General features: G+C 51.0%; 5 protein-coding genes and 2 long non-coding RNA genes across 27 annotated transcripts in view; 4 read left to right on the top strand and 3 right to left on the bottom strand.

Moving 5' to 3' along the window:
• LOC134729468 (eukaryotic initiation factor 4A-III-like) overlaps window positions 1-10,682 on the top strand; it is an 11,882-nt gene extending 1,200 nt beyond the window's left edge. The window contains exons 2-12 of the mRNA XM_063598807.1: window positions 1,604-1,676; window positions 4,006-4,072; window positions 4,559-4,621; window positions 5,802-5,934; window positions 6,192-6,272; window positions 6,783-6,924; window positions 7,677-7,815; window positions 8,447-8,562; window positions 9,611-9,718; window positions 9,815-9,942; window positions 10,440-10,682. Of these exons, the coding sequence (XP_063454877.1) occupies window positions 1,604-1,676; window positions 4,006-4,072; window positions 4,559-4,621; window positions 5,802-5,934; window positions 6,192-6,272; window positions 6,783-6,924; window positions 7,677-7,815; window positions 8,447-8,562; window positions 9,611-9,718; window positions 9,815-9,942; window positions 10,440-10,456 (1,067 nt within the window). The 3' untranslated portion in view covers window positions 10,457-10,682. The remainder of the gene's footprint in view (window positions 1-1,603; window positions 1,677-4,005; window positions 4,073-4,558; window positions 4,622-5,801; window positions 5,935-6,191; window positions 6,273-6,782; window positions 6,925-7,676; window positions 7,816-8,446; window positions 8,563-9,610; window positions 9,719-9,814; window positions 9,943-10,439) is intronic.
• Window positions 10,683-10,766: 84 nt separating this feature from the next.
• LOC134729469 (uncharacterized) lies at window positions 10,767-34,343 on the bottom strand. The gene is made up of 3 exons (XR_010110587.1): window positions 33,337-34,343; window positions 27,283-28,073; window positions 10,767-25,157 (listed from the first exon to the last, which is right to left on the bottom strand). It is a non-coding gene; the product is annotated as an uncharacterized LOC134729469 (long non-coding RNA).
• A 25,922-nt stretch (window positions 34,344-60,265) lies between these two features.
• LOC117978379 (eukaryotic initiation factor 4A-III) lies at window positions 60,266-72,024 on the top strand. The gene is made up of 12 exons (XM_055101881.2): window positions 60,266-60,443; window positions 62,989-63,061; window positions 65,454-65,520; window positions 65,924-65,986; window positions 67,141-67,273; window positions 67,531-67,611; window positions 68,122-68,263; window positions 69,016-69,154; window positions 69,786-69,901; window positions 70,953-71,060; window positions 71,157-71,284; window positions 71,782-72,024. The coding sequence occupies exons 1-12, from the start codon at window positions 60,275-60,277 to the stop codon at window positions 71,796-71,798; spliced, it is 1,236 nt and encodes a 411-aa protein (XP_054957856.1). The 5' UTR covers window positions 60,266-60,274; the 3' UTR covers window positions 71,799-72,024.
• A 15,189-nt stretch (window positions 72,025-87,213) lies between these two features.
• Window positions 87,214-105,794, bottom strand: GAA (alpha glucosidase). Of its 6 annotated transcripts, none has more exons than XM_034943045.3 (21): window positions 105,403-105,794; window positions 105,138-105,217; window positions 101,918-102,495; window positions 101,156-101,301; window positions 99,350-99,515; window positions 99,176-99,272; window positions 98,664-98,783; window positions 98,466-98,584; window positions 98,245-98,376; window positions 97,028-97,138; window positions 96,243-96,356; window positions 96,058-96,142; window positions 94,984-95,101; window positions 94,373-94,506; window positions 94,057-94,208; window positions 93,718-93,866; window positions 89,966-90,107; window positions 89,331-89,480; window positions 88,737-88,901; window positions 88,289-88,441; window positions 87,214-87,822 (listed from the first exon to the last, which is right to left on the bottom strand). In XM_034943045.3, exons 3-21 carry the CDS (start codon window positions 102,461-102,463, stop codon window positions 87,763-87,765), a joined length of 2,859 nt encoding a protein of 952 aa, XP_034798936.1. In that variant the 5' UTR covers window positions 102,464-102,495; window positions 105,138-105,217; window positions 105,403-105,794; the 3' UTR covers window positions 87,214-87,762. The 6 variants fall into 6 exon arrangements, with proteins under 6 accessions (XP_034798936.1, XP_063454875.1, XP_034798937.1 ...); XM_063598805.1 differs by having other exon boundaries at window positions 105,103-105,217; window positions 105,403-105,505; XM_034943046.3 differs by lacking the exon at window positions 105,138-105,217 and having other exon boundaries at window positions 105,403-105,526.
• A 689-nt stretch (window positions 105,795-106,483) lies between these two features.
• On the bottom strand, window positions 106,484-173,343 carry CCDC40 (coiled-coil domain 40 molecular ruler complex subunit). Of its 6 annotated transcripts, none has more exons than XM_063598798.1 (20): window positions 172,617-173,341; window positions 171,135-171,198; window positions 169,051-169,509; window positions 161,996-162,236; window positions 160,750-160,928; window positions 159,529-159,612; window positions 159,235-159,454; window positions 150,829-150,986; window positions 150,500-150,622; window positions 143,888-144,009; window positions 127,518-127,761; window positions 127,249-127,431; window positions 122,617-122,862; window positions 121,392-121,605; window positions 119,837-120,006; window positions 119,511-119,602; window positions 117,738-117,858; window positions 111,594-111,782; window positions 109,660-109,818; window positions 106,484-107,566 (listed from the first exon to the last, which is right to left on the bottom strand). In XM_063598798.1, exons 1-20 carry the CDS (start codon window positions 172,643-172,645, stop codon window positions 107,318-107,320), a joined length of 3,546 nt encoding a protein of 1,181 aa, XP_063454868.1. In that variant the 5' UTR covers window positions 172,646-173,341; the 3' UTR covers window positions 106,484-107,317. The 6 variants fall into 6 exon arrangements, with proteins under 6 accessions (XP_063454868.1, XP_003818303.1, XP_063454869.1 ...); XM_003818255.4 differs by having other exon boundaries at window positions 162,113-162,236; XM_063598799.1 differs by lacking the exon at window positions 171,135-171,198 and having other exon boundaries at window positions 172,551-172,650.
• An 88-nt stretch (window positions 173,344-173,431) lies between these two features.
• Window positions 173,432-274,369, top strand: TBC1D16 (TBC1 domain family member 16). 11 transcript variants are annotated; one of them, XM_063599443.1, is made up of 13 exons: window positions 173,432-173,518; window positions 195,725-195,967; window positions 198,587-199,184; window positions 256,761-256,922; window positions 257,982-258,129; window positions 259,003-259,167; window positions 259,713-259,861; window positions 260,572-260,706; window positions 261,755-261,941; window positions 264,818-264,997; window positions 267,684-267,830; window positions 268,788-269,036; window positions 269,201-274,369. In XM_063599443.1, the coding sequence occupies exons 2-12, from the start codon at window positions 195,787-195,789 to the stop codon at window positions 269,034-269,036; spliced, it is 2,301 nt and encodes a 766-aa protein (XP_063455513.1). In that variant the 5' UTR covers window positions 173,432-173,518; window positions 195,725-195,786; the 3' UTR covers window positions 269,201-274,369. The 11 variants fall into 11 exon arrangements, with proteins under 11 accessions (XP_063455513.1, XP_063455512.1, XP_063455515.1 ...); XM_063599442.1 differs by having other exon boundaries at window positions 259,000-259,167; XM_063599445.1 differs by having other exon boundaries at window positions 259,755-259,861; window positions 268,788-274,369.
• LOC129394507 (uncharacterized) lies at window positions 199,205-230,668 on the top strand. Its single transcript, XR_010110731.1, has 3 exons — window positions 199,205-206,712; window positions 207,037-207,385; window positions 207,794-230,668. It is a non-coding gene; the product is annotated as an uncharacterized LOC129394507 (long non-coding RNA).
• Window positions 274,370-281,965: the final 7,596 nt, after the last annotated feature.

The following is a 281,965-nucleotide window of genomic DNA, read 5'->3' as shown; positions in this document are numbered from 1 at the left end:
TGGCTGATGGATTGAACGTGAGCGACAGAAGAAGGAGAGTTGGAGTGTTTTGAGTAAGCGGTGGTTGATGCTGCAAACATTTGGCTAGGTAGGCAGCACTCCAGAGAGTCAGAATCAGGAGCTGTCTCTTGGTATGTTTGAAAGATGTGAGGAAGTTGAGGGAGAGCCTGGAGAAGAGGTTGGGTTGGGCACATAGATGGGAATGACCAGCATCTGGGATAAATGGCCTGTGTTTAATGCTTGGGACAGGGACATTTTTTATCGTGTAGTTCTCTTCCTTTTCTTTCTTCCTTTTCCTTCTGACAGTCCTGCTCTGTCACCAAGGCTGGAGTGTAGTGGCATGATCTCAGCTTATTGCAAGTTCCACTTCTGGGGCTCAAGCGATTCCTTTGCCTCAGCCTCCCGAGTAGCTGGGATTATAGGTGTGGGCCACCACGTCCTACTAATTTTTGTATTTTTAGTAGGGAGGGGATTTTGCCATGTTGCCCAGGCTGGTCTTGAACTCCTGACCTCAGTGATCCACCAGCCTCAGCCTCCCAAAGTGATGGCATTACAGGTGTGGGCCACCCCACCTGGCCGTATCCTGTAGTTCTTGATGCCACAACTGTTTGGACAAAGTGAAGCGAAGTTGCTGAGGATGGGTGGTGAAAAAGCATCTCAGGCAGCCTCGCAGTGAGGCTGACAGCCCCACCTGGTTTCCTGGCACTCAGGCGGTCCCTGCCCTAAGACACTGTTGTTCGTTTCCCATCTATGTGCTTGCTCTTCATGAAGAGTTCAAATCATCTGCTATATTTGCGTTTGTGTTAAGATGGGAAATTGTGCTACATTTTCTTTTGTTTCTTATTTTTCGCTATGCCCCAGAACTGAGCAGAGCTACATTTAAGAGACTACCAAAAAATAATTGAAATAGAGTTTTTGTACATAAAATTTTATTTACTTGAAAAACACGTGGTTCTTCTTGAAAATAGCCTCACCCTTTGGTGTAGTAGTTGCTTTGCAAGAGAGATGGTGTTGTAGTTAGTGAGCTGCATCCAGACAGAACAACACAGGACACCCTGCAGCGTGACCCACGCAGGTTAAACGGAGTTGTAGACCTGTCAGCAACACACAGACTTAATGCTAGCTAGTAGGAGAGAACAATGGCTAGAGTGCCTTTCCTGTTTTTTTGTTTGTTTTTTTTAAATTTAAAAAGTAGTATAGGTTGTTTGTAATCCAGTCAAACGTAAGGGAGTAATTAGAGTAAAAAGTAAGTTTCTTTCCACCCCTCTACTGCAGTAACTGCCAGGAACATTTTGGCACTTATACTTCCAGATGCTGCACGCCCAGATTTTTTTTTAAAGAAAACTGGTGTCTATATTCTACAATTTGGTGGTTTTTTTAAAAATAGAGATTGATCTTTACAAATAATATCCCACGTTAGTGTAGAAATCCACTCAGCGCAATTCATTGAGCCCCTGGGTTTTGAGAGCTTGCTATGTTGAACACTGGGTTAGGCTGGAGGACAGGTTCAAAAAACAAACCATGTCTGCCCCTGAGGAGCTTACAGTACAGGGTTTCTATGCCGTCATTGTGGTGAGAGCTAATTTTTTGTTTTTATTTGCAGGTTTTGAAAAACCATCAGCAATCCAGCAACGAGCAATCAAGCAGATCATCAAAGGGAGAGATGTCATCGCACAGTAAGTTGTCCTGGGGTGCGGCGCAGGGCTGGATGTGAATTTGGGCAGCGCAGTGCAGTTAGATGCTCCGGGATGACTGTTTCCCTCAGCTTGTACACGCTCAGTTCCAACACTTTCCCTGACTTTAGCCACAGGGTTTAATAATTTTTTTAATTTGTGTTCTCTACTGTAGAAAGCTTTCATTTTCTTTTTGAGATGGAGTCTCGCTCTGTTGCCCAGGCTGGAGTGCAGTGGTGCCATCTCGGCTCACTGCAACCTTTGCCTCTCAGTTTCAAGCTATTCTCCTGCCTCACCCTCCCAAGTAGCTGGGATTACAGGCATGCACCACCATGCCCGACTAATTTTCATATTTTTAGTAGAGACGGGGTTTCACCATGTTGGTCAGGCTGGTCTCAAACTCCTGACCTCAGGTGATCCACCCTCCTTGGCCTCCTAAAGCGCTGGGATTTCAGGCATGAGTTACCGCACCCGGCCAAGGCTTTCGTTTTCTTAGCCAGCTTTGCTTAGTGGTTTGCTGGCATGTGGAATTGTATATAACACAATTTCGGAAAAACAGACTGTGCTTTTCCTCTGCTCTCACACCACCACGACAATCATCAGCACAGAAGAAGACTTCTGTGAGCAGAGGTGTGGGGGTTTTCCAGCTGGGTGTCCTCCAGTTCAACTCTCACACCACCTGCCTGGAGATAGGCCATATCCTGCAGGTTGAGGGCTCAGTCCCCATGACTACCCTCTTTTCAGACACCAGTTCTAAGTTCGGATCTCTAGAACTTCTGACCAAGCAGCTTCAAGTTGGGTTCCCAGGATCTCCTCTTTAGGTTGGATTAATTTGCTGGAACAGCAGCTCAAAGAACTCAGGGAAACACATTTAGTGGTTTATGATAAAGGGTACTGCAGAGGATACAGATATGGGGGGAGGGGTGCAGCCTCCAAGGGGCGGGTGGTCACCTCCCGGAACCTCCTTGTGTTCCACTGTCTGTGTTCAGCCATCTAGAAGCTCTTGGAACCCAGTCCTCTTGGGTTTTTATGGAAAATTCCATGAGGTCAGCATTCTTTCCCCCATAAGGGAATAAATAGGGCAGGAGCTTTTCTGGGATAATACCATAATGCTTTTTTTAAAAAAAATTTGAAATTTAAATTGTTTACATTTTTCGAGACAGGGTCTTACTCTGTCTCCCAGACTGGAGTGCAGTCATGTGATTACAGCTCATAGCAGCCTCAAGCGATCCTCCCATCTCACCCTCCCAAGTAGCTGGGACTACAGGCACACATCACCATGCCCAATTACTTGTTATATTTTCTGTAGAGACAGGGTTTTGTTGTGTTGCCCAGGCTGCTCTCAAACTCCTGGCAATCTGTCTGCCTTGGCTTCCCAAAGCCTTGGGATTACAGGCGTGAGCCACTGTGCCCGGCCTCAACATTTTTTTTGTTAAGATATGGGGCCTCACTTCGTCACCCAGGCGGGAATGCAGTGGTGCAGTCATAGCTCACTGCAACCTCTAACTTCAAGGATTAAGGAATCGTCCCGCCTCAACCTCCCAAGTAGCTGGGACTGCCAGAATGTGCCGCCGTTCCTGGTTAGTTTTTTGTTTTGTTTAGAAATGGGGTCTCTTGCTGTATTGCCCAGGCTGGTCTCGAATTCCTGGCTTCATCCAATCCTGCCTCTGCGTCCCAGAGTGTTGGGAATACAGGCCTGAGCCACCACGCCGTGACATGAGGGTCTTTATGACTCACAATCTGAAAGGCAGGGAAGATTAGAGCCCTGCTGTGGAGCAGGTGAAAGGAGAGCAGAAGGTCAGAGAGATTGTTTCCTGAGGCCTAACAAACCCATCAATTTAATAAGACTGTAATAAGGGCTATGGGAGCTGTGAGCCAGGAACTCTGGATGAAAACTTGTATATAGCCGTATCTCCTGGCACCACAAACCCTCTTTTAATAGCTTTATCCCTCGTTTGCCTAATTTCAAAAAAGACTCATTTACACAAAAATTTCTTTGGAGGAGAGAGTTAGTCCAAAATCCTAGAAGGAAAAGAGTTGTATTTCAATAAAGGGGAGTCCTCCTTTTTCTGACACCTATGAAACGCCTCTTGAAGTTAGAGAGTCTGTGACTCCATTGCCCCCGTGCAGAAGCCATGTCTACTCTCTTCATGGACACTTAACAAGCTGTGACACTGGGCCCGAGTCCTGCCTCCTCGCAGTTAAGATGGTATTAGGTACGGGGGCTTGCTCTAAGAAGGTACCTAAGTGCCTCTGGAGCCCAGGCCTTGGAGTGCAGCTGTGGCGTGGCCTGTCCTCCCTCTAATCCCACTGCTTTTGTTTCCTTGAATAGGTCTCAGTCCGGCACAGGAAAAACAGCCACCTTCAGTATCTCAGTCCTCCAGTGTTTGGATATTCAGGTAATTTGCCATTCTTAAAACAAACTGTTATGTAATTCTAGGAAATACTTGCTTTTTCTTCTGTAACTACAGTGTTCAAAAAGTACAATTTAAAATTTTCCAGTATGTATTGACTCAGCAAATTTTTACACAGAGTCTTAGTTGTACACTAATATTTGCACTAATATTGTGTCATGATTTGCTATTTAACTAGAGGAAGCTCTTGTCTGCAGACGAGGATCCTGACACATTAAGTTATTGTTGGATTTGCAATTTAAATGACATTAATATTTGCTAACCTGTAAGAGATGAGAAGTATGATTAATATGAGATACTATTTCTCATATTGATCTGAGTGTGAATGACTACAATCCACTTTGATAATACTGCGGATTCTCTAATTTCTGATAAATTCTTTCACCAGGTTCGTGAAACTCAAGCTTTGACCTTGGAATCCACTTTGATAATACTGCGGATTCTCTAATTTCTGATAAATTATTTCACCAGCTTCGTGAAACTCAAGCTTTGATCTTGGCTCCCACAAGAGAGTTGGCTGTGCAGATCCAGAAGGTGAGATGGCTAAAGAGAGCGGTGTCCGATTAACAAGTACTGCTTTTGTGATTTAGTTGTGAAACACCGACTTATTTATTTAATCCAATCCTGTTTTCTGATACCTCAAAATTTTCTTCCTGATTAACATTTTGCCATGAATCATTATATAAATTGCTGGTTTGTATTAAGTCATTTTTGGTGTGGCTTGTGTGCTCTCGGTAGTTTTTTACAGCCTTAGAAATGTAGATTTTTTGCGAAAAGTCAATTTTAATAAAAATAAATTAGGCCGAGGTGGGTGGATCACCTGAGGTCAGGAGTTTGAGACCAGCCTGGTCAACATAGTGAAACCCTGTCTCTACTAAAAATACAAAGAAATTAGCTGGGCGTGGTGGCAGGCGCCTGTAATCCCAGCTACTTGGGTGGCTGAGCAGGAGAATCACTTGAACCCGGGAGGCAGAGGTTGCAGTGAGCTGAGATTGTGCCATTGTCCTCTAGTCTGGGCAAGAAGAGTGAAACTCTGTCTCAAAAAAAAATAAATTGTACCCATTTTATACTTAACGTAGTATAAAGACGTATGTTTAAAAAGATGTATATTAAGATGTTAATGTTGGTTTCTTCAGTGGATGGGATTATGAATTTTACATATTCTTTTCTGTTAATGATATAGCTTTTGTAATAAGAAACCAGCAGGCCGGGTGTGGTGGCTCACGCCTGTAATCCCAGCACTTTGAGAGGCCGAGGCAGGCCAATTAGGAGGTCAGGAGATAACGACTCCCTGAATACACATATAGGATGCACACAGCACAGTGTGCTAACACGGTGAAACCCCATCTCTACTAAAAATACAAAAACAAAATTAGCCTGGTGTGGTGGCGGGCGCCTGTAGTCCCAGCTACTCAGGAAGCTGAGGCGGGAGAATGGCGTGAACCCGGGAGGCGGAGCTTGCAGTGAGCTAAGATTGCGCTGCTGCCCCCCAGCATGGGCCACAGAGTGAGAGTCCGTCTCAAAAAAAAAAAAAAAAAAAAGCAAAATTAACTTGTTTTTGTCAGAGAAAAGAGCAGGAGAATTTTGTGGTTTGGAGATAAGAATGGCATAAATAATAATCGGTGATCATCTCGGAGGAGAAACAGTCTTTCTTTTTGGAAAATGTGGATGTTTCTCTCTCCCACCCTGGACGTGAACCTGTGCTTTGTTTCAGGGGCTGCTTGCTCTCGGTGACTACATGAATGTCCAGTGCCATGCCTGCATTGGAGGCACCAATGTTGGCGAGGACATCAGGAAGCTGGATTATGGACAGCATGTTGTCGCGGGCACTCCAGGGCGCGTTTTTGGTAAGCACTTTTGTCGCTAAAAATGGTGCTGCCGGTAGTATTTGTAAGAAGTGCTTAAATGGTACAGGACAGCTTTCGATTTGGTAGGCCGCACGGTAGACTTTTGCACCTGGGTCACTTGCAGGAGGTGGAGGGAAGGTCTCTGGAACCCTGAGACCAGTGGAATGATGAGCTCTTTCTTGGGAGCCTCAGGTGTGATTATTTCAAAATCTCATAGATGTGATTTGTCATAAGTATTTCAAAATCTCATGTTATAGATATGATTCGTCGCAGAAGGCTAAGGACACGTGCTATCAAAATGTTGGTTTTGGATGAAGCTGATGAAATGTTGAATAAAGGTATGAGTAACAAAAGAATTACTTTTCTACTGACATAATTCTTAGTTCTTAAATTTTCACAGTGTAAAATTGAAACAGCCAGTGACTGTTCTGAATGTGAATAGCGTTTTCATCGTGGAAAAACAATTGTGCCTTGGCGGCAATTATGAACAAAAAATTCCTACCTTGATTTTATTTGTTTATTCATCGTGGGTGACTCAGGCCAGCCTCTATGGCTTTTTATTTGGTATCTAGGACTCTCGGGGTGGGTTTCTTGATCCCTAGATCACTTCAGATTGAAGAAGCACCAAAGGGAAACCAGATTCCCTCAACCAGATAACACTCCGGGGGGCGGGGAGTAGGGACGGAGAGAACGCGTGGATGTGGCCTGGTGCTGTAAAAATGAGATTTCCTGTCAAACGTACCTTATCACCACTCTGCCTCTAACCCAGTGGGAACACTGGGCGCGCACCTTCCATTTCTGGGTGTGCCGCCCTAAACATCCCTCACCTGTCTTGCTCCCTGTCCCAGGTTTCAAAGAGCAGATTTACGATGTATACAGGTACCTGCCTCCAGCCACACAGGTGGTTCTCATCAGTGCCACGCTGCCACACGAGATTCTGGAGATGACCAACAAGTTCATGACCGACCCAATCCGCATCTTGGTGAAACGGTAGGAGCCCCTCTTGTCAAGTTTACTAAAACACTGGGCCGCATTTATAAAGGATTTTATGTCGTAATTTCAAAAACTTTTTATAGCCAGAGTCTGGCTGTGTTGCTGAAGCTGGTGTCAAAACCCGGACCTCAGGCTATCCTCTTGCCTGAGTGTAAAGGAATTGAAAGCATGCAAATTCTTTTAAAATTCCTGTTTTAAAAAACCAAATAGGCTGGGCAACATATAGAGACCCTATCTCTACCAATAATAAAAAATTAGCCAGGTAGGGCGGCACATGCCTCTAGTCCCAGCTACTCAGGAGGCTGTGGTGGGAGGATCGCTTGAGGTCAGGAGGCTGAGGCTGCAGTGAGCTTTGATTGTGCCACTGCACTTCAGCCAGGGCAACAGAGCAAGACCCTGTCTCAAACAAAACAAAACAAAACAAAACAACCCATCTTTTACAATCCTCATTGTGGTTTGAACCAATAATTCTAAATTTAAAAATTAGGTGACTGTATTTCTTTATCAGTGTTTCATTTAGAATCGTATTCCATGTGCTGCACATTGTGAAATGTTAAGTAGGATACAGAATGGAGGCCTGTGTGACGGAAGTGGTGATAGGATGGAGGACAGGGCTGGGGCTGCTGGGTCTGCACCAGATATCACGGTGTGACCTTCTCCACCAGGGTCTCCCTGGATCCTGGCTTGGCCCACCCTCAAGTCCTAGAAGGAAGGATGAGTATGTAACAGGATTTGTCTTTGTCCTTCAGTGATGAATTGACTCTGGAAGGCATCAAGCAATTTTTCGTGGCAGTGGAGAGGGAAGAGTGGAAATTTGACACTCTGTGTGACCTCTACGACACACTGACCATCACTCAGGCGGTCATCTTCTGCAACACCAAAAGAAAGGTGAGAGGCACTGCACAGCCTCCCTGTGCTGAAGGGAAACTGCAGATTGAGTCTCTGAATGACGTCAATCAAGATTTTTCAGTAAAGGGCCAGTTTGTCCGTATTTTAAGCTTTCAGGGTATGTGTTCTCTTGTAAAAGCAGCTGTAGACAATATGCAAACGGTCACGTGGCTGTGACCATTAAAACTTCATTTACAGAACAGCGATATCAGCCACCCCTAAAGATTCAGATTTTGTTGGTTGAAGGTGGACCCCAGGCCTGAGTAGTTTTAGATCCCCAGGTGATGGTAATGTGGAGGCAGACCTGAGAACTGTCGGCCACTTTCCTGAGAAAGGAGAGGAGTTGGGCTACATTCTAACAAGATTGGATTTCAAATGAGAATGAGCACACCTGGCCCCCTCCCCCCATAGAGTCATTATATGGAGAAAATGAAGTAAGAGGGTTTTGTGAGTGCACCCCAACATTTTCTGGGAAAAAGTTTGTACATCCAGTTAGGATGATTCTGAGTTTTAAGAGCAGTTACCTTATGAATATTGATACTGGTTCTGCAAATGATGCGGTAAAGTCCCGAATGCACGTCTCTGCTTTGGTATACTAGCTTGCAGTAGCATCTGTTGATTGGATTTGTAGGTGGACTGGCTGACGGAGAAAATGAGGGAAGCCAACTTCACCGTATCCTCAATGCATGGAGACATGCCCCAGAAAGAGCGGGAGTCCATCATGAAGGAGTTCCGGTCGGGCGCCAGGTGGGTCCGCTATGCTGTGGCTCTGCAGGTCAGGGTTTGCTAGACTGTGCTAAGCACTTCATATGCACTGCCTAAGTGCAGGCCCCACACCCGGGGGGATGACAAGCTTCTGCTCTGAAAGCTGAGGCCCTGGGTGAGCAGAAAACCTTCCAGTTAATGAGGGGTCCGCTGTGCTCCTGTAATACTTAGGTTGAGGTGATAACTAGCCTTAACTAGCCAGGTTGGTCACCTTGGTTACAAGTGTGTGTCTTCTTTTCCAGTAAGTAGGGGGGTTTTCTGTTCATCGTTTCGATTAGTTTAATTCCACAGTGGTCAGAAAGCGTGGATTGGGTGGTTTCATTCATTTGAACTTGATTCAGACTTCCTTCTTTGCCCACCTTGTGGTCAGCTTAACAAATGTGCTGTGTGTGTCTTTTGTTTGTTTGTTTGTTTTTGAGACAGTCTCACTTCGTTACCCAGGCCGGAGTGCAGTGGTACAATCTTGGCTCACTGCAACCTCTGCCTCCTGATTTCAAGTGACTCCTGTGTCTCAGCCTCCCGAGTAGCTGGAATGGCTAATTTTTTTTTTTTTTTCATTTTTAGTAGAGATGGGGTTTCACCATGTTGGCCAGGCTGGTCTCGAACTCCTGACCTCAGGTGATCCATCTGCCTCAGCCTCTGGCAGTGCTGGGATTACAGGCATAAGCCGCCGCCATGGCCGGCTGAAGTTACCGTTTTTAATTTTTTGCTAGGCAAAAGTGAAGTATTTTTCCCAATTATTGGTTTAGGACCGATTAAACAAGTTAAAGATAGTCTAGTAAAAGATGTCTATTTTTTTAATCTGATGGAGCACATGACCGAAGTAACTAAATCCACCAACAGCCCCTCTGCACAGGGGTTTCTGGTGCTGTCCCTGAGGCTTCACGTTTGCAGACAGACTGTTGAGAGAGGAGAATCTCGTATATTTTGGACCTGCAGCCAGGATTCCTTAAAATTAGCAATGGAAGCAAGTCCAGTCTTATACTTGTATGAGTAATTTAATCACCTCAAACACTCTTTCTTTTTGCAGCCGAGTGCTTATTTCTACAGATGTCTGGGCCAGGGGGTTGGATGTCCCTCAGGTGTCCCTCATCATTAACTACGATCTCCCCAATAACAGAGAATTGTCCATACACAGGTAGGGTGCAAGCTCTCATTGGCTTCACTTCTGTGACACATTTACTAAATCTTGATTGTTATATATACTAACTGTAATATTGTTTTATTCCTGAAGAATTGGGAGATCAGGTCGATACGGCCGGAAGGGTGTGGCCATTAACTTTGTAAAGAATGACGACATCCGCATCCTCAGAGATATCGAGCAGTACTATTCCACTCAGATTGATGAGATGCCGATGAACGGTAGGAAATCATCCAGCTCTACTGTAATTGTAGAGGGAACTTCCCTATTCTTAGTTTGGGGCACTTGAGTTTGTTTTTTTGTTGTTGCGGTTTGTTTTGTTTTGTTTTTGAGATGAAGTTTCGCTCTGTCACCCAGGCTGGAGTGCAGTGGCGCGATTTCGGCTCACTGCAACCTCTGCCTCCTGGGTTCAAGCAATTCTCCTGCCTCAGCCTCCTGAGTAGCTGGAATTACAGACGCGTGCACCATAGCCAGCTAAGTTTTGTATTTTTAGTAGAGACGGGGTTTCACCATGTTGGCCAGGCTGGTCTCGAGCTCCTGGCCTCAAATGATCCGCCCACCTCAGCCTCCCAACGTGCTGGGATTACAGGCGTGAGCCACTATGTCTGGCCTGTTTTTTGTTTTGAGAAGTCTGTTGTGAGGTTTTAGTTAAATTTACGTTAACAAATTTTCATTTTGTTTGTGTTGTTCCTTAATCTGTTTCTTTCTTCACTTTCAGTTGCTGATCTTATCTGAAGCAGCAGATCAGTTGGATGAGGGAGACTGTTCACCTGCTGTGTACTCCTGTTTGGAAGTATTTGGATCCAGATTCTACTTGATGGGGTTTATATGGACTTTCTTCTCATAAATGGCCTCCCGTCTCCCTTCCTTTGAAGAGGATATGGGGATTCTGCTCCCTTTTCTTATTTACATGTAAATAATACATTGTTCTAAGTCTTTTTCATTAAAAATTTAAAACTTTTCCCATAAACTCTATACTTCTAAGGTGCCAGCAGCTTCTCTAGTAACTTACTGTGTAGTCTTGGGTCATTTCACTCACTTTTCCTTGTTTTTTTTTTTTTTTTGAGACAGAGTCTCCCTCTGTTGCCCAGGCTGGAGCGCAGTGGCGCGATCTCCTCTCACCGCAAGCTCCACTTCCTGGGTTCATGCCATTCTCCTACCTCAGCCTCCCACGTAGCTGGGAGTACAGGTGGCCGCCACCATGCCAGCCTAATTTTTTTGTATTTTCAGTAGAGACGGGGTATCACCGTGTTAGCCAAGATGGTCTCGATCTCCTGACCTCGTGATCCACCCACCTCGGCCTCCCAAAGTGCTGGGATTACAGGCGTGAGCCACTGCACCTGGCCCATTTCACTCACTTCTCTAATCTTTTTTTTTGGAAAGAGTTTCATCGTTGATGAGTTTTGCTCTGCTGCCCAGGCTGAAGAGCAGTGGCACCATCACAACTCATTGCAGCCACAACCTCTTGGGCTCAAGCGATCCTCTCACCTCAGCCTCCTGAGTAGCTGGGACTACAGGTGCATGCCAGCACATCTGGCTAATATTTAAATTTTTTGTAGAGACAGGGTCTCACTTTGTGGCCTAGGCTGGTCTGTCACTCATGGGTTTAAGTGATTCTCCCATCTTGGCCTTACAAAGTGCTGGGATAACAGGTGTGAGCCACCATGCCTGGCCTCATTTTTCTAATTTTTTTGTTTGCTTTTTGAGAGCCTAGGATCTCCCTGTCACCCAGGCAGGGGTATAGTGGCAGGATCATGACTTACCACAATGTTGACAAACTAAAACAGATAATTATCTGTTTAGATATTTAAATTATTAAAGTATTTAAGTTATGTGTTGAAATAGTTAAAGTAATTACCTGTAGCTTTATAGGCACACAGCACCACAGCTGCCCAATTTTTAATTTTTTCAAGACAGGGTCTCCCTCTGTTGACCAGGCTGGTCTTAAACTCCTGACTTCAAGCAGTCCTCCCACCTCAGCCTCTCAAAGTGCTGGGATTACACACAAAGTGCTGTGATTACACACCGGGCTCTAATATTTGAAATGGAAATGTTAAAACTGGCCCCTCCCTTCCTGAAATTAGTTGGGATGATAATCTTTATTTCAGGGTTAGGGTGAGCTTGGAAATATTTTTAAATTTCATCAGGTGATTCTACTTGAAGGCATCTGAAATTCTATAGTTTATGAATGGAACTTCCTTTCACTGAAACTGTGACTGGACCCTTGCTAGCCAGCTGGTGGCTGGTAGACCAGCTGCATCATCAGGAGTTGGTTAGAAATGCAAGTGCTCCGGCCCTGTCCTGGCTTGCTGAGTGAGAACCTGCAGGTAACAAGACTCCCAGGTGGCACTGCTGGCCGAGCGGGAGGAGCACGAGACTACAGGCCCAGGCAGCTTAATGAGTTCCTGGCAAGGAGGAACCAGATACAGGTGTGTTCAGGGCATTTGCTCAGCAGCAGTGGGGAGTGACGCCCACCACAGCTCTGGCTAGTGCCAGCCTCAATGTCCGTATCTGCAGGCGCCTGAGCTCACTGAGGCTCACCTGGTCTCATCAGGAGCTGCTGCCAGGCTTGTGTTAGAGGTGAGGAGTGGCTCAGGCTTCCACACAGTCACTCCGGAGGACGGAAGGCCTCCATTACCAGTAAGAATGATTCTAGATGAATAAGCACGTGGTGTTACAGTGGAGGAGGCAGCATTGGTGCCTTGGGGAGGAGATGGCAGGAGAAGGGGTGGGGCTTAAGCTACCCCACACACTGTCTAGGAAAGGTCATCCTAAAAGGAAAAATACAGAACAAGTGTTCATAAAAATGTCAAACTGTACTGACGAATCAGAAATGGTATGTGATTCTCCAAGATTTAAAAACCACCAGTCCTAAAGGTTGACAAGGAAAGTCTCCAGACTTTCTGGAGAGCAGCCTGGCCCTTGGGCAGTCAGTGATGAAAATGCTATTTCCCTTTGGTGGTGTGTGGTTCTGCTGTAGACAGCTGTCTGAAATGTGGACTTCTCCAGGAAGTTGAGCGTTGCTCCTGCCTATACAAGGGAAGGATGCTAAGTGCTCACGGATGGGGGCATGGTGCGGGACAGGGTGGAACATTTGCAGTGATGCTGGGAAGAGAAGGATACACGAGGTAGAGAACTCATGGAGGTTCTTGGGAGGGTGGTTTGGGGCCAGGATCCTCCCAGAGTCCAGATGGAGTCAAGTTCAGGCAGGGGGTCTGCTGAGCCTTGCTAGGTAGGTATCACTGGGCCTCTGGTCAGGTGGAAAAACTGGCTCTAGATCCTGAGGGGCTTCCCAAGGTCCCCAGCAACCAAATCCAGATGAAAAACCCCTGGGTTATGTACTTCATTACAAAAGTATAATCTCACTGAAAAAAAACATAGAAATGCATAATTTGAAAAAGTCATCCTTAATCCTCCTACCCAGATATAACTCACAATTTGATGACTGTCCATCCAGTATTTTAATTTATCTTGTACATCTACCTGTACATAAAGACCTTTTTAAGCCAAAATTGTAACCCACTTTGCCATTATTAACTCAGGTTTTTGCTTAGTAATGTATCATACATATTTCACTATGTTAAAAAAAAAAATAAGCTACTTTTCCAGCCTCTATACCATGCCTCCTTTGGAAGCAGTTGAAGATTCATTAGAATAATCTTTTGTTTGTTTATTTTTTTGAGATGGAGTTTCACTCTTGTTGCCCAGGCTGGAGTACAATGGTGTGATCTCGGCTCACTGCAACCTCCACCTCCTGGGTTCAAGCGATTCTCCTGCCTCAGCCTCCTGAGTAGCTGGGATTACAGGTGCCCACCACCACACCTGGCTAATTTTTCATATTTCTAATAGAGTTGGGGTTTCACCATGTTGGCCAGGCTGGTCTCAAATTCCTGACCTCATGTGATCCTACTGCCTTGGTCTCCCAAAGTGCTGGGATTAGGCATGAGCCACTGTGCCCACCCAGAATAATCTTTAGAAGTGACTTTCTTGATCAAGGTACATGTTTCAAATTAACATTGCAGAAAGATTTTCCACCAATTTATACTCCTAATGGTATATTTTCTGATTTTTTTTTTTTTTTTTTTTTGGGTGGTTGAAATTTATTCAACAAATACATATAGGATGCCTTGTCTTAAAGCCAGGCAATTTTCCTAAAAGAATAACCACATAAAAAGGGTGCTAACCAAGAGCTAGAGTGTCCTGACCCTTTGAGGTATGTCTAAAGTATAGAAATAGAATGGTAATGTTGATGCTGTTGGCATGTTTCTTTGTAGTAAGATTGTTTAAAATAATACATAGACATAAAATGTATGACGAAAATAGCACAGCACCGAAGAAAGGAGTAATGGAAGTCTACTGTCAAGATTCTTACACTATTACTTGAAGGCAGATTGTGATGAATTAAAGATGCGAAACATATATAAAAGTGTTAAGCAATTTTTAGGTATGAACCTTTAAAGCAATACAAAAATGTGAAACAGAAATAAACAGCCAACGTAGGAGACAAAATAAGAGTTCTAAGGAATACTTAATCTAAGAATCCTGAAAAGGAAGGAAAAGGGAACAGAGAACTTATGAGATGGACAAATACAAAACGGTAGTAGGTTGAAAATAACCATGTCAATAATTACATTTATTGCAGATTGTCTGTCTCACCTCAAACTAAAAGAAAAGCAAGCTAAACCCAAAGGAAGCAGAAGAAAGGAAATAATAAAGATGAGAGTAGAAATAAATGAATAGAAAAATAATAGAGAAAATCAATAAAACCAACGGTTCATTCTTTGAAAAGATCAACAAAATTGACACATCTTTAGCAAGTCTAAGGAAAAATATGTTCAAATAACTAAAATCAAGAATGAAAGAGGTGATGGCACAGCTGACTGTACAGAATACAAAGTATCAGTGCCATGGATTGTTTGCCAACAGATGAACCTTGATAAAATGGAGAAATTCCTAGGACAAACAGATTAAATCAGTAATCAAACTTTCAACAAAGGAAAGCCAAGGCTTGGGAATCCTGCTAAACTTTTACAGAATTATCACCATCACAATTTTTTTTTTTTTTTTTTTTGACGCAGAGTCTCACACTGTTGCCTGGGCTGGTGTGCAGTGGCACAATCTCGGCTTGCTGCAACCTCTGCCTCCTGGGTTCAAGTGATTCCCTTGCCTCAGCCTCCCAGTAGCTAGGATTACAGGTGCCTGCCACCACATCCGGTTAATTTTTTGTATTTTTGGTAGAGACGGCGTTTTACTGGGTTGGCCGGGCTGATCTCAAACTCCTGATCTTGTGATCTGCCCCCGTCAGATTCCCAAAGTGCTGGATCACGAAATCTTTCAAAAAATACAAGGCAGAACATTTCCCAACTCACCCTGAGGCCAGCATTACCTGACACCAAAACAAAGCTACCACAAGAAAAAACTAGATCAATATCATATGAATGTAGATGTAAAAATCCTCAAAAAACTGGCAAAACAAATCCAGCAACATATAAAAAGGATTGTACACTGACAAAGTGGGATTTATCGCAGGAATGGAAAGTTGGTTTAATATCCAAAAATCTGTCAATGTAATACACCCTATCAATAGAATAAAGGACAAAGTCCACATGATGATTTACAGATGCAGAAAAAGCACTGGACAAAATCCAGCACCTTTTCAAGATAGAAAATAAGAATGGAAGGGGGCTGCTTCAACCTGATAAACAGCATCGATGAAAAACCACAGCATTACCCGCTAAGGTTGGGAACAAAACAAGAATGCTCTTGCCACGTCTATTCCAACATTGTACTGGAAGTTACGAGCCAGGACAATTAAGCAAGAAAAGAAAGAAGGCATCCAGATCGGAAAGGAAGCATCAAAACTCTCTAGTCACAGATGACATGATTTATACCTAGAAAATCTTAAGGAATTGACACATTTAAAAAATCACCAATCAGAACTTATAAATGAGGTCAGCAAGGTTGCAGAATATATGTTCAACATAGGAAAGCCAGTGTTTCTGTACACTAGCAGTCTGAACAACCTGAAAATGAAATTAAGAAAATAATTCCATTTACAATTGCATCAAAAAGAGTGAAATATGTAGGAATAAATTTAACAAAAGAAGGGCTATACTTGTTCACCGAAAACTACAAATAGCTTGTTGAAAGGCATTGCAAACCTAAATATATAAATGTCCCAGGTTCATGGATTGGAAGATAACTTTCCCAAACTGACTGATAGAGTTAGTTAGGCTTTGTGTCTCCACCCAGATCTCATCTTGAATTGTAATCCCCCTAATCCCCACATGTCAAGGGACAGACAAGGTGGAGGTAATTGAATCATGGGAGCAGTTCCCCCCATGCTATTCTTGTGATAGTGAGTTCTCACAAGATCTGATGGTTTTATAAGGGGCTCTTCCCACTTCACTTGGCACTTCTTGCCACCTTGGGAAAAAGGTTCCTGCTTCATCTTCGCCTTCCACCATGATTGTAAGTTTCCTGAGGTCTCCCCAGCCACACTGAACTGTGAGTCAATTAAACTTCTTTCCTTTTGAAAGCACCCGGGCTCAGGCAGTTCTTTATAGCAATATGAAAATGGACTAATATACTGCTCTGCAGTGTTTAGGAGAATGTGGAGAAACTGGAAGCCCCATACATTGCTAGTGGGATTGTAAACAGGCACAGCCTTTATGGAAAACAGCCTGGCAGTTCCTCAAAATGTTGAACATAGGAGTTGACCTAGCAATTCTCCTCCTAGGTCTATACTCAAGAGAATTAAAACAAAAAATCTGCACACATAAAGCTAATGTGTTCATAGCATTGTTCATAAGAGCCAAAAAGTGGACACAAGCCAGATGTTCATCAGCTGTAAGCAAAACTGGTGAATCCACACAATATTACTTGGCAATACAAAGGCATGAAGTGCTGACACACTACAACCTGGATGAACCTCGGCAATATGCTAGGTGGAAGAAGGCAGACACAAAAGGCCACACGTGGTGTGATTCCATTTACATGAAACGTCCTGAACAGGTAGATCCATAGAGAGATTAGCAGGAAACCATTCACAGTGGTTTCAGGAGCTTGAGGGGGGAGGAGGGGGATGGGTGAAACGAGGAGTGGCTGAAAATGAGTATAGGGTTTCTTTTGAAGGTGATAATAATGTTCTGGAATTAGATAATCGTAATGGTTGTACAAGTGTACTAAAACCTGAATTGCATACTTTAAAATGGTAAATGTTATGGTGTGTGAATTACATCTCAGCACAAATATCATGAGGAATCTCATGCATCCCCCTCTAAAATTACACTTACAAACCAAAAGCACGAGCAAGGGAAAACAAGCAAATTGCCTACTGCAAAATTAAAAGACAGATATTGTTAGGCTGGACTATAAAGCCATACACAACTATATACTGTTGCTTATGAGAAATATAAAGACAAAAGTGAAAAGATGGAGAAAAATACACCATGGTAATGCACACATCAAAATAAACCTGAAGCAGCTCTATTAATATTAGACAAAGGAGATCTCAGAGCAAAGAATATTGCAAGGGACAAAGAGAGTCATTTGATAATGATAAAGGGGTAATTCATTAAAAGGATATAACAATACTAAATGCCTATGCACCTAATAACAGAGCTTCAAAATACAGGAAATATAGGAAGGAAAAATGGATAAAACTGCAAGGGGAAATAGACAAATCCACAGTGGCAATTGGGGCTTTCAGTAACCCTCTCAGGAACAAGGCACAGGTGTCCTCTCCCTTCTGTTCAATATATTACACTGTGGATTCTGGCCAGTGCAACAAGGCAAGAGAAAGAAAAGGCCTCCAGGGTGGAAAAGAAGAAGGCTTTCTTCACAGATTATATGTTTCCCTATGTAGAAAATCCTAAGGAGTCTACCACAAAGCTACTGGAACTAATAATTGAGTTTTGGGAAGGTAGCATTCTACAAAGTCAATATAGAAGAGTCAGTTGTATTCCTATATGCCAAGAATGAACACTTGGAATGGGAAATTTGGAAAACACCACCATATACAGTACCATCAAATACATGAAATACTTGGGGGTATATTTGACAAAAGATGAGCAAGCTCTGTAATTGAAAGCTACAAAACGTTGCTGTGAGAATTAAAGATGTAAATAAATGAGAGATACACTGAGCAGATTGGAAGAGTCGATATTGTTAAGACATCAGTTCTCCCCAGGTTGATGTACAGACTCAACACAATTCCAACCAAAATATCAGGGAGCCTTTTTTGGGAGAGTGGGGATAGGGATAAACATTGACAAGCTAGTTCTAGAAGTTATATGAAAATACAAAGGATCTAGCATAGCCAAAACAACTTTGGAAAAGTGCACCAAGCTACTCCTGATACCAAGAAATATTATAAAGCTACAGTAGCAAAGGCAGTGTTGTATAGTCATAAATATAGACCTGTTGTAGATCCAGGGAAAACAGTAGAAAGTTCAGAAAGACTACACATTTATGGTCAATGGATTTCCAACAAAGGCACTTAAGCAGTTTTATGGGGAAAGCATAATGATTTTTGGTTGTGTGTGTGTGTGTGTGTGTGTTTTGAGATAGTCCAGCTCTGTCACCCACACTGGAGTGCAGTGGCCACAATTATAGCTTACAGCAGCCTCGACCTCCTGAGATCCAGGAATCCTCCCACCTGAGCCTCCTTAGTAACTGGAACCACAGGCATGTGCTGCTGCATGCATCCAATTTTTTATTTTTTTATTTTTAGTTTTAAAATTTATTTATTTTGAGACAGAGTCTCGCTCTGTCGCCCAGGCTGGAGTGCAGTGGCGTGATCTCCGCTCACTGCAAGCTCCACCTCCCGGGTTCACACCATCCTCCTGCCCCAGCCTCCCGAGTAGCTGGGACTACAGGCAGCCGCCACCACGTCCGGCTAATTTGTATTTTTAGTAGAGACGGGGTTTCACCGTGTTAGCCAGGATGGTCTCGATCTCCTGACCTCGTGATCCACCTGCCTCGGCCTCCCAAAGTGCTGGGATTACAGGCGTGAGTCACTGTGCCCGGCCTAATTTTTTGCTTTTTGTAGAGATGGGGTCTTGCTGTGTTGCCCAGGCTGGTCTCTGACTCCTGCTCAAGAACTCCTCCTGTCCCGGTCTCCCAGTGTTGGGATTACAGGCAGGAGCCACCACACTGGCCCAATAAAGAAGCTTTGTGTGGTAGGTAGAATAATTGTCCTCAAAGATTGCCAGGTCCAAATCTCTGGACCTTGTGAATATGTCACATTACATGACAATAGGGACTTCGCAGAAGTAAGTGCAGGATCTTGGATGGGGGATCCTGGATTATCTAGGTGGACACAATCTAATCTCATGAGACCTTAAAAGTCAAGACTATTCTTTGGCTATGGTTGGTCAGAGAATGATGTGATGGAAGGAAGGACAGGCATGAGAGGGACTCCAGTCCCTCATTTCTGGGGTTGAAAAAGGCATGAGCCAAGATATGGGGGAAGCCTCTGTAGGCTGAGAAGGACCTCTGACTGACAGAAGGGAAACAGAGACCTCAGTGCTACAACTGCATGAAACAATTCTGCCAGTAGCCCATGTGGGCAAGGAGACGGATTCTCCCCTGGAGCTTCTGGAAAGGAAGGCAGCCCTGCTGACACCCTGATTTCAGTCAGGAGAGCCCTTGTATCAAATTTCTGACCTATGGAACTGTGATGAAATACATCTGTGTTATTTTAATTCCCTCAAACTGTGGTCATGTGTTACGGCAGCACTAGAAAATTGACGTATGTTATAACTCTATAATAAGGAACGACCCAGTTTAACCATGGGCAAAAGAGGCGAACAGACACTTTACCAAAGAAGATTGATGGATGACAGATAAGTGGGGGAAAAGATGTTCAACATCAATAGTCATTAGGGGAGTGTAAGAGCCACAGTGAGATACACAGTCACTAGAATGGCTAAAAGGAAACAGACCACGCCAATGCTGGCCCGGATACGCAGCCCCTGCCAACTCCCCTGCACAGTCGGGAGGAATGCAGAATGGTGCAGCGATTTGGAAACAGTTTGGCAGCCTCTTAAACAATGAATAGTTTACCCCCCATATGATCTGACCACATCATCCTTGCTATTTGCCCAAGAGAAACAAAATAATGTCAAAGACTTGTCCATGACTGCTCATAGCAGCTTTATTCATAATAGCCAAAAATTGCAGAGAGGGGCTGAGGGTGATGGCCCACGTTTGTAATCCCAGCACTTTCAGAGGCCAAGGCAGGAGGATGACTTGAGGCCAGGAGTTCCAGACCAGCCTGGGAAACACAGTGAGACACCATCTCTACAAAATATTTAAAAAATTAGCCCCATGTGTTGGTGCATGCCTGTAGTCCCAGCTGCTCAGGAGGGTGAGGTGGGAGGATCACTTCAACCCATGAGGTTGAGGCTATGGTGAGCTATGATGGTGCCACTGCACTCCTGCTTGGGTGACAGAGCAAGACCCTGTTTTTGTTTTGTTTTGTTTTTTGAGATGGAGTCTCGCTCTGTTGCCCACGCTGGAGTGCAATGGCACGATCTCGGCTCACAGCAAACTCCGCCTCCTGGATTCAAGCAATTCTCCTGCCTCAGCCTCCCAAGTAGCTGGGATTACAGGCGCCCACCACCACGCCTGGCTAATTTTTGTATTTTTAGTAGAGATGGGGTTTCCCCATGTTGGCCAGGCTAGCCGTGAACTCCTGACCTCAGGTGATCTGCCTGCCTCAGCCTCCCAAAGTGCTGGGATTACAGGCATGAGCCACCACGCGCAGCCAAGACCCTGTCTTTAAACAAACAAACAAAAAAATCAAAAACAATTCTGATATCCATAAAGGACAGATAAAGAAATGGTGGCATTTGCATACAACGGAAAACCATTTAGCCACTAAAAAGGATGAGTTATTGATGGATAAATCTCAAAGAAATTATGTTGAGTAGTGTGTGACCAAAAAATTCCCCTTTATACAAAATTCTATAAAATACAAAGAAATATATTTTGACAAAAAACATACCAGTGGTTTCCATTCAGTGGGTGGCTGGAGACTGGAGTGAGGGGATTCCAAAGAGGAGAAGGAAACTTTGAGGGTGATGGAGATGGTCACCATCTTAACTGTAGAGCTGGTTCACAGACATTCACATGTCAAAACGGATCAATTTGCACGTTTTAAATATGTGCGGTGCATTGTCCATTGATTATATTCTCTCACGTGGGCATCACGGACAGGAGTTCTGTCTATTTCAGTCACCGTTTCACCCAACTCCTGGAACAGAGCCTGACGCAGGGCGGGTGCCCAGCACACGTGGGGAAGAACAATGAGTGTCCGGCTGCACGCAGGGTTCTGACTGTGCTTCCAGCCCGGATGCTCTGCTCTTCCCACACACCCTCTTCCTTGTGAGGCAGCTGGAATCACTCTGTTGCCTGCATTCCCGGTTCCCGACGTCACACCTGGGTTGTTTGGGAGGCCAAGGGAACAGCTGTAGGTGCCACTGCAGAAGTCCGTCTTCTCTGCTAATGCTGAGCTTTTTTCTCTCTTGTCCCTGGCATGCAAATAACCAGCCTGTTCACATTCCACCCTCTCACCTGGGCCTTCCCTCTGGCCCTCACCCACCATAATCCTGGTCATGTGGCCTTCTGCAGGCAAGTATGTGGGGGTGGGGTGGTATAGGGGCACCATCCCTTGTCCTAGCTCCTCTCGGAGCCTCCACCAGATCAGGAAGAGCAGGCAGAAGGCCCACAGGGCCCCACAGTGGCCGCCAGAGGGCTTCTCTGCAGGCCATGTAACGGATTATTGATGTCATCGATTTGCAAAAAGGAAAGCTGGGCCTTTGTGGAGACACACCTGGAGGCTGCTGCCAGGCAGCACTGATTCTTCCTTGGAGTGGGCTGGGAAGGCAATCGTCTTCCGAACGCTAAGGACCTGTGGGCTCCACGCCGGGCCTTTGACTAATGTCTTACACTTGGAGATTCTCTGCTGCTTTCTATCATCAGCCCTGGCTTTCTGATCCATTCCCCACCAGGCAAGGAAAGAAAGGAAGCGTTTATATTAATCTATACCAGTGTAAACGGGAAAGAACGCACCACCCCTTGCAGGACCAGCCACAGAATTTGCCAAGGGCCCGTCACAAAATGAACAAGGCTGTGGGGCCCCTTGTTCAAAAGTTATTCACAATTTCAAGATGGTGACCGTGGAGCATTAAACCCAGCTGCAGCCTGCTGAGCTCGGGGCCTGTGGGCCTGCATGGGTCACACCTGTGAAGCTGGCCCAGCCACACGCAGTGACTCATTGCCCAGAACATCAGCCAAGAGCGTTTTGTCACCAACAGCAGGCCTTGTTTTAGAGGATGAGCTGGGACAGATATGAGGAGGCTGAGCCACGAGACTCCCCGGATGCCTTCTCCCAGGGCGGAGGGTGCCAGCTTGAACGCTCCCCGGCACTAAGACGTCTCCACTACAAGGCTGCCTGGGGTCCACATCCACATTGCTTTATTTTTATTTGAGATGGACTTTCGCTCTTGTTGCCTAGGCTGGAGTGCAGTGGCGTGATCTTGGCTCACCACAACCTCCGCCTCCCGGGTTCAAATGATTCTCCTGTCTCAGCCTCCTGAGTAGCTGGGATTACAGGCATGCACCACCACACCTGGCTCATTTTGTATTTTTAGTAGAGACAGGGTTTCTCCATGTTGGTCAGGCTGGTCTCCAACTCCCAACCTCAGGTGATCCGCCCACCTAGGCCTCCCAAAGTACTGGGATTACAGGCGTGAGCCACCACACCTGGCCTATTGCTTTAAAATTCACCTAAGTTCAATAGGGTCCCACTGAGGCAGGGCCTGTATCAGGCACTGGTGAGAAACAGATGAAGCTGCCTTGAGGTGCCCACAGGCCAGCGTCCCATATAATGGGCTGTACCGTGTGGACCACCCTGATGAGACCCCTGGCCTCTCAGAGGATGGAAACAACTCCTCTCCCCCCCTCCAACCCTGTCCCTTCCCACACAGGGAGCACTGTCCCACCCCATGCCGACCTCCTCACTCAGGACTCCTGATAGCCCTGTCCTATGGTCTGAAGGTTTGCCCCTCCCCCAAATTCCTATGTTGAAACCTAATCCCCAATGACATGGTTTTAAGAGGTGGGGCTGGCCGGACATAGTGCCTCATGCTTGTAATCCCAGCACTTTGAGAGGCTGAGGCAGGCAGATAACCTGAGGTCAGGAGTTCAAGACCAGCCTGGCCAACATGGTGAAATCCCATCTCAATTAAAAATACAAAGAAACTAAAATACAAATACAACTAAAAATCCAATTAGCCAGGCATGGTGGCGGATGCCTGTAATCCTAGCTACTCGGGAGGCTGAGGCAGGAGAATCACTTGAACCTGGGAGGCAGAGGTTGCAATAAGCCAAGATTGCACCATTGCACTACAGCCTGGGTGACAAGAGTGAAACTCGGTCTCAAAAAAAAAAAAAAAAAAAGTGGTGGGGCTGTTGGGAGGTGATGACTCCTGAGGGCCCTCCATCCTCATCAGTGGCATTTAGCACTCAAGGGAGCTTGTCTTCGCCTTCTACCACGATGATGGAGAGTGCGCCATTTATGATACAGACAGCAGCCCTCACCAGACACAGAACCTGCCTCGATCTTGGACTTCCCAGCCTCCAGCCCTGTGAGAAATCCATTTCTGTTGTTTATAAGTTACCAAGTCTTGGGCATTTTGTTACAGCAGCCAAGGAAGGGTCAGATCCTACAAGGAGCTAAGGCTACATTGGCCCTGCCAGGCTGGGCGGTGGCACAGAAGGTGAGGACGCTGATGGTCGGTCCAGGCTGGCCGAGGCTACCACGCTCCATCAACCCTCCCTGACCATCTTGGGTGTCAACTGCAGACCTGGTGAGCCTGGCAGAGCGTTAGGGCAGGTCACCCTCGGCACCGAGACCAGGCACGCTGCTGGCCTCAAGACAAACGTTCCTGCTTCTTAACCCCACATGGGACTAGGATGAGGGGAGGAAGTAACATATGTTATTGTCACTACTACATCCAACTTACAGAGGAACTTTAGGGCGCGAGATGACTTAGTGATGTCAATCTGGATGGTAAAAGTCGCACACGGGGGTCAGGCCCTGGCCTGTGATGTGGCAGAAGAGCAGTGTCCGCTTCTATAAAAGCTGACCCAGAAGACAATAGTGCTGGTCACCCAGGTAGACACACTGCCCCCCAGGGATGTCATGCTGCTCCACGGGGAAGTCACTGTACTTTCTGCTCCTGGTTTTCAGGAAGGTGGCAAAAGTAATCCATCGCTCTGCAGAGGACTTTGGGGTTGGCCACTTCTTTTGTTTTTTTCTTGAGATGGAGTCTCACTCTGTCGCCCAGGCTGGACTGCAGTGGCATGATCTCAGCTCACTGCAGCCTCCGCCTCCCAGATTCAAGCAATTCTCCTTCCTCAGCCTCCTGAGTAGCTAAGATTACAGGCGCGTGCCACCACGCCCAGCTAATTTTTGTATTTTTAGTAGAGATGGGGTTTTGCCACGTTGGTCAGGCTGGTCTTGGACTCCTGGCCTCGTGATCCGCCTGCCTTGGCCTATCAAAGTGCTGGAATTGCAGGCATGAGCCACCGCGCCTGGCCTTTTTTTTTTTTTTTTTTGAGATGGAGTCTCACTCTGTTGCCCAGGCTGGAGTGCAGGGCCCAGAGCCCATCTCTCTCAGCCAGAATGACCAGCGTGCATCAATCTCTCCTGTGTTTGGGGTTCGTACGCCAACATGCATGAACATTATCATGTTGACAGCTACCACGTACTGCCTGTTTTCTATGGCCCCAGCTTTGCAGTGACTGTTTTATAAACAGTAACTCATTTGCTTCTCCTATCAACCGTATACAGTAAAGCCATTACCATCCCCATTTTTTAATGAATAAACACTAGTCGGAACATCAGAACGGACTCCAGAGACAGCTGTAGTGGTGTGAATGGTGGTTCCCCTTCAAAGACACATCCACCTGGAACCCATCCAGATGACCTTTATTGGGAAAAGGGCCTTTGCAGATATAAGTTAATGATTTCAAGATCAGATCATCCTGGTCATCCAGGTGGGCCCTAAATGCAACAGCAAGTGTTTTTATAAGAGACAGAACGAGAAGAGACCCCCCGAAGACAGAGGCAGACAGTGGAGCCATGTGGGCCGCGGGAAGCTGGAAGAGGTGGGGAAGAGGGAGCTGCGCTCACCGGCCCGCATGGCGCTGTTGGTGAGCCGGGGGCTGTGCAGCACCTCCTCCTCGTCCAGCTGGCACAGCACCTTGGCCTGGCGCAGGTAGGGGGTGAGGCGGCTGGGGCAGATGCAGCGTACGATCCTGTGGCGGTGGCTCTCCATCATCTCCCACAGTGTCTCCTCGTCCAGTGCCGTGAGTGCGGAGTCCCTGCGGCACAGTTCCCCCATGGCTGGGCGCTGGGAGGACCCTAGGAGGGGTGGCCATGGGGGTGGAGTTGTCAGGGAAGCAGGACCCCAGGATAGCCAGGGTAACACCGTTTTAAAATCAACTCCATCGTAAAATTAGCAAGGCGCACTCTTTGCCAGTCAGAACCCACAGTCCTGAGATGTTTACGGCAGAGGAAGCATTCCAGTGGCCATTTGCCATTCTGGTTTCTCCCTCTGTGTAAGATTGAGTGCCACGGCCCCACTTGCTCTACCACAATCCTAAGCAATAAAGTCACTAAATCACACTTTGTTGTGTCAGTTACAGCTTTTTCTAAAAAATCAAAGTAAATAAATACTTTTTTTTTTTTTTTAGAAATTCATCTAAAATAATGGTAGTAGGCTAGGCGTATTGGCTCACGCCTATAATCCCAGCACTTTGAGAGGCGAAGGGGGAAGGGTTGCTCAAGCCTAGGAGTTCGAGACCAGCCTGGCAAATATGGTGAAACCCTGTCTCTACTAAAAATACAAAAATTAGTCAGGCATGGTGGTATGCACCTGCAATCCCAGCTACTTAGGAGACTGAGGCAGGAGGATCACTTGAGCCTGGGATACAGAGGTTGTGGTGAGCTGAGATTGTGCCACTGCACTCCAGCCTGGGTGACAGAGGGAGACCCTGTCCCGGTAAACAAACACACAAACAAACAAACAACAGTAAGGGTACTGCACTTTGGAAATGCTGCTTTATATGTTCTTTATGAAAGGTAATTTTCACTAGAAGCAAGACTGTTGGCTTCTCTAGAGCCGAGATCGTGCCACTGCACTCCAGCCTGGGCAACAGAGCAAGACTCTGTCTAAAAAACCAAAAAAAAGTTCCCATTGTTTTCAACTACGCAGCAGGTGGTCCCTTGTTTGTAGCAGCCCAGGACAGTGACACAGAGGACTGCGCAGAGGACTCCACTTGAGGGAAATGTGCTGGGGAGTGACACTGGGCACAAGTGCCTCGCAGAAGACACTTCAGGGTAGTAACGGCCAGCACAGCTCAGCTACGGGGGGTGAGGGCTTCCAAAGATGGCGAGGCAGACAGAGAGTGGACAGGTCCCTGAAAGGGCTGAGCTGCAGCTGATCTGGGGCCACCACCAGGGCTGATGTCCCAAGCCCAGGTCTGTCTGGACAGAATACATGAAGCAGGTCACCGTTACAGCCCGGAACACCTGCTCTTCAGGGGACATGCTGTCTAGTGCAGACTCTAAGAGCTGTTGGAGGTCATCAGCCATCACCTGCCCAGCCTCCCATCCCAGCGAAAGATGAGCTGTGTCCCCCACTGTGCCCCTGCCTGAGCCCCTCTCTGGCATCAACATAAGGCCATTAGCCCATTAATCCATCTAAATAATTTTAAAATGTTTTAAAACTGTGCACTGTTTTCAGCATATTAAAAAATCCTGCAAATAACAAATACCCTGCAAATAACAAATATCCACATACGTACCGTGCGGATTCAACCATCTTGACATTCTGCACTTCAGGTTTCTTTTTAAGGAAACGCGAGGCAGATGGCGCCTTTTTGTTCTCTTCAGTCCCTCTTCCCTCCCTCTCTGGCCAGACATTCTAAAATCATTTAAAAATGATTTTTTTTTTTGAGGTAGGGTCTCACTCTGTTGCCCAGGCTGGAACGCAGTAGCGTGATCGTGGCTCACTGCAGCCTTGAACTCCCAGACCCAAGCAATCCTCCCACCTCAGCCTCTCAAGTAGCCGAGACCGCAGGCATGCGCCACCATGCCTGGCTTATTTTTTAATTTTTGTAGAGATGGAATCTCCATATGTTGCTCAGGCTGGTCTCGAACTTCTGGGCTCAGGTGATCTGTCTACCTCAGCCTCTGAAAGTGCTGGGATTACACTCCAGCCTAAAAATGATATTTTAAAAATCATTTCCTACAAGTGGAAGTGTGTATAAACAGTACATAGCATCTTTGCGTGATACTTCATGCAGACAGCAGCTTTACATCAACAGTGCCTTCAGTGTTAGCTGGAACTTCACAGAAACTATCGTTCTGTGCAAGGCTGTACGGCTTCTGAGGTTTCTCATACTGATACATGCAGCTTGATACATGCACGGTCCTTTAAACTGTGCACTGGATTCAATGATATGAATAACCACAGTGGACTTACGCTCCTGTGGGAGGATATCAGGTTGTGCCTAATTTTTCTCCACTGCTCACAGAGCTGCAGCCACCGCCTTTGTTAATCTCCTGGGCACAGGTGGGAGCGATTCCTCACAGACCCATGAATTCCTGTGACTTGATTCTTTTCATTTGGAATGAGAGGCTGGACCACTGGAGACAGATGCCTCTTGCAGGGATCTGTATGCTAAAAATACTTGAAAATCGGAGCAAATCAACACCTGTCATCTGAAAAATGGAAAATGGGCTGGGCGCAGTGGCTCATGCCTGTAATCCCAGCACTTTGGGAGGCCAAGGCGGGCAGATCACCTGAGGTCGGGAGTTTGAGACTAGCCTGACCAACATGGAGGAACCCTGTCTCTAAAAATACAAAAATTAGCCAGGCATGGTGACAGGTGCCTGTAGTCCCAGCTACTTGAGAAGCTGAGGTAGGAGAATCGCTTGAACCTGGGAGGCGGAGGTTGCAGTAAGCTGAGATTGCATCATTGCACTCCAGCCTGGGTGACAGAGTGAGACTCCATCTCAAAAACTAAAAGATAAAAATAAAACATGGAAAATGATCGTTGGAGAGTCGTGTGTGCAGGAGCAGCGCCACGAGCCGTCCCAGGAGCCGGGTCTCCGGAAGTACTCACCAAGGTTCTCAGGTTTGCTTTTTCAGGAGCTCCGTGCAGCAGGGTGGGGTCCACAGTCCCCGCAGTGTCTCCAAAGCCCAGTGTGGTGCCAGCTGCCTCCTTTCTCTGCGGGCTGCTGGGTGGGACGGAGCTGGGCAGAAGGAAGAGCCTGAAGCCAAAGCAGCACCAGGTGAATGGACCGTGATTTCAAAGCCATGTGACCTGTTCCAAAACTCAAAGTTCGGTCACAACCACCGCAAGCGGCGGGGAAAAGACGTCAGACTCGGATCCGGGAAATAACTCGACGGACCTTTGACCCCTGTGGTTTTCCCAGTAACTATTGAAGCTTCCTTAGCACTTGGAAGCAGACTTCTAGAATGGACCTGGGCTTTGAACCCTAGACTACCAAGGAGAGTTGACAGGCGCAGTAGTTATCCAAAGCACCCACAGGCCTGTCTGCGGCTCCCCACAGGGCCAGGCCACTCGTACCCTTCTGCTGAGTCTCCTTGCCCCGAAGGAAGAACAGCTGGAGAGGACAGTGACGGGCACAGAGGCCGGGGTGGGCAGGTGAGGAGGAGAGGAGAACCAGCCGAGGGCAGCTCTGCCTCATTCCTTCTGATCTCAGTCCTGTTTCTCACTGGAACAGGTGATTGAGGCTTGCGAGTCAGGGTGTCACTGATGGTGGCCCCCCGCTGAAGAATGCTGAAGCCTTGACCCCCAGTACCTGTAAATAGGACCTCATTTGGGAATAAGTCTCTGCCAGCGTAATCAAGTTGAGGTCATTAGGGTGGGCCCTAGTCCAGGGATGGGTGCCCTTATAAAAGAGGAGAAGGGCTGGGTGCAGTGGCTCAGGCCTGTAATCCCACACTTTGAAAGGCCAAGGCGGGCAGATTGCTTGAGCTCAGGAGTTTGAGACCAGCCTGGGCAACACAGTGAGACCTTGTCTCTGCTAAAATCTGCTAAAAAAAATTTTTTTTTTTCAGACAGAGTCTTGCTCTTGTCTCCCAGGCTGCAGCGCAATGGCACAATCTTGGCTCACTGCAACCTTTGTCTCCCGGGTTCAAGCAATTCTCCTGCCTCAGCCTTCTGAGTATCTGGGATCACAGGTGCATGCCACCATGCCCAGCTAATTCTTTATTTTTAGTAGAGACAAGGTTTCACCATGTTGGCCAGGCTGGTCTCGATCTCCTGACCTCAAGTGATCCGCCTGCCTCGGCCTCCCAAAGTGCTGGGATAACACGCATGAACCACTGCACCTGGCCTAAAAAAAAATTTTTTTAATTAGCCAGGTGTTGTGGTGCACACCTGTAGTCGCAGCTACTCAGGAGGCTGAGGTGGGAGGATCGCTTGAGCCTGGGAGGTATAGGTTGCAGAGCTGAGATAGTGCCACTCCTCTCCAGCCTGGACGACAGAGCAAGACCCTGTCTTAAAAAAACAAGAAAGAAGAAGAAGAAGAAGAGGAGAAGGGCCCTAGACCTAGACACCCCATGATCACCCCATGTTGGCAGAGGCCGAGACTGGAGTGACACGCCAAGGGTCGGTGGCAACACTAGAAACTCAAGAGAAGGCATGAAGCAGACCCTCCCTGGAGTCTTCATGGGGGTGCGGCCCTGTTCACCCCTGGAGTGTGGACCTCTGGCCTCCAGAACCACGAGCAAATACATTTCTGTTGTTTTAAGCCACCCAGTTTGTGGTCATTTATGACGGCAGCCAGAGGGAGCGTGCACAGGGGCAAAGGCGATGTGGAAATTGTCCGTCCATCTCCAGGGATGCGCTGCCAATGGGCACACTCCCACCGAAGGCTCCTGAGCTCCTGGGCCTCCACCCAGTAGAAGCCTGCGTCGCTAGCGTCTGACTCCAAGTCAGAATGATCCTCTGCCCCACTTCAGGACCAGCTATATCGTCTGTGGAGCTCAGGGCAAAATGAGAGGATGGTGCGTTTGTTTTAAAAACGTATTCAGAATTTCAAGGCAGCAATAGCAGAGCAATAAAGTCAGCCCAGGGCCCCCACTCCAGCCCTGCCCTGCATCACTGAGGGGTCTTCAGGCCCCCTGTCTATCAGGGTGGTAGCTAAAGGTAGGGGATGTTTCCTTTACAGATGATGGAATGTCCTAAAGTTAACTGTGGCGGCGATTGCACACATCTGTGAATACACTAGAAGCATCTTAAACGGGTGAATTGTGTGCCGTATGGTTTATAGCTCTTCCTCTTTTTTTTTTTTTTTTTTTTTTGAGACAAGGTCTTGCTCTGTTGCTCAGGCTGGAGTGCAATGGTGCAATCTCAGCTCACGGCAGCATCCGTCTTCTGGGCTTAAGTGATCCTCTACCTTAGCCTCCGGAGTATCTGGGAATACAGATATGTGCCACCACGTCAGGCTCATTTTTGTTGTTGTTGTTGTTTTTTGTAGAGATGGGGGTCTCACTATGTTGCCTGGGCTGGTCTCAAACTCCTAGGCTCAAGTGATCCTCCCACCTCAGCCTCCGAAAGTGCTAGGATTATAGGTGTGAGCCACTGTGTCTGGCCGGGAGTTATATCTCAACAAAGTTGTTTAAAAAAAAAAAAAGATCCAGGCTTGGTGCAGTGGCTCATGCCTGAAATTTGGAAGGCAGAGGTAGGAGGATCGCTTGAGCCCAGGAGTTCAAGACTAGCCTAAGCAACATAGCACGATCCTGTCTCTAAAAAAAAAAAAAAAAAAAAAACGATCCGAGAGCAGCTGGCAATCCCACCCTGCCTCCTGCTTCACTCTCTCATCCCTGCCAGGAAGCAGGAGGAGGGTGGGCTGAGGAGGTCCCTGCAGTGCCCGGTTCTGCCCCTGCCACCCCAGGGCCAGGGCTGGGGGTCCACAGTGTGTGGGACACCGGCACCCTCTTTCCTTTCTCTTTGTTTTCAGCCTAGGCTGGGCCCCCATCCCAGCCAGGCCCTGCCTTTCAGTGCCCCCACCACAAGCGGGCTTCCTCTCTTGCCAGCTCCTGTTCTCTGCCAGGAGGTGTCGGGCAGGAGCATGTGCTCTGGGTGTTTCCCTGCCAGCCTCCTCCCTTCCATCCCCTTGGCTTCCTCATTCCAGAATCCCTGTTCACCTCAGCTGACCCTGTGACCCCCTAGGAATGTCTCTGGCTCCTGTAGAGGCATCTGGGGTTCCCCTCACGCCTTCTTAGAGGACAACCAGTGGGTGCAGTCGCTCTGTCACATCAAGCCCGAAGTCTCCAGGTCAAACCCAACAAAGGATCAGGGCAGCCTCCTGTACCTCCCTCCCCAGCTCCTGGTGAAATGAACCAAATGTTGCTTTTTAAAAAGTTAAAAAAATAAATAACTGAATAAAGCAGCAACCACAAAATGAGGAAAGGAAAACAACTTTTCTGCCACAAACTGAAAAATAGCAGGCCGGGCATGGTGGCTCACACCTGCAATCCCAGAACTTTGGGAGGCTGAGGCAGGCAGATCGCTTGAGCCCGGGAGTTTGAGACCAGCCTGGGTGACATGGCGAAACCCTGTCTCTACAAAAAATACAAAAATTAGCCGGGCATGGTAGCGTGAGCCTGTGGTTCCCAAGCTACTTGGGAGGCTGAGGTGGGAGGATCACTTAAGCCCGGGAGGCAGAGGTTGCAGTGAAATGAGATTGCATCACTGCACTCCAGCCTGGATGACAGACTGAGACCCTGTCTTAAAAAAAAAAAGAAAGAAAGAAAAAGAAAAATGGAAGACAAGCCCTGAAACCAAAGGAGTGCTGCCAAGGGGAACTGGGGGCGCAGGTGCCAGCGCAACCCTTAGGGACAGAGTGCGGGAAGAGAGGGCTTCAGCATCCCTCTACAGTTTGGGCAGCTGAAGAAAAGTCTAGGGAAGACAGAGAAAACGCCCCAGAGCTGCCTCCAGCTTCCCTGGGAGTCCTCAGCAGGAGTGGGGAGGGGTCTATACTGAGCCAGGAGAGAACCCAGGCCCAGCTGTCCTTCTCAGAGCAGGGCAACCACTGGATTTCTTTAATCACACATCCAGGACTAAACTACGGTGGGAATAGAGTCTTCCAGCCACATAAGAAGATTCTTTACCCTAGGAAATAATGCAAGCAGTAGAAATCGGGGTAGGGGGTAGGGGAAGGAAGGCATCACTTTATCTTCCATGACCCTGTGCTATCTAAAATAAAGGAAGTCCAGGCGACGTGGCTCATGCCTGTAATCCCAGCACTTTGGGAGGCAGAGACGGGCAGGTCGCCTGAGGTCGGGAGTTCGAGACCAGTCTGGCCAACATGGCAAAACCCTGTCTCTACTAAAAATGCAAATATTAGCTGGGTGTGGTGGTACATGCCTGTAATCCCAACTACTTGGGAGGCTGAGGCAGGAGAATCGATTGAACCCGGGAGGCAGAGGCTGCAGTGAGCTGAGATCACGCCACTGCACTCCAGCCAGGGAGACAGACCGAGACTCCATCACAAATAAATAAATAAAGTAAAACAAAATGCTGATTTTATTTTATTTTATTTTCCATTTTGTAGAGAATGGGGTCTTGCTATGTTGGCCAGGCTCTCAAACTCCTGGGCTCAAGCACTCCTCCCGCCTTTTCCTCCCAAAGTGCAATGATTACAGGTCTGAGCCACCAAACCCAGCACTGTTGATTTTACATAATGTCACTAATTTATCAAGGTTTTTGTAATCTCTTATCTGAATCTTGGGGATTTTTTAGGAACTAATAGTTCTTGTCATTGTGAAACTGTTCTACTACATTTGGCATTCCATTATTATTTTTAACAATTAAAAAATATTTTTTGGCTGGGCGCGATGGCTCACGCCTGTATTCCCAGCACTTTGGGAGGCCGAGGTGGGCAGATCACAAGGTCAGGAGTTCGAGACCAGTCTGGCCAACATAGTGAAACCCCATCTGTACTAAAATACAAAAAATTAGCCAGGTGTGGTGGTGTGTGCCTGTAATCCCAGCTACTTGGGAAGCTGAGGCAGGAGAATCACTTGAACCTGGGAGGCAGAGGTTGCAGTGAGCCGAGATTGTGCCATTGCACTCCAGCCAGGGTGACAGTGCGAGACTCCGTCTAAAAAAAAAAAAAATGCCGAATCTGGATGCACTGCCTATGAGTTAGCCCAGTTCCTCAAGGAGCAGTACATAAAAAATAAAAAAAATAAAAAAAAAACTTTTGCCAGCAACATCTGAGCTGAACTAAAATTTAAGTAAAATTAAAAGTTTACATTTCAATCACGTAGAATACGATCCCATTTTTATAAAATGGTGTTAGTTTATCTCTGGGAGTCCCTCAATCTATGTGCCCATCCATCCATTCATCCAATCTGCCGATCAGTCTGTCCTGTCATTCCGTGTGTGTGTGTGTGTGTGTGTGTGTGTGTGTGTGTGTGTGTGTGTGCATGAGAGAGAAAGAGAGGGGGAGAGAAATGGAGAGGCAGAGAGCAGAGGGATTCTGGAACACTCCTCACCAATGCTAATGCTTGCTGTTCATGGTGGTAGATTGTAAAGAAATCTGTTTAGGCCTGGTGCGGTGGCTCACGCCTGCAATCCAGCACTTTCAGAGGCTGAGGCAGGCAGATCACTTGAGGTCAGAGTTCGAGACCAGCCTGCCAACATGGTGAAACCCCATTTCTACTAGAAATAGAAAAATTAGCCGGCTGTGGTGGTGCTCGCCTCTAGTCCCAGGTACTCGGGAGGCTGAGGCAAGAGAATCGCTTGAACCTGGGAAGTGGAGGTTGCAGAGAGCTGAGATGGTGCCACTGCTTTCCAGCCTAGGAGCCAGAGTGAAACTCTACCTCAAAAAAAAAAAAAAAAAAAAAAAAAAAGAAATCTGTTTAGAATAAGCAAGTATGGGTTCAATAAAAACCATAAAGTCATTATTTTAGAAAACAATAAAATTAATCCAATTGATAAAACAGAGAAGGTGATGGGCCTCATCCTAGAAGTGTTCGCCATGGAACACTGGGGTCCTAGGTTGTCTGGCACAGTCCTTTTATGACTCTTGTCCTGGAGTAATGATCAACGGTGCCACCTTTCTCTCTCAATACAGACTGGGTTTAGGAGGCATCATGGGAAGGGGAGGTGAAGGCACGCCGAATCGAGCTCCTCCAGCTACGCGGGGACACCAGCAGAAACGTCTCCTCTCCTGCTCCCCTCAGCCCCCATGAACGCGGCACATGGAGAGGGTGGGAGCCCAGGGGATGACAGATACTGGCTGAAGTGGGGAAAGTTCTAGAAGAAGGAAAGCAGGAGGAAGTCTTGGCTGGTCTAGGATGCATCAGTCAGGAAGACAACTGTTTCTTCCCCTCAGGGCAGGATTTCTCAGCTTTCTACTTAGTGAAGGAGAGTGCAGCATCTTTCTAAAATCCCGGTATTTGCCCCCAAATCTCTTACGAAACATCTACTTCAATAGGCATTCGGCCTGAGCCTAGAGGTTCCAAGGCAGATGGAAAATACAGGTGTCCCTAAACAGTCACCTACAAGGCCTTTCTTTGGGGCCAATGGCCTTGTGATTAAGTTGGTGCCAAAGAGCCAATGACTGAAAAACTAGGGCTTACCACAGTATAATGTTTGTTTCTAGCAAATGACACTCTGGCACACTCTCCAGTATTTTACTACATCGAGTTGCCAAGGGGCCACATCTCCAGCTAGCAGCTGAAACCGTGGGAGTTCTGGACAGCCAGGTCTCTGCGGATACCCTGAGGACCAGGACTGGTGGTCAGCCCAGGACTACAGGTTTCTCGGGTGCCTTCCCGGGGCTGGGTCCAGGTGGCAACGACCGAGTCTGGGAGGGTCCTCTAGTTGGATTGTCCCTCTGCCCCTGACTTGCCCGAGCCTCACAGGACTCCTGAGGAGGGTCTGAGGGTGCTGACTGTGCCCTCCCATCAGACTGAACTCAGAAAGCCAGGGCAGCTCAAGCCAAAGCTGCCTCACCAGCAGCTGAAGACAGGGGCTCTGCAGAACTCTCCAGACCCCAGCCAACTGCCCCAGCCAGCTGCCCCTCAGGCTTCTGGAGCCCCCAGAGCCACACTGAACTTCAAGCATCAGCGGGTGGACCTAAATAGAAGTCACTAGTCCCTTCTGCTGTTGCCATGGAGCAACTTACAGTAGACTCCAATGGCAGTTAACAATTGCAGGAGTTTCTCTGTAACTTGTCCCAGTGTAAATAAGAGTTAGTCCTAACAGTAAAACAAAACAAAACAAAACAAAACAAAATAAAACATCTTAGGGCTGGGCACAGTGGCTCAGGCCTGTAATCCCAGCACTTTGGAGGCCGAGGCAGGAGGATTGCATGAGCTCAAGAGTTCAAGGCTACAGTGAGCTATGATTGTGCCACTGCCCTCCAGCCTGGGTGACAGAGCAAGACCCTGGCTCAAAAAAAGGAAAAGAAAGAAAAAGAAAGAGAGAGAGAGAGAGAGAGAAAGAAGGAAAAGAAGAAAAGAAAGAAAGAGAGAGGAAGGAAGGGAAGGAGAGAGAGAAGGAAGGAAGGAAGGAAGGAAGGAAGGAAGGAAGGGAGGGAGGGAGGGAGGGGAGGGGAAGGGGAAGGTGAATGGGAAGGCGCCAGGAGCCGTGGCTCACGCCCGTAATCCCAGCACCTTGGGAGACCAAGATGGGCGGATTACCTGAAGTCAGGAGTTTGAGACCAGCCTAGCCAACGTGACAAAACCCTGTCTGTACTAAAAATAAAAAAATTAACCAGGTGTGGTGGCGTGCACCTATAGTCCCAGCTACTTGGGAGACTGAGGCAGGAGAATCACCTGAACCCAGGAGGCAGAAGTTGCAGTGAGCCGAGATTGTGCCACTGCAACTCTAGCCTGGGCTACAGAGGGAGACTTCTGAAAAAGGAGAGAAGAGGGGAGGGGAGGAGAGGGGAGAGGAGGGGAGTGGAGAGGAGGAGAGGGGAGGAGAGGGGAGAGGAGGGGAGAGGAGGGGAGAGGAGGGGAGAGGAGGGGAGAGGAGGGGAGGGGAGGGGAGGGGAGGTGAGGGCCCAGAGATCCCTAATTCCAAACTCTGAATCTAACTGTACAGCAATTCTAGAAGAGCCTAAGATCATAAAATCCTGAGCCTCTAAGATGTGGGTTCTCCTTATTTGACCCCTCCCAGGTCAACATCCTTCTCCTAACCCAAGTGTCAGTCTCTTCCCTTGCCAGTGAAGTAGGGAAGAAGGCATGTACACATACACACACGCACACGCACACACACACACGTACATAAACCATGGGGGGGCAGAGGGTGACAAGCCCAGGAGGAGGGGGCACAGCTCACCCCGGCCCCCCAGTGCCATGACAGGCTGGCTGTGCCCCTGCTACCAACAGCAGGCAGCTGGTCTTGCTCACTTTGTTCTGAACTTAGACACCTTCCTTCTGCTGTCTTTCATCCCGCGGCAATAGCGAAGAGATGAGAGTATAAAACAGAGATCCCTTTCATCTAGCATGACCCGTGCTGTTTGAAGGCAGAACTCAGCATTCAGAGAATGTTCCAGTGATTGACCCAGCAACACAGACAAGCCGTTTTCTGCTCTCTAGTCCACATACAAGGCAGCTCCTCCACTCCTGATGAGGAAGATGCCGGCCCCTCCCACTCCCCTGGGACCACTCTCGGGCCCCATCAGACCTGTGTCGGCTGAGCCCCTCCGTAGGCTGAGCCCTCCGTAGGCTGACCTGCTCTTCGCCGGATGGACTGCGCGCACTTACCTTCCCCCTCCCAGGGAAGCGAGGACTGAATGTGGCCCAATCTCTGGCTGAACTGAACGGCAGTGGACAAGCAGGTTTGACAGGCACATCCCACAGGAGCAGTGCCTTATATGGGGCTTCTATGAGCCATCGAAGCACCAGTACAGTCCCACAGCTGGACATTGCCGTAAGAGCCACAGGGATGGCTGAGAACAGTCCGTGCATCTGGTCGACCCATAGAAGATGGTGATTGAGGGTGATTGAGGGGAAGGCTTCAGGGTTGGGGGCTGGGAATCCTCTCTTCTTTGTGAACGGTCACCCAGTTCATCATCATTTCTACCCTTGGGAAAATCCTACGAAGATCAGGATAAATTCTAGGGCCCTTCTTGGTTCTCATGATCCATTATTGGAAGTATCTGAATAATTCCAATAGATCCATCTCAAGTTAACATTTCATAACTATTGTTTAGATTTAGATGAAAGTCTTGGTCCTCCACGTTGAGATATGTCTAGAATCCGATCCATTCTCACCACCTGCATTGTGGTGCCCTGATCATGGCCCACCGGGACCTCTGCAATGGCTCCTAACTTCTTCCCACGCCCCCATCACCAGCGCTCAACACAGCAGGCAGAGAAGTCCTGCTAGAGCATGAGTCAGCTCCTGTCATTCCCTTCGGTGTACAGGTCCTGGAGTCCTCAGCGTGACCATGAGGCTCTGCTTATCAGGTGCTTGCTGACCTTATCTCTCTTTTACCTGCTCCAGACACACAGCCCGACAGTCTTGACAGTCCAGGCACACTTCTGCCCCAGGGCCTTTGCACCTGCTGTTCCCACTGCCTGGAACACTCTTTCCCATCCCTCCTTCCAGACTCTACTCAAATGCTACTTCCCAGATCATCCTACTTAAGTCCGTAGACCTCCCATCCTGGCCTTCACTCCCCTTCCCTGTTCCATCTTCTCTGTGGGAATACCGCCTTGACCTAATGTGTATTCTAGTTACATGGCTTCCTGCCAGCCTCCCCACTCCACAGTAACCTACTGAGGACAACAGTTCTTGTCTTTCTTGTTCCCTGCTGTGTCCCCACCCCTAGGGCTGTGATATTCCACAAATATTGGTTGAGTGAATGAATAAACATTGGTTAGGGGCTTGGTTCCCAATGATGCAGACACTGAAAGAAGGGAAATTCACAGCTCCATGGCCTGAGAACCTTCAGGATTATCCTGCGGACAGTCAAAGATCGGCCTTCAAGGTCATGTAGCTCGTGGTGGCTGAGCAGTAGCTCCAACCCAAATCTCCTGGTGATGAGCTGGCTGAAGGCACAGCCAGTTGGGCAGAGCAAGTGAGAACACAGGCCGAGGCCAGGTGCAGACATGAACCCTCCAACCAGGGTTACAGCCCCACTGGGTGTCAGCTTCCCCTCGGGCAGTTCATTTAAGCCCCTAAGGCTCAGCTCTCTTAGTTTCCTCCAGCAGACCTCATGATAAGCCCTCCCCCACAGTGGGAAAGCTTGCCAGCTCATCACACTGTGCCAGCCACACAGAGAATTCTAGTTACAGAAAACGCAAGGAAATGCCGCCATTCCCAGTAAAAGAGGGGGGCAGAATTATGCACTGGAGATGGGAGGAGCCTCCCTAAGAACAGAAATAGCCATAGAAATAGTCAAGGTGCAGCCATAGAAAGGAATGAAGGGCCTTTGCAGAGACATGGATGAAGCTGGAAGCCATCATTCTCAGCAAACTAACATGGGAACAGAAACCCAAACACTGCGTGTTCTCACTCAGAAGTGGGAGCTGAACAATGAGAACACATGGACACAGGGAGGGGAACAACACACACTGGGGCCTATGGTAGGGGGAGTGTAGGGAGAGCATCAGGAGAAATAGCTAATGCACGTGGGGCTTAAAACCTAGGTGATGGGTTGACAGGTGCAGCAAACCACCACGGCACACGTCTACTTATGTAACAAACCTGCACATTCTGCACATGTATCCCGGAACCTAAAATAAAATAAAATAAAATAAAAAGAAACAGTCAAGGAAGCCACAACCCTGAAGGACCCTGTGTTTTCTGAGGTCAAAAACCATATCTTAGGCTAGGTGCAGTGGCTCACGCCTGTAACCCCAGTGCATTGAGAGGCTGAAGAGGGAGGATTGCTTGAGGCCAAGAGTTCGAGACCAGCCTGGGCTACACAGGAAGACCCTGTCTCTACAAAAAATAATTTAAAAAGCCGGGTGTGGTGCAACATGCCTGTGGTCCCAGCTACTCCGGAGGCTGAGGTGGGCGGATCGCTTCAGCCCAGGAGGTAGACGCTGCAGTGAGCCGTGGTTGCACCACTGCACTCCAGCCTGGGCAATAGAAGGAGACCCTGTCTCAAGCAAAACAAAACAAAACGTATCTTAATCACTATGGCATCTTCAGGAGGGCCCCACTGGCAGTTCATCTGTATCACACAGAATTGCAGCTGCATACACATGTCCAGAGCCAATAAAGCAGCACCTCTAGTAATCCGGCCAGGTTAGGTTAGGGTATCCCTGGAAAAACTCAGAAGGGGGACCTGGGGGACAGGGGCCAGCAGGCACCAGGACGGCACCACCCAGGGGCTCTGTGCCCTGTGGCAGTGATCAGTGAAGAAACGGACATGTGCCAGACTTGGGCCAGCTGAAGAGCTCCTCTGGGCACTTTTTTTTTTTTTTTTTGAGACAAGTCTCACTCTGTCACCCAGGCTGGAGTGCAGTGGCTTGACCTCAGCTCACTGCAGCCTCCACCTGCCAGGTTCAAGTGATTCTCCTGCCTCAGCCTCCCGTGTAGCTTGGATTACAGCTATGTGCCACCATGCCCAGCTAATTTTTGTATTTTTAGTAGAGACGGGGTTTCACCATGGTGGCCAGGCTGGTCTTGAACTCCTGATCCCAACTGATCTGCCCACCTTGGATTCCCAAAGTGCTGGGATTACAGGCATGAGCCACCACGTCTGGCCTCCTCTGGGCACTTTATTCATCCATAGAATGTAGGGAGTTGGGGAAAAGCTTTGCCTTGAAATCATGATGTTGGCACCAGATGAAGATGGAGGCGTGAGGCCCTAGAAGAATAAAAATCAGACCCTCACAAGAAAACCCCAAGATCAGGAGTTTAGATTGATCGAGGAAGGGGGCCTCTACCTGACTCCCCTGCCGCGGGTGGATGTAAATAAAGGGTCAGGGTGTATAAACAGGGAGCGTATGCGTGTTCACTCTTGTACCTGGGGGCTGGGAGGATTCCAGGACTTCTTCCAAGACATTCGAAACAGGTCCTCAACATCCTAGCTGGAGACCAGAGTAGGCGTCTCTGGCTGGGTGGCTCTGCAGCGTGGCTGGCTGTGGATGAGGATGAGTGGCAGCAGAGACCTCACGCCCACCTCTGGGCCGCAACAGTGCGTGCAGTGGGCTGGGTGGGGAATGGCAGGAAGCAGCTATTTCCATAAGAGCTGGTAAAACTGGTCACTCCTGTTGTGTTTTACAACTGCCTACCTGACAGCTCCACTTGGATGTCTAGACACCTCAAATATAACCCAGCTAAGTCACATCTATTGACTTTTTTCTTTTTCATTTTAAATATTGAGGCGAAATTCACACAATATAGAATTAACCATTTACAAATTTTTTTTTTGAGATGGAGTCTCGCTCTGTCGCCCAGGCTGGAGTGCAGTGACGCGATCTCGGCTCACTGCAAGCCCCACCTCCCGGGTTCACGCCATTCTCCTGCCTCAGCCTCCCGAGTAGCTGGGACTACAGGCGCCCGCCACCACGCCCGGCTAATTTTTTGTATTTTTAGTAGAGATGGGGTTTCGCCGTGTTAGCCAGGATGGTCTCGATCTCCTGACCTCATGATCCGCCCACCTCGGCCTCCCAAAGTGCTGGGATTACAGGCGTGAGCCACCATGCCCGGCCACAAAAAATTTTTTTAAAATACAGGGTTTTGCTCTGTTGCCCAGGCTGGACTGCAGTAGTGTGATCATAGCTCACTTCAGCCACAAACTCCTAGGCTCAAGTAATCCTCCTGCCTCAGCCTCCCAAGTAGTTGGGATTACAGGCATGTGCCACCACATTCAGCTAATTAAAAAAAATTTTTTTTTGTAGAGATGGGGTTTTGCCATATTGCCCAGGCTGGTCTCAAATACCTGGCCTCAAGCGAGCCTCCTGTCTCAGTCTTTCAAAGTACTGGAATTACAGGTGCATGCCACCATGCCTGACTAATTATTTTATTTTATTTTTTCTAAAGACGGAGGTCTCGCCATGTTGCCAAGGTTGGTCTTGAACTCCCGACCTCAAGTGATCCACCCACCTTGGCCTGGGATTACAGGTGTGAGCCACAATGGCCAGCCAAAATTACCATTTTTAAAATGAACAATTCAGGCCAGGTGCGGTGGTTCACACCTATAATCCCAGCACTCTAGGAGGCCAAGGTGGGCAGATCACCTGAGGTCAGAAGTTCGAGACCAGCCTGGCCAACATGGTGAAACCATCTCTACTAAAAACACAAAAATTAGGCTGGGTGCGGAGGCTCACGCCTGTAATCCCAGCACTTTGGGAGGCTGAGGTGGGTGGATCACGAGGTCAGGAGATTGAGACCATCCTGGCTAACACGGTGAAACCCCGTCTCTACTAAAAATACAAAAAATAGCCGGGCATGGTGGCGGGCACCTATAGTCCCAGCTACTCGGGAAGCTGAGGCAGGAGAATGGCGTGAACCCGGGAGGCGGAGCTTGCAGTGAGCCAAGATCGCGCCACTGCACTCCAGCCTGGGCGAGAGAGCTAGACTCTGTCTCAAAAAAAAAAAAAAAGAAAAAAAAAGAAAAAAACATGAAAATTAGCTGGGCTTGGTGGCAGGTGCTTGTAATCCCAGCCACTCAGGACGCTGAGACAGGAGAATCGCATGAACCCCGGAGGTGGAGGTCGTAGTGAGCCAAGATCTCACCATCGCACTCCAGCCAGGGTGACAAGAGTGAAACTCTGTCTTAAAAAGATGAATAAAATAAAATAAAATAAAATGAACAATTCAAGCCAGGCACGGTGGCTCACACCTCTTATCTTAGAACTAGAATTTGGGAGGCCGAGCTGGGAGGATTGCCTGAGCTCAGGAGCTCGAGACCAGCCTGGGCAACATGGCAAAACCCCGTCTCTAATAAAAATACAAAAAAATTAGCCAGGGGTGGTGGTGCACGCCTGTAATGCCAGCTACTGGGGAGACTGAGGCAGGAGAATTGCTTGAACCTGGGATGCGGAGGTTGCAGTGAGCCAAGACCATAGCACTGTACTCCAGCCTGGGTCACAGAGTGAGACTCCGTCAAATAAACAAACAAAAAAACACAATTCAGTGGCATTTAGTAAATATACAACATTGTGTGACCACTATATCTACTTTCAAAACATTTTTACCACCCAAAAAGAAACCACACACCCGTTAAGCAGCTCCTAGTCCAAGGCAACCACCAATCTGCTTTCCATCTCTGGATTTGCCTGTTCTGCACATTTCATATATGTGGAGTTGTGTAACATGTGGCCTCTTGCATTGGTGTCTTCCCCTCTGCATGATGTTTTGAGGCTCTTCCATGTCATAGCCTGTGTCAGTGCCTCGTCCTGGATGTGGCCATATCATATTCCATTGTGTGAACGCCGTGCGTTGTTGATTCATTTGTCTGTTCATGGCCATCAGGCTCTCGTGAATGCTGCTATTGTAACCGTGCAGTGGGTTCATTTATCCCACTTCCCAGATAGAGCCAATTTATCAAGACAGGGGAATCGAAATAGAGAAAGAGTTTAATTCATGCAGAGCTGGCTGAACAGGAGACTGGAGTTTTATGATGACTCAAACCAGCCTCCCCAGAATTCGGAGGCTAGGATTTTTCAAGGATATTTTGGGGGCCCCGGGAATGAGTGCTGCTGGTTGGTTGCAGATGCAATGACAGGGGTGACAGTCTTCTTCTGGGTGAGGCCATAGGATACATTGGCAGGTCCAGGTGGACCCATCAGCTGTCAGAAATGCAAAACCCTGGCCGAGCGCAGTGGCTCACGCCTGTAATCCCAGCACTTTGGGAGGCCAAGGCAGACAGATCACAAGGTCGGGAGATCAAAAACATCTTGGCCAACATGGTGAAACCCCATCTCTACTAAAAATAAAAAATAAAAAATTAGCTGGGCATGGTGGCACACGCCTGTAATCCCAGCTACTCTGGAGGCTGAGGCAGGAGAATCATTTGAACCTGGGAGGCAGAGGTTGCAGTGAGCCGAGATCGGGCCACTGCACTCCACCCTGGGCAACAAGAGCAAAACTCCATCTCAAAACAAAAACAAAAACAAAAACAAAAAACAGAAGAAGAAGAAATGCAAAATCCTGAAAAGACATCTCAAAAGGCCAATCTTAGATTTATGTGTACACATCAGCAGAACTCAGGCTCCTCTCATCCTCCTAACTTGGTAGACTTTCATTAGCCTTACGATGACTGTTTAGTTTTGGAGAAGGGCTATTATCGTTTAAACCACAAACTAAATGTCTCCCAAAGTGAGCTTGGCACAAGCCCAGTTTGGAGGTTAAAGACAAGATGAGGCGTTTCGCTGGAGCCCATGAGGTTGAGGCTGCAGTGAGCTGTGATTGCACCACTTCACTCCAGCCTGGGCTACTCAGTGAGACCCTATCTCTTAAAAAAATTAAAACAACAACAAAAACAAACAAACAAAACAACCAAACTGCACACTTTGGATTCCATGTGGGATTAACAATGGAAGCTACTCCATTTTGGAGTCTGGTATTTAAAATTCTCACTGCGGCTTGGGTTTGCCTCCTGATCAGGGAATCAGTCCCTGCTGGCTTCCATTTATTGATCCTTATCCCTTCCATGAACAGCTTTTGATTTCCTGCCTTCTGTCTTTGGGACACAGGGCTTTTGGACCCTTATGTGCAGGTGGTCAGCTGAGAAGCTGAGACCCTAGAGAATACAGCTGAACAGAAATGTGAGTTAGACTCCACTTGTGGCTAGTGAAACTTCACTTTCTTTGAGCTGTCTTTGGGATGGGTCTGGGACTTATACAAAAAGAATTATCAGCTGTTTGGCCCAGCTAAAATCTGCTAACAAGAGATTTGAAAGGATTTTTTGGGGGGAAGGGGGGACAGAGTCTCACTCTGTCAACGAGGCTGGAGTACAGTGGCACAATCTCAGCTCACTGTGAGCTCCGCCTCCTGGGTTGAAGCAATTCTCATGCCTCAGCCTCCCGAGTAGCTGGGATTAAAGGCATGCACCACCATGCTTGGCTAAGTTTTGTATTTTTGGTAGAGACGGGGTTTCACCACGTTGGCCAGGCTGGTCTCGAACTCCTGGCCTCAAGCGATTTGCCCACCTTGGCCTCCCAAAATGCTGGGATTACAGGCATGAGCCACTGCCCAGCCAATTCCTTCTCTTTTTTTTTTTTTTTTTTTTTTTGAGACAGAGACTTGCTCTGTCGGCCAGGCTGGAGTGCAGTGGCACGATCCTGGCTCACTACAACCTCCGCCTCCCAGGCTCAAGCAATTCTCCTGCCTCAGCCTCCAGAGTAGCTGGAATTACAGGCGTCCACCAGCATGCCTGGCTAATTTTTGTATTTTTAGTAGAGAGGGGTTTCACCTTGTTGGCCAGGCTGGGCTCAAACTCCTGACCTCAGGTAATCCGCCCACCTCGGCCTCCCAAAGTGCTGGGATTACAGGCGTGAGCCACCACGCCCGACCAATTCCCTCTCTTTTTAGACCACACGGGGTAACTTCCTGACATTGCCATGGCATTTGTAAACCATCATGGCGCTGGTAGGAGTGTCATTTTGCATGCTAACACATTATAATTAGCATATAATGAGCAGCGAGGACAGGCAGAGGTCACTTCCATCACCATCCTGGTTTTGGTGGGTTCTGGCTGGCTTCTTCATCGCATCCTGTTTTATCAGCAAGGTCTTTGTGACCTATATTTTGTGCCAACCTCCTATCTCATCCTCTGACTAAGAATGCCTAACCTCCTGGGAATGCAGCCCAGTGGGCCTCAGCCTTATTTTACCCGGACCCTGTTCAAGATGGAGTCACTCTGGTTCGAACGCCTCTGACACCTCTGTTCACTTCATTTAAAAAAAATTGTTCTCCCGTATAGTTTTACTCCGCCCCACTCCTGCTTCCGCTGCCATATTCAGTACCATGTAAAGAGATCTAGAGATTTCTAATGACCCAAACCCCTTAAGGAACTCAGAAAAAAAAGATGCCACTCACCGTTGGTTGGAGGGCTTCTGCTTTCCTTGTGGAGTTTCAAGCGCCACATGGAGAGTCTCCTGAGGTCTAACGCTCCGCTCTCTTTTGCACAGTATTACCCGATTTCTTTGGCTTTTCGGAGACACCAAAAACGACCCTGTATTGTGAGAAAACTTGACCGTGGTTTGCGTAATGGCTAGGCAAGAGATACAGTTTTAGAGGTGGCTGATGGCAGTTGCTTACAGAAAATGGTTATTACTACAGGGGGTGACAAAAAGCATGGTTTGGGGCACCAATGAGGTGGGAAATCAGCCGGATTTGTTTTCTGAGCACCGGTAATGACCCTGCTGGTCAAAGCAGGATGCAAACTGGGTGCAGTGGCTCTTCCCTATAACCCCAGAATTTTGGGAGGCTGCAAAAGGAGGATCACTTGAACCCAGGAGTTTGAGACCACCCTGGGCAACATAGTGAGACCCCCGTCTCTACAAAAAATTAAAAAATTAGCCAAGCATGGTGGCATGTGCTTGTGGGCCCAGGTACTTGGGAGACTAAGGCAGGAGGATTGCTTGAGCCCAGGAGGTCAAGGCTGCAGTAGGGCATGATTGTACCACTGCGATCCAGCCTGGGCAATGGCGCGAGACCCTATCTCAAAAAAAAAAAAAAAAAAAAAAAAAAAAAAAAGCAGGCTTAAATAAAAAAGGAAAAAAAACAGCTGAAACCAGCAGATGGAAAAAAAGTGACCTCCAGTTGCCCTCACTGCTCATCAGCATGAAGACCTTCCTTACGGCACTATGACAGCCTGTAAATGCCATGGCAATATCCTATATGGTTCCAGAACTCCCCTACTTCTTTTCTAGAAAATTCAGAATAGCCCACCCCTCGATTAGCATATAATTAAGACCAGGTGTAATTGTGGCTAGCCAGTGCTCCCTTGTTGCAGCTGTGGCTGCCCCTGCTGCTGCTGCTGCTCCTCCTCCTGCTGCTGTTGCTCCTCCTCCTGCTGCTGTTTACTGCTACTCTGGCCTCTCCCTGTGGGTTAGCCCTGCTCTTAAATTATTTCCTGAGCAAAGCCAAGAACTCTCTCAGGCTAAGCCCCAATTTTGAGGTGTGCCTGTGTTACCTAGAGGCTATGAAAACACAGCCCACCAAGGGATACGACTCCACGGGCGATAGGCTGACCACAGATTGGGATAACTGGCTTTGTTTCCGAGTACCCCTATTTTTCTAAAAGATGTTTAATTACTTTTTTCCTCTCTTTTTTTCTCCTTTTCCCAGTTCCTGACTTCCTACTTAGCCCTTTAGGTATGCAAATCTAGCCTTTTCTCCCCTCCTTCACCAGACAGTCCCTCGAGATCCCCTGGCAAGTGCATCTAACTCCTGGAGAGTTAACAGTTGATTTACAGACCAAAGCATGCCTGCTATGGAACTCCCCCATCAGGGGCTGGCCTGGAGAGATAATGGTCTGCCCACAAAAGTGCCAGCAGTCACAAGCTCGACCACCTGATAGATAAGGCACTGGAGCTAGCATGAACCCACTCCTGCCCCTGCTCACTTCCTCCCCTGTCTTTTAGAAGTGCCCACTTTCTGTTCCAAAAGCAAAGTGGGACAGCTAAATGCAAGACAGATGCCTGTGCCACTTCCCCAAGCTAGCTTTGGAATAAATAACCTTATTTGTGCCAGACCTCATTCTAAATAATTGGACTCTGCAAGTGGCCAGCAACTAACCTACTCTACTGTTGAGTTAGAGCTCTGGGTTGCCCACCAGCCTCCAGAGAATGTCCTTACAATGAAATGCACTGTGGGGAGCATCACACCATCCCGTCCCATGACAAAATGAAATGCACTGTGGGGGTATTGCCCGGTCCAGTCCTGTGCTGAAATCAAATGCACTGTGGAGGCACTGCACTGTCCAGTCCCATGACAAAATGAAATGCACTGTGGGAGCATCACGCCATCCAGTCCCGTGCCGAGATGAAATGCACCGTGGGAGGATCACACCGTTCAGTCCTGTGTGGAGATGAAATGTACCGTGGGAGCATCACGCCGTCCAGTCCCGTGCCGAGATGAAATGCACCGTGGGAGGATCACACCGTTCAGTCCTGTGAGGAGGTGAAATGTACCGTGGGAGCATCACGCCGTCCAGTCCCGTGCCGAGGTGAAATGCACCGTGGGAGGATCACACCGTTCAGTCCTGTGAGGAAGTGAAATGTACCGTGGGAGCATCACACCGTCCAGTCCCACGCCGCGATGAAATGCACCGTGGGAGGATCACACCGTTCAGCCCTGTGAGGAGATGAAATGTACCGTGGGAGCATTGCACCGGCCAGTCCCACACTGCTCTCTTCTTTCTGGGACCCAGGATTTGGTGTAAAAATGGGGTCTTTGATTTTGGAGGATCTGTGCTCTGCCTTCCAGCTGTGCCTGCTTTATGCGTATTTAAAGATTAGGCCCTAAAAACACCATGCTTTCTTTCCCCTTTTCATTAAAGGGCTCTACTCTTCAGGGTCATCTAATTTATCTAGTCATCTAATTAAGAAACAGGCCCTCTCCCTCTCCCTCTCCGTCTTCGTCTCCCTCTCCCTCTCCCTCTCCGTCTCCCTCTCCGTCTCCCTCTCCCCACAGTCTCCCTCTCCCTCTCTTTCCACGGTCTCCCTCTGATGCCAAGCCGAAGCTGAACTGTGCTGCCGCCATCTCTGCTCACTGCAACCTCCCTGCCTGATTCTCCTGCCTCAACCTGCCGAGTCATGTTTTTGGAGATGAAAATTTACAGTTCCCTCACAATTGTTTAGGGCATGAAACAGTTAAGAGATTAATAGTCTGAAGTGAGGGAGAGAAACTATTTGAAAAATGGCAAATGAAGAATCTTATGAGTCTATAAGATCTGCTTCTGTTTGTGTGTTTGTATGTCTATGTGTTTACGTATGTCATGTGTATGTCATGTTTCACTACCAAAATACATGAAAGAGCTCTAATTAATTGGCTTAAGGAAAAGGTAAGCACTTAAATCAAATATTTTATCAGAAAAACAGAAACGTTAACTCAAATGAGTTCTAGTTCAGGTGACTCTAGCAATCTTTGGTAAATAGGGTTCTAAACTATTGGTAAAACAGGATAGTAAAATGTCTTCAGAATTTAACTTAGACATTTTTGTCTAAGTTTAATGGTCTGTTTGTTTGGTCAGATTCTGTCACCTAAATGTTTTAAAGTCATAAAACTGTTGCTTATTATTTTAATTTTTTGAAACAGAGTCTTTTTCTGTCACCCAGGTGAGAGTTCAGTGGTGAGATCTTGGCTCACTGCAATCTTTGTTTCCTGGGCTCAAGCAATCGTCCCACCTCAGCCATGTGGAGGCATAGCTGCAGGCACTGTCCTTTGTCCTGGGCTCTGCATCCAGCACATTATTAAAATTGCTGACCTTCCAGGTTTTTCTCTAAAAATAAGTGTTACTAAGAGTTCACATCATAATTAATATATGTAATTAAAACTCCAGCCTGGGCTACACAGTGAGACTCTGTCTCAAAAATAAATAAATAAATAAATAAAACTACTAGATAGAAGAAAAACATTTCTATGTGCAAAATATATGAGGAAAGTAAAACGTGTTTTTAGTAAAGGAGGTTATAAGAAGCCATACCATTGTAGTTTTTGTTAAAGGGATATTAATTTTGCCTAGTTAAGTTTTACACTGAGGGAATTTAAAAATGATAGATAAAACTAAATGTATATAGAAAGTTGAAAAAGAAAATGGAAAATTGTCAAAGGTTATAAAAGGTTTATAAAAATCTTGTGGTCAAACTGGTTAAGAATGGATGGATTTGTTTACAAAATTTTATTAAAATTAGCTTTATTATTAATAAAACACTAATGCAAATGTAAAATTTGGTTTCCTTTTTGGAACAAAATTTTTGTGTAATAAGAGTACAAGATGTTTGTTTACCTTTTGAGCAAACTTCAAAAAACAAAACAAAATAGGTGAGGGAGGCAGACAGATTCAGTGGCCTCATGCTGTATTTATTAGTTTTTTGGCTTTTGAATTTTTTTTGAGATGGAGTCTTGCTCTGTCACCCGGGCTGGAGTACTGTGGCATAATCTTGGCTCACTGCAACCTCCACCTCCCAGGTTCAAGTGATTCTCCTGCCTCAGCCTCCTGAGTAGCTGGGATTACAGGCATGCACCACCACGCTTGGCCAATTTTTGTAATTTCAGTAGAGATGGGGTTTCGCCCTGTTGCCCAGGCTGGTCTCGAACTCCTGACCTCAGGTGATCCACTGGCCTCAGCCTCCCAAAGTGCCGGTATTACAGGCATGAGCCACCGTGCCCAGCCTGAATTTATTAGGTTTAGGATTGTTTGGGAAACTGACTCTATTAAAGAGTATATAATTTTTGCTTTTTGAAGTATTTCAATTATCATTGTGGCTCAATGACCATTTTACAGTGACCTGTGATCCTATTTTGTGATATGAAGTGTTTTAAACCTTTGATATTTGACAAACTATTTTCTTTTGAGCTATTTATAGCTTTTAACAATTGAGTGAAGTATATTCTTGTGAGCAAAATTTGAAGCATATTTCTTTCTCTTCATCTGATGTCTCCAAGTTTGAAAACTATTTGTGAGTATTCCTAATTTATGGCAATATAGTTATTTGCATAAGGTCAGTAAGAATCTGTTGTCTTTCATAACAGGACACAGTTGGACACACTGATTATTTTACCAAGGCATTGACTAGAATGGCATATTTTAGATATGACTGGACTGTTTTGAGGAATTGAGGTTAACTTATAGAGCTGAAAAAAAGACAGTTGAAAAGACTGGCCTGGTACCTTGACTCAGTGGTTCCCCTGCAAGCTTCCTGACCTGTGTTAAGTAAAGAATGTCATTTTCTGATTAGGCCCAGGAATCTCAAAATATATTTTGAGACCTCTAGAATAAGTCATCCAACTTATACAGGTATGTGTAGGCACAGATAAATCCTCGGCTTGGCTCCCAACTCATACAGGTATCTGTAGACACAGATAAATCCTTGGCTTGTCTCCCAACTCATACAGGTATCTGCAGGCACAGATAAATCCTTGGCTTGGCTCAAGAGGCTTTTACAAAGTCTGACCTTGGCCAGTCATGGTAGCTCAAGCCTGTAATCCCAATACTTTGGGAGATCAAGGCAGGAGGATTGCTTGAGGCCAGGAGTTCAAAACCAGACTGTGCAACATAGTAAGACTCCATCTCTCAAAACAACAACAACAACAACAACAAAGCCCAGTGTAATGATATGTTTCTCTCATCCAAGCTACTTGGGAGACTGAGGTTGGAGGACCACTTGAGCATAGGCGTTCAAGGTCATTGTGAGCTATGATCACACCACTACACTCCAGCCTGGGCAACAGAGTGAGACCCTGCATCAAAAATAAATAAGGCCAGGTGCAGTGGCTCATGCCCGTAATACCAGCACTTTGGGAGGCTGAGGTGGGCAGATCTCCTGAGGTCAGGAGTTTGAGACCAGTCTGAGCAACATGGCAAAACCCTATCTGTACCAAAAATACAAAACATACTCAGGTGTGGTGGCATGCGCCTGTAGTCCCAGCTACTTGGGAGGTGGAGGTGGGAAGATTGCTTGAGCCTGGAAGGCAGAGGTTGCAGTGAGCTAAGATCGTGCCACTGCACTCCAGCCTGGGTGACAGAGTAAAACTCTGTCTAAAAGAGAGAGAGACAGAGAGATTAAATAAATAGTCTAACCTTATAAAAAGTTCCAGCAAAAGCAACTGAAAAGAGCCTATATGGCCAATTACTATTTTTACTATTCTTTATGCAAATAATCGGGCCAAGTGTAATAAGACTAAAACTTATTTTACCAATATATTGGTCTTACTATGATTTCTTCTTGATAACAATGGGAAACTGGAGACAGAAAAATTAGGTTTCAAAAGAAAACTACAGGCTGGGTGGGAGGATTGCTTGGGGCCAGAAGTTCAATACCAGCTTGGGTGACATAGCAAGACTTCTTCCCTACAATAATTTTTTTTAAGAAAGAAAGAAAGAATACTATAGTACACTTGTTGTTAGTTTCCAGCCTTGTCCATTGTTTTTTCAGTTTTTATTATTTTCTACAATTTGTGATGAATCCTCCATTCTTATCTGGCTACAAATCTCCAAACTAACATTTTCAAAATCTTCTTCCATCTTTCTGATGTGGACTGAATGAAATTGCTACCACATTTTCCCTGAGGCCTTGCAAGCTGAAGCTCATACTATCAGGGGAACCAGCCTCCAATAAATATTTCAGCGTAGGTTCTTTTCTATTTTCCCTAAGTATTGGCTGGTCTGAGAAATAAAGAGAAAGAGTACAAAAGACAGAAATTTTACAGCTGGGCCTCTGGGGGTGACATCACCTATTGGTAGATTCCGTGATGCTCCTTGAGCCCCAAAACCAGAAAGTTTTTTATTAGGGATTTCAAAAGGGGAGGGGGTACGAACAAGGAGTAAGTCACAAAGATCACATGCTTCAAAGGGCAATAAAAGATCACAAGGGCAGAAGGGCAGAGCAAGATCACAAGACCAGGGTGAAATCAGAATTACTGATGAGGTTCCATGTCCCACCGGGCATGCATTGTCTTGACAAACATCTTAACAGGAAACAGGGTTTGAGAGCAGACAACCGGTCTGACTACAATTTGCCAGGCTGGAATTTCCTAATCCTAGCAAGCCTGAGGGCACTACAGGAGACCAAGGTGTATTTCATCCCTTATCTTCAACCACATAAAACAGACACTCCCAGAGTAGCCGTTTTAGAGGTCTCCCCCTGGGAATGCATTCCTTTTCCAGGGTTATTCCTTGCTGGGAAAAGAATTCAGCAATATTTCTCCTATTTGCTCTCTGCAAGAAGAAAAATATGACCCTGTTCTGCCCGGCCCCGCAGGCAGTCAGACCTTATGGTTATCTTCCTTGTTCCCTGAAAGTCACTGTTATCCTGTTCTTTTTTAGGATGCCCAGATTTCGTATTGTTCAAGCACACATTTTACAAACAATTTGTGCAGTTAACGCAATCATCACAGGGTCCTGAGGGGACAGACATCCTCAGCTTATGAAGATGATGGGATTAAGGGATTAAAGTAAAGACAGGTATAGGAAATTATAACAGTATTGATTGGGGAAGTGATGTCCATGAAATCTTCACAATTTATGTTCAGAGACTGCAGTAAAGATAGGCGTAAGAAATTATAAAAGTCTTAATTTGGGGAATTAATAAATGTTCATGAAATCTTCACAATTTATGTTCTTCTGCTGTGGCTTCAGCTGGTCCCTCCATTCGGGGTCCCTGGCTTCCTGCAACAGGCTGAAGTTTTTCTTTTAGGTTAAAATAGAGATAAGATTGATCAAACAGACTCTTTGTGGCAATAAGATACCAAATTATAAACAAGACCTAAGGCCATGGCAGGCAAAGGCTGATTCACACCCTACTAACCATAAACCCTTGTCAAACTTTTTTTTTTTTAATTAACCTGGTACAATGTGGCTTCCTTTCCAAACTGGTTCTGGATGAGCACACATGACAGAATGGAAATCAAAATATTTTTCTGTGAAATATATTTCTTTGACATATTTTGGAATGGCACTGCAAAGCTGTCTTTCAGCTGGGCGTGGTGAACTCATGCCTGTAATCCCAGCACTTTGGGAGGCTGAGGCAGGTGGATCATAAGGTCAGGAGATTGAGACCATCCTGGCTAACACGGTGAAACCCCGTCTCTACTAAAAAATACAAAAAAAAATAGCTGGGCGTGGTGGCAGGCGCCTGTAGTCCCAGCTACTCGGGAGGCTGAGGCAGGAGAATGGCATGAACCTGGGAGGCGGAGCTTGCAGTGAGCCAAGATTGTGCCACTGCAGTCTAGCCTGGGCAACAGAGCGAGACTCCGTCTCAAAAAAAAAAAAAAAAAGCTATCTTTTGTGGGGGAAATTAATTTGCATCTGTAGAGAATGTCCACTAACATATCCAGGCCTTGCCTGGATCTAGGAGAGATTTGCTGACAGCTTGACACCTTTAAAGTCTGAAAAGAGACATTTGCCATCCATTTTCTCAGAGGGCTGCTAGAAACCTATGAGGCTTTCATTTACATAACAAGGGCCTTCATCCCCACAACTGCCTTAACTCAAGCATTCTTTTCTACTTACTTCAGGTCTTTAGACGGTAGCTTAACTCTTTTTGACTCCCCCAAAATGTAATATAAATAATAGCTTAACTCTCTCAAATGGCAAGTAAAGAATCTGTAAAACCCACGTATGACTTGTAAGCCCCTGCTCTGGGATATCCTGCCGTTCAGGCTGAACCAAACGTATACCTTCCATGCACTGACTTACATCTTTGCCTGTAACTCCTGTTTACCTAAAATGTATAAAAGTAAACTGTTACCAGCCAGGCACAGTGGCTACTGCCTGTAATCCCAGCACTTTGGGAGGCCAAGGCGGGTAGATCACCTGAGGTCAGGAGTTTGAGACCAGCGTGACCAACATGGTGAAACCCCATCTCTACTAAATACAAAAAATTAGCCAGGCGTGGTACTGCACGCCTGTAATCCCAGCTACTTGGGAGCCTGAGGCCGGAGAATCGCTTGAACCTGGGAAGCAGAGGTTGTGGTGAGCTGAGATTGTGCCACTGCACTCCGGCCTGGGCAACAAGAGTGAAACTCCATCTCAAAAAAAAAAAAAAAAAAAAGGAAACTGTCTCACGTGTCCTTGTGAAGAGACCACCAAACAGGCTTTGTGTGAGCAACACGGCTGCTTATTTCACCTGGGTGCAGGCAGGCTGAGTCCAAAAAGAGAGTCAGCAAAGGTGGTGGGATTATCATTAGTTCTTATAGGTGTTGGGATAGGCGGTGGAGTTAAGAGCAATGTTTTGGAGGGCAGGGGGAGGATCTCACAAAGTACATTCTCAAGGGTGGGGAGAATTACAAAGAACCTTCTTAAGGGTGGGGGAGATTATAAAGAAACTTCTTCAGGGTAGGGGAGATTACAAAGTACATTGATCAGTTAGTGTGGGGCAGAAACAAATCACAATGGTGGAATGTCATCAGTTAAGGCTATTTTCACTTCCTTTGTGTATCTTCAGTTGCTTCAGGCCATCTGGATGTATATGTGCAGGTCCCTGGGGATATGGTGGCTTAGCTTGGGCTCAGAGGCCTGACAGAAACTGTTACCTGGGTACCTTGTGACCACTTAAGGCTTTTTGGGTTTGTGTTTTTTCCAGGCCACAGTCACTTCTACTGGTTCAGAATAACCCTCTTGAAAACATTTTTACAGGGTTTGGTTTTTCTGTTAACACTGCACATGTGCTAGACTCTGACCAGCCAGTGCAGGGTCTGAGAGTCAAGACAGCAGTGAGGTGAGTTCAGGCAGCGCTCAGCAAGGTGCCTTGCCCCAGCCAGTTGGGTTTAGGCAGGGCTGTGCCTAGAAATGAACAGTGTTCACCCTTTAATACCTACGGATGGGTGGAGGCTTCTGGCAGGAAGTCACTTTTAGGGGATGGCCCCTTGGATCAGATCGAGGTCACTTCTATCTAGGACATCAACTCCTGCAGTGATGAGTTACAGGAACCCAGTGCAGCCCAGCAGCACTGCCCCTGAGCCTCCTGGGCAAGAAGAGCCACCTCACCCTTTTCTACCTGATTCCTGGGAGCCGATGAAGGTAAAGGAAAAGGGACAGGTCGGCTCTGGAGGGTGGCAGACCACCGGGCTGTTCCCATTGTCACAGGGCAAACCCCCAAAGTAGGACTCAGCCTGTGAGACCACGTGGGTTCCTGGCTTCCCACGGGAAGGAACTCAAAAGTGAGCCAACGGAATGAAGTGAAAACAGGTTTATGAAGGAAGTAAAGGAATAAAAGCGTGACTACGTCATAGGCAGAGCAGCCCTGAGGGGTGCCAGTTGGCTTTTATGGTAGGTAATTTCTTAATCGTATGCTAAAAAGGGGTGGACTGTTCATGAGTTTTCCGGGAAAGGGGTGGGCAATTCCCGGAACTGAGGGTTCCTCCCTGTTTCAGACCACATAGGGTAACTTGCAGGGGTGGCCATAGCACTTGGAGACTGTCATGGCTGGTGGGAGTGTCTTTTGGCAGCTGATGCGTTATAATTAGCATATAAGGAGCAGTGAGGACAGGCGGAGGCTGCTTTCATCACCATCCTGCTTTTGGTGGAGTTCGGAGGCTTCTTTACCACATCCTGTTTTATCAGCGGGTCTTTGTGACCTCTATCTTGTGAAACAAGTCCTGCCACATTCCTACCTCACCATCTCCCCCACAGCAACCTCCTGAGCTCACAGCGCTCCTGGCCAGCTGGGACTGCATTGTGTCCCTCCCTCTCTCTTGCCCCAGAGGTCCACACATTGAGTAAGCCAACAACTATTTATTGAACACCTACTGAGCATTAGGGAAACAGTGGGGGCGAAACAGACAGGACCCTAGCAGCCACATTTAATGGGGTGAGTAGTCTCCCTCCCCAACGTGGAAACCATGTGTGAAGTGAGATGCCGGTGACAGCGAGGATGCTGAGACCAGGCATAGGGGTCTGTCCACCTCAGTGACCAGGAGCCTCTTTTCCTAGACACCATGGGGGCCAGGGACAAAGGGCAGGCACTATAGCTACTGTTTAGGGAACTCAGAGCCTGGCCTGCTTGTGCCTTTCCCTGTAGGGCACTTGAACTAATCACACTGGGCCTTAGTGTCTCCATCAGTAAAAGAAAAAAGATACCTATCTGCATTCTCTACTTATGGAGATAATGGAGGTTTCCCATAGGAACGGAAACATTTATCCAGAACTTTAAGCAGGGGACTTGTGGATAGAAAGCTAAGCGAGGCTGTCAGCTCTCATTTTTTAAGTAGATGTTATGCATAGCACAACAGAGCTACTCAGAGCCGACACTTTAACAAATCTGGTGCATGACTCACAAGGCATGTTCTCAAGACACGGCTGACGCGATCCTAACTGCCTACCAGTAATAAACAGAACAAGGGGTTTGGGATCCTATTGGCGCTAGGGCATCTGCTGAGCACTACATAGGCCATGGAAAAGCACGCACCATATTTCACAGCAAAAACCTCTTCTCCTGAGAGGAGCTCTTGCTGCTCTCCTACATGACAAAAACATGAGTCTCCTCCCATCTATTCACCACCTTCCCGCACTGCGTTTTCTAAAGCCTTTTTGGCAACAGGGACGGGTTTTGTGGAAGACAAATGTATTATTCCATTTTCATACTGCTATAAAGAACTGTCCGAGACTGGGTTATTTATAAAGGAAAGAGGTTTAATTGACAGTTCAGCATGGCTGGGGAGGCCTCAGGAAACTTGCAATCATGGCAGGAGGTGAAGGGGAAGCAAGGCACCTTCTTCACAAGATGGCAGGAAGGGAAAAGTGCCGAGCAAAGGGGGAAGAGCCCCTTATAAAACCATCAGATCTCGAGACAACTATGGAGACAACAGCATGGGGGACTCATCCCCGTGATTCAATTACTCCACCTGGCTTCTCCCTCGACACGTGGGGATTATAGGGATTATGGGATTACAATTCCAGATGAGATGTGGGTGAAGACACAAAGTCTAGCCACGTCAACAACTTTTCCACAGGTGGTGGAATAAAATTCTTCCAGAGATGGACGGGGTAGTGGTTTCGGGATGAAACTATTCCACCTCCCATCATCAGGCATTAGATTCTCATGAGGAGTGCACAACCTAGATCCCTCGCATGTGCAGTTCACAACAGGGTTCACACTCCTCTGAGTCCAGTGCTGCTGCTGACAGCAGGCAGAGCTCAGTTGAGCTCCCTTGCTTGCCTCCTGCTGCACCGCCTGGTTCCTAACAGGCCACACACAGGTGCTGATACTGGTCCGTGGCCTGGGGTTTGGAGATTCCTACTCTAAAAGGTGGATTTACCCTCATCATCCCAGGGCCCCTCAGCCTCTAGGAAAAGAGGCCTCTTGGTCAGAAAGGTGGACAGACCCATTAAGCTCTGGGTGAGCAGCCCCGTCTCCAGCACCTCATGTCCCACAGTGTTTGTGTGTTGGGGAGGGTTCCATCTCACGCGATTAATCTCAAGGCAGGAGAGCCCATGTCTCTTTTATGCCCCATTGTTTCCCTAGAAAGCATCGTTCACCCAGAGACTGCAGCAAACCTCAGCAGCTCTCATCATTGTCACATTGTCATAGACTCTGGGCTAAAAAGCTACTGCTCCCCAGAAAAGTTAGAGCCCTTTAAGATGTGTGTTCAGACACCTGGCATAAACAACATTTCCAGGAAAATGGTGTAAAATGTTAGATCATCTAGTCATAAAAATATGAAGGAAAACAAATCTAAGCAGTTTGTGGATTAGATTTTAAAACTTTGAACAAGGTGAGGCCTGGTAGCTCACACCTGTGATTCCAGCACTTTGAGAGGCCGAGGTAGGAGGATCGCTTGAGCTCCTGGGCTGGGGCCAGGGTGTAGGGTCCTCAGTAAGGCTTCTGAATAAAACTAACTTTAATTCTTTAAAAGCTTAACTGTTTTTCTTTAGTCAACAAGGTATTTTACATTCTTCTCCTACATTAAGTCACTGAAATCTGTGTGTATTTTACGACAAAGCGCTACAGCACGGCCTGGCAGTGTGAGGCACTAAATGATCCTTTGTAGAGTGAGGAAGGTATCAGAACTTACATTTTATTCAGCTTTATAAATATTTAATATTTTGGGTAACACCAGCATCCTTACAAGGAATGTTTATCAGAAGGTCAATTATCTGTCATGGATAAATTCTGGGGCCAGAATGAGATTCACTCTTGGAGAAGGCTGCATTTACTTGTTCACCCTTGAAATACTGCAATCCACCGACTTCTTGATAAAAGGATGCTCTGGTTTTCTGTTTATTTTTGAGATGGAGTCTCCGTCGCCCAGGCTGGAGTGCAGTGGCACAATCTCAGCTCACTGCAACCTCCACCTCTGGGGTTCAGGAGATTCTCCTGCCTCAGCCTCCAGAGTAGCTGGGACTACAGACACCCGTCACCACGGCCAGCTAATTTTTGTATTTTTTTTTTTTTTTACTAGAGATGGGGTTTCACCATTGTGGCCCGGCTGTTCTCGAACTCCTACACTCATGATCCGTCTGCCTCGGCCTCCCAAAGTGCTGGGATTACAGGCGTGAGCCACCAGGCCTGGCCAGGATGCTCTGGTTTTAACTAAAATTAACCTTCATAAAAGGAGAGCTTTTCAAGCACTCCTAGAAAGAAGCTGTGGATTAAAGATGTGCCGAGCGATGCAAGCCAGATTTGTGACCATAAGAAAGGACAGGACCGGGCTCATGCCTGTAATCCCAGCATTTGAGGAGGCTGAGGCGGGCAGATCATGAGGTCAGGACTTCAAGACCAGCCTGACCAACACGGGGAAACCCCATCTCTACTAAAAATACAAAAATTAGCTGGGCGTGGTGGTGCATGCCTGTAATCCTAGCTACTCAGGAGGGTGAGGAAGGGGAGTCGCTTGAACCGGGAGGCAGAGGTTGCAGTGAGCCAAGATTGCGCCACTGCACTCCAGCCTGGGGAACAGAGTGAGACTCTGTCACACACACACACACACACACACACACACACACACACACACACACACAAAATAGCGCGGCGCGGTGGCTCATGCCTGTAATCCTAGCACTTTGGGAAGCCGAGGCGGGCGGATCATGAGGTCAAGAGATCAAGACCATCCTGGCCAACATGGTGAAACCCGGTCTATACTAAAAATACAGAAAATTAGCTGGGCGTGGTGGCGCGTGTCTGTAGTCCCAGCTATTTGGGAGGCTGAGGCAGGAGAATGGCGTGAACCTGGGCGACAGAACTTGCAGTGAGCTGAGATCACGACACTGCACTCCAGCCTGGGCGAACCGAGCAAGACTCCGTCAAAAAAAAAAAAAAAAAAAAAGGACAGAGCTGGCGCTCGTGGAAATACAATTTTCCCAAAGTTAAAAACATGATTCTCAACAGCATGAACTGCCCTTCAAAGATGATGGAGCTGCTTCAAAAGGCGTTAGAGGAGCTGGGTACAAAGAAGCACTTAAAGTGTCAGATAAGAAAGCGGTTAGTGGCTGTGCGTAGTAGCGACACCTGTGGTCCCAGGTGCTCTGGAGGCTGAGGCGGGAGGATCGCCTGTGCTCGGGAGGTGGAGGCTGCAGCGAACCGAGATCGCGCCATGGCACTCCAGCCTGGGCGACAGGGCCAGACTGTCTCAAAACAAACAAACGAACAAACCAAAAGCAGGTTAAGATGCGCAACTGGTTAAAGTTCTGCTGGGCAATTAAAAAATGATCCCGTCTGGGTTATCTTTGCTGCAGGACACGCATTAGCAGCACCGTCTACTGACAAGTGGCCTTCATTAAGAGCAAATGGCAGGCTCAGCGTGTATTTTACTTTAGAACAGCTGCTTGCCGGGCACAGTGGCTCATGCCTGTAATCCCAGCACTCTGGGAGGCCAAGGCAGGCGGATCACCTGAGGCCCCGCAGTTCAGGACCAGCCAGGACAACCCTAACCCCCCCCTCCCCCAACCCCGTCTCTACAAAAAAATTTTAAAAATTAGCCGGGCGTGGTGGCGCGCGCCTGAGGTCCCAGCTACTCCAGAGGCTGAGGCGGAGGCTACAGTGAACCCTGATCCTACCACTGCACTCCAGCCTGGGCGACGGAGCCAGACCCTGTCTCCAACTCACCAGGCAAACGGTGAAGACACACCCAGGCGCGTCCCCTAAGAGGGACGCCGGCGTCAGGGGCCCTGGCCCTCCCCAGCGCAGACCCGCCGGAGCCCAGCGCCGCGCCGGGGCCCACCACCGGCGGCCGTGAGGGTTTCCACCCGAATCTCCCCGGCGAGCTGGGCGCCTCCACTACGGGTCCGCGACGCAGTCCACCCACTGCGGGCCCGAGAGAGGACCCGTGCTCGTCATTTTTATTCGAGGCGGGGCTATCTGGGGACCCCGCCCGGAGCGGAGGCCCCTCGCGGCCCCAGCCTGTTTCCAGGGAATTCAGGGCCACACGCCGCTCAAAGAACCTCAGCGCCCCAGTCCGCGAAATCCCGCAGCCGCTACGAAACACCGCCAACTTCAGAGGTCCCACACCCTCCATCCCTTTTGTAAGGAACTGGGTGCCCCGCCCTCAACGAGATCCCGCGGGAACTGCATATGGCGCGAGAGCAGAAACACCTTACTTTTCCCTGCGGCAAACGCCCAGTTCCCTTTCACGTGACGAAGAGTGCCCCGTCCCCCAGAGGCGTGGCCGCGTCGCACGTAAGCACGTACGCACGCACGTCTCTCGCTTTGGCATACTTAAGGCCTCAGTTCTCAGCCCCGCTTGGCAGTTCTCTTAAGAGCGGCAGCGAGGTCGGCAGCGGCAGCGAGGTCGGCAGCGGCAGCGAGGTCGGCAGCGGCAGCGAGGTCGGCAGCGGCAGCGAGGTCGGCAGCGGCAGCGAGGTCGGCAGCGGCAGCGAGATCCGCTGTGCTCTTCCGCGGACTCTGAATCATGGCGACCACGGCCACGATGGCGACCTCGGGCTCGGCGCGAAAGCGGCTGCTCAAAGAGGAAGACATGACTAAAGTGGAATTCGAGACCAGCGAGGAGGTGGATGTGACCCCCACGTTCGACACCATGGGCCTGCGGGAGGACCTGCTGCGGGGCATCTACGCTTACGGTGAGCGGGCGCGGGCCGCGGGGGCCAGCCGGGGGCGAGTCGGGGGCGAGCCGGGGGCTGAGGGCCCGACTGGTGACTCCCGGGCCGGCCCTGCGCTCCGGAGGTCGTGGTCAGGGTCGAGGCTCGGGGGCCAGTGACGTCCGACCCCCACCCCCACCCCCGTCCTCGCCCTCACGCCTGGCTGTGTCGGCGCTTTCGGTGTGTGTCCCCCGTGCAGAGCTCGGCGCTGGGTCTGTCGGGGGCTGCAGCCGCTTCGAGGCGCCTGAGCGTCGTTCATTCAGCAGATAACTGTTTTCTCCCTATTAGCTTTTCTGGGTACTGGGGTTTTGGCGGTAAAGCGGATGGGTTTGCGCCTTTACGGGTTTTGAAGTTCGTTTGGGGGGAAAGCATACTGTCAGGCTGCCCGGGCAGTGGTGGTTGCTGTGAAGAACCTGCAGCGGGGTAATTGAATAGAGTGGGACTGGGAAGGAGGAGAGAATTAGTAAAGCAGAGAGGTAAGGGGCTTCGCAGGAGGGGGTGCCATTTGAGCAGAGTTCTGGATGAAGGAGACTGTTAATGAGAAGAGGGAAGAGCAGTTGGGGCAGAAGGAACAGCTGGTGCCAGGGCCTTGCAGCCCTTAGCCAGCTGCATTCCAGGAACTGAAAGAAGTCCCCTGTGGTGGGATTTTGGAGAGCTAGTCGGGGCAGATCTAGCAAAGACGTGTAGGGTGACGAATAATTTGAATTTCATTTAGAAATCTAGTGGGAAGCCACTGGAAGGTTTTAAGTAGCTATGTGACACGATCACATTTACAGTTTTAAAGATTCTTCTGGGTGTCTGTAGATTTGAGGTGAGGCGAGGCAAGGCAGGAGAGGAAACAAGAGAGTTGGGAGCTTTTGCTCCAGTTCAGGGAAGAGAGGATTGTGCTGCCTTGGAGATGGAGTACCAGGGAGCTGACAGCATTGGCTGATGGATTGAACGTGAGCGACAGAAGAAGGAGAGTTGGAGTGTTTTGAGTAAGCGGTGGTTGATGCTGCAAACATTTGGCTAGGTAGGCAGCACTCCAGAGAGTCAGAATCAGGAGCTGTCTCTTGGTATGTTTGAAAGATGTGAGGAAGTTGAGGGAGAGCCTGGAGAAGAGGTTGGGTTGGGCACATAGATGGGAATGACCAGCATCTGGGATAAATGGCCTGTGTTTAATGCTTGGGACAGGGACATTTTTTATCGTGTAGTTCTCTTCCTTTTCTTTCTTCCTTTTCCTTCTGACAGTCCTGCTCTGTCACCAAGGCTGGAGTGTAGTGGCATGATCTCAGCTTATTGCAAGTTCCACTTCTGGGGCTCAAGCGATTCCTTTGCCTCAGCCTCCCGAGTAGCTGGGATTATAGGTGTGGGCCACCACGTCCTACTAATTTTTGTATTTTTAGTAGGGAGGGGATTTTGCCATGTTGCCCAGGCTGGTCTTGAACTCCTGACCTCAGTGATCCACCAGCCTCAGCCTCCCAAAGTGATGGCATTACAGGTGTGGGCCACCCCACCTGGCCGTATCCTGTAGTTCTTGATGCCACAACTGTTTGGACAAAGTGAAGCGAAGTTGCTGAGGATGGGTGGTGAAAAAGCATCTCAGGCAGCCTCGCAGTGAGGCTGACAGCCCCACCTGGTTTCCTGGCACTCAGGCGGTCCCTGCCCTAAGACACTGTTGTTCGTTTCCCATCTATGTGCTTGCTCTTCATGAAGAGTTCAAATCATCTGCTATATTTGCGTTTGTGTTAAGATGGGAAATTGTGCTACATTTTCTTTTGTTTCTTATTTTTCGCTATGCCCCAGAACTGAGCAGAGCTACATTTAAGAGACTACCAAAAAATAATTGAAATAGAGTTTTTGTACATAAAATTTTATTTACTTGAAAAACACGTGGTTCTTCTTGAAAATAGCCTCACCCTTTGGTGTAGTAGTTGCTTTGCAAGAGAGATGGTGTTGTAGTTAGTGAGCTGCATCCAGACAGAACAACACAGGACACCCTGCAGCGTGACCCACGCAGGTTAAACGGAGTTGTAGACCTGTCAGCAACACACAGACTTAATGCTAGCTAGTAGGAGAGAACAATGGCTAGAGTGCCTTTCCTGTTTTTTTGTTTGTTTTTTTTAAATTTAAAAAGTAGTATAGGTTGTTTGTAATCCAGTCAAACGTAAGGGAGTAATTAGAGTAAAAAGTAAGTTTCTTTCCACCCCTCTACTGCAGTAACTGCCAGGAACATTTTGGCACTTATACTTCCAGATGCTGCACGCCCAGATTTTTTTTTAAAGAAAACTGGTGTCTATATTCTACAATTTGGTGGTTTTTTTAAAAATAGAGATTGATCTTTACAAATAATATCCCACGTTAGTGTAGAAATCCACTCAGCGCAATTCATTGAGCCCCTGGGTTTTGAGAGCTTGCTATGTTGAACACTGGGTTAGGCTGGAGGACAGGTTCAAAAAACAAACCATGTCTGCCCCTGAGGAGCTTACAGTACAGGGTTTCTATGCCGTCATTGTGGTGAGAGCTAATTTTTTGTTTTTATTTGCAGGTTTTGAAAAACCATCAGCAATCCAGCAACGAGCAATCAAGCAGATCATCAAAGGGAGAGATGTCATCGCACAGTAAGTTGTCCTGGGGTGCGGCGCAGGGCTGGATGTGAATTTGGGCAGCGCAGTGCAGTTAGATGCTCCGGGATGACTGTTTCCCTCAGCTTGTACACGCTCAGTTCCAACACTTTCCCTGACTTTAGCCACAGGGTTTAATAATTTTTTTAATTTGTGTTCTCTACTGTAGAAAGCTTTCATTTTCTTTTTGAGATGGAGTCTCGCTCTGTTGCCCAGGCTGGAGTGCAGTGGTGCCATCTCGGCTCACTGCAACCTTTGCCTCTCAGTTTCAAGCTATTCTCCTGCCTCACCCTCCCAAGTAGCTGGGATTACAGGCATGCACCACCATGCCCGACTAATTTTCGTATTTTTAGTAGAGACGGGGTTTCACCATGTTGGTCAGGCTGGTCTCAAACTCCTGACCTCAGGTGATCCACCCTCCTTGGCCTCCTAAAGCGCTGGGATTTCAGGCATGAGTTACCGCACCCGGCCAAGGTTTTCATTTTCTTTTTTTTTTTTTTTTTTTTTTTTGAGACGGAGTCTCGCTCTGTCGCCCAGGCTTTCATTTTCTTAGCCAGCTTTGCTTAGCGGTTTGCTGGCATGTGGAATTGTATATAACACAATTTCGGAAAAACAGACTGTGCTTTTCCTCTGCTCTCACACCACCACGACAATCATCAGCACAGAAGAAGACTTCTGTGAGCAGAGGTGTGGGGGTTTTCCAGCTGGGTGTCCTCCAGTTCAACTCTCACACCACCTGCCTGGAGATAGGCCATATCCTGCAGGTTGAGGGCTCAGTCCCCATGACTACCCTCTTTTCAGACACCAGTTCTAAGTTCGGATCTCTAGAACTTCTGACCAAGCAGCTTCAAGTTGGGTTCCCAGGATCTCCTCTTTAGGTTGGATTAATTTGCTGGAACAGCAGCTCAAAGAACTCAGGGAAACACATTTAGTGGTTTATGATAAAGGGTACTGCAGAGGATACAGATATGGGGGGAGGGGTGCAGCCTCCAAGGGGCGGGTGGTCACCTCCCGGAACCTCCTTGTGTTCCACTGTCTGTGTTCAGCCATCTAGAAGCTCTTGGAACCCAGTCCTCTTGGGTTTTTATGGAAAATTCCATGAGGTCAGCATTCTTTCCCCCATAAGGGAATAAATAGGGCAGGAGCTTTTCTGGGATAATACCATAATGCTTTTTTTAAAAAAAATTTGAAATTTAAATTGTTTACATTTTTTGAGACAGGGTCTTACTCTGTCTCCCAGACTGGAGTGCAGTCATGTGATTACAGCTCATAGCAGCCTCAAGCGATCCTCCCACCTCACCCTCCCAAGTAGCTGGGACTACAGGCACACATCACCATGCCCAATTACTTGTTATATTTTCTGTAGAGACAGGGTTTTGTTGTGTTGCCCAGGCTGCTCTCAAACTCCTGGCAATCTGTCTGCCTTGGCTTCCCAAAGCCTTGGGATTACAGGCGTGAGCCACTGTGCCCGGCCTCAACATTTTTTTTGTTAAGATATGGGGCCTCACTTCGTCACCCAGGCGGGAATGCAGTGGTGCAGTCATAGCTCACTGCAACCTCTAACTTCAAGGATTAAGGAACCGTCCCGCCTCAACCTCCCAAGTAGCTGGGACTGCCAGAATGTGCCGCCGTTCCTGGTTAGTTTTTTGTTTTGTTTAGAAATGGGGTCTCTTGCTGTATTGCCCAGGCTGGTCTCGAATTCCTGGCTTCATCCAATCCTGCCTCTGCGTCCCAGAGTGTTGGGAATACAGGCCTGAGCCACCACGCCGTGACATGAGGGTCTTTATGACTCACAATCTGAAAGGCAGGGAAGATTAGAGCCCTGCTGTGGAGCAGGTGAAAGGAGAGCAGAAGGTCAGAGAGATTGTTTCCTGAGGCCTAACAAACCCATCAATTTAATAAGACTGTAATAAGGGCTATGGGAGCTGTGAGCCAGGAACTCTGGATGAAAACTTGTATATAGCCGTATCTCCTGGCACCACAAACCCTCTTTTAATAGCTTTATCCCTCGTTTGCCTAATTTCAAAAAAGACTCATTTACACAAAAATTTCTTTGGAGGAGAGAGTTAGTCCAAAATCCTAGAAGGAAAAGAGTTGTATTTCAATAAAGGGGAGTCCTCCTTTTTCTGACACCTATGAAACGCCTCTTGAAGTTAGAGAGTCTGTGACTCCATTGCCCCCGTGCAGAAGCCATGTCTACTCTCTTCATGGACACTTAACAAGCTGTGACACTGGGCCCGAGTCCTGCCTCCTCGCAGTTAAGATGGTATTAGGTACGGGGGCTTGCTCTAAGAAGGTACCTAAGTGCCTCTGGAGCCCAGGCCTTGGAGTGCAGCTGTGGCGTGGCCTGTCCTCCCTCTAATCCCACTGCTTTTGTTTCCTTGAATAGGTCTCAGTCCGGCACAGGAAAAACAGCCACCTTCAGTATCTCAGTCCTCCAGTGTTTGGATATTCAGGTAATTTGCCATTCTTAAAAGAAACTGTTATGTAATTCTAGGAAATACTTGCTTTTTCTTCTGTAACTACAGTGTTCAAAAAGTACAATTTAAAATTTTCCAGTATGTATTGACTCAGCAAATTTTTACACAGAGTCTTAGTTGTACACTAATATTTGCACTAATATTGTGTCATGATTTGCTATTTAACTAGAGGAAGCTCTTGTCTGCAGACGAGGATCCTGACACATTAAGTTATTGTTGGATTTGCAATTTAAATGACATTAATATTTGCTAACCTGTAAGAGATGAGAAGTATGATTAATATGAGATACTATTTCTCATATTGATCTGAGTGTGAATGACTACAATCCACTTTGATAATACTGCGGATTCTCTATTTTCTGATAAATTATTTCACCAGGTTCGTGAAACTCAAGCTTTGATCTTGGCTCCCACAAGAGAGTTGGCTGTGCAGATCCAGAAGGTGAGATGGCTAAAGAGAGCGGTGTCCGATTAACAAGTACTGCTTTTGTGATTTAGTTGTGAAACACCGACTTATTTATTTAATCCAATCCTGTTTTCTGATACCTCAAAATTTTCTTCCTGATTAACATTTTGCCATGAATCATTATATAAATTGCTGGTTTGTATTAAGTCATTTTTGGTGTGGCTTGTGTGCTCTCGGTAGTTTTTTACAGCCTTAGAAATGTAGATTTTTTGCGAAAAGTCAATTTTAATAGAAATAAATTAGGCCGAGGTGGGTGGATCACCTGAGGTCAGGAGTTTGAAACCCTGTCTCTACTAAAAATACAAAAAAATTAGCTGGGCGTGGTGGCAGGCGCCTGTAATGCCAGCTACTTGGGTGGCTGAGCAGGAGAATCACTTGAACCCGGGAGGCAGAGGTTGCAGTGAGCTGAGATTGTGCCATTGTACTCTAGTCTGGGCAAGAAGAGTGAAACTCTGTCTCAAAAAAAAATAAATTGTACCCATTTTATACTTAACGTAGTATAAAGATGTATGTTTAAAAAGAGGTATATTAAGATGTTAATGTTGGTTTCTTCGGTGGATGGGATTATGAATTTTACATATTCTTTTCTGTTAATGATATAGCTTTTGTAATAAGAAACCAGCAGGCCGGGTGTGGTGGCTCACGCCTGTAATCCCAGCACTTTGAGAGGCCGAGGCAGGCCAATTAGGAGGTCAGGAGATAACGACTTCCTGAATACACATATAGGATGCACACAGCACAGTGTGCTAACACGGTGAAACCCCATCTCTACTAAAAATACAAAAACAAAATTAGCCTGGTGTGGTGGCGGGCGCCTGTAGTCCCAGCTACTCAGGAAGCTGAGGCGGGAGAATGGCGTGAACCCGGGAGGCGGAGCTTGCAGTGAGCTAAGATTGCGCTGCTGCCCCCCAGCATGGGCCACAGAGTGAGACTCCGTCTCAAAAAAAAAAAAAAAAAGCAAAATTAACTTGTTTTTGTCAGAGAAAAGAGCAGGAGAATTTTGTGGTTTGGAGATAAGAATGGCATAAATAATAATCGGTGATCATCTCGGAGAAGAAACAGTCTTTCTTTTTGGAAAATGTGGATGTTTCTCTCTCCCACCCTGGACGTGAACCTGTGCTTTGTTTCAGGGGCTGCTTGCTCTCGGTGACTACATGAATGTCCAGTGCCATGCCTGCATTGGAGGCACCAATGTTGGCGAGGACATCAGGAAGCTGGATTATGGACAGCATGTTGTCGCGGGCACTCCAGGGCGTGTTTTTGGTAAGCACTTTTGTCGCTAAAAATGGTGCTGCCGGTAGTATTTGTAAGAAGTGCTTAAATGGTACAGGACAGCTTTCGATTTGGTAGGCCGCACGGTAGACTTTTGCACCTGGGTCACTTGCAGGAGGTGGAGGGAAGGTCTCTGGAACCCTGAGACCAGTGGAATGATGAGCTCTTTCTTGGGAGCCTCAGGTGTGATTATTTCAAAATCTCATAGATGTGATTTGTCATAAGTATTTCAAAATCTCATGTTATAGATATGATTCGTCGCAGAAGCCTAAGGACACGTGCTATCAAAATGTTGGTTTTGGATGAAGCTGATGAAATGTTGAATAAAGGTATGAGTAACAAAAGAATTACTTTTCTACTGACATAATTCTTAGTTCTTAAATTTTCACAGTGTAAAATTGAAACAGCCAGTGACTGTTCTGAATGTGAATAGCGTTTTCATCGTGGAAAAACAATTGTGCCTTGGCGGCAATTATGAACAAAAAATTCCTACCTTGATTTTATTTGTTTATTCATCGTGGGTGACTCAGGCCAGCCTCTATGGCTTTTTATTTGGTATCTAGGACTCTCGGGGTGGGTTTCGTGATCCCTAGATCACTTCAGATTGAAGAAGCACCAAAGGGAAACCAGATTCCCTCAACCAGATAACACTCCGGGGGGCGGGGAGTAGGGACGGAGAGAACGCGTGGATGTGGCCTGGTGCTGTAAAAATGAGATTTCCTGTCAAACGTACCTTATCACCACTCTGCCTCTAACCCAGTGGGAACACTGGGCGTGCACCTTCCATTTCTGGGTGTGCCGCCCTAAACATCCCTCACCTGTCTTGCTCCCTGTCCCAGGTTTCAAAGAGCAGATTTACGATGTATACAGGTACCTGCCTCCAGCCACACAGGTGGTTCTCATCAGTGCCACGCTGCCACATGAGATTCTGGAGATGACCAACAAGTTCATGACCGACCCAATCCGCATCTTGGTGAAACGGTAGGAGCCCCTCTTGTCAAGTTTACTAAAACACTGGGCCGCATTTATAAAGGATTTTATGTCGTAATTTCAAAAACTTTTTATAGCCAGAGTCTGGCTGTGTTGCTGAAGCTGGTGTCAAAACCCGGACCTCAGGCTATCCTCTTGCCTGAGTGTAATGGAATTGAAAGCATGCAAATTCTTTTAAAATTCCTGTTTTAAAAAACCAAATAGGCTGGGCAACATATAGAGACCCTATCTCTACCAATAATAAAAAATTAGCCAGGTAGGGCGGCACATGCCTCTAGTCCCAGCTACTCAGGAGGCTGTGGTGGGAGGATCGCTTGAGGTCAGGAGGCTGAGGCTGCAGTGAGCTTTGATTGTGCCACTGCACTTCAGCCAGGGCAACAGAGCAAGACCCTGTCTCAAACAAAACAAAACAAAACAAAACAACCCATCTTTTACAATCCTCATTGTGGTTTGAACCAATAATTCTAAATTTAAAAATTAGGTGACTGTATTTCTTTATCAGTGTTTCATTTAGAATCGTATTCCATGTGCTGCACATTGTGAAATGTTAAGTAGGATACAGAATGGAGGCCTGTGTGACGGAAGTGGTGATAGGATGGAGGACAGGGCTGGGGCTGCTGGGTCTGCACCAGATATCACGGTGTGACCTTCTCCACCAGGGTCTCCCTGGATCCTGGCTTGGCCCACCCTCAAGTCCTAGAAGGAAGGATGAGTATGTAACAGGATTTGTCTTTGTCCTTCAGTGATGAATTGACTCTGGAAGGCATCAAGCAATTTTTCGTGGCAGTGGAGAGGGAAGAGTGGAAATTTGACACTCTGTGTGACCTCTACGACACACTGACCATCACTCAGGCGGTCATCTTCTGCAACACCAAAAGAAAGGTGAGAGGCACTGCACAGCCTCCCTGTGCTGAAGGGAAACTGCAGATTGAGTCTCTGAATGACGTCAATCAAGATTTTTCAGTAAAGGGCCAGTTTGTCCATATTTTAAGCTTTCAGGGTATGTGTTCTCTTGTAAAAGCAGCTGTAGACAATATGCAAACGGTCACGTGGCTGTGACCATTAAAACTTCATTTACAGAACAGCGATATCAGCCACCCCTAAAGATTCAGATTTTGTTGGTTGAAGGTGGACCCCAGGCCTGAGTAGTTTTAGATCCCCAGGTGATGGTAATGTGGAGGCAGACCTGAGAACTGTCGGCCACTTTCCTGAGAAAGGAGAGGAGTTGGGCTACATTCTAACAAGATTGGATTTCAAATGAGAATGAGCACACCTGGCCCCCTCCCCCCATAGAGTCATTATATGGAGAAAATGAAGTAAGAGGGTTTTGTGAGTGCACCCCAACATTTTCTGGGAAAAAGTTTGTACATCCAGTTAGGATGATTCTGAGTTTTAAGAGCAGTTACCTTATGAATATTGATACTGGTTCTGCAAATGATGCGGTAAAGTCCCGAATGCACGTCTCTGCTTTGGTATACTAGCTTGCAGTAGCATCTGTTGATTGGATTTGTAGGTGGACTGGCTGACGGAGAAAATGAGGGAAGCCAACTTCACCGTATCCTCAATGCATGGAGACATGCCCCAGAAAGAGCGGGAGTCCATCATGAAGGAGTTCCGGTCGGGCGCCAGGTGGGTCCGCTATGCTGTGGCTCTGCAGGTCAGGGTTTGCTAGACTGTGCTAAGCACTTCATATGCACTGCCTAAGTGCAGGCCCCACACCCGGGGGGATGACAAGCTTCTGCTCTGAAAGCTGAGGCCCTGGGTGAGCAGAAAACCTTCCAGTTAATGAGGGGTCCGCTGTGCTCCTGTAATACTTAGGTTGAGGTGATAACTAGCCTTAACTAGCCAGGTTGGTCACCTTGGTTACAAGTGTGTGTCTTCTTTTCCAGTAAGTAGGGGGGTTTTCTGTTCATCGTTTCGATTAGTTTAATTCCACAGTGGTCAGAAAGCGTGGATTGGGTGGTTTCATTCATTTGAACTTGATTCAGACTTCCTTCTTTGCCCACCTTGTGGTCAGCTTAACAAATGTGCTGTGTGTGTCTTTTTTTGTTTATTTTTTGAGACAGTCTCACTTCGTTACCCAGGCTGGAGTGCAGTGGTACAATCTTGGCTCACTGCAACCTCTGCCTCCTGATTTCAAGTGACTCCTGTGTCTCAGCCTCCCGAGTAGCTGGAATGGCTAATTTTTTTTTTTTTTTTTTTTTTCATTTTTAGTAGAGATGGGGTTTCACCATGTTGGCCAGGCTGGTCTCGAACTCCTGACCTCAGGTGATCCATCTGCCTCAGCCTCTGGCAGTGCTGGGATTACAAGCATAAGCCGCTGCCATGCCCGGCTGAAGTTACCGTTTTTAATTTTTTGCTAGGCAAAAGTGAAGTATTTTTCCCAATTATTGGTTTAGGACCGATTAAACAAGTTAAAGATAGTCTAGTAAAAGATGTCTATTTTTTTAATCTGATGGAGCACATGACCAAAGTAACTAAATCCACCAACAGCCCCTCTGCACAGGGGTTTCTGGTGCTGTCCCTGAGGCTTCACGTTTGCAGACAGACTGTTGAGAGAGGAGAATCTCATATATTTTGGACCTGCAGCCAGGATTCCTTAAAATTAGCAATGGAAGCAAGTCCAGTCTTACACTTGTATGAGTAATTTAATCACCTCAAACACTCTTTCTTTTTGCAGCCGAGTGCTTATTTCTACAGATGTCTGGGCCAGGGGGTTGGATGTCCCTCAGGTGTCCCTCATCATTAACTACGATCTCCCCAATAACAGAGAATTGTACATACACAGGTAGGGTGCAAGCTCTCATTGGCTTCACTTCTGTGACACATTTACTAAATCTTGATTGTTATATATACTAACTGTAATATTGTTTTATTCCTGAAGAATTGGGAGATCAGGTCGATACGGCCGGAAGGGTGTGGCCATTAACTTTGTAAAGAATGACGACATCCGCATCCTCAGAGATATCGAGCAGTACTATTCCACTCAGATTGATGAGATGCCGATGAACGGTAGGAAATCGTCCACCTCTACTGTAATTGTAGAGGGAACTTCCCTATTCTTAGTTTGGGGCACTTGCGTTTGTTTTTTTGTTGTTGTGGTTTGTTTTGTTTTGTTTTTGAGACGAAGTTTCGCTCTGTCACCCAGGCTGGAGTGCAGTGGCGCGATTTCGGCTCACTGCAACCTCTGCCTCCTGGGTTCAAGCAATTCTCCTGCCTCAGCCTCCTGAGTGGCTGGAATTACAGATGCGTGCACCATAGCCAGCTAATTTTTGTATTTTTAGTAGAGACAGGGTTTCACCATGTTGGCCAGGCTGGTCTCGAGCTCCTGGCCTCAAATGATCCGCCCACCTCAGCCTCCCAAAGTGCTGGGATTACAGGCGTGAGCCACTATGTCTGGCCTGTTTTTTGTTTTGAGAAGTCTGTTGTGAGGTTTTAGTTAAATTTACGTTAACAAATTTTCATTTTGTTTGTGTTGTTCCTTAATCTGTTTCTTTCTTCACTTTCAGTTGCTGATCTTATCTGAAGCAGCAGATCAGTTGGATGAGGGAGACTGTTCACCTGCTGTGTACTCCTGTTTGGAAGTATTTGGATCCAGATTCTACTTGATGGGGTTTATATGGACTTTCTTCTCATAAATGGCCTCCCGTCTCCCTTCCTTTGAAGAGGATATGGGGATTCTGCTCCCTTTTCTTATTTACATGTAAATAATACATTGTTCTAAGTCTTTTTCATTAAAAATTTAAAACTTTTCCCATAAACTCTATACTTCTAAGGTGCCAGCAGCTTCTCTAGTAACTTACTGTGTAGTCTTGGGTCATTTCACTCACTTTTCTTTTTTTCTTTTCTTTTTTTTTTTGAGACAGAGTCTCCCTCTGTTGCCCAGGCTGGAGCGCAGTGGCGCGATCTCTCACCGCAAGCTCCACTTCCTGGGTTCATGCCATTCTCCTACCTCAGCCTCCCACGTAGCTGGGAGTACAGGCGGCCGCCACCATGCCAGGCTAATTTTTTTGTATTTTCAGTAGAGACGGGGTATCACCGTGTTAGCCAAGATGGTCTCGATCTCCTGACCTCGTGATCCACCCACCTCGGCCTCCCAAAGTGCTGGGATTAAAGGCGTGAGCCACTGCACCTGGCCCATTTCACTCACTTCTCTAATCTTTTTTTTTGGAAAGAGTTTCATCGTTGATGAGTTTTGCTCTGCTGCCCAGGCTGAAGAGCAGTGGCACCATCACAACTCATTGCAGCCACAACCTCTTGGGCTCAAGCGATCCTCTCACCTCAGCCTCCTGAGTAGCTGGGACTACAGGTGCATGCCAGCACATCTGGCTAATATTTAAATTTTCTGTAGTGACAGGGTCTCACTTTGTGGCCTAGGCTGGTCTGTCACTCATGGGTTTAAGTGATTCTCCCATCTTGGCCTTACAAAGTGCTGGGATAACAGGTGTGAGCCACCATGCCTGGCCTCATTTTTCTAATTTTTTTGTTTGTTTTTCTGAGAGCCCAGGATCTCCCTGTCGCCCAGGCAGGAGTATAGTGGCAGGATCATGACTTACCACAATGTTGACAAACTACAACAGATAATTATCTGTTTAGATATTTAAATTATTAAAGTATTTAAGTTATCTGTTGAAATAGTTAAAGTAATTACCTGTAGCTTTATAGGCACACAGCACCACAGCTGCCCAATTTTTAATTTTTTCAAGACAGGGTCTCCCTCTGTTGACCAGGCTGGTCTTAAACTCCTGACTTCAAGCAGTCCTCCCGCCTCAGCCTCTCAAAGTGCTGGGATTACACACAAAGTGCTGGGATTACACACCGGGCTCTAATATTTGAAATGGAAATGTTAAAACTGGCCCCTCCCTTCCTGAAATTAGTTGGGATGATAATCTTTATTTCAGGGTTAGGGTGAGCTTGGAAATATTTTTAAATTTCATCAGGTGATTCCTACTTGAAGGCATCTGAAATTCTATAGTTTATGAATGGAACTTCCTTTCACTGAAACTGTGACTGGACCCTTGCTAGCCAGCTGGTGGCTGGTAGACCAGCTGCATCATCAGGAGTTGGTTAGAAATGCAAGTGCTCCGGCCCTGTCCTGGCTTGCTGAGTGAGAACCTGCAGGTAACAAGACTCCCAGGTGGCACTGCTGGCCGAGCGGGAGGAGCACGAGACTACAGGCCCAGGCAGCTTAATGAGTTCCTGGCAAGGAGGAACCAGATACAGGTGTGTTCAGGGCATTTGCTCAGCAGCAGTGGGGAGTGACGCCCACCACAGCTCTGGCTAGTGCCAGCCTCAATGTCCATCTCTGCAGGCGCCTGAGCTCACTGAGGCTCACCTGGTCTCATCAGGAGCTCCTGCCAAGCTTGTGTCAGAGGTGAGGAGTGGCTCAGGTTTCCACACAGTCACTCCGGAGGACAGAAGGCCTCCATTACCAGTAAGAATGATTCTAGATGAATAAGCACGTGGTGTTACAGTGGAGGAGGCAGCATTGGTGCCTTGGGGAGGAGATGGCAGGAGAAGGGGTGGGGCTTAAGCTACCCCACACACTGTCTAGGAAAGGTCATCCTAAAAGGAAAAATACAGAACAAGTGTTCATAAAAATGTCAAACTGTACTGACAAATCAGAAATGGTATGTGATTCTCCAAGATTTAAAAACCACCAGTCCTAAAGGTTGACAAGGAAAGTTTCCAGACTTTCTGGAGAGCAGCCTGGCCCTTGGGCAGTCAGTGATGAAAATGCTATTTCCCTTTGGTGGTGTGTGGTTCTGCTGTAGACAGCTGTCTGGAATGTGGACTTCTCCAGGAAGTTGAGCGTTGCTCCTGCCTATACCAGGGAAGGATGCTAAGTGCTCATGGATGGGGGCATGGTGCGGGACAAGGTGGAACATTTGCAGTGATGCTGGGAAGAGAAGGATACACGAGGTAGAGAACTCATGGAGGTTCTTGGGAGGGTGGTTTGGGGCCAGGATCCTCCCAGAGTCCAGATGGAGTCAAGTTCAGGCAGGGGGTCTGCTGAGCCTTGCTAGGTAGGTATCACTGGGCCTCTGGTCAGGTGGAAAAACTGGCTCTAGATCCTGAGGGGCTTCCCAAGGTCCCCAGCAACCAAATCCAGATGAAAAACCCCTGGGTTATGTACTTCATTACAAAAGTATAATCTCACTGAAAAAAAACATAGAAATGCATAATTTGAAAAAGTCATCCTTAATCCTCCTACCCAGATATAACTCACAATTTGATGACTGTCCATCCAGTATTTTATCTTGTACATCTACCTGTACATAAAGACCTTTTTAACCCAAAATTGTAACCCACTTTGCCATTATTAACTCAGGTTTTTGCTTAGTAATGTATCATACATATTTCACTATGTTAAAAAAAAAAAAAAAAAAAAAGCTACTTTTCCAGCCTCTATACCATGCCTCCTTTGGAAGCAGTTGAAGATTCATTAGAATAATCTTTTATTTGTTTATTTTTTTGAGATGGAGTTTCGCTCTTGTTGCCCAGGCTGGAGTACAATGGTGTGATCTCGGCTCACTGCAACCTCCACCTCCTGGGTTCAAGCGATTCTCCTGCCTCAGCCTCCTGAGTAGCTGGGATTACAGGCGCCCACCACCACACCTGGCTAATTTTTCATATTTCTAATAGAGTTGGGGTTTCACCATGTTGGCCAGGCTGGTCTCAAATTCCTGACCTCATGTGATCCTCCTGCCTTGGTCTCCCAAAGTGCTGGGATTAGGCATGAGCCACTGTGCCCACCCAGAATAATCTTTAGAAGTGATTTTCTTGATCAAGGTACATGTTTCAAATTAACGTTGCAGAAAGATTTTCCACCAATTTATACTCCTAATGGTATATTTTCTGGGTTTTTTTTTTTTTTTGGGTGGTTGAAATTTATTCAACAAATACATATAGGATGCCTTGTCTTAAAGCCAGGCAATTTTCCTAAAAGAATAACCACATAAAAAGGGTTCTAACCAAGAGCTAGAGTGTCCTGACCTTTTGAGGTATGTCTAAAGTATAGAAATAGAATGGTAATGTTGATGCTGTTGGCATGTTTGTAGTAAGATTGTTTAAAATAATACATAGACATAAAATGTATGACGAAAATAGCACAGCACCGAAGATACTGTCAAGATTCTTACACTATTACTTGAAGGCAGATTGTGATGAATTAAAGATGTGAAACATATATAAAAGTGTTAAGCAATTTTTAGGTATGAACCTTTAAAGCAATACAAAAATGTGAAACAAATAAACAGCCAACGTAGGAGACAAAATAAGAGTTCTAAGGAATACTTAATCTAAGAATCCTGAAAAGGAAGGAAAAGGGAACAGAGAACTTATGAGATGGACAAATACAAAACGGTAGTAGGTTGAAAATAACCATGTCAATAATTACATTTATTGCAGATCGTCTGTCTCACCTCAAACTGAAAGAAAAGCAAGCTAAACCCAAAGGAAGCAGAAGAAAGGAAATAATAAAGATGAGAGTAGAAATAAATGAATAGAAAAATAATAGAGAAAATCAATAAAACCAACGGTTCATTCTTTGAAAAGATCAACAAAATTGACACATCTTTAGCAAGTCTAAGGAAAAATATGTTCAAATAACTAAAATCAAGAATGAAAGAGGTGATGGCACAGCTGACTGTACAGAATACAAAGTATCAGTGCCATGGATTGTTTGCCAACAGATGAACCTTGATAAAATGGAGAAATTCCTAGGAAAAACAGATTAAATCAGTAATCAAACTTTCAACAAAGGAAAGCCAAGGCTTGTGAATCCTGCTAAGCTTTTACAGAATTATCACCATCACAATTTTTTTTTTTTTTTTTTTTTGACACAGAGTCTCACACTGTTGCCTGGGCTGGTGTGCAGTGGCACAATCTTGGCTTGCTGCAACCTCCGCCTCCTGGGTTCAAGTGATTCCCTTGCCTCAGCCTCCCAGTAGCTAGGATTACAGGTGCCTGCCACCACATCCGGTTAATTTTTTGTATTTTTAGTAGAGACGGCGTTTTACTGGGTTGGCCGGGCTGATCTCAAACTCCTGATCTTGTGATCTGCCCCCGTCAGATTCCCAAAGTGCTGGATCACGAAATCTTTCAAAAAATACAAGGCAGAACATTTCCCAACTCACCCTGAGGCCAGCATTACCTGACACCAAAACAAAGCTACCACAAGAAAAAACTAGATCAATATCATATGAATGTAGATGTAAAAATCCTCAAAAAACTGGCAAAACAAATCCAGCAACATATAAAAAGGATTGTACACTGACAAAGTGGGATTTATCGCAGGAATGGAAAGTTGGTTTAATATCCAAAAATCTGTCAATGTAATACACCCTATCAATAGAATAAAGGACAAAGTCCACATGATGATTTACAGATGCAGAAAAAGCACTGGACAAAATCCAGCACCTTTTCAAGATAGAAAATAAGAATGGAAGGGGGCTGCTTCAACCTGATAAACAGCATCGATGAAAAACCACAGCATTACCCGCTAAGGTTGGGAAAAAAACAAGAATGCTCTTGCCACGTCTATTCCAACATTGTACTGGAAGTTACGAGCCAGGACAATTAAGCAAGAAAAGAAATAAGGCATCCAGATCGCAAAGGAAGCATCAAAACTCTCTAGTCACAGATGACATGATTTATACCTAGAAAATCTTAAGGAATTGACACATTTAAAAAATCACCAATCAGAACTTATAAATGAGGTCAGCAAGGTTGCAGAATATATGTTCAACATAGGAAAGCCAGTGTTTCTGTACACTAGCAGTGTGAACAACCTGAAAATGAAATTAAGAAAATAATTCCATTTACAATTGCATCAAAAAGAGTGAAATATGTAGGAATAAATTTAACAAAAGAAGGGCTATACTTGTTCACCGAAAACTACAAATAGCTTGTTGAAAGGCATTGCAAACCTAAATATATAAATGTCCCAGGTTCATGGATTGGAAGATAACTTTCCCAAACTGACTGATAGAGTTAGTTAGGCTTTGTGTCTCCACCCAGATCTCATCTTGAATTGTAATCCCCCTAATCCCCACATGTCAAGGGACAGACAAGGTGGAGGTAATTGAATCATGGGAGCAGTTCCCCCCATGCTATTCTTGTGATAGTGAGTTCTCACAAGATCTGATGGTTTTATAAGGGGCTCTTCCCACTTCACTTGGCACTTCTTGCCACCTTGGGAAAAAGGTTCCTGCTTCGTCTTCGCCTTCCACCATGATTGTAAGTTTCCTGAGGTCTCCCCAGCCACACTGAACTGTGAGTCAATTAAACTTCTTTCCTTTTGAAAGCACCCGGGCTCAGGCAGTTCTTTATAGCAATATGAAAATGGACTAATATACTGCTCTGCAGTGTTTAGGAGAATGTGGAGAAACTGGAAGCCCCATACATTGCTAGTGGGATTGTAAACAGGCACAGCCTTTATGGAAAACAGCCTGGCAGTTCCTCAAAATGTTGAACATAGGAGTTGACCTAGCAATTCTCCTCCTAGGTCTATACTCAAGAGAATTAAAACAAAAAATCTGCACACATAAAGCTAATGTGTTCATAGCATTGTTCATAAGACCCAAAAAGTGGACACAAGCCAGATGTTCATCAGCTGTAAGCAAAACTGGTGAATCCACACAATATTACTTGGCAATAAAAAGGCATGAAGTGCTGACACACTACAACCTGGATGAACCTCGGCAATATGCTAGGTGGAAGAAGGCAGACACAAAAGACCACACGTGGTGTGATTCCATTTACATGAAACGTCCTGAACAGGTAGATCCATAGAGAGATTAGCAGGAAACCATTCACAGTGGTTTCAGGAGCTTGAGGGGGGAGGAGGGGGATGGGTGAAACGAGGAGTGGCTGAAAATGAGTATAGGGTTTCTTTTGAAGGTGATAATAATGTTCTGGAATTAGATAATCGTGATGGTTGTACAAGTGTACTAAAAACTGAATTGCATACTTTAAAATGGTAAATGTTATGGTGTGTGAATTACATCTCAGCACAAATATCATGAGGAATCTCATGCATCCCCCTCTAAAATTACACTTACAAACCAAAAGCACGAGCAAGGGAAAACAAGCAAATTGCCTACTGCAAAATTAAAAGACAGATATTGTTAGGCTGGGCTATAAAGCCATACACAACTATATACTGTTGCTTATGAGAAATATAAAGACAAAAGTGAAAAGATGGAGAAAAATACACCATGGTAATGCACACATCAAAATAAACCTGAAGCAGCTCTATTAATATTAGACAAAGGAGATCTCAGAGCAAAGAATATTGCAAGGGACAAAGAGAGTCATTTGATGATGATAAAGGGGTAATTCATTAAAAGGATATAACAATACTAAATACCTATGCACCTAATAACAGAGCTTCAAAATACAGGAAATATAGGAAGGAAAAATGGATAAAACTGCAAGGGGAAATAGACAAATCCACAGTGGCAATTGGGGCTTTCAGTAACCCTCTCAGGAACAAGGCATAGGTGTCCTCTCCCTTCTGTTCAATATTACACTGTGGATTCTGGCCAGTGCAACAAGGCAAGAGAAAGAAAAGGCCTCCAGGGTGGAAAAGAAGAAGGCTTTCTTCACAGATTATATGTTTCTCTATGTAGAAAATCCTAAGGAGTCTACCACAAAGCTACTGGAACTAATAATTGAGTTTCGGGAAGCTAGCATTCTACAAAGTCAATATAGAAGAGTCAGTTGTATTCCTATATGCCCGGAATGAACACTTGGAATGGGAAATTTGGAAAACACCACCATATACGGTACCATCAAATACATGAAATACTTGGGGGTATATTTGACAAAAGATGAGCAAGCTCTGTAATTGAAAGCTACAAAACGTTGCTGTGAGAATTAAAGATGTAAATAAATGAGAGATACACTGAGCAGATTGGAAGAGTCGATATTGTTAAGACATCAGTTCTCCCCAGGTTTATGTACAGACTCAACACAATTCCAACCAAAATATCAGGAAGCCTTTTTTGGGAGAGTGGGGATAGGGCTAAACATTGACAAGCTAGTTCTAGAAGTTATATGAAAATACAAAGGATCTAGCATAGCCAAAACAACTTTGGAAAAGTGCACCAAACTACTCCTGATACCAAGAAATAATATAAAGCTACAGTAGCAAAGGCAGTGTGGTATAGTCATAAATATAGACCTGGTGTAGATCCAGGGAAAACAGTAGAAAGTTCAGAAAGACTACACATTTATGGTCAATGGATTTCCAACAAAGGCACTTAAGCAGTTTTATGGGGAAAGCATAATGATTTTTGGTTGTGTGTGTGTGTGTGTGTGTGTGTTTTGAGATAGTCCAGCTCTGTCACCCACACTGGAGTGCAGTGGCCACAATTATAGCTTACAGCAGCCTCGACCTCCTGAGATCCAGGAATCCTCCCACCTGAGCCTCCTTAGTAACTGGAACCACAGGCATGTGCTGCTGCATGCATCCAATTTTTTATTTTTTTATTTTTAGTTTTAAAATTTATTTATTTTGAGACAGAGTCTCGCTCTGTCACCCAGGCTGGAGTGCAGTGGCACGATCTCAGCTCACTGCAAGCTCCACCTCCCGGGTTCACACCATTCTCCTGCCCCAGCCTCCCGAGTAGCTGGGACTACAGGCAGCCGCCACCACGTCCGGCTAATTTGTATTTTTAGTAGAGACGGGGTTTCACCGTGTTAGCCAGGATGGTCTCGATCTCCTGACCTCGTGATCCACCTGCCTCGGCCTCCCAAAGTGCTGGGATTACAGGCGTGAGTCACTGTGCCCGGCCTAATTTTTTGCTTTTTGTAGAGATGGGGTCTTGCTGTGTTGCCCAGGCTGGTCTCTAACTCCTGCTCAAGAACTCCTCCTGTCCCGGTCTCCCAGTGTTGGGATTATAGGCAGGAGCCACCACACTGGCCCAATAAAGAAGCTTTATGTGGTAGGTAGAATAATTGTCCTCAAAGATTGCCAGGTCCAAATCTCTGGACCTTGTGAATATGTCACATTACATGACAATAGGGACTTCGCAGAAGTACGTGCAGGATCTTGGATGGGGGATCCTGGATTATCTAGGTGGACACAATCTAATCTCATGAGCCCTTAAAAGTCAAGACTATTCTTTGGCTATGGTTGGTCAGAGAATGATGTGATGGAAGGAAGGACAGGCATGAGAGGGACTCCAGTCCCTCATTTCTGGGGTTGAAAAAGGCATGAGCCAAGATATGGGGGAAGCCTCTGTAGGCTGAGAAGGACCTCTGACTGACAGAAGGGAAACAGAGACCTCAGTGCTACAACTGCATGAAACAATTCTGCCAGTAGCCCATGTGGGCAAGGAGACGGATTCTCCCCTGGAGCTTCTGGAAAGGAAGGCAGCCCTGCTGACACCCTGATTTCAGTCAGGAGAGCCCTTGTATCAAATTTCTGACCTATGGAACTGTGATGAAATACATCTGTGTTATTTTAATTCCCTCAAACTGTGGTCATGTGTTACGGCAGCACTAGAAAATTGACGTATGTTATAACTCTATAATAAGGAACGACCCAGTTTAACCATGGGCAAAAGAGGCGAACAGACACTTTACCAAAGAAGATTGATGGATGACAGATAAGTGGGGGAAAAGATGTTCAACATCAATAGTCATTAGGGGAGTGTAAGAGCCACAGTGAGATACACAGTCACTAGAATGGCTAAAAGGAAACAGACCACGCCAATGCTGGCCCGGATACGCAGCCCCTGCCAACTCCCCTGCACAGTCGGGAGGAATGCAGAATGGTGCAGCGATTTGGAAACAGTTTGGCAGCCTCTTAAACAATGAATAGTTTACCCCCCATATGAACTGACCACATCATCCTTGCTATTTGCCCAAGAGAAACAAAATAATGTCAAAGACTTGTCCATGACTGCTCATAGCAGCTTTATTCATAATAGCCAAAAATTGCAGAGAGGGGCTGAGGGTGATGGCCCACGTTTGTAATCCCAGCACTTTCAGAGGCCAAGGCAGGAGGATGACTTGAGGCCAGGAGTTCCAGACCAGCCTGGGAAACACAGTGAGACACCATCTCTACAAAATATTTAAAAAATTAGCCCCATGTGTTGGTGCATGCCTGTAGTCCCAGCTGCTCAGGAGGGTGAGGTGGGAGGATCACTTCAACCCATGAGGTTGAGGCTATGGTGAGCTATGATGGTGCCACTGCACTCCTGCTTGGGTGACAGAGCAAGACCCTGTTTTTGTTTTGTTTTGTTTTTTGAGATGGAGTCTCGCTCTGTTGCCCACGCTGGAGTGCAATGGCACGATCTCGGCTCACAGCAAACTCCGCCTCCTGGATTCAAGCAATTCTCCTGCCTCAGCCTCCCAAGTAGCTGGGATTACAGGCGCCCACCACCACGCCCGGCTAATTTTTGTATTTTTAGTAGAGATGGGGTTTCCCCATGTTGGCCAGGCTAGCCGTGAACTCCTGACCTCAGGTGATCTGCCTGCCTCAGCCTCCCAAAGTGCTGGGATTACAGGCATGAGCCACCACGCGCAGCCAAGACCCTGTCTTTAAACAAACAAACAAAAAAATCGAAAACAATTCTGATATCCATAAAGGACAGATAAAGAAATGGTGGCATTTGCATACAACGGAAAACCATTTAGCCACTAAAAAGGATGAGTTATTGATGGATAAATCTCAAAGAAATTATGTTGAGTAGTGTGTGACCAAAAAATTCCCCTTTATACAAAATTCTATAAAATACAAAGAAATATATTTTGACAAAAAACATACCAGTGGTTTCCATTCAGTGGGTGGCTGGAGACTGGAGTGAGGGGATTCCAAAGAGGAGAAGGAAACTTTGAGGGTGATGGAGATGGTCACCATCTTAACTGTAGAGCTGGTTCACAGACATTCACATGTCAAAACGGATCAATTTGCACGTTTTAAATATGTGCGGTGCATTGTCCATTGATTATATTCTCTCACGTGGGCATCACCGACAGGAGTTCTGTCTATTTCAGTCACCGTTTCACCCAACTCCTGGAACAGAGCCTGACGCAGGGTGGGTGCCCAGCACACGTGGGGAAGAACAGTGAGTGTCCGGCTGCACGCAGGGTTCTGACTGTGCTTCCAGCCCGGATGCTCTGCTCTTCCCACACACCCTCTTCCTTGTGAGGCAGCTGGAAGCACTCTGTTGCCTGCATTCCCGGTTCCCGACGTCACACCTGGGTTGTTTGGGAGGCCAAGGGAACAGCTGTAGGTGCCACTGCAGAAGTCCGTCTTCTCTGCTAATGCTGAGCTTTTTTCTCTCTTGTCCCTGGCATGCAAATGACCAGCCTGTTCACATTCCACCCTCTCACCTGGGCCTTCCCTCTGGCCCTCACCCACCATAATCCTGGTCATGTGGCCTTCTGCAGGCAAGTATGTGGGGGTGGGGTGGTATAGGGGCACCATCCCTTGTCCTAGCTCCTCTCGGAGCCTCCACCAGATCAGGAAGAGCAGGCAGAAGGCCCACAGGGCCCCACAGTGGCCGCCAGAGGGCTTCTCTGCAGGCCATGTAACGGATTATTGATGTCATCGATTTGCAAAAAGGAAAGCTGGGCCTTTGTGGAGACACACCTGGAGGCTGCTGCCAGGCAGCACTGATTCTTCCTTGGAGTGGGCTGGGAAGGCAATCGTCTTCCGAACGCTAAGGACCTGTGGGCTCCACGCCGGGCCTTTGACTAATGTCTTACACTTGGAGATTCTCTGCTGCTTTCTATCATCAGCCCTGGCTTTCTGATCCATTCCCCACCAGGCAAGGAAAGAAAGGAAGCGTTTATATTAATCTATACCAGTGTAAACGGGAAAGAACGCACCACCCCTTGCAGGACCAGCCACAGAATTTGCCAAGGGCCCGTCACAAAATGAACAAGGCTGTGGGGCCCCTTGTTCAAAAGTTATTCACAATTTCAAGATGGTGACCGTGGAGCATTAAACCCAGCTGCAGCCTGCTGAGCTCGGGGCCTGTGGGCCTGCATGGGTCACACCTGTGAAGCTGGCGCAGCCACACGCAGTGACTTATTGCCCAGAACATCAGCCAAGAGCGTTTTGTCACCAACAGCAGGCCTTGTTTCAGAGGATGAGCTGGGAGAGATATGAGGGGGCTGAGCCACGAGACCCCCGGGATGCCTTCTCCCAGGGCGGAGGGTGCCAGCTTGAACGCTCCCCGGCACTAAGACGTCTCCACTACAAGGCTGCCTGGGGTCCACATCCACATTGCTTTATTTTTATTTGAGATGGACTTTCGCTCTTGTTGCCTAGGCTGGAGTGCAGTGGCGTGATCTCGGCTCACCACAACCTCCGCCTCCCGGGTTCAAATGATTCTCCTGTCTCAGCCTCCTGAGTAGCTGGGATTACAGGCATGCACCACCACACCTGGCTCATTTTGTATCTTTAGTAGAGACAGGGTTTCTCCATGTTGGTCAGGCTGGTCTCCAACTCCCAACCTCAGGTGATCCGCCCACCTAGGCCTCCCAAAGTACTGGGATTACAGGCGTGAGCCACCACACCTGGCCTATTGCTTTAAAATTCACCTAAGTTCAATAGGGTCCCACTGAGGCAGGGCCTGTATCAGGCACTGGTGAGAAACAGATGAAGCTGCCTTGAGGTGCCCACAGGCCAGCGTCCCATGTAATGGGCTGTACCGTGTGGACCACCCTGAGGAGACCCCTGGCCTCTCAGAGGATGGAAACAACTCCTCTCCCCCCTCCAACCCTGTCCCTTCCCACACAGGGAGCACTGTCCCACCCCATGCCGACCTCCTCACTCAGGACTCCTGATAGCCCTGTCCTATGGTCTGAAGGTTTGCCCCTCCCCCAAATTCCTATGTTGAAACCTAATCCCCAATGACATGGTTTTAAGAGGTGGGGCTGGCCGGACATAGTGCCTCATGCTTGTAATCCCAGCACTTTGAGAGGCTGAGGCAGGCAGATAACCTGAGGTCAGGAGTTCAAGACCAGCCTGGCCAACATGGTGAACTCCCATCTCAATTAAAAATACAAATAAACTAAAATACAAATACAACTAAAAATCCAATTAGCCAGGCATGGTGGCGGATGCCTGTAATCCTAGCTACTCGGGAGGCTGAGGCAGGAGAATCACTTGAACCTGGGAGGCAGAGGTTGCAATAAGCCAAGATTGCACCATTGCACTACAGCCTGGGTGACAAGAGTGAAACTCGGTCTCAAAAAAAAAAAAGTGGTGGGGCTGTTGGGAGGTGATGAGTCCTGAGGGCCCTCCATCCTCATCAGTGGCATTTAGCGCTCAAGGGAGCTTGTCTTCACCTTCTACCACGATGATGGAGAGTGCGCCATTTATGATACAGACAGCAGCCCTCACCAGACACAGAACCTGCCTCGATCTTGGACTTCCCAGCCTCCAGCCCTGTGAGAAATCCATTTCTGTTGTTTATAAGTTACCCAGTCTTGGGTATTTCGTTACAGCAGCCAAGGAAGGGTCAGATCCTACAAGGGGCTAAGGCTACATTGGCCCTGCCAGGCTGGGCGGTGGCACAGAAGGTGAGGACGCTGATGGTCGGTCCAGGCTGGCCGAGGCTACCACGCTCCATCAACCCTCCCTGACCGTCTTGGGTGTCAACTGCAGACCTGGTGAGCCTGGCAGAGCGTTAGGGCAGGTCGCCCTCGGCACCGAGACCAGGCACGCTGCTGGCCTCAAGACAAACGTTCCTGCTTCTTAACCCCACATGGGACTAGGATGAGGGGAGGAAGTAACATATGTTATTGTCACTACTACGTCCACCTTACAGAGGAACTTTAGGGCGCGAGATGACTTAGTGATGTCAATCTGGATGGTAAAAGTCGCACACGGGGGTCAGGCCCTGGCCTGTGACGTGGCAGAAGAGCAGTGTCCGCTTCTATAAAAGCTGACCCAGAAGACAATAGTGCTGGTCACCCAGGTAGACACACTGCCCCCCAGGGATGTCATGCTGCTCCACGGGGAAGTCACTGTACTTTCTGCTCCTGGTTTTCAGGAAGGTGGCAAAAGTAATCCATCGCTCTGCAGAGGACTTTGGGGTTGGCCACTTCTTTTGTTTTTTTTTTGAGATGGAGTCTCACTCTGTCGCCCAGGCTGGACTGCAGTGGCGTGGTCTCAGCTCACTGCAGCCTCCGCCTCCCAGATTCAAGCAATTCTCCTTCCTCAGCCTCCTGAGTAGCTAAGATTACAGGCGCGTGCCACCACGCCCAGCTAATTTTTGTATTTTTAGTAGAGATGGGGTTTTGCCACGTTGGTCAGGCTGGTCTTGGACTCCTGGCCTCGTGATCCGCCTGCCTTGGCCTACCAAAGTGCTGGAATTGTAGGCATGAGCCACCGCACCTGGCCTTTTTTTTTTTTTTTTGAGATGGAGTCTCACTCTGTCGCCCAGGCTGGAGTGCAGTTGCACGATCTTGGCTCACTACAACCTCTGCCTCCCGGGTTCAAGTGATTCTTGTGCCTCAGCCTTCTGAGTAGCTGGGATTACAGGCACACACCACCATGCCCGACTAATTTTTTTTTTTTTTTTTTGAGACAGTCTCGCTCTGTCATCAGGCTGGAGTACAGTGGTGCTATCTCGGCTCACTGCAACCTCCGCCTCCCGGGTTCAAGCGATTCTCCTGCCTCAGCCTTGGGAGACCAAGTAGCTGGGACTACAGGTGTGCGCCACCACACTCAGCTAATTTTTGTATTTTCAGTAGAGACGGGGTTTCACCATGTTGGCCAGGATGGTCTCCATCTCTTGACCTCGTGATCCACCTGCCTTGGCCTCCCAAAGGGCTGGGATTACAGGTGTGAGCCACTGCGCCTGGCCTAGTCTGGCCACTTCTTTGGCCCCATTAATTCTAAGTGATAAACTGAAGCGTCTGACTGGCTAAGGGCAGTGATTTCTCCTGGTGTTATTTCAATAAAATGGGCTTCTTTCCCTTTCTCTGGGCTTGCCAGGGAGAACCTGGGCCTGATATCCTCTCTAACTGCATCACTTGGGGACAGATTTCTGGCCTCTGCCTAAAGTCTTAGGCCCCACTGTTGGAAAGCCCCTTCCTTGCAGGGTCCTGTTGTCTACACAGCCCTGGGGGCCACACTCCCACCACATGCCTGACACCCACTGGACATTCCCCAGTCACCTTAGAGATGGGGGAGGCAGGAGTGTGAGGATGAATGGGGAGAGGAGGTGAGGAGGGGAGAGGGGGTGAGGTGGGGTAGGGAGGGGAGGTCAGGTGAGGAGGGGAGGTGAAGTGGGATGGGGACGGGAGGTTGGGAGGGGAGGAGAGGTGACATGGGAAGGGGAGGTCAGGTGAGGAGGGGAGGTGAGGAGGGGAGGGGAAGGGAGGTGGGGTGGGAGGGGAGGTGGGGAGGGGAGGGGAGGTGACATGGGGAGGGTAGGTGAGGAGAGGAGGGGAGGGGAGGTGAGGTGGGGAGGGGAAGGGAGGTGACATGGGGAGGGGAGGTGAGGTGGGGAGGGGAGGGGAGGGGAGGTGACATGGGGAGGGGAGGGGAGGAGAGGAGGGGAGGTGAGGTGGGGAGGGGAGGTCAGATGAGGAGGGGAGGGGAGGAGGGGAGGGGAGGTGAGGTGGGGAGGGGAGGGGAGGTGAGGTGAGATGGGACGTGAAGGTGACATGGGGACATGAGGTAGGCATGTGAGATGGGGGTATGGGACACAAAGGTGACATGGGGCTTTAGGTGATGCGGGGACATGAGGTGACGGGATGTGAGGTGAGATGGGGACAGGACATGAGGTGATGTCAGGCCTCGTGACATGGGAACATGACGTGATGGATGCCGGCTTGAGACAGAGGACGGCGCACACCCACTGTGGGAAAGTCTGGGGGCCTGCTGAGGACAAAGGAGCTGCCTCTGTTCCAGGGCCCTTGGACACATCCTCCCTGCCCTGAATCCCAGAGAGACCCGCAGAAGCTGATTCCAAATGCCCCTTTTATTAAAAATAATTGCACTTAAGATTTAGAATCTCCCAAGTCCTGTGAATTTTCCTGAGTTCCCAGGCTTGCTCGGGGACCAGCAGGCATCCAGCCCTCTGGGCAGCCGGGCAGCGGTCGCGTTGGGGCAGAGCAGCAGGCGCGAAGCAGGAGCTCAGGTGCATACCCCACACCTCCACCTGAGCACCCCCTTCTCCGGTGCTGGGAACAGATGGAGGGGGGTGGCTAACACTACCCGCACGCTGGCAACAGGTGAGGAGGGCAAACCTTACAATCCTATTAACACAGAGCAGCCCTCCAGGGCCCCGGCCCACAGTGCGATCCAGGGAGAAAGCTCTCCTAGACACGTTGGGGGCCAGAGCCCCGGCCCAGGAGGTGGAAACAAGCGATGCGGCGGCTTGGGATGGTTAGTGCCCAGCTCCAGGTGACACACGCAACCCCCAGGCCCGCACACAGCTGCTGCCCGCACACAGGCTCTGCTTCCCTGGGGAACCAGCCTCCCTCTGGAGAGACTAACACACTCCGCCCGGCTAAGACCAGCTGACGAGAAACTGCTCTCCCATCAACAGCGAGACACGGATGTCCAGGACCTGGAAAAGACAGAGCACAAATGGAGCAGCCCGAGATCCCAGCAGCAGTGAGACCCCAGCACTCAGAAGGTGGCTCCATCTGGCCCCGAGATCCCAGCAGCAGCGAGGCCCAGCGCTCAGGGGGCAGCTCCGTCTGGCCCTGGGATGCTTCGCACCCGGTTCCTCCCCGGCAGGCGCAGGAGGACCCCGGCTCTCAGTGCGGGTCACCTTAACGCACGCCAGAAACGCGGTGCTGCTTAAACAGGGCTCAGAGGTCGTCATCGTGGCCCCATCACCCACGTGTAGACACAGGAGGAGGAAAGGCACAGCCTGTGTGGCCTGACCCTTCCCACTCCTCCCCAAAGACCCCCTTGGGAGGTCCCAGCATCCTCTGTTCCTGGCATCGGTCACCAGGACGCCCAGCACCTTCTGCCCCCTGCACCATGGCTGGGGGACGCGATCCCTGTGCCACTCTGGGCCCTCTTGCCTTGGTGTCAGGGCTGTAGGTGAAGTTGGAGACAGGGACGCCGTTGGAGAGGACCTGCTGGGGCGCCGTGGCCACGCCCAGGACAGTCACCTTCTGCAGCTGCAGGCCAGCTCCCTCACTGGTCACACGTACCAGCTCATTCACGATCGTGTTCTGGGCCGAGCAGAGAGAGATGAAAAGGCAGAGAATGTGGAGGTGTCAGCAGACAGCTGGGGCAGGGACACCCATGAGAACAGGGACTCGTGATGGCATCAGGGAGGTGACCTCCCTCTGTGTACACGAAAGGGCAGAGTGCACGGCCCCACTGCTCACTCTAGGACCCCGGGCCACCTGCTAGAGTGTCCTAGTGGCAGGTAGCCATCGTGGGACCCCCACGCCCAGGTCGCCTCACCCCTTCTCAACCCCGAGCCGGCCCCTGCCCACCAGCCTGAGCAGCCCCAGGACTCACATTCCTGGCCAGGAAGATGACCTGTGTGTGAGCCCCTCGCTCCAGCACTTCCAGGCTCTCTCCATCATCCCAAAACAGCTCCCCTCGGGCCTCCCCACCCGTGGTCAGGGCCACAGCCAGGGCCATGGGCTGCTGGCGGGACTCTGTGGTTGTGAGGCCAGGGCCCTGGAAAGGGAAGGACACACGATGTCATCATCCCCACCCTGGTGGAGGTGGAGGCCTCCAGGGCCCGGGAATGCTAGGCTGGGACAGCACCAGGCTGCCAGTAACTAGGATCTGCAGGAACACCTGCGGCCGCAGGGGCTGGAACCCCGTGGTGATGACCCGAGACCCTCCCCACCTCAAGTGCTATCGGCCGGGCCCGGCAGAACCTCCACCATGCAGACCACTGAGCTCCTGCCGGCCGTGCTCCACGCCTTTGCGGGGCTGTGCCCTCCCCACCTCACTGGCCTGGCTGGCTCCTTGATAACCTACACTGCGGGGGGCGGCCCCTCAGAAGCCCCGCCTGGGCCTCTCCCCCACCATCTCCCTGTGCCTCCCCGAGCTCTGCAGTGTGCTGTCCACACCCCCACCATAGCCACCTGGCCCAGGTACCTGCAGGGGGATGATGTACCCAGCCCGGAGGTGGACGTTGATGGTGTCCAGGGGGGCCGGCAGCGTCACCCACTGCCCCTCGCTGTGGATGGCTGGCTCACGGGGAGCTGCAGGTGGGGGTGGGAGGCTGCCAAGGGCCTCTATTGGCACCTGGAGGGAGATGTTGCTTTGAGGATTCTGGGCCGTGCCGAGGCCCCCATGCTGTCCTCAGGAACCACGCTCTCCATCTCCCGGGGCTCCACGTGGAGGCCTAGGAGGCCTGGCACAGACGGGCTGAACTGTGACTTCAGGCACAGACTCAGGGCTCACTGTAGGGACCCTCCTGGCTACTGAGTGGGGACAGAGCCTGAGAGGCCTGGGTATGCCAGCTCAGCACAGGCACAGCCTCTGATGGCCGTGGGACTCGGCCAGGTTCTGCAAGCAGGCCTCAGTCTGCTCGTCTGGGAAATGGGGATGGTGTGAGGAGCGGAGAGGCTGATGGGTGCGGAGCAGCCGGGTGGGGGCCTGGCACATGGCTGGGACTCAACAATACGTTCCTCTTTCCACCACCTGGTCACACCAACTGGGTGGAGGGGGCAGGTGGGAGGGCTGCTCTGGTCTCCCGCCTCCCCGGGGTTTAGGGTCCCCAGACTCACCGTCTGCAGGTCGTACCATGTGCCCAAGGGGAAGTAGCCAGTCACTTCGGCCTTCCCGGCCTGGAGCACTGGGGTGATGAGCAGGGCCTCCCCCCACAGGAGCTGGTGGTCCACAGTCCAGGTGCTAGAGTCCTTGGGGAACCTGCAAGGGGGATGGGCACACAGGCATACGGGTGATGAATGGGATGGGGCTGGCTCGTATGCCCACCCTGGGGAGGCACAGGAAGAGGCTGAATTCTGCTCTCTGGAGCTCAAGGTGCCGGAGGACTTGGAGGACTCAGGTCAGATGGGCAGGGATGATTCCAGCAGATAGAAGTCAATGCCGGAGCTGGGAGAAGCCTTCTCCCCGGACATGCTGGCAGCTGGGCTCAGGGCAGGAGTAGGGGCTTGTGCTTGAGGCACCAGGATGGACACAGCACTGGCCTCACTTTGCTCGCTCACTTATCCTCCGGTAACCAAGGCAGCGCGTGCTCATCGGTCAAGTATTTGGAAAGTACGAAAAAGTATTAACAAAGAGAAAAGATCCCCCCAGTCCCACAACCAAAGGCAACTTGAATTAACATCTGACAAAAAGATGAATGTACACGTGCAAGCAGCTCTACGGAGGATTCTCCGTCTAATGGAGACTGTCCTGCCCTGTGACGCAGCTCTGCCCCCGTCCTGTTTCCTGCCCCAGGACGTGCAGGGGGCATCCAGTGCTCAGCTATGATCCCTGCATGGATACATTCATGGAGCTTTCATGCCTTTTGAGGTGACTTCTTTAGGCCCTATTTCTATTTGTAAAATTAACGCATCAATGTGAATCTCAAAAACATTGACTGATATGTACTGTTGCTTTCCACAAATGTGCCAATTTATATTCCACCCTACTGTGTCACTGTGTTCTTGCCAGCAAGGGATAGTCTCATTTTCTCTAATGTATTCTAATTCACGGGCAACATAAATGGTGTCTTTCTGCTTCAAAATATTTCTTGCAAAATACATTTCTTGGAGTGATGTCAGTGAAAACAGTGGAATAAGCCCCTCTGAAGATCCTCTCCTCTGTGAAAACGGGAACATCGGCAAAAATGGTCAGAGTTGACATTTTTAGGACTCTTGAAACTAACCAACGGTTTGCAGCCATCTGGGGAGCATGTATTTAACAAAACAGCTGAATCTTTGTAAGAACAGCAAGAATCCTTGGCCTAGCTAAGTGTTGACGGTGCTCCCCACCTCGCCCCAGCAAAGGCTGGGAGACTCATGGATGCCACCTGTGAAGGATATCTGACCAATTATTGGCTGTCCACTAAGCTAGTCAAGCAGAGACTTTGGTGGCCACACACAATGAAGAACACAGACCTTATGGAATTAGTTCAAGAAAGTCACAAAACAATCAGCAATAGCAACGAGGCCTGAGGGGGATGTGGAATCTGATGACCACAGCAGCTGCGTTTAAAATGTCCAGTCTGAAACAAAAATGTATGAGACACGCAAAGAAACAAGAAAGTATGGCCCACAGATGGGGGGACAGTAGTTAATAAAAATTGTCCCTAGAGAAGCCCAGACATTGGACTTACTAGACAAAGAGTTTACGTCAGCTACTTTAAATGTGTTCAAAGAGCTCAGCGAAACCGTGTCTGAAGAACTAAAGGAAAGCGTGAGAACATGACTCACCAGATAGGGAATATCCTTAACGAGAGAAACGTAAAGGAATGAAACAGAAATTCTGGAGTTGAAAAGAGAGCAACTAAAATGAGAAGTTCACTAGAGGGGCTCAACAGCAGATGAGAACTGGTGGAAAAAAGAATCAGTGACCTTGAAGACAGGGCAATCGAGACTATGCAGTCTGAAGAACAGAAAGAAAACACAACGAGGAAGGAGTCAACAGAGCTGCAGAGACCCCTGGGCACCGTCAAGCATACCAATGTGTGGAATGGAAGTCCCAGAGTGGAAGACAGAAAGGGGCAGAAAAAATATTTTATGAAATAATGGCTGAAAAACCGCCCAAGTTTGATGAAAAACATCAATGCATACATCCAAGAAGCTCGACAAACTCCCAGTAAGATAAACTCAGAGATCTACACCTAGACACACCATCGGGACTTCAAAGGCCAAAGACAGAGAATCTGGGAAAAGGCAAGACAGAAGCTACTCAGCAGAAACCACGGAGGCCGTGGGCTGACAAGTTCAAAGTGTTCAGAGAAACGACCGCCAGTCAAGAACCCTACGTTGAGCAGAACTTTCAAAAAATGAAGGAGAAATTAAGAGACTCTGAAGTCAACAAAAACTGAGAGAATTCATCACTAGCAGAACTGCCCTACAATAAATACTAAAGGGAGTCCTTCTGCTGTAAATGAAAGATGTTAGACAAGAAGTCAAAGCCACATGAAGAAATAAAACCATGGGTAAAGGTAACTACATCAGTAAATATAAAAGGCAGACAGTGTGTATGTACTTTTTGTTTGTAACCCATTTTTCCCTCCTATTTGACTTAGATAATTGAATAAGGCGGTCATTATAAATCTGCGTGGATGGGCTCATCATGGATACAGACGTGTAACAGCACAGAGGAACGAGAGGCAATGGAAACCACATAGAAGCAAAGCTTTTTTATGCTATTGAAAGCAAGTTGGCATCAGTTCCAACGAGGCTAAAATTAAGACGTTAATTGTAATCCCTAGGGCAACCACTAAAAAAAAAAAAAAAAAAAAAAAAAAAATGTAGTGACAGAAACAACAAGGTCATTAAAATAGTAATTAAAACACAAATTGCGTTTCTTGGATTTCCGGGTGAAGAATGTGTGGATACCATTCGTATCTCCTGTTTTGCAAACAGTGTTCCTTCAATTTGGTTCTTAGTCTTGGTCTTACCAACGTATGAGTTCTCTATCTATTAGGAAGAGTAGCTATTTGCTGTTTTATTGACAATGCCTTCTCTACTGTTACAGTCCATGTTCAGAGCAGTTTTAATCTTTTTGTGTTTATATTCAGAGATTTACCTTTTTTTTTTCTGCTATGGTCAAATGAAGTTCACCTTTTTTTTTTTTTTTTTTCTAAATGAAACCTTTCCCCAGAGATACACATTCACTTATCTTTTCCTGTGGAGTCTTTCACAGCTTGGTTTTTTTTTTTTGAGATGGAGTCACACAGGCTGGAGTGCAGTGGCGCGATCTCGGCTCACTGCAATCTCCTCCTCCCAGGTTCAAGGGATTCTCTGGCCTCAGCCTCCTGAGTAGCAGGGACTACAGGCACCCACCACCATGCCTGGCTAATTTTTGTATTTTTAGTAGAGATGGGTTTCACCATGTTGGCCAGGCTGGCCTCAAACTCTTGACCTCAGGTGATCCACCCGCCTCAGCCTCCCAAAGTTCTGGGATTACAGGCGTTAGCCACCGTGCCTGGCCTCCACAGCTTGATTTTTGACATTAACTATTTAATTTATCTGGAACTTATGTTTCTATGGTATGCAAGAAAAATAAATTGACTTCTGCAAATAGTTAACTAATCACCTTACTCTCTGGGAATCCTCCCTCAACACACTGATGTGAGGGGCTGTTGTCAGGAACTCCTCGTGGGTACTACAGCCTGTCTGGGGGATATTACTGGGTTTTCTTGCTGCCCTTCCCCCTTAAGCCAGGCCCAAATGTTGTCTCACTCAGCAGCAACCTGCTGGGTCCTGGGGAACACAGCCCACAGCAGGACAGGGCTGCCTGGGAGTTACGTGCCCCTCCCCCAGGGCACACATGGGCCACCGCCCCTGCCTAGGTCACTCACTCCAGGAAGAGGGGCCGGGCCACGGTCTCCCCGGCGACGTGGGCCTGGTGGAACAGCGTGTAGAGGTGGGGGAGGAGTGCGTAGCGCAGGGTGAGGGCCTTCCTCATGGCCTGCTGGGCCGGCTCGCTGAAGCTGTACGGCTCCTGGGGCTGCAGGGCAGGCGGGGGCAAAGGAAGCACTTGGGTGCTGGGGCCGCGGTAACCTGGAGTCCCCGCCTCGGGAGAGCTGCGCTTCTCAGCCACCCAGCATGGGGTGCTTCTCCAGCAGGGGTGGGATTCCCAGGGGAGAGTCTTGGGTGGGTGGGATCGCCCACCTGCCACGCCGCCACCCCCACCCTACCAGATTGAGCAGGCCGTTGTGGTTCCGCATGAAGGGGTAGAAGGCCCCCAGCTGGGTCCAGCGCACACACAGCTCCTCTGAGGTGTTGCCCAGGAAGCCGCAGACGTCGGCCCCGACCAGAGGCACCCCCAGCAGGTTAAACTGCAGGATTTCTGGGAGGGCAGAGTCGGGCTGGTCCTCAGGCTGCTGCAGCAGAGCCAGCTCAGGCCAAGTGACCCAGAGCCCCACCTGCTGAGTGGGTGGGGGGCCCCGGCAAGCCTCCCATAGAGGCCCCCGGCTCTACTCTGCTGAGCAGCCCCTCCTGGTAGGAGCTCACCTGGCACGGAGGAGGCGAGCTGCTCCCAGGAGCTCCACACGTCCCCTGTCCAGTGGCCGGCGTATCGGCCGTGGCCAGCAAAGGTCGAGCGGGAGATCACAAATGGGCGTGTCCCCCGAGCCTTCACCAGAGCCCTGGGGTGGTGGGGTACACCGTGAGGGCTGTGTGGAGCGGGGTCACTTGGGAACCCTGTCACCAGCAGGGCAGAGCTGGGAGCAAGGAGCTTTCTGGGATGAGGCAGAGGCTGGGGAGGAGGACGGCGAGGCTACTGCCCATGTCTGCGGGCACAGTTGCCTCTGTCTGGGCCACCTGATGCCTGTAGGTGAGCCAGGACCCCCCCCAGCCTCACAGGAGTCATGAGGTCCCCGCGGATGCAGACTCCTGTCAGCATCCAGGGTCCTTCCTCTCCAAGCCCCAGGCATGAAGTGGGAAGGAGCGCTCCAGCTTCAGGCTGGGGTGCAGGCAGCGGGTGGGGAGAGCACTCAGGCCGCCAGCGGGCCCCGGGTGGTCTGGGCCTCCGCTTTTCCTCCTCCCTGAGGCCCTGCAGAGGCCCCAACCTTGTAGGACAGGCTGTGAGGGCAGAGCCCAGTGGGGCGGGACGTGGCCCTCACCTGTGGGAGGCGATGGCTTCGGTCAGGCCGTAGAGGTTGTGCAGGTTGTAGTGTGTGGAGAGAAACTGGTGGCTGGAGGCACAGATGGTGGCCGCCTGGAGGGTCCCCCCAACCACCCCTGGAAGAGGCGGGGGCTGGTTTCCAGGGAGCTTCCTCCCAGCAGGCTCCAAGGTGCCCTCCCTGCCCCCCACCTGCCGGGAGCCCCTGTGCAGGTCGCTGCCTCTTCAGGCTGGCCCTGGAGGTGCACCTGCAGCCGCTCCCCACGCCTCTGTGGGGCTGGCGTTACCCGGGAACCTGGGTAACCATCTCCACTGCTTCTAAGACAGGGCTGGGCAGGTGCTGGAGCCCGGGCTCTGCAGACCCCCAGACTTCACATCCACCGTCTCTTGGCCCATTTCAAGCACTCCCCTGCCTGTTTACCTAAGCCCAAAACCCCACCCTCTGACTGATTCTTTGTTTGGCCAAACTATAGCCTCAGGCCCCCAAACCTTCTCCCAGGCCCATCCGTGTACTTCCTTGTAAAATCCAGTTTCTGCCATTCCTGCTAAGACAGTTTGGGGAGAAGCCCCAACCTCCACCACCCCTCAGGCGATGTCTGGTCACCCTGGCCTGCCTTCAGCAAGAATCCTGCTGGGTCAGTTCAGCCAGAATCCCCCTGACCCCCATGCTTCCTCTTGGTAATTCCCACCTCTGAGCCCACCCTGCTCCCTGGCTAGAAATCCACTTGCCCGTGCTGCATTCGAGTTGGGCCTGACCTCTCCCCACGGGTGGGTAGGTCTCCGCTGCATGGTCCCTGCGCCTATCGAGACGGCCCTGAGTCGAGTTGGCCTCACTGTGCTCTGGCAAGCACCTGTGAACGGCGTCTCCTCCGGCAGGGCCTGTGCCTCTGCACCCACCCTGTCTGCACTGCTTGGCTGAGTCTCCCAGCCTGAGCCTTTCTCCTGGGGATCCCCCACCGCCCCTTTCCCCGCTGGCCCATCTGCTTCTCAGAGATGAGGGTGCTAAGTCTCCCAGGCCAGACAAGGGAGTCTCTGATTTGATTAAGTCCCCAGGGTAGGTGGGGGGCGAGCTGACCAGGCACGTAGGGTGGGTTCTCCAGCTCATTGTTGGGGCAGCCGTCCTCAGAGCCCCTGATGAAGTTGGAAGGCTCGTTCATGTCCTGCAAGAGAAGCCCTGCTGGTAGGTGACTCTGCCCAGAGTAAGGAGAGTGGGGTAGTCCCCAGAGGCCTTGGGGATGCTCAGGAGGGGGCCACACTTACAATCCACATGCCGTCGAAGGGCACCTGGTCATGGAACTCAGCCACCATGTCCTCCCACCAGGCCAGGGCTGTGGGGTTGGTGAAGTCGGGGAAGGCAGTGGACCCGGGCCATACCTGGACAACGAGAGGCTGGAGTGGGGAGACCCGGCCCCACCCAGGGCCTGCATGGAAGCCCCACTGAGCCTCAGCCTGAGCAGAGGGGCAGCCTCACTCTTAGTGGACGCCCACATTTGGAAATCTGAGAGACCTGCACCCTGGAGGTCAATGAGCAGCTCTTTCTCCACAAGGCACTGATGCGGAGCCAAGGGGCCTCAGCCCTGGGAAAACGAGGGGCCACCCCCAACACGTCCACCCAGGGGCTGGGCTGCAGAATCAGAGAGCGTCAGGGAGAAGGGCAGCGGAGACGGCCCCGTGCAAGCCCTGCCAGGCAGCCTCACATCCGCACCAGACCCTCCCTAGCTGCTCCCTCAGCGGGGGCCCTGCCCGGAGGCCGCTGGGGGGCTGGGAGGACAAGGAGGACCCTAAGGCCTCACTGATGGTCTGCAGAGCTTGTGCCTGGGCCAGGCCCAGCTGCCCATGAAGTCAAAGTCCTGCTGATGGAAGAACTCACGGGGCCATTCCTTGTAGGAGCCACCATCGTCACGGGCCACTGTGGCCCATTCCTCTCAGCTGTCCCACTGGGCGTGATGGCTCCTCAAATCCCACCCTCTTCCTGAGCAGCTGCGGGCTCCCCCCGGCTGGAGGCCTCTGCTTTCTAACCCCCGTCCCCTGGACCCTCGCCCTACCTTCCCAATCAGCGGCTGGCCGGTCTCGTTGGTGATGAAAACCCCCCTCCGCAGACCCTCGTCGTAGGGCCTATAGCTCCCGGCAGGGCCCGAGCTGCTGATGGCAGGATCCTGGGAAGAGGGAAACCCGTCAAGGTGAGGGTGGCCCAGAGCCCTGGCGCCAGCCACGGGGAAAACGGGAAACTGAGACAGTGAGAGGATGAGGCTGGGGATGACATCATGCGTGTGTACAGCATGCCTGCCTGTGTACCTGCACACGCCCGCCTGGAGAGGAGCCAGGGCCGGGGTAGTCAGGACCAGCTGGCTGATGAGGGGCGCGCCGGAATGGAAGCTTTACCTTTTCTTTAAACCTCTAGAGTTTCCCAAGTGTTCTACAGTAATCACTTTTCTTTTATAATTAAAAAAATGTGAGAAAGAAAAAGTCTGTGTTTCCACTCCTGCTCTTAAGGGCTACTAATGTTTGGTGCCTGCAGAAGGCAGGGATAGAAACAGGCAGCATCAGCACAGCCCCGCATCTCATCTGTGCTTCCTCTGCTGGAGCGGATCTTCCGGGCAGGAACTGTTGGATCTTTTCAGCTCGCCCTGCCTCCCACCTCCTCCTCTGGCCATTGTGCCGGACACCAGACTCGGGCTGGACCAGCCCCCAGACTGCATCCTTCTGGCTGTGGGACTGGCTCAGGGAAGGGCCTCTTTGTGCTGGGTGACTCAAGAGTCCTGCTCTGGGACTCTTCTATGGGAGCTGATGGGAAGAAGTCTCCGCTCTGTGGTGCCAGCATGAGGGCTGGAAGCTGCCCTCACTCACGCCGTCCTTTCCAGGGATTCAGAGCCGGCCTGAAGGAGAGGCACGGCCAGAAGGCACACGGAGCCTCCACAGTTCCAGCGATACCCACGCCCAGGCCCACCGGGCCCTCCACTTTCCAGGACCAGGTGACATCAGCTTATCATGCCCCTGGCCTTTTGCTTTAAGGCGGTTCAAGTAACCTACATCTGATAGAACCCTGAGTAGCACCCGGCCATTTCTGGGGACCCTCAAACCCGACCTCCCTGGACAGCTGGGGCCAAGCCTGCAAACTTCTTGATATTCCCTCGATATCACAAAGACCCTCAGAAAACATCCTCGGCGACCACACAGGCACGAGGATGATGCTGCACAGAGAAGGAGCCACTGGGCACCGGGCGGCCCCCTTCCCAAAGACCCACAGTGTGGGGGCACACACCACGATCATCATGTAGCGCCGGCCGCCGTGGTGCAGCTCCTGCACCATGGCCGGGAGGTCCCGGAAGCCATCCTTGTTGAACGTGAAGTCCCTCCGGGAGTCCATGTAGTCCAGGTCATTCCACTGCACGTCCTGCAGCCACAACACGGGACCGTCTGCTGGGGCCTGAGGAGATGCGTCCCGGCCAGCCCCTTGCCTCCCCTGCCACCACCCCAACTCACCAGGGGGAAGTGGGCCCTGGTCATGTTCTCCACCACCTGGCGGGTGATAGCGGTGGAGGAGTAGCCCCAGCGGCACAGGTGGAAGCCCAGGCCCCAGTATGGCGGCATGAACGGGTATCCTGCAGGCCAACGCCGACTTCATGAGGGAGGGAGGAGGGAGCCTTGGGGCGGGGGCCGCGGCCAGGGAGCAGGCCCTACCCACAACGTCCAGGTACTGCTGCACCACGCTCTTGGGCTCTGGGCCCAGGAAGATGTAGACATCCAGGATCCCACCTGTCGACCTCCAGCTAAGGGCAGGGCTCGGCTGCAGGACCACATCTGGAAGGGAAGCAGCTCTGGGGTTGGGGGACAGATTCTTCACCTGGAGGGCTCTGCACCCCACAGATGGGCCAATCACAGGCGGAGAGTGAGGCTCTCTCCCCATGGGGAGCTCAGAGTGGCCTGGGGAAGCCGTGCTAAGCCTGACTCAGGAGGAACCTGGCATGGGACGGAAAGATATGTGGTGCCAGCCCACCTCCAGGCAGGGCCCCAGAACCCTCCTTAGGAGCACAGAAGGCCAGAGTTGGGAGAGGCATCAGCCCATGGGACTCATTTCCCAGAAAACACGAGGCCCAGCACCGTGCCCAGGGCCCCTCATGCGGACCTCCAGTCTCCAGGGCAGGCAGCACGGAGGAGACCCCGGCCCGGGCGCTGGGCGGCGGGCAGCTTACCCATGGCATTGCTGTTCAGCAGGAACACCCCGTGTGCCGACCCGCCGTCCTCCAGCGCCAGGTAGAAAGGGTGAGACCCGTAGAGGTTCGCACCAGGCTGGGACATGCAGGAGACGGCGCTTCAGCACCTGCCCTCCCCAGCTCGGCGCCCCCGCCCGCCGCCCGCTGCTGTACCGTGGGCGCGAGGTCCCGGTTCCACAGGGTGATCCTGGTCCAGCTAGTGCTGAGCATCAGGGGACTGAGGTGCTCGGCGAGGCCTGTGATGTACTGCGAGGGCAGCGAGGTGGACAGCTGAAGGAACTGGTCCGCAAAGAACAGGGGCGCCACCGTCGTGTTCAGCCTGCGGGACAGAGGCCAGCCAGGCTTGCTCACACCCAAGGGGCCACACGAGCCCGAGAGCACCCAGAGAGCACCCCCAGGCCCTGGTGCCCTGGGAGGGCGGAGTGGCCTGGCCAGCCCTGCAGCACACTGACCCTGGGACAGGCGGCCGTGCCGAGCCCTGAAGCCCTTGGCACCCTGGCACCAGCGTGATCAACTCTCAGGGCATGTCAGAAGAGGCACACCGCCTGGCTGGGCCCACACCACCCCTGAGGGGCCCCCAAGGGGCTGACCTCCAGGAACTGGCTGGTACCGGAACTGGCACACATGTCTGTCCCATGACCCCAAGCAAGGCTGGGCAGGGGCTGAACAGAACCTTTCCAGGCCTAGGAGCTTGTGGCCAAAGTCCTCCCAGATCCCAGCCCAGCCATGCCCCAGAAGGACCCCTGAGGTTTGCTGGGGGTCAAGTGCAAGGCAAACAGCACCTCCGAGAAATGAAAGCCGCAGATAAACCTGGTCCACAGGAAGACGCGTCCTCTGTTAACACAGCACAGCTAATTTCGCAGGACGGGCTCACACTGCACCTCCCCTCCCCTGGGCAAGACTACGCTGAGTGCTTTCAAGACCGAGATCTGATAAGATGCCTGTTTGTTGTTTGTTTTTTGAGACGGGGTCTCACTCTGTCACCAATGCTGAAGTGCAGTGGCAAAATCATGGCTCACTGCAACCTCGAACCCCTGGGCTCAAGGGATCCTCTCGCCTCAGCCTCCTGAGTAGCTGGGACCACAGGCATGTGCCACAATTCCCAGCTAATTTTTTATTTTTATTTTTTAAGAGATGGGGTCTTGCTATGTTGCCCAGGATGGTCTTGAACTCCTGGGCTCAAGTGACCCTCTCGCCTTGGCCTCCCAAAGTGCTGGAATTGCAGACATGAACCACCGTACCTAGCTTGATAAGATGCTTTGAGAAACTTCTCTTGGGTCTCTCCACTCAGAGGTCAGCTCAGAGAGGCCACCCCTGTCCCCTGCATCTGCACAGCTGGTTTCCAGAGTGGCCTCCCCACTCCCTACTCCTGCACAGCTGGCTTCCAGAGAGGCCACCCCTGCCCCCAACATCTGCATAGCTGGCTTCCAGAGAGGCCATCCCTGTCCCCTGCGTCTGCACAGGTGGCTTCTAGAGGGGCCCTCCCTGCCCCGTGTCTGCACAGCTGGCTTCTAGCATGCTCTCTGCATGACCACTCCCTGACGCTGTGTCTGCATGGACTTGCTTATGGCTTCCCCTCACTGTGTGTCTGTCCCCGGGAGCAGGATCCAAACCACCCGGCACGGAGGGTCAGTGCATGAACAGTGAGTAAATGAATGAGCAAATCTCTTAAGATTAAGGCAAATCCAAGTGCTGTGGTTCCTGAGAGTTTTCCTGAGTTAAGTGACAAGCAGGGGCCTGGTGAGTCCTGAACACGTGTTTACATGGGATTTAGACCTATGTGAGTAAAAGACCCAGGGAGCGCCCTGTGAGAAACGCCCGTCGCCCTCCCCGCCGTGTGAGAAACAAACATGTGTCGCCCTCCCCGCCGTGTGAGAAACAAACGCGTGTGGCCCTCCCCGCCGTGTGAGAAATGCGCGTCGCCCTCCCCATCATGCTGGCACAGAGCCCAGAACTCACAGCACGCGGCCGTCCAGCTGCCGGCGCACGATCACCCCGAAGGGCTCCTCGGAGAACTCCACGCTGTAGAGTGGGGACGGTGCCCGGCTGTGGACACGCGGGGTCTCCAAGGGCACCTCGTAGCGCCTGTTAGCTGGATCTTTGATCTAGAAGAGACGGGGGTTTATTGATGTTCCCCACAGCCCCCTTACTCTCCAGAGAACAACCCGCACCCCAAGGACAGGTCAGGCCCTGGTGCAGCCACACATGGATGTGGGACCATGGGCAGCACATTCAGCCTCTCTGAGCCTCGGCTTCCTCATCTGCAGAGCCAGGAGGAGGATGCCTCCCCCAGGATGGAGGTAAAATACAGAACACCTGATAACTCTGAATTTCAGATAAACAACAAGCAGCTTTTCTAGTATAAATACATCCCAAATTTTGCATCCTTACACGAAAAAACAAAGTCATGCCTGGGGTATCTGCAATTCGGGTTTACTGGGCATCCTGTTTTCATTTGCAACCTCTGGCAGCCCTACTCTACCTGACCCACCTTTTCATAAAGATGAATGAGCCCCGAGCCCTGCCTTCTGGAGTACCTGTCACCGTGGTGTCCCCACTGCTCCCCGAGGGGTGCTGCCATTGTCTGCTCACACCTCTGCTCCCAGCAAGGGCCCAGCACACAGTGGTGCAACATGCACCCCACCCTTGTGAGGTGCGTGGGTGTCGACGTCCGCGCGCACCCTCTGCCCTGGCCGCCGCCCCCGCCCCTGCCCTGCCCACCGTGAAGTGGAGGCGGTTCTCAGTCTCCATCATCACGTCCAGCCGCAGGGTCAGGATGTCCTTGGGGAAGAAGGTGGGGGTGGTACGGGTCAGGGTGGCCGTGTAGCCCATTTCAGAGGAGCTCAGGTTCTCCAGCTTGTAGCTGGGGTAGCTGGGTGGGAAGAAGCACCAGGGCTGCCCCATCTGGGCTCCCCGCAGCCCCTGCTTTGCAGGGATGTAGCAGCAGCCGCGGGCCTCGCACTGTTCCTGGGTGATGGCCTTGTCGGGGGCACAATCGAAGCGGCTGTTGGGGGGGACGTCGCACTGTGTGGGCACTGCTCTGGGACGGCCGGGGTGTGCCTGGGCATCCCGGGGCCCTGGCCTGCTGGCTCCCTGCTGGTGAGCTGGGTGAGTCTCCTCCAGGACTGAGGAGGAGCCACTCAGCTCTCGGGGAACCAGCAGGAAATCATGGAGCAGGATGTGCCCCAGGAGTGCAGCGGTTGCCAAGGACACGAGGGCGCAGACGGCCAGGAGCCGGCGGGAGCAGGGCGGGTGCCTCACTCCCATGGTTGGAGATGGCCTGGACAGCTCCTACAGGCCTGCGGGAGAAGAAAGCGGGCTCAGCAGGGAGGCGGGAGGGGGGCTCTCAAAGCAGCTCTGAGACATCAACCGTGGCTGGCACTGCAGCACCCAGGCAGGTGGGGTAAGGCGGCCAGGGTGGGTGTTGCCCTGCTGTCTAGACTGGGGAGAGGGCCAGAAGGAAGGGTGAGAAAAGCTCCAGCAGGGGAGTGCAGAGCACTTGCACAGTCTGCTAAAATGTTACAAATCAAACACGCTTAGAATGTCCCCAGGAAGACCAGCAAGGCAGGTGGACACTTGAAACAGGCCAAACAGCTGTTGCCTGGGCCAGAGTGCTGTGTTGAGATCCTGGCTCACTGCAACCTCCACCTCCCAGACTCAAGCAATCCTCCCACTTCAGCCTCCTGAGTAGCTGGGACTGTAGGCACACACCACCGCACCCAGCTAATTTTCTGTATTTTTGTAGAGACGGGATTTTGCCATGTTACCCAGGCTGGTCTCGAACTCCTGAGCTCAAGTGATCCACCCCCCTTGGCCTTCCCAAGTGCTGGGATTTCAGGCGTGACCACGCCTGGCTGGGAGCCATACTTCTGCATAAAGGTGCGGCTTGGTCCACTGGGTGTCAGTGGAAGTGATTCTGGCAACTCATATGTCCTTAGGGGGACCCAGTACCTTCCCTTGCTCCCTTTCCTATTGACTGGTGCACGGACATACCACAGTGGGGAATCCTGGGCACCGCAGCTGAGGGTGACACTCCAGGGGTGGCAAAGCCACAAGAGAGAAAGGACTTAACCTCTGGAGACTTTGCAGATCAGAACCCCTCCCAGCCCCCGAGGTACATGGGGAAGAAACACAGTCTCTGTAACAGTGGCTGCACCTGGAGCCTCGGGTACAGACACAACAAGGATGTCGCGTGCAGATGAGATATGGGGGTTCGCTTTCATTATTCTGCTGGTAAGGTTAGCAAGTACCAACTACCTTTGTTTTGCTTCCCTGTACATTAATATTTTATGGCAAACATTCTATTTTGGTTCCTCCCAGGAGCAGCCGGAACCCACATGCGATTCAATATGCATGGATTTCAACAGGGGAGTCCCTTTGGTGTGTGTAATACACCATGGGGAGGGCGTGGGGAAGGCTGCGAGAGCCACCGCACCTAGGCAAGTCTGACCCCAGGGAAAGGAGGAAGAAGGTGTCCTAGGAGCAAGGCCATGGGGGAGGGATGCAGAGAGGTCCTCAAACCAAAGTCAGCCATCAGAGGGGTCTGCGTCTCTGAGGAACGGGCCTTGGAGCTGAGGCAGGGAAGGATTTTGGAAAGCAGCCCCTGGCCAGTGAAGCTCCTTGGAGCAGAGGGCCGTGCGACCTTCTCTGGTACTGGGAGCTGGTCACATACCAGGAAGAAGTGAACTCAGGGCCCGAGGGAGTCTGACCTGTCATGTCATGTTACAGAAGGCTTGGCTGGGAACGCTCTGCCCCCGGCCGGACGTGGTGTTCCACCGTGGGCCACTGGTAAATTAGGGCTTTCTGGGCTGGAGGGTGAAACATTTTACCCACACTTCTGACATCAAATGTGTAGGGTTTTTCTCACACCCATCAATTCTGCAACTTTCTGGACATGGCTGGGTGTCCTACAATTCAATTCAATCCTGACACTACCTGGAGTCAGCACAGGCTCCACAGGTTAAGGGCTCAGTCCCACAACACTGCCTTCACTTCAGAGGCCAATGGCAAATCCCACGTTGTCACTTGTACTTTCGATCAACTAGTTATAAATTCAGGGGTTCCCAGGACTCCCTCTTCAGGGTCACACAACTCAGGAAAGTGCGTTTCTTACATTTGCTGGTTTATTACAAAGGATAAAACTCAGACAGCCATATGGAAGAGACGCGTGGGGCCTGGTGTGGGGTGGGGGCAGTGATGCTGTGCTCTCTGCTCGCACCACCCTCCAGTGCCTTGGTGTGTTCCACAACCCGGCGGGAAGCCCTCTGATCCCTGTGGGTTCTTATGGGGTTCCATTGTGCAGGCATGGTTGACTAAGCCACTGGTGATTCACTCAATCTCCAGCCCCTCACCCCTTTTCCATCCCAACCCGTCATCAGGCCTTGGTCTTTCTGGCCATCTGCTTCCATCCTGAAGCCTGGTGTCCCCGGTCATCAGTCACCTCATGAGCAAAAGGCTCTCTCATCACTCGGTTTCCAAGGGTTTTAGGTGCTATGTGCCAGCAACCAGGGACAAAGACCACAGACAGTCACCCCTGGCCTGGCCTAAGGGGGGTCTTTGTGATTGAGACACTCAGATTTCAGAGCTGGCCCAGGGGCCCCCTCTCAGGCCACGGTGCTCCTCACCCCAGGGATTCAGACCCAGCCATGTGCGTCCTGCAGGAGCAGGAGAGGTGGCTCGGGTCCCGGCCAGGACTGAGCACTGCGCCGATCAAAAGGGGAAAGCCTAGAAACGGGAAGATGCAGCCTCCAGCCCCAAGCCCAGCACAGGAGGGCGGCTCCCCGTTCATCTCTAAGCTGAACTCAGATAAAGACCGGGAGGACTAGAGGTCTGGGGCTCAAGCTCCGCTCAGGGGAAGAGGCTGGGGGCGCGGCTAGGCAGGTTCAAACCCGCTTCTGGGATGTTACCGCCGGCAGCGCGGGGCAGACGTCAGGTGTCTCACCCGCTCCGTGCCTCAGTTTCCCCGTCAGCTGCGGCACGCGCAGAGCCTCCCTCGCTGAACAACGGGCGGACGAGGAGAACCTAGAGGTGTCCGGGGTCCTTCGCGTCACCGAGGTCACTGTCCCACCTGCTGCCTCATCCCCGACCTCCACCCGCGGCCCCGGCGACAACCTCAGCTTTCCCAACTGAGAGGCCGCGCAGGCAGCCGACCGACCCACCGACCCGGCCCGCGCTCAGGGAAGCCCCGCAGCCCCGGCCCGGCTCACCTCCGCGCACGCGCGCCCTGGCCGCCCGCGGAGACTCCGGGGTCGTGCCCGGGGGCGCGCAGAGGCGGATCACGTGACCGGCGGGAGCTCGTCGCGGGGCGGGGCCGCGGTGGGTCACGTGACGCGGCCTCCCGCGCAGGCGCCCGAGGCAAGGGTGCGCGTCCGCGCTGCGCCCCCCAGTGGCGGCTCGGGCAGATCGGGCCTGGGCGCGCCCTCGCTCTCCGAGGGGGCCGGGGGAGCGCGTCTGGCTGCGCGTCCGGCGTCCCGCGGGGAGAGGCCCACGCGTGCTGCCCGCTGCCGGTTCCTCTGGGGTCAGAGACGGGGCGAGGCCCCCGCTGGCGCAGTCCCGGCCTGGTCCCCGGTCCCCTTGGGGTCGGAGATGGAGCGAGGCGCCACTGGCGCAGTCCCGGCCCGGTCCCCGTGGGGTCGGAGATGGGGCGTGGCCCCCGCTGCCCCGGCCTGGGTCCCCGCAGCTCGTAGGGCTTTGTAAGGGGCTGGCCCAGCCGCGCCTTGCGCCCAGGGATTCCTCCTGCCAACGCGTCCCGAGGGCATCATCGGAAAGGCGGCCAAAGGCGCTCAGCGCCAAGTTAGAAACAGCCAACATTTGGAAAGTCCTTAAGTGTGCTCCATAACTCACAGTTATTCCGGAAAGGAATAATCAAAACATTGTGATAACCCATAAAACTGACAATTGAGAAAACATTAAACTGACACAGGGGGAATTTTTTCATAAAATGAGAAAATGCTTACATTAAGAGGAGCACATTTTTACATGTGAGATACAAAAAACACACAGTATAACCTTAACTTGCCTAATAAAATGTATGTGCAGAAAAATACAAAAGGAGCCACACCAAAACACAGAGGTGTTGTTCCTGGGTAGGGGCATAGGGGCATTAAAAGTCCCCTTTCCAGCCTGCAGTGAGCCGAGATCGCGCCACTGCACTCCAGCCTGGGCGACAGAACGAGACTCCGTCTCAGAAAAAAAAAAAAAAAACAAAAGCCTCCCTTCCACCTCTGTTGTGGTTTCTGTATTTCTACAATGTTTTAAAATAAGTAAGGTTGACTCAGAAAGGCTTACTAGATATTCAGAAAAAGATTTTATTCTTCTGCTGAAATGTTTGAAAGTGAAATTATTTTGTAGAGCATTTTCCCTTTAAACTGCAAAGAAGCCCCAAGGTCATTGGTACTTGGAAGTCCAGGGAGAAAGAGCGCTGGGTTAATGATGGAGAAAAGATAGGTGGGCAGACTGGGGCGTAGTCCCTTGGTGTGGACGCCCCAGCGTGCTCTTATTTCAGTGCTCACCCTGTTACGTGTGTCTGGGGCCACTGACTTTCTCCTGCAAGTTGTGGATCTGAATTTAACTCAAATGGGGACATGGGGGCAGGAAAAGGGACCTGAGCTTTCTAAGGGGTGGGGATGGGAAAACTGGTAAAGAAGGTGGTTTGTGGGTTTTCAGGTGCACCTAGTAGAGGGAAGTGCTGGGGGGAAGCAGCCTCCCGGGCCAGGCTGGCTGGAACTGCCTTAACTTTCCCACCTCTGCTCAGCCCACCAGCTTGCAGACCTGTGGCAGCGTTGTGTTGTGAGAGGCATGTGCAGATTTGGGAGTGCTGCAAACCAAAGTGCTACCTGGACGAGTAAGCCCAGTGTGGGAGTGTGGGTGTGTGGGTCTGCAGTCACAGGCTCTGTCTTTGCGATGGGATGCCATGGGAAACGCTAGGATTTTACCTGGTTTATTAAATTGCTGAGTGGCTAAAAAGATTCCTATGGGTGGGGCTGGCTTATTTCTCTTAAACGATGCCCTTCTGAGGGTACATGTGGTTTTTAGGAACACAAAAGATTCCAAGTCCCTCATGACAAACACAATTCCGGATCTCTTGCTGTAGGCCTTGCAAGGCGGGGTCCAGGCTGCTCCCTAGGAGGGCCCCGGTGACTCGAGCTTGTTGGCGATCATCTGGCTGACCTTGTGCAGGGCCTCCTGGAACTGGGGGTACTCGTCCCGCACGCGGTCCAGGATGGTGGCGATCAGAGCCAGTCGCTTGTCCAGGCGCTGGCGCTCCAGCACTAGGGACTGCTTGGAGCGGAACAGGAACACGTAGCGCCCCTCCTTCACAGCCTGCAGGTGCTTAAGGCGCGTCTGCAGGGCCACGATCTCTGAAAGGTTCTGGGTAGGAAAAGAGACTCCATATAGGGCTATGCAAACCAGAAGAAAGACACCTGCTGGCCCCCCACAAACTCAGATTCCAGGAAATGCCGAAGAGGAGGCGAGACCTACGCCTGAAAAGGGACGGCGTGAAGGTGTTGCGCCCCTGGATCTCAGGGAAGAGGCTGAGAGGCCTTGGGTCGGTGCTTTATGGGTCACCCATCATCACCGTCTAGGAGGCATTCTTTTTTTTTTTTTGAGATGGAGTCTTGCTCTGTCGCCCAGGCTGGAGTGCAGCGGTGCGATCTCGGCTCACTGCAAGCTCCGCCTCCCGGGTTCACGCCATTCTCCTGTCTCAGCCTCCCGCGTAGCTGGGACTACAGATGCCCCTCACCAGGCCCGGCTAATTTTTTGTATTTTTTTTTTTTTTTTTTAGTAGAGACAGGGTTTCACCGTGTTAGCCAGGATGGTCTCGATCTCCTGACCTCGTGATCTGCCTGCCTCGGCTTCCCAAAGTGCTGGGATTACAGGTGTGAGCCACTGTGACCCGCCGGCATTTTTTTTTTTTTTTTTTTAGGCTGTCTCGCTCTGTTACCTAGGCTGGAGTGCAATGGCACAATCTTGGCACACTGCAACCTCTGGCTCCCGGCTTCAAGCGATTCACCTGCCTCAGCCTCCCAACTAGCTGGAATTACAGGCACCCACCCCCACCACCACGCCCGGGTAGCTGAGATTACAGGCGCCCGCCACCATGCCTGGCTAATATTTGTATTTTTAGTCGAGATGGGGTTTTGCCATGTTGGCCAGGCTGGTCTCGAACTCCTGACCTCAAGTGATCCACCTGCTGCGGCCTCCCAAAGTGCTGGGATTACAGGCGTGAGCCACCGTGCCCGGCTTAGGCAACCTTCTTGACACCTGCCGTGTGTCAGGCCCAGTGCCAGGCACGTTCCCCTCATCATCTCAGTTGGCCAGGCCAGAACCTTGGAGCCATTCTCCACCTCCGTCTCTGCTCACACCACAGCCAACCCAGCAGGAATCCCATTGGGTGATGTTGGCATCACGCATATGCAGAGCCTGATGGCTTCTCACCAGCCCCACAGGGGCCGCCCTGAAGCACTGCAAATAGCCCCAGATGCCCCCAGCATCCATGCTTCATCCACATGCAATGTTAGAGCGTGCGGGAGCCCGCTAAAGCCCAAGTCACCTCTCAGCCCCAAAGCCCTCCTCTGTGTGCCCACCTCCCCAAGAGAAAAGTCCAGAGTCATGATCGTGCCCTCCCTAAGGCCGCACACAGTCTGGGCCGCCCCTCTCTGCCTGGGTCTTACATACCCTAACCTCCCCAGCCTGCCCCACTGGCCTCTAGTAGCCCTTGCGCAGTCTCAGGCTTCTGCCTTGCCGGGCTGTCCTGTCCACCTGGGGTGGTTTTGTAGGCTGTCCCCTCCTTCAGGTCTGGACTCCAATGTCTGCTCCGCAGGGCCTTCCCGCATCACCCTAACTCAAAATGTCAATCCCTCAGTTCACCCCAATGACCCTGACGCTTCTTTCTCTGGTTTATCTTCCTCCAAAGCATTTACCACCACCTAACACACCATTTCCCTTTTTCTTTTCTTTTCTTTTTGAGACAGGATCTCCCTCTGTCACCCAGCCCGGAGTGCAGTGGTACAACCTTGGCTCACTGCAGTCTCGACCTCCCAGGCTCAAGCGATCCTCCCACCTCAGCCTCCTGAGTAGCTGGCACCACAGCTGTGTACCACCATGCCTAGCTACAACACACTGTATCTTTTAAAATTATTTTGCTCATCATCGGTCCTCCTGCCCCAGGAGGTAACCTCTAAGAGCACAGGAATGTTTGTTTTTTGTGTTCTGTTTTGTAACCCTCGCACACTGAACATGAGCCCAGCCCATAACAGATACTCCATCAACATTTGTCAGTGGAACAAATCACAAAGCCACAAACGTGTGAGCAGCCGGTGGTGCTATTACTGGCCTGGGATCAGGAGAGGCCGTGACCTGATCAGGAGAGGCTGTGACTCGCACAGAGGGGACGCAGGACCTCTGTGTGAGTGGCACGTTCCATGGCCTTCATCCCCAGGGACCTCCTGGGACACATTTACCTGTCGTTTGAGGGCCCCAAGCCGGGTGAGGTTGGCCTCGAGTGTGTCGAAGTCTGCCTGAATCACCGACAGCTTTTCCTGCTTCTCTAGGAGGGAGCTGCTCACATTTCTTTGTGTTTCTTCCAGTTCCAGGACGGTTTTGGTGCACTCGTCGGTGGCCTAGGAGAATCACAGGACCATGCTGGGCCCCTGCAGCCCGGCTACTTGGCGGACAGGGAAGAGTCAGGCTGGGAGGACCTGCCAGGCACCTTCCACACACTCCATCCAGGGAGGCTCCCAAAGAGGAATGGGAGGGCTGGAGAGGCGAGGCCTGGGAGATGCCAGGCCCAGCCAGCCCACACTGCACACTGCTCCTTTAAGGCAGGTGTGGCAGAGAGATGGGGGCCTCAGCGGTTCTGGGGCTCCCCGTGCAGTGGGTCTGTCCCCAGGCAGGAGACTGGCACAGTTCAGCAGCCATGTGCCAAGGCCAGGGCTGAGGCTGTAAGGGCCGAGAGGCAGGCTGGGGAGCCTGGGAAAGAGGAGGGTGGGGGCCTCTGCTGAGGGAGGAGCGAGGCTGGGGCCATCTGTGCGGTGTTCGTTCCGCCTTCGGGGAAAGCAGCACAATTAAGAGAAAGAAAAGCCAGGCAGGCAGTGTTTGGCAGCTGACATGGCCCAGGGGGTGATGCAGGAGACACAGTGACTCTCAGGGCTGGCTGGGGACACGGAAGGTCTTTGGGGTGGGGCTGGCAGGGGTGAGGACAAGGACCCATCAGTGATGGCGTCGTGTGGGGCGCAGGGCCTGGGGCTGGAGAACTTGAGTGTGGCTTGGAGCAGACAGGAGGTGAGGGGTGGGTATGGGGGTCCTGGCAGGGGACTGAGGTGGTGCCCAGGGCAGCAAGGAGTGGTCAGGGGCCGGGCTAGGAAGCTGAGGGAGGGATGGACATCAGGAGTAGCCAGTGTAGTGGAAAAGGACTGAGAAGAGGCCACTCTGCCGCCTCTCTCCAGAAACTTCCAGTTACTTCCAGATGAGCAGCCCAGGCATGTCTGTCATTTTTGGCTAGCCTTTCCCTACAGGGGTGACTTCAGCACTCTCCAGGGAACCCTCTGGGTGACTCTGAGAGGTGGGCACCCATTTCACAGGTCGGTAAACCAAGGCTCTGGGAGGTCAGACCGTATGCCCCAGTCAGGAATGGTCCAGCGTGGCTCCAAGCCATGCTGTCAGCTGTCCCCAAGGCCACCTCCCCACCCACGGCTGTGGTTGCTGTCACATTTAACTCTGCCCCCCCACCCCCCAGCAGACGAGGCCCACATGCTCCGAGGTCACACAGCGGGTCAGCGGGGCCGTGGGGCCAACCTGGGAAGTGTGAGTGCAGGGCCCCTGGCTGGCAACCGTTGAGGTGGTAAGCACCGGACAGCACCAGCTGGGCCCTCCCAGTGCAGGCCCAGTGGACATGGCCTGGTGTATGCGGATGCAGGCTCTCGAGGCGCCCGCCACGTTCCCATCAGCTGGTCCCCGGTGCCCACTCGAGCTCCCCAGCATGAGCTGGCCTCTTCCCCAGAACTCTATGCCTTCCCAGTGCCACCTCCGATATGCAGGGAGGGGCTGAAACACGGCCGTCTCTGGGTGTCAGCAGCTCTGTCCGGTGCGGGCATTCTGCAGTCTCCCAGACAGGCCCCGTAGCAGCAGCAGGTTAGCAATGCTGAGCACGCCCCTCTAACAGCCTCTGGATCCTCACCCCTGACCCCGAACCCAGCAGCAGGTTAGCAGAACTGGGGATGGTCTCTCTGCATCCTCACCCCAGACCCAGCACCCAGCAGCAGGTTAGCAGTGCTGAGCACGTCCCCACTGCAGCCTCTGCATCCTCACCCCGGACCCAGCAAGACGCCTTCCTGGAGTGTTCCTTGAATCCCAGAGAGAGGAGCAGGCGCCCTGTTTCCTTTCCGCTGCTCCCTACCTTGCGAACGTCCCTGATTTTCCGGCGCAGCTCAAGCTGCTTGTGGTGGAAGTCGGTACGGGTGAGCGCCTTCCTGTCCATCTTGCGCTGCCCCTCGGCCTGGGTGGTGACGGTCTCTCTGCGGGCAACCGCCAACTCCATGGCACGGATCATCTTCTCCTGCTGCTTCAGCAGCTGCCCGAGCCTGACCTGGGAGATAGGACAGAGGGGCTGGGGCTGGGGCAGGCCTGAGCTGCAGCTGCAGAGAGAGTGGCCGGGGCGCTGGCCTCGCTCATCCTCCGGTGACACGCATGGGGATCAGCGGGGAAACAGTGAGGCCTGTGCCGCCAGGAGGAACAAGGGACATGGAGGCAGCAGCCCTGGGTGGGAACCCGGAATCCACAGGCAGACAGTGCAAGGTGGAGAAATGGCCGAGACCTGAGGACACCAAGGAGGTGTGAGAACTAAAAGCAACTAAGCCAGGGTCAGATCCTGCAGCAGAAAAAAATCTCATTGAGAAAATTGGTGAAATCTGATTAGAGTTTGTAGTTTGGTTAGCAGTATTGCATGAAGGTTAATTTCTTAGTTGTGACAATGCACCTTGGCTTGGGTGGAGGACCTGGGGCTGGGGACTGGGTTGTAGCGTGAGGATTGGCTGCGGGGGCGCACAGGAACTTTCTGGAGTCATAGAAAGGTTCTATGTCTTGATGGTGTCAGTGGCTACGTAGATGTGTGCGCGTGTTAGAACCCACCAAACTGTGCTTTTTAAAAATTTTTTTGAGACGGAGTCTTGCTCTGTCACCAGGTTGGAGTGCAGTGGAGCCATCTAGGCTCACTGCAACCTTCGCCTCCCGGGTTCAAGTGATTCTTCTGCCTCAGCCTCCTGAGTAGCTAGGATTACAGGTACCTGCCCCCAGGCCTGGCTAATTTTTGTATTTTTAGTAGAGATGGGGTTTCACCATGTTGGCCAAGATGGTCTCGATCTCTTGACCTGGTGATCCACCCACCTTGGCCTCCCAAAGCTGGGATTGCAGGCATAAGCCACTGCACCCAGCCTTTTTATAAAAAAAATTTTTTGAGACAGAGTCTCCTTCTGTTGCCCAGGCTGGAGTGCGGTGGCGCAATCTTGTCTCACCGCAACTTCCACCTCCCAGGTTCAAGTAATTCTCCTGCCTCAGCCTCCCAAGTAGTTAGCATTACAGGCACCTGCCACCACGCCCGGCTATTTTTTTTTTTTTTTTTTTTTTTTTTTTGTATTTTCAGTAGAGACAGGCTTTCACCGTGGTGGCTAGGCTGGTTTTGAACTGACCTCAAGTGATCCACCCGCCTCGGCCTCCCAAAGTGCTAGGATTACAGGCGTGAGCCACCGCACCCAGCCCAAACTCTGCGTTTAAAATAAGCATATTTTATCTTATGAAAGTTATGCCTAAAGTTGATTTAAAAGAAAAAACAGGCAAGAATCCCGAAGATAAGCGGGGTGAAGGGAGACCAAGCTTACTCAGGTTTAAAATGTACCATAAAGTGACTTGGAGCCACACTAAGAAACACTAAAAAGTCTGTGTGGCAAAAGACCCCCTAAACAGAGGGCAAAGACAATGATAGGTCAGAGACACTATTTTAATAGGTATTGAAGACAGGGGTTAATAACCGAATACATAAGGAACTCCTAAAAAATGTTAAGAAAACAGGCCGGGTGCGGTGGCTCACGCGTGTAATCCCAGCACTTTGGGAGGCCGAAACCGGTGGATCACCTGAGGTCAGGAGTTTGAGACCAACCTGGCCAACATGGTGAAATCCCGTCTCTACCAAAAATACAAAAATTAGCCGGGCATAGTGGTGCATGCCTGTAATCTCAGCTACTCAGGAGGCTGAGGCGGGAGAATCACTTGAACCCGGGAGGCAGAGGTTGCAGTGAGCTGAGATCGTGCCACTGCTCTCTAGCCTGGGCAACAGAGCGAGACTGTTTCAAAAAAAAAAGAGAAATAAGAAAACAGCCTAATATGAAAATCAGCTGGCCGGGCACAGTGGCTCACACCTGTAATCCCAGCACTTTGGGAGGCCGAGGCAGGTGGATCATCTGAGATCAGGAGTTCAAGGCCAGCCTGGCCAACATGGTGAAACCCCATCCCTACTAAAAATACAAAAAATTAGCTGGGTGTGGTGGCACATGCCTGTAGTCCCAGCTACTCAGGAGGCTGAGGCAGGAGAATTGCTTGAACCCAGGAGGCAGAAGTTGCAGCCAGCTGAGATGTGAGTGCCACTGCACTCCAGTCTGGACAACAGAGCGAGACTCTGTCTTAAAAAAAAAGGAAGTCGGAGGAATTTCCTAAGTATAGAGTTACAGAAATCAAGACAGCAGGGCATTGGTGAAGGGACAGAAACAGAAATCAGTAGAACAAAACAGCCCAGAAACGAACCCACACAAACGTGTCAGCTGATTTCAACAAGGACTGGACGGTAGTTCGGTGGAGGAAGGGCAGTCTTTTCAGGAAGCAAGCAGGGCTGACTCCAGTGGACATCCAAATGCAAAAAAAAATTAACCCCAGTCCACAACTTGCACCATACACAAAAATTAACTCAAAATACATTATGGACCTAAATGTAAAACCTAAAAGCAGGAAGCTTCTAGAAGAAAACAGAAGAGAAGCTCTTCGTGACCTTCAGCTAGGCAAAGGCTCCTCTGATAAGCTACTGAAACGATCCGTGAAAGAACAGACTGAGGGGTGGGTGCCGTGGTGCGCCCCCGTAATCCCAGCACTTTGGGAGGCCCAGGCAGGAGGATCCTTTGAGCCCACAAGGTCAAGGCTGCAGTGAGCCATGATTGCACCACTGCACTCCAGCCCGGGTGACAGAGCGAAATCCTGTCTCTAAAAAAAGAGAACAGACTGGGTAATTGGGCTTCACCACACAGAAGAATCTCAAATGCATGAGGCTAAGCAAGGAAAGTCAGGCTCAACATGTCTCACTCTATTTGATCCATTTATGTGACATTCTGGAAAAGCCAAAACGACAGGCATGGAGAGAGACTGGTGGCTGTCATGGTGGCTGGGGTATGCGGTGAGCTGACTACAGAGGGCATGAGGGAATTCGAGGATGAGGAAATATATCATGATGTGGCAGTGGCTACATGATTGTACATCTCTATCAAAACTTGTAGGGCTGGCTGGGCACAGTGGCTCACACCTGTAATCCCAGCACTTTGGGAGGCCGAGGTGGGCGAATTGCCTGAGCTCAGAAGTTTGAGACCAGCCTGGGCAAAATGGCGAAACCCCGTCTCTACTGAAAATACAAAAAAATTAGCCAGGCATGGTGGCACACACCTGTAATCCCAGCTACTTGGGAAGCTGAAGCAGGAGAATCGCTTGAACTTGGGAGGCGGAGGTTGCAGCGAGCCGAGATCCCACCACGTCACTCCAGCCTGAATGACAGAGAGTCTGTCTCAAAGACAAAACAAAAAACAAACAGACAAAACAAAACAAAACAAAACAAAAAAACCCAGAAAATCCTTATAGGGCTGAATGCCCTAGGCTGTGAGCTTCCACTCAACTGAAAAACCTCAATTAAAAAAATTAAAAAAAGATAGATAAATAACACCAGAACTGAGAAGAAGGTACAGATATGACTGCCACCATGTGCTTTTTAGACAAGTAATCTGTCAGGCTGTTACAGTCAGAATTTATACACCCTTTGACCTAGAATCTCACCTTTGGGAACCTAGTCTAGAAGAAAAAAAAAGAACCAGTAAGGAAGGATGTGATTATAATGCTGTGTGATGGCTGATTTTAGGTTAACGTAACTGGGCTAAGGGATGCCTGGATAGCTGGGAAAACATGATTTCTGTTTTGGGTAGAACTGTGAGGGTGTCCCTGGAAATGATTGGCATTTGAACCAGTGGACAGAGTAAAGATCCCTCTTGCCAGGGTGGGTGACATCATCCAATCTGTTGAGGGCCTGAGGAGAACAAAAAGGCAGAAGAAGGTGGTGGGATGGGGTGGGGTGGGGGAACACTGGGCTGGGATGACACCGTTGCCTCCTTCTCAGGTCTTAGACTTGACTGAATCATGGGCTCTCCTGGGTCTGCAGATTAGATGCCGGATACTAGGACTTCTCGGCCCTCATAATCATAAGAGCCAATTCTCATAGTAAATCTCTCTCTCTCTCTCTCTCTCTCTCTGTGTGTGTGTGTGTGTGTGTGTGTGTGTGTGTGTGTTGTCTACTGGTTCTGTTTCTTTGGAGAACCCTAACACACATTGTGTCTAGGACAAAACAATAACACCAACAACAAATTGGAAACAACCTGAATTTTCACCAACCTGGGACTGGATCAATAAATTGTGAAATATCCATAGTATATATTGTAACTGTTAAAGAATGGGTTAGTATCCATGTAGGGCCAAGGCAAGCCCTGCCTGTGCATTTGTGTGAGATCTGAGAAGGTGAGAGGCCTTATCCTTGCAGCGGCTGACACAGTCACCCTGGCTGAGGAGGGGGAGCCGGGGAAGAAGGGACAGGGAGGAGCAGCCCGGACCTTCTCTTTGGCCCCCACTCTGTGGAGGAGAGCTTGTCTTGCTCCAGCAAACACACGTGGCTTCTGTAATGTGAAAAGTCAATTAAATTTGGTATTTTTAAACACAACATCTTATTAGCATATGCACTTGATCTGAAAAATAACTCAGCAGAGGAATTTCTATTTAGCATGGCATGGTGAAAGTGAGGCCCATTTATTTTATGAACTGCTCTTACTGTTATCCTTAAGGCCCTGAACCTTTAGCTTGATGACCACTTGCAATTTAATTACCAGCCTTTTAAAGGCAATGAAATCTAATTGTGACCATGGAGAGAAAACGCGGCTGTGAAGGATGAGATGGGGGTGCTCTCTGAGCCCTTCTGTGTTGTGAGACTGTCTCACAGTGGGATACGTTAGAGGGTCACAAAGTTTGAGGGTTACAACCGGCATTTAAAAATACCAGCGTGCTGTGATTACATGGAGTAGGAATAAAACAGCATTTTGTGAGATGACATGCACGTGCTTGTGTGCGTCCTGTGTTGTTCATGCACGTGCCTGCGTGCGTCCTGTGTTGTTCGTGCGTGTGCCTGCGTGCGCCCTGTGTTGTTCGTGCGCGTGCCTGCGTGCGCCCTGTGTTGTTCGTGCGCGTGCCTGCGTGCGCCCTGTGTTGTTCGTGCGCGTGCCTGCGTGCGTCCTGTGTTGTTCGTGCATGTGCTGTGTACGTCCTGTGTTGTTCACGCGCGTGCCTGCGTGCGTCCTGTGTTGTTCGTGCGTGTGCCTGCGTGCGTCCTGTGTTGTTCATGCACGTGCCTGCGTGCGTCCTGTGTTGTTCACGCGCATGCCGTGTTGTTCACGCGCGTGCCTGCGTGCGTCCTGTGTTGTTCGTGCGCGTGCCTGCGTGCGTCTTGTGTTGTTCATGCACGTGCCTGCGTGCGTCCTGTTGTTCATGCACGTGCCTGCGTGCGTCCTGTGTTGTTCACGCGCGTGCCGTGTTGTTCACGCGCGTGCCTGCGTGCGTCCTGTGTTCATGCACGTGCCTGCGTGCGTCCTGTGTTGTTCACGCGCGTGCCGTGTTGTTCACGCGCGTGCCTGCGTGCGTCCTGTGTTGTTCGTGCGCGTGCCTGCGTGCGTCCTGTGTTGTTCGTGCGCGTGCCTGCGTGCATCCTGTTGTTCGTGCGCGTGCCTGCGTGCGTCCTTTGTTCGTGCGCGTGCCTGCGTGCGTCCTGTGTTGTTCGTGCACGTGCCTGTGTGCGTCCTGTGTTGTTCGTGCACGTGCCTGTGTGCGTCCTGTGTTGTCCATGCGCGTGCCTGTGTGTGTCCTGTGTTGTTCGTGCACGTGCCTGTGTGCGTCCTGTGTTGTTCATGCGCGTGCCTGTGTGCGTCCTGTGGTGTTCTGCAATATTTCTGCACATTAAGAGCAAGCGTGTGCTGAAAGCTGGGTCAAGGGGGACGTGCGCTTTGCCAGTGCTCGGCTGGAGTGCAGGTCACTCTGCTGGAGCGGGTCGCTCCCTGGAAATCTCACCCATTGCCACCAGCCAATGTGGCCAGTGTGGTTCCCACAGGAGCCCCGGGGGAGCCGAGGCCTTGGTGTGGCCAGGTCTCCAGAGCCCAAGGGCTGGCACCCAGCAGGCCCTGCCACGCCGCTCTCCTCCCCTCACCTTCATCCTGTGGATCTCGCCCTTCATGGCCCGGATCTCCGTCTGGCCGATCTCGGAATCCACTGAGGAACGCATCTCTTTTGCCAGTTGGATTTTTTTCTCCCAAAGCATAATCTGGTGTCTTTAGAGGTAGGAGAGGCAGTGTAAGAAATTAGGAGTTTTCTTCTGATGCTTCGGTGAGCTCTCACTCTAAGGCTTTACAAGGCTCTCAAGCTGCAATGGCAGAGCCAAGCAGCTGCGACAGAAAGCGTGAGGCTCTCAAAGCCTGAAGTGTTCACTACTGGGCTCCTTACGCAAACGTTTGCCAACCTCTGGCATACAGGGGGAGGGAGGGAGATGGGGGTGGGGAAGAAACAGAGAGACAGAGAGAGAGAGAACAGGGATATATAACTGTAGGAGCTGAGAAAGTCAGTATAATTGATAGAAGCTGACTTAAGAAAAAGTAAAAAGCCTGAATACAACAATAGTCTAGAAGCTATTTAAATGTCACCAAAGATACAAGCCCCCCAAAGCATTGGTCCCAGATGATTTTTTGCCTAGATTCTATCAAACCGCAAGGAACAGGCGATCCCTGCGCTATTCACCCCTTCCGGAGCATGCTGAAGAAAGGACGGTGCCTCCACACCACGCCTGCTCTGCACCCTTTCCACAGGGAGATATGGGCCCACGCGTGTGACACGGAAAGACGGCCATGAAAATACTAAAGTGCTTCAAGGGGGAACTTCTGAAACAATCCCATTTGTGTAAAAAACAGAGCAAAACAAGAAAGGAATATAGCTACACATTGGTTTTCTGGGAAGTGAAGGGCGTTGGAATTATATGCAATTTTCCCTGGGTACTTTGCACGCATTGTATAGTTTAAAATGTTTAGAGCTGGGTGTGTGTTACTTTAATAATCAGACACCATAAAATAATGGATATTTAAAAACTTTATCACAAAGAAAACCCTTCAATTTCTAGCAGTAACTTGTTTGGCTCAAGAACTGCCACCAAGGGTGGTAGACAGACTCTGTGGGGAATCTGGGATCCACTAGGGTGGGTTCCAGACCCATGCCCAGGTGGTCTTTTTCTTCTTTTAGAGACAGGGTCTCACTCTGTCGCCCAGGCTGGAGTGCAGTGGTGCAATCCTAGCTCACTGCAGCCTTGACCTCCTGGGCTCAAGCGATCCTCCCACCTCAGCCTCCCGAGTAGCTGGGACTACCGGCATGCACCACCATGCCTGGCCAATTTAAAACATTTTTGTAGATATGGGGTCTCACTGTGTTGCCCCGTCTTGTCTTGAACTCCTGGCCCCAAAGGAGCCTCCTGCCTTGGCATCCCAAAGCACTGGGATTGCTGGGCACGGTGGCTCACGCACGTAATCCCAGCGCTTTGGGAGGCTGAGGTGGGCGGATCACCTGAGGTCAGGAGTTCAAGACCAGCCTGGCCAACATGGTGAAACCCCATCTCTACTAAAAATACAAAAATTAGTGAGGCATGGTGGCGGGCACCTGTAATCCCAGCTACTCAGGAGGTTGAGGCATGAGAATCACTTGAAGCTGGGAGGCAGAGGTTGCAGTGAGCTGAGATCGCACGGCTGCACTCCAGCCTGTGGGATAGAGCAAGACTGTCTAAAAACAAAACAAAACAAAACAACAACAACAAAAAACGACCAAAGCACTGGGATATGGGTGTGAGCTGCCACACCTGGCCTCCTACATGGTCTTCAACGGACAGAGGCCTGTAGGTGCAGTGACCTTCATGACCCACGTGTGGCTGGAGACTGGGACTCACTCTGCTTCCACCAGTTGATTCAGGAGGGTCGCCTTCTCCTCGCTGAGCTGGTTCAGCTTGTCCTGCATCTTGATGGTCTCCCTCTCAGAGGCCTGCATGGGGGAGGGGGCGGGACAGCTGTGGGGAGGGCCATGGGATTGTGGATGCCGGGGCTGGTGCCCTCTGTCCTGGCACCGAGGGCAGGGCTGCAGGCTGGATTTCTAATACCCCTACAAGCATCTTGAACGGGTGTGGAAATTACGTCCTGGTGCAGAACGCCCACCGCAAGGACCGTACCCCCGCCCTCCATTGTCCTGAGCCCCGGGACTGCGTGGACACGGCCGGACCTTCAGCGAGCGCACGAACTCATTCTCTGTCACCCGGTTGTTCTGCTCCAGCTCCTCCGAGCTGCACCGGTTTTTATTCATCAACATGTTGAGCTTCTTCAGGTCGTTGTCCAGGTCCTTCATGTGGTGCTCGATCTCCTTCTGCTCCTTCTTCTCCTGCTCAATCTTGCCTACGGCAGAAAACAGAGACTCGGGGAGAGACCCCGGGAGGGTATGGGTCCTCACCCGCAGGCAGCAGTGTCCGAGAGGTGAGCCAGGGTTTGTCTCTCCCTGTAGCTCCCTTCATCCCCTCCCTCTTGTCATTCCTGGCGCTCCTGCCTGAATCTCGTCCCTGCCAGGACAGAGGAGAGGAGAGGGGGTCTCTTCTTGGCTGCTAAGCTCCCAAAGCCTGGTCCTCCAACGGAAGTGAGAGGACCTGCCTGTGGGGACAGCCAGCAGGTGTGGGCAGGGTGTGTGGGAGGGCCAGGCTCCCTCCCCCAGACACTTGCAAATCTGTGGAGCACGGGGACCTGGTTGATGCTCAGACACTGTGAGTCTCCAGGAGAGGGAGGCCCTTAGACCCCTGCCCTGCCCCAGCCAAGATCAGGGGTAGGGGCAGAAAACAACAGCTCTTCTTGATGTTAAGATGGGTGGAGGGCACAAGAGGCCACAGCTGGTTCATCCACTGGCCACTCCTCACAGGGCTTCTCCAGCATCTCCTGCTGTCCCCATGGTGTGCCCTGACTACCCTAGGACATGGGCATGTGAGCCCCTCTCTCTGCCCTCTCCATGGGTGATCCTCCCCATCTCACAGCATGGTATTTCGGCAGCTCTTGCCTTGGGACACCGATACTCAGCTGACAGCTCCATAGGGTCTTTTGGGACTTGCTACTCACCAACAGACAGGTTTGGGCAACCCAAGAAGGGCAGGGCGAGAGGCAGCAGGACCTCCGAGAAGGGCACATGATGTGTCTGGGCAGCATTTCCCATGGGGGCTTTGCTGCAGGCCTGACCAGCATGGATCCCCAACCCAAGACCGGGCAGGACCCGGGATGTCTCGGCAGGTGGCCATGTGGGTGGAGAGTGGTCCAGGAAGGATGCCCGCCTCCCTCATTCCAGGCACCCTGGTGCTTTGGCAGCCCCTTGGGCCTCAGAAGGGTTGGGGAGCCCTGGTGGAATGGTTTTCTAAGCCCAACTGGAGGTGATGTGGGGACAGCACCAGGAGCCCGCCTGGCAGGACCCTGGCTTTTCCCGTGCCAGTGTTTCCACCTGAGTGCCCTGGCTTGGCAGGGATGATAACCTTCCATGCTCCTCTCTCAAGGAGAGCTCTGAAGTCCGTGAGCTTGCAGCCATTTCGTGACATTTCTCAACCCTCCCGCTGTGACTGCGAACTGGGCAGCTGGGCAGGCAGTGGTTCACATTTACAAAATACAGGGAGCATGCGCATTTGTTATTTGCTTTTAAGGCTGTGTGCAAATCCAGCGATGTGCCCCACTGAGTGCCCCTCCCCTGGGAGGTGCCCGCGTCCCAGAGCTTGTCTGAGCATCTCTGCAGGGCCGGGCACGGCGGCTCTTACTTTCTACTCGTAGTTTCTTCTGCTCCATGATGTGGAGCTCCTTCTTGGACGCGTCCAGGGAGGCCAGCTGCTCCTCCTGCTCCTGTGTCACCTTGACCATCTCCTGCTGCAGGCGCAGCCAGGTCACCTGGGCCTGGACCGCCTTGCCATTGTGCTCGTCAATCAGCTTGCTCAGCCTTTTGATTTCAAGCTCCAGGGGCCCCACTTCTTCCCCCTAGACGGGATATTCATCAAAAAGCAAAATTAGGGCTGGGCGCAGTGACTCACGCCTGTAATTCCAGCACTTTGGGAGGCTGAGGCGGGTGGATCACCCGAGGTCAGGAGTTCAAGACCAGCCTGGCCAACAGGGTGAAACCCCGTCTCTACCCAAAATACAAAAATTAGCCAGGTGTGCTGGTGCACGCCTGTGGTCCCAGCTACTTGGAAGGCTGAGGCAGGAGAATCACTTGAACTCAGGAGGCAGACGTGCAGTGAGCAAGATGGCACCACTGCACTCCAGCCTGGGCAATAGAGCAAGACTCCGTCTCAGAAAAAAAAAAAAAAAAAAGCAAAATTAGGCTTCTTGGGCTCAAAGGTCTTTGTGAGTGGACTGCAGAGGGCCTGGAACCCTGAGGTCATGAAACTGGACGAAGGCTGAGGGGCTCAAGTTAGCTCTCAGCAGGGCCGCAAGCCACAGACCCCGCTGGAGGAAATATGGCTAAGGGGCTCTGGAGCCCCCTCTAGCTTCCCCATGGTGGGTGCGCTGGCAGGGTGGGTGGGGCCTCTGGAACCCAAAGGGGCTTTGAGAGTACAGGGACCTGGATGACGTATATGGCATCAGGCCTCAAACGCATTAGGCCACTTTTCTTAGAGCAGCAGAATATTTTGTGCTGGGTGAAAATTATTTGGAATTCAGACTTCAGTGGCCTTGAATAACATCTGATTGGACACAGCCGTGCCCATTCCTTTACGTTTTACCTATGCTGCTTCTCGCTATGGAGGCAGAGCCATGTCACTGCCAAAGAGACCAACTGGCCACAAAGCCGGAATACTATCTGGCCCTGTGCAGAAAAATGTGACTTAGAGCGCTTGGCACACATGCCATTTTGTCTGTAAAGCGGGTAGGGAAAGAGGCAGTTCTGTGCCTTCCAGGAGTTCATGTCTGACCGTGGGAGATCTGAGGGAGCTCTGCCCCACCAGGCACCACAGTCAGCCAGGGACCGCGTCTCCCTGCCTGGGACCTCACCCCCAGCTCGGAGACCATCCGCTCCAGCTGCTTGTTGAGGAAGTTGATGAGCCCTTGCTTCCTCTCGATCAGGATCGTGCGCCGGGAGATCTCGCTGTGGCTGTTGGTGATGAGCTCGTTGACTTTCTTCACGTCCTGGTCCAGCTCCACCAGTGTCTTCCGGTGTGCGTCCAGCCTGCTGCTGGTGTGTGTGATGTCCAGGGTGGTCTGGGCAATGTCACCATCGATTTTGGAAAGATGTGTCATCTGAATTGATGAAAAGAAATGCCTGTGAATATTGCCCCCACCCGAGGCCCGGGACGAGTTTGCTGATCCACCATTCCCTGATGGTCGGGATGTTCCTCTGGATAAATTCCAAACGCACAGTCACGAGTGCAGGAGGCTGGATTTCCCACTGTCTCCAGGACCCAGCAAGGGACCAACTTGTTGGAACCCAGATGTTGGCTTTTTACAGAAAAGAGAGATCATGGTATTAGCTTTTCTTATTGATGTGGTTTGGCTGTGTCCCCACTCACATCTCATCTTGAATTGTGTCCCCATAATCCCACATGTCAAGGGAGGGCCCCTGTGGGAGGTGACTGGACCATGGGGGCCGCTACCCCCATGCTGTTCTCATGATAGTGAGTTCTCATGAGATCTGATGGTTTTGTGTGTTTGACGGTTCCTGCTTCACACACACTCTCTCTCCTGCCGCCTTGTGAAGGAGGTGCCTGCTTCGCCTTTTGCCATGATTGTAAGTTTCCTGAGGCCTCCCCAGCCATGCAGAACTGTCAGTCAATTAAACCTCTTTCCTTTATCAGTTATCCAGTCTTAGGTATTTCCTTACAGCAGTGTGAGATCAGACTAACACACTTCTTAAATCGTAGCACACACATTGTGAGGAAATGTGAAAATACAGGTCAGGACAGAGAACACATTCAATTGCCTGCAATTCTGACACAAGTTAGCTACCATTCCCATCTGAATCCATTTTTCCTCCCAGTCTTTTCTATATAATTCTCCAAAATAAAAATAGGATCACACCCTACACACTGGGTGCTAACCTGCTTTTTAATCTGGTAAGTCGGGTCTTATGTTCCTGTGCTCTGTAAGCTGCAATGGCTGTGCTGTACTCTATCACATTTGCAGCATAGTTTATGAAGCAAGAAGCAATTGTTAGACACTGGTTCCTCCATGCGTTCTGACCCCTCCTGCTGTCCGGCAGGTCTGAGCCGCCAGTGCTGGCCTCCTGTGTGGGCTCTTTGGAGGCATTAGACAGACTTTGAATCCCTTCTGGCAACGGGGGGTTTATCGAGAGGACGTTTGTGATAATCAGGAGTGAGGCAGTGGCAGTCACAGCTGCAATGGTGTGGCCAAAGCTGCTCTGGGAACAGGGAGATGCTGTCACCACCAGGACAGGGTCCTCTTCCCCAGGGCATGGCTCTAACAGGTGGCCTCGGGCCCTGTGTCTGCCCTGACCACCCCTGCCCGTCGGCTCCTGCCACACAAGGCCTTGGCTCTCTCACGACTGTGGCTCCCGCCTACCCCAGCCTCCTCAGGGCCATCTGAGCTTCTCCTCCCACCACGCCTGTGGGCTCCATGTCTCTCACTGGCCACCATGGGCGGCTTCCCAGGAGACCCAATGTCCCCAGGTGGTGGAACCCAGACCCTGCCCACCTGGAGTGGAAGCTTCCGGCATCTGGAGTTGTGTGGCAATGTCAGCTCGCAGCCTCCTCCTCTGCCAAGGTCACCCTGAGATCTGGGCCCCCCAAGGACTCCCTGCCTCCCCCCTCCCCAACTGCCCTTCAGGGGCTGTGGCTCCAAGTCCCCTTCAGTCCCTCCCCCTGTCACAGCCAGGCCTGCGCCCCCGCTCCACTCCTGGCTGTTTGTGGTCCCTGTGGAGCCCACCCTGGCTCCCCCTAGGCATCCACACCATCCCTGGATTAACTGCCTGGACCCCATGGTTGACCCCAGCTCCGGACGGGTGGTCCCGCCCATCCACACTTTGCTCCTCCTCCCAGATATGCCTCCCCACCCCACCTTCTATCAGCCCATGAGGCTTTGAGCAGTTCAAACATCACGTCGGGGGTACTCTTTTCAGCAGCTGGACTGGCATCGGTTGGAAAATTGTCGTAATAGACAAATTTGTTGGTCCAAGACTCTTTGCTGCCCTCTTCTGGAAACTGGTAGCAAAACACGTATGACCTATCGGGCTGCCCAGACAGGGGCTCGGCGGGGGCCCGGGGGCCTGGGGATTGGGAACTGGACTTGGCTGGTAGCAGCACGGCTGGATGGGCTCCTTCACACCCACCACGCCCTTCAGCTCTGCCTGGCCAGCTCCTCTCCCACCCCTCAGGAGGGCAAAACCGGCAGAGCTTGGCATCGGGAATCTGTCACCCTCCTCTGAGACTAAAATGGGGACTGTTGGGCAGGCCCCACTGCTAGGATGTGCTCTGGAAATGGTGGAGCCTGTGGTAGCCTCTGGGGGTCCTCCAAAGGGGCCTGCTTGAGGCGGGGTGTGGGGGAGGCGGTCACCCCTCGGGAAGAGGCAAAGAAAAAACAATTCAAGTAAGGAATTGTTTTTTCTAAGGACACAAGTCCCCTCCACCCCCACCACAGGTGATAAAGGATAAAGCAAGATCCCAGGGGATGTGAACATGAGCTCACAATCGGGGGTTCCCTGCCATGGACGTCGAAGTCACACTCCAGGGCCCCCCAGGGAAATCAGCCTTTGGCTGGCAGCTGGCCATGCGGTGGCTCACGCCTGTAATCCCAGCACTTTGGATGGATCACAAGGTCAGGAGTTCGAGGCCAGCCTTGCCAACATGGTGAAACCCCATCTCCACTAAAAATACAAAAACTAGCCAGGCATGGTGGCGCACGCCTGTAATCCCAGCTACTCGGGAGGCTGAGCAGGAGAACTGCTTGAACCCAGGAGGCAGAGGTTGCCGTAAGCCAAGATGGCACCACTGCACTCCAGCCTGGGCGACAAGAGTGAAACTCCATCTCAAAAAAATCAATAAATAACAACAAAATAAAATAAGATAAAATAAAAACTAGAAACAGCCTAAAGTGCCTAACAAGAGACTTAGTAAACAAAATATGTACATTTGCAGGATAAGATGTTATACAGAAATGAAAATTTAGGTTTTCGAAGAATATTTTGTGGCACGAGGAAATGTTATGTTGAATATGGTCAATACAAAAAAATGAAAAACTATACAAGTAGCAAAGATTCATTAGCTCCCGTTCTCTCTGTGTCATAGTTCAGTGATATTAATCACAAGCGGATGCAGACAGACCTGGGGGCTGGGCACAGTGGCTCAGGCCCAGAATCCCAGGGCTTTGGGAGGCCAAGGTGGCAGGGCCACTTGAGCCCGGGAGATTCAAGACTGCAGTGAGCTGTGATTGTGCCACAGCCTGAGCGACAGAGGGAGACCCTGTGTCGAAAAATAAAATACATAAATACATAAGAAAAAGAAAATGGGCCTGAGTCCAGTGTTGCATAAGGTGTGTGCTTGTGTGTGTGTGTTTGTAGGAGTTTGAGTGTGTGTGTGTGTGTAGGGGTTTGAGTGTGTTTGTGTTTGTAGGCGTTTGTGTGTGTAGGAGTTTGAGTGTGTGTTTGTAGGAGTTTGAGTGTGTGTGTTTGTAGGAGTTTGAGTGTATGTGTGTGTAGGAGTTTGAGTGTGTGTGTAGGAGTTTGTGTTTGTAGGAGTTTGAGTGTATGTGTGTGTTTGTAGGAGTTTGAGTATGTGTGTAGGAGTTTGTGTGTGTAGGAGTTTGAGTGTATGTTTGTGTGTGTAGGAGTTTGAGTGTGTGTGTGTGTAGGAGTTTGAGTGTATGTGTAGGAGTTTGAGTGTATGTGTATGTGTGCAGGAGTTTGCATGTTTGTGTGTAGGAGTTTGAGTGTGTGTGTGTGTGTGTAGGAGTTTGTGTGTGTTTTTATGAGTGTGTTTTCTCGTGTGTGCATGGGGGCATGTGCAATTGTACATGTGTTCATGTGTGTGAATGTGTTTGTGTGAGAATGACGTGTGTGTTTGTGGGTGGGTGCAAATGTGTTTCTGTATTAAAAATTTCCAGAAGGAAGTTTACCAAATTTTAAAAAAAGTTGCCTCTGGATGGTGGGCCTAGAGCTGTCTCATTTTCTTCTTTATGCCTTTCTGTATTTCTAAGTTTTCTTTTTTTTGAGACGGAGTCTTGCTGTGTCACCCAGGCTGGAGTGCAGTGGCACGATCTCAGCTCACTGCAACCTCTGCCTCCCAGGTTCAAGCAATTCTCCTGCCTCAGCCTCCCGAGTAGCTGGGATTATAGGCGCACACCACCACACCCAGCTAATTTTTTGTATTTTTAGCAGAGACAGGGTTTCGCCATGTTGGCCAGGCTGGTCTCAAACTCCTGACCTCAGGTGATCCACCTGCCTTGGCTTCCCAAAGTGCTGGGATTACAGGCATGAGCCACCACGCCTGGCCTATTTCTAGGTTTTCTACAGTAAAAATGTATCACCCTTACAACCTGAACACCATGGAAAGGGGTAAGCACAGGAGGGCCCTCTGCTCACACTGACTCCGCCCTCTCCGCCTCCAGGACGGCTTGCCCTCATATGCCCAGGCTGCAGGGGGCTTCGCACAGCCCCTCCCTGGGGCAGGGGCCTACCATGTTGGTCTTCTCCTTCTGCAGCCTCAGGATGAGCTGGTTGAAGTGTTTGGTGGTCTTGTTGGAGGTCATGTGCTCCTGCAGCTTCTCCCGGATGGCGGCGTCCGTCTTCCTCCTGAGCTCCAGCTCGCCCTGGATGGCTTGGCGGATGGCCTGCAACTCCTCCGCGAGTATCATTTGTTCCTGGAGACAAGGAGCCACAGGGTGCACGTGCCTGAAGAGGCACCACCGTGCGCCAGGTGTGACCTGTGGGGCGGGCCCGGCCTCACCAGCTGGTCCTGGCTGAGGGCATCCTCTGTGTCCTGCAGGGTGAACCTGTAGGTGTTGAACTGGCTCTGCAGGGCCACCTGCTTGGTCAGGCATTGGGTGGTGAGCTTCTGCAGCAGTGTGGCTTCCGTCTCTGTCCGGTTCAGGATGCTCGCCAGCTTCTCGTTCTTTTCTTCCTCCTTCATGATGGATTTCTTATAGGCCTCAATCTCGCCGTCGATGGATTTGGCTTGATGTTGGCATTCTCTGTAGAAATGCAGCGGGGAGAGCCAGTTACGTGTGAGACATCAGAGAGCCAGTGCACAGAGCTGTGCCCCACACGAGGGAGCTCACTAAGGCGAACTCAATGCACAGAGAAATAAATTAGGAAGCCAACTCTTTTTTATTTATTTATTTATTTATTTTTTGAGACAGAGTCTCACTCTGTAACCCAGGCTGAAATACAGTGGTGCGATCTCGGTTCACTGCAACCTCCGCCTGCCGGGTTCAAGCGAGTCTCATGCCTCAGTCTCTTGAGTGGCTGGGATTACAGGTGTGCACCACCATGCCCGGCTAATTTTTAAACTCTATTTGGAGAGATGGGGTTTCACCGTGTTGCCCAGGCTGGTCTCCAACTCCTGAGCTCAAGCAATGTGCCTGCCTTGGCCTCCCAAAGTGCTGGGATTACAGGCGTGAGCCACTGCACCCAGCAGGAAACCAACTCTTTTAATAGCAGCCAAATCTTTAAAAAATTTTTGTATTAAAAATTGTTATGGATAGATTGGCACATATTTGAGAGGTACATGCGATATTTTGACACAAGCATACAGCATGTCATGATCAAATCTGGGGAACCGGCCATCTATCACCTCACACATGATCCTTCCTTCATGTTGAGAACATTCCAAATCTTTTCCTCTAGCTATTCAGAAATATACACTAACTTACCGTGAACTGTAGTCACTGTGACATGCTATCGAACACTGGGCCTTGTTCCTTCTCCCTCACTGTATTTTTGCACCCAATAGCCAAATCTTGACTATTACTTTCAAATAGATCAAGAGAACTATTACCTATCGAACACCCAAGTTGACAACTCTTTTGTACTGTGATTATGGGGAGAAGGAAAGTGACCCATGGGTCAGACGTTGGGCTGGGGGTTCTCATCTGCCCACCTTCCTTAACCATGACAATAATCCTAGGAAGGAAATAGTCCAGCTTTACAGATGTGGCCATTGAGACTCAGAGCATTTCAATCACTAGCCCAAGGTCTGCAGGAAACAGCGTGGCTGAGGGAACACCAGTGGGCCCACTCCAAATTCTATTGTCTTTCCCCTCAGCATGCTGCGATGAGATACCTGTAATTAACGTCAAGCTCTAAAACACAGATATCGGATAATCAGATCTAAACTACTGATTCAAATGAAATAATCAGATTCAAATCCTGTATTTGTTGGAGTGCAGAGGCACGATCTTGCCTCACTGCAACCTCTGCCTCCTGGGTTCAAGTCATTCTCACGCCTCAGCATGAGGATTTGAATTTTGTGTGTGTGAGGCATGTTTTCCTATTATTCTGAGATGTTCTGCAGTACTTTAAACATTCCTTTCATTCCTTTCTCTTTTTTTTTTTTTTGAGACAGTCTCTCACTCTGTTACCCAGGCTAGAGTGCAATGGCATGATCTCAGCTCACTGCAGCCTCAAGCCACCCAAGTAGCTGGGATTACAGGTGTGTGCCACCATGCCCGGCTAATTTTTGTATTTTTGTAGAGATGGGGTTTCACCATGTTGGCCAGGCTGGTCTTGAACTCCTGACCTCAAGTGATCCACCTGCCTCGGCCTCCCAAAGTGTTGGAATTACAGGTGTGGGCCACTGCGCCTGGCCATCGAGTATTTTTTTTTTTTTTGAGACAGAGTCTCGCTCTGCCACCCAGGCTGGAGTACAGTGGCGCGATCTCGGCTGACTGCAACCTCCTGGGTTCAAGCGATTCTCATGCCTCAGCTGCCTGAGTAGCTGGGACCACAGGCGTGTGCCCCCATGCCTGCCTATTTTTTTTTTTTTTTTTTTTGTATTTTTAGTAGAGACAGGGTTTCGCCCTGTTGGCCAGGCTGGTCTCGAACTCCTGACCTCAAGTGATCCACCTGCCTCAGCTTCCCAAAGTGATGGGATTACAGGCATGAGCCACCGTGCCTGGTGATCCAGTATCTATTTTTAATGTGTGTGGATATTTATTGATACACTGATGAGATCAGAAAAAGCCAAAAAACAGGAAAGGGCCTCATTATGGATCGATGAGGATGATTAAATTATGGCACAGGCATCATTTAGAACACAGGGTGAAGAGAACTGCAAAGAACAACGGTGATTTCTATGTGTTCTGACATGGAATAACTCTAAGACACAGCACAAGAAAAACCAAGCTGCAGAGCAGGACACACTAAGCGGCCGCGGGTGATTTTTAAGTGGAGAGATAAACACCCGAGAATAATGCATATGTATGAACGAGATCTATCTGGAAAGACCTTTCTGAAACAGTAACAGGTTGCTTGGGAAAGAGAATTGAAAGACTGGGGAGAGATGTGAGAAAAATATGGAAGGTATTATTCTAGTCCAAGAAGAAAGTACTTTCTGAATATTTGAATAAAAACTTATTCAAAGGATAAGACACTATCAATAGAGAAAGGAAGCCTGGCCCACATGACAAAACCCCATCTCTACTAAAAATACAAAAAAAATTAGCCGGGCGTGGTGGTGTGTGGCTGTGTTCACAGCTACTCGGTACACTGAGGCATGAGAATCACTTGAACCCAGGAGGCAGATGTTGCAGTAAGCTGAGATTGTTCCGCTGCACTCCAGCCCAGGTGATAGAGCAAGACTCTGACTCAAAAAAAAAAAAAAAAAAAAAAAGATACTGATACTGGAGAGATTTGCCATGTCCATGAAGCAGAAGATTTAATATTATTAAGGCCTCAATTCTCTTCAAACTGATCTATGGATTCAATGTAATTTCAGTTACATCCCAGAAGGCATTTTTTCCCCAGAAATTGACAAGCAAGTTTTAAAATTTAAATGGAAACCTAAAGGACCTAGAGTAACCAAAATAATTTTGTAAAACAACATCAAAGACTCAGACTATCTGATTTCAAGATTTTCCATAAAGCTCTAGTTAGAAAGACAATGTGGTATTGGTGAAAGAATGACAAAAAGATCAACGGAACAGAATAGAGAGTCTGGAAACAGACACACACACACAATACATTGATCTTTGACAAAGGTGTCACAGGATTTCAATACGGAAAGGACAGTCTTTTCAACAAGCGGTGCTGGGACAACTAGAGAGAGACACACAAAACCTGAGCCTGGACCCCGCTCATACCACAACAAACGTGAACTTGAAATGGACCAGATGCCTAAAAGCGAGACCTGGAAAACTTTAGTGGAAAACTTGGGAGAAAATCTTCGTGACCCTTAGACATTTCTTTTTCTTTCCTTTTTTTTTTTGAGACAGGGTCTCACTCTGTTGCCCAGGCTGGAGTGCAGCGGCGCGATCTTGGCTCCCTGCAAGCTCCGCCTCCTGGGTTCATGCCATTCTCCTGCCTCACCCTCCCAAGTAGCTGGGACTACAGGCGCCCGCCACCACGCCCGGCTAATTTTTTGTATTTTTAGTAGAGATGGGGTTTTACCGTGTTAGCCAGGATGGTCTCAATCTCCTGACCTTATGATCCACTCACCTTGGCCTCCCAAAGTGCTGGGATTACAGGCATGAGCCACACTGTGCCCGGCCTGACCCTTAGAGATTTCTTAGAGAAGACATAAAAAGCATGAATCAGGAAAGAAAAAATTTAATAAGTTGGACTTCACAAAAATTTAAAACTTTTGTTCTTCAAAAGACACTGTAAAGAGGTAAAAAAGACAAAGCCACAGACTGGGACAAAAATATTTTCAAAGCACACGTCTGATAAAAGATGTCTCCAGAAGATATGAAGAACTCTTACAACTCAATGGTAAGCCACTCAGCGGAAAAATGAGCAGAAGTTGCTTCACCAGAGAAGGCACAGGAATAGCGAATAAGCCGGGGAAGAGATGCTCACCATCGCTAGTCATTAGGGACACGCAGGCTCAGACCGCAAGGCGATGCACCACACATTTGCTAATGGCTATATTTGATGGCTAAAATTAGATGACTGATAATACCAAATGTTGGCGAGGACGTGGAACAACTGGGACTCTCATAAACTGCTGGAGAAAATGCAAATTGGAACCAGTCACTTGGGAAAACACCGCAGCAGCTGTTTTTTTGTTTGTTTTTGAGACGGAGTCTCGCTCTGTCACCCAGGCTGGAGTGCAATGGCGCAATCTCGGCTCACTGCAACCTCCACCTACCAGGCTCAAGGGATTCTCCTGCCTCAGCCACCCAAGTAGCTGGGATTACAGGCATGCACCACCCTACCCAGCTACTTTTTTGTATTTTTGGGTAGAGATGGGGTTTTGCCATGCTGCCCAGGCTGGTCTCAAACTCTTGAGCTCAAGCGATCCGCCTCAGCCTCCCAAAGTGCTGGGATTACAGGTGTAAGCCACCGCGGCCGGCAAGCATTTGTTATAAAGTAAAATGTACGTTGAGCCGGAACCTTGGAGATACTGCAGGTTCAGTTGCAGGCCACCGCAATTAAGAAAGTATCACAGTAAAGCAAGTCACACAATCTTTTTTGGTTCCCCGGTGCATACAGAAGGTGCATACTTTACTGTAGTCTATCAAGCGTGCAATAGCGTCATGTCTAAAGAATGTACATACTTTAGGCTGGGCGCGGTGGCCCACACCTGTAATCCCAGCACTTAGAGAGGCTGAGGCAGGCAGATTACCTGAGGTCAGAAATTCGAGACCAGCCTGGCCAACATGGTGAAACCCTATTTCTACTAAAAATACCAGGTGTTGTGGTGGGCACCTGTAATCCCAGCTACTGAGGATGCTGAGGTAGGAGAATCCCTTGAACCCAAGAGGCAGAGGTTGCAATGAGCTGAGATCACACCACTGCACTCCAGCCTGGGTAATGGAATGAGACTCTATTTTAAAAAAGAAAAAAAAAAAACAACTTTATTGCTAAAAAAATGCTAACAATCACCTAAGCGTTTATCAAGTCATACTTGATAAAGTATGCTGGTAGAGGGTCTTGCATTGATGTTGCTGGCTGCTGACTGATGAGGGTGGTGGCTGCTGAAGGCTGGGGTGGCTGTGGCAATTTTTTTTTTTTTTTTTTTGAGACAGGCTCTGGCTCTGGCTCTGTCACCCAGGCTGGACTGCAGTGGTGTGATCTTGGCTTATTGCAAATTCAGCCTCCTAGGCTCAAGCCACCACCTCCCTCAGCCTCTCGAGTAGCTGGGACTACAAGTGCACACCACCACACCTGGCTAATTTTTGTATTTTTTGTAGAAATGAGGTCTCACCGTGTTGCCCAGGCTGGTCTCAAACTCCTGAGCTCAGGTCATCTGCCTGCCTTGGCCTCCCAAAGTGTTGGGATTACAGGTGTGAGTCACCCCACCTGGACGGCAATTTCTTAAAATAAGACAATGGATTGACTCTTCTTGCCACATCCATTGCCACATGGATCGACTCTTATGAAAGATTTCTCTGTAGTACGTGATGCTGTTTGATAGGATTTTACCCACGCAAGACCTTCTTGCAAAATTGGAGTCAGTCCTCTCAAACCCTGCTGCTGCTTCATCAACCAAGTTTATGGAATATTCTAAATTCTTTGTTAATTTCAACAATGCGCATGGCATCTTCACAGGAGCAGATTCCACCTCAAGAAACCGCTCATCCATAAGAAGCAACTCCTCATCCATTAAAGTTTGATCATATGAACACAGCAATTCCATCCCATCTCAGCTCCACTTCTCATTCTAGTTCTTGTTTCCACCACATCGGGAGTGACTTTCTGTGCTGAAGTCCTGAGCCCTCAAAGCCATCCACAGGCGTTACAATCAACTTCTGTTAATGTTGATATTAGGTTGGTGCAAAAGTAATTGCAGTTTTGCCATTAAAAGTGATATTTTGGGGCCGGGCGCAGTGGCTCACGCCTGTAATCTCAGCACTTTGGGAGGCCGAGGCAGGCAGATCACCTGAGGTCAGGAGTTCGAGACCAGCCTAGCTAACATGGTGAAAACCCGTCTCTACTAAAAATACAAAAATTAGCTGGACGTCTGGCCTCAGCAGCGACCACCCCTGCCTCCACCCTCTGAGCTTTGCATGTTCCACTAACCCGGGGCGGGCGGCAGATGGAGGTGTCAGGCTGCTGGCGCCTCTGCAAGAGCAGAACACTAACCTGACCATGAGCGGGGACTTGCACATCTGTCCCCAATAAAAGCAATTCCAACCTTAAAAAAATAAAATTAGTTGGGCGTAGTGGCAGGTGCCTCTAATCTTAGCCACTTGGGAGACTAAGGCAGGAGAATTGCTTGAACCTGGGAGGTGGAGTTTGCAGTGAGCTGAGATCGTGCCACTGCACTCCAGCCTGGGCGACAAAAGAGAAGCGCCACCTCAAAAAAAAAAAAAAAAGTAATATTTTGGGCCAGGCACGGTGGCTCATGCCTGTAATCCCCAGCACTTTGGGAGGCTGAGGTGGCTCATGCCTGTAATCCCAGCACTTTGGGAGGCTGAGGTGAGCATATCACTTGAGGTTAGGAGTTCAAGACCAGCCTGGCCAACAGGGTTGAAACCCCATCTCTACTAAAAATATAAAAAATTAGCCAGGTGTGGTGGTAGGGACCTGTAATCTTAGCTACTCAGAAGTCTGAGGCAAGAGAATTACTGGAATCCGGGAGGCAGAGGCTGCAGTGAGCCAAGATCATACCATAGCACTCCAGCCCGGGCAACAGAGCAAGACTCCACCTCAAAAAAAACAAGAGTAATATTTTGACCTCCTCTCATGAATCACGAATATCCTTAACGTTATCTAGAATGATGAGTCTGTTCCAGAAGGTTTTCAACTTACTTTGCTCAGATCCATCAGGGTAATCACTATCTATGACAGCTATAGCTTTACGACTGTATGACTGCAATAATAAGACTTGAAAGTTGAAATTACTCCTCAACCCATGGGTTGCAGAATAAATGCTGTGTCGCAGGTGTGGAAACAACATTCATCTTGCACAGCTCCAGCTCCATCAAAACTCTTGGGTCACCAGGTACATTTTCTTTCTTTCCTTTTTTCGGTTTTAGAGACAGGCTCTTGCTATGTTGCCCAGGCTGGTCTAGAACTCCTGGCCTCAAGCAGTTCTCTCACCTTGCCCTCCCAAAGTGCTGAGATTACTTGAGCTAGCACGCCCACCAGGTGCATTCTCTTTTTTGAGACAGAGTCTCGCTCTGTTGCCCAGGCTGGAGTGCAGTGGCACGATCTCGGTTCACTGCAACCTCCGCCTCCTGGGTTCAAGTGATTCTCCTGCCTCAGCCTCCCGAGTAGCTGGGACTACAGGCACCTGCCGCCACGCCTGGATAACTTTTTGTATTTTTAGTAGAGACGGGGTTTCACTGTGTTAGCCAGGATGGTCTTGATCTCCTGACCTTGTGATCCGCCTGCCTGGGCCTTCCAAAGTGCTGGGATTACAGGCGTGAGCCACCACACCCAGCCGGAAGGTTTGATCTTGTGTTCATACCACCTGAACTTTCTCCAGATGCGCAATTAGGCTGCTTCCCTTTCTTTTGTGTGTTCATTAGAGCAGCACTTTAAATTTCCTTCAAAAACTTTTCCTTTGTGTTCACAACTTGACTATCCCTTCGATGCAAGAGGCCTAGCTTTTGGCTTATCTCAGCTTTTGACATGCCTTCCTCATGAAGCTTAATCATTTCTAACTTTTGATTTAAAGTGAGAGGCGGCCAGGAGCGGCGGCTCACACTTGTAATCCCGGCACTTTGGGAGGCCGAGGCAGGCGGATCATTTGACATCAGGAGTTCGAGACCAACATGGTGAAACCCTGTCTCTACTAAAATACAAAAATTAGCTGGGCACGGTGGCAGGCACCTGCAATCTCAGCCACTCGGGAGGCTGGGGCAGGAGAATCGCTTGAACCCGGGAGGTAGAGGTTGCAATGAGCCAAGATCGTGCCACTGCACTCCAGCCTGGGGGACAGAGTGTCTCAAAAATAAATAAATAAAATAAAAATAAAGTGAGAGGCATGAGACTCTTCCTTTCACTTGAGCACTTAGTGGCCATTGTAGGCCTAACTTCAATACTGTTGAGTCTTGGAGAATAGGGAGGCCCAAGGAGAGGGACAGAAATGGAAGAACGCCAGCCGGTGGAGCAGTCAGCACACACACGACATGTCTTGATTCAGTTTGCTGTCTTAAACAAGGGCAGTTCGTGGCTTTGCCAAAAACCAATTACAATAGTTAACATCAAAGGTCACTCATCACAGATCACCATAATGGACGATGACAATGAAAAAGTTTGAAATATTATGAGAACGACCACCATGTGGTGCAGAGGCAGGAAGTGAGCACGCACCGCTGGAGAGATGGTGCCGGTGGACTTGCTCCACACGGAGCTGCCGTCAACCTTCAATTTGTAAAAAATTCGATTCCTGTAATCCCAGCACTTTGGGAGGCTGAGGCGGGTGGATCACGAGGTCAGGAGATCGAGATCATCCTGGCTAACACAGTGAAACCCCGTCTCTACTAAAAAATACAAAAAATTAGCAGGGCATGGTGGCATGCGCCTGTAATCCCAGCTACTCTGGAGGCTGAAGCAGGAGAATTGCTTGAACCTGGGAGGTGGAGGTTGCAGTGAGCCGAGATCGCCCCACTGCACTCCAGCCTGGGTGACAGAGTGAAAGTCATCTCAAAAACAAACAAACAAACAAAAGCGATTCCACGCAGTAGGAGAAAGCGAGGCACACTGAAACGAGATGCGCCTGTATTTACCCGGGAGAAACGGAAACACGTCTCCATGCAAAGATCTTTTCAGAACAGCCACAGCAGCTTTCTTCACGGTATTCCAAAGGTAAAAGCCAAATGTCCATCAGTTGGTGGATGGACAAATACATCTGATGTATCCGTGCAAGGGAATACTATTCAACAATAAAAAGGAACAGACTACTGATCTTGCAACATGGGTGGGTCTCAAAAGCATGATGCCAAGTGGAAGAAGCCAGACAAGAAAAGCTACAGACTGCGCGATTCCATTTATATGACATTCTAGAAATGGCAGAGCTATAGGCACAGAAGGCGGCACAGCGGTTGCCAGGGCTGGAGGTATGCAATTTTGTACATAAATTATTCCCAGTAATCCTGACTTCGAGTAAATAAGTTACTCATTTTCTTTTTTTAGGAAGGAGCAGCCTTATAAATGTCTAAATTTGACAATAAAAATAAGATGCCCAATTTAAAAAGATACAGTTACAAACTGTGCAACAGAACTCCTAACACTCGGGGAAACGTGTGCCTGAGAGTGCGCTGACATGCTAATGAGTCTCCTTGTCACAAAAAGAGAAAGTCGATGGTATTTTTAAATCCTTTTCTCTGTTTTTCAAATGTCCTGTAACGCAATCACTTATCCTTGATAAGGATTATTATTTTTTTAAATCGTACTTTAAAAACTCTGTAGATCAGCAGGCACCAATAGAAAGTACAGGTTCTCCTCAGCTTACGGTGGGGATGCAGCCCGGCAAACCCGTCGTAAGTTGAAAATATCCTAAGTCCAAAATGCAGGCTGGTGCCGTGGCTCACGCCTGTAATTCCCAGCACTTTCAGAGGCCAAGTGGGGGCAGATCACCTGAGGCCAGGAGTTCAAGACCAGCCTGGCCAACATGGTGAAACCCCGTCTCTTTTAAAAATACAAAATCAGCCGGGCATGGTGGTGGTGCATGTCTGTAATCCCAGCTACCTGAGAGGCTGAGGCAGGACAATCATTTGAACCCAGGAGGTGAAGGTTGCAGTGAGCTGAGATCGCACCATTGCACTCCAGCCTGGGCGACAAGAGTGAAACTTCATCTCAAAAAAAAAAAAAAAAAAAAAAAAGCTTGAAAAACCCCAAAATGCACTTCCGGCAGATTTCCTGCCAGGCACCCCGGCTCAGCCCAGCCTCCCTCAAACATGCTCAGGACACTCCCATGAGCCTACAGGTGGGCAAAATCATCTCACACAAAGCCTGTCTGATAATAAAGTGTCGGGCATCCATGTAATTTATTGAATACCGTGCTGAAAACCAGGGAGGTTGTGTGGGACTCAAAGCCCAGTTTCTGTTGCCTGCCTGTTGCTTTAATACCATGGTAAAGTCCAAAAATCGTGAAGTCAGGGACTGTCTGTAAATGAAACAAAAAGAACGGATGGAATCTGGAATATGGCCCAGGCGTTGGGCCCCGTGCCTCTGAGGATTAAGGGGGGGACACAGGAGGTGTCCAGCAGCCTGTGGTCAAGGCCGGGTTCTCTCCCAGGACACTGCCCGTGGCTTTTGTCCTCGGGTCGGCCTGCCTGGCTGCCGTGGCCACAGCTGAGGGCCTGGGAGGAGGCTGAGAGGCCGTGTGGCTGACCGAGTCACATCTTGGGGTAAAGGGGCTGCGGCTGTGGGCCGAGACCTGTCTGCCCTCTGTATTTCCCGCCAGGAAATAGGACAAAGGCAGGTAAGAGCACGGGTGCTTTTGGCTCCAAGTCCCAGGGGTGTGTGAATTCTGATTAGGTTATCTGCCTCCAAGTTAAGTGCGGTCCAGGCTTTGTTTTCTGAAAGTGAAAGTGACCCGTTTCCCTGCGTATGTGATGGGAAGGGGCTGACCGTGGGCTCCTCGTGGTTATTCACCTAGCTTTGGGACCCACGTTGGATTGCCTGGACCGCTGCGGTCTTTGAAGGGTTGGTGTGGCAGGCCCGGTCTGGTCTTGAGGGTCACACACGGTTCCTTCAGGACTTCTGGCTGCTGGGGAGGGCAGTGTCCAGCTCCCACAGGCAGGCCCAGATGGACAGGGGGTGTGCCCACAGCCACGGTCATTCCCCGGTGGGAAGAAGGGACAGGACACCATGAGCTACCACAGCAGTCCTCACAGGCCTCACCCATGCCCCTGTGTCTGGGGACACTTTTTTATTTTTTTGAGACAGGCTCTGGCTCTGTTGCCCAGGCTGGAGTGCAGTGGTACCATCTCGGCTCACTGCAGCCTCGACCTCCTGGGCTCAAGCAATCCTCCCACCCAGCCTCCCAAGTAGGTGGGACTACAGGTCTACAGGTGCACACCACCATGCCCCGCTAATTAAAAATTTTTTGAGAGACAGGGTCTTGCTCTGTTGCCCAGGCTGGAGTGCATTCGTGCAATCACAGTTCACTGCAGCCTCAAATTCCTGGACTCAAGTGATCATCCTGCTTCTGCCTCCCAAATAGATGAGACCACAGGCACACACCACCACACCTGGCTATTTTTTATATTTTATTTTAGAGACAAGGTCTTACTTTACTATGTTGCCCAGGCTGGAGTGCATTCGTGCAATCACAGTTCACTGCAGCCTCAAATTCCTGGACTCAAGTGATCATCCTGCTTCTGCCTCCCAAATAGATGAGACCACAGGCACACACCACCACACCTGGCTATTTTTTATATTTTATTTTAGAGACAAAGTCTTACTTTACTATGTTGCCCAGGCTGGTCTTGAACTCCTGGGCTTAAGGGATCCTCTTGCCTCAGTCTCCCAACGCACTGGGATTACAGGCAGGAGCCACTATGCCCGCCCATGGGGGCACATTTTTAATGGGGTTGTTACTCTGTCTTTGGTCTGTGGCCTCAGGTCTGCTGGGTCACCAGTGTCCTTGGGTATATGGGGCATTGGTGGTGACTGGGACCCACCTGCCAGATCCCCAGGCTAGAAGGAGGCCTGCTGGGGACACTGTGGCAACGCCCACACCGAACCCATCCCACACTGCCTTCCGCTCCTTCTTCCTCCATCAACTGGGGGCAAGGACAGCGTCCCCTTTGAGGGGTCACACCAGACCGAGCTGAGCCTGGGGCTTGTTACCCAGGAAACAGTGAAATCACCTGCTCGTTGCCTAGCTCTAATTCTGCGTTCAGTGTCTTGCTCCATCCTGTCCTCCCTCCCTAGGGCAGGCTCCAGCACTCCATGCCAAGGGGAAGAGCCTCTGAGGAGTCGTCTCTGCCATCATCAGGACTGAGGGAAAAGGAAGTCTAGGAGATTAGGGCAAGCCCTCAGTTTTCTTTTCTTTTCTTTCTTTCTTTTTCTCTCTCTGTCTCTCTCTCTCTTTTTTTCTTTTTCTTTCTTATTTTTTTGAGACGAAGTCTCGCTCTGTCACCCAGGCTGGAGTGCAGTGGCACCATCTTGCTTCACCGCCACCTCCACCTCCCGGGTTCAGGCGATTCTCCTGCCTCAGCCTCCTGAGTAGCTGGGACCACAGGTGCCCGCCACCAGGCCTGGCTGTTTTTTTGTATTTTTAGTAGAGACGGGGTTTCACCATGTTAGCCAAGATGGTTTCGATCTCCATCTCCTGAGCTCGTGATCTGCCCACCTCGGCCTCCCAAAGAGCTGGGATTACAGGCGTGAGCCACCGCGCCTGGCCCCTTCTGCTTCCTTGGGTCGACTTAAACAGGAAACAGAATAACATGTCTCATGTTTCTCCTGAACTTTTATGACTGTGTGCAAGACTCCTGCAAAAATAGGGAAGACAGCAAGAAAAAGCAGCCAAGACAGGCACAGCTTCTGAGCTAAGCTTGCAGCTTGTGTATGAGACACGGGGGCAAGATTATGGTTACCGCCTCCCCCGCAGCAGCAACCCCCTGACCAAGGACGGGGAAGTCAGACTGTCTTCAAAGCATTAGGTTGTAGACTCGACATCAGACGAAGAGAGACACAAAGGCATGGGGAAAGAGAAAGGGTGAGGTTTGGCTGGAACCTAATCAAAGGTATTAACTTATCTGAAAAAATGCCATGGGTGTCAGGAGGGAGGAGGGGTGGGGAATGGAATGGAGAAAGCAGCCAAGGTCAGGGTGAGGGCTGCTCGGGGGACACCTCCCGCCCATGTGGAAGGACAGGCCATGAACTTCGGGGAAGAAGCAGGAAGCAGACAGGGCCGGGGCCCAGGCATTCCGCCCTCTAGCCGGTCCCTGAGCAGGGGTCTGTGTCATCTGCTTCTGTGTCCTCCCCCACAGACAAGAATCTGCTAGTCCGAGCGTGGAGCATTCGGTTCTTTGGTGTTTATATTTCATCATGCACATAAATAGGCTATTATTCTCAGTTACACGTCAGGCTCCGGTGAGCTCGATTCATGTAAACTAACTCCAGGACAAGTGTGCCTTCTCGGTGTGATGGCAAAACCAAGCTTCTGGGCCAGGGGGTCCTGCCCCATGGGGATCTCGCAGGGTGAAGGCTCCAGAAATGCCCAGACAGCCACCAGGGTACTGGCCTGGTATGCACCATCCTGACCATCAGCCAGGAATGTCACCATTTTCTAAGATGCTCTACAAATCTGAACATCTCAAGGTCAATATTTGAGGTATAGTTCAGTCACTGCACTCCTAGCTTGGAAGTCCTAAGCTATGCAATAATTTATTTCTGTAATAATGGCCCTGATCTATTAAACCTGTCTCCAAGTTGCTTCTTCAAATCTATCTGGGTGCAAACAGCAAATCTCTGTAATTACAGTTTATACTTCTCACAATGTTCTACACGGCCTGCACTTTTAAAAGACTGGCCGGGTGCAGTGGCTCCTGCCTGTAATCCCAGCACTTTGGGAGGCCAAGACGAGTGGATCACCTGAGGTAGGGGTTCAAGACCAGCCTGGCCCACATGCTGAAACCCCGTCTCTACTAAAAATATAAAAATTAGCCAGGCGTGGTGGTGCACACCTGTAATCCCAGCTACTTGGGAGGCTGAGGCAGGAGAATCGCTTGAACCCAGGAGGCGGAGGTTGCAGTGAGCAGAGATAGCACCACTGCACTCCAGCCTGGGGGACAGAGCGAGACTCCATTGCAAAACCCATAAAAATAAAATAAATAAAAGATGGCCTCACTCCTCCCCGGGGCCTTGGTGCGGTGAGCTGCAGGTGAAGTCAGAGGCTCTCTCACTCGTTGTGAAGTGTTTATGCGTGTACATAGTCCACTAAAATATTCACTCAACATTCTGCGCGTGCACGTTTTATAAAACAAGATTATCTATTTTCTTCATCAATCGGATTGGCACAGTCCTAAAGTGTGACAACATGCTGAGCTGTCAGGGGACTTTGAAACACTGCTGCCGGGGGCGTGACTGTCACAATCCTACTTAGCAATACCCGCTAGACCCAGACATTCCGGGCTTGATAGGCAATATAAAAAAGGCTATATAGCATCCCGGCGAGCGTTAGCATTCACGGACCCGGTTATCTACAGCAGCACCGCCATAACAGACGGACGCGAACACCCTCGATGCCCCGGGCAGGAAGCTTCCCCGTAGAAGTATCCCAGCGGAATGCCATGTGGTAGAAAGGCGGGAATGAGCGGTGTTTGTATTTTGACTTGGGAAGCGCTCTAGGGACACGCTGTTAAGTGGAAAAAGCAAAGAGGTGCAGAACAGTGTGTGTGGTGTGCTCCCACGGGGCAAGAGAGGGAAGGAAGACTCCAGGTGAACGCATATGCTTTCTTGCGACTGCACACAAGTTAGGCAGGGGATCCCAGAAAACCAGGTGCCTTTGCTTGTCGTGGGAGGGGGTTCTAGTGACTGCGAGCCGAGGAGGAGGAGACCTGATCGAATACGATTTTTACAATGTTTGCAACCAAAAGGAAGCCATGTCTCTGAGGGCAATGAGGACGGTTTGCAGAGAGGACACTGGTTAGTCTGGGATGCAGGGGAGAGCTGGACAACAGGATCGTCTCGGAGGTGGCGTCTTCCCTTGGGGATGCTGCAGGGTTCACAGGCCATGAGCCTCGGAGAGCCAGGCCAGGTGCTGGACCCTCAGAGAGAACCTGACCTTGACTTTTCTTAAGGCCCGTGGCAGCTGAGCCGTGTAATTAAACAGTCAGGTATCAAGTCCTAGCATTGGGGCAGGAGGAAAAAGACGCCCAAGTGGGCAGATGGCCAAGTCCTCTCGTCCTGGTGTTCAGGCAACCCTGGTGACACAGGGAGAGGAGCCCTTGCCCGGCCACAGCTGGCTCTGGTTCCTCGACCTGCATCTTTACAGGGGAAACGAAGCTTCAGCCAAACATCGCCTGTATCAAACCACAGTGTTCCTTTTGGCTTTATGTTGTTGACTCAAGGGAGTGAAGGAAATGAGTATTATTATTATTTTTATTTTTTTTGAGACAGAGTCTTGCTCTGTCTCCCAGGCTAGAGTGCAGTGGCGTGATCTCGACTCACTACAACCTCCGCAATTCAAGCAGTTCTCTGTCTCACCCTCCTGAGTAGCGGGGATTACAGGCGCCCACACCATGCCTGGCTAATTTTTGTATTTGTAGTAGAGACGGGGTTTCACCATCTTGGCCAGGCTGGTCTTGAACTCCTGGCCTCGTGACCCACCTGTCTCAGCCTCCCAAAGTGTTGGGATTACAGGTGTGAGCCACTGCGCCTGGCCAGAAATGAGTATGGTTAATCCAATATTATTCATTTGAAAATGTTTTGGTCTAAAAACTTTTAAAAACAAAATGGTTTCATTTTGTTTCTTTAATCACAGCACCCAAAAGGAAAAGCATCTCCTGGTTGTGTGACTGCTGCTGGCTGCCTGGCTGCGGGTGCTGTGGGGCCAGCCAGTCCCTCATTCCTTGGTCCAGCCTTTCTTGAGCGCTTGCTGTATGCCAGGCTCTGTGCTGGGCACAAGGGGTGGAGACTACGAAAGGTGGAGGGGAAGTTAAAGCTCAGCGGGTGAGACACGTGCCACCACAGTGCCCGGCTTTTGCTTTCCGGGTCCCGAGACCTGGTCACCCTGGGTGGTTTTAGGAATGAAGGCAGCACCTGTGTCTCCAACGCCCTGCCCTGAGCCGCACATCCATCCCCAGAAGTGACGGGATGCCCAGAGGAGGCCTCTTCCTCCCCTTCCTTTGGAGATTAAAATAGGATTTCGGTTGGAATGCAGCCCTCAGACGGAACAATCGGGAAGGGATGGGGTTTCCGCACTCAGGTGGTGATACTGCAAATCAAAGGGACACCTTTACCTCCCAAAGATAGCTTTCTCTTCACCCTGCTCTGTTTCTACTTAATCCTGCCAGGAAATCTGAGCAGAAAAGCCTCTCCCCTCCCAGCGCCGCAGTGTTGGAAAGGATTTAAGAATCGCTGAAATCTTATCAAACAATGAGGGAGCTTTCCGGACGAAAGCCCGGACCCGGGGATCAAGGTGCACCCTCCGTCGCAGAGATCCGGTGGACCCAGAGAGAGGGGGTGTGGGACGGGCCTGCCACGGACCCCTGGGGTTCCCGCACATCCTCGCTGCCTGTGGCCCTGCAGTACCTGAGCGCCTCCAGCACCGCCCTGTGCGCCTCATCGCGGTGCTTCATGCCCACCAGGCTGGCGGCCCACTGCTGCATGATGCGCCTCTTCTCCACGCTGATGGCGTCGATCTCGGTGCAGGCCTGCAGCCAACAGGGGAGGGGGCAGGAATGGCTGTCTCATTTCATTTGCGAGCAAAGCCCAAGAACACCAGAGCCTCACATTCCCAAATCTTCCTCTTTCCCTTCTATCACCGGTACTTTCCTTGATCATGCATCTGCAGAGGGGTAAACATGAGCCTGAATGTAGCTTTCAAGATAACCCGTACCCGCTTTGAGCCTTTGCTCAGGGCCTGCGGTGCTCAGTGCTTGGGAATGAGGAGGAGGAGGGAAGGGAGGAGAGGGAGGAAGGAGGAGGGAGGAGGGGGAAGATGAAGGAGGGAGAAGGGAGGAGAAGGAGGAGGGGGAAGATGAAGGAGGGAGAAGGGGGAGAGGGAGGGGGAGGAGATGAAAGAGGGAGGAGGGGGAGAGGGAGGGGGAGGAGATGAAAGAGGGAGGAGGGGGAGAGGGAGGAGGGGGAGGGGGAAGACGGAGAGGAAGAGGGAGAGGAGGAGGGAGAGGAGGAGGGGATCCTGGCCAACATCCGTGAAACACCTCTGCAGGGTTGGTGGTGTCACTGATTCGGGCTGAGGTCCCACAGGACGGGCCCAGCACCGCTTCCTGTAGGGAGCCCATGATGGAAGGAGGTGTTTGTCTCAAGAATGGCCAGGGCTGGATGCTCTCGTCCAGCTGGGGGAAGCAGGGCTGCCTAGACTGGGAATGAGGAGGCACAACTGGACAGCCAGGGGTGGGCAGGTCAGGCAGGCTGAGTGGAGGCTGGAAGTCTAGGGGCATCGTGGGGGGCAGTGAGGGGCCACCTGCAGTAAGGGCTTGGGCCCATGCAGGGGAGGGGCTTGAAAACTAGGGGGGTGGTTCAGGAATTTACTCCAAGGGAAAGGGGAGTTCCTTTATGCTTGGGGCACAGAGGTTAAGGCTGGTACGGCTGCCTGGGCTGAATCTCACCCGCTGTGCCTCAGTGTCCCCAGCTGTGACATGGGTACAGGAGCAGCACCTACGTCCCGGGGCTGCCGGGTCAAGTGAGTTGATGCCTGCATGCCCAGCGCGGCCTGGATCGCGGTCTTGTTTTGAGTGGTGTTTGGGATTCTTGATGAGTCATCCCCTAATGCAAGCACTGTGACTTGAGCAAGCTGGCGGCCCGAGTCAGCCAACTGGGGCATCCTGTAGAACGCCAAGTCCCAGAAGTGCCTGCACGCCATGACACCCAGGCAAGCTTGGTAGACAGTGACTGAACCACAACGCGCTAGAACATCACGGGGGAGCCGAGGGCAGCGCCGGGCATGAGAGAGGCCATCGCCCTGGAGACACCATGCTCGGCTGTGAGGGTTTCTGAACCATCTATTCATTACGACGTAACCTAAAATGGTGTGAATTAAGTATACCACGATGAGGGGGACTTTTTTTTCCTCTCACAGACGCTTACTTAGGATTATTGGGCAGCCTAGGAAGGCACACTGTGTACATCCCGGGACTGACTTCCCTTTTGTCTGAAGTATTTCCTTTTATTTTAGCTGACATGTTACAGCTGTTTATCTCTGGGGTACAGAGTGATATTTCGACACATGTACAATGTGTACTGCTTGAATCAAGGTAATTAGCGCATCAGTCACCTCCAGCAATTGTTATTTCTTTGAGTTGGGAACATTCAAAATCCTCTCTTCTAGCTATCTGAAAACGTACAATAAATTATTGTTAACTGGGCCAGGTGCGGCAGCTCATGCCTGTAACCCCAGCACTTTGGGAGGTCAAGGCGGACGGATCACCTGAGGTCAGGGGTCCGAGACCAGCCTGGCCATGGGGGTGCAGGTGTCTATTGGATGCACGGATTCCCTTTCCTTTGGATAAATGCCCAGTCGTGGGACTGCTGGGTCACAGTTTTGTATGGGGGTAAGTTATTCACTAAGGAGGCTGCTCTGTGCCATTGGGCAGTGGGAGCTGGCCCAGGCAGCAGGTGGGGACCCAAATTCAGCCAGGATGCACCTTAAACTGAGCCTGTGCGAGGCCTCCCCATGGTGCCCCCGAGGCTGCCGGCCACAGCCTGGTTGACTGAGGTGCAGGTCAAGGCATAAGGATGGAAAGATGGCTGCCGGGCTCAGTCACCTGTGCATTTACACCCCAGTTTTTCACAAAGGCAAGTGTTCAGCCTATGCAAATAGAATGTGCAAATAAGCAAAAAGAAAATGAAAATTCAATAACCCTAACACTTAGAGATAACCATTTCTAACTTCTTACACCTGTGACTGTGTGTGTGTGCGAAATCAAATTCTATATATTGTTTCATAATCGCCTATTAATTTTTTTTTTTGAGACAGAGTTTTACTCTCGTCACCCAGGCTGGAGGAAAATGGCATGATCTTGGCTCACTGCAATTTCCGCCTCCTGAGTTCAAGCAATTCTCCTGTCTCAGCCTCCCAAACAGCTGCGATTATAGGCACTCGCCACCACGCCTGGCTAATTTTTGAATTTTTAGTAGAGACGGGGTTTCACCATGTTGGCCAGGCTGGTCTCGAACTCCTGACCCTCAGGTGATCTGCCGACCTCGGTCTCACAAAGTGCTGGGATTACAGGTGTGAGCCACCACGCCCCGCCATATTAAAAATTAATGTATTGTGCCAGGTGCGGAGGCTCATGCCCGTAATCCCAGCACTTTGGGAGGCTTAGGCGGGCGGATTGCTTGAGGTCAGGAGTTCCCAACCAGTCTGGGCAACAAAAAGAAACACCGTCTCTACAAAAAGAATAATAATAATAAAAAAATTAGCAGGGTGTGGTGGCATGTGCTTGTAGTCCTACCTACTTGAGAGGCTGAGGTGGGAGGATTGCTTGGACCCAGAAGTTTGAGGCTACAGTGAGCCATGAGGGCCCCAGTGCACTCCAGCCTGGGGGACAGAGTGAGACTTAGTCTCTACCATCATTCTCAGCAAACTATTGCAAGGACAAAAACCCAAACACCGCATGTTCTCACTCATAGGTGGGAATTGAACAATGAGAACACATGGACACAGGAAGGGGAACGTCACACAATGAGGCCTGTTGTGGGGTGGGGGGAGGGGGGAGGGATAGCATTAGGAGATATACCTAATGCTAAATGACGAGTTAATGGGTGCAGCACACCAACATGGCACATGTATACATATGTAACAAACCTGCACGTCGTGCACGTGTACCCTAAAACTTAAAGTATAATTAAAAAAAAATTAAAATAAGAAATTAATATCAAGACAGGTTTCCATGTCAGTAGAGCTCTTTTTGGTGTGGTGTATTCTGATGCACAGGTGTATGAAAATGGGTTTCACTAATGTCCTCTTCTTGGGGTCTTTCTTTCTGATGACACAACACGGTGATGAGCGTCATCTCCCCCATGAGTCTCTATTCACTGTATTTATTTCTTTAGAGACGGGGGTTTCGCTCTGTCACCCAGGCTGGAGTGCAGTGGTGCAATCATAGCTCACTGCAGCCCTGACTTCCTGGGCACAAGTGCTCCTCCTGCTTCAGCCTCCTGAGTAGCTGGGACTACAGGTGCACCCCACCAAGCCTGGCTTTACCATTTTTAACATACAAAAATGTTATCTGCATAGGTCTTTGCTAGGTTCCTTGGAATGGAGTCTAAGCACTAACAGGGTGCGGGGTTAGGGTTAGGGTTAGGGTTAGGGAGGGAGTGGCTGCATATGATCATAGCGCCCTGGATGAAGATCTTGATAAAGATAAAGGCCAATCTGTATTTTCATGGCCGACAGCAGGGAGGGCTCATCTCTCCTTATCTTTGCCAACTCTGTAGGGGACTCCCTGTCCTTTGGTGACTTGTGACTTCGCTCGATGAACAGGGGCCCTGCTGTTGCCCCCGCACTGTTCTGGGTGCTGGAAATGAGAAATGAAGGAAGTGCGGGCGGCCCCCTTCTCTGGGGGAGTTGCATCGAGGGGAGGGCGGGAGGTGCAAAAGGAAGCATCTACCACGTAGCCCACCTGCCTCCAGGGTGTGGAAGCACACAGGGCGCGTCTCCTTGGCTTTCAGCCTCTCTTCACAACCCCGGATTTACTAATGGCTGCGAGTTGTCTCCTCCTGCCTGTCTCCCCGCCTTCATCTGGTTTGTGGCGTCCTTAATCTACAGAGCTTTTATTGAGGGTGTGATTGCCCTCCTAGTCTTTTGTTTTGTTTTGTTTTTTGAGATGGATTCTGGCTCTGTCGCCCAGGCTGAAATGCAATGGCATGATCTCGGCTCACTGCAACTTCTGCCTCCTGGGTTCAAGCGATTCTCCTGCCTCAGCCTCCCAAGTAGCTGGCATTACAGGCGTGTACCACCACGCCCAGCTAATTTTTGTATTTTCAGTAGAGATGGGGTTTTGCCATGCGGGCCAGGCTGGTCTCCAACTCCTGACCTCAGGTGATCCAGCGGCCTCGGCCTCCCAAAGTGCTGGGATTACAGGCGTGAGCCACCTTACCCGGCCCCTCCTAGTCTTTTCCTTTAAGGTTCCTGCTTTTGGTGTTATACTTTGAAAGGCCTCCCCAGCCCAGGATTATATAAATATTTTCATTTGTTTTCGTCTGGCACATTTTCCCCCATTTAAATACTTGATTCCATCTGGAATTTATTTTACTGTCTGGTATGAGGAAAAGATTTAATTTTTTCCCAAATGATTAACCAAATGTCCCGACATCATTGGATGCATAATTCATTAGCTCTCTGGTAATTTATAATCTACTAGGTTTTTATATAAACTCTGGCTTGCTTTGGGGCTCTCTCATAGGCTTCAATGTCTTGCCTGTCTATCTTGTGACACATTATTTTAGCCTCTAGAACTTTACGGTTTTGTTTTATTTTAGACAGGTTCTTGCTCCGTAGCCCAGGCTGGAGTGCAGTGGTATGATCATATTTCATTGGATCTTTCATAGTTCAAGGATCTTTCATGATCCTTCCTTTTCAAAATTTTCTTGGATATTCTTGAGCATTTAGTCTTCTAAGTGAACTTTAAAATCAATTCATTGAGAATAAAGTGTTGTTGTTCTTTTTTTTTTTTTTGACCTCCCGGGCTCAAGTGATCCTCCTGCCTCAGCCTCCTGAGTAGCCGGGACCACAGGTGCACACCACCATGGTGGGCTAATGTTTTACTTTATTATTATTATTATTATTTTTTTGTGGAGACAGGGTCTCACCATGTTGCCCAGTCTGGTCTTGAACTTCTGGGCTCAAGCCATCCTCTTGCCTCAGCCTCCCCAAGTGCTGGGATTACAGGTGTGCACCACCTTGCCTGGCCAGAGCTTTACTGTATACTTTAATATTTGGTGGGGCGATGCTAGGGTGATCTGCCATCCTGCTGTGTCCAGGACCCCCTGGGCTTAGCATGGAAAGTCCCTTGTCTTGGGGACCCCTCAGTCCTGAGCAGACTGGGATGGCTGCTTGCCCCGTTTGAATCTTCTCTTCCAAAACCATTCTTGGCTAGCCTCCCTAATTTATTTTTCAGATAAAACTCCAGAATTGTTTTGTTAACTAAGGGATTGTTTGTTCCTGAGATTCTGATTGGGACGTGCTCTACTTTAATTGCATTTGTAGCTGGAGAGACCAGTGCTGAGTAACGCCCAGCCCCGGGCCCTCCCTTTACCCTGGGAGCCCAGCGTGCTCATCCGTTCCTTCAAGTCCTCTTCCTTCTTTTTCATTGGCTGGGCACGGTGGCTCATGACTGTAATCCCAGCACTTTGGGAGGCCGAGGTGGGTGGATCACCTGAGGTCAGGAGTTTGAGACCAACCTGGCCAACATGGTGAAATCCTGTTTTTACTAAAAATACAAAAATTAGCTGGGCATGGAGGTGGGCGCCTGTAGTCCCAGCCACTCTGGAGGCTGAGGCAGGAGAATTGCTTGAATCTGGGAGGCGGAGGTTGCAGTGAGCTGAGATTGTGCCACTGCACTCCAGCCTGGGCGACAGAGTGAGACTCTGTCTCAAAAAAAAAAAAAAAAAGTTAATTGTTTCCTCCGTGTCATTCCCACACCCGTGAATGAAGATGGTGACTCATAGTTTTTTTTTTTTAAGTTGCAGTAACTTTGGTTTCTGGTGCTATCACTACAGACCTGAATCTGGGGCCAAGAGGGAGCAGCTTCCACCCCCTTCGTCCCCTCCACTCCCTACTCCACGAGGTGCAGAGATGTAGGAGCTACCCAGAAGGCCGGCTGCCCACGGCGGTGAGAATTGTTAGAAAGACTTCAGTCCTCCCCGGAAGAGGTCCCTGCAGGCTAAGGAACTTGCTGAGCATCCCCGCAGCAAGCTGGCCTTGGCGGTCATGAAGCGACTAGAGTACCTGAACCCTGCGAGGCCTTCTGTCACCCACTAGCCAGGGAAGGAATAGGAATCCGGGCTGTCCACCTGTCGGTATCTACTGTGGCCCCACCATGGGGAGGGCCCGATGTAAGTTGGCTGCGGTCACTCATCCAGCAGACGGGCAGGTGCAGTCTAGTAGACCCACCAGCACCCTGTGCACGGACACTCACTGGAGGGTCAAACACTGAGAGCTGCGGGGACTGCTTTTACCTCACTCACTGCTTTCCTTAAAATCCGGGTGTCCTCAGCCTGGGCCAAGTACTGAGCCTCAAACAGGGCAATGTCTTCTTCCAGCTGCTGGGCTCGAGTGGTGAGCTGGTCCACATACAGGTCCTGGGAAACAGGATGAGAAGCAGCCCCGTCAGGAGGTGCCCGTGGCTGAGGGCCTGTTCTCCACCAACCCTTGATACAAGTTGACGCCACCCAGGCCGGCCGCCACCCCTCCGGCCGGAAGCCTTCACGCAGGAGACAAAGCTGAGCCCCTTTTTGAAGCTCCACGGTCTGGTGATCATTAAACATGTGTCGAATTTGCAGAATACCTGCTTTTTCTTCTCGATTTCTGCCCGTATCCTCTCCGTCTCGGCCTTCTTCACCACTTGCGTCATCACGCGGATGTCGTGACGCATGTCCTGGTCGATGTTCTGCATGTAGAAGAGATGCAGGGCCAAGTTCTCCATCTCAGTCTGCAGAGCCGCCACTGCAGGGCGCGGCGGGGGAGAAAGAGAGAGAGTGGGGAGGCCGTCCCAGCATCCCCCACGCAGAGACCCAGGAGGAAGCAGGGAACAGCCGTTCTGGGCACCCTTCCTGCCATTTTTGGGTAAGACTGGGAAACTGCTTTTAAACTATCAAGACACAGACTTTGTCAGCAAAGAGTTTACAGTCTCTTGGAAGAGACAAAAATATACGGAATCTACATCCACAAATTGCAGCAAGCTGTTCCATTCCCCACCAAGTCTCAGAGATCCTCCTGGTAGTCTAAGGATACACTGAAGTAGTGCCAGGTGGTAAGGCTTCGGGTTGATTGCATAGATTTCTTACCACTGAAAGGCTGGCAACCTTAGGTGGAGTCTTAAGTCCCCTGGGAGGAGACGAGAACATCCAGGGCAGGCTGAGCTCCATGGATGCCCCTGCACTGACACCGCCACACAGCAGTGCAGGCCAGAGAGGATGAGGCTAGAAGAGGCAGCACCTTCCATCCTATCCCAGGTTAAGTGACAGATTTATGTCAGTGCTCTCAGAGGAGGCCAAGGCCCGAGGAACTGATTCCTTTAACCAAACTTGCATGAGATGGATTTCTTTTTTTTTTTTTTTTTTTTGAGACGGAGTCTCGCTCTGTCGCCCAGGCTGGAGTGCAGTGGCGCGATCTCGACTCACTGCAAGCTCTGCCCCCAGGGTTCACGCCATTCTCCTGCCTCAGCCTCCCGAGTAGCTGGGACTACAGGCGCCCGCCACCACGCCCGGCTAATTTTTTGTATTTTTAGTAGAGACGGGGTTTCACCATGTTAGCCAGAATGGTCTCCATCTCCTAACCTCCTGATCTACCCGCCTTGGCCTCCCAAAGTGCTGGGATTACAGGCATGAGCCACCGCGCCCGGCCATGAGATGGATTTCTAAAGCTAGAGTGCAAATTTACTGAGGGAGCTACACGTGGGTCAGTACTTGCTTGCTCACTGCACAGAGCACTCCTTTTCAGTGGCTGGATCCAAACAGAAAACTGAATTACAGGCCAAAAGGCTGCTGGACGCATATCATCCTGGAGCCAGGTGTGCTTGAAGGATACTGCTTAAACTTGCAAAACCATTTTGGCTGGGCATGGTGGCTCACGCCTGTAACCCCAGCACTTTGAGAGGCTGAGGTGGGCAGATCACTTGAGGCCAGGAGTTCAAGACCAGTCTAGCCAACATGGTGAAACCCTGTCTCTACTCAAAATACAAAAATTAACAGGGTGTGTTGGTGCACGTCCGTAATCCCAGCTACTCAGGAGGCTGAGGTGGGAGGATCATGCCACTGCACTACAGCCTGGGTGACAAAGTGAGACTCTGTCTCAAAAAAAAAAAAAAAAAAAAAAGCAACCTGTGCATTAATATAGTTTGCAGTAGCTAAATTCCAAAGTAATTTCCTCTAAGTTCTCCTTGAGGACTTGCTATTATTCTTTTTTTTTTTTTTTTTGAGACAGAGTCTCGCTCTGTCGCCCAGGCTGGAGTGCAGTGGTGATCTCGGCTCACTGCAAGCTCTGCCTCCCGGGTTCACGCCATTCTCCTGCCTCAGCCTCCCAAGTAGCTGGGACCACAGGTGCCCGCCACCACACTAGGGTAATTGTATATTTTTTTAGTAGAGATGGGGTTTCACCATGTTAGCCAGGATGGTCTCGATCTCCTGACCTTGTGATCCGCTTGCCTCGGCCTCCCAAAGTGCTGGGATTACAGGCGTGAGCCACCAGGCCTGGCTAAGGACTTGTTATTATTCTTAAATATTTCTTTCATGATCCTTCCTTTTCAAAATTTTCTTGGATATTTTTGTGCATTTAGTCTTCTAAATGAACTTTAAAATCAATTTGTTGAGAATAAAATGTTGTTGTTCTTATTGTTTTCTGAGACAGGGTGTCACTTTGTCACCCAGGCTGGAGCACAGTCGCACAATCATAGCTCACTGCAGCTTCAACCTCCTGGGTTCACCTCAGCCCCCCAAGTAGCTGGGACTCCAGGCACATGCCACCATGCCTGGCCAATTTCTCATTTTTGTATTTTTTGTAGAGATGGGGTTTTGCCGCATTGCCCAGGCTGGTCTTGAACTCCCGAGCTCAAACGATCTGCCAGCCTCAGCCTCCCAAAGTGTCGACACTACAGGCGTGAGCCTCCGCACCTGGCCCGAGGTGCTTTTTGTTTTGAGGTGGAATATCCGCAGCACGTGTTGCTAAGGGACAGAAAGCGAGGAACCGAGCAGTGGGTATAATATGCAGCCATTTAAGTTAAAGAGAGAGAGAGAGATACACATACACACACACCCTTGTGACTTTGCTTAGATATGCAAAAAATCTCCAAAAGACTCCACAAGGGCTGAACACAGTGGCTTATGCCTGTAATCCCAGGACTTTGGGAGGCCGAAGCAAGAGGATCACTTGAGCCCAGGAATTCGAGACCAGCCTGGGCAACACAGTAAGACTCTGTTTCTACCAAAAAAAAAAAAAAAAAAAAAAAAAAATATATATATATATATATATATGAAAATTAGCCAGGCCTGGTGGTGTGTGCATAGTCCCAGCTACTTGGGAAGCTGAGGTGTGAGGATCACTTAAGGCTGGGAGTTCGAGGCTACTCTGCCATTGCATTCCAGCCTGGGAAACAGAGCAAGATGCTGTCTCGCTGTTTCGAAGAAAACAAAAACAAAAAGAATCCACATGAATCTACGTTGCCTCTGTGGAGGGCCCTGGTGGCTGGGTGGGGGAAGGGGAAAAGAGACGAAAACTTCCTCTTAGTTGTAGAGCTCTTGCATTTTGAATCATTACTTTTCCAAAATAAGTAAATAATTATGTTGAATAAATTTAAGTTCACCCAAAACATCTCACCACGGAGGGTAACGGGAATTGCAATGGTTTTATTGCTAATTTGGAGGGAAATGGCATTTTTATATCGTGCGTCTTCCCAGCTGGTAACGTGGGCACTCCATTTATTTAAATCTGTTTTATGACCTTTCATAACATTTATTGTTTTTTTTCAGACAGGCTCATCATTCCTTGTTGGATTTCTTCCTGGGCTTATTTTAAAGTTGTTATAGCTATTATGAATGAGCTTTTTTAAAAATTGTAATTCCTAACTATATTACTGGTGTAGAAGAAAACTACAGAGCTGGTATCCAGCTACTTTACTGATTTCTTACTGTTTCTATTGGCTTTTAGTTTTCATTAGTAGAGGTTGAGAATTTCAGTATTTCATTCCCAGATCCATATCTCATTTCTTTCTCTTGTTTTCTTTGCATTGCTGGAGCCTCCAAAACAGTCTGGGGTAACTGCTATGCTAGCAGGCCTCCTCATCTCATTCCTGATTTTAAGTCTAGTCTTTCCACTGGGTAACATTTTCTTGTTAGTTTCTGATAAATACTTAGAACTCTCCTTCTATCCTACTTTGGGATGGATGATGAGTTTTATTAAATACCCATTTGGCACCCACCCAGGAAGCCTTTTTTTTTTTTTATCCTTGTATTTTGTTTTATTTGATTTATTTATTTATTTTTTTTGAGACAGTGTCTCACTCTGTTGGCCAGGATGGAGTGCAGTGGCACAATCTCGGCTCACTGCAACCTCTGTCTCCCGGGCTCAAGCAATTCTCCTGTCTCAACCTCCTGAGTAGCTGGGATTACAGGTGCCTGCCACCACACCTGGCTAATTTTTTGTACTTTTAGTAGAAACAGGGTTTCACCACGTTGGCCAGGCTGGTCTCGAACTCCTGACCTCAGGTAATCTGCCCGCCTCGGCCTCCCAAAGTGCTGGGATTACAGGCGTGAGCCACCACATCCAGCCTCCATTCTTTAATTTATAAATATAATGCACAAAATTAGTAGATTTCCTAATTGTGAATTATTCCTGTGTGAATTCCGGAAGTAAATCCTACTTATTTTTGCTAACGTTTTGTTCAGGATTTTCACTCCTCACATGTGGGGCCGCTTTACAGTTTCCTGCTTGTATGCTGTCAGCGTTTGCAGCCAGCCTTTCACTAAGCATTGCAGGACCAGCCTGTGGGGAGTTTCCGGAATCTTCCATGCCCTGGAGCTTTGATAACACAGGAAGTGTTTGTTCCTTGAAAGGTTACTAGAAGCCTTCCATAACATCTTCCAATACTGGTGCATTTAGGGAAAACAGATTTTTGACATTTTCAATTTCTTGCATGATGAAACCAGTACAATGCATAGCTTTCTTGCAATTAAAAACAAAAAACAAAACAAAAAAAACCCTCCCCCAAGTTGTCCTCATTCCCAACATTGTTACTTGCATGATCTCCTTTTTATTGCCAGATAAGCCAGCAGTGTGTAAGGTTTATTGGTCATTTAAAAAAAAAGCAGTTTATTTATCAAGTCAATTCATTTTTTATTTATTTCATCAGCTTCTGCTTTTGATCTTTATTGGTTTCTTTTTCTACTTCTTTCAGTTTATTTCCCTCTTTTTAGCTTCTCGAATAGAATGTCTGTTTTCAGGCTTGTTTGTGGAAATGTAAATAAACTCTGTCATGGGTTTTGTCTGAGCAGATTTGGCTGCAGCCAGAAGTCTTCATGCGTGGACTTCCCGTTGTTGTTAATTTCCAGAGTCTAACTGACATGTAGGTCAAATGCTAACCATCCTTCTCCCTTAGAATTCTGTATGCATTGGGAGGCCGAGGTGGGCGGATCACGAGGTCAGGGGTTCAAGACCAGCCTGACCAACATGGTGAAACCCCGTTATCTACAAAAATACAAAAATTAGCCAGGCATGGTGGCGGGCCCCTGTAGTCCCAGCTACTTGGGAGGCTGAAGCAGGAGAATCGCTTGAACCCGGGAGGTGGAGGTTGCAGTGAGCCGAGATCACGCCACTGCACTCCAGCCTGGGCGACAGAGAGAGACTCCATCTCAAAAAACAAACAAACAAACAAAAAACACAAAAAAGAGAATTCTGAATTCTGTATGCATTGACATCCTGCTATTTATATTTAAGATCTGTGATTCTCAGCCCTGGCCGCATGTTAGCATCATCTGGAAGCTTAAGGGTCAAAAAGAAAGCCAGAAACAAACAATGCCTGGTCCTTCCCAGAACAAACCAATCTGAAATCTGCTGGGATAGGTCCTGGTGGTTTTGAGCTCTCCCTGGTTCCTCCAAGGCGCAGCTGATGGAGGCCTTGATGAAAACGTAGCCCAGGCCCGGCCTCAAGAGGCCATCTGGGTTTTCCCGCCTGGAAGCCTGCAGCTTTTTTTCTTTTGCTGTGGTATTTGGAAATCCCACCAGCTATGTCTGCGGAGGTTTATTTTCTCTTTCAGCTGCATGGCCCGTCACGAGTCTTTCTATCTGCAGATTCGTCTTTCCTGAACTCACGCATCTGTTCTCCTGGACATTGGCTATTGCCTCTCATCTCCTGAAATCTCCCGAAATCTCCCTTACGGACACTGATTTGATTTCCCTAATCTATTGTCCATGTCTTTTATCTCCTCCTCAAGATATCCATCATTTGGGGTTTTGCTCTATTTCCGGGGAAGATTCCTCGAACTGGCTTTTTAATTAAGAAATTCAGTTTTCAACTGCATTCATTTGTCTAGTTAGTGCCTTTTGGGGGGATGATGATTATATTTTTAAATTTCACGTACCCCTCTTCCTAACACTTTGTTCTCTTTATGGATGCAATGTCCTCTAAAATCTCATGAGACTACCAGTTGGCGCCTCTGCACACTCTGGGATGATGATTATATTTTTAAATTTCACGTACCCCTTTTCCTAACACTTTGTTCTCTTTATGGATGCAATGTCCTCTAATATCTCATGAGACTACCAGTTGGTGCCTCCGCATGCTCTGTTTTTAGAATCAGGGCTGGGTTTGCCTGTCTGTCCGGCTCAGTCTCCTCTCAGGTCTGGGGATCTCCGGTTGGTAACTCACATTTTGGTGTGAAGGTTTAGTGTCGGTGATGGTTAATACTGAGTGTCAACTTGATTGGATTGAAGGATACAAAGTATTGATCCTGTGTCAACTTGATTGGATTGAAGGATACAAAGTATTGATCCTGGGTGTGTCTGTGAGGGAGTTGCCAAAGGAGATTAACATTTGAGTCAGTGGCCTGGGAAAAGGCAGACCCACCCCCAATCTGGGTGGGCACCATCTCATCAGCTGACAGTGCAGCTAGAGTGTAAAGCAGGCAGAAAAATGTGAAAAGAGAGACTGGTGTAGCCTCCCAGCCTACATCTTTCTCTTGTGCTGGATGCTTCCTGCCCTTGAACACTGGACTCCAGGTTCTTCATTTTTGGAACTCAGACCGGCTCTCCTTGCTCCTCAGCCTGCAGACGGCCTATTGTGGGACCTTGTGATCCTGTGTCAATACTGAATAAACTCCCCTTTCTCTATATATCTATCCTGTTAGTTCTGTCCCTCTAGACAACCCTAATACAGTCTCCCTCCCAGATGAGGCAGGTGACCGTGGGCTTTCTCCAGGGGCCAGGACCCATGTCTCACCTAAGGGACTGTGCAGTGGTGGCTGCCCCCAGGTCAGGGCCGGGACCGTTGCCCAAATTCTTCAGTTCTGAGAAGGCAGAGACGGTGCTGTTTGACGCAGGCCTTGCTGGGTTGAAGAGCCTCGGCTCCGGCCCTCTCCTAATCTCCAGGAAGCAGAGTCCACCAGAGTGTTTGGATCTTTTCGGAATCCCACCCACTCTTTAAGCCCTAGCAGAGGGGAGCCAGAGGGCGCTCCACCCCAGCTCCACGGCTCCAGCCTCACTGCAGGTGTGGGGAGCAGGTCCCTACCTTCAGGTGGGTGTAAATTTGGTTACTTCTGGAGGATGTGGCTCTTTCAGTTCAGCGTGGATGTCACTTTCTTTACTTTTACTGTTTTCTGTTCATTTGATGCTAACTGGAGAGAGGTTCTTTTTTCTTTTTTTTTTTGAGATGGAGTCTTGCTCTGTCGCCCAGGCTGGAGTGCGGTGGTGCAATCTCGGCTCACTGCAAGCTCCACCTCCCAGGTTCACGCCATTCTCCTGCCTCAGCTTCCCAAGTAGCTGGGACTACAGGCACTCGCCACCACGCCCGGCTAATTTTTTGTATTTTTACTAGAGACAGCGTTTCACTGTGTTAGCCAGGATGGTCTCAATCTCCTGACCTCGTGATCCATCCGCCTCGGCCTCCCAAAGTGCTGGGATTACAGGCGTGAGCCACTGCGCCCAGCCAAGAGAGGTGCTTGATAAGTGCCCACTTACCCTAACTCTGAAATTTCCAGAACCTCTTCCACTTTTCTCAGGGTTTAAAATGTTTCTTTCCAGAACAGCTGGGATAGCCATGTTTCTGTTTTCCTCCAGGTTTGTGTAGGTCATTTCCCCATTATAAGAGTAATACACAGTTGATTGAGAAAGTTGAAAACATCAAAAAGCATAAAGACTGAAAAACTCCGTAGTCACAAGAGGAAGCCACTGTCCCCGGTCACCTACATGACCAGCTCTGTGCAAGGACGTTGCTTTATCGGTAATGTTGCATAGCATGTGCCGTAGCCCCCACTGTCTCATCTGATTCAAAGCTACCCACTGACCTGCCGCACACATCCTACGGCGGTCAGGCCCTGGGCCATGGTCTGACCGTCGTGCCTCACCCTCACATTCGCATCTATCGAAACCCTCCATCACCCCTGGTCTGCTCTTGCCTCCTGGTCTCATCTATCCTTGGACCTCTGCAGCTCACCCATCTCTCCCAGTTTTGAATCTCTACACTCTGGCTGTTAGCAGCTTCAGCATTTGCTGCTTTGCCCTGACAGGTGCCATTTAACATATTTATGACCGGGTGCAGTGTCTCATGCCTGTAATCCCTGCGTTTTGGGAGGCTGAGGCAGGTGAATCACCTGAGGTCAGGAGTTCGAGACCAGCCTGGCCAACATGGTGAAACCCCGTCTCTACTAAAGATACAAAAAATAGCCAGGCATGGTGGCAGGTGCCTGTAATCCCAGCTACTTGGGAGGCTCAGCCAGGAGACTGGCTTGATCCCGGAAGGGGGAGGTTGCAGTGAGCCAAGATCACGCCATTGCACTCCAGCCTGGGTGACAGAGTGAGACTCCATCTCAAAAAACAACAACAAAAAGACATTTGATTTATGTGCCTTCCCCTCCTAAAAAGGGTGGGAACCCCTCCAGGATGCACACACATCTTACTTTTCTAGATGCCTGGCCATGGTACATGGAGACACCCCTGGGAAACCCTCCAGGACCGGATGGCGTGTGGGGCCGCCGGGTTGCCTTACACTTTTTGCGCTCCTCGTTGGCAGCTGCGCAGGTCTTGGTGTAGAGAGCGCGGGCGGCCTGCAGCTCCTCCTCCTTCTGCCTGCGCTCGCTCGAGGCCATTGCGTGGCGGTCGTGACTCTTCTCCAGCAGCTTCTGCAGGTGTACCAGGTGCTGCTGCACCTCATAGAGATTCACCCCCAGCTCCTGCCGCTGGGCTCGGCTCTGCTTGGTAGCCACAACCTGGACCAAAGAGAGAAACAGGGTCACCAGGACGCAGGCATCCGACCAGGGTGGGAGACTGGACGGATACACACCAGCTCTTGGAGGTCCAGCTTCAACTTTTCGATCTGTCGGTTCAGGTAGTTCTTCAGGGCAGCCTGGAATCTTACCATCAGGGGCTAGAACAATGGAAAACCACAGGTGGTTACCTTCCTGGTTACCCTCCTGCCCGACCCAGGGCTCAGCCCAGGTGGCCACAGGTCTCCCTCTGGTGGGCCAGAGACGACTTCCGTGTGGAGTGCTCCCTACTTCTGCTTGGGATTCTTACTCTGGAAGCCACAAATTAAAGGCACCTCATGGTCTCATCTGAGGCACTTGCAGAGAACTGTGTGCATATTTTGGCAAAATGACGGTGAGCTGGGGCCAGAGGGTGGGGTGGAGCAGTGGTCTGGGGAGAGAACCTCCCCGTGCAGCCCCCAGCTCCTTCCGGCAGTTCCTGGAGCTCTGCAGCTGTCCTGATGGGTAAATGAAATCAACATCTGCCTTTTCCCCTTGCCAGTGGGTGGGGCAGGGAGCTGCGATCCAATTGGTGCCCTCAAGGCAGTGGCTGCCAAGATGGGCCCCACACCGCCAACATTTGGCAATGACTGGAGACTTTTTTTTTTTTGAGACAGAGTTTCGCTCTTATTGCCCAGGCTGGAGTGCACTGGTGCCATCTTGGCTGTCTGCATGCAACCTCCGCCTCTTGGGTTTAAGCGATTCTCCTGCCTCAGCCTCCTGAGTAACAGGGATTACAGGTGCTCACCACCATGCCCAGCTAATTTTTTTTTTTTTTTTGTATTTTTAGTAGAGATGGGGTTTCACCATGTTGGCCAGGCTGGTCTCGAACTCCTGACCTCAGGTGATCCACAGACCTTGGCCTCCCAAAGTGCTGGGATTACAGGCATGAGCTACCACGTCCAGCCTGGAGACATTTTTGATGATCACAACCAAGGCGGGGGGGTGGTGCTCCTGGCATGTAGCAGGGGGTGCTCAGGGATGCTGTTCAACACCACGCAAGGCACAGCACAGAATGACCCGGCCCCACGGGGCAGTGGTGCCGGGGTTGAGAAACACAGGCCTTACCTGTACCAACCTCAGAGGAGAGTACCCTACGAAGAGGCAGGTCAATCAGTGCCAATAAACGGTGCAGTGAACAGGCGAGATACAAGTACAGCATTTAGGGTCAGGAGTGGGAGACAGTGCAGGCAGAGAAAGGGGCCTGAGTCATTCTCCATCCATGTAGGCAAAAGCAAAACCTGGGAAGGCTTCCTTACGTGGTCTGGGTCCAAAACCACCAGCTGGGACCCTTCATCTTCTGCTTCCTCGTCACTCCCCTCGGACTCCACTCTCTCTGCCACGGCCCCCTCCTCGGTGCTGGGCTGCTGGATCTGGTCCTGGAACACTGGCAGGTCTCCTTCCCTGGGGTGGGCATCGGGCACCCCTGGGGGGATCACTGGGGGGAGAGATAGCGACACCATTGAGGAGCTGCTGGAGAGAAGCCTCAGTGATTCTATTCTGGGGCATCAATGGCACAGCTGCTGTCATGCCTCATGCAGCATGATGGGAAAGTGACAGCAAAAGCATCCAAACGGTCTGTGGGTCAGAAACATCATTCACCCCATCTTCTATTCCCTGACTCAATGCATCCCAGAGAAAGCGTCCCGTTTTAAAGGTAGGCAGGAAGGAAATTATTTTTGAGAGGCTTTCTTTACACATAAAGAGTGAATAGAAAGGTGGTCACTTAACTAGTGGATTGGATACAATATTTTTTTTCCCCAGACAGAGTCTTGCTCTGTTGCCCAGGCTGGAGTGCAGTGGCGCGATCTCAGCTCACTGCAACCTCCACCTCCGGGGTTCAAGCGATTCTCCTGCCTCAGCCTCCCGAGCAGCTGGGGATTACAGGCACCCGCCACCACGCCCGGTAATTTTTGTATTTTTAGTAGAGACGGGGGTTTCACCATGTTGGCCAGACTGGTCTCGAACTCCTGACCTCAGGTGATCCACCAGCCTTGGCTGGGATTCCAGGCGTGAGCCACCGCGCCCGGCTTGTTTTTTACTAATTTAGACACGTGCTGTTTTCATGTCATTTGCAAGTAATGAAAGGTTTGGACTGGCTGCAGGTCGGTACCACAGGGAATTTGCAACTGCCTGATCTGCCCTCCCACATCCACAACTCTGGGATACTGGGACTACGTAAGAAGACAGGGGTTCTGGAAAGCCTTTGAAAGCCAGCAGATGGATTCAGGCCTGGGGGTGCTGTCACGGCACGTCTCGCTCTGAGACCAGGAGCCCGTGAGAAATGGCCGTCAGGGGATGGGGCTGGGCGTCACTGAATCTTGGCGAAGGCCGTGTTCTGTCACTTAATCGGACCAGTTCCTTAATGGCCTTAGGGAACCTGTCTGTTAAATGGAGAATGATTCCTACTTCATCGGTCACTGTTAGGATTAAATGAGATAAAACAGTAAATGCCCAATAAATGTTATCCGTATCTGTTAATAAGATTTTTCTCTTTCAGCTCACAGCCACTCAGGAAACAGGTAACGGATGACAAACGAGTGGCGTCCCTTGCACAGAAGGGCCTGGCCTGTGCAGGTGGCTCATCGCCAGGGCAGGGTGACCTCAGCGGGTGGGTGGCACCTGGCTCCTGCGAGAGGAACTCCTCCAGGTCTGAGGACTCCATGTCGCTCCCGTGGCTCAGCCGGAAGCGGTGCCGGGCGCCCATTGGGAGCACCTGCCCCTGGGGCTCCTCTGTGGATCCTGTCTATGGCAAGAACAACCAAAACTAAGTCAACAGGGCTTAATTGCCACTGAGAAGTTATTCAATTTTAACTCATTACATTTGTGAAAGTTGTCAGACTCAAAATATAGTCACCTGTGTGTTTTTTTAAAAAAAAACCTGGCCGGGCACGAGGCTCATGCCTGTAATCCCAGCACTTTGGGAGGCCAAGGCGGGCGGATCGCTTGAGGCCAGGAGTTCGAGACCAGCCTGGCCAACATGGCGAAACCCCGTCTCTACCAGAGATACAAAAATTAGCTGGGTGCGGTGGCGGGCACCTGTAATCCCAGCTACTTGGGAGGCTGAGGAGAGAGAATTGCTTGAACCCGGGAGGCAGAGGTTGCGGTGAGCAGAGATCACAGCACTGCACTCCAGCCTGGGCAACAGAGCAAGACCCCTTCTCAAAAATAAATAAATAAATAAAGTTAAAATCGAGCCAGGTGTTTTTATGAAGGGAAGACATTTTCTTATTGAAATTTCCCTAAAGGGGGCTGGTTTGAAAGGAGAGAAGAGGAAACAGTCCTCTTGGGAGACCCTGGCCAGGAGCCGAGGCTTTTCCGCATGCTTTCATGAAGAGGGTGCTCAGAGTTGTGGTTTCCCATCCTCGAGGCGCTCAGCATGTGGGAGCAAAAGATCCCAGGACCCATGCATTCTCATGCCTGGGTGTTTACACTTAGCTACAGATGCAGACACGCAGAAACCACTCTTTTATTATTATTATTATTATTATTATTATTGAGTAAGGGTCTCACTCTGCCACCTAGACTGGTGTGCAGTGCTGCAATCATAGCTCACTGCAACCCCCAACTCCTGGGCTCCGGTGATCCTCCCTCCTTAGCCTCCAGAGTAGCTGGGATTACAGGTGCACACCACCACACTGGTCTAATTTTTTAATATTTTACTTAGAGGTGGGGTCTTGCTATGATTCCTAGGCTGGTCTCAAATTCCTGGCCTCATTCAGCCTTTCTGCTTTGGCATCCCAAAGTGCTGGGATTACAGGTGTGAGCTGGGGGAACCACTTCTGAATTCCCTGGGCGGGGGAGAGTTAGATGTTTTCCATTTTGGACATTTGCAAAAGTCAAATGATGATTTTTATATCCAAGTGATTTCCTATTACTTTAACAATTATGTTAAATTTTGAGCAATGTATCATCCTAAATAACAAACAGAGAGAGGTTCTGTAAAGGAAAATGACATTTATTTGGGGATAGGGCATTGCGATGGGAATACGGGTGTCATAGTAAATTATGTTTGTATTTGGGGAGGTAAAGGAAGATGAAAGTTGACAAAGGAAAAATGAGGAGGATTACATAATTGTTTTGCGATAATTCTCCTTGGCTGTTAAGGATCAATAACAGGGTGGCATCAGCCCAAGTTTCGACAGGCAGTTGCTGGCAGCTGTCCTAGCAGAAGTGTTTTTTTTTTTTTTTGAAAGGTTATGATGATCTTTGTGCAACATTGTGGGGTTTGCAGAGTCTTTTGTGATAGTTTTTGTTATGAGAAGCCCTCCCCTTAATGCCTTTCCCCAGCTCTGTTTTTCAGGGTTTTTTGTTGTTGTTGTTTTTGAGATGGACTCTCGCTCTCGCCCAGGCTGGAGTGCAGTGGCACAATCTCGGCTCACTGCAAACTCCGCCTCCTGGGTTCAAGTGATTCTCTTGCCTCAGCCTCCTGAGTAGCTGGGATTACAGGCACCTGCCACCACACCTGGCTAATTTTTGCATTTTTAGTAGAGACGGGGTTTTGCCATGTTACCCAGGCCGGTCTCGAACTCCTGACCTCAAGTGATCCACCCGCCTCGGCCTCGCAAAGTGTTGGGATTACAGCCACTGTGCCCGGCGTCCATTTTAGCTTTAAAAGAGACTTTTGCAGTTACGACTATTGACAATAATTATTGCTGATGATGAACTCTTGGATATTAGTAACCCAGACAATGAGTCAGGGTTTTGCTGCCCACAAACAACACATTGTTACAAAGCTCATCTCATGCCACCCTCGCCATAACCCCACAAGTCAGGTTCTAGTCATTTCTGTTCTCCATAGTAAAGCAGCCACATGGAGGCTGAAGGGCTTGCCCCAGTTTGCACGGGCAGCCCCAGGTATGTTCAGCGCCGGCTGTCTCTGTCTCCAGCCCATGCACTGTCTCACGGCACTTCCGCAGATGGTGTTGACTCTGGAAATTATTTCTGAGGCATCTGGAGCCATAACAACATTAATGGGAGCCCAGGGTCAAAACCCATCTCCAGGGTGTGCAGCAGCGGCTTCTCCTAATGAGAGGTTTCTGGGTGTCCATGTGCACAACTGGACACAAGTCCCACTCACACTGTCCCAAAGACTGAGAGCCAGTGGGAGGTGGGGAGCAAGGGTCGCTCAGGGGCTGTCCCTGCCCTTTGTTCAATCATATTTGAAAACTACTTCCCAGTGTATTTTCTAGAAATTAGGCCCAAGGATGAAAATCGGGTTTACAGAGCAACAAGTGACCTAGACTTCACTTAAACAAAGGTGAAGACACTGGTTTTGCTGTTGTTGAGAGAGATATATATATATATTTTTTGTTTTGTTTTGTTTTTGAGATGGGGTCTCGCTCTGTCTCCCAGGCTGGAGTGCAGTGGCATGATCTTGGCTCACGCAATCTCTGACTCCCAGGCTCAAGCGATTCTTGTGCCTCAGCCTCCTGAGTAGCTGGGACTACAGGTGTGCACCAACACACCCGGCTAATTTTTGTATTTTTAGTAGAGATGGGGTCTTGCCATGTTGGTTAGGCTGGTCTCGAACTCCTGGCCTCAACTGATCCGCCTGCATCGGCCTCCCAAAGTGCTGGGATCACAGCCATGAGCCACTAGGCCTGGCCTGTTGTTGTTGATAAATTCTTAAAATAAGATTTTGGTTTTGGTTTTATATTTGTCACTTGTGATCACAAAACTTAATTAGGGCTCACCAAATACTGAATCATGCTGTTCTCCAAAGTGACTTTTAGAAACTCTTCTGGGTTTCCCAGGGTAGGGGAGTAGGAGGGATGGGGGTGCCTTGTGGTTCAGAATGGTGGCTTTGAAGCAAGAGCTACCGTTTGCCGCAACAGCTGGGTGACTATGCAATGACCTTGCACCTCTCAGTTTCCTCATCTGTACAATGGGCACAATCATAGTTCCTACCTCGTAGGGTTGTCAGGATGCTAAGACAACACAGAACAGTGTCTAGCCCATAGTCAGTGCTCAGAAGTATAAAGCATCCTCTTTCCCTGCCTCCCTTCCACACTCCCATCTCCCCTTGTAGAACAACTGAAACCTAAGCTATGCTGGGAGTAGGGGGCAGCCAAGGCAGTGAAAGTGGGAGACAGGTTACATCCAGGGGGATTGACCACATCAGTGAATACAGTAAGGATCATGGGGCCAGGCTTCTCCCTGTTGGAGAAAGGAGCTACAAATATGGAAGAGGAGGCCGGGCGTGGTGGCTCATGCCTGTAATCCCAGCACTTTGGGAGGTTGAGGAGGGAGGATTGACTGAGCCCAGGAGTTCGAGACCAGCCTGGGTATCATGGTGAGACGCCCCCTTGTACAAAAAATACAAAAATTAGCTGGGTGTGATGGTGAGTGCTTGCAGTCCCAGCTACTTGGGTGAGACTCTGTTTCAAAAAAAAAAAAAAAAAGGAAGAGGAGAAAACCAGGAGGGGCTCCTTATGGAGGTGAGATGGAATTAGAGGTTCTGTTGTGAGCCAAGGCCGGCCGCAGGGGTGTGTTCCAATAAATATAGATGTGAGCGAATGTCTGTGTACATGGTGTACGTATAAATGTGGGGGAAGTACGTACAGTACACGCACACAGGCCCTATCTCCTGCCGCTGAGAGGGCCTGGGGACAGTGACACCCCAGCATCAATGAGGACCCCAGCACCCAAGTGATAACTTCTAAATTCTATTTTCCACTAACAGAAACAGGGCTCCTGGAGAAATGTCTGATTCTAAGGCTGGGCAGTCTATGGCAGAAAGCAAGAAAGCCCTCAAAGAAGGATGGAGGTGCGTCCGATCACACAAAGGCTGGTTTAAATGGGCCCTCACTGGCCAAATTGAGCATCAAAATACAAAATGACAGTAATGGGTTCTAACCCAGTGAATCACATGGAGAGCCCTGAGTCTATGCAGATGTAAGAATATAAATAAACCAAGAGTTTAATGAGGAACCGACATTCACATCACTCCAAAGTGGCTCCCTGTGTTTATCTCAGAATGCGGGGTTGCTTGAACATCTGAAAATCAATCAATGTAATCTACCAAATTAACTAACTAAAAAGGAAAATACAGTCTTCTTAACAGACACAGAAAAGGATTTGACAAAACCCAATACCCTTTTATGATTAAAAAAAAACAACCCAACAACATACAACAAACCGAGAATACAAGGGAACTTCCTTAACCCGATAAAGGGCATCTGCAACACCCACAGCAAACATGGCGCTTTACAGTCAAAGACTGATGCTTTTCCTGTAAGATCAGGGCAAGACAAGAGGTCTGCTCTCACCGCTTCTATTCAACATGGTGCTGGCAGTTCTAGCCAATGCAATCAGGCAAGAAAAAGAAAGAAAAGGCATCTGGATGGGAAAGGAAGAAGTTAACTGCCTTTTTTCTCAGATGAGATGATTATCTTTGTGAAAAAGCCTACCGATTCTACAAACAAGCTAGTCTAACTAGTGAGGGACTTTAGCAACGTGGCAGAATATCAGGTGAGTATACAAAAACCAATTGTATTTCTATATGCTAGCCACAGACAATTGGAAATCATTTATGATGGCATCAAAAATGTGAAATACTGGGCAGGAGCGATGGCTCACACCTGTAATCCCAACACTTTGGGAAGCTGAGGCAGGCGGATCATTTGTGTGCAGGAGTTCGAGACCAGCCTGGCCAACATGGTGAAACCCCATCTCTACTAAAAATACCGAATTTTAGCCGGGTGTGGTGGTGTGTGCCTGTAGTCCCAGCTACTTGGGAGGCTGAGGCAGGAGAATTGCTTGAACCCGGGAGGCAGAGGTTGCTGTGAACCAAGATCATGCCACTGCACTCCAGCCTGGGTGACACAGCAAGACTACATCTCAAAAAAAAGAGAAACACTTAGGGATAAATCTGCCAAAAGTTGTATAACACCTGTATACGTTTGTAAGCAAATATAAGAAGTCCTCAATAACTGGTGGGAATCTGTTACAATTTTTTTCTCATTCTAAATAGTATTCGCCTTCCTATCTTAAACCAAAAAAGAAAAAAGCACCTTCCCACAAAATCTTCATTAAGTATAAAGGAGTAAAAGGTCGCTTCACAATGAAGAATCTTGGTGCTTTTAAATTTGGTGACTGAAGTGAACGTCATCAGGAATGGTGGAAGCTGGAATCCTACATCCCTGGTGGGACGCACTGAGAGCCCCACGTCGCTTCCGTGATAGTCCCACCAAAGCCTCATGACCCTAATCCCATCATGAGGAAACACCGGGCAAATCCAGGCTGAGGGAGGCTCTACAAGACAGCTGGCCTATGACCTTCACAAGGGTCAAGGTTGTCAAGGAAAGATTGAGGAGACTACAGAAATATGAGCACTCAGGGCAACGTTTGATTCTGAACTGAATCTCTTTGCTACAAAAGACGTCATTGGGACATTTGGTGAACCCTGAATGAGGCCTGAGCATTCCTTGGAAATGAAGCAAGGCAATTTCCAGAAATTTTTTTTTTTTTTGAGACAGAGTCTTGCTCTGTCGCCCATGAAGGAGTGCAGTGGTGCGATCTCGGCTCACTGCAAACCCCGCCTCTCCTGCCTCAGCCTCCAGAGTAGCTGGGATTACAGGCATGCACCACCACATCCAGCTAATTTTTGTATTTTTAGTAGAGATGGGGTTTCACCATGTTGGCCAGGCTGGTATCGAACTCCTGGCCTCAAGTGATCCACCTGCCTTGGCCTCCCAAAGTGCGGGGATTACAGGCGTGCACCACCACGCCCGACCCAATTTCCAGATTTTGATGGTTGTGTCCCAGCTGTTTGTGGGAAACATACAGAAGCGTTCGAAGGCTTTGGTGATCAGATCCGTAACTCACTCTCCAGTGTTTAAGAAAATAAAAGATCCCTTTTATTGTACTCCATTTTTTTCTGTAACTTTGTGATTGTTTAAAGAAAATTAATGAAAAAATGTAAGAACGCAGCTATTGTCATTGTTTTTATCTAGAACTGCACTATTCATTATGGCAGCCACTGGCAACAGGTGGCTATTTAAGTGGAAATTAGAATCTTAAACAGTTAAAAGCTCCATTCCTCCAGCTCGCTAGTCACATTTGGAGAGCTCTCTGTAGCCACATGTGACTGATGGACCATATTGGACAATGCTGCTCTGGAAGCCTGGGAACTTGGATGCCCTTACGTGGATGGCGGCTATGGAGGCCCCCAGCCTTGGGCTTGGGCACACTGAAGCAGAGTCCAGGATCTCTCAGCATTTGACCGTGAATCCTGAGACCTAAGCTTGCTAAGAGATTTCTTTTCTTTTCTTTTTTTTTTTTTTGAGACAAGGTCTCACTCTGTTGCCCAGGCTATAGTGCAATGGTGCGATCTTGGCTCACCGCAGCCTCCGCCTCTCGGGTTCAAGCAATTCTCCCACCTCAGCCTCCTGAGTAGCTGGGATTACAGGCGTGAGCCACCGCACCCAGCCTTGCTAAGACATTTCTAACAGGGATTGCAATTTGTATTTATAATGTATTCCCAAGTTCCTCACATAGGGTGACAAACCCCGTGGGCCGTGCGACACTGCCACAAAACAGAAGTCAGGGCTACTCACCAATCTGCCCACTGCTGGCCCAGAGGTGACCTGGCCCATTTGATCTGACGGGCCTAAGACTCCGTGGAATGGCTCTGGGGAGGTGACCCTCCCTTCTCTGGATTCTGGTGGACCGGTGGCCTCTTGCTGGGAGCCTTGGAGACCAGCCTCCCCGCTAACACTATCGTACGCCTCCTCTCCAGGCAGTTCCTGAGGAGGACTGAAATATGGGTAAGTCGTATCTGTAGCACTGATTTGCCCTTCCGGGAATGAAGTTTCTGTATAGTAATATTCCTCTTCGCTTTCAGCATCTCCATAGGACACAGCCTCCTCTTCCCCTTCCACTGCTGCTTCCCCTTCTGTCTGGACCTCCCCCTCTTCAATTGCAGCTTCCGCTTGGGTTGGGACTTCTTCAGGATGCTCTGTGCGACCGACAGCTTCTTCACCTTTCTGGCCATCATCCTTCTCTGGTGGTGACACCTGTAAAGGTGTGGCAGGAAAAAAATCAGGAAACAAAGTATAAAGGACCTTGTGAGGTTTTATTCTTTATAGTGTAATTATATCAATGGGAAAACTGCATTTATACCCTTCTCAACATCACTAAGAGATCATGTTTCACTTTGGGAGGCCGAGGCAGGCAGATCACGAGGTCAGGAGATTGAGACCATCCTGACCAACATGGTGAAACCCCGTCTCTACTAAAAATACAAAAATTAGCTGGGTATGGTGGTGCACACCTGTAATCCCAGCTACTTGGGAGGCTGGGGCAGGAGAATTGCTTGAACTCGGAAGGCAGAGGTTGCAGTGAGCTGAGATCGTGCCACTGCACTTCAGCCTGGAGACAGAGTGAGACTCTGTCTCAAAAAAAAAAAAAAATCATGTTTCATGCTTCAGTTTATCTGTTCTTTCTTTTTTTATTTTTTTTGTGACAGGGTCTCACTCTGCTGCCCAGGCTGGAGTGCAGTGGCGTGATCTCGGCTCACTGCAACTTCCACCTCCTGGGTTCAAGCGATTCTCCTGCTTCAGCCTCCCAAGTAGCTGGGACTACAGGTGTGTACCACCATGCCCAGTTAATTTTTCCATTTTTAGTAGGGATGGGGTTTCACCATGTTGGCCAGGCTGGTCTTGAACTCTTGGCCTCAAGAGATCCATCCGCCTCAGCCTCCCAAAGTGCCGGGACCACAGGCGTGAGCCACCATGCCTGGCCCTCTCTGCTTTTCATAATCATTTTTGCATCCTTCGTTACAGGAAATGAGTTCCGAAAAACTCAGGGCAACCCAAAGTTGGACATCCTTTGCATCCCTGACTAATCACTGACACTGTAGAATGGGGTAGGAAGAAAATGAGTCTCTCTTCAACTGAATTGAGTTTGTTCTGGTGCAAGATAATGTCATCATACAATATACTTGACCAAGTCCTAATTCTCTTTATTTATTTGTTTTTAATTTAATTTTATTTATCTATTTTTTGAGATGGAGTCTTGCTCTGTCGCCAGGCTGAGTGCAGTGGCACAATCTCGGCTCACTGCAACCTCCATCTCCCAGGTTCAAGCCATTCTCCTGCCTCAGCCTCCCGAGTAGCTGGGACTACAGGCGTGAACCACCATGCCTGGCAAATTTTTGTATTTTTAGTAGAGACAGGGTTTCACCATGTTGGCCAGGATAGTCTCGATCTTTTGACCTCGTGATCTGCCTGCCTTGGCCTCCCAAAGTGCTGGAATTACAGGCGTGAGTCACCATGCCCGGCCTATTTATTTATTTTTGAGATAGAGTTTCACTCGTCACCCAGGCTGGAGTGCAATGGTGTGATCTTGGCTCACTGCAACCTCTGTCTCCCGAGTTCAAGCCATTGTCCTGCCTCAGCCTCCCGAGTAGCTGGGACTACATGTGCACACCACCACGCCCAGCTAATTTTTATATTTTTAGTAGAGATGGGGTTTTACCATGTTGGCCAGGCTTGTCTCAAACTCCTAACCTCATGTGATCCACCCGCCTTGGCCTCCCAAAGTGTTGGGATTACAGGCGTGAGCCACAGTGCCTGTACTCTGATTCTCTTTAATTCCTAGTAAATATAAGCCTGGAATAACTTCCCATAGGGAATTTTACCATGTGGCTTTCATTATTCCCTTCCTTCTCTCCCTCAGAAGCCGATCCATCTTCCGGATGGGACCTGGTTTTAGAGAAACAATTGAACAGTTTCAAGCAACAGCTTTCTTTTTCTTGGCCCTTATCCCCTCCTGAATTCTGCATATCTGTTTATTTACTTGTTACTTCTCTGCCACCCCCAGGCTGTTGTCACGACTTTGTCCTGTTTGTCAGGAACCATAGCACTATATCATGCCTGTCAGGTGGCGGAGATGCCACAAAAGCAAAGCTCCATGAATGAATGAAAAATATAATTATTAAAACATCGAAGGAACAGCAGGATTAGATCACCCCAGAAAAGTCACCTCAAATATAACTTGTGTCTGGGACAAAACTGGGGAAAAGAAATACAACGTAGAGAAAGTAGCGCGATCAGAGTAAGTGTTCTGGGGACTCTTGAGTTTCTCCACGATTTACGTAGCACAAGAATATATATATAGCTTTTTTAAAAAATTAAAGATTCAAGCTATTTTTATCTGTCAAAGGAATATAGATATGTTCAAAGAGACAGACAGTGACAGTTCCCTGTGATCTTCCCTTTCCTTCCCAAGATAATCATTGGTAACATTTAGGACTACATTCTTTCAACATTTTTCTATGTTTTAAACACACACACACACACCCTGAATTAGAGATCATAGTATACCTACCCTTTTACATTTATGCCTATCGTTTTATTAATAATACCTTTAGTCTTTCCATGTCAATACATACAGACCCACCTTAAAAAAAAATGAAACAATACCGATGTGTCAAAGGTAAAAAGGCCAAACTCTTTCCAATCGTTTCTATCCTTTTAAACAGAGCCTAAGCGAGCAGAGGCCCGGTGGCAGGGATCTTCACTCAGCCGCCCTCCCTGTGCGCGCTCAGTGCTTCCACCCAGGCCCCAGGACGGTGACCGCGGTCCATCGCGGGGCCGCCTAACCGCAGGGACCCCTCCCATCGCGGGTCGCCCCCAAGCCTGCGAGAGGGGATCTGTCCTTGCAGAAGGGAGGCGCGGGGCCGGGCTGGTCTCCGGCCACAGCGAGTGGCCCCGGAGCAAGGTCAGGGGCAGCATCCGACAGCCCCGCGCCCTGCAGAGCCCTCTACTCTTAGGAGGACTGCGCGCAGGGACCGCCACGCAGAGTGGTTGCCATGGTGACTACAGAGCGAGCGGTCCCGGGTTTTAGAGGGAGTCGCGCGCTTGGAGTAGGGGAAAGAGGGAGGCCGAGAGAGGACAAAGGGACAGGAGGGGAGAAGTGAGAAGGGTTGGCGGGGGGGTGAGGGGCTGAACGCAGTGGATGGGAAAGGCCAGCAAAATGGCGAGAGAAGGGACACAGGCGAGAGGAAGGGGGAGTGGAGGCGAAGGGGCGAGGCAGGAGCCGACGCGGGGGCCACCTGGAGCGGTGAACGGAGAGCGCGGCCTGGCGACTCCAAGACCCGCTGCCCCTCGGCCCGGCTTACCGGCCCGCAGCGCCGCCCGGTTCCGCCATCTCCCGTTGCTAGGCGACGCTGTCAACATCCGGCTGGGCCGGGACCACGCGCGCTGCGAGGGCGGGGGCCGCCGGGGGCGGCGCGGCCTTTGTGCCATCTCCACGCACGCAGAGGCGCGCGCCATCTCGACGTGTCGTCCCTTAGACTGTAATGATTAGAGCACGACCATGCTTTTCCTTTATCGCTCTCTGCGCCCGGGTCCCGCCTTGGCTGCACTCAATTTCCGTAAAGAGACAGCGGAGTCAGCGTGTGCCCAGCGGGCGGCTCGAGGTCCCGAAGGGACCTGCCGGGCACCTGGGGACGCCGGACTGCTAAGCGCCCGGGAATGGCAGGCGGGCTGGGGGCACCGGGGGCCGGGGACCCCGCGCATGGCCAGTGCTTTTCCATCTCCTGCCCTAGGGGGCTCCAGTGCCCTTCTCCAGGGGTCCTACGGAGACTCCTTGGGAAGCATGGACGCCCGGGGGGTCTTCCGGAGCGTATCTTCCCTTCCTAGCCCGAAATAGGAGAAATCTCCCTGCAGAGGGCGGCAGCGGAGGGCCAGCGCGCACGCGGAGCGTCCGAGAAGCCCTGCCTTTCCCTCGGGGACGCCGGGCTCGGGTCGGGGCACAGTCCCCGAGGCCGGGACGCGGCGAGGCCTGAGGGAGGGCCAGCAGGGAACTAGAGGCTTGGGCCCAGGGCTGGGCCAGAAGGTGGGCGGGGAGCCCGGCCGGGGCAGGCAGGGGCCGGGCCGGGGGCGGGCCCGGGGGCGGGCCGGGGGCCGGGCCTCCCCGCGCGTCCCCGCCCCGCCGCGCCTCACTGGCGGCGGCAGCGGCGGAGGCGACGGTGGCGGCTCTCGGAGCCGGCGCGAATCCGGCCCCCGCAGCGGGACCCGGGTGGGTATCGGGGCCCGGACGGGGCCGCGGGGGCGGGGTCCGAGGGGTCCACCGTGCAGCGAGCAGCGCCCCCTCGGCGGAGCTGGGGCGGGGGCGCGTGGGGCGCGTGGGCCTGCAGCCGCGGGACCGGGGAGGGGCCGGGGTCCGGCCGCCGTCCTCGGGGTGCAGGGCGCCAGCAGGAGCGGGAGCGTTGTGGGAGGACCTGGATCACGGAGGGGCACCTAGGGACTTTTCCCCGCGGCGAGTGAGGGCACCCCGGGCCCGGAATGGGCCTAATTCGGGGAGACTGGTCCCCGCCTGTCTGGAGCGGTGGACCGGGGAACTTGCGGTCTTTGTCTGGCTGAATCGGCGGAGCAGACGTATGAGAACTTGTGGGGTGCCGGCGCGCGCCCACACAGCCTCCAAAGTGTGCGTCCCCCCAGCAGCGCGCGCTCAGCTTTCCCGGCCTGTCGGGCTTGGTGGTCTGGGCTGTTTAAGATCCGCGTGTCGGGATACTCACTTCCGTTCCGCCTGGGCTCCCTTGTTCTTTCCTTTGGGGGGGGAAAAAAAAAAAAAGGAAAAGAAAGAACGAAAGGAAGGAAAGAAAAAAAGGAAAGGCAATTGAAGATTGCTAAACATAACCTAGGGGATCCTGCCGGAAGCCGCTGAATCCTGAAATCCTGTGATTCCCACACTCGGAAGCTGGTGTCGTATATTGGCCACAAAGTAGTTCAGATTTGATTCAGAAATAGGAACTGAATAGAAAAGACATAACAAAAGTTAGTCTCGCCTTATGGTAAAGTTTGTTTTACTGTCTGGGTCAAGTTCAAATGAGAAGCTGGGCTGATTGGCCAGCCTCTGCGACTTGATCCTGAAGATCTGCTTTCTTTTCTACCAGAAGGCTCCTAATTCTTTTATCTGGAATAAAAAGGGAACTCAGTCTTAAAGATGCTCACGTAAGGCGGCATATTGCCAGAGGGTGGGCGCAAAGACTGGGGGCTGGAGATTCCATTCCAAATCTGTTACTGATTGATCAGAACACTTTTTCAAATCCATGCCTCAGTTTTAGAAAATCCTCATTAGAAACGCTAACAGTAAAATTGGTGAATACTAAACACTTTTAAGAACCATGAAAGCTTTTGTAAATAAAGTGAGGAGTAACTTTTAGTATTAACTACAAAGTTCGTTAATGGCTGTTGGTTGCATCCTGAGCGTGGTTATTGTGCGCATATTTTTTGTAAGTGGCATGTTTATGGTGAGACTATGGCTAACGAAAGTTTTTATGGCGAAAGTTTTTATGGCTGGGCGCCGTGGCTCACGGCTGTAATCCCAGCACTTTGGGAGGACGAGGCGAGCGGATCACCTGAGGTCAGGAGTTCGAGACCAGCCTGGCCAATATGGTGAAACCCCCCCCCCCCCATCTCTACTAAAAATACAAAAATTAGCCCGGTGTGGTGGCGTGAGCCTGTAATCCCAGTACTCAGGAGGCTGAGACAGGGGAATCGCTTGAGCTCGGGAGGCGAAGGTTGCAGTGAGCCAAGATGTGCAACTGCACCCCAGCCCGGGTGATAGAGCAACACTCCGTCTCAAAAAAAAAAAAAGGAAAAAAAAAAGTTTTTATCTGTGGAATTATTTAATCCTCTAGCAATTTTGGTGATTGCGTTAGTAGTTCCTAATTATCATGCATGAATTCACTTAACCCACAAAACAAGCTCATGAAGTCAGGACTGCAGTTATGCCCATTTACAGATGGGAAAACTGACGCTTAGAGAAGTAACTTCCCAAGCTCATGCAGTTAGGAGTGACAGAATTAGGCCTTAGGCCCAGGACGTCCCAGCTCCAGAAAACCGTTGTACCACTTTGCCCTCTGTCTTACAGAGGGTGCCCACCATTCATATACAAACATTCTGCCAAGTGGTTCATAACAGTGCAAGGAGGTGGGACTAATCCCATGTCACCACTAGCTGCTATTCTCAGTTCACTTCAGTCTGGAAAGCATCCCCCAGGCTTCAGGATAAAGTCATTGAGTTTGCAGAACCTACCTACAATTGCACTGGTCTCTGTCCACAGTTTTGGGTAATAAGGTGCAGTGGTTAAGAACATGGCATAGAAAGATGGGCTGCTGGCTTCAAATACAAATCCTGGACTGGGCATAGTAGCTCACACCTATAATCCTGTATTTTGGGAGAATCACTTGAGCCCAGAAGTTCAAGACCACCTTAGGCAACCTAGAGAGACCCTATCGCTACAAAAAATGAACAAATTAGCTGGACATGCTGGTGGGCACCTATGGTCCCAGCTATTTGGGTGGCTGAGGTGGGAGGATAGCTTGAGCCCGGGAGGTCAGGGCCGCAGTGAGCCATGACCAGCCTCTGCATTCTAGCCTGGGTGACAGAGTGAGACTCTGCTTAAAAAAAAAAAACCTAAAAAACCCAAACAAACAACAACAACAAAAAACAAAACAACAACAAAAACCCCAACTCCTCTGGCACTTAGTTAATTCTTCAGTGCCTTAATTTCCCCATCTATACTACCTACTTCAGAGACTTCGTGCAAGGATTATGAAAAGCATTGAATTCCTGACACATCCTGAGTTACCATTTAGGATGTGGTAAGTAATGTCAAATGGTCATTTAACACTGTTATTAATGACCGTTATTTGGATTTTCCACATTTAACTAGATTGACACAAAACATTTTGTTTTTGTGCTTTGACTCCTCACTCCCCTTTGTGTGGTCCATGAGGTGGAAAGTGATTCCAGGCAGATGTAGGATTTACTATTTGTGCATATGTGTACTCTTATCTTTACAGCTTGACCGGGGGCTGGGTCCCTGCAGGATGCTATGGGGAGCAGAGCTGATCAGGTTGCCTGGCAACACCACCTCCTGTGAAAATTTTAGCTCCCCTTCTTCCCTGGCTGAGGGACCCTGATTTTTGTCACAGGCCTAAATTCTCTTGTAAGATTAGCTACTTTGTTTCATCCAGCATTAAGCACCGGGGGCGGGTGGCTCTGGGATGTGAAGGTGACAGCGCAGAGGATGATTTTATGATCGAATTGTACACCATTTGTATTGCGTTTGCATTATATTGCTGTTAATGAGGCCAGTGCACAGGAGAGAGCACACATTTGCACCCTTCCCAAAAATATGGGGCAATGATGTTGGAGGCCTTTTTCCGTTCACCTCAGCGGCGGTGTTTTTTATCCTGTTGGCTTTGTTGGTGTTTTTATCCTATCTGTCCTTTGAGCACCTGATCTTGCATCTCTAATAAATCTGCTTTTATGAGCTGTCTGGTGGCATCTGATTTGAAATACGTTCTTTACTCTGTCTTCGGAACTTACATAACCATCCTCAAAGGATGAGAGAAATCGGGCCACTGTAAGACTAAGTTCGATTTCTGCCCGTGGTGTCTTCTGACACATGAATAACAGAAAGAAAAGAGAAATAATCCAAATCCACTGTCCAGTCGGAATGGCCTGCCCTTCTGTTGCTGAGCCTTGGGCGGTGAGTCTGCGCAGGCGTTGGAAGGTGATACATGTGTCTGCTTGCCTGTATGGGCTGCAGACGCTGAGATGTGGCAGTATTTTCTCCGTGGTCTTTCTGGATTGGTCACTATGAAGCCACCGTACGGCGGGTGCCAAGCCCGCGTCCATGCTGGCTTGCACACTTCAGTCGTGTGCTGCTTTTTGCATGTTGAGTGAGCCTGAATTCAATGCTCCAATATAGTTCATCATTACTCTAGCCTTCTGGAAGTGGGGGAAAGGGTGAACTTTACAGATGTCATCTGACAGCCTTTTGCCTTTTATTTTCTGTAACTAAAATGCCTTCTCAAAGCAAGATCAGTTGTGTTGCTTTTGGGTGTTGTTAATATGTCCCCCCAGTTTCAGTTTTGTTTTGCGGTGCATTCGCTGCTCCTTCACTGACAGATGCTGAGAAGCTTTAGGCCTCCATGTTTACAGGCACAGCATAGAAGCAGGAGGTACCTGAGCCAGACTCAGGGCAGTTTTTGATTTCCTGGCTGGGTCTGCATCTTCCCTTACCCTTTGTGTTTAGTCTTTCCTTAGTCCCAGATCCAGGCTCACCTCTGAGTTGAGTTTCTTCTCCCAGGCCTGACTTCCTTGGCTCTTTGCGGGGGAAATGGGATTTTACAATTTACTATCAAGGGTGTACAAACGGCAGATGGTCTCTCCTTGGAGGCAGAGGCTTTGGGGTTTTCCAGGGAGTGGGTGCTAATCAGGGTGACCGCTGGACAGTTGCAAAAGGAGAGTCACAGCCGCACAGGCCACCAGGTTTTCCCTCACCACCGTTTTGGTGATGGTCCTGCCCCGTTATAGCCTCTCAGGGGTCCTCTTTCCCTATGGTCCAAGATCCCAGCACTGCAGTGAATGCCCCAAGCCCTAGTTCCTTCATTTTAAACACAACTTGATGTCCCGTTCTCGCTTCTGCATAGAGGCTCATCTTTGGGCCCCAGGCTTTCCGGGTGTATCCTGAATGTGGCTTCTGTGTGCAGCCGGTATCTTTATTTTCTCAATTCATCCTGTAACTTGAAGTTCAGCGCAGCTGCGAGGAGAAATCATGGCGGCCCCGCAGGGGATTATCCTCGTGATGAGACTGAAGGAGCTACCTTCCCCAAGCCTGCTGCCCGGGGACTGGGTCCTGATCCTGGCTGCCTACAGGATTCCATATCGCCCTTTGACCCGCAAAGCCAGGGGTTCCCAGGAAGATGGGTAGGGCCCCTGCCTGGCTCTGGGCAGGTGGAGGAAGCTGGGGCCTCATCCAAGGCATGCCAGCAGCAGACGTTCTGCAGCGGGGGCAACGCGATCCTTGTTTGCGTGTGTCTGGCTCGTGTTTAATAAGGTGTCGCTGTTTCCCTGTTCTTTGTTGCTTGGGCTTTGAGGGCAAAGCAGATGAACCAGTTTCTGCCGGCCATGTGCCAGGTGACCGGGCTCAGTGCGTGTTGCTCCCTGAGCAGTCTGGCAGTGACATGGCCATGGGAATAATCGGCTGTGGGCTGCGTCCCGTGGCCCCCACACCCTGCCTGCCTCTGCCTCTGCCCCTGCCTGTCACTAGTGGGCATGGGCTGCGTCCCTCTGGTGAGTGGGAACTGCCAGCTCCATGGGTTTCCAGGACCAGGTCTGTCCTGCTGACCGCTGCATCCTGGGCCCTAACCCAAGGTGGCCCTGAGGCCGGTGCACGGCACAGAGTGAGCAAGAGAAGAGGCTGGGGTGATACCTCTCTCCTAGTGGCTCCAGGCTACCTCCAGGAGGGCTCTGGAAGAGACTTTTGCACCTCTGTTCTTTTTGTTTTCCTGTTTGGGAACTGTTGGAGCCCTTTAGGCCAGGACAGGAAACCAAGACCTTAGGTGGAGGCAGCCTCCACGGGCAGGTCCTGGTCATGAACCTGCAGCCCTCCTGTGTCCATTCTCGCTGCCCTCACAGGGACGTCGGGGCCCAGGCGCGCTCCTCTCCTGGGTTCTAGGCCTCGGTCCTCATCCTACTGCTAAAAGAGTAGTCACTCTGCGTGGGGGGTTCACCGTCAGTGGGTGAGCAGGTCAGAGGCCGCCCCGCGAGTTGGAAATCAGTTCCTTACAGTGTCCTCGGCTTGGTGTGGTTGGCAGAAGAATGGCCCCCAAAGATGCCCATGTCCTAATCCAGGGAATTTGTAAATATGGTATGTTACGTGGCCACGGATTCAAGTTGGGGATGGAATTAAGGTTGCTCAGCAGCTGACCTTGAAATGGGGGGTGATCCTGGGTTATATGGGTGGGCCTGATGCAATCGCAGGATCAGGCAGGAGAGTCAGGGTCAGAGAGATGAGGTATGAGAAGGACTCGATCGGCCACTGCTGGCCTTGAAGATGCAGGAAGGGGTCGAGAGCAAGGAGTGTGGGTGATCTTTAGAAGCTGGAAAAAGCAAGAAAACAGACTCTCCCTGAGAGCCTCCAGGAGGAACCAGCCCTGCTGATACCTGGTTTTAGCCCTGTGAGACCCATTCCAGATTTCAGACCTCCAGGACTGTAAGGTTATGCATTTGTGTTGTAGCTGCTAAGTTTGTGTCATTTGTCACAGCAGCCGTAGGAAGCTCATACGCGTGGAATGAGGGCTTTCAAAAGGAGACAAGAGGGGAGACTGTTGTGTCATTTCTTTATCTGTGTTTGCTCATTTCTGGTTTGCTGGTGACTTTGCCACTTTCTACATTGAGGAGGACTCTCTTTTCTAGGGTATAAGTCACCAAATCTTGGGCAGTGAATTTCGGGTAGTAGATGTCTTAACCTCATGCCCTGTGAATATTTGCTAGAGGAGACCCACCCCCACTGCTCACACAGTGAGTCACCAAATCTTTGGCTGCTCCAGGCCAAGTTTCAGTGGCCAAGTGGCTCCTAGGGGACGGGAAGGGAACATGTGTGGTTAACAGCAGGCCCACAGCTGCGCCCTGTGTCAGCTCCAACCCAACAGCCTGGCCGGTTCCCAACAGCATTGTGAAAGAATAGATCTGCTGCCCCTCTCCTCCCCTGCCCGCCCCTCTCTCCTTAGGGCTTCTGAGGTTTCCCACGTCTTTACCTTGCAGGCAGCTCCCCCTACTCCAGCCCCCTCAAAGCGCTCTCGTCCTGGAAGCAGACTTCAGCTACCTTTATCACCAGTTTAACACCCCTGCCAGCTGCAGGTGCTGCGACTCCATGCTTCTCAATGGTGCTCTAATTCTTAAAGAGTTGCAGGTTTCTGGGAAAGAATGACTCTCTGGTGGAGGAGTTTCTGCACAGTTTTTTGTTTTATGAGCCTGTGTATTTTTGTTGAGGAATGGCCAAGTTGTTCTTTCCTTTCAAATTACACAATGGCCTATTTTGCAGAAATCTGGCCCTACCTACTGGTCACCAATGGCTTTGAGCAGCACAGAAATCAACTGGTCGGCTCGGGGCGGTGGCTCACGCGTGTAATCCCGGCGCTTTGGGAGGTCGAGGTAGGCGGATCACGAGGTCAGGAGATCGAAACCATCTTGGCCCACATGGTGAAACCCCGTCTATACTAAAAAAAATACAAAAGTTAGCTGGGTGTGGTGGCGCGCGCCTGTAATTCCAGCTACTCTGGAGAATTGCTTGAACCCAGGAGGCAGAGATTGCAGTGACCTTAGATTGTGCCACTGCACTCCAGCCTGGGCGACAGAGCGAGACTCTGTCTCAAAAAAAAAAAAAAAATCAACTGGTCATCATGCCCCGGGCTGATGGTTTAGAATCAGTATTGACGCTTTTACTTTTTGCCTTCTAAAATCGTTTTTTTTTTTTTTTCTTTTTTGAGATAGAGTCTCGCTCTGTCACCCAGGCTGGAGTGCAATGGTGCCATCTCGGCTCACTGTAACCTCTGCCTCCTGGGTTCAAGCGATTCTCCTGCCTCAGCCTCCCGAGCAACTGTGATTACAGGTGTGTGCCACCATGCTCGGCTAATTTTTGTATTTCTAATAGACAGGGTGTTACCATGTTGGCCAGGCTGGTCATGAACTCCCGACTTCAGGTGATGCACCTGCCTCGGCCTTCCAAAGTGCTGGGATTACAGGCGTGAGCCACTGCTCCCGGCTATGCTTTTTTTCTTTTCTTTTTTTTGTACACTCAAGCTGATGCAAGTTGTAGATCCTGGCTTCAATCCATCTGTGAATTCTTTGTGCCAACTGCCAAGTTGGCATTGCTATCCTTTCCATCAACAAAAACAAGGCATTTGGAACCTTAACGAAGATGGCATTCTGGGAGGCACATTATAAAAGGAGCGTCTCGGAGGTGTCATGCACTCGGGAGCTTATGATTGAAAACACAAACCGACAAGGACGTCACCGTTTCAAAATACAAATGTGAAGTGGATGCATTTGAGGAGAATGGGGGGTTCTTATTGTCAAGGATCTACCCTTCGCTGCTTCTCTTTTTTTTTTTTTTTTTTTTGAGTTGGAGTCTTGCTGTGTCGCCCAGGCTGGAGTGCAGTGGTGCGATCTCAGCTCACTGCAACCTCTGCCTCCCGGGTTCAAGCAATTCTCCCGCCTCAGCCTCCTAAGTAGCTGGGATTACAGGCGCCTGCCACCATGCCCAGCTAGTTTTTGTATTTCTAGGAGAGACGGGGTTTCGCCATGTTGGCCAGGCTGGTCTCAAACTCCTGACCTCAAGCGATCTGCCGCCTCAGCCTCCCAAAGTGCTGGGATTACAGGCATGAGCTACTGCACCCGGCCTCTTTTTTTTTTTTTTTTTTTGAGACAGGGTCTTGCTCTGTCACCCAGGCTGCAGTGCAGTGGCGCAAGTACAGCTCATTGCAGCCTCAACTCCCAGGGTCGAGCGATCCTCCCACCTCAGCCTCCTGAGTAGCTGAGACTATAGGCACAGGCCACCAAGCCTGGCTAATTTTTAAAGTTTTTTTGTAGAGACGAGGTTTCTCCACGTCCCCCAGGCTGATCTCGAACTCCTGGGCTCAAGCGATTATCCTGACTCAGCCTTCTGAGTATCTGGGACTATAGGCACATGCCACCATGCCCAGCTAATTTTTGCTTTTTTTGTAGAGACGGGGTTTCACCATGTTGCCCAAGCTGGTCTCAAACTCCTGGACTCAGGCGATCCGCCCACCTCGGACTCCCGAAACTGTTAGGATTGCAGACATGAGCTACCATGCCCAGCCTCCTCAGCTTCTCTATCCATCTTCATCTCTCAGGATTTGGGGAGGGGATTTGTAATAATTGCCACAAGGTGCTTTGAGCATCTTGCATTGCTATTTTGATTTTGATGAACTCTGAGTCCTTCCTATAGATTGGAAAAGCCTGGTGTCTGTTCTTTGCTGCAGGTCTGTCTTAGCTCCCTTTCCAGTGTTCAGTCATTTTGTGTCTTAGGAGTTCTGCTGGCTGCCCCTGCCTCTGTTCGTGTACTCATGAGAAGGCATCTGGCCCCTAGGAAGAGCCCCAGGCCTGCAGAAGGGAACCTGGATGTCCCCCTTGCTCTGAGTTCCATACTGGGGCAGCCTTCCTGACATCCAGCTTCCTTGCCTCCCAGGACGAATGGTTTTCTTTGCCCCCCTCAAACCCCGCAGGACTCCAGGTCCCTAAGGTCATGGGCATCGACTGCTCCATACTGCTGTGGGCAAGGGCCATTCAAAGTCTTGCATCTTGCAGATTCAAGGACATTAGGAAACTCTCCCATCAGACAACTTGGGCTGCCGGCAGCTGGGTTCTCAGTCCAGGAACCAAATGTTGTCTTTGACTCTGCTCTGTTCAGCCTGCCTCTAGTGCCTGCCTGTTCTCGGCATTGGTCCACACAACTCCACCCTCGTCCACGCCTCCTCCACACCTCTTTGGATGCAAGCTTCCTGATCTCAAGCCTCTTTTTATTTTAAACTAATAGATTCCCCCCTCCCCCAGAAGATGATGTTTGTTTGTTTTGGAGAGAGAGTCTCGCTCTGTCACCCAGGCTGGAGTGCAGTGGCACAATCTTGGCTCACTGCCACCTCTGCCTCCTGGGTTCAAGTGATTCTCGTGCCTCAGCCTCCTGAGTAGCTGGGATTACAGGTGTGCGCCACCATGCCTGGCTAATTTTTGTATTTTTAAATTAGCGATGGGGTTTTGCCATATTGACCAGGCTGGTCGTGAACTCCTGACCTCAGGTGATCCACCCGCCTTGGCCTCCCAAAGTGCTAGGATTACTGGCGTGAGCCACCATGCCCGGCCGCCCCTTTCTTTTTAGTATTAAATAATCCTCCATTATTTAGGTGTATCACAGTTTATTTATTTATTCAGCTGTTGGAGAACATCTCGGTTGCTTCTGAGTGTTGGCAGTTATGAGTAAAGCTGCTCTCAACATCCGTGTGCAGTTTCTGCGTGGCGGACTTTATTGTTTAGAGCAGTTTTAGGTTTACAGAAAAATCAGCAGAAGGTACAGAGTGCTGTATGTGAGGAGATAGGGGGCGGGGGGCCACTGCTTCCCTGTGGGGCTTCCTGTCTCATGGATTGAGAGTCCTTAAGGAGGCCTGGACGCCATTCTCTGTACCTCTGTTCCTGCTGTGTGAAGAAGGAACCGTGTGACACCGACAGGTGAACCTTCCAGGGTCCCTGGGTCTTAGGGACACAATCAAGGGACAGAAGTGGACCAGAAGTCACTGCCCTGGGCAAGCTCCTGGCCATTAGGCAGCAGTGTCTCCCTGGCACTCTAGCAGGAGGGTGCTCCTGGGTGGGTGGGGGGGGGCTCCTGGCAGGGGGGTGCTTCCAGCAAGGAGGTGCTCCTAGCAGGCGGCTGCTCCCAGCAGGGGGGTGCTCCCAGCAGGCAGGCCCCGAAGCCCAGGCGCCAGGGCTGCTGCAAAACTCTCCAGGGCTCTCGGGGGCATTTGCCAGGCCCCTTATTCATCCCTCAGAGCCTAGGCGCCCCCTCCTCCAGCTCACAGAGCCTGCACTTCCTGCCGCCCGGGGACAGGTGGCTGACTTGTGTTTATGGACCCAAGCATGGGGGCTGGGTAGGGAGGCTCCTGCGGCCCGGATCCGCCTGGGGCTTCCCTGATCCTGGAGACAGCTGGGAAGGAGTGGGGCCCAGGCAGCCTCTGGCGTGTCAACACTGGCGCTGTCGGAGAACAGAGGCAAAGCTGGTAGAGCAGAGGGTGGCTGTGTGTGGTGTGTGTCATGGGGTGCGTGTGTGTCATGGTATGTGTGTGTCTATGGTGTGTGTGTCCTGGTGTGTTTGTGTGTGTCATTGTGTGTGCCTATGGTGTTTGTGTGTATATGTGGGTGTGTGTCATGGTATGTGTGTGTGTGTCATAGTGTGTGTGTATGGTGTGTGTCATGGTGTGTTTGTGTGTCATGGTGTGTGTGTGTGTCATAGTGTGTGTGCCTGGTTGTGTCATGGTATGTGTGCATCTGTGGTGGGTGTGTGTGTCTGTGGTGTGTGTGTAGCGTGTGGTGTGTGCCTATGGGGTTGTGTGTGTGGTGTGTCTATGGTGTGTGTAGTGTGTGTGTCTATGGTGTGTGGTGTGTGTGTGTGATGTTTATGCAGTGTACCTATGGTATGTGGTCTGTGATGTATGTATCTGTGGTGTGTGTCTACGGTGTGTATGTAGTGCGTCTGTCTATGGTGTATGTGCCTATGGTTTGTAGTGTGTGGTAGGTATGTGTGTCTATGGTGTGTATGTAGTGTGTGTGTCTTGGTGTCTGGTGTATGTGTGGTGTGACTATGGTGTGTCGTGTGTGGCATGTGTGTCTATGGCATGTGTGTCTGTGTGTCTATGGTGTGTATGTCTATGGTGTGTGTGGTGTGTGTGCTTATGGTGTGTGGTGTGTGTGTCTATGGTGTGTGGTGTGTGTGTCTATGGTGTGTGTATCTATGGTGTGTGGTGTGTGTGCCTGTGGTGTGTGGTGTGTATGTATATGGTGTGTGGTGTGTGTATGGTGCGTGTGGTTTGTCTATGGTGCGTGTGGTGTGTGTCTATGGTGTGTGGTGTGTGTGTCTATGATGTGTAGTGTGTGTGTCTATGGTGTGTGTGGTATGTGTGTCTATGGTGTATGGTGTGTGTGTCTATGGTGTGTGTTGTGGTGTGTGGTATGGTGTGTGGTGTGTGGTATGTGTGTCTATGGTGTGTGTGGTGTGTGGTGTGTGGTCTATGGTGTGTGTGCTTCTCGGCCTCTGACTCCTCCGGGGTGGGAGCAGCAGGTATGGGGTTTGGGATCTCCAAGGGGCTGGGGTCCGTGGGGCGTGCCCCGCTGCAGTCCTGCCTGGTGGGCTGAAGTGGGGCCTCTGGTTGGGGCCGGGGCTGCGGGTAGGGCCGGGCAGGGCCATCTGGCCCGGAGCTGCGCTTTGTCGCGGAAAAGCCAAAAGCCGCTTCTGCTTAGCCGGCCGGCGAGGGATTTGGGCCCCGCCCGCAGTCGCCGAGGGCTGCGTCCTTAGCTGCTGCGCTGGGTCCTCCAGCCTCGTCCTGGAGGGGCCTGGGAGCCCTGTGCGCCGGAGCTCTTTCCTCCCCCTCTTCTGACAGGATCGGGTTAAACTCAGATTTCTTTTCTGGCTGGAGGACTCCGTGGAGCTGCAGAATGAGGGCGCTGCCAAGGTGGATTTTGGACCCTGAATGGAAATTCACACCAGGGCTGGAGGCGCCAGCTGGGCCTGGGAGGTGGGAGATGAGGGCGGCCTGACACAACCCGCTGTGACTGTGGCCGGGGTGGTGGGAGGGAAGCCCACAGCGGGGCCAGGCGGGCCACCGAGGAGCAGGGCCACCCCAGCCACGCCCTGAGCCGGGGGCCCGGCAGCAGTTCTCGCTCCTGGCCTGCACCGAGGTGAGGAATGCCTGGAAGGGTCCCTGGGTGTGCACAGCCTGGACCAGTGGGCTGTGCGCTCTAAGTGGCACTGAGCGTCTCTTTCAGCAGTGGCCACACGAAGCAGGATTGAGATTCAGGGAAGAAGTGGCCGCAGGGGCTGTGGGCCTCCGCAGGGAAGGGTCTCTGACGAGCTTGCCCTGGGCTCATGGGGAACTGTGGCTTCATGCTGGGACTGCGGGGCGGAAGGAGGGCATGGAGGGCTGTGGTTGCCCGGGTACTGTCCCATGGTAGCCTCCGAGCAGCCGTCGCTGGAGCCCGTTCGCAATACCCCTGGAGGCCGCCTGCCCATCAAGGGGAGGGGAGCAGCTGGGCTTGATCTTTGGAAGGGACATCTGGTGAATTTCTGAAAACGTATTTTATTGCAGGTGCTTTCAGCAGGGTGGAGGGGGTGGCCTGGGGAGGAAGTTAAAATGACCCCGCCTGTCCCATTTCTCGGTAAATCTTGCCTGTGATGAGCCATTACTCTCACCAGAGCGTGTGATAGTATGAGAACCGTGGATCTCACACACGTGTTTGTCACATGTGCAGCGTTGCAGCAGCTGAGAGGGTGTGGACCATGAGGTGGGCCAAACCACATAGGCCTCCGGGTCACGGCCAAGGCACCTCTTAAAATTGTCCATACAGTTTTATATAATAAATGTCCCCGGCCAGGCACGGTGGCTCACGCCTGTAATCCCAGCACTTTGGGAGGCTGAGGCGGGCGGATCACCTGAGGTCAGGAGTTTGACACCAGCCTGGCCAACATGGCAAAACCGTCTCTACTAAAAATACAAAAATTAGCCAGGTGTGATGGCGGGTGCCTGTAATCCTAGCTACATGGGAGGCTGAGGCAGGAGAATTGCTTGAACCTGGGAGGCGGAGGTTGCAGTGAGCCAAGATTGTGCCATTTCACTCCAGCCTGGGCGACAGCGTGAGACTCCGCCTCAAAAAAATAAAAACAGGGCCGGACGTGGTGGCTCACGCCTGTAATCCCAGCACTTTTGGAGGCCAAGGCAGGTGGATCACCTGAGGGCAGGAGTTCGAGACCAGCCTGGCCAACATGGTGAAATCCAGTGTCTACTAAAAAAATACAAAAATTAGCCAGGCGTGGTGGTGGGCACCTGTAATTCCAGCTACTCGGGAGGCTGAGGCAGGAGAATCACTTGAACCTGGGAGGCAGAGGTTGCAGTGAGCCAAGATAGCACCACTGCACTCCACTAGCCTGGGCAACAAGAGAGAAACTCTGTCTCTAAATAAATAAATAAATAAATAAATAAAATAAAATAAACGTCCCAGCTTTATTAATTTATCATAGATTTCAGTGTTTTTGTCAGATAACTGAGTAAGCAATAAAAACAGGGCCTAGCAATAAAAACAACATAAACACTCAATGAACTGCTCGATACTTTAGTTAACATGTGAGTCCCTTTCAGGTAAATGTATGCTTTGAATTAGGCTTTTGAAACGTTAAAAGTAGTTCATTGAACATAGAAGAAAATATAGACCAATGTTTAACGATCTTTAGCTTGGAAAGGATTATATTAAGTATAAAAGTAATAAAGGAAGTTACTAAGAAAAAGTTACCATCAATTTACATAAAAGTTTAAAACCTCCGTATGTCAAAATAGGTAATATAAATAAAAGGCAAACAACAAATTAGGAGAAATACATGTGTGTCATGGTATGTGTATGTGTCATAGTGTGTGTGTGTCGTGTGCCTGGGTGTGTCATGGTATGTGTGCATCTGTGGTGGATGTGTGTGTCTATGGTGTGTGTGTAGAGTGGTGTGTGCCTATGGGGTTGTGTGTGTGATGTGTCTATGGTGTGTGCAGTGTGTGTGGCTGTGGTGTGTGGTGTGTGTGTCTGTGATGTTTATGCAGTGTGCCTATGGTGTGTGCCTATGGTATGTGGTGCGTGATGTATGTATCTATGGTGTGTGTCTACGGTGTGTATGTAGTGATCTTTGCTATATAAAGAGTTCTTACATATCAATGAAAATTCCATCTCAGCTTAATCTCTGTATTAAAAATAATAAGAATTCCACCACGCCAGCAGAAAAATTGTCAAAGCACACCAACAGATAATTCACAAGTGAACACAAATGTCTAATAAATATAGTATAATCTGTCACCCAGGGTGGGGTGCAGTGGTGCAATCATGGCTCAATGCAGCCTCGACATCCTGGGCTCAAGTGATCCACCTTAGCCTCCCGAGTAGCTGGGACTACAGGCACACACCACCACACCCAGCTAATTTTTTAGAAGTGGGATCTTGTTATGTGGCCCAGGCTGGTTTGTTTGTTTGTTTTTGTTTTTTGAGATGGAGTTTCACTCTTGTTTCCAGGCTGTAGTGCAATGCCACGATCTCGGCTCACTGCAACCTCCACCACCTGAGTTCAAGCGATTCTCATGCTTCAGCCTCCCGAGTAGCTGGGATTACAGGCATGCACCAGCATGCCTGTCTAATTTTGTATTTTTAGTAGACACGGGGTTTCTCCATGTTGGTCAGGCTGGTGTCGAACTCCCGACCTCAGGTGATCCACCCGCCTTGGCCTCCCAAAGTGCTGGGATTACAGGCATGAGCCACCATGCCCGTCCCTGCCCAGGCTGGTTTTGAGCTCCTGGGCTTGAGTGATCCTCCCACCTCGGCCTCCCAAATCGTTGGAATTACAAGTGTGAACCACTGTGCCCAGTCAGAAAACCATTTTTCAGTTCCCAGCCTGGTGGAGATTTAAATCCCTGGCAGCACTCTTACATTTCGGGGAACCCACTGGGCGGTACGAGTTGGGGTCCAGTTTATCCTCCTGGGGAAACAGTAATCCTGGAAATAATGAGGATACAGATGAAGATTTATGTATTAAAATTTGGAGTTTATTATTTCAGTAGCCACTAGTTGGAAGCCAGATGCCTAGCAATGGCGGCTGATTCTATGAAGATGGAGGGTTGGCATTTATAATTTTTATTTTTATTTATTTATTTGTTTTGAGATAGAGTCTCACTCTGTCGCCCAGGCTGGAGTGCAGTGGCGCCATCTCAGCTCACTGCAACCTCCACGTCCTGAGTACAAGCAATTCTCCTTCCTCAGCCTCCTGAGTAGCTGGGACTACAGGCACCCGCCCCTACGCTTGGCTAATTTTTGTATTTTTTAGTAGAGACAGGGTTTCACCATGTTGGCCAGGCTGGTCTTGAACTCCTGATCTCAGGTGATCCGCCCGCCTCAGTCTTCCAAAGTGCTGGGATTACAGGCGTGAGCCACCACACCTGGCCTTATACTTTTTAAATGTGTTAATAATGTGGTATATTTGTTTGCTAGGGCTGCCCTAACAAAGTACCAGGGTCCAGGTGGCTTGAGCAATAGAAATCTCTCTGACAGCCCTGGAGGCAGGAAGTCTAAGATCAAGGTGTCGGCAGGATTGTTTCCTTAGGAGGCTGTGAGGGAGGGGCTGCTCCAGGCCTGCTCCTTGCTGGTAGGTGGCATCATTGTATTCACACAGCACTCTCCTTGTATATAGGCACCTGCCACCAACTTCCTCTTTTTATAAAGACACCAGTCATATTGACCTCAAGGTAACTTGATCACCTCTATAAAGATGCTGTCTTCAAAAACAGTTTCATTCTTGGGTACTGGGGTTTAAGACTTCAACACAGGAATTTTAGGGGATGTATTTCAACCCTAAAATTTGTTATATCATAAGTATATTTCACCTGGGAAAATATATTTATGATCCAACTGAAAGCAAGACATGATATAATTCCAAGGAGTGGGTTTTTCATTAATTCATTCATTATAGGGCACAAAATATAGTAGAGGATACATAAATGTCTTAGGATTATGTGATTTAAGGGACACGTATTCTTCCTTTTCCTTCTCTGAGTGTGTTTCATAACTAAAAAAAAGTTTTAAAAAATGGGCCAAGGATTCTCCACTTCTAGTTTGCTGGTGACCAGAGGTTGGGAACTAGGTTGGATTTCGATGAAATAGCCTCTTGCGAAACAGCAAATGCACTTTACAAATAAGGAGAATTGTTTTTAGAGAGCAAACAGTCCTGTCTAATGTTTAATAGACATGCTCCATTTCTCCAAAAAGAGCCCAGTCTCTCCAGAACAATCTGGGAGGGGTGGGGGGTTGTCCTGGTGTCCCAGGTGGCGGGTGATGGAGGAGCCTGAGTTCTGCACGTGGGGGACGACGGTCTCACGCTGCAGGGTTTACCGCTCACGAAATGACCCTGAGTGGTCAGACCCTGTCTTCTCCTCCGTAAAGCTGCACTGTTGGGACGCACCTCGCAGGGCCACAGTGAGGTTCTGCACGTCATGGTATGGGAGAAAATGCTCTATTTTGAACACTTGTATTTCGGAATCTCCTTTAAAGCTTCCAGCACATTCTTTTGATTATCCTCAGTGCTGGCAAAACATTTTCACTTAAAGAGGGTTTTGATTTGGGGAAGCAGCTGAGAGCTGTGTGCAGCCAGCTCTGACGACTGGAGCGATCACACTGAGTAGAGCCGTTTGAAACACAGAAGGAGGTGGGCTCCAGCCCCGCTGCGGCCTTGTCCAGTGTGGACACCGCGCAGGCTACAGAGCACCCAAAATGTGGCTGGGCAGAACTTTGATATGCTTAAGTGCAAAACGCACAGCAGACTTTGGAGACTTTAAGGACATAAAATAGGCCGGGTGCAGTGGCTCCCGCCTGTAATCCTAACACTTTGGAAGGCTGAGGCAGGAGGATCACTTGAGGCCAGAAGTTCAAGACCAGCCTGGGCAAAAAAGTGAAACCTCATCTCTACAAAAAATAAAAAAATTATCGGGACCTGGTGGCATGTGCCTTTAGTCCAGGCTATTTGGGAGACTGGGCAGGAGGATTCCTTGAGCCCAGGAGTTTCAGAATACGGTGAGCTGTGATCACACCACTGCACTCTAGCCTGGGTGACAAACTGTCTCTAAAAAAAAAAAAAAAAAGAATGTAAAAGATTTATTAATAAATTTTTCAGGCTGGGCACCATGGCTCACGCCTGTAATCCCAGCACTTTGGGAGGCCGAGGCAGGCAGATCACGAGGTCAGGAGATCGAGACCATCCTGGCTAACATGATGAAACCCCGTCTCTATTAAAAATACAAAAAACTTAGCCAGGCATGGTGGCGGGCACCTGTAGTCCCAGCTACTCGGGAGGCTGAGGCAGGAGAATGGCATGAACCTGGGAGGCGGAGCTTGCAGTGAGCCGAGATTGCACCATTGCACTCCAGCCTGGGCTACAGAGTGAGACTCCGTCTCAAAAAATAAAAAAAAAAAGAAATAATGTTTTCATATTGACTATATGCTGAAATAATAATATTTTGGATATATTATGCTAAAAATTATTAAAATTAATTTCACTTTTTTTTTTTGCTTACCAGAAAATTTAAAATTGTATCTATGTCTCCTGCAGTGTTTCTGTTGGACATGGCTGGTCTAGAGGACGGCGAGCAATTTTCTTGCAGGGCTTATTAACTGACCTTGCAATTCTTGAAGAATTCTTGAATTCTAAAACTATTCTGGATAACATTAGAACAGAACATAGCTTTTCCACGTGATTATTGGGAAGGACAATATGTTTTTTGATTTGTAGTTTGCAGTGTGATTTTTTAAATTAAGTTTCGTCACTTGGTTGTCATATGCCCCTGTGTGGGATGAAGTGTTTAGGCCAAGAGTGGCCAGAAGGCTTCCTGGAGAGATTGGCCAGGAGCTGGTTTGGATAGGTGGAGAAGAATCCCCCGGATTTGGTCAGATGGTCTATGCCAGGGCAGTGCCATCTGCAACCCACAGGCCAAAGCCAGCCTTCCACCTGTTTCGTACAGCCTATGAGCTAAGGATGGTTTTTATTTTATTTATTTTTTTTTTTGAGATGGAGTCTTGCTCTGTCGCCCAGGCTGGAGTGCAGTGGAGCGATCTAGGCTCACCACAACCTCTGCCCCCTGGGTTCAAGCGATTCTCCCGCTTGAGCCTCCCGAGTAGCTGGGATTACAGGCATGCACCACCACACCCGGCTAATTTTGTATTTTTAGTAGAGATGGAATTTCTCCATGTTGGTCAGGCTGGTGTCGAACTCCCGACCTCAGGTGATCCGCCCACCTAGGCCTCCCAAAGTGCCGAGATTACAGGCGTGAGCCACCGCGCCTGGCCGGTTTTTACGTTTTTTAAGGGGGTTGAAAAAATGGAAAGAATTCTTTTTGAGACGCGTGAAAAATGATCTAGAATTTAAGCTTGAGTGTCTGTCAGTAAAGCTTCACTGTCACAGTCACGCCCATCATTTACTGTCTGTGGCTGCTCCTGCACTCCAAGGGCCGAGTTGAGTGGTCACGACAGAGACTCTCCGGCCCAGAGAGTCCAAAGCATTTACTCTCTGGCCTTTTGCAGAACAAGTTTGCTGACCCCTGCACCAAGGGGTCGACTTTCTTCTGCAGCCTTCACTGGACATGTTGAGGGGGCCTAAAAAGGGGTGGGCTAGGGAGAGCTGAGTGGATGAGGGCCCTGGAGGTGGTTGAGATCAGGCAGAGGGCGTCTGTGGCTCAAGGCTGAGGAGGTGATCTGAGCTGGGTCCCCACCCCCAGAACTGGTGATTTTCACAAGTGATGTTGACGTCGGGATCTCTGAGATGGGGAGATGGGAGTGATGGATCTGTCAGAGGAAAGACATGGGAATGGGAAGGCCACTCCTGGGCTGGCTGGAACATCTTTGGAATATTGTGCTTGGGAAGTCAGCAGCCATGGAGACAATTGGAAATACACAAACAGGGCTGGGGGAGGCTGAAGCATGGAGGGGGTCAGAGGAGAGGAACCCAGAGAGGCAGAGAGCGCGGAGCCGCCTGGTCCTGGGACGGTGGCCATCACCACTGACATCTGCCCCCTGCCTCCTGCCAGGGTGGGAGCCAGTTCTGCTGAGCCAGTGGGGACCCCTCCACCCACCCACCCACCCTCTGTCCCAGAGCCTAGCCAAGCGCTGGAGGTGAAAGGGACTTGATTTAGGGACCACCCTCAGCCAGCTCTGGATCTTTGGAGAAATGTAAGAAATGCAGAAAGTTCAAAGAACAAGATCATATACCCGGAGACCCTCCACTAATAGATAATTTTTAACTTTTTTATTGTGGTAAAATCCATATAACATAAAACTTACCACTGTAACCATTTCTAAGTATCAGGTTCAGCGGCATTGAGTACGTTCATGTTATAGAGCCGCCGCCACTGTCCACCTCCAGGACGCTTTCATCCTCCTAAGCTGAAGCCCTGTCCCCCTTAAACACGACCTCCCCATTCCCCCCACCTCACCCCCTGGCACCCACCATTCCACTTCCTGTCTCTGTGAACCTAACTGCTCTAGGGACCTCACACGAGTAGAATCCTACAGTGCTTGTCTCTTGTGACTGATTTGTTTCACTTAGCGCAATGTTTTCGGGGTTCATCCGTGCCGTAGCAGGCGTCAGACTTTCTTTTCAAGGCCAAATAATATTCCATTATACTACATTTGGTTTATTCACTCCCAGTTGCTAATTCTTTTTTTTTTTTTTTTTTTTTTGAGATGGAGTCTCGCTCTGTCACCCAGGCTGGAGTGCAGTGGCGTGATCTCGGCTCACTGAAACCTCCACCTCCTGGATTTAAGCGATTCTCCTGCCTCAGCCTCCCATGTAGCTGGGACTACAGGCACATGCCACCACACCTGGCTAATTTTTGTATTTTTAGTAGAGGCGGGGTTTTGCTATGTTGACCAGGCTGATCTCGAACTCCTGACCTCAGGTGATCCGCCCGTCTCGGCCTCCCAAAGTGCTGGGATTACAGGTGTGAGCCACCGCTCCCAGTCAGAATTTCCTTTCTTTTAAGGCCAAATAATATTCCACTGTACCACATTTGGTTTATTCACTCCCAGTTGCTAATTCTTATCATGTTGGCTTCAAGTCTTTTCTTCCTTCAAAGAGGTGAAGGTGAAGCCCCTCTGTGGCTGTCGTCTCCCAGCCCCCCGACCTCTGCAGACTTTTGTGAAGCCGGCCTGCACGCAGCCCAGCTGTGGTCAGAGTCCTGGACATCCCCCATCAGTGATCAGGATGCAGCGTGGCTCTGTGCCTGTCTTTTATTTTTTTTATTTTTTTTATTTTTTTGAGACGGAGTCTCACTCTGTCGCCCAGGCTGGAGTGCAGTGACTCAATCCCAGCTCACTGCAACCTCCACCTCCCGGGTTCAAGCAATTCTCCTGCCTCAGCCTCCCGAGTAGCTGGGATTATAGGCTCGTGCCACCACACCCAGCTAACTTTTTTTTCTATTTTTAGTCAAGACGGGGTTTTGCCATGTTGGCCAGGCTGGTCTCGAACTCCTGACCTCAGGTGATCCACCTGCCTCGGCCCCCCAAAGTGCTTGGATTACAGGCATGAGTCATTGTGCCCAGCTGTGCCTGCCTCTTCACTGACATGGTCGTTCCTTGGCGTGGCTTGGTGTGTGTGTTTGTGAGCTCCATGTGTGTATAGAAGTCTAGTTGGTTCTCATCTGCTATCTAGAGGTTTGGTGGTTTCATTTTTGTTGGTAGAAACTGTCTGCAAAGCATTTGATTAGGTGTTTCCTTGGGTTCCTCCAGGCAGAGTCATAACATGTTTCAGGTCACAGCGCATTATATATACATTTCATACGTCCCAGGTCATCTTACCCACATGAATGTGTCCTCACGGGGCAGAAGTTCTCTGACCCAGTGCTGAGCCTACCTATGGCCAGGGTTCAAGGGCATTTTCTATTTTTTTTTCTTTTTTTCTTCTTATGCTGGTGTTGACCCACTAAATTGATTTCAGGATCTACGATAGGGCTGCAAATTGCAGTTTGAAGAACCACCCTCAGGTATTTCCTAAGGGAGGAATTTCAGGGGGCTTTGGGCCTTCTCAGTGGTGCCAGATTCTGCCATGTTGCTCCCGCATTGGAGGAGACAGGACTGGTGACAGCTCCCCTTTCCCTCATCCTCAGTATTTTTAGACTTAAAATTGCTTTTTGCTGGTCTATTGGGTGTTGAATTTTTGTTTGAAACTGAGAATCTCTTTACATATTTATCAGTTCTTTGGTTTTCCTCTTGTGTGGAGCACCCATTTTTTTCTGTTGAGATGTTGCTCCTTTTCACCATGAATTTATAGGAGTTCTTTATATATTCTGGATACTAATCCTTTGGTTTATAAATTTTCCTTCTTTCTTTTTTTTGAGACAGAGTCTCGCTCTGTTGCCCAGGCTGGAGTGCAGTGATGTGCTCTCAGCTCACTGCACCCTCTGCCTCTTGGGTTCAAGCGATTCACCTGCCTTAGCCTCCCGAGTAGCTGGGACTGTAGGCGCCCGCCACCGCACCTGGCTCATTTTTGTATTTTTGGTAGAGATGATGTTTCACCATGTTGGCCAAGCTGGTCTCGAACCCCTTACCTCAAGTGATCTGCCTGCCTCAGCCTCCCAGAGTACTGGGATTACAGGCGTGAACCAGTGCGCCTTGCCTGTTTATTTCTTTTTAATGAATTAGAAGGGCTCATTTGTGCTGATGCAGGTGGGAAACTGAGAAAAGAAAACTTTTTTTGTGAAAAAAAGTTTTTGTGGAGGTTTTTGTGTAATTGCTAAGGTGGGAACAGGGTTCCTGTAGCTTAGTGGTTCTCCTTGGGAGGGATTTTGCCCTCCAGGGCACATTTGGCAAAGCCTGGAGATGTTCTAGTTTTTATACTGGAAAGGGAGGTGCTGGTGGCATCCACAGGTTGAGCCGAGGGACGCTGCTCAGCTTCCTGCGATGGACGGGGTGGCCTGGCCGAGATGGAGAACGTGGCCTACCCTGTACAGAGCTGTGCACCAGCAGGACACACTCCTGTGGTTAACCAGAGCCCTCCGGGTGCCGAGGTGACACGTACTGCTGTGAGACAGGACGCAAGTCCACAACCTTGACCATCTCCTCTCTCTTCCTCCCCCAGGCAGGTCTTGACGAGCCCTGCCCGGGCCGACGCATGCGGAGGATGGAAACACTTGCCCGGCAATGTCTCTGGGCCGCCTCCTTCGCAGGGCCTCCTCCAAAGCCTCGGACCTCCTGACCCTCACCCCCGGTGGCAGCGGCAGCGGGTCCCCCTCTGTCCTGGATGGAGAGATCATCTACTCCAAGAACAATGTCTGCGTGCACCCGCCGGAGGGGCTGCAGGGGCTGGGGGAGCACCACCCAGGTGAGCCAGGGCAGGCGAGGCTCCAGGGTCGCACAGCCCAGGTTATTTTCCCAGCCAGGGCTCTAAAGGCCCTGGGCCACAGCACGTGAGAGTGCATTTGGTTCCTTTTCCAGAACGTGTAACTAACAGCAGCTGTCCTCCCAGAAGGAGGGTCTGGGGGGTGTTAAGTCTGGCTCATGGCAGGCTGGGTGAGTCCCTCAGCCCTGCTGCTTCCAAAGGGAGGGACAAAAGATGGGTTAGTGATCCCTCAGGCCTGCCTGGCCCCTTGTCATTCGTGTGAATGACTTGCAACAAATAAATGCATTGCTTTGTTCATCTGTGGCTTTATTTAATTTGCATAGCAACCTCATGGGAGTGGCCAGGGCCCCAGCAGGCCTCTTAGGTGGGTAAGGACGCTGGTGTTCAGAGAGGCTGAGCGACTCTCGGCTGCACAGTGCCAGTGTGTGGTGGAGGTGGGGCTGCAGGGCAGTCTCTGGACTCTCTCTTCTCATTTCTTCCTGTTGCCGTCCCCTTCCCTGGCTGCTAAAAGGATGTTTCAGGGCCCCAGTGTCCTGCAGCCTGGCTGTGGCCTGCACCGGCACACCCTAACATTTGCTTGGCTCGGGCAAGAGTACAGACGGAAGTCCCAGACAAGATGGCAAAATAGTAAAGTTGTCATCTGGGCGAGGTGGTTCACACCTATAATCCCAGCACTTTGGGAGGCTGAGGTGGGAGGATTGCTTGAACCCAGGAGTTTGAGACCAGCCTGGGCAACAGAGTTAGATTTCATCTCTATTAAAAAAAAAAAAAGTTATAAATTACAGTGAGATCTGGGCACTTTATGCAGATTATGTTTCAATCGAATACTGAATAAATAAATTTTTAAACAAGACAAAAGTTTAAATTATGCCAATGAAACATTTAAAGAGAGTGTTCTGTCCCCCTGCCTTGATAAGTGTATCTTTATAGCCACTGGCTGGTTGGCTGCGGCTGTGTGGGCAGGGGCTTCCCTGGAGTGCCCTAGAAAGGGGTGCAGGTTCTGGGCGATGCGGCCCCTCGACCCGGAGGTTGCCTGGCCTGAGGGTGTTCTAGAGAGAGAGACCAGGGAGTAGCCACCTCGGACCCTCTTGCCGATCTCAAAGGATGTGGAAACACTTCTCAGCCTCAGGCTCATGTTATCCTAATGCCCAGCTGGCTGACATTCCCCAAATTTCCCAGCCTGTTTTGGCAACAGGAGCAGTGCTTGGGAGATTCTAGGGGTCTGAGTTGTGGAGGCCTGGAGAGTGGGTGGGGGAGGCCCAGGAATCAGAATATCCCGAAACTGCGTGGTGCTGGGTTAGGAAATGCCACCTCCCCCCAGAACTGAGCACCCACCCACTTGCTCTGGCCCAGGAGAAATCCCTCCTCCCGTGTCACCAGCAACCCCGTGTGTGACATCAATGCTCATCTGCAAAGGTGGCCCCTTCCTCCAACAATCTGCATTAAAAAAATGCCCTGAGTGCCACTGATGATTGGAAAAGGCCCAAATACCACCCAGCTTGGATGCATTTTTTTTTTTTTTTTTTTTTTTTTTTGAGACGGAGTCTCGCTCTGTCACCCAGGCTGGAGTGCAGTGGTGCAATCTCGGCTCACTGCAAGCTCCGTCTCCTGGGTTCACGCCATTCTCCTGCCTCAGCCTCCCAAGTAGCTGGGACTACAGGCGCCTGCCATCACGCCCGGCTAATTTTTTGTACATTTAGTAGAGACGGGGTTTCACCATGTTAGCCACGATGGTCTCGATCTCCTGACCTCGTGATCCACCCGCCTCGGCCTCCCAAAGTGCTGGGATTACAGGCGTGAGCCATCGCGCCTGGCTGTATGAATTCTTTTTGTGAAACAGAATGAAGTCTCCAGCCTCCATCCCTCCTTACAGTGCTGTAAAGCCATGAAGCTGGGCACCTGGGCCGCTGGGCTCACACAGACAGGGAGGCTGCAGGCAGGTGAGCCCTGGGGCCAGGGTCAGGGCTCTGAACACAGGGAGAGCCCCTGGTATACTTGGAAAGGTGCATGGCAAGCCTGACTTCGTGGCTCATCGCCTGTGATCCTAGCACTTTGGGAGGCTGAGGTGGGAGGTTCGCTTGAGCTCAGGAGTTTGAGACTAGCCTGGGCAACATAGTGAAACCTTATTTCTACCAAAAAAAAAAAAAAAAATTAGCTGGGTGTGGTGGTGTGCACCTGTAGTCCCAGCTACTCGGGAGCTGAGGTGGGAGGATTGCTTGAGCCTAGGAGGTGGGGGTTGCAGTAAGCTGAGATTGTCCCACTGCACTCCAGCTTGAGACACAGAGCGAGACCCTGTCTCAAAGAAAAAAGAAACAAACCCAAAAACCAAAAAGAAAGGCGCATGGCAGGCCGGTGCTTGGGGACCAGTGCCCCCTGGATCTGCTGGAAGTGTGTGTTCTTAAAAAACACGCATAGCTGGAATTCATTTCAAGCTCCACAGTTTCCCTCTAGTGTTTTTGCTCAGGGCCAGGCTGTATCTGAGGCCGGACTGGCACTTTACTAAAGGGCAGTGGCCTCTCCGAGCAGCTCGCCAAAGGTACCGCAAGGGCCTCATCCACAGCCTCCTGGCCTCTAACGCGCCATCCCCCTGGCTCCTCACAGGTTACCTGTGCTTGTACATGGAGAAGGATGAGATGCTGGGAGCCACCCTCATCCTGGCATGGGTCCCCAACTCTCGCATCCAGAGGCAGGACGAGGAGGCCCTGCGCTACATCACACCCGAGAGCTCCCCCGTTCGCAAGGCACCCCGCCCTCGGGGCCGGCGCACCCGGAGCTCAGGAGCCTCCCACCAGCCCTCCCCGACGGAGCTGCGGCCTACCCTGACCCCCAAAGATGAGGACATCCTGGTGGTGGCCCAGAGTGTTCCAGACCGCATGCTCGCCAGCCCTGCGCCAGAGGATGAGGAGAAGCTGGCGCAGGGCTTGGGGGTGGATGGTGCCCAGCCAGCCTCGCAGCCTGCTTGCAGCCCCTCCGGGATCTTGTCGACGGTCAGTCCGCAGGATGTCACCGAGGAGGGGCGGGAGCCGCGGCCCGAGGCCGGGGAGGAGGATGGCTCCTTGGAACTGTCAGCCGAGGGCGTGAGCAGAGACAGCTCCTTTGACTCAGACTCAGACACCTTCTCCTCGCCCTTCTGCCTCTCGCCCATCAGTGCGGCGCTGGCTGAGAGCCGCGGCTCCGTGTTTCTGGAAAGCGACAGCAGGTGAGTTCCTGGTTCTGGGCGTGGGCTCTCGGGAGGCCCCCAAGGCCTGACCTGGGCAGGAAGCACTCACCTGCGTCACCTGTGATGCCAGGTGAGCGCTGGAGGCATCTGCCCGACCTGCCCGCGGCTGTGGCCGTGGCTGTGGCAGGAGCCCCTCCCCGAGGCAAGGGCTTCAGCAGGGAGTCCCCACTTTACACCCCACTGAGAGGACTGTGAAGGGTGCGTCGGGGTGTCCACATTCTTCTCTCTCCTTGAGACTCACTAGGACTAAACAGGCCCTACCAGGTCTGATGGGTCCATGACCAGGGCTAAGCCCCCGGAAGTCCTGGTCCCTTCTGTTCCCATCACCGGAGGGGCAGGAGATTTTCAGTCCCCAAGCGAGTGCCCAAGAGGCCCGGGTGGCATCATTAGGCTCACACACAGGGCTGGCCTAAGCCCAGATGTGCTGGTCTCCAGCTCCCCGCTCTGCCCTGCAGCCCACTGGGCACGTGACCTGGCCCCCTGTGGTCCCCGGAGGCTTTAGCCTCCCTCTTTCTCATAGCTGTGGAGGATGGATGTAGTCCCGGGGCAGTGTTGACCATATTCACCCGACTTGGCAGCCGCTATGCACCCTGGGGAGTCCAGCCAGAGTATCTGGACTCCTTGCTGGCCACACTTGCAGGAGCTAGAGTTGGACCCGTGCTCTGCGGTGGGTTCCCTGGGCCTTGGAACCCAAAGAGACCTTCCTGAGTGGGGAGGGTTGCATGGTGCCACGAGGGCCCTCATGGCCTTGGGATGAGTGCCCGTGTGGTCGCATAAGCCCGGAGCCCCAGAGCCAGCACAGGGGGGCCTGCATCCCACTTCCACAGCCCCTTCCTATGCCCTGGCTGTGGTCCTAAAGCTCATTAGATTTCTAGGCAAATAATGGTGGTGACCACAGACAACAGTAAGAGCCGACATCAGTCAGCGAGCAGGTCATTAACTGTTGAGCTCGTGGTGTGAGCCAGGCGCATGCTGGACGTGGGTGGTCTGGGTCTCGCCTGGGCGCTGGACACCGTGGGCTATGGATGGTACATGTGTGCTTTCCACAGCCCCACGCCCCGTGAGGTGGGCCCTCCTATTATCCCCTGCTATCGAAGGGGAAAGGGCGGCTCGGAGAAGGTCAGCAACTTGCCAGGGGTCTCCCAGCCAGTGCCCGGGCCAAGCTGGGATGTGAACCCAGCTGGGTCTGCCCCAGGGCTGCAGCATAAAAGGTCACCCCAGGCCGATTAAGCTGGGGAGTGGTGGGGCATGAAGTAAGGACACAGGCTTTGCTGGCCTCAGCAGGGGTGACTGTGGGACGGGTTCTTCCCTGATTTTATCCCTCTAATAAGATGCAGTCCATTAGAGCCCCAGGGTGAACCGATAACATTCATCTCAGTTATTGGAGAGTGCAGATAAAAGGAAGCCGTGAGCCGTAACTGAGGACTCCAGGTGCCAGGAGGCTTGCTGAGCTGGGTGGCGTCAGGCGCCAGGGAACCCGAGGAGGTGTGGGGGAGGTGGGGACCGAACTCTGGTCCTGGCCTGGGTCCCGCAGGCCGGACTCAGTCAGAGCTCCCCCTGGTGGTGCCAGGCCAACAGTGCAGCAGAACCTGCAGGCGTCCCCGTGTCCCGGCGTCCCCGTGTCCCTGCATCCCCCGGGCCCAGGCGAGGGGAAGGTCCCAGTTGTGTCCCAGAGAGGTGGTGGGGTTGGCCCCCGGTCTTGGGGCTGAGGATTCTGTGGCAGAACCACAACCAGAAGCTGGCCGGTCAGCTCTCTGTCCCGCAGCCCCATCTCGTAGGGAGCTCAAGTTTAGGAGTTAGGGAGTTGAGTGCCGGTTGAGTCCTGGCACCACTGGTTAGTGTGAACCTGGGAAATTCTTTCTCTTCTTGGAGCCTCGGTTTCCCTGTTTGTAAGATGAGGCTGGTAATATCCACTTTCTGGGGGTATTGTGAGAATGCACCCCGGTTCGCTTTTCCCCGCCCTTCGCCTTGCTGGTTCTTCAGCCTGGCTGCATGTGGGGGTTCCTGGGGGAGCCTTATACGCTGATGCCCAGGTCCCTCCAGGTTCTTCTAGAGCAGTGATTCTCACCCGGGGCCGAGTCTGTGCCCAGGGGGTGTATGGCAATGCCAGGAGACACTTTTTTTTTTTTTAATCACAACTGAGGGTGGGGACGTATTGGCATCAGTGGGCAGCGGACAGGGGTGCTGTGCACTCATTCTGGAAGCCAGGCTGCCCCTCTGCCTGGGACCCGCCGGGGGCCACCCATCATTTTCAGGATGAAGCGCCATCTCCTTCACTCGGGGTCCAAGGCCCGTCACCATCTGGCCCTGCTGAGCGATGCTGCCTGCCTCCCCGCCCCCCACTGTGCACACCTCCAAGTTCGTCGTCCTCTCTGCCTCTAGATCTTGTGGGGCTCTCTCTGCCTCATGCCTTTGGCTAGGGATCCCCTCTACCTAGGCTTCCTCCTTCCCCTCTCTCCTAACCGGCCAGCTTGTATGTTTGAGACTCAGCTCCTGGGGCGAGGCACCTTCATGTCAGCTTTTGGCGGAGGCTTCTCTATTCCCCCGAACCCTGGGCTGAGGAGGGCACTCCCCATGGCCCCCTTCTCTGCTCTGACACTCGAGTCCCCACTGAGACACCCTGTCCGCCTGTCCGTCCCCAGCTGCTGGGAGGCAGATGGTGGTGAAGGAGTAAATTTTGGGGTCCGACAGATCTGTTTCCGGTCCTGGCATCATCCTGAGTTATGTGTGATCTTGTGGCCGTTACCTCCCACGTCCAAAATGCAGATGCATCACGGGTGTGAAATGCGGCCAAGAACCCCCTTGTAGGGCAGAGTCGGCGTGAGGGTTGAGCACCAGCCTGGGGTATGGGGTCAGCGAGCCTGGCCTGGGACTCGTCCCCACCCGGAGACCGTGCTGGGGGGTGCTTACCACAGCCCGGCCCTGCTCCTGATGAAGGCTCAGAAAATGCCTCTTGGCCACATGGCCGTCGGTGTGGCTTGCACCTCAGGCCTGTGTCAGCCCGGTCCAGGGGAGGCTCGCTGAACGTGGCGATTGCAGCTTTGTGCTGGGACGAGGTGGATGTGGATGGGACTCTCCCCACACCCCCAGAAGCGTGTGCTTCAGTGCAAGGCTGGAGTGAAAACAGCCTGTCTCCAAGACAGACTGCTGAGAGCTTTCTTTTTATTTTTAAAAAGTAGATACGGAGGCCGGGCACTGTGACTCACGCCTGTAATCCCAGCACTTTGGGAGGCCAAGGTGGGTGGATTGCTTGAGCCTAGGAGTTCAAGACCAGCCTGGGGAAAATGGCAAAACCTCATCTCTATAAAAAATACATAAAAATTAGCTGGGCATAGTGGTGCCTGCCTATGGTCCCAGCTGCTCAGGAGGCTGAGGCAGGAGGATGGCTTGAGCCTGGGAGGTGGAGGCTGCAGTGAGCTGTGATCATGCCACTGCACTCCAGCCTGGGTGACAGAGAGATACCCTGTCTGGAAAAGAAAAAAAAAAAAGAAAGAAAGAAAGAAAAAGAAAAGCAGACATGGATTCTGAAAGGGGCTGGGCGAGCTCTGGAATCTGCATTTCCCTGGTCTTTCCTTGCTCCTATGCACTTCTGGCCCCCACCACATGGTAGACCCAGGAAGCAGAGGTGGTGCTCCTTGCCCCATCCCCATCCCCCGGGGCCTTCGTATGATGGGACTGGAGATCCTTGGCTAAGGTGGTTAATTGTCCTAGACGCTGTAGAGCAGGCGTCCCCAGCCTGGCTGCCCGTGAGAATGCCCTGGGCAGCTTTAAAAATCCTGATGCCCAGGCTGCACCCAGACCAATTAAACTAGGATCGCTGGGGTGGGGCCCAGGCATGGGAATGTTTTGAACTTCCTGGGGGTTTCTGAAGTGCACGTAGCGTTGAGAACCCCTGCTGTGAAGGGGCTGAGAGAGAGAGAGAGAGAGAGAGAGAGAAAGAGAGAGAGAGAGAGCGAGAGAGAGAGAGAGAGCGAGAGAGAGCGCGAGAGAGCGAGAGCGCTCCTGGTGCTCTGGGGTGGGGAGGGGTGTCAGGGCCGAGGACCCCAGATGACTGGCCATCCCGCCAGGCAGGGGTGTTGGTGAGGACTCGGGTGCACCCATCGCCACTCTGAGCGGTGGAGCATCTATTGATAATTAACCCGGAGTTGAGTCCCCCCGGAGGGCAGAGCAGGTAGGCTGGCTCGAGGGTCCCCTCTAGTGGTGGATCTGAAGAACTGCATGTGCAGGCTGCGTGTCTGGCTGGGATTGGCCAGGAGGGACAACCCCCCCACCCCACCCCGGGGGCCTAGGGTCCCCCAGGTATATGGTTATTTGGCAAGTAGTTCACAGAAGAGCTTAGGGGTTAGAAATGGCAGTGTCCCCCGGGCTGCCCACATTCGTGTGCTACCTGTAGAGTATGGCCAGGTGGGGTCTGCATGCTGGAAGGTGAGCCCACCTACTAAACCCAGAGGTCTCCTTTGGAAGCCCCAGGCCCCAGGCCCCAGTCCAGCGACGGCCTGGAAATCCTTGACCAAGTGAGTATTCGAGGCTGACTTGGGGGATGGGGTGATACGGAGAGCTGCTGTCGCCAATGCGTCGTCCTGCCTCCCCGCCCTGAGACCCCAAGACCCTGAGCTTCCCCGAGCCGGGGGTGAGCCCTGGGCTATCTTGGTCCTGTGCCCTCCTCAGTGTCAGAAAGCAAGGCTCTCGGGTGTGCTGGGGAGGGTGACCACCAAGCGCGACTGGTCATCCTGCCCTTGGTTTCTGTGCTGGAAGCTACCGTCCAGCCTAAAAGGCCAGTTGGGTGAGGGTGTGGAATAACGGGGCGCCATGGGGCTGGCACCGTGTCCACTGACCCTGCCCTGGGGATGTGCATTGGTGACCTGGATAAAGAACTGAAACAAGCCTGGGCAACATAGCGAGACCCCGTCTCTACCAAAAAGAAAAAAAAATTAGCTGGGTATGGTGGTGCACACCTTTAATCCAAGCTGCTACTCCGGAGGCTGAGGCAGGAGGACTGCTTGAGCCTGGGAGGTGGAGGCTGCAGTGAGCCATGATCGCACCAGTGCACTCAAGCCTGGGTGACAGAGTGAGACCTTGTCAAAAACAACAACAACAACAACAACAAAAACAAAAACAACAAAAACACCAGATTCTGCTCCATAAGTGAAAATGTCTCCTCTGGACCTCATCCTAAGAAAGAATCCAAATTACAGATAGAAAGGCCAAAGTGGCCGGCACGTGGCTTAAGCCTGTAATTCCAGCGCTTTGGGAGGCTAAGGTGGGCAGATCACTTGAGGTTGGCAGTTGGAGGCCAGCGTGGTCAACACCGTAAAACCCCATCTCAACTAAAAATACAAAAATTAGTTCAGCATGGTGGCACATGCCTGTAATCCCAGCTACTTGGGAAGCTCAGGCACGAGAATCGCTTGAACTTGGGAGGCAGAGGTTGCAGTGAGCCGAGATGGTGCCCCTGCACTCCAGCCTGGGTGACAGAGCTAGACCTTGTCTCAAAAGAAAATAAAAGTAGAAAGACAAACGCTTCTGCATGAAGATGTTCATCGTGGTATTCCTTACAGTGGGGAAAAAGGAGCAGAACATAAGAATCCAACGGCAGAGGAGGTGGACCGACTAAGGTCCCTCTCAGGTCCCTCTGTTGGATCAGGGAGTTTCCAAACCTGGGCTCACGAGCCCCTGAGATCTTACCCCACTTTTTTTTGTATGAGGAGGAGGCACCATCTGACTTCCCAGAAGGTCTGTGACCCGTAAAACGTTCAGAAGCTCGGTGCTGCCAGATAGGAGAAGATGTGGTATTGACAAGGACTGTCAAATGGTCCATGCAGTGTTGCAGTGTGGAAATTTACAGTGAATCAGACGCAAAGCAGGAAACGGGTTATGATTCTGCACGTTGCAGTTAAACTCTGTGAAGAGGCCTGAGGTGCGGATGAGGCTCTCAGGGCAGGGCTGCCCTGGCAGAGCTTCTGCCAGGGCAGACAGAACCCAGGTCTGCGCTGTCCCGCACTGCGGCCACTGGCTTCATGCAGCTCTTGAACCCTTAAAATGGCGCAAGTGCAACTGAATTTTTAATTTTACATAATACGGATTAATAAAATTGTTTTTAATTTTAAAATGTTTTTAAGTTTCGTTTTTAGAGACAGAGTCTCACCATATTGCTCAGGCCGGCATACGGTGGCGGCAGCACAATCACAGCTCACTGCAGCCTCCACCTCCCGGGCTCGAGCGATCCTCCCACCTCAGCCTCTCAAGTAGCTGGGATTGCAGACATGCACCACCATGCCCCGTTCATTTATTTTATTTTTTAGAGACAGACTCTTGCTATGTTGCCTAGGCTGGTCTCAAACTCCTAGGCTCAAGTGACCCTCCTGCCTGGACCTCCCAAAGTGCTGGGATTACAGGCATGAGCCGCATGCCCGGCCTTGATGAATATAAATGTGAATAGCGCCTGTGGTCAGTGGCCACGGCAGTGGATGGCAGAGGTTGAGAGGAAGGTGTACCCATGTGTTAGCCTAGTGTGGTTATGAGCACTTTTTTTTTTTTTTTACTTTTCTGTTTTCAAAAATGTTATTCTGTGATTATATTAAGCTTAGAATGAAAACCAATGTATAAAAATAGACAGAAGGGGAGAACCTGCACATTTGGGGGCGCTAAGCATCTCCCACTGCGCTGCACGCTGCTAACTAGTGAAGAGGCCTCCAGGGCGAGCTGGTCACTGAGGTCCTTCCAGTGACACCAGTGCCGCCGGCCTGCCACCTTGGGTCCCGTGCCGCTAGCGGGGCCTCCCCCTGGGAAAGTGAGTGTTTCGTTCTCTCTCTCCCTGGGTCCTCTTGTCATTCCCGGCATGCGTTCCCGGGGTGGCCAGCCTAGGCAAGATGGCGTTTGGGTGTTGGGATGGGCTGGGTGGCCTGGCCTTAGAGTTTGGCCACTTGTTACTGTGGTTTCTGTCATGCAGTTCCTGCCAGGTCAGACTCAGTCCAAGCGGGTTGGCGCGGCCACAGGTGGGCAAGGGCCAGGAGCAATGTGCTGCCCACCTAGGGGTGCTGCCGGGACCCCCTGCCCTCCCACTTTCCTCTTGCCCTTTCCTGCACACACACTGGGCGCTTCACCCCAAGCATAGCCTCTTCCCACCTTGCTGCCTGCAGCTGGAATGTTCTCTCTCCTGCTGAATCCCCAGCCCACCTGCAGGCGGAAGAGACTTTCTTCTCTGTGACCCCTGCTGGGACCTGAGCTTTCTCTCTGGAGAGCTCCTATCAAGGACGCGTGGTGTTCCCTACGTGCGCCACCGTTCCCGGGTGCTTCCTCACAGGGTCCTCCCAGTGCCTGGGCCAGCGCCGTCAGCAGAGCGTCCTGCAGTGCACGCAGTCCTGTGCCTGTGCCCCACTGTGTGTGGCCACCACGCCCTAGAAATGCAGCAGATGTAGCCAAGCAACTGGACTTTGGTCTTTCTTTATCTTCAATGAATGTGAAGTTTGGTGGTCACAGCGGGAGGCCTCCATGCCTGACAGCACAGGTTTGCACGGAATGTTCCTGGGAGGATGGAAGGTGGACCCTAGAAACGTAGCGACCCTCCCAGCAGGACAGGCCCAAAAAACTCTCTGTCCAAAGTAATGGGGGAAAGATGAGATGATAAGACAAGGCCCCTCTACTCCCTCAGGGTGGCCCCTGTCATGGGGGCGATGGCACAAGGGTTCACCTGGAGCTGGCCAGTGCTTGGACAGCAGACCCCATGGGGTGGCTGCTCCCCACCTCACATGGCTTCCCTGGCAGGTGCCAGCCCACCCCGCAGGGCATGCGAGGCAGTAATAAACGGCATCTAAGTGCTTTCTGCCTTTAGGAGGAAAAGGCTCCCTGTCGACCGAGTATCAGCGGCAGTGGCTGAATTATTAACGGCGTTATCGTTCATCGTTGGTGTAATGGCCCCTGTCCTCCCACACGGCACAGAGGACAGAAATGAGGCTCTCGGGGAAGAGTCCAGTCTCTGAGAATGAGCTAGAGCCAGTGCGCTCGGTGGGCCAGGACCCAGTGCTGGGAAGCATCGTTGAAGGAGCTCCCACGGAAGACCCTGGGGGTGTCGCCCTGGCCTCACAAAGCTCTGCTCGCTCCGGATCCCTTCTGCGTTTCCTGCCGCTCCTTTTCTGCCCAACCCTCCAGGCAAGCCCGAGGAGGATTAGAAACTCCTGGAGGTAGGCGAAGAAGTGAGCGGTGGCACACGAATCAGGACGCGCTTTGCCCTTCCCGTCTTTGTTCCGGGGCGCAGCAGCTGCCCAGCAAATCAGAGCCCGGAGCAGGAGACAGGGGGACACAAAGCAGGGGACGAGGAAGGGAGCAGGAGGCGGGGGGTGGAGGGAAGGGCATGTGAGAGGGTCCAGGGCAGGAGACAGCAGGGAAGGGGGCAAGGGGTGAGCGGGGAGGGTGGGCCGTGCGTGTCTTAGGGGCCACTCCAGCAGCAGCAGGGACCAGGGGCAGGTGCAGCACAGATGTCCAGGAGCTGCCGCCACCCAGGGGAGGGACAACTGGGTCCCAGAGAGACCTCGGAGGTGGGATGGCCAGGAGCTGGGAGGGCTGCATCCTCCATTCCTCCCAAATTTCAGGATCAAACCCCCGATCCCGGTCGTGGGCCAACCAGGGCGCCCGGGGATACCCCGAGAGCGCCCGCCGCCCCCTGAGGATGCTCCAGGAACCCCCGCCCACCCCTCCGGGCCCAGCGCAGCCTGGCAGCCGGGAAGCCAGCAGCTCCTGAAGGTCTGTTGTTTGGGTTTGTTTGTGCTTCTGTAACCGGGAGCTGAGATTTATTTCTTTAAAACATCCCATTGCCCGACACCCTGCAATCTGTTCTGTGTGTCGTTCAGACTAATCTCGTCTTGTTTCTGTAGCACTTGGCAGGCTCTGTGTGGCGTTCCTCCCTCCCCCAGACTCCCCCCCGCCCAAGCCAAGGTGGCCACCACCAGCTGCTCCGCCTGCACCCAGACAGTGGCCGATGCCGGGGGTCTGAGGGAAGCTGTTACGGGAAGGGCAGCTGGCTGGTCCGAGCCCCATGAACTGGCGTGCGGCCACAGTCAGTCTAGAAATGGCCACAGGACATAGCCTCACCCCGGCAGTCTCACTGTCAGGCGGAGAAGCCAAGCAGGCGCCCAGCCGAGCACTGGTCCCCTCCCTGGCTGCCCCTCAGCTCTGGGAGCTTGGAGGGGCTGCCAAAGAATTCGACTGGGATGCCACCGTGCCCAGCCCTCTGGTGTGCAACTGTGGCGTGGCTGTTTGGCTCACACATGATGTCTAGGCAGAGAAGGGGCTGGCGGGCTTGGTTGGGTAAGGCCTGTAAGTGAGCTTTGGTCAGAGGCCCAGCTGTGAATCCAAGCCCCACTCAAGACCCCCAGGGGGTGGCCTTGGACGGTGTTGAACCACTCTGTACCTCAGTTTACTCCTCTGTGAAGTGGGGGCATTGTGGGGGTTCAGGAAGGCCGTGCGTGTAAAGCTCTGCACAGAGGGCTCAGTACAGGGCAGACAGACAGTCATCATCACTGTGTACCTGACTGAGTTGCCAGCCCCGTTGGACGTGCTCGTATCAGTGTCCTGGGGCTGCTGTGACAAAGGACCACAAACTGGGTGCTTGAAACAAGAGAAATGTATTCTCTCACAGTCCTGGAGCCAGAAGTCCAAAATCAAGGTGTCTGCAGAGCCACGCTCCCTCTGGAAGGTCTAGGGGAGGGTCCTTCCTGGTCTCTTCCGGTTTGGGTGGCTGCAGGCATTCCTCGGCTTGTGGCCACTTCGTTCCGACCTCTGCCTCTGTTGCCACATGGACAGGGTGTGTCCCTTTGTGTGCCCTCTCTTCTTCTCATACGGATGCCAGTCATTAGATAGGGCCTACTCAAATCTAGGGTGACCTCGTCTTATCTTGGTGACATCTGCTGAGACCCTATTTCTGAATAAGGTCACATTGGGAGCTTCTGTGTGGACACGAATCTTGGGGGAGCACTGTTCACCGCGGCATATGCTCTATGGGTGCCAACCTGAATCCCAGAAACAGCGCCCGACATCAGTGTGGTCATCACCCCGTTTTAGGAAAGGGTGACGCAGAGCTCAAGCCTCCAGCACAAGTGATGGCTGAGCAGTGACTCTGGTTAAAAACAAAAAGCAAAAAACCAAACACATCAGGGCCCTGAGAAACTCCTTGTTTCTGTCATGTCAGTTGCTCCTCATGGCCCAGCCTCATCGACCCCTAGAGCTGAGCGAGTGAGTCTGGTCAGGAGTCCCAGACAGGTTGCTGGGGCCCCGGCAAAGACACTGTAGAAATGGGCTTCCAAAGAGACAAAAAAGATTGTGTTCATTTTAGAAATTCGAGGGTGGCCAGGCCTGGTGGCTCACGTCTGTAATCCCAGCACTTTGAGAGCCCAAGGCGGGCGGATCACCTGAGGTCAGGAGTTCGAGACCAGCCTGGCCAACATAGTGAAACCCCGTCTCTACTAAAAAGTACTAAAATTAGCCAGGCGTGGTGGTGGATGCCTGTAATTCCAGCTACTCGGGAGGCTGAGACAGGAGAATCGCTTGAACCCAGGAAGTGGAGGTTGCAGTGAGCCGAGATCACGCCACTGCACTCCAGCCTGGGCAACAGAGTAAGACTCCATCTCAAAAAAAAAAAAAAAAAAGAAAGAAAAGAAAAGAAATTTGGGGGAAAGGCAGAAGGGAAATATTTGTGATCTTTGATCCCTCTGGTGTTGCCGTTATCATTTGGGTTGGTTTTCTTCCTGGACTTTCAAAGTTGGGAATTGTAATTGTCTATTCCAGGGGTTGGCAGGTGGGCCAGACAGCAAGTATTTTCTGCTTTAGGGGCCAAATGGTTTTGGCTGCAGCTTTTCAATTCTGCCCTTGTAGCATGGAAGCCACCACACGATGTATGTTAATTGGCATGGCTGTGTTCCATTAATTTTTTTTTTTTTTTTTTGAGACAGTGTCTCACTCTCTCGCCCAGGCTGGAGTGCAGTGGTGTGATCTTGGCTCACTGCAACCTCCACCTCCTGAGTTCAAGCAATTCTTCTGCCTCAGCCTCCCGAGTAGCTGGGACTACAGGTGCCCACCACCACACATGGCTAATTTTTGTATTTTTACTAGAGATGGGGTTTCGCCGTGTTGGCTGGGCTGGTCTCAAACTCCTGACCTCAGGTAATCCCCCCGCCTCGGCCTCCCAGAGTGCTAGGGTTACAGGCGTGAGCCACCGCGCCCAGCCCCATTCGCGTTTTATTAAGGATACTGAAAGTGGAATTTCATATAATTTTCATGTGTTGTGAAATATTCTCCTCTGGATTTTTTTCAACATTTAAAAATGTTCAAAACCATCCTTCACATGAAACCTGCACGCAGGTGTTTGTAACCACTTCATTCATACGGGCGTGGTGGAAGCAGTCAGGATGCCCTGCAGTGGTGGGTGGATGTGCGAACGGTGGCGCTTCCCTGCAAGGGAATATTGTTTATCGATAAAAGGAAATGAGCTGTCAAGCCTTGAGCAGATGTGGAGGATGCTGAAATGTACATTGCTACGTGGAAGAAGCCAATCTGGGCCGGGTGCGGTGGCTCACACCTGTAATCCCAGCGCTTTGGGAGGCCGAGGCGGGTGGATCACTTGAGCTCAGGAGACCAGCCTGGGCAACATGGTGAAACCTTGTCTCTACAAAAAAAAAAAAAAAAAAAAATTATAATAATAATACAAAAATTAGCCGGGCATGGTGGCTCACACATGTAGTCCCAGCTACTTGGGGGGCTGAGGCAGGAGGATTGCTTGAGCCCAGAATGTGGAGGTTGCAGTGAGCTTAGATTGCACCACTGCCCTCCAACCTGGGTGACAGAGTGAGACCCTATCTCAAAAAAAAAAAAAAAAAAAAACCAGTCTGAAAAGGCTGCAAGCTGCATGATTCCAGCTCTAGGACATTCTGGAAAAGGCAAAATTGTGAAGACAGTAAACAGATCAACACCTGCTGGGGGCTCAAGAGGAGAAAAAGATAAATGGGCAGATACTGGATTCCAAAGGCAGCGACACTATTCTTTTTCCTTTTCTTTTCTTGTCTTTTTTTTTTGAGACAGAGTTTTGCTCTTTGTGCCCAAGCTGAAGTGCAATGGCACAATCTTAGCTCACTGCAACCTCCACCTCCTGGGTTCAAGCGATTTTCCTGCCTCAGCCTCTTGAGTAGCTGGGATTCCAGGCTCCCGCCACCACACCCAGCTGATTTTTGTATTTTCAGTAGAGACGGGGTTTCACCATGTTGGCCAGGCTGGTCTTGAACTCCTGACCTCAGGTGATGCACCCTCCTTGGCCTCCCACAGTGCTGGGATTACAGGCGTGAGCCACCGCGCCCGGCTGCAGCGACACTATTCTGTGTGAGGCTGCAATGATGGACGCCTGCCACTGCGTCTCTGAAACCCCATAGACTGTACAACACCAAGAGTGAACCTAGTAGAAGCTCTGAACGTCAGTTATTACTGATAATGTATCAATATTGGCTCATCAGTTACAGCAAATGTACCATGCAAATGCAAGACATTAATGGTATGGGAAAGTGTGTACATTGAGGGGAAACTCGCTGTACTCTGCTCAGTTTTTCTGTGAACCTAAAATCGCTCTAAAAAAGAAATTCTATTCATTTAAAAAAGTCTTCATTCATGGGCTGTACAGAGGCAGAGGGCAGCCTCAATTTGGCCCTCGGGCCACGGTTTGTGGATCCCCTGGTTTAGGCTAGCCGTGCCCAATAGAAATGTAACGTGAGCCACCTCTGTGATTTAAAATTTTCTATTAGCCACGTTTAAAAGTTTTTATTTCGAAGTAACTACAGGAAGTTGCAAAAAAAAAAAAAAAAAGTACTAGGAGGCCCTGTACACCCTTCACCCACCTCCCCCCCTGGTGACATCCTGCATAGAAGCATAGTACACACTCCAAACCAGGAAATTGAGGTTGGTACAGTCCACAGGTCTCACGGGTATTACAGGCACCCATCTGTGCTTGTGTGTTTAGAATCCTGTGCCACTGGGATACATGTAGCTTCCGGCAACTACCACCACTAGCTAGACGCAGAATCACTCCCCCACCGCAGGGTTCCTCCACGCTGCCCTGGCACAGGGCAACCACTCCTCCATAAGAATTTTACATAACTGGAACCCTGCATGATGTCAGCTTTGAGATGGACTTTTTTTGGTTCAGCATCATCCTGTGAAGCTCTATCCAAGCTGTCCTGTGTGTCAAGAACTTGTTCCTTTTTACTGCTGAGTAGCAGCACCCCACGGTCCACGCGCTCACGCACTGATGGACATGAACCATGGCTTCCCATTCAGGGGCGACTGTGAATAAAGCTACTAGGAACATTCATGTGTGGGGTTTTGTTGGAACCTAAGTTTTCATTTCTCTAGGATAAATTCCCACAAATGCACTTGCCGAGTCATATGTGGATTGATTGTGTGATTAGTTTTTTAAAATACTTTTTTTTATCTAGTAAAAATAGAGACAGGGTTTTTGCCATGTTGCTCGGGCTGGTCTCGAACTCCTGGGCTCAAGCAATCCTCCCGCCTCGGCCTCCCAAAGTGCTGGGATTGCAAGCGTGAGCCACCGTTCCCAGCCTATGTGCTTAGTTTTTAAAGCAATTGCTAAACTGTTGCATAGAGTGGCTGGGCCGTTTTACACTCCCACCAGAAATTTACGAGTGCCTTGTTTCTCCACATCCTCATCAGTATTTGGGGTTGTCACTATTATTTTTTTTAAGCATCCTGATGGGTGTGTAGTGACATCTCATTGTGGTTTTAATCAGCATTTCCCTAATGGCTCGTGATGTCGAATATCTTTTTGTGTGTTTATTTGCCATCCAGGTATCTGATTCTTTGGCGGAAGATCTCTTTGTCTCTTAAGCATCTTATATCTTAATAATATGTATCGAAAGGCTTATGGGGACAACCTTTGGTTGGAGGATTTTGGAAAAAGTCATAATATGATTTATTGTGGCAACCAGAAGCGATAATTTTGTTCTAGTGACAGGTAATAACCTGCTTTTTTATTCCTGTTAATACATGATTTCTTTTGTGACTGTAATAAAACAATGTATACAAACGATTCATTGCAATGAAGACAGATACCCAAAGAGACAAAGAGACATCGTCTAATCCATTTTTTGTTTGTTGACTACTGAGTTTTGAGAGTTGATTATACATTCTAGAAACTAGTCCTTTGCTAGATATGAGGATTGCAAATATTTCTCCCAGTCTGTAGTTCTTTTTTTCATCCTCTTAACAGGATCTTGCACAAAGCAAAAGACTTTAATGTTGATGAAGTCCAGGTTATGAGTTGTGCCTTTTATGAATCATACTTTTGATGTCAAGCTCAAGAACTCCTGACCTAGTCCTAGATCCTGAAAGTTTTTTTCTTTTTTTTTTTTTTTGAGACGGAGTTTCGCTCTGTCGCCCAAGCTCGAGTGCAGTGGCGCGATCTTGGCTCACTGCAAACTCCGCCTCCCGGGTTCACGCCATTCTCCTGCCTCAGCCTCCCGAGTAGCTGGGACTACAGGCGCCCACCACCACGCCCGGCTAATTTTTTGTATTTTTAGTAGAGACGGGGTTTCACTGTGTTAGCCAGGATGGTCTCGATCTCCTGACCTCGTGATCTGCCCACCTCAGCCTCCCAAAGTGCTGGGATTACAGGCGTGAGCCACTGCGCCCGGCCAATCCTGAAGGTTTTCTCCTGTTATTTTCCTAAAAGTTTTACGGGGTTGAGGTTTATTTATTTATTTATTGCCTATGGATGTGCAATGACTCCCGCATCGTTTGTTGAAGAGGCTGCTCTTCCTTCATTGAGGCGCTTTGATCTTTTGTCCAATATCAGTTGGGCATATTTGTGTGGGTCTTATAGGTACAATTTTTTTTTTTTTTGAGATGGAGTCTCAGTTTGTCACCCAAACTGGAGTGCCGTGGTGCGATCTCAGCTCACTGCAACCTCCGCCTCCTGGGTTCAAGCAATTCTCCTACCTCAGCCTCCAGAGTAGCTGGAATTACAGGAGTGCCTCACCACACTCAGCTAATGTTTGTATTTTTAGTAGAGACGGGGTTTCACCACGTTGGCCAGGCTGGTCTTGAACTCCTGACCTCAGGTGATCCGCCTGCCTTGGCCTCCCAATGTGCTGGGATTACAGGCTATGAGCCACGGTGCCCGGCCATAGCTACATTTTTACACGTCAAAAAACAAAAAGAAAACAAACAAAAAGGTGAAAATTTTTGTAAATTACCCAGCTTGTTCAAAATAGTATCATTCCTATGTGGGATCAGTATACACGGCCGCCGATGGGAAGTGTTTTACATTCTCTTTGTTTACCAAGTCCTGGGAATTTCACGTGTACTTTACACCTAGACCACGTCTCAAGTGTGATGCCACATGTGGCTTGGGGTCACTGCCTTGGCCAGCACGAGTCTACACAGATTGGCGACCTGCTTTTTTGAAAAAACATTCTCGGCCCGGCGCGATGGCTCACGCCTGTAATCCCAGCACTTTGGGATGCCGAGGCCGGTGGATCACCTGAGGTCAGGAGTTCAAGACAAGCCTGGCCAACATGGTGAAACCCTGTCTCTATTAAAAATACAAAAATTAGCCGGGCGTGGTGGCAGACGCCTGTAATCCCAGCTACTTGGGAGGCTGAGACAGGAGAATCGCTTGAACCCAGGAGGCAGAGGTTGCAGTGAGCCATGATCACGCCATTGCACTCCAGCCTGGGGGACAAGAGTGAGACTTCGTCTCAATAAAAAAATAAACAAAACAAAACAAAATATTCTCTGGCCAGCCCTTCTTCATGGACTCCCTCTTCCTTTGTCCTTGATGGTTGGGCAGCCTCTAGGACGAGGGGTTTCATTGCCTCTTGTCGGGGGTTCGCAGCCCTGGCACCCCCCTGGCCCTGAGCTGGGATTCTAGAAGTCACCAGCCAGGTATGTCCCCCAAGGGAGCTGGATTCTAAAGAGATGTGGGCGGAGCCAGTGCATCTGGTGGGCTGTCTTAAACCATGCTGTTGTTGACTGTCTTCCGAAGGACTGACAGCTCTTTAAAAAGCTGACCTTTCTAGTAAAACTGTCAGGACAGGGAGGAAATAAGTGCCTCAAACCTCCTGAACCAAAAAGAAGGAAGTTCAGGCTCCTGGAGAGGCAGTGCTCCCCAGGGATGGGCGCTCCCTGCATCAGGAGGGCTGTCCAAGGTCAGGGAAATGAAACTTGTCAGCCTTTTCCACCGCAGCTCACAAACCATGACAGCTGCTCCGGGAGGCCTTGACGCAACCCCGGCCGGTGGTTGCACGGGGGCTGGGGGCTCCTGGTGCTCTCGAGGGCCTGAGCTGCTCTGAATACACAGAGCTGCCCCTGGGAGGCTCCCGAGCCCCAGCTCTTGCATCAACAGCCCTGGCAGGGGCCCCACAGGCCACGTGAGCTTCTGAGAGCTCTGAGCATGAGCTCACGGGCGCCCAGAGGCAGTGATGTGGCAGCGCCTGTCTCCCGGTGAGTCGGGGAGCTCACACCGTACCTCTGGGGACCCACGCCTGGCTGTTGCAATGTAACCCAACACCTGATGAAATCTTCCCTAAAAGTTGCAGGTAGTGGGGGCAAAGGACCTTTTGTCTTGCGGTCGAAAGACTCCCGTAGCTGGTTCTGTTTGGCTTCATATCCTTCCTAGCAGAGTAAACAGAAAGGGCATTTTCACGTGGCTCTTCCTTCCAGTCTAAACAATGTTCCCTAAACACCTGCAAGGCAGAGGACACAGGGCTCCTGGTGCCCGTCCACCTAAGTGCCTCCTGGCCTCAGGGAATCTGCTTTGGGGACCTGAAAGTAAGGTTCCCTCACCATCAAGAACAGACAGACACTCAGCCACACTTCTGGAAACCTCCGCCCTTTGAAAGGGACTGGCTGGTGGAAGCAGGTGGCCTGGGGCATATCCCTGACCTTATTACCCCCAGGTGGTGACAGAGATGATCTTTAAGTGTGGGAGCCTGGAGCCAAGTCCTTGGCCACATCCCAGCTCTGCCTGGCTGTGTGCTGGTGGGTTATTACCCTCATTGCCTCAGTTTCCCCTCTGCACAATGGGGCTGGCGCTAGTGCTCCCCACCCCATAGACTCTCATGAGAAGTAGCATCTGGACAGGCCCTGAGAGCAGTGCCCATCTCTGTGCCATCCGCTGGGACTGGTGTTGGCCTGGTACTGTACCGTCTCACCCTTGTGTCCCCAGGAGGGGAGTGGGGTCGAGACCAGCCCCAGGGGTTACATGGACAATGGGGTTACATGGACAAATGCCTCTTGTTACATTTTGTTCACTGGTTCCCAAAATGAGGTGCAGGCTCTGCAGAGAAAGCAGGCTTTCCCCGAGGGGCTCTGGAGCAGAAAGAGCTGTCTCAAGGTAGGTGCTGGGGCTGGGGTGATGTGAGAGCAAAGAGTTGGAAGTGGGAATGTTCTGGAAGGAGGGAGAGGGCTAGTGGCTGATATGTGGTCACCGGAGGAGGAGCCCTGCGATATATATCAGACAGGGACAGGGAGAGGAGAGGTGACCTGGGACCCCGAAAACCGGGTGGGTGGTCGCTGTGGCCTCTCCTGGGAGCCTCGGACTGGCGGTTAGGGCAGACTCCAGTAGATTGTAAAGGCATCAGGATCTGTCTTGCTTCTGTAAATATTTAAACACTGGGAGGATTATTTTTGGTAGCTACGGTCTCTCTCCGAGCCTGGCGGGCTGCCGGGACGGGTGTCAAGTGACATCGGGTGCAAGGATACCCCACCCCCTGGCCCCACCGGCCCCAGGCTCCGTGTGTTCACCTTTCCAACGGCCACAGTTTGATGTGGGTCACGGTTTCCCCTTCTAGGAGACGCAGAGAGATGGTCTCGGGCGTGCGCCTTCAGCGCGACCAGCAGGGATTCCTCGTCCACACAGTTTCCTGACAGCGGTTGAAAGGGACGGGTCTACACAGGCCAAGAACAGCAGCGGAGTGTGGGGTCAGGAGCCCAGCTGGGGGGCACCCCGGGGAGGGGCCGCCTCCGCCAGACCCACCCCGGGTGAAAGGACGCATTGTGTGCCCGCAGCATGAGGGGAGCCTGCAGAGAGGCGTCTTTGTAGGGTCCACGAGGGGGAAAGCGCTTCCCGGCAGGCGGAGCACACAAGCCAGCCGGTGGCCACGGCCGGGGACAGGCTTGTACGCAGGACATTGAGGTCTGGCGAGGATGGGGGGGCCACCAGGCCCCCGGCCCTTTGCAGAGTCTTGCTCGTTTTCTCCCACCCCAGAATGGGGCTTGGCCAACACGGCCCCCCCAACCATCCCCCCACCCCCGCCAGCTGCCCGGAGCCTCTGTGAAGATGGCGGCACCGCCCCTTGCAAACTCCATCTGCGTGGAGGTGGCACTCCTGCTCCGGGAGGGATCCCGGTGCCCAGCAGATGGCAGGCTTCCCCTAGATCAGCCCAGGGCTGGCCGCTGCCTGCGGTGCACTCCCCGCCCTCCCCCTCCCCTCCCCGCCCCGCCCCACCCCCACCTGCCTGTGGCTGGAGGGCGGCACTGCGGGCGCGCCTCCCCACCTGACCTCCCTCTTGCCTCCCTGCCTCCTTCCAAGCAGATTTTGGTGAATCCTAAATCAGGTGGATATTAACTAGCAAGTGCCTGCAAGCAGTTCTGAGGGCCGGGCTGGGGTGCACACTCACTTGGGCCAGGTCCCCCTGGTCAGGGTCAGCCAGACGCCACTCCTGCATCCTGTCCACTTTTAGCAGCCTTCTGCCTTCCCTGCTGACTTTCCGCCTCTTCTCTGGATGTCTGGTGGGTGGAGAGGTGGAGAGCCTCCAGCACAACCTCACCCCACCCCACGTCGCGTCAGCCTCAGCCTCCCCTGAGACTACACGGAACCCAGACACGTTTGACCTCTGGCCCCAAAGCAGAGATGCCTGGCTGATGGGATGGGTGGGAAGCCTGACACAGCCAGATGCAGCCTGCTTTGTGTCATTCCTGCTCTCCCGGTGTGGACGCAGGGATCCCCCCCGGGACAGCCCAGCTGGGTCTCCAGGGCGGCCTTGTCTGGAATTTACTTTGTGAACCTCTTGCTTGTCAAAATTATTTCATAGATGATTCATGGTTATATAGAAGTGTCAGAAATAAAGAGAAGGAGCTCAGATACATGTCCACCCCTGCCCATAGCAGCACCGTCCACAGTAGCCCATGGTGGAAGCGTCCAAGTTCCCCCGACGGGTGACTAGAGAAACGCGGTGTGTTCACACACACGTTCCACACACACCCAGTGGAACGTTCAGCCTTGGGAAGGCAATTCTGACACGCGCCGCAACACGGATGAGTTGAGGACGTTACGCCGAGTGAAATGAGCCAGACACAAGGGGCCAAATCTGTGTGATTCCACTTGTGTGCGGCCCCTGGAGTTGTCAGGCTCAGAGAGGGAAAGATTGGGGTGCCAGGGGCTGAGGGAGGGGACGTTGGGGAGCTGGCGTTTCATGGAGACAGAGCTTCAGTTTGGGAAGAAGGAGAGTTCTGGAGATGGGTGGTGTGATGGTTGCACAAAAATAGGAATGGTATAATGCCACTGAGCTCGACGTTGAAAACGGTTAAGGTGGTGAATTTTATGTTATGGACATTTTACCACAGTAAACAGAGAGAAGGAAAAATCAGTTAAGATCTTTTAAGGTGACTGGGACTGTGAGACTGGTGCACGTTTTCCCAGCCTTTTCAGAACTGACTTCTTGGATTAGGTCTGTAAGCCTGTGTAGGTTGTCCCCACCCCAACAACTGGTCGTGAACTTCAAGCATTGGGAAATCATGTGGGAGGTGGCTGCCCAGGCTCACCTCTGCCCGGGCTGTAACAGGAGGCTCTCATGGGGCAGGTGCTGCGCTGTGGCCAGAGTGCTGGCCGGGGGCGTGGGCTCCCACCACCTGGAACCGGCCCCTCGCTGGCTGGGCGCCCGAGACCCGTCACTGCACATGCCTTGTGAGAGCTACGGCTGCTGTCCACACGGCTTGTTCAGGCTGAGTTGAAGCCTCCGTCCGAGCAGCTGAAAGTCAAATCTAGTCGTTAGACTCTGAAAGCTGCATGTCAGAGACCTGACATGGAGTGTGGGAAAACCTTGACGGAAGCTTCCAGAGCCTGGCAAGATTAGATCAGGAAGTAACACTTTGCCTAGTGAGCTTAGAAAAATAGACTCTCCCTGTTGTCTTCTGGGAACTGGGAAATCTGAGCGCAGGTTTCTGGGCATGGATGCTGCACACAGGCCTGCCCCTGGGGGTGGGCAGCAACACCCCAGCCACCCCAGGAGGGTGGGGACCCCTCGGCTGACTTTTGGGAATCCAGAGGGGGTCATTACAGAAGGGCTGGCGCTAGAGTGGCCATGAGGGTACAGTGGGTCCCTCTCCCCACCCCTTGACCCCAGTCATCTTTTCAATACCGTTCTCTGGTGGGACTTGCGAGGGCCGATGCTGAGGCTGCTCTGCTTGTGCAGAGAGGACATTCGTGTATTTGAGGATGTTCGTGTATTTGCACAAAGGTTGTAGTGTCTTGGCCTCTCGGCCTTTGGCATTGCCAGGTATCTGGGCAGAACCAGCTAGAGCTGCTGGAGAATACATGAGCAGTATCTAGAACAATTCCGAACTCCACAAGGCTGGTTTGCCATGCCAGACTGTTGGGAAGAGGCAACGACAACTCGTATTTATGACTCTGTCCATGGCAGGCAAAGCAAACCGTAGCTTTTCATCCTGGAAATACCCCAGCACAGTGTTTTTGTGGGAGCCTGTTACTCAAAGCAGGCACAGAGTGGAAAAGGGCCCGATCAAGGCCACAGTGTGGGAGCTGTCAGAGCAGGGCAGGCCCGAAGCCCAGGGCTCTGCTGAACCAACCACCAGTGAGAGGGGCTTTGATGCGTCCAGTGATAAAACCCGTCGGGCAGGTCCCGGAAGGGATTCTGGCTTTGGGGACTTTGCTGTGCTTAAGTCATGGGCAAAAGTTCCTGCGCTGGCCAATTTTGTTTTCATCGAATGTGGGGATCCCTGTTCAGGGGGCACACGGTGCTGCATTTGAGGGTCTTGAGTGGTCCTCCACATTTGGGGTGTCCTTTGGGCCATGTGGAGCCCTGAGAAGGATTGACAGGTGTTTGGGAGTTTGTGTTTGTATCTTGGACGATGGAGGAGTTTCCCTAATCATGGTGTTTTTTCAAGTTAAGAAACTTCCTCTGGAGAAGCCGTTTTCTCTTTTACTGATGAAAGGCTTCTCCTCGGCAGGAGGACTGAAGGTGCTGGGTCCTGAGGGAGGGCCTGGGGCCGGCGGGCAGGTGTGGGTTGGGGAGGGTGGCACCGTCCAGCCCAGCAGAGCCCAGAAGACGGGACCAGGCTGAGGACTTCCACGGGGCTGGCCGGGCTACACAGCACCATGCTTAGTGGGATTGGACTTTGATTTTCTGTGGCTCTAACTGATAAAACAAGCAGGGGCCTTCTAAGTTTTGCTTTGAGGTGGACTGCCGATTAAAGAGCCAACATCTGGTGCATAGGACCCTCCAGAAAAAGTCTTTTTGCCCTTAATGTTAATTTTTCCCCCTTTGTTGGAGTTGATTTGTTAAGTTGCTGGTGTGTGTTGACAATTGTTTGGTACAGAACGCAGGCACGTGCGTTCACCAGGACCCTGGCTTGCCGAGCGGGAGGTGGTCGACCGTGGACTCTGGGCGCGTTTGACTTTCAGCCGCGGTCTTATGATTGGGCAGCCTCCGTCCAGTTCCTGCCCCCTCTGCCCCTTGGGCACACGCCCAGTGGAGCTTGGACCTGACTCATAGCTCTCTACAGTCAACAAAAGGAAAATGTTTCAGTTTGGGTAAATCAGCCACAGCTGGAGCCAGGGAGAGGCCCATGGGCTGGTGACTTTTCAGGGTGGTGGTGTTTGTTCAGCGTGTTGTTTTGCTCTGTGACTTTGGAGAGTGCATCAAAGGCTCGGCGGACGCCCACTTGCCGAGGAGCCACGGCCCTGGCTGGTGGCCAGGCAAGCGCCTCCCAGGTAGGCGTCAGGGGAAGCATCCAAACTAGTAAATAAAACGGCTTCTGGCAGGGCGTGCTATCATCCCCCTCTCCCTTCTAAACACACACACGCTTTCACAGAGAAGAACTTAGAAGTATTTCGTTTGAATCAGAAGGAAATATTGAATATCGTCTAATTCTCCTCCACCTAATTTTTTTTTTAAACCACATTCAGAATTGCTGGGCAACCTCATTTCCCCACATTTAGGATTCTTCCCTCGAAATCTCATGCAGGAGTAAAATCCGAGAGCCTCGGAGGGTTTTTCTGAGCCTCTGCATCTCCCAGCACCCCGCCCCCGCCCAGCACTCATGTGTTTGTCTGCTTTAAAAGCTTCAGGATGGGAAATTCCTCACCAGCCCATAAGCCGCTGTTTGTAGGAGCCCCTAAACTCTGTGGAACCCAAATCTCCCAGTACTGACTTAATTCCCTTTTCCCTGAGAACCGGCTCCCTGCAGCACCCAGGGTTCTGCCCGCAGAGGGAGGCTGTGGCTGGGAGTGGAAAATGCCCAGCCAGGGGCTACCTTCATGGGGACATTCCCTACCCCTATCCCCACCTTCATTCGGAAAGAGTCCTGACTCCTGGTCACCAGGCAAACTTCTGTACCTGCTTATTCTGGTTTAAAAATAGGTCAGGCATGGTGACTCATGCCTGTAATCCTAGCACTTTGGGAGGCTGAGGCAGGAGGAGTGCTTGAGCCCAGGAGTTCAAGATCAGCCTAGACAACATAGCGAGACCCCATCTCTATAAAAAATAAAAAATTTAGCTGGGCGTGATGGCGTGCACCTGTGGTCCCAGCTACTCGGGAGGCTGAAGTGGGAGGATCGCTTGAGCCCAGGAGGTGGAAGCAGAGGTTGCAGTGAGCTGTGATGTCACCACAGCACTCCAGCCTGGGTGACAGAGCAAGACCCAGTCTGAAAAAAAAAAAAAAAAAAAAAAATTCCTTAAAGAAATGCTTATTCCCCGCTCCCACCCAGACCGAGACGCTCTGGAACGATTTTCTCCAGTGCTTGAGTTTGGGATGAGGGCCTGGAAAGACCATCCAGTCTCCTGCCCCTGGTGGGCAGCCAGTTCTGCCTTGGGCAGCGACACTGGGCACAGCCCGTGACCCATCCTGGCCCTGATCTCTTGTGGCTCTCAAGGGAGGTTCTGTGGCCCCACCTCAAAATTCAGGGTCCCTCTGTGGAAACAAAACATATCCCAGATGGATTTGCTACAAGGCCATCCCGGGAAGGGAGCCGAGTAAACACAGCAGCAGAGACTGGAGGGCGTGAGGGGACGGCTGACCGCAGTCCAGCTCCACCCGTGCATCACGCCCTCCCACCGGCCCGGCCTCAGGCTTCTCGTTCACCCCCATCTTCCCGTGGACCTGATCGGAGGTGTCATCTCCCGCTGCGGGCTGAGGCTCTGAGGAGGGCCGGGTGTGTAGAGCCTTCCTTGGAAGGGAAAACCCAACCAGGATGTTGGTTTCCGAGAGGAAGCCCGTTCACCCACCATGGTGGCTCTGCCCTTTAATAAGAGGCAAAGAACTCGGGTGCTGCGGGTACTGGTCACTCTGTCAGGGCAGACATACCCCTTGCCGTTCATCCTTCGAAGGCCAGGCTTCGGCAGGGGGCGGCACGTGTGGTCTCTCTTTGGCCTTTTCTGGTGGAAGGTCCTGGGGTAGGGAGTCCTCACGTGGTTGCTCTGCAGGGAGGGGCCCTCCAAAAATAATCCCGGGGCCTCTTACCCACCACTGCAACGCTGACGATACTGCACTGAGGAATCCACTCTGGAGCTTTGCTTTAAAATGCTGCACATTTGCGTCTGCCCAGACTTCTGTCTAGGAGGTGCTCAGAGATCACCTTGCGTTTATGAAGTGAACGTGGCCTTGGGATATAGACCTGGGGCCCCAAGTCCAAGACCAGTGAATAAAGTGAGAGATGGCTTTGCCCCAAGTGGGTGAGATGGACCCAGCACCCATGCTTGCCGCCTCCTGCCCTCCCTCCCGCACTTTGGGACCATGAGGAAATTGGCACTGCAGTGATTCATGCAGCTGCTAATCAAAAGCTTTTATTTCCTGATTATCTCTCTGTTTGAGGGATGGCAGATGCCAGTGCAGTCAAAATATAAACAGATTCTAGTCGGGACCTTTCAAAGCAGACACCAGCCGTTCTGAAGAGCAGAGGACCGCGCCCCTTATGCCGCCTGGCAGAAGAGTTTCGTTGGGAAAAATGGTTTTTCATAACCTTTCTGCTTTCTTATTTAAATTAAGCTTTGCCGGGAGAGTTTGGTAGTAGCAGAGGGCCCCTGATTTGGTCCCCTTTGACCTCCACAGCCTTGATTGGCAGTTTGTTGTGGGGATTGAAGTTGTGGCTGCGAGGTGGGAGCCAGCAGAACAAATACCCTAGGACAGCTGGGCATCCCTGAGGACCCAGCCGAGGGGGGAGTGTGCGCAATTAGAGAGGTCTTCACACAGAAAGTTAATTAGCTACTAAATGGCATTTAGCACAGTTTATGAGAATTGCATGTTTGAAAAGCAAGTGGAGATCAATGCAGAATGGCTGCCACCGGATGGGGACCCTTGGACCCAGCACCAGTCTCAGGGCCTGGGATGCCCCCCACCCCGAGCGTGAGTGCCAGGCCGGTGCCCGCTGAGACTGGACTGGGAGATGCTCCTCGAGGACCTGCCTAGCCTTGGGGGGCAGTCCTGCTTCGCACCCACGGCCGAGCTTCCCTGTCCAAAAAAAGTGAGTAAACACGTCTTCAGTTTCAGGGAACTGTGTCTGCCGTGGCCTGGATAGTGACTCCCTTCCCCGCAAATTCATGGCCACTCAGAACCTCCGAGTGTGACTTTCTTTGGAAATAGGGTCTTTGCTGATGGGATCAAGGGAAGGATCCAGTTGAGGTCTTCCTGGATTACGGTGGCCCTAAATCCAACGGCTGTCTTCAAAAGACACGGACGGACACACAGACACAGGAGGGGCAGGGAGATGGAGGCAGAGATGGGAGCAATGCTGCTGCAGGCTTGGGGGCTTCCAGGATCCAGGACGAGCACCTCCAGCTGGAAGAGGCAGGAAACACTCTTGCCTGGAGCCTTCAGAGGGGGCGCGGCCCTACTAGCACCTTGACTTTGACCTCCAGAACTGCCAGACAATACATTTCTGTTGTTTTCAAGCTTCTGGTCTGTGGTCCTTCATTACAGCAGCCCTGGGAAGTGCCGCGTCACCACCAAAACGCAGCCCCCAAAACACAGCCCCAGCTCCATCGCAGGGCTGTGTCCGAAGCCGGAGGATGGTGGGGCCGGTGGGGGGGAGCCAGAGGGAGGCCTTAGGACCTGCTTTTTGTTTCTGTTATGATCTGAGGTCTGACTTCAGTGTGATCTTTTCACCTGCTTGTCTTAGTTCCCAGTTGATCCTATGGAGGGATTGCTTGGGGCTATTTTTGTTTTGGGGAGGGTGGTTTTTGCTCTTTTTAACTGTTTTTTTTTTTTTTTTTTTTTTTTTTTTTTTGCCTTTACTGTTTTCCATGTTTTGGAGGGCTTTTGTTTGTCTCCTTTCCTTCCTTCCTTCCTTCCTTCCTTCCCTCCCTCCCTCCCTCCCTCCTTTCTTTCTCTTTCTTTCTTTCTTTTTCTTTCTTTCTCTCTCTTTCTTTCTTTCTTTCTTTCTTTCTTTCTTTTTAATTATAAAAGTAGCACCTGCTCCTAAGGAAATTCTGGGAGATAGGGAAAAGACAAAAGAAGGGTGTGAAGCCCCACCATACCCAGCTCACCATCGTTAACTTTTTGGTGTATTTCCTTCAGCCTTGTGTTTACTTTTATTTTTTTTTTTTGCTTCCGATGCCTAAGTTATTTTACAGAGTTGTAGACAGGCAGGCTATATATAAAATTCACTTTTTTGGTTTAAAATTTTTTTTTATTTTAGGCCAGGCACAGTGGTTCACACCTGTAATCCCAGTGCTTTGGGAGACTGAGGTGGGAGCATCACTTCAGGCCTGGGCAACATCGTGAGATCCCATCTTTACAAAAAAGTATTGAAAAATTGGCCGGGCGTGCTGGCAGATGCCTGTGGTCCCAGCTACTTGGGAGGCTGAGGCAAGAGGATGGGCTTGAGTCTGGGAGTTCAAGGTCAGCCTGGGCAACAAATGAGACCCCCCCGCCCTCCCCGCCATCTCTATAAAAAATACAAAATAGTCAGGTGCTGTGGTGCCTGCCTGTAGTCCCAGCTACTCAGGGAGGCTGAGGAGGGAGGATCCCTTAAGCCCGGGAGATCAAGGCTGCAGTAAGCCGAGATCATACCCCTGCACTCCAGCATGGGTGACAGAGCATGACCCTGTCTCTAAATAAATTTAAATTTTTTAAAAAATTTTGTCATATTTGATACATGCCAAAGAATATTTGTAGCATGTAAACCATGAAACACAATCATGAATGAACCCCGTGACCCAGCGCCCCCTGTGTCTGAACTAGAGCTTCCTAGGAGGCCAATGCTCCACTCCTTCCTTCCCAGTCTGGTCGTTCCGTGCCCCGGTCTCCAGAAGGAACCACCTTCCGGAATGCCGTGGACGGCACTTCCTCGCTCTCCGAAAGCAGGCTTTGCACACATGTGCACTTCTCAACAATGCACCGTTCCATTCTGCCTTGCTTTGAGCCCTAGGAAAGCGTCCCCGTCTTTGTAGCCGTCGGTGGCTCAGCTCCCCGTGCCTGAGGTGCTGCAGGTGCTCACTCCAATAGGCGGACACTGTCTCCATGGCTGTTCCCCAGGTTGTCCACACTCCTGTTGATGACCATGTGGTTTAGTTTGGGTTTTTCTCTGTGAATGATGTCACCTCGACAGCTTCTGTGCACAGCTTTGGTGCAGAGGGACAGGAGCACCTCCGAGGGGCCCCTGGGCCCTGCAATGTGCGCTCAACCTCCTAAGACACACCGACTGCATTTCCTGGGGTTGGGCCAGCTGAGAGTCCCTGAGATTACACGGTCTGTCTTGCCATTCTCAATTCATGCCCTGCCATAAACCCCTCCTGCGCTGCCACGTCTTCTGAATGGCCACTGGCTTTCACGTCTGCACAGCGGCCTGTTGGTGAGGGACGTAGCATTTCACTTGCCCATGCCCCTTCCATGGACATAGAGCTGTTCCCAGCTTCCCGCTTGTCCTCGATGAACACGTCTGTGCTTGGAGCTCTGCACGCAGAGGCTCGGGGTGGATGCTTGTGCACACACACAGGGATTCCGCACAAACGTGGATGACACACAGGTTCAGTATTTACATGTACACACATATGCATGCACAAAGAAGTTCAATGTCATATTATTTATTTTACAAAAAAGTGGAATGAGTAACATCCCAATTCTTGCCTACAGGGAATTTTTTTGTTTTGTTTTGAGACGGAGTCTTGCTCTGTCGCCCAGGCTGGAGTGCAGTGACGTGATCTCGGCTCACTGCAATCTCCGCCCCCTGGGTTCAAGTCATTCTCCTGTCTCAGCCTCCCGAGTAGCTGGGATTACAGGCACCGGCCGTTACACCCGGCTAATTTTTGTATTTTTTTTTTAGTAGATGCGGAGTTTCCCCATGTTGGCCAGGCTGGTCTCAAAGTCCTGACCTCAGGTGATCCACCTGCCTCAGCCTCCCAAAGTGCTGGGATTACAGGCCTGAGCCACCACCACGCCAAGCCTCAGGGAATGTTTAAAGGGATGCACGGTACCTGTACACATGTGCACACACAGGTTCGGTGTATTGTGTGCAGACGTGAACACACAAAGAAGTTCAATGTGATATTATTGACTTTACAGAAAAATGAAGCTGGGCACAGTGGCTCAGGCCTGTAATCCCCCTACTTTGGGAGGCTGAGGTGGGTGGATCACGAGGTCAGGAGTTCAAGACCAGCCTGGCCAACATGGTGAAACCCCGTCTCTACCAAAAATACAAAATTAGCTGGGCTTGATGGCGGGCGCATGTAATCCCAGCTACTCGGGAGGCTGAGGCGGGAGAATTGCTTGAATCCGGGAGGCAGAGGTTGTGGTGAGCCGAGATCGTGCCACTGCACTCCAGCCTGGGTGATAGAGTGAGACTCGGTCTCAAAAAAAGAAAAAAAAAAACCACACACAGAAAAACGAAAATGGAAACAACCCAAGTCTTTATCTATAAGGAATGTTTAGAGAAAACGTGGAAGCGGCCCTCAAAAAGAGGTGCAGCTTATCCCTGCATACCGACAGGGCTAAGGCCCTGGATATAGTAACTGAAAAAATCCAGGCGTAACACAATGTTGACAGCACGATCTCACTTTTGCTGTAATACATGTGCGTGTGTGTGTGTGTGCGTGTGTGTGTGCGCACAGGGAAGCCCCGGAGGGCCGCGTCCTGCTGTTCCCTGGCGCGCCCTTGGAGGAGTGGGATTGAGGCTGGGCCGAGGCTGCTGCTGCAGGGACGGATGTGGGTCTGCTTCGTGCCCGTGGCAGGTTCAGCGTTATGTGCAGTGAGCACGTTCTTGCTGAGATTACAGAAGAGCCGAGGGAGCCGCTCCGAGGGTGGCGCGTCCCTTGCCTCCGGTGTGGGAGGTGCTGCTTTGACTGTAGCCCTCCCAGCTTTGGAGGTTTGGCCTCCCCGCTTTGGAAAACGAAGTGTTGCTGGTAGGATGGCTTAAAAATCATGTTCATGTGCATTTCTTTATCACCGACGATCTTGAATATGTCTCTGCGTGCTTGTTCACCTGGTGTCTTCTTTTGTGAAGTGTGTGCCAAAGAAGGAAGGGGTTAAACTTGTCGGGGGCACCCAGAGCTTCCCTGCCTTCTCCCTTCTCTCCGGAAAGCTCTGAGGAGGTGTTAGAGGATTGCTGGAGGTGGAGGCCCGAGGCCTTCTCCCAGCAGGGCCCGGGCAGCTGGAGGGTCTAAGAACATACCCGCCGCTGGTGAACAGCCATTTTGCTCTAAGAATTTTCTGTCGGCCAGGGCCCCAGTCCTGGTTTGCGTCAAATCCTCTGAGCCGGGCCAAGCAGTGCATTGGTGCGGAAGATGCTGGCTCCCCTGAAACTAGGCCCAGGGGATGGAAAAAGCCGAGTGGAGATTAAGGAGGGAGCGAGGAAACGATGCCTAAACAAGTTCTGTCCTTCCGTCACTGCTGCCACGAGGGGCTAGATACAGAATTCAGCTTTGCTGTGTCAAGTGTGTGGATGGAATTTAAATGAATATAAATGAGTAGCCAAGGTCTTATCAAAGGATGTTGGTGATTGGTATCATGACTGTTTGCCCTTTGGGGTTGGGGTGCTGGAGAGTACCCACCAGTTCCCTCAGGGCCTCCCGGGGCCCAGGTCACGTCACAACCCCTAGCCATGGTCCCAGCAGCTCCCGGTCAGCTCTGGGTCAACTCACAGGCTCCCCTTCCAGCCTGCAGGAACAGTAACGGGGACCAGGGCACAGATTCGGGCAGTCCCAGGTGTGCCACTGAGTCCGAGAAGATTTTTGGGAAGCACCAGTCAGTCCTGCACGTCTCTGCTGTTGGGGTGCGCGGAGGCGGTTCGAGTGAACCCTGGGGGGCTGAAAGGCGGGACCAAGCTATGTGGGATGTTGCAAAGCCCAGCAGCTCAGAATCTAGAAGGTTCTGGCTTTCTGTTCCCCGTTCCTGCCACCCACTGTGTCTCTTCGCCAGTCCCTACACTGTCTGTGCCACAGTGTCCTGGTTAGGGAGAAGAACAGACTGGGCCTGGTGATCTTCAGGGTCCTCCAGGGCCTGCGGGTTCTGTGTCTTTTTCTGGACAAACCCTGGTTACACCACCCCACAACGTAGCGGCCCAGACTCCCACTGCATGTTGCCCTGGGAACCTCTTCTTAGTGTCTTGTTCCTCCGGGAGGGAAGGAAAGCTCCGGCTTGTTCGGCGGAATTTGCTGACCCTACATGGTGGTCAAGAAGCCCGCGCCGTGAAGCCAAGAGAGAAGGGGAATTTGGGCTGCAAGCCTGAAAAAGAGTTCATGAAATTTAATCAGATGCCTAAGGGGAACACCTAAATTTAGTCAAATTATTATTAGTATTCACTCCATTTATAAATTGCCTAGGGGAACGTCACGGAAAAGTTGGGAAGCCACCAGCCCGGGTGGTGATTATTCTGTTTCTGCAGAGCAGTGGGATGCGCTGGGAGGCTCGGAGGCCCAGATGAACCTCGCGGCCGCCCTCCACGGCACGGTGAGCTGCTCCTCCAGGTGCAAGGATGGGCTGCCCAGAGGGTCTGGGGAGGCACCGGTGCCCACAGCCGTGTCGGGCAGGCCTGAGGGCTTCCTGTGTTTGGCCATGATGGATGTGTCTGGGACCTGGACCTTGGCCTCCTGTGCCCCAAGCTCTGGCCGGCAGAGCCCACCACCTGGAAGCCAGAGCCCACCCACAGCAAGGCCTCTGTGTGTGAAGACCCCTCCCCTCCTTGCTACTTGGTTATTCTCTGGCCTCAGTCTCTGCTTGGTTCTCTAGTCAGGGTGAGCTTTTGGTGGATGTGAAGGGAGACCAGGGTCCTTTCCTGCTCCTAGTGAGAACCGTGGGATTCGCGGCCTGACAGGTTACATTTCTTTCCGGGCTGATGTCCCAGCTGTGTTTGCAGGAAACAGTGAAGGTCGACGTGTGCCTTTTTATGGCACCGAATAACCTGGACCTGCGACAGGAACCGTGAGCGTCTTTCTGTCCCCTAAAAGTATTTAGATACTAATTGACTGTTTGGTCCTGCAGAGATGACACAGGGATGTCTTCACGCCCAAATGCATTTGCAGCTATGCGGTCCTCCCGCCTCCCGCTTCAGGCCTCTCCCATCTCCCCTGGGTTTCCACACAGTGTCGCAGCTTCACCTGGAGAGGGCCACATGATTGGCGGCACTGGGGATGCCTGAGCCCTTGATCCCTCTGCTGGGGTCCAGGGCATGGGTGTGCATCCCTGGAGCGTGTGTTCTCTGGGCGTGGGTGTGCATCCCCGGAGCGTGTGTGCTCTGGGCGTGGGTGTGCATCCCCGGAGCGTGTGTGCTGTAGGCGTGGGTGTGCGTCCCCGGAGCGTGTGTGCTCTGGCCTTCCCTGCCCAGCTCCTATGGCTCCTCCTTTCCCTAGGTTGGGCAGAATCTCCCAGGTGTGCTGCTGATGGACAGGCTGAGAGCATGGAGCCCACGAGGGCGCTTTGGTTTAGAATCATCTCATTGGCTTGCCCACGTTAAGCTCCTATAAAATCTAGGGGAAAAAAAATAAACATTCTTTTTGGGTTCAGAAAAATCTCTTGGCTGTTTTCTTCCCAGTAATGTGTATTTCAAGGACGAAGTTGGGAGGGAATGAAAACAGAACGATTGGCTCTCAAAAGCCTGGTTCAGGAGCAACTGGGAGTGGTCTCTAGACTGCTTGAGCTATTAATTATTTTGCTTTATTTATTAGATGTACCCAGCGTCCCTTTGCCTCCAAGCATATTTGCAAATGCCTTAAGGGAAAAAGAAAAACAAATGATTCCTGCCATCAGAGTCTCCAGCCCTTAATGAATAACACCGTGTAATCACGCTAAATGGAAAAAGCCCAGTACGGCATCACGTGCACGTCCTGAGTCTAAGTCGTCACAGTCGTAAATGCACGGGACCCACGGAAGCTCAGAAACTCGTAACAGCCGTGAGATCTGTTCAGTGGAATTTTTCTTAATTTCCCTGGGAAATCCACAAGGTCACTCCATATGACTAAGAAAAAATTAAAACAGAAACAGCACTCAAAGGCCTGGTACATTCTCTCCTCCTACCTGCCGCGAATTGTTGCCAGCCCGCCACGGCCCCCACCCCGCCCCCACGGCTGGCAAAGGAACAGAAGAAAGGCCGGGCCTGGTTATCTTTTCCTAAACCGTGCTGGTAATCAACCTGAAGGATGTGCCTGCCCCCTTCCTCCCGGTGATTTACACCTTCCCTAATTAGCCCTGAGCGCGCTCACGTGGTGTTGCGGATCGGCAGAGTTAATCGCCGGAGCGGAGACCCTGCCTTCCCAGGTCCCAGCAGCTCTGGCTCTGGGAGTGCGCCGCCCATGCCGCGAGGAGCTGCGATTCATCCCCGCCCCGCTTGGCCCTGTATTTTCCGGCCTTGCTGCTCCCAGTCCCTCTGGCTGGAAAAGCCAGGCTGTCTCGGTGCATGCGGGATGTCGGCGCTCCCGAGCTCCACCGTGACCATGGGGCAGGTTCTAGGCCTGGGATGGCAGAATCCGGCCGGCTGTGCGCCCATCACTTAACATTGCCACTTATGTCAGAAATGGCAGCTTGAGCCTAATAGAGCCAGCTTCCCGTGGGCCCCGCTCAGCATCCAGGCCTCTGAAAAGCTTAGGGGTCCCACCCCGGCAGCAGAAGGCACCGCAGTCGCCGAGGCTTTATTGCTCTGCCTCTTCGAACTGGCAGCCGCATCAATCGCCCTCCCGTGCACAGCCGGCTGGGCTCTGCGAGCAGACCCCAGAGCTGGGCCTGGCGGCCTCTGTGGTCAGCGGGAAGCTGGCAGAGTCCAGCCTCTCGTCTGGATGGATCCAGTACCGCTGTGTGCACATGTGTGTGTGATGCTAATTATGCCAGACGTGCTTCAGTTTTGCTGGGAACAGTTAGCTTACTGTGCATTTTAGAAACTGCGAGGATTTTAGAGCCTAATGGGGTTCCTAGAGATCGTAGCGTCCAGCCAACTCATTGCCGTCTCACAGGTGGGGGAAGGAAGGTGCGGAGAGCTCTCTCTCCTCCGTCACCCCCATCCTGCTGCGTGCCAGGCCCTGTGGGGCGAGGGTTGCAGAGATGGCTGAGACATCAGCCTTGCCTGGGGGACCAAGACACACCAGTGGGTTGCAGATGCTGGGAAGGGGCCAGGTGGAGGGATGAGGCGTCGGGGAAGGTGGTCTCTGCCTCGTTGGAGTCAGAGACCGGAGGTGGAGGCTGCTGCTCCACACGGACCCCTTCCCATCCCATCCCCTCCTCAGCCTTGTAATCTGTGTGACCTGCACATCCCTGTGCACCGGGCCATCTCTGGGATGGGGCGGGGCTCCATGCATCTTCCCTTCTCTTCACTTACTGAGGGTGGTGGAGGCAGTGGGGCTTCAGGAAAGCTTTGGACGTTGGGCTGAGGTTCGCCTCGTTGGGGAAGGCGTGAAATGACCCAGGCAAAGTAGGATATTCTGGTGGACGGATCACCGAAAAGGATGAATTCATGGGCAACAGAGATGCTTGGGTTGAATGCTGGATTTTATTCCTCCCTTCCTCCTGCCAGAGGCTCCTGACACTTTTGTTTTAAGTCACCAGAGCAGCTCAGCAGGCAGGTAGAAACTGCCCCATCCCGTGTTCCCTGTAGCCTTCTGCAGGGCAGGCCTCACCTGGGCTGTGTGAAGCAGGAGAGGATGGGAGGGGCTGGGATGGAGCAGCAGCCTCCACCTCTGGGGACTGATTCCATAGAGAGGAGTCCTTCAGAGTTTGTTTCAGATGAATGGAAAGGCACTGTCAACGGGAGGCTTCAGAAAAATCTCAAGCTTGCTGCTCCCTTTGGCTCGTGCCTCGGGGGACTTAAACCCTCCAGAATAATGACGTGGAGAAGACCCCAGGGCCCAGTGTATCAGGGCCAGTTTGCATCCAGCATCCCTGCTGAGTCAGGAGCGGCGGGGGTGTTGCTGTTTGGATCTCTGGACATTCACCAGAATCCCCCAAGCTGGTCTTTGCACGGTGTGTTTCCCTCACGCTTTTGAGCTCATCTTTGTTGGGAAGGATGTGGGCACACCGCACATGTGACTGACGCAGTCATTCGTTTCAGGTGTGTAAACACACACACGTGCACACACAATACGGTGACTCTAGCCTTCCTCCATCCTTTTCTCTCTAGAATTCTTCTTCCCAAATGTCCAGTGGGCTTCTTGTCTGTCGGCCAACATTGGAAAGCCCTGCGTGAGAAAATGCCTTATGGTTAAAACATAACAGAGGCTAAAGAGCCATTTTCCCTTGCTGCAAGAGAGACAGCCTGGGACAGTGCAGGGGCCGGTGTGAGCAATGACCAGGTCTCTCTGAGCCTCAGTCTCGGCATTGACATGTAGGGTACCAACAGAGGAGCAGGGCTCTTGCATAAGCCTTTAGAGTAATCATGGCCCCGTATAGGTTGGTTCTTATTTGATTCCATCTCGCTCCCAGGTTTGCCTAGACAAGGGTTAGTAAGGCCGAGGTCACAGGTTGACCTGGATGTGCACCTTTTCTGCCTGGCGGGGACAAGAGAGAACTTGGCAATGGCCAAGTCTGACACTGCTGCCTGGCGTCCCCATGCCCTGACTGGCTCTGTTGCCTCGGAAGCCGCAGAAGCTGTGAGGGTGCAGGAAGGTCTGTGTCCATCTCGTGGCCTGGAGAGCCGCCTGCCGGAGCTGCTGCTGCCATCCTGAAGCCCAGAGCTCTGCCCGGTCTCTGCACAGACCCCGTCCATTCCAAAGTGGGGCTCATGCTCTGCAGGTGTGGGCAGACGCAGGCATTGCCTGAATTTGTATTGTACTAAGGGCCGCTGGGAGCGTTAGTGGGCAGCCAGCAACAGGTTTGGGCTGGCTGGGGGTCCCGAAGCTGGGCACAGTTGGTTGCAAACTGGAGGAAAAATGATATTTGTCTTTTCACTTCAGGGTGGACCTTTGTGGGAAGTGGCTGTCTTCATGCACGACCCCCCCCAGCCCCCAACCCTCTGTCACTCGTGGATCCTTTGAAATCGGGAGCTGGGTCTCCAGAGGGCATTGCGGTTGCTCCCGGTCCCATCCTTTTGAGCAAGCTTTTTGTGTAACTGATCAAGGAATCTTCACAGGGGCTTAAAGAACACCTGGCTGGCTCTCAGCAGCCTTTTAAGTAGGCCACGTAGGAGGCAAGGGTTCCCAGGAAACCTCACAGCCAGCTGGGGCCAAGGGTGTGAATAGGACCTGGCAGAAATTCCAGTCGGCCAGAGCTCAGGCTGTACAAAGCTGGGCGTTCCAATCCAGGTAGATTACAGGAGATCGGGTTTGTTTTGTTCTTCCTTGAATCCCAAAGACTAGCTTTCCTGACACGGAGTTCACCAAATGCAAAGGGAAAAACAAAACAAAATGAAACAGAACTCGCTGTCCAAAAATCCAAAGCCCTGCTGGAGGGTGAGGAGTGACGCGGCCTGGCGGATTGTTCCGGGTGTTTGTGGCCTTGCAAGTAACGTCGCGCCCACTGGCAGTGGGGACGGCATGGCGAGGACGTGACGGAGCAGAGGGCTTCTTCCTTGGGCCTTCTTACCTATAGAAGGCGCAGTGGCTGCAGGGGTGGCCCCAACCCCAGGTCAAAGGCAAAAACCGAGGCCAAATCAGGAATCGGACAGGGAGGTAGCCACAAAGTCACTCTGAAAGCAAGGCGCCCAGGCTTCTCCCTCCTTCAACGTTTTTGAACCTATTCCACAAACTCCTCAGCATCATAAGATAAACCTGAGCGTGAGCCGAGCCTCCTACCAGCCCCACCTGTGAGTTGGTGCAGCCTTTGCTGGGTCCCCAGGGTTAGCTAGCCCTACTGTGTGGGTGCCACGCCTGAGAAGAGCCTGGGAGAGCCAGGGAAGATAAGGGAATGTGTTTTAGGGTGGAGGAAGCCAAGAAACTCTATGGTTCACGTGTTTTTTGGTTTTTAGTTGCAATAAAATACATATAGTCCCCCCTCACTGCAGCTTTGCTTTTTGCAGTTTCAGTTACCCTCGGCCCACCATAATCCAAAAGTATTAAATGGGGCTGGGCACAGTGGCTCACACCTGTAATTCCAGCACTTGGGGAGGCCAAGGCAGGTGGATCACCTGAGGTCAGGAGTTCGAGACCAGCCTGGGCAGCATGGGGAAACCCTGTCTCTCTAAAAATACAAAAATTAGCCAGGCGTGGTGGTGTATGTCTGTAATCCCAGCTACTTGGGAGGCTGAGGCAGGAGAATCGCTTGAACCCGGGAGGCGGAAGTTGCAGTGAACCGAGATTGCACCACTGCACTCCAGCCTGGGCAACAGATGAGACTCCGTCTCAAAAAAAAAGAAAAAAAAAATTAAATGGAAAATTCCAGAAATAAACAATTCATGAGCTTTAAATTGCATGCCATTCTGGTAGAGTAATGAAGTCTCCTACCCTCCCCCTCCATCCTGCCAGCTGTCTGGGTGATCAGATCGGCTGCCCTAGGATCTCAGTGCTTGTGTTCAAGTCACCTTTATTTGACTGAATAATGGCCCCACAGCACCAGAGCAGTGATGCTGACAATTTGGATATGCCAAAGAGAAGCCATAAAGCGCTTCCTTTTAGCGAGAAGGCGGAAGTTCTCAACTGAATAAGGAAAGAACAGAATTCTGTGCTGAGGTTGCTACGACCTCTGGTAAGAATGAACTTTTATTACAGTATATTGTTTTGGGGGAGGGTTTTGTTTTTGTTTTTGTTTGAGACAGGGTCTTGCTCTGTTGCCCAGGCTGGAGTGCAGTAGTGTGATCATGGCTCACTGCAGCCTCCCAAGTAGCTGGGACGATGGCATGCACCACCATGCCTGGATAATTTTTTGTTGTAATTTTTTGTTTCTTTTTTTTTTTTGAGACAGAGTCCCGCTCTGTCGCCCGGGCTGGAGTGCAGTGGCGTGATCTTGGCTCACTGCAAGCTCCGCCTCCGGGGTTCATGCCATTCTCCTGCCTCAGCCTCCTGAGTAGCTGGGACTACAGGCGCCCGCCGCCACGCCTGGCTAATTTTTTTGTATTTTTAGTAGAAACGGGGTTTCACCATGTTAGACAGGATGGTCTTGATCTCCTGACCTTGTGATCCACCCGCCTTGGCCTTCCAAAGTGCTGGGATTACAGGCATGAGCCACTGTGCCCAGACTTCGTTTTAATTTTTTTTATAAAGACGGGGTCTCACTGTGTTACCCAGGCTGGTTTTGAACTCCTGGGCTCAAGTGACCTACCCATCTCAGCCTCCCAAAGTGCTGGGATTACAGGCATGAGCCACCGCGCCCAGCCACTTCTATTTTATTATTATTGTTGTTCATCTCTTACTGTGCCTAATTTGTAGATTAAACTTTATCATAGGTGTGTATGTATAGGAAAAACATCGTATTTATAGGTTTTGGCACTATCCAAGGTTTCAGGCACCAACTGGGGTATTGGGTTGTATTTCCCTTGGATAAGGGGGTACCACTATAACATAAAATTTACCATTTTAATCATTTTTGTTTTTTGAGACGAAGTCTCGCTCTGTTGCCCAGGCTGGAATGTAGCAGGACGATCTCGGCTCACTGCAACCTCTGCCTCCCAGGTTCAAGTGATTCTCCCGCTTCAGCCTCCTGAGCAGCTGGGATTACAGGTAGGCACCACCATGCCTGGCTAATTTTTTGTATTTTAGTAGAGACGGGGTTTCACCATGTTGCCCAGGCTGGTCCCGAACTCCTAAGCTCAGGCGATCCACCCCCCTTCGGCCTTCCAAAGTGCTAGAATTACAGGTGTGAGCCACTGCACCCAGCCTTAATCATTTGTAAGTGCACAGTTGAGTAGCAGTGGGTATATTCACATTGTTATGCAGCCATCACCATACTCTCCACCTCCAGAACTTTTTCATCTTCCCAACCAAAACTCTGTTCCCGTTAAACAACTCCTCATCTCCTCTCCCCCAAGCCCCTGGCAGCCTCTATTCTACTTTCTGTCTCTGAGATTGACTGCTCTGGGGACCTGATAGGAGTGGAATCATGCAGGGTTTGACCTTCTGTGTCTGGCGTCTTTCACTTAGCGTAATGTCAGGTGTCATTCATGCTGTAGCCTGTGTCAGAATCTCCTTCCTTTTTAGCAGGGCACGGTGGCTCACACCTGCAATCCCAGCACTTTTTTTTTGGGAGGCCAAGGCGGGTGGACCACGAGGTCAGGAGTTCGAGACCAGCGTGGCCAACATGGTGAAACCCCGCCTCTACTAAAAATACAAAAATTAGCCAGGTGTGGTAGTACACGCCTGTGATCCCAGCTACTCAGGAGGCTGAAGCAGAAGAATCGCTTGAACCCGGGAGGCGGAGGTTGCAGTGAGCCAAGATTGAGCCACTGCGCTCCAGCCTGGGTGACAAAGCAAGACTCCCTCTCAGGGGGGGTAAAAAAAAGAATTTCCTTCCTTTTTATAGCTAAATAACCTGCCATTGCATGCAGGGACAACATTTTCTTTCTCCATTCACCCATCGATGGACACTGGGCTGCTTCAGCCTCTGGCCATCATGAATGATGCTGCTGTGAACACGGGGTACACATACCTGTTCGAGTCCCTGCTTTCAGTTCTTTTGAGCGACCCTTTTTAAAAATCAACGCCAGGGCCGTTTTCAGAGCACTCCAACCTGTCTTCCACGGACCTTCCTTGTCCCTGCACCCACTCAGGCTCTTTCTTCCCCACAAAAACCCCCACAGCCAGCCCCCATGCCACCTGCTCCGAGAGGAAGCCTTCCAGAGCCCCCATCCCCACCCCGTGGGATGCTCCTGTCTGACACCTCCCAGCAGCTCACAGTCCAAGTGGTGTCCAAATTATCCACATCCTCAGCTCACCTCCTATGAGGTCCGTGTCTCCTGGTGGGTCGGGCACCAGCTTCCTGAGGTCTTCCTTGAGAGAAGTTGACTGTTGTAGAGAAGAGTGATTGACTCTACTTTTATGAGTCAAGTTGAAGAATACATTAAAGACTCTTCTTTTCTAATTGCCCCTGAGCCATTATTCCAAAATGGTGTCTACCAGCAACATGGGAAGATACCTTCAAGTGTGTGTAAACCTGCAGAACGAACTTTGGAAGAAGAGTCACTCAACTGCTGACCAGGATGACCTGGGGGACAGGGCTTCCAGACCAGGATGACCTGGGGGACAGGCTTCCAATGCCGATTCTGCACACTTCAGTCTTTTTAAAAATTTTAACCACAACGTGAATTTATTTACCACTTGCAAATGTTAAGCAACTTAAAAAATACTGGGAGTGTGGGCCTGGCATGATGCCTCACACCTGTAATGCCAGCACTTTGGGAGGCCGAAGTGGGTGGATCACCTGAGGCCAGGAGTTTGAGACCAGCCTGGTCAACATGGTGAAACCCCGTCTCTACTAAAAATACACAAATTAGCCGGGCTTGGTGGTGCACGCCTGTAATCCCAGCTACTCAGGAGGCTGAGGCAGGAGAATGCCTTGAACCCGAGAGGTGGAGGTTGCAGTGAGCCGAGATAGCGCCACTGCACTCCAGCGTGGGCAATAGAGACAGACTCCATCTCAAAAAAAATAAAAAATAAAAATACAGGGAGTGTATATGAATGTAAAATTATTTACAATATGAGATCACTTCCATTCCCACACTGGGAGGAACGTAAAACTCAACAATGCAAGAGCAAACTGCATCTCTGTTTCCAGAGGGTGGCGCTGTTTTTGCACTGGGCTGAATCTCCGTTTCCAGGGTGGCGCTGTTTTTGCACTGGGACTCGTACAAGGACTGGTGCTTTCTCTGATGTGCTTAGCTTATTTCAGGCATGCATTTCCCCTGGGCTCTCTCCTAGCTCTTCACCTTTCTGCAGGCTTCACTGAGGACCCCCAGGTCCACCTCTCTAGAGTGGCCGTGCCCAGCCCCTCCACCTCCCACCCTGTGCTCATTCCCTTAGAGCACCCCATGACCCGTTTACCGTTTGCTGCCTGTTTCCCACCACAATGAAGCTCTACACAGGTGGCGACCTTGTCTCGTTGTCTGCAGGTTGAGGGGGTGGGGGACACCCAGAACTTTTTATTGCAGAACAAATATTTTCTGAGGCCATGCTTTGTACAAGACCCTTTGGTGGGAGATGTACAAGATAAATCAGACGGGAGAGAGCGGGTGCATAGTGACCTTTTATTCACATAGCATAAAAGTCACACTTTTAAAGTGTACAATGCAGTGGCAGTTAGTACATTCATGAAGCTGTGTAATCACAACCTGATTCCAGAACATTTTCATCCCCCCAAAAAGAAACATCATACTCTAGCAGTCACAGCCCAGCCCTTCCTTCCTCAGCCCTGGCAGCCACTAACCTGCTGTCTGTCTCTATGGATTTACCTATTCTGGATATTTCATATAAATGAAATCATAGAACACGTGGCCTTTTGTGACTGGCTTCTTTCGCTTAGCATCGTGTTTTCAGGATTCATCCCTGTTGTAACAGGCCGGTACTTCATTCCTATTTATAGCTGAACAGTATTCCATTGTATGGATGCCACGATTTGCTTATCTGGTCATCAGTTGATGGGCATTTTTCTCTTTTTGGATATGATGAATAATGCTACTATGAACATGTGTGTACATGTTTTTATATAGACATCTATTTTCTTTTCTTTTCTTTTTTTTGAGATGGAGTCTTGCTCTGTTGCCTAGGCTGCAGTGCAATGGCGTGATCTCGGCTCACTGCAACCTCCGCCTCTCGGGTTCAAGCGATTCTCCTGCCTTGGCCTCCCAAGTAGCTGGGATTACAGGCATGCACCACCACACCTGGCTAATTTTTGTATTTTTAGTAGAGATGGGGTTTCACCATATTGGGCAGGCTGGTCTCGAACTCCTGACCTCAAGTGATCCACCTGCCTCGGCCTCCCAAAGTGCTGGGATTACAGGCATGAGCCACCGTGCCCGGCCCTATTTTCTATTATCTAGGATATCTACCTATGAGTGGAATTACTTGGTCAAATGTTAACACTGTGTTTAATTTTTGAGGACCTACCAAACTGTTTTCCACAATTGGCTGCTCCATTTTGTATTCCCATCACCATGGAATGAGGGTTCCAATTTCTCTAGGACCTCCTCACCAACACTTATTATTTCCCATTTTTTTATTATAGCCATCCCAGTGGGTGTGGAGTGGTATCTCAATGTTGTTTTTGACTTGTATTTCTTTTTGTTTGTTTGTTTTGAGATGGAGTCTCACTCTGTTGCCCAGGCAGGAGTGCAGTGGTGCAGTGTTGGCTCACTGCAACCTCCACTTCCTAGGTTCAAGCGATTCTCCTGCCTCAGCCTCCCGAGTAGCTGGGATTATAGGTGTGCACCACCACACCCGGCTAATTTTTGTATTTTCAGAGAGATGGGGTTTCACCATGTTGGCCAGGCTGGTCTCAAACTCCTGACCTCAGGTGACCTGCCCACCTTGGCCTCCCAAAGTACTGGGATTACAGGCGTGAGCCACCACGCTCGGCCTTGATTTGCATTTCTCCAGGGAATAATGATGTGGAGAATTTTTCATGTGCTTATTGGCCATTTATATCCTCACTGGAGATGTGTCTATTTAAATTATTTGCCCATTTTTAAATTGAGCATTTGTCTTTTTATTCTTACATCTTAAGTGTTTTTAAAAAATATTTGGGTACTAGTCCCTTGTCAGATATATGATTTGCAACTATTTTCCTCCCATTCTATGAGTTGTATTTTCACTTTTTTTTTTTTTTTTTTTTTTTTGAGATGGCGTCTGGCTCTGTGGAGTGCAGTGGTGCGATCTCAGCTCACTGCAAGCTCTGCCTCCCAGGTTCCTGCCATTCTCCTGCCTCAGCCTCCCGAGTAGCTGGGACTACAGGTGTCCGCCACCACGCCCGGCTAATTTTTTGTATTTTTAGTAGAGACGGGGTTTCACCATGTTAGCCAGGATGGTCTTGATCTCCTGACCTTGTGATCCACCTGCCTCGGCCTCCCAAAGTGCTGGGATTACAGGCGTGAGCCACCGTGCCTGGCCTCACTCTCTTGATAGTGTTCTTTGAGTTTTAAATTTTTATGAAATCAGATTTATCTATTTTTTTCTTTGGTTGATTGTCTTTTTGGTGTCATATCAAAGTATCTATGTTTTCTTCTAAGAGATTTATAGTTCTAGCTCTTACACTCAAGTCTTTGATCCATTTTAAGTTAATTGTTGTAGACAGTGTGAGGTTATGGTCTGACTTCATTCTTTGTATATGGCTATCCAGTTGTCTATGTGCCATTTGCTGAAAAGACTATTCTTTCACCCGGTTGGGTGCAGCGGCTCATGCCTCTAATCCCAGCATGCCTATAATCCCTTTGGGAGGCTGAAGCAGGCAGATCACTTGAGCTCAGGAGTTCGAGACCAGCCTGGCCAACATGGTGAAATCCTGTCTCTACCAAAAAATACAAAAATTAACCGGGTGTGGTGGCGCACGCCTGTAATCCCAGCTACCCAGGTGGCTGAGGCATGAGAATCCCTTGAACTCAGGAGGCGGAGGTTGCAGTGAGCCGAGATCTCGCCACTGCACTGTAGCCTGAGTGACAGAGTGAGACCCTGTCTCAAAAAAATTTTTTAAAGATTATTCTTTTATCAATTGAATTGTTTTACCAAGCTTGTTGGAAACAATTGACCATAAACGTGTGGATTTATTTCTGGACTCTCAATTCTATTCCATTGATCAATATGTCTATCCTTATGCCATTATCACACCATATTGATTACCGTAGCTTTGTAGTTAAGTTTTGAAATTAGGAAGTGTGAGTCCTAATTTTTCAATGTTGTTTTGGCTATTCTGGGTCCTCTGTATTTCCATATGAATTTTAGGGTCAACCTGTCAATATCTGCAAAAAAGGTAGCTGGGATTTTGATAGGAATTGTGTTGAATCTGTGTATCAATTTGGAGAGTATTGCCATCATAACAATATTAAGTCTTCCAATCCATGAACGTGGGATGCCTTTCTGATTATTTAGGTCTTTAATTTGTTTCAACTTTTATAGTCTTAAGTACACAAGTCTTGTACTTGTGTGTGTACGTGTATTGTGAAGAGAATTGTTTTATTAATTTTATTTTTGTGTCGTTCATTGCCAGTGTATAGAAATACAATTAATTTTTAGACATTGATCTTATATAATGCAACCTTACTGACTTCATTTATTGGTTTCAGTGGGTTTTCTGTGTGTGTATGTGTGTAGATTCCTAATGATATTCTATATGCTAGATCATGTCATCTGTTAATAGAGATAGTTTTACTCCTTTTTTTCCAATCTTCTTCCTTTTCCTTTTTAAAATTTTATTTCTTTTAAAGATTTTATTTTTAAAATCTTTTTGCCTTTTATTTCTTTATCTTGCCTAATTTCCCAGGTAGACCTTCCAGCACAATGTTGACTAGAAGTGGTGAGAGTGAATATCTTTGTCTTGTCCCAGTTATATGGGGGAAAACTTTTAGTCTTTCACACTTAAATTTGTGGGGTTTTTTTATAGTTCTTGGTTTTTCATAGATAACATTTATTAGATTGAGGAAGTTCCTTTCCGTTTTTGGTTTAGTGAATGTTTTTATTTTGAAATGCTGTTGGATTTGTCAAATGTTTTTCTGCATCTGTTGAGATGATCTTGTGTTTCCTGTCTTTTCTTTTACTAATCTAGTGTCTTACATCCATCTATTTTCATATGTTGAACCAGTCATGCATTCCTGAGATAAACCGCACTTGGTCATGGTGTACAACTCTTCTTACATGTTGTTGGGTTCAGCTTGCTAGTATTTTGTTGAAGATTTTTGGGTCTATTCAAATGGATCTAAAGTTTTATATTCTTGTAATGTCTTCATCTGGTTTTTGTATCAACAAATGACTTTTGTACAAAGTCAAAAGCAAAACACATGAAAAAAAGACTGATAAGTTTCTAAGGATTTTCCAAGGGATAAAGGGAAATTAGCATATGTTGGACCTGCTGTATGTTTCAGACACTTTGCTTAGTGGCTTCCCTGGGGATTGAAGGGAAGCAACCTGGAGGAAGTAGTGTTTGAGCGGGGCCTTGGAGAGTGGGAAGAATTAGAAGAGAGAGAGAGGCAGAGCAGGCCGACCAGAGAGAGGGACCCACATAAGCAAATCCTGGGGAGAGGAGGTCCTGGGGTATGGAAAGGAAGTGAGCTGTCATGTTTGCCTGTGATCTAGTGGGGGCATGGTAAGGGGTATACTGGATTGAAGAGTGTTCCCTCAAATTCATGTCCACCTGGAACCTCAGATTGCAATCTTACTTGGAAATAGGGTCTTTGCAATTAGTTAAGATGAGGCCATTCTGGATTAGGGTGGTCTCTAATCCAGTGAGTGGTGTCCTTCTAAGAAGAGAAAACAGAGACACAGTAGACCCATATACAGAGGGAAGAAGGCCACGTGATGATGGAGCAGAGACTGGAGTGATACAGCTGCAAGCCACGGAAGGCCACAGATTGCCAGGAACTGCCCGAAGCTGGGGAGACTCAAAGGAGGAGTCTCCTAGACTTTCAGAGGGAGTGTGGCCTGCTGGCACCTTGGCTTCAGGCTTCTGGCATCCAGAAGTGTGAGAGAGCACATTCGTGTTGCTTTAAGCCATGCCGCTGTGGTGTTTCCTGCAGCAGCCCTAGGAAACTCATGCAAGGGAAAACAAGGAAAGAGGCGACCAGGCCAATGTGTGGGGCGGGCTCAGTGCCCATCTATGGATGGGAGCTTGACTGGCAGACAAAGCTGACTGTTGATAGTTTCTGAGCCAGGAGCAGGGGTGAAGGGGAGAAGTGGACACAGTTTCAGGGGCATTCTTTCATAGATGTTGTTTTTAGAGTGTTGTCTTCTTTTCCAGTTGTTGTGACTGCTGTCTCTGGAAGGCATATGCCAAAAGAGTCAGGAACGTGAGCTTCCCATAGGTCACGCCTAGCTGTCCATTCTGCCCTGCTGTGGGCCATTCTGAAACCCGGGGACATGATTCCTGGCCTCGGTCTCCTTAGCTATAAAATGGAGTGCTGTCTCACCCACAAGGTTTATGTAAGGAAGTCTTCAAAGCAATTAGGAGAGCTCCTGGCACACAGGAAGCTCCAATAAATGGTAGCCATGACGATAATTGGTTATTTTGCCTCATCTTTTTCTTTTCTAAATTATTATTTTTTTGTTTTATAATATTAAAAGAAACACAGGCTTCTTTTTTTAAAAATTAGTACAGGCCAGGCGCGGTGGCTCACACCTGTAATCCCAGCACTTTGGGAGGCCGAGGCAGGCGGATCATTTGAGGTCAGGAGTTCAAGACCAGCCTGGCCAACATGGTGAAACCCTGTCTCTACTAAAAATTCAAAAAAATTAGCCAGGCGTGGTGGCACATGTCTGTAATCCCAGCTACTTGGGAGGCTGAGGCAGGAGAATCGCTTGAACCTGGGAGGCGGAGGCTGCAGTGAGCCACCAAGATCACGCCACTGTACTCTAGCCTGGGCGACAGAGCAAGACTCCGCCTCAAAAAAAAAATTAATACAGAAAATTAGCTTATTATTTCTGATTATCAGAATGATACATTATGCCTTTTAGAAAATTCTTTTAATGCGATGAAAGTATATTATAGACATGCCATCTAGATATGATCACATTATAGTTTTAGTATTATTTTCTACTTCTACACTTGCATAGGTATAAAATACCTGTCAATATATATTATATATAAAGCAGTATTGGTAGTATATTTTTATATAGTTTTGCAACCTACTTTCCTCATTCAGCATAATAGTGTGAGGATTTCTCTGGTCATCACATACTTTTATTAAATATTTTATAAGTGCTTAATGGTGTTGTATCATATGAATGTGCCGCAATATATTCAAATATTCTCCTATGGTTGAAAATTTAGCAATAGTACTGAGAGTTGAATATTGGTGGTTTTTTTTACAAGTTTATTGAAGTATAATTGTACAATCAACTGCACGTGTTTAAAATGCACAATTTGATCAGTTTGGACATAATATACACTCATGGAGCCGTCATCACAATCAAGATAATGAACAGATCCATCACCCCCAGAAGTTTCTTCGTGTCCCCCAATGTCTTATCTGCAATTTGGCAATGATTTCTTGGCTATGACACCAATAGCACAGGCAATAAAAAAAATAAACTGGACCTCATGAAAAATTTAAAAATGTGCGCATCAAAATATACTATCAGCAGAGTATAAAGATCACTCACAGAATGCGGGAAAATATTTGCAGATCATGTACGTTTAATAAGGAATAATTGTCCAGGATTTATAGAGAACTCCTAAAACTCAACAACAAAAAAAAACAACTGGCCGGATATGGTGGCTCACGCCTGTAACCCAGCACTTTGGGAGGCTGAGGCAGGCGAAATCACCTGAGGTCAGGAGTTCGAGATCAGCCTGGCCAACATGGTGAAAGCCCGTCTCTACCAAAAATACAAAAATTAGCTGGGCGTGGTGGTGCATGTCTGTAATCCCAGCTACTTGGGAGGCTGAGGCAGGAGAATAGCTTGAACCTGGAAAGCAGAGGTTGCTGTGAGCCGAGATCATGCCACTGTACTCCAGCCTGGATGACAGAGCAAGACTTTGTCTCCAAAACAAACAAACAAACAAACACACAAAAAACAACCAAACAAACAAAAACAAACCCCAAACAACCCAATTCAAAAATGGTCAAAGGATTTGAAAAGACGTGTCTCCAAAGAAGAGACACGAATGCCCGATAAGCACATGAAGGTACTCAATATCATTAATCATCGGGGAAATGCAAAATCAAAACTCCAATGAAATATGACCTCCCACCCATAAGGATGGCTACTATCAAAAAATAAAAACTAACAAGTGTCGGTGAGGATGTGGAGAGACTGAAATCCCTATGCATTGCTGGCGGGAATGTAAGGCGGTACAGCTGCTGTGGAAAACAGTATGGCAGTTCCTCAAAAAATTAAAAATAGAATGACCATATCATCCAGCAATTCCATTTCTGGGTATATACCCAAAAGAATTGAAAGCAGGGACACAGAGATATCTGGACATCATGGCTTCACAGCATTATTCACATAAGAACATAGAGCAACCCGTCAATTGGTGGATGAAAAGATAAACAAAACGCGGTCCATCCGTACAATGGAATATTATTCAGCCATAAAAGGGAAGGCAATTCTGACCCACGCTACGGCATGGATGAACCTGGAGGACATTGTGCTAAGTGACATAAGCCAGTCCCCAAAAGACAATACTGTATAATTTCACTGAGATTAGGTGCTAAGAGTAGTCAGATTCATTGAGACAGACAGTTGATGTTGCTTGGAGTGTGAGGGCGGAATGGGAAGTTATCGGGCTTTTTTTTTTTCTTTTTTTTTTGAGATGGAGTCCCACTCTGTCACCCAGGCGGCAGTGCAGTGGCACAATCTCGGCTCACAGCAACCTCCAACTCCTGGGTTCAAGCACTTCTCCTGCCTCAGTCTCCCCCAAGTAGCTGGGATTATAGGCGCCCACCACCACACCTGGCTAATTTTTTTTTTTTTTTTTTTTGAGATGGAGTTTTGCTCTTGTTGCCCAGGCTGGAGTGCAATGGCGTGATCTCGGCTCACTGCAACCTCTGCCTCCCGCGTTCAAGCGATTCTCCTGTCTCAGCCTCCCATGTAGCTGGGATTACAGGTGCCCACCAGCACACCTGGCTAATTTTTTTTTTTTTTTTGAAATGGAGTTTTGCTCTTGTTGCCCAGGCTGGAGTGCAGTGGCGTGATCTCGGCTCACTGCAACCTCTGCCTCCTGGATTCAAGCGATTCTCCTGTCTCAGCTGGGATTACAGGCTCATGCCACCACACCTGGCTAATTTCTGTATTTTTAGTAGAGATGGGGTTTCATCATATTGGTCAGGCTGGTCTCGAACTCCTGACCTCAGGTGATCCGCCCACCTCGGCCTCCCAAAGTGCTGGGGTTACAGGCATGAGCCACCATGAATTTTTGTATTTTTAGTAGAGATGGGATTTCATCATGTTGGTCAGGCTGGTCACAAACTCCTGACCTTAAGTGACCTGCCCACCTCAGCCTCCCAAAGTGCTGGAATTACAGGCATGAGCCACCGCGCCTGGCCTGGAAGCTATTGTTTAATAGGTATAGAGCTTTAGTTTTACAAGATGAAAAGAGTTCTGGAAATGGAAGGTGGTGATCATTGTACAATATTAGAAATATATTTAATACCTGAACTGTACATTTAAAAATGGTTGAGATGGGGCCGGGTGTGCTGGGTCACGCCTGTAATCCCAGCACTTTGGGAGGCGAGGTGGGCGGATCACCTGAGGTCAGGAGTTCAAGGCCAGCCTGGCCAACATAGTGAAACCCCATCTCTACTAAAAATACAAAAATTAGCCAGGCGTGGTGGCGGGTACCTGTGATCCCAGATACTTGGGAGGCTGAGGCAGGAGAATTGCTTGAGTCCGGGAGGTGGAGGTTGCAGGGAGCCAAGATCTTGTCACTGCACTCTAGCCTGGCCAACAGAGTGAGAGGACTCTGTCTCAAAAAAAAAAAAAAAAAAAAAAGGTTGAGATGGTAAATTTGATTATAAGTATTTTTTAACACAATAAAATAATTGGAAAAAGGAAAAAAGTTGCATCTGCTTTGCATCACTCTAGATTTGTTTGCCTTTTCTAGAATTTTATGTAAATGGGATCACGCAGTATGTGCTTGTTTTTTGTCCTGCTTCTTTCAATCAGCATAATAATTTTGTCATGCATCCATGCTACTGCGTGTTACAGCTGAGTAGTATGCCATGGTATGTACAGACCACGATTCATTACTGCATTGGCTGTTGATAAACCCTGGGTTGTTTTCAGTTCTTAGCTATTTTATTTCATTATTTTTATTTTAATTTTTTTGAGATGGAGTTTTGCTCTTCTTGCCTAGACTGGAGCGCAGTCTCGTGATCTTGGCTCACTGCAACCTCTGCCTCCAGGGTTCAAGCAAGTCTCCTGCCTGAGCCTCCCGAGTAGCTGGGATTATAGGCGCCCGCCACCATGTCTGGCTAATTTTTTGTATTTTTGGTAGATACAGTGTTTCGCCATGTTGGTCACACTGGTCTCAAACTCCTGACCTCAGGTGATCCACCAGCCTCGGCCTCCCAAAGTGCTGGGATTACAGGCGTGAGCCACTGTGCCCAGCCAGTTCTTAGCTATTTTAGATAAAGCTGTTACACACATTTATGTGCAAGTCTTTGCATGTGGACATATGTTTTTATTTCTCTTGGTAAATACTTGGGAATGGAATAACTGGAAACAGGCATGTGTTTAATTTTTAAGAAATTGCTGAACTGCTTTCCTAAAGTGGTTGTGCCTTGTTGCATTCCCACCAGCAGTCCGTGAGAGTTCCAGTTCCTCCATGTCCTCAGCAACACTTGCTATGATCAGTCTTGTCCACTGTAGCCATTCTAATAGGTGAGTAGGAGTATCTCATTGTGGTTTTAATTTGCATTTTCCTGACTACAAAGGATGCTGAGTATCTTCTCATGTAGCCTTTTGTGTCTGGCTTCTTTCACTTAACATAATACAACTGAGATGCCTCCATATCGTCATGCGTATCAGCAGTTTGCTCCTTTTTATTGCTGAGGCGTATGTATTCCCTTGTTCAGATGTAATTGTTTGTTTAGCCATTCACCAGCTGAAAGACATTTGTGTCATTTCTTGTTTTCTGCAATGATGAATAAAACTGCTATAAACATTCACACACAGATTTCGTGTGAACATTTTCCATGTATTTTGGGTAAACACCTGGGGGGCATTGCTGAGTCATATGGTAGGGGTGTGTGTGACTTTATAAGACACTGCCAAACAGTTTTCCAGAGTGGTTCTGTCATTTGACTTCCCGTCACATTGTAGGAGAGTTCTGTTGCTCGCCTCCTGGCCAGCACTCACAGTGTCAGTTTCATTCCTTCTTTTTTTTTTTTTTTTTGGCTTTTTGTTTTTTGGGTTTTTTTGAGACAGAGTCTCACTCTGTCGCTCGGGCTGAAGTGCAGTGGCATGATGTTGGCTCACTGCAACCTCGCCTCCGGGGTTCAAGCGATTCTCCTGCCTCAGCCTCTGGAGTAGCTGGGATTACAGGGGTGCACTGCGATGCCTACTAATTTTTTGTATTTTTAGCAGAAACGGGATTTCGCCATGTTGCCCAGGCTAGTCTTGAACTCCTGAGCTCAGGTGACCCACCCGCCTCAGCTTCCCAAAATGCTGGGATTACAAGCTTGAACTGCCTTGCTCGTGGCCTCATTCATTTGTTTTTTAGTCATTCCAGTAGATGTGTAGTGGATCACATCATGTTCCTTTAGATTGCATTGAGGTTTCTTTCTATTTGCATTTCTCTAATAATGAATGCTGTTGAGCATCTTTTCATAGGCTTCTTGGCCATCTGAATATCCTCTTTGGTGAAATGTTTTTTCAAATCTTTTGCCCATGTTTGGATTGTGTTTTCTTATTACTGTTTTGAGGACCTTTTCTATATTCTGTATAGAATGATGATTTAAAGCATATTACTGATTCATATGATAAGCCCTTTATCATATAAGCATTTGGCAAATATCTTTTTCCCAGTCTGTGGCTTATCTTTTCATTTTCTTAACAATATCTCTTAAAGAGTAGAAGGTTTTCATTTTAATGAAGATTAATTATTTTTTTTTTCACTTATGGTCATATGTTGGTGTCTGGTGTAAGAAACCTTTGTGTAACAATAGTATTTCATTTTAACAGTTTCTTGTACATACTCTGGATACAAGTTTTTTGTTGACTATATGTTTTGTGAATATTTTCTCCCAGTCTGTGACTTGCATTTTTGTTTCCTTTAATGGAGTATTTTGATGAAAAAAAGTCTTTAATTTTCCAATTTATTATTTCTTTTACAGTTTGTATTTTTTGTGTTCTATCTAAGAAACCTGGGCCTATTCTAAGGTTACACAGGTTTTCTCTTATGGATTCTTCTGGAAGTTTCCTAGTTAAGGTTTCACATCTAGGTCCGTGATCCGTTTTGAGTTAATCTGGGGGAGTGATGGGGAGAAAAGAGTTGATGTTAATTTTTTTCATGCAGATATCCTGTTGATCCGGTAACGTTTATTGAAAAGCCATCCTTTCTCCACTGAATTGTCTTTGCACTTTTATAAATAATCAATTGATATTTTTGGACTCTGTTATGTTCCATTGATTATTTGCCTATTTCACCATAGTTATCTTTTCACCAATACCAAACTTTCTTGATGATAGCTATGTGGGTCTCAAAGTCAGATGCATCCTCCAACTTTGTTCTTCTTTTTTGTAGTCGCTCTGGTTATACTAGCTCCAAATTTTAGGGTCAACTTATCAATTTTCACTAAAAATTCCTGTTGGAATTTTGATCGGGCTTGTGTTGAATCTGTAGATCAGTTTGGCAAGATTGTCATCTTAACCAAGTTGATGGTTTTATTCCATGGACATGGTGCATTTCTGCATTTCTTAAGATCCTATTTGACTTATCTCAGCAATTTTTGTGTTTTTCAGTATGACGTTCTTGAATGTCTTTTGTCAGGCTTATTCCGAAGTATTTTATGTGGGGATTTTTTTGCTACTATAAATTTAATGTTTTATTTATTTCATGTTCCAATTGCGCATTGTTACTGTTTAAGAATACAATTAATTTTTCTCTATTAACCTTTTATCCTGCAGTTTTATGAAATCCAGTTATTAGTTCTAAAGATTGTTTTATAAATTCCATGAGGTTTTTCAGATGAACAGTTGTATCAACTGAAAATAGGGGCAGTTCTGTTCCTTCTTTTCCAGTCTTTATGCCTTTTATTTCCTTTTCTTGCCTGATGCAGAGGCCAGGGCCTCTGTGAGAGCATGGACTAGAAGTGGTGGGAGCAGAGGCATTCTTACCTTGTTCCTGCTCTTGGGGAAAAACAATTCCATCTTTTACCATTCAGTATGACGCTAACGGTGGAATATCTGTGGGTGCCTTTATCAGCTTGAGGAGCTTCTCTTCCATTCCTAGTTTGTAGACAGGTTTGTCATAAATGAGCATTGGATTTTTGTCGAATGCTTTTCTGCATCTATGCATGTATGCCTTTATTGTGGGCACCTCTGGCTATGTCCTTAGGATTCATTCCTAGGAATGGAAGTGAAAAGTCAAAATGTATAAACATTTTTAAGCCTTTGGCATCTTGTTTCCAAATTGCCATTCAGAAATATTTGGTCAGGGCCGGGCGCGGTGGCTCACGCCTGTGATCCCAGCACTTTGGGAGACTGAGGCAGGCGGATCACGAGGTCAGGAGTTCCAGACGAGACTGGCCAACATGGCGAAACCCCATCTCTACTAAAAATACAAAAATTAGCCAGGCATGGTGGCAGGCGCCTATAATCCCAGCTACTCGGGAGGCTGAGGCAGGAGAATCGCTTGAACCCGGGAGGCAGAGGTTGCAGTGAGCCGAGATCTTGCCATTGCATTTCAGCCTGGGCAACAAGAGCAAAAAACTCCATCTCAAAAAAAAAAAAAAATTGGTTAGTTTATATTCTTTCTCCCCCTGAGCTGAATGAGAATGTCTGTTTCCCCAAATCCTTTACCACACTAGATTTTATAATTTGTTAATTGATGCCAATTTCATAAACCATCCCCCCACCATGTTATCCCGTTTCTATTTCCGTTTATTTCATTACCCTTGGCCTGGAAATTTTATTCATTATTTGTATTTATTCTCTACTAAATTTTTTATTTTCCTTTTGCCAGTTTTCTGTTGGGCATTTATATTTTTCTTTCTAATTTACATACTTTTTTACATACTAAAGATGTTAATCTTTATCATATATATGTCCCAGTTTCTTTGGCTATTCATTTGTTTTGTTGGTTTTTTTTTTAATAGATTTTATTTTTTGGAGCTGTTTTAGTTTCACAGCAAAACTGAGTGAAGGGTACAGAGAATTCTCATCCACCCCCTCCCCCACCACATGCACAGCCTCCCCACCAGAGTGGGACACGTGTTACAACTCACGAGCCCACACGTCATTGTCACCCAGAGTCCATAGTTTGTCGGCATTCACACTCGGTCTTGTACATCCTATGGGTCTGGACAAATGTATAAAGACACATGTCACCGTGACCACTCTGGTGTCATGTCGGTGTGTCACTGCCCTAAAAGTTCCCCGTGCTTCACCTTCCTACCTCCCCGCCAGCTCCTGGCAACCACTGGTCTTGTCACTGTCTCCATGGTTTTGCCTTTTCCAGAGTGTCCTAGAATTGGAATCCCACAGGGTGCAGCCTTGTCACAGTGGGTCCCTTCACTTAGTAAACCCCTTCGTAAGACGCACTGAAGGTCCCTCCGTGTTGTTCCACAGCTCGACAGCTCATTTCTTTTTAATGATGAGTAATATATTCCCTTGTCTGGCTGCACCACAGTTATTTAAACTTATTTATCCATTCACTACCAAAGGACATCTTGGTGGCTTCCAGGTTTTGGCAATTATGGGGGACCACCAAAGGGTGTCATTCTTTCCAGCCTCCTCTCCCATCACAGCCTCCTCTCCCAACCCAGCACACCGAGCACCCCCTGCTCACTCCTCCGATACCTACACATCCCTCCCAGCATACTGTGTCCCACCCACCCTACAGGGCAGGGCAAGGTTTCCAGAAACCAGACAGAACACAGAGACTCGCTTTGGCAGTCACAGGTGGAAGGCCTCCTCCCTGCTGCTGTGGCCACAGAAAACTGGTCCCCTGGAGGGCCAGCGCCAGTTTCTACCTAGGCAAGAGTCCTGGACCCAGGAGCCACCGCACACCTCCCCCAGTAACGTGCCTCCAGGCAGAAGTTGGCTTAAACCCTCTCACAACCCCTTAGGGGCAAATTATTTGCATTAATTAATGGATTGATTCATTATTTCAGGACACTGTGCTTGGGACTTACAGCTGGGTTCTCATCGACTTTTTTCAGCAAACTTAAAAGGCTCAGGATGAAGAAAAGCAAGAGGAAATTTAGCAGTTTAGGTATTTTAAATAATGCTAAAATCTGGCCCTGGTAACCTTGAGAACCACAGCTCAATATGTTTGAAGGTTTCTTCCTCCCCTTCAAGCTTTTTCTGAGAGCTGGCTTGTCCTGCGTGTGTCAGTGATCCGTTGCTGTGAAACAAACCGCCCTCAAACTCAGCAACTTAAAGCGACCACCGGGCCCGGCGTGGTGGCTCACGCCTGTAGTCCCAGCACTTTGGGAGGCCAAGGCAGACAGATCGCTTGAGCTCAGGAGTTTGAGACCAGCCTGGGCAACATGGCAAAACCCCATTTCTATAAAAAATACAAAAATTAGCCAAATGTGGTGGTGAGTGCCTGTAGTCCCAGCTACTTGGGAGACTGAGGCTGGAGGATCGCTTGAGCCCCGGAGGCTGAGGCTACAGTGAGTTGTGTTTGCACCACCGCACTTCAGCCAGGGGGATAGAGGGAGACCTTGTCTTTAAAAAACAAACAAACAAACAAAAAACCGCTTCTTTGCCCACAGACCTTTGGTTTGGGCTGGGCTGGGACAGGCTGTTCTGCTGGGCTCCCTGGAGTTCACTCAGGTCGCTGCAGCCACCAGGAGGCTTGGGTGGGCGGAGGGTCTGGAACGGCCTCCATTGACAGGTGTCGGGGCTCTGGTGCTGACTGCCAGTTGCATGTCTCTCTCATGAGCTCTCGTCTGTCTGTCTCGCCTGCGCTGTGCCAAGAGGAAGTGTGAGGGGCTGCCTAGGCCCCAGAACTCACCTAACACCATGTTTGCCACATTCTATTGGTCAAAAAAGGCCCACCTAGATTCAGGGGTGGAGAGACAGGTGCTATCCTTGATAAGATGAGCCGTGAAGAATTTGAGGCCATTTTAAATCTCTATCTCTGTATCTGACGTGGCATAGTTTACTGTGGTGGAGGGAGAACCCAGTGTTTGTGTTTGTTTTCCAGTGATAGTGCTGACTGTTTTTCATTACTGCTTTTACATTTGGGTGATCTTCAGAAAATGATAGAAATGAAGAACTGCTACATTTCTTAAAGTTTAGCGTCTTCTAGTTTTATGTGTGAGATCTTTCTAATGTAATAGCATCTTGGGAGTTATCGCCTGCAAAACCCATCCTTTTCGTTCCAATGCATCACATAATTTTATGAACAAGCTAAATTATTTGCAGCATATATGAATATTCTTAAAACTAAATTGCTTTACGTGTGTAGAAAGATAAGCAAAAATAAAACACTGTACATATTTCGTTTTCCCTGTAGTTTATTTTCTTTAAACATTTTTTTCTGTGACTTCAAAATTCCCAGACACTTTACATTTTCACTTCAGGCATGAGTATTAAATGTCGGTGTGTTCTGCGCCAAGCCAGGGCTGGGAGCTGAAGATGAAGAGACACGATGCAACCCCCACCCCACAGCAGCCGGCCTCGAGGGGCACCAGACCCCGTCCTCCATGACCACACAGGGCCTGGGGTACCTGCCAGACGTACCCCAATGAAAGCGAACTGAGGTCTCCATCACCTTCACTCTAGTTTGAGCTTATGGAACCCCAGCTGTAGGTCCCAAGCACAGTATCTTGAATTAATGAATCAATCCATTAATTAATGCAAATAATGTGCCCCTAAGGGGTTGCGAGAGGGTTTAAGCCAACTCCTGCCTGGAGGCACGTTGCTGGGGGAGGTGTGTGGTGGCCCCTGTGTCCTGGACTCTTGCCTGGTTTGAAATCGGCTCCGGCCCTCCAGGGGACCAGTCTTCTGTGGCCACAGCAGCAGGGAGGGGGCCCTCCACCCGTGACTGCCAAAGCGAGTCTCTGTGTTCTGTCTGGTTTCTGGAAACCTTGGCCTGCCCTGTAGGGTGAGTGGGCCACAGTGTGCTGGGAGGGACAAGCAGGTTTGGGGGATTCTGCTGTTGGGTGTGGTAAGAAGGCTGGGGGAGGAGGCGGGAAAGGATACCACCCTCTGATGGCCCCACTGGGTGGGCCGGGCCAGCAGGCAGCACACGGGGCAGCAGCTCTCACAGTCACAGCAGCCCCGCGGTTCAATGAGCAGATGACAGAAGGGGGCACCCATGGGTGCGGTGGGGCCTCAGACTCGAGACCTGCCCTGTGTTGTGAGCAACGATTCCGAAGCACAGCTCCCGCAGGGTCCACTTGGGAAGATGTCAGGAGCCCTTGGTCTTCTGGGCCCGTCCGCGGCGCAGCCACGGCAGTTCAGGTGATGGCCCCACATGCCCATCTCTGATCTAGTTTTACCTGACTCAGTTTCCTTGAGAGCCCAGGGGCCCCAGCAGTGGGAGGACCTGTTCGGCTGACTTCCTTAGGCAGGTGGGGAAGAAAGGCCACCTGCCACTCACCAGGCCCAGGGCTGTGCCTGACGCAGTAGAGGGCTCTAGAAAGGCCAGTCAGGTTTCTCTGTGTGAAGTTCCCAGTGGGGAGGGATTGTGCTGGAACCCTCCAAAGGAGCTTTATTTACTTAGACCTGGTGCTTCTTGGAGGAGGAAGTGCCTCTGGATTGATTGCCTCTAACACTTTATGTTCTGAGCTCAAACGGGAAGGCAGGTGCGGTGAATGCGGCTGAGTCTCTGTGGGGTGCTGCAGTTGGGGTCCAGAGCTGAGTCTTGCCTGTACTCCGGTTTTATTTTAGCAGACATTTGCTAGACATTAAATCTCAAGAGAGTGTCAGGCGCGATGGCTCACGCCTGTTGTAATCCCAACACTTTTGGAGGCTGAGGCGGGTGGATCACCTGAGGTCAGGAGGTCAAGACTAGCCTGGTCAACATGGTGAAACCTCGTCTCTACTAAATATATAGAATTAGCTGGTCATGGTGGTGGACGTCTGTAATCTCAGCTACTCAGGAGGCTGAGGCAGGAGAATCGCTTGAACCCGGAAGGCAGAAGTGGCAGTGAGCCGAGATCACACACTGCACTCCAGCCTGGGTGACAGAGTGAGACTCCGTCTCAAAAAAAGAAAAAAAAAAGAAAAAAGAAAAAATCTCAAGAGACAGGATTTAACCTGTGAGGTGGCTGAATCCATATAATAAGATATTTTGCAATTTGGAATGTAACAAACTCATAAAAAATAACAGAATAAATGGGGTTGTACTGCTGAACTGCAGACAGCTGCACAGTATGCTGGTGAGAACATGGGCCACAAAGCTTGGGTTCTAATCTCAGCTCTACCACTTGCCAGCTGTGTGACCTTGGGCAAATTACTTAACCTCTCTGGGCCCCAGTTGCCTCTTCTTTACAATGGGGTAATACCACTATTCATTTCAGAGGATTTTTGTGAAGATTAATTGCAATAAAAGCACCTGAGAAGCATTAGCTCAGGGCCAGGCCCATAGTCAGTGTTTTAATAAATGCTGATGATGTTATTAATAGTACTGAGAACCCAAATGTTTCCTAACCAAAAGCATAAACTGAACCAGTACTTTTCAGGAATACAGTGAGCTGGTTTAAACCACGCGGAAGCCCCATGCTATCTAAAATCATCACAAAACAGCTACTTTTAGTAAAGCCCAGCCCCATGCTGTAGGGAAACCCAGCCTTGTTATTCTCCTCCCTTCTTTATCCATGGGAAAACGAAGGCTGAGAGAGGCTTGGTGGCTTGGCCAAGGTCACACAGCGAGGAACCCCAGTCAGTGTGACCTTGGCTGTCAGGACGATGACGACTTACTGCCTCTATTGAAGTGGAATGGAATTTGATCATGAAAATGCTTTCCCATCCAAGTGGAAGTAGAACTGTGCAGTGGGGTTCATACATTCATTTATTCACAGGTGTTTACAGCGCATATTCAGCCGTGCCTGTATGTGTGTTTAAGCTTGGTGCGTAGGTTTAAATGACTCCCCCATGACCCCCGTCCCCCTCTGGGTAGTGTGGGCAGGGAGAAGTGTGGCGATCATCACATGACCTGTTCCACCAGCCCCCCGTCCAGCTCCGACGCCAGCCTGCGGTTCCCGGACAGCAACGGCCTCCTGCAGACCCCACGCTGGGACGAGCCGCAGCGGGTGTGCGCCCTGGAGCAGATTTGCGGCGTGTTCCGCGTGGACCTGGGCCACATGCGCTCCCTCCGCCTTTTCTTCAGGTAGGAAGCATCTCTGGGCGCTTCCTGGGAGTTGGCCTGTGTGTGTTTTCCCTGGCAGCCTGGGCTTTGCAGCCGGTGCAGTGCACGGCTTGGGGACACAGGGCCCTGGATGGAGTCTTCCCAAGCATCTGCTTTCCTCCCTCGCTGATCTTGTGGGCAGTGGTTCCCCACTGCAGCTCCCTGACAGTTCTCAGGCTGGGTGAGCTACCGAACTCACTCCCCTACCTTCAGCGTGATGGTAGCCAGCGGTTGCTTGCAACTCTGGCTTGGGAGAAGAAACCAAACCAGGGCAGAGGGTAGCAGCTGCCGGTGGCTCTGATCGCCGGGAGATGCTCTGGAGCTCGGCCACCTGTGCGGGACGGACCACAGCTTTCCAGATGGAGGCTCCCTTCCTTTCGTGATGGGTGGGCGATGCCTAGTTTCCTGCAGTCATTCCCCACATCAGATCCTCCTCCTTATAGTCAGGGCTGCCCAGCCGCAGACATCACCAATGAGAGGCCCGGGCTTAGAAGAAGCCGGCGTGTCCAGAAGCTGGGGGGGTTCCCAGACCCAGAGCCACATTCCAGCCTTTCATCTAAGGGCAGCCGGGGTTGGGCTGACAGCACTGACGGATGTTTAGTGAGTTTCCCTGGAGGGTTCTCCCAGAGTTCCACCCACACGCAACGAAGGAGGTCTGTTCCCAGGAGGTTCTCTTAGCACATGGCCCGCCAGGGCTCAGAACTGGATTCCAGGGCACTCAGCGTTGGGACCCAGGTCTCCCGGACTGCAGGGACCATGCAGCCGGGCAGGGGGTGGTGGGGAGAAGGCCACTCTGGCAGGTCTCCAGAGAGGAGCTCCAGGGCTCCCCAGGAAGGAGCAGTTTTGCCATCTTCGGCAAAGGGGGTGATGGTTTTTGTTCGGTGTAGTTCTGTCCCCTCCCGCTAGCAGCCAACTCCACTGGGACTCACTGTTTCCTGCTTCTGAGGTTGGCGACAGTGGCCTCTGATTATACTTGGAAATAAAACCCCCGTGTTTACATATTCATTGGGCTTCCCTCTCCCCCTTCCAATGGCCCTTCAGCGACGAGGCCTGCACCAGCGGCCAGCTGGTTGTTGCCAGCCGAGAGAGCCAGTACAAGGTTTTCCACTTCCACCACGGCGGCCTGGACAAGCTGTCTGACGTGTTCCAGCAGTGGAAATACTGCACCGAGATGCAGCTCAAAGACCAGGTAGCCCAGCAGACCGCCCCAGAATGCCCAGCGGTTGACACTCCGCACCCCCCACAGGCCCCATCTCCCTCCTGGGTCCTGTGTCTGGGGTCCCCGGGCCCGGGGGCTTACGGGGTGTGACCCACGGTAGTTTTTGGCCATCAGAGCAGCAACTTTGGGTTTGAAACCTTTGGCCAGGGCTTTTGGTAAAGTCAGTGCCCTGCACTTGAAAAATCATGTTTTGACAAGACTTCCTGCCATATTTTGCTCAATCTACGTACAAATGTAATAAGAGCTCTTTAATTATCTGTTTAAGATACTGTATGTGCTTATTAGAAATGGGGCTGACTTTAAAATTCCCTTCCTTCCCACAGAGCCTCCTGCTGGCTTCCCTTATTACAGTAGCATGGCTTTTTTTCCCCCTACATTGAACAACCTTTGATTTTTGAATTAAATGTCAGCTGCAGTTTTGCCCTGGATTCGTGACTGCTCGCGGAGACAATCTGACAGGCTGGCTCCCTGCTCGCAGAACAGCGATCCCTTTGTATGTGGCCAATCACATGTAATTCATTGCAGGCCCTCCCGGCAGAGGGAAGTTAGGCCGAACGAGGCATTAATTCCGTTTTTGCGGCTGGGGTTGGAGAGAGTGGGGGGCGGCGGCACAGTGGGCCGGGGAGGAGAGAGCCGCAGAGGGAAACCGATTTTAAGATGAAGGTATTTTCATTTTAATTGCGCCTAATTACACTCGCCATTTAGGGGTTTGTATGCAGGGGACGGCCCTTGCCCTCCTTTCAGAAGAGAGAGAGGCTTTTAATCCTGGGAAAAGCACTGCTGGCCTCTGAAGCCGCGCGGCTGAGATCCTGACCTTTGCCCAGTTTTCCTCCCGTCCAGCAGGTCGCCCCCGATAAGACATGCATGCAGTTCTCCATCCGCCGCCCCAAGCTGCCGTCCTCCGAGACGCACCCCGAGGAGAGCATGTACAAGAGGCTCGGCGTCTCCGCCTGGCTCAACCACCTGAATGAGCTGGGCCAGGTGGAGGAGGAGTACAAGCTGCGGAAGGTGAGGTCCGGGCCCGCCCAGCCGGCCCCGCGGAGAGCCGGCCGGGAACCGGGAACGAGCGAGAGGGAAGGAGGAGGGCCAGGGCCTGGCCGCCCGCCCGCACCCACGGGCCACCTCCTCGTGAGGGCCCCGTTTTCTTGTGTGAGGCTCTCTGTGAACACACCGATAAAGCAATCAAAGCTGCTGCGTTGAAAAAAAAAAAAAAAAAAAACCTCCCTCGAGGGTTTGGGGGGATACCGTGTCAGCCTGCATAGAAGGGTTTGCAGTGAAATGCAGCATTTCCAAAACCAGGGATTAGGCCATGACGTGAGAACGACACGTTAATCTGAGCGCCACCCCAGGGGGGGCATTGACATTGAAATGAGCCGGGTTTGTGTCCTGTATGGGAATTGAAGGCCACTGCTTTCCCCTTGTAAATATGTGCAAATTGCAGAGATCTGAATCAAGGCGCACCAAAAACCACCAAAACACACATCTCTGGGGATTTGGGGGTTCTTTGAGCTGCCCTATTTTATCCCCTCCCCAACTTTTGCCGCTTCCTCCAGGCCATTTTCTTTGGCGGTATTGATGTGTCAATCCGCGGGGAGGTCTGGCCCTTCCTGCTGCGCTATTACAGCCACGAGTCCACGTCGGAGGAGCGGGAGGCGCTGAGGCTGCAGAAGCGAAAGGAGTACTCTGAGATCCAGCAGAAAAGGTAACCGCCAGGGCCAGCCCGGCCCACCCCGCCGAGCCGCGGAGGAAAATGTCATTTGAAAAGGCAATTTGAGGTGCAATTCAGCATTGATAATATGTTTCGTGACCCATAGTTTCTTTCAAAAATGGGTCTCCCAGGAACGTGAGTGATAGGGTGGGATAAGTGCAGTCATTAAACCAAGCACTCGGGCCTCGGAACTGCGGGGCTCGTTAGCTCACATGTCAAGGTTTTAGAATTCTCGTTCAACAGACTTAACTAGGCGCTGACGTCCCACAGCTGAAGGCTGGGGCTGGGAGCAGGGCCTGGAGGGGTGAAGGCATCCGGAGACTGTGTCCCACTTGGGCTCTGCTAACCCGGGACTGGGCTCAGCTCTCTCTCCAGGAGGCTGGGACTGGGTGAAGCCCCTGGGCTGTGCTCAGCTCCCCTCCAGAACGCTGGGCCAGGGCCAAGGCCTCATTACCCACTGGGCTGCAACTTGCTGTCCTCCCTGGGACGCTGGAGCCTGTGAGGCTGAGTTAATATCAAGGAGAGCCTTGGATACACGCCACCCATCCGCCACATCCGGGGAGGGTCTGCAGCTGGCAGCAGCCGCCCAGCTCCCATCCAGGGAACGGGGGTTGGGAGGAAGGGTGGCTTCCTGCAGTGTGTGCGCCACACGATGCCTCTGGGTGCCACCCGCTGACCCCGGCTGGGTGCTCGGCTCCACACAGGCTCTCCATGACTCCCGAGGAGCACAGAGCTTTCTGGCGCAATGTGCAGTTTACTGTGGACAAAGACGTGGTCCGGACGGATCGGAACAACCAGTTCTTCCGGGGGGAAGACAATCCCAATGTGGAGAGCATGAGGTACTCCCTCCCCAGCCAGCTCCTTTCCCATCTGCAAGTCTGCAAGCCTCACCTGACCGCTCTGGGAAGTGGATGAGCCCCCAGCGAGTTTCTGCAGGGGCTCTCTTCCAGGTTCATACATCAAAGCCCCAGAAGTGAAGGATACGCTACTCATGAGCTACGTCAGTTGGCATCTCAGAGCCATGGCATCCCAGGGAAGCCACCCAGGTCCCTGCCCACAGAGCCCCTCTATCCCCTGGGCACCACCAAGCCTGTCCTTGCTTGGCTCACACTAACCATGGACCAGCTTCTCCATGCACCCCCTCCATCTCCCCGTGGGTGGTCCCGTAGTCATACAGCCACACAGAGCCAGAGGCTGGCATCTGTGACATTCTGCTACAGCCTAGCAAATAATTGCACAAAATTAGCAGCCCACAGAAATGTCCCTGCCAGCCCACCCCTTGTCACAGGCAGTCCACCCTTCAGAAAATCAGAGCCATGTACCCCCTTAACCCCTGCTCTCAAGATTCTGGGCCTAGATAGCAGCTAATAGCAGGCCATTACTTTTTTTTTTTTTTTTTTTTTTTTGAGACGGAGTCTCGCTCTGTCATCCAGACTGGAGTGTAGTGGTGTGATCTCGGCTCACTGCAACTTCCGCTTTCCGGGTTCAAGCGATTCTCCAGTCTCAGCCTCCCAAGTAGCTGAGATTACAGGCTTGCACCCCACCATGCCCGGCTAAGTTTTGTATTTTTAGTAGAGACAGGGTTTCACCATGTTGGCCAGGCTAGTGTCGAACTCCTGACCTCAGGTGATCTGCCCACCTCAGCCTCCCAAAGTGCTGGGATTGTAGGCGTGGGCCACCGCGCCCGGCCAGGCCATTACCTTTTGCAAAGCAAGGGTCTGTGTGTCTGGAAGCTAAGCTTGGGCTCTGAGATGGTGGCACAGCTGCCTTCCATTGAGGTGAAGGCAAGCGAGGGAAGGCAGGGTCCACGGCCCAGGGTTCTGCAGGCTGGGCAGTGTGCCGCGGTGAGGGTCATCCCCACCCACTGCTGTCTCCACCGCCTCCCAGGAGGATCCTGCTGAACTACGCCGTGTACAACCCTGCCGTCGGCTATTCCCAAGGGATGTCGGACCTGGTGGCGCCCATCTTGGCCGAGGTCCTGGATGAGTCAGACACCTTCTGGTGCTTTGTGGGTTTGATGCAGAACACGATCTTCGTCAGCTCCCCCCGGGACGAGGACATGGAGAAACAACTGGTGAGGCTCAGGGGGATGGGTGCATCCAAGGGCATGTGAGGGCCCGTGTTGCCTCTCCCCTTGTAGCCGGGGTTGCCGTGGTGATGCGTGGCTTGGCTGCTGTAGGTCAGTGGGCAGTGGAAACGCCAGGATAGGACTTGCCCGTGGGATATGGGCAGCTTAGCCTATCTCGGCCTCCGGGGATGGCCCTCTGACTCCCTGCAGGTCCAGAGGCCGCGTTGTGTGGGCCGCTCTGGTGGCCTTCCACCCCTGCACGTGACAACCTGGCCCAAGCTCCCTGGCTGGCAAGGAAGAGGTGGCACCATCACACCCAGCCCCCTCTGAGCCTTAGAAAATGGGTCCTCAGGTGTGTCTAAGCTGCTCCCTGCAGGAGTCAACACAGCCAGGGCTTCTGAGTGCAGACAGGAAGAGGAGGGGCTCCTGAAACCCCCTGAGGTCTCCGGGGCAGTCCTCACACCCCACCCCTCCCCTGGGGTGCCCTGCTGACACCTCTCCCGTCAAGGCCTCCTCAACAGGACCAGCCCTGTGTAGACCAGGAAGCACTGAATGTCCGTGGTGGGGCTGAGCCCAGCTAGGTAAGGCAGCGCCGGAGGGCCAGTGTGTGGGACCCAACCAGGGCTGAGCCAGGGCACCTGCTCACTGTTCTCAGCACACATCACCCATGTCAACCAAGTGCCTGCCGGGTGCAGTCACCAGACATTCACCCTCCCGGCTGGGCCAGGAGGCTGACATTGTGAGCAGAGGACGCTGGGTGTCGGGGAGCACTGTGGGAGGTGCCCGTGATAAGGACAAGAGGGCTCCTGCACCGGGGACAGCTCCAGGGTGTGTGGGGTCTGGCCCTGAATGTCGCTAAGGCTGGGCTGAGCGGAGCAGTCCCAGTGGTGGGACTGAGTGACCTGGTCTTCCTGGACCAGACCCGTCACAAGTAGTGAGGGTGGAGCTGATGGAGGGCCTTGAAGGCCAGGGCCACAGAGTGAGTCTCATAGAACAGGGGTCCCCACTGCGCGGCCACGGAGCGTGTCTCATAGAACAGGGGTCCCCACTGCGCGGCCACGGAGCGTGTCTCATAGAACGGGGGTCCCCACCCCCAGGCCACAGAGCATGTCTCAGAATGGGGTCCCCCCCAGGACACAGAGTGTGACTTGTAGAACGGGGTTCCCCAGCCCCAGGCCACAGAGTGTGTCTCATAGAACGGGGGTCCCCACCCCCAGGACACAGAGCGTGTCTCAGAATGGGGTCCCCCCCCAGGACACAGAGTGTGACTTGTAGAACGGGGTTCCCCAGCCCCAGGCCACAGAGTGTGTCTCATAGAACAGGGGTCCCCACCCCCAGGACACAGAGCGTGTCTCAGAATGGGGTCCCCACCCCAGGACACAGAGTGTGACTCGTAGAATGGGGTCCCCACCCCAGGACACAGAGTGTGACTTGTAGAACGGGGTTCCCCAGCCCCAGGCCACGGAGTGTGTCTCATAGAATGGGATCCCCACTCCCAGGCCCAGGACTGGTACTGGTCCATGGCCTGTTAGGAACTGGCCGCACCGCAGGAGGTGAGCGGTGGACGGGCCAGCGAGCATTCCCGCCTGAGCTCCACCTGCCGTCAGATCAGCGGCCGCATTAGATTCTCACAGAAGCTCGAACGCGAGAACCCTACTGTGAACTGAGCCTGTGAGGGGTCTAGGTTGTGTGCTGCTTATGAGAATCTAATGCCTGATGATGTGAGGGGGAACAGTTTCAACCTGAAACCATTCGCACTACCTTGTCCGTGGAAAAATTGTCTTCCAGGAAACGGGTCCCTAGTGCCAAAAAGGTTGGGGACCGCTGCTATAGACTGCTAGTGGGTCGCTGATGACAGGCTGGGAGAGCTGATGCCAACAGAGGATTTGAAGGCAAAGGAGCCCAAGCAGGGAGGTGCAGGCACCTGCACAGGGGGCGGGAGTGGAGCATCTGCAAGGGGGTCAGCCACACGAGTGGGCTTGACCTGGCCGTAGGCCACAGGGCGGAGGGCTGGCCGCACAGCTTCAGCGCAGTCTCCCATGGGAACAATGGGCCACCTCTGTGGGAAGGGGGCATGTGGCCCCGAGCTCTGCCCCAGGATCCCCCCAGCTGTGATCTAACTCCACCTGGGCCGGGGGGCTGAACCCAGCCAAGCCTGCTCACTCTGCATCAACGGGTGTGTGTGACGTCGGGTGTCCACATTGCTTGGGGAGGCAGTTACAGTGTCCAACGCCATTCGCCTCTGACGGCTCATGGCAGCGCATGGCTGGGTGACTCACTGAATGCTGGAGATTGATTTTCCAGCGGCATTGATGAAGTCAGCAGCCTGGGCCCGAGTGCTGCCAGAAATAGCCCCAATCTTGTCCCACATCATTGGGAGGTGACCTTAATGGCAGGAATCGAGCATCCTGGGGCTCAGATACATCCCCTTCCTGCCCTAAAACAGCCCTGGAAGATGATAGATCTGGGTGAGCATAGCCGAAGAGGGGTGGGGGGGCTCCCTGGATGATCCACTCACCTCACCAGGAGGAGTGGACGTGGGAAACAGCCCCCAAGTGTCCACTGAGGGTGGGGAGCCTTCCTGGCCATGGAGCGGCTGCCAGCGTCCTGCCACGCCCGGGCACAACACTCTGCCTCACCCTGGACCACACCACAGCCTCCGGAACAGTCAGATCTGGGAGGAACTGGCAGAGACAGGTGTGAGCCGATTCCAGCGGCGGAATAGAGCGTTGGGGGGCAGGCACATGCAGCAGGTAGAGGCCCCTGGGTGTGCTTTTCCAGGCTGGGGTGGCCCAGGGAAGGGCCCCAGTGGGAGTGGGCTTCCTGGGCAGCAGGCCCGCATGGGACCGGAGCTAACTAACGCGTGATGGCCTCGCCCCCAGCTGTACCTGCGCGAGCTGCTGCGGCTGACGCACGTGCGCTTCTACCAGCACCTGGTCTCGCTGGGCGAGGACGGCCTGCAGATGCTCTTCTGCCACCGCTGGCTCCTTCTGTGCTTCAAGCGGGAGTTCCCCGAGGCCGAAGCGCTGCGGATCTGGGAGGCCTGTTGGGCCCACTACCAGGTGACCAGGGCAGGGGCCAGGGCTGGGGAGGTTGGGACCATGGCCCCTGAACCACTGTGGCCACCCTGCCTGCTGCCCCTGTCCGCCCCCCCACCCACAGCCACACATTAGCCCCCCATACGGCGACTGCCTTCCCGTCCCACGTGGCTGGCTTCAGACCTTACAGCTCGCCTCCCCAGTCACTGAAATCGATGCAAATTGCCCGCTGACTGCACTCATTACCACTTTCTGGGGCTGAGCTCCCTCCTGTCACAACCAATCAGTGTGAGTGACACTGTGGGGGGCCTACACTAGGCCACAGCAGCCCAGGACGCTGGTGCCCACGAGCGTGAGCCAGCACTGCCCCACCCCCTCGGGACTGCCCTGCCACGAGGGCCGACTCACCTGTTACCCTGCTGTGCAGAGAAAGGGCCTGAGATCCCACTTCCCTGTCGGCCCCTCCAGAGGGCCCCAATCAGTGATACCGACTTCCACTCTCCGTCCACTGTCACCAGCATCTTCTCAGCAAATTCCTCTTGGAGCACAGCACTGGCTCTGTCACATGGCCTTAACGCCCAAACTAGGGACAAGCTGGAGATGTCAAAAGATAAGCAAGTCTCTTTGAATCCATCAGCCTTTTAAAAAAAAAACCTCACATCGACGCATCCAGGAGGGCTGGACCCTTTTGCAGGAGCTGGCTCTATCCACCATGGCAGCTCCAGCAGCCTCCATCAGAGAACCCTGAAGATGGAGGCAAACACCCATCTGCTGGAAGACATTTGCGTCAGCGTCTCCTGTCCTCACTCACACCGCAGGGGGCTGATGTCTGATGAAAGCGAGTCTGAAGCCACCGAGTGCCGGTACCACACGCCGCCTTTGCATGCGGTCATCGGCTCGCCCCTGGCCCGGGTCTAGGTTTCCCTCCTGGCTTAGCCTGCTGGACGTGGACATGCAGGGTGGACGATCTGCATTAACGAAGGGAAGCACGGCATGGACGGTCTGAGAGGCTTCATTCCCACCACCCCCGAAGAAAAAAAATCGTGCCTCATTGCACGTTTTCCCAGTGGCAGATTTGCCGCCCTCATTCCTTTACGTTCAGGCTGATGTTACCCGTGAACTCAGGGCGTGGCCCGGCAGATGGGACCCTTTCCCATGGACACCTACTATGTCCCAAGTGTAATGAGATCTAGTCAGAATTCCAGCGGGAGGCCCACGTGATGTGGGATCTCTGTTGGCTGCCATTGTGTTGGAAGTCCACAAAGCAAGTTTCTGTTGTTCTCAGACTGTGGGCTCGATTTAGCCACAGTCGGTCCCATCCCTCGATCACTTCGGTAGTATTACGGGGTGGGGGTGGGCTGCTGATGAGCTGAGAGTGAGCTCTGTGGAATGGGACGGTTGCTGCCAGGTGAGGCCTTTAACTGTTCAGTGACCCCTGAGCGAGAAAAGGCTTTTGATGCTATCCGTCCGCTGCCAGCATGTGGTGGGGCTGGACGGCCCTACGCCCTGCCTGTCCTGGGAACTGAAATCTGCCTATGCTGTGCAGGCTGTGGAGATCGTGCCCTCCCTCTCCCTCCCTCCCCACATTCCTCTCCCAGAGAAGCTGGGCGTCCACCTTCCTGCAACCCCTCCGCTGTGTCTCGCACCAGCCACAGTTCAAATCACTGCAAAAGGATCCGTCAGAGCCAAAACAAGACTGTCCCAGATTAGTTCAGAGGAAGCAGCCGGGCAGCCTGGTGCATGGTCTCTCCAGGAGCAGGCTGGGGCGTGGGAGTCACCTGTAGCCTCTGCCCTCATGGTGTGCTCTGCTCAGCCTGGGCCGGGGACACCGTTCCGTCTGGTTTGTGTGGTCGACGTCAGGAGACTAAACATGGACTTCCCAGTGCCCCCGTCCTTCCTGTGCCTCCGGAAGCGCGTGTGCATCAAAGGTGGCGTGCCTTGAGGCGGCCAGGCCGGAGAGCACACAGGATGCAGCCGTCAGGACCTGGCGTGGGCTTCCTGCTGCGCACAGCGCGTTGCTGGCAGGCCCCGTGAGGCGGTCTTTAAAGGGAGGGCTGCGGAGTCCTCAAAGTATGCCGAAAAGAGGCTCAAGGACAGGGCGATCATTTCAGCCACCCTGTGGGTGAGCTGCTGTGCCCGCTCTGTTAGGATCTTCCCACTTTTCTAGCCACAAACCCTAGAGTCATCTCTGGGGCATGATTGGGGGGTGTGGCCTGGAGCCAGGAGGACAGGCTGACCCGTGGGTGGCTGCCAGAGGCGCATTCCATGACCCGCTGGAGTGAGTTCTGACCCAGACTTCCGCACACACCGTTGCTCAGGACCATTACAAATGAGTCCTCCCCATGAGCACAGGCCAGGCCTTCTGAGGAAGGGTGCTCTTTGTACCCCCCCACCCTGTCATGGAGACCACCCACATCACCACCCAGGAGAGCAGCAGCAGCCCGTGGGGGCTGAGCTCAGCATCGTCCCCTCTGGATGTCACAGCAGCCTGGGCATGCGGGTACTGGGACAGACCCCATGTGCAGGTGGGGAAACTTAGGGCCGAAGAGGCGGTGCAGCTTGCCCAGGGCCACACGGCCCCCGAGCTGGGCTGTGAGCCCAGACCCCTCGCCCTGGAGCCCTCACTCGCACCCTGGCACTCAGTTTCCCCCTGAGTGCAGGGCCTGGGGCTCGGTCAGAGCCCGTGTCTGAACTCTACCCGCCTCCACAGACGGACTACTTCCACCTTTTCATCTGCGTGGCCATCGTGGCCATCTACGGGGATGACGTCATCGAGCAGCAGCTGGCCACGGACCAGATGCTCCTGCACTTCGGAAACCTGGCCATGCACATGAATGGGGAGCTCGTTCTCCGGAAGGTGAGGCTGCCCCAGATGTGGGCCCCACCCCACCCCGCCCCGCCCCCAGAGCCCCACCCCACCAGCTCGTTCTCAGAAAGGTGAGGCTGCCCCAGATGTGGGCCCCACCCCCAGAGCCCCATCCCCACCATGGCCCCCCAGCACGTGCACTCCCCCACCCATAGCACTGGGGGCTCCCCACTAAGGCCTCGTGGTCAGCACCTGTCTCGGCCTGGCTGTGTCACCTCACTTTCCTGGGGTGCCATCCCTGACACAGGAGCCTCCCTCGCTGGCTGAGGAGGGAACGAATTCACTGGGGCTGACGGACAGGACAGGTTCCCTACCCTGGGGTACCTCGCTTACAACCCAGAACTGGGAACACTGAGAAGGAGGCTGGACCTGGGGACAGGGTGGCCAGAATACTGGGGACCTTGGGCTTTGGCCCCCTCCCCCACTTCCCAGACGCCTCCTGGAGATGCTGCCCGTTAGCTCTCTGGTGGTCCTCAGGGCAGTGAGGGGGGGTCCCGAGGTCGGTGGTGTCCTCTGGCACAGGACACAGATCCTGCAGGAGCTGAGAGGCTGCTGGGGGTGGGGGGTGGAGCAAGGTGCGGGGGAAAAAGAGAGGGGTGCTGCCAAAGGGACAGGTGGGCTTGGCTGGGCGCCACCCGGCCCTGTGCTGGTGTTGGTCCTGTTCACCCTCCTGAATGAAGCCCATTCAAGGGCCTTGTTCACCTTGAGCCACCTGTGAGCACAGCCCGAGTGCCTTGTGGGTCCCATCACTGCAGCCACCTAAGACCCAGGGCCCCGTGGTGCCGGTGATGGTGGGAGATGCAGGCAGAGCCCTCAGTCCAGGACTCAGTGAGCCCCCGAAGTGCAGGCCGTTGTTATTGCTGTTGCTGTCTTTGGCCACTCCCATGGGGACCCTAGGCTGCCAGGCTGTCCCCCGGCCCCTCCTCACCCCCCGTCCTCTGTCTGCAGGCGAGGAGTTTGCTGTACCAGTTCCGCCTCCTGCCCCGGATCCCCTGCAGCCTGCACGATCTGTGTAAGCTGTGCGGGTCAGGCATGTGGGACAGCGGCTCCATGCCCGCGGTGGAGTGCACCGGCCACCATCCCGGCTCGGAGAGCTGTCCTTACGGGGGCACGGTGGAGATGCCTTCCCCCAAGTCCCTGAGGGAAGGCAAGAAGGGCCCAAAGACGCCGCAGGACGGCTTCGGCTTCCGCAGATAGGTCGGGCCCCTGACACTGGACAGGGGTTGAGGGGACCTCCTCAGAGGCCCTGGGCACGGGAGGGGGTGGGGCTGGGCGTGAAGGGGACAGGGGACGGTAGAAACCTAAGGAAAATGCTTTTGGGCAACATGAGAGGAACCTTTTCATATTAATGACAAAATTAGAGTCTGGAAGTGACGGAAGTCAGATCTACAGCCACCCAGAGGAAAGTCAGCTCCTGAAACGCTGCAGTGGAACGCACAGCCACCACACCTGAGACGCAGGCTGGCTGGGCTCTCCTGCTGGCTGCCCTGGAGGATTTCAACATGTCCCAGGATTTGCTCCAGCCTCGAGGGCAGCCAGACAGCGTCGCCAGGCAATGAGGAAAGCAGAGACAGGAGAGGAAGGCCTCACTCACCCACTGCGTCGAGGGCTGCAGAACACAGCGGGGTCCTGTCCAGGCCCAGGGACATCTTTGCAAGCCAGACACACTTCCTCTTGAGACCTCGTTCTCTCGGAGTGAGCCAAACACACTTCCCAAAACTTCCCCAGCCACAGCTGGGATGCCGATGGAAAGGCATCTGCCATAAAAAAAAAGCAAAAGATAAAAAGCCCAACCGATGTGGGGATAGAGAGGCGGAAGAGCAGTCAGGCTTGAGATGCTGGCGCTTGTAATGTTTATCCGTTCAAACATTTCGTCCTCCTGGTACACGAAGGGAACTGTCTGCCCAGGAGCCTGAGCCTCAGGCTGTTGGAGAAGCATCTGATGCCTTTTTCTTTGCTGGGGGTCTTCTACGTGAGGTTCCTTGGCGTTGTTTAAGGTCAACCCCACCAAATACAGCAACCAGCTGGGGCTTGAATGGGTCGATGTGTGCGTGTGTCCCTGCGTGCATGCATGCATGCGTGCGTGCGTGCGTGTTTGTGTTTGCAAGATCCTCTGACAATGATCTGCTTTGTCCCAGGGACGTGGTAGTGTATTAGCTGACCAACCAAGACAAGGACACCTGGAAATAGTTAGACTCTTTCACTTCCCTTCAGGACCTGTGAACTCAGATATGTAAGTCAGCTTCTCAGGTGGTCAGACATGAGAGCGACCACAGTGAAGGAGCCAGCACTCAGGGCTCTCTGCCTTCTATGTGGGAATGAGGTCTTCCCAACAGACTCTCCCTCTTCCAAAAGATTGTGTATCAGTTGCTCCTTCTGGGATTTAGAGATGGACAGAAAAGGGTGTGCGATCTATGCTGTGAGAACTCCCAGCCAGCTTAGAAGTGTCGAGCCATTTGCACAGAAAGCCACTCCTTGAGCGAGGAGACCAAATCCCTCCTGAAATCCTCCATCGCGTCCTTCTGGGGAGAAAAACCCTTGATGTGCTGAGAACCATCATGGGGACCAGGACAGAAGGCTTCTTCCCACTCAAAGCTTTTCTCCCTGGAGGGTGGGCACTGCTGGGCCATGCCACTTCAAAGCAGTGTTCCTCAGCAGGAAAGTGGAGGTCACCACTTACCGGCCTCCTCCACCTTCTCGGCTTCTCTTTTCTCCATGAACCCAGGTCATCCAGCAGGTACTTCCAAGTTCCCAGGTCCGTCTGCCCAAGAGCCTTTTGAGGAGACCGTCCTGGAGCCCCATCAGTGCCCAGATCCTGGGGTACCGACCATTGCTGTCTAGCAGTGGGGGATCCTGTGGTGGGAATGGGGTGGGCTTCTCATCCATGTTGCTTCTGGGAAGAGAGGGTTGCCTTTCTGGGCTAGGGAGGTGGCTGGAGCTTCTGCCCTGACCCTCCGCTACAAACCAGTTATATCCATTGCCACAGCAATACTGTGTAACAAATCCGCCAACACTCGGTGGCCTGCAACAGTCAGCACTGATCTAGGGCAGGAGTCAGCAGTCTGGGCAGGGTGATTCTTCTGGTCTAGGCTGGGCTTGTTTGTTTAGGGCCAGTGGGTTGTTAAGTCCCAGGGGATGCTCATGGTGCAGAGGTCGGACCTGGCCCTGCTCTGTGGTCTCTTGCATCCCTCCTGCAGGCCAGCCATGGCACAGCCAAAGGCACGGAGGGAGAGACAGCAAGTGCCTTTCCAAACCTTGGTGGACACCACACCTGCAGCTCTCCCCTTGGCCACAGCAAGTCACGTGGCTGGGCTCAGCATTAAGGGGTGGGGGACAGGCCTGCCACTTTATTGTCCGCTCTGCACAGTCGGGTGGCAGTAGGCTGAGAATTTGGAGGGCTAAAGAACTGGGACTCTGGAGAGTCTGTGTCCTAATAATGCCTGCTTTGGAGCACTCCTTCCCCACCCGCCTGCTCCAGGAGAATAGCGTCCCTGGTCCTAGCATTTCACTAGATACCTCGTGCCTTTGAACCGCTGTGTTTGGGAGGGAGGAAGAGGATAGGCAGGTCCAGGGCTCCCCTCACTTGGGAAGGTCCTAGTAGAAGGCATTCCTTCTGAGTCTCCTGGCCCTACAGCTTCTCACCCCTGCTACTCCCCAAGACCTGACCCGGACCAATCAGCTGCATCTCTGCACCAAGTGCCACCCCCGCCGTTCACTGCTCGCACCTCACGCTCCCCATGGGCTGGCCCGGACCCCAGTGCGGTCTGCACCTCTCAGACCAGCCAGGACCTCGGAAGCCATGACCTGGGTGTTCAGGGCTTGGCGGAGGAGACGCTGCTCCGCGGGGGATGGAGAAGCCCCGCCCCTCCACAACTCCCTTAATCTGGATGCAATTAGAGGAAACCAGCCAAAAACCCCGCGGCAGCTGTTGCCCCGGGATTATTCCCAGCCAGCGAGAGGCATTAGGGCGATAATTCAGTCATTAGACTTCTAGCCTTCCCACCGCCAGAACGTGCAAATAGGGGATAATCAGCCCTGCACGGCCATCCTCAGCAATGCTGCTTATTTAACCCATTTTTTAAAATGACACTTAATGTTATTGGCTGGCGTACGTGTGTGCGCATACTTAAAAGTTGACGCGTGGTGCGGCCCTGCTGCTAATGTCTGTGCTGACAGCGTCGCCCGATGTTGCTCAGGGCCTCTGGGAAGAGGGGGCACCTTTGATGTGGGCGTGCTGGCACCCAAGAGGCAGCGTGGTCAGGCTCGATGCTTGCCAGCCCTGGAAGGTCCCGCCAGGGTTGGGGGGTCGGGTGAGCACTCAGAGATCTGGGGAGGAAGCGAGGAGCCTGGTGTCCTCACCAGGTGCAGAGGGGAAATGCGTACTGCTCCAGAAGGTTCTGACTCAAGTCTCGGCCCTGAGGACTCAGAACTCACAAGTCATGGATCAAGTACAGAGGGAGGGAGGGCCCCAGCCCACCCCTGCGGGGGAGGAGGAGGGTCTGAAGGTGGGAGGGCAGCTCCATGAGCAGCCACTGTTCCTGACCAGCCGAAGTGCCAGGCAGGGGGAGGTTTCCATGTCCAGGAGGGAGAGGACCTCCACCCTCTGACCTTTCAGTTTTCCGTAGCAGCCCAATGTGAAGCTTGGCGGGGGTGGGCAGGGCATCAGGACAAGATGAAGATGCCGGTTCTGGAATGAGGACTCCCCTTGGGCTAAGGGGTAGTGGCTGGCAGAGGTTGCCCAGCTCTTTTGAAGGCCACAGGGAATAGAGGTGGGGTGGCAACAGGAAATAGGGTGTGGGCTGTAGACCATAGTGGGTGGGGTGGTGCTTCCGTTCCTGTGAGGCCCGCCCCCCTGAGCCCCCTCGTCTGCTTCATGTTTGGCAGAAATAGATGTGGGGCACAGCCCCCAGATGATGGGAATCTACCCACACTGTGCCCTCTGGGGAATGAAATCTTGCTCCTTGTGCAGCCTCCCCTTTCCCCTGCGGGGTGGGGGCTGGGGGTGCCAAGGCTCCACCCTTGGAGGGGGTTGCTGGGGGTGCCAGGGCTCCACCCTTTGCTCGCTGGGCAGAGGGAAGGAAGCACCTCCCTGTATGCTCTGCAGGGGCCCCTGCAGGCCACTTTGCCTCAGAGGAAGGAGGAGAGGTCCCCTGGGAAAACACACACACACACACACACACACACACACACACACACACACACACACACACGTACGGACATGCACACACGCACACATACACACGTACGCACATGCACACACGCACACATGCACACACACACACATGCGTGCAGGGGTGCAGCCTAAGTCAGTGGGGCCAGGACTGGCTGCGCAGCTGGGCCTGCCCCATTCTTGGAGTCCCCAGGGAATAAGCCTCAGGATCCACTTCGTCCCTTGTTTCTAAGCCAGGCTGCACGGCCGTTCCTGGGTGTGAAAGCATTCCGTCCTGTCTCCAGTCAGAGGGAACCGCCCCCAGACTAGAAAGCTGATTTCCCCCGAAGGTTCATGAAGCCAGAGGCCTGCCCTTGGGGGTCGGTCGGGAGAAGGGTGAGAGGCAGTGCTGTGGAAGGGGCCTGGCCCCTGCTGCCTGCGATTCTCCCCGGGTATGTGGCCTTCTGCCTCCTTCAGCCTCAGTTTCCTCGCCTGTAACATGAGAACAACGATGGCTGCCTGCCCAGGCCACCTCCTGGGACTGCAGTGGGGACTCTAAGTGTAAAACTGTCATGAGGATGGTTTATGAAGTCCCAGGGACCACACCTGCCACTCAGGGAAGAGACCGCTGACCTCAGCCATCAGCCGCGTGCATCGTGAGGGGCAGCGAGCTCAGGACGGAGAGCTCTCCCCTGGTTCGGAGTCAGCACACCTGCACTCCCTTCCACACGCCCACCCAGCTGTGTGTCCTCCGCCGAGGGCGAGCCTCTCTGTGACTCTTCTGTAAAATGCACCCCATTCTGCCCACTCCTGCCACGAGACCCATCCTCTGCGATCCCGCCAGGCATGTGTGCGTGAATGCATGTGCAAAGCTCTCCATCAGAAGGGCAGTGTGGGCCCTGTGTGTCCTACCCCTCGGCCTTGAAGCTCCCTCGGGCTGCGGACTCTGCCTCCTGGGTCTGAGCATTAGAACCAGGAGAGGGGTGTCCCTGGGCAGAGCCAGGGGTGCAAACAGCCTGCAGCCATCTGGCCTTTTAAGTATAGTGTGTCGCATTTCCAGGTAGGAAGGTAACATTTCAAGTTCAAAGAGAGGTCAAGTCATGCAACCATCTTTCCTCCAGCACTTTTGGGGTAAGGAGGACAGTTTTTGTTATGGTTTAGGGGAAATTTTCATGAAATTTCCACCATTACCAATAGATTACTAATGTCCATGGCAAGTGATCTGTTCTTGGTATTTTGTTTTGTTTTGTTTTGGTTTTTAAATGTAATCACCCATTGGTCAGGCCCAGGACTGGTCACCATGAGCTCTGCTAGCCACGGCCCCAGCGATGCTTCCGGCTCTCATGGATTCCACAGCAAATAAAACTGTACTGACAACAGATGCACGCTGTACAGTGCCTCTGGAAGGTCCGGTGGGACTTGCTGGGTCAGAGCACGGCAGGCTCTGTGCTGGGCAAACAGGGCCCCATGGCAGCCCAAGGGCAGCCTGCAGACGCCAGTGTGCCCGGCTTCTCCCATGTTCTGAGATGGGGGAGGGGAAGGTGTAAAAGAGAGCTGGATGGGGGCTGTGGGGACTGAGGGTCCTGGGAGGCTGGCCAGGGGCTCAGCAAGCGCCCACTTTGGGAGGCCTTGCCCTCTGGGCTGTGGTTGGACAGCACTAGGCCTGCAGGGTGGGCTGCCAGGAGGAAGAGCAGCTCCGGACCTCAGGCCCCCCCAGCAGGCAGCGATGGAGGGTGATGGGAGAATTGACGAGTGCTCGCGGGGTCTCACTCGGGAAAGGGCCCGTTAACTCTGAGCAACTGGGAGCCTCGCTCCCACTCCAGTGCCTGGAAACACAAACAGTATTTTATTGAGCCTTGGCTGCCGGGGCTCTGGTTTCAGGAAAAGCCTCAGTCTTGCATTTGTGAATTTTTAAGGAGGCAAACAAGGTGAATTTGACTTTGCTAGGAGTGGGTGTTAGGGAAAATTCAGGCTGCCCTACCAAGCCCTTGGAACCGTGCAGCAGGGGTCAGGGGAGGGATGGGCAAAGGCGGTTTGGTCCATGGAGCAGGTCTCCTGGTCCTCCCGGAGCACGGGGGGGCGGGGAGCTCCAGCTCTTCATCAAGCGCCCTTTGGGGTTTCCAACTGTCTTCTGTTGTTCTCTGTGTGTCTTTTCCCCTTTTGCCTGGGGGCGGGGGCTGGAGGGGAACATAACTCTTATCTACATCACTCGGGTCTCATGTCTGAAGGGCCTGTCTCACCTGCCACCTACCTGGCCTTGGCCTCGACATCTGAGCGCCTCATCACCTCCTCTCCACATGCCCAGGGGTGCCCCTCCCAAGGCTGGCTGGGCAGGTCCCATGGACTAGGCCCCAGAAGGAGCAATGGGCTTCCCCCAGGAAAGAGCAGAGCCAGCACTGCCTGCCTAGGGAGGGCACCCACTACCAGGCATGGCTGGTGGCTCCGTTTAAAGAAATCTTTGTCCATGTAGGAGTGGGAGGTGCTTCCCCATCCTGCCTGGAAGCCACGCCCTGGCTCTTACTGTGGACTCTGCAACAGCCGTGGTGGCCACATGAAGATGGAGGAACCTGGTGGCTCAGGGGCCCCTGATGTCACCGCCTCCAAGGCAACGGGACTGGGCAGGGCAGCTCCTCAGGAAGGATGATCCCACCTGCACGGGTCAGCCCTGCAGGGGGACAAGGCCCACCACAACACCACCTCAGGCCACCAACTGGACCTGTCCTGCCAAGAAGGTCCCTTCCAATTTGTCCGGCAGCTGGTTCCCTGGGTACAGCCCAGACGCAGCAGCATCCTCATGTTCGCCTCTGCTGTGCCCTACTTCCCCCGTAAATGACAACTGTGTAGTCACCCATGCTGGGCAAGAGGACATAGGTGCCACCTGGTGGGCCACACTTTTCAGGGGCCGTGCCTCGGGCAGGCCCGGCTCTCTGTTGTCCCGCAGCCCTCAGGGCTGGCGGTGGCTGCTCAGTGCCTAGGGAGTGCCCTTGCCACACAGCTGGGCAGCGAGCATGATTCAGCGTTTACACTCAACCAGCCGCACAGGCTCCAGAGGGGAAGTTCTCTGGGGTCTTTCTATGAGAGAGCATCCTGTCTGCAGCCCTGTTCTGGCTCCTTCCACATCATTCATGCATTCATCCCACGAGGACTATGGTACCGTGGGCTCGCTCTAGGGAAGCAAGGCAGGAGCGCACTGGGGCTACTTGGATTCCCGGGGCAGACACATATGTACCCTGCACACCCTCAAATGAGCAAAGCCACCCCACTGGCCCCTGGGTGAGGCCATGTGGACCCCCACACCTTTGGGGCCAGCTGGGCAAACCTTGAACCCCCAATTTCTGCGTGGCCTTTGGCTGCCCTCCTTCTCCAAGGTGTGACTCTTACTCCAGAGACTCAGGTGAGCACGTGTCCCTTACCTTATTTTCTCTCAATCAAACTGAAACCCATTGTGATCCCCCATAGTCCAGTGCGGTCTCTGTTATTATTATGGGTGTCTCCCTTCCTCCCCGTGCCCAGGACAGGCCATGAGCCAGAGGTACGAGGGGCCCCAGGCAAGATGCAGGGCTCTCTGCTCCTGGCTCTTTATCATCGTCGGGACACCCTTTGTCCAAACTCAAGGAATCCCGGGAGGTCTGGCTTTGCCGCTTTGGCTGGGACTCAGGTACCTGGGCATACCTGCATCTGTGCCCCCTCTTCGTCCCAGTGAGACGGACCCTCAGTATCCCCCCCAAAATAGAACAGGAAGGTCTCAAGCCAGCCCCCTCCTCCAGTTCAATCACCCTCCCTCACATCCACCCAGAGAGGTCCAGACCTGTGGCCACTTCCATGCCCTCTCTAGACCAGGAGACACCTGCTGCTGACCTCGTGGAAAACTTAGATTTTGACATTCTGATGCTTCGGAAGTGGTGGCTCCTCCTTCACCCCTCCACCACCTGTGGGCCTCCTCTCTGCATCTCAGGAGAACAACCAGATCTTCGGGCTCCTGGGGTGTGTGCCATGCAATTTAGACGAAGTGCTTTGAAAATATGCCATTCAGTCTCTGACTAGGAAAATAAGTCTGACCTGATAGGTCCGATGTCATCAGCTCTTCAACATGAGACAAAAGAGGGGATTTTATGTTTTGAGTCATTAGAATGATATAATAATTTTCTGAATTGACATCTGGATGTTGAAATTAGGATGGTGCAAAAGGGGTCCAGGGCCTCAGGCTGGGCGCAGCAGCCAGCTCCCAACGACGCAGAAGCTGCTTCAAAACCCCCTCAACAAAGAGGGGCACATGCAAGTCACCAAAGTGGGAAGCCTTCACCAAGGCCACACCCAAAGTCTACTGATTGTCTGTCCAAAGTTCGTTGATTCCTGGCCATGAACAAGCACAATAGAAAAAGACACAGGGTCCTAGTGGCTACAAGTCAATGTGAATTGGCACATGGTCTAGCAGTTTTAAAATCTTAACAGTAGAGTATGGCAATGGGCAAGGGCCAAGAAGTCCTGAGATGGGAGGTCAGCACTCTAACTGGGCTCAGTGGAGGTCTGTGACCAGTGTCTGGACACTAGCTACAGGGGACCGGGCAGAGGATTCTGGGCAGAAGGAAAATGTCTAAAAGTACTTTGGGAGGGTAAAGGACAGGGGCCTTATTTAAAATAAAGACTGAAGGATAATAAGTGTCACCCAGGTTTGTGGATTAATGGAGGGGGCACCATCTAGCCATTCTCCACTTTTCCAGTGTGGAGAACCTGGGCAAAGGTGCCAGTGGTCACATGAGGTGCTGCCACGGGGCGGGCTCTGGGAGACCCACTCTAGACCGCTGACCTCTTGGTGCCATCCATTCTGCCTCCTAGAACTCTGGGGTTCTGAGTGCGTGCTCTTGGTGGGGGCCTTCCTCTTTGTTGGGAGAGCCGCTGCTGAAGGGGCCTCTCCCTCTGGCCCAGGATGTAGAGGACACGTGAGGACTACACAAGTGCAGGGGTGGGTGCGGGGGTGGGTGAGGCTTTCCAGCCCTCGCCTTCGCTGCACTGGAAGCCTGCTTTCTGGTGTGACCTTTGGGTTCCCTCTCTGCAAGCAAACAACCAGCTCAGACAAAACCAACCATGACCACATCTCAGGTGGGTGGCACCTGGGTCACCCTCCCACCACAGCCCCTGGAGCAGTTTCCAGGTACCTGGCCTCCACTGTCTATTCCACCCACCTCCTGCTGATGTGGACAACTTTAGAAATAAAGTACCAGGGACCCCAGACCACTAGGCAAGAGCCCAGGTGCCCCCTGGGAAATGCCACCACCCACCCCAAGAGCAGGGTGGGGTCTAGCTCCTGAAACAGTCTCCTCTGGGCAAGTGCTGCCTTTCTTCAAAGCCCAGGCACCCTCTTGGTTGTTGGATAAATCCCCAGGTTCTGCCCCATGATTCATGTAGATGGGAGTTTCCCCCGGTTCTCTGTCTTTCTGCCTGGCTGGGCCACAGATGAGTGCCCCAACCCGGCAGACAAACAGAATTGGACTTTTAGGGTCAGAGGCAGCCAGCCTGAGATGGAGTAGGGTGGGGGCTGGGGAGGGTGTTGGGACCCAGGGAAGGGGATGAGGACATTCCAGGGGAGGTGAACTGTTTGTTTCCTGGGAGGGTTAGACAAAGAACCGAGCTCTTCCAGATTTTGCCGGAAATGCAACCAGAGCTATTGATAGGGTTGAGGATGGGGTCTTTCAGGGTGGGTGAGTCCCAGGAGCTGACTAAAGATTAGTGTTAGTGCAGGTCAGATGAGGAGCTGCCCCCACAGGTGTCGCTCCAGGTGCCCACAGCAGGGACAAACCCCCACCGACCCCCTGCCCCACGGGAGCTGGTTGCAGCTTCCCCTCCACCTCCCCCACCCCACCTCTCTCTGTCCCTTCCCCCGTGCAGTGGCCTCAGGGTGGCCACCCACCTGCTCCCAGGGGACGTGAGAGTGTTAGCAAAAGCACCATGCCCTTCCCCTCCACCCTCTGGAGCCTTCAGGGCAGCCCCAAAGCGGTCCCAGTGTCTCTGAAGGGGCTGGGGACCCGGAGTCTGAAATTCAGCTGATGGGTCACCAAACTGGCCTGGCCTCTGAGCCTCTGCACCGATCCTCTCACCCCATCAGGTACCTGAAGCTGATCCAGGACACCAAGGTCTGTTTGTGTGGGGGGGCTGCCAGCTCCCCAGAATCTGGCCCACGATGGTTTTGATTAGAGGAAACACCCCACCACAAAGCATCCCAGAGATACCTAGAGACCCCCTGTGGCTTCCCCAAAGTGTCCCCTCCCCTCCCCCCGACCTGAGAGGCTGCCATGCCCACAGCACGGGCCCCCTGGGGTGCTGTCCTTTCTAGAAAGCAAGTTCCAAAGGTTGCGTTCGGGCCTACTTGGCACAAGGAGGCTTAGACAGAAAGCGGGACTGCCCTCTGCCACGGCCCCCCAGACCCCGGCCGGCTCCTCGTGAGGCTGGACCCGCCTCCCCACCCCCTCCTTCGTGCGGTCCTGATGAAGGCGCCGCGTTTTCCGAGACGCAGAACTGCTGTGGGGTGTCTGCAGAGCCCGGGCTTCTCACCGGGAACTGCTCTCCTGGGACGGAGGGCGGCGGAGGCCTCCCGGAGCCCCCGGCCCACCTGAGGCCTTGGGGGCGGGGTCCGTGCGCCGCGAACCCCACCGAGCCGGGCAGGGGGAGGCGCATTTGGGCACAGTGGGACCTCGCGTCCTCAAAATAATCCTCGCCGCTAATTCCCATTCCAGCAGGAAGAGGCCGGCGCCGCTCACATCCACCCCATTTTCCGCGGAAGGGGCTTTGTTGCTTTTCTTTTGATTTCACCCCAGCGGGCGCGCGATCCCGCCCGGCACACGCCTGGCCTCCGAGCCGCTGCGTGCGGTTCTGCCCAAGTCGGGGAAGGAGGGGCGCGCAGAACGGGAGAGGGCTGGAGACGGGCACAGAAGGAGGGGAGAGGAGGGGAGGGGAGGAGAGGGGAGGAGAGGAGAGGGGAGGGGAGGAGAGGAGAGGGGAGGGGAGGAGAGGGGAGGGGAGGGGAGGAGATGAGAGGGGAGGGGAGGAGAGGAGAGGGAAGGGGACGGGAGGGGCGGGGTGCGAGAAGGGGCAGCACCCCCTGGGCCCAGTCATCCAGCCACGTCAGGTGTGCGTCGGGTAAAGATAGTAACCTGGTGGCGGTGACGAGGAGGCTGGAGAACGTGCAAGAGCAGGCCGAGCCTCAGAGTCCCAAAAGTCGGAGGAAACTCCCCACCTCCTGGAGCCTCCCACTTGCTGTAATTCCCTGCAGTGACCCACCCCACCCCAACCAGGGCAGCGAAGGACCCACCGGGCCCTGGCCCCAGGCCCCTCTGAGCCTTCCACCCACCCTGCCCAAGCCCTCACCCAGCCCAGCCCTAGAGCCCGCCTGTAGCCGGGACACCGCACCACTCCCTCCACCCTCACCCTCAGCCGCCAGCCCCTGTCTGTCCCTGTCCAGCCCACCCTCTCTCTATAAAAGATGAGCAAAGGCAGGAGACCCTCCCGCCTCAGAAGAGCAGCAGCACCCCGGGCTCCCTGCAGCTCTCTACGGGGCGGGGGTGCAGGAAGCCACAGCGGTGACCACCAGGGCCAGGGCCCAGCAGGCTGGGAGCTGCTGGCGGAGTAGGACAGAGTCCTCACCAACCGAACCGAAGTCCAGTCTGTCTGCCTGATGGATCCCTTGTCATGGGGACCCACAGGCTTGCAGGGCCTGTTTTTCTTGAAAAGAAGGTTTATTTGGGTCACTCTTAGGAGTTCGTGCTGCTCTTTGGCCTTCGGCAGCTTGGCTCGGCCAAGCTGGAGCAGGAGGAGAGAGACCAGGAGACAGGCAGCCTGCGGGCGGGCTCAGATCCTGGGCTCCGTGCTCCCACAGCCTGACTCCAGCCCCTCGCCCAGACCCTTGGCCCCAGCTCCCGGTGGAGGGACTGCCCGTCAGGGTGGGTTACTCGGCTCTTCCTTCTTGTGTGGGGTAAAGGGACCTCCCTGTCCAGTGCCACGCCCCTCCCAGGTGGCTGCAGGAGAAACCCCCCAGGGGCAGATCATCAGATGGCCCGCCTGTGTGAATAGGCCTCCTTGGGGAAACTCCGGAAGAATTGTTAAATATCTCAAGGTGGGAAGGGGACGTCAAGGTCATCAAGGCCCACTCCAGGTGGGGCATGACCCTCCCTGCTTTGGGCTGCCTTTTCTTTCTCCAGGGCGTGAGGAGCAGGCCATGTGGTCTAGACTCACTGTGTAACCTTGGACGTCATGTCTGCCCCCTCTGGGCCTCAAGACGTGCCACCTCCATCCATGGTGGGGGTCCCCAGCCAGACCGTTGGGTTTGGCCCTTGCCTTGGGAGGTGAGGGTGGGAGGCTAGGGGAGTGCTGAGCTCTGGGCTGTGTCCTGCTTAGCTCCCTCCTTTCCTGGAGAACGGTAGGAGCACACATTGAGCACCTGTTGCATACTAAATAGGAAGAGGATTTTTTTTTAAGAGGGAGCAGGCTGGGGAAGGGGATACTTGTTCTTGTCCATGTGGATGGGTAGGAGCGGAAGGTGTCACAGACAGATCAGGGCCACAAGGGCCAACTTCCCAGCGCCTGCCCCTTCCTCCCCTCCTACTCCCACTTCCCCATTTCACCCCCACTTCACTTCTCCCACATCTTACTCCATCCCCTACCTCATTCCCCATCCCACGCCCCCTACCTGGCTGCCCCCACACAGGACCACCTCCCAGGGCCTCCCATCCCCACTTTTATGTTCTTGAAACCACAGACATGGAACCTTCATACACCTGTAAGCTTAGAACTTGGCTGACTTTCCAAAGTGCTGAGCCGCAAGAGGCCTCACACCTTTCCTGGAAGAGGAGCCAGCCCCAGGCCAGGCCTGGCAGCCTCTGGGCCAGGACAGCCTCTTCCACGACCCCGCCTAACCCTGCCTGCCAGACCTGCCCGCCACACCATCGGGAAAGTGTCTCCCTCCCCCTCGTCTCATGGCCACTCC

This window comes from Pan paniscus, chromosome 19 (assembly GCF_029289425.2).
Source record: "Pan paniscus chromosome 19, NHGRI_mPanPan1-v2.0_pri, whole genome shotgun sequence".
In the NCBI taxonomy this organism is placed as follows: Eukaryota; Metazoa; Chordata; class Mammalia; order Primates; family Hominidae; genus Pan; species Pan paniscus.
Note: the sequence above shows the minus strand (reverse complement) of the source record. Positions and strands in the feature narration are given on the sequence as shown.

What these genes read in the sequence shown, in the direction of transcription:
- LOC117978379 (XM_055101881.2), top strand. Translation starts at nt 60,275, where the DNA reads ATGGCGACCACGGCCACGATGGCGACCTCGGGCTCGGCGCGAAAGCGG. An exon ending in TGGCTGTGCAGATCCAGAAG is followed by an intron (nt 65,987 to 67,140) that starts GTGAGATGGCTA and finishes GCTTTGTTTCAG; the next exon opens with GGGCTGCTTGCTCTCGGTGA. An exon ending in AGAGAATTGTACATACACAG is followed by an intron (nt 71,061 to 71,156) that starts GTAGGGTGCAAG and finishes TTATTCCTGAAG; the next exon opens with AATTGGGAGATCAGGTCGAT.
- GAA (XM_063598803.1), bottom strand. Translation starts at nt 102,463, where the DNA reads ATGGGAGTGAGGCACCCGCCCTGCTCCCGCCGGCTCCTGGCCGTCTGC. An exon ending in CAGCTGGACGGCCGCGTGCT is followed by an intron (nt 99,516 to 101,155) that starts GTGAGTTCTGGG and finishes TCTGTCCCGCAG; the next exon opens with GCTGAACACGACGGTGGCGC. An exon ending in ACCGGGACCTCGCGCCCACG is followed by an intron (nt 99,273 to 99,349) that starts GTACAGCAGCGG and finishes TGCATGTCCCAG; the next exon opens with CCTGGTGCGAACCTCTACGG.
- CCDC40 (XM_063598798.1), bottom strand. Translation starts at nt 172,645, where the DNA reads ATGGCGGAACCGGGCGGCGCTGCGGGCCG. An exon ending in GGCCAGCAGTGGGCAGATTG is followed by an intron (nt 162,237 to 169,050) that starts GTGAGTAGCCCT and finishes TTCTTGCCATAG; the next exon opens with ACAGGATCCACAGAGGAGCC. An exon ending in GAAGAAACTACGAGTAGAAA is followed by an intron (nt 120,007 to 121,391) that starts GTAAGAGCCGCC and finishes TTTCTGCCGTAG; the next exon opens with GCAAGATTGAGCAGGAGAAG.
- TBC1D16 (XM_063599442.1), top strand. Translation starts at nt 195,787, where the DNA reads ATGTCTCTGGGCCGCCTCCTTCGCAGGGCCTCCTCCAAAGCCTCGGAC. An exon ending in AGATGCAGCTCAAAGACCAG is followed by an intron (nt 258,130 to 258,999) that starts GTAGCCCAGCAG and finishes CCTCCCGTCCAG; the next exon opens with CAGGTCGCCCCCGATAAGAC. An exon ending in TCTGAGATCCAGCAGAAAAG is followed by an intron (nt 259,862 to 260,571) that starts GTAACCGCCAGG and finishes GGCTCCACACAG; the next exon opens with GCTCTCCATGACTCCCGAGG.